This window comes from Patagioenas fasciata, chromosome 9 (assembly GCF_037038585.1).
Source record: "Patagioenas fasciata isolate bPatFas1 chromosome 9, bPatFas1.hap1, whole genome shotgun sequence".
Taxonomy (NCBI): domain Eukaryota; kingdom Metazoa; phylum Chordata; class Aves; order Columbiformes; family Columbidae; genus Patagioenas; species Patagioenas fasciata.
In genome coordinates this window covers 13797542-14074734 of record NC_092528.1, presented here as the reverse complement: position 1 = coordinate 14074734, position 277193 = coordinate 13797542, and the positions used below count along the sequence as shown (strand labels likewise).

Genomic DNA, 277193 nt, shown 5'->3' with positions numbered 1-277193 from the left:
CCTTGGGGTAAATTTAGGTCCCAAGATTTTTACATTTATGTGGGGGAGGAAGGGACTTCGAAATCTTGGAGCATCTGAAGTCAGTGTGAGTACTTACCAGCTTTTAACAGAACAGGATTTATGCCATTCATATTTTCTGAGGTGAGGAAAAAAAATAACAAAAAATATGTAGGATCAAATCTTCTTGCTCATTCAAACAACATGCCTTCAGCTGTACATAAGCATAACATGCACTAATTTTACAAACAATTTGAAACTAATTAAAGTCCTGAATGAGAAATATTCTGAGTACCTCAACAGCAAGTAGCGATCATTATTCTCCTTGCAGCATACTGAGATAGGACTGATCCCATCTGCTCAGGCAATGAAGCCAGAAATCAAAGTTGAGATAATGCAAAATCTGGACTGTTTTTCTGCTCTGTGTCAAAGAGATCTGATATTTGGAACAAAACCCTGGGTGATTCTTCATCTTGAAGTCTAGTTCAATAAAATTACAGCTAAGATTTGAAAACCTGCACAAACAATTCAGCAAGACATCGAGATAATCAGCTTCAGATATTCCACATGCTACATGATTCATACAAAATAAGCCTAGAAAAGCTATGTCATCCATTGCCCTGCTCCAAGTCAAAGAAAGGGATACACCACACAGGTGCTTTTAACTGATCATTGAAAGCTTTCAACAATGGAGAACAGACCATCTCCTTGTGAAACCTTTTCCAGTCTGAAAACTCAGCTAACAACTCCTCACTCTGTTCTCAGTGGGAGACAGAGAATAACAGGTTATCTTTCTGTTTAAAAACTTTCACATTAACTATAAATTAATCACCGCAACTTCTCCTCATAGCTTGTGTTATCTAAAAGAGAATAAGGATAAAATAGAGAGCTAGAGTTTTTGTCTTTCTCAAAACATGGCTCCCAAAAGAGAATTTCCAGGACTGTAATAGCGTCTTGCATAGGACAATCCTGCTCATGCACACAAGAGCAATTTGTTTGCCTTTTTCAAGCAGCAGTATGGTATTGAAGCTTTACATTCAGTTTGTGGTCTGCTAATGAGTATTTTTATCATACTTCTTCCTACCCAATTCTTCCTTATTCTATCTTTGATCACTTATCTGCCTTTTTCTTCTTATTTATAGCATCACCTGAGTGAATCTGGCAGATATCTCATCATTGTTCACTGGTTCCCTTTTTAATGTTGTGTGGCAAATTACCATTCTTGTAAACAGGTCTTTTCTACAAACAGCCCACTTCATATCAGAAGCCAATGGTCCAGACAATCAAGTAAACAGTAGTAATAACTCTAACCACAATAGCTTCACTACTAATTCACAATAGCCTTAGTAACAACTTTTCCTTCATTATTACTGTTCAATTGATATTAAGCACTAATTAGCCTTAGTTCTTCACCAACAGAATCCTGAGCAGACAGTGAGGGTACATGAAGTGATAAGGCCATGGCTGGCAGTTCTGAAAGTTATAAACCATATCTGGCTTAATCACAGAAAGGAAATGCTGTGTTTAATTTCTATGATTTCTATATCTACAGTTACTCCTCTCTGTCCTAATTGTAACTGTTCTAGTTGAGACAAGAGTCCACTGGAGTCTATTAACTATATTTGTGTATGTAACCATGCTAGTCGAGTCAAACTGGCATCCATGCAGAAACCTCAAACAAAGACAGTTTTGCTTTTTCCATTGGGCAAGAATCAGAAGCATTTTACAAGACTTACAAGAGGACAAATTTGGTTCATTCACACTGCTTAATCACTTAATACTGCTGTGGTGGAGGCCTGAAGACCATGAACTGCAAGGGGGGATAAAAGTATCATAGCAGGGAGATGCAATTTCAGGCCTTGCACTGTAAACCTCCCCCTTTCAACCTGGTTACAGGAATTGTTTCAAGACAGATAATCAGAATTGACTGGAAATCATGTTCTGCCAATTACAGACCTTGGCCAGCTTAAACCAAGATAAGGCACAGGACCCCACCTGCCTAGGGCACATCATCAGCCTTTTTTGACCAAAGCCATAAAGCAGAGCAGTTTCCGCCTCCTGCTTTCCCCCCCAAAAAAAACATAAAATAAATCACTGTCCTGGAGTTGCATTTAGATCATACGTACATCAATGCTAACTGCTAACACAGATGTTGAAATCTAGAAGCTTCATGGGGTCCTTTAAAAAAAGACACCAGGAGGGATATCAAACATATTAAAATGAAAGAATGCAATTAAGACCTATACAAACAGAATAGGAAAGGATGCATTTTACACTTCAGTGTAGCTACTGAGTTAACACGTCCCCACAGCATCATCATAGATTTTGAGAAGATTCAGTTTACTACATTTCTGATTATTTTATTAGCTTACATGGAGTCAAATAAGACCATAAAACATGATGATCTGGCTTCTCATTGCAGAGATGACACAGGAGAGGTCCAAATATTTGCTTTGCTGCCTGTAATATGGCACTTCAATGAACAACTGAAGGTACATAGCACAGTTGGCAGTGAACATTTGTGTGCAGTAGCCCATGCTGGTTACGTATCCCTGCGTCTGTAGCAAAGGCTGCTTCTGAACTTCAGCAGGGGAACGGGAAGTGGGGAGGGGGATTGATTGTTTCACAAGAACAAGTTTACCCACAACATCTCTGTTCATTTTCTCACAAGCACCACAAGAATAGCAGCCTGGTTATCTGGTTATCTTTCTGCCCTCTGAACTTTTATACCTAGATCTACATTAATGTTTTAGAGTCAAACACCCTCCACAATTACCCCAGGACCTTTGCCAGTTTGTGGGATAAAGGGGGTATTCTCAGATAGTCTAGCAATTAAAAAAAAAAAAAAAAATCAGGGCAGAACAGTACTTTTGAGTATTTATCTTTCAAAGTAAAAAGAAGTTGTAAGCAGAAACTACTTGTATACTTTGCAGTACCATTTCTTAGTGACTCCTTTTAACAGACAAAGAAGTCACCTGAAACAGTTAAGCCTTAAATCTTGATCCCAGCTGGAATCATTGCTTTCACTTACTAAATGTATGTAATGTATTCCATTAGACAATTGCATGCTTGTCAGTATACAGTCTGGGCCCTTGAAAACATTATATTTGATAAAAATCATAAGGATTTATTAAATTGCCTGCGATAGCAGTATCTGTTTCCATCAGGTTAGCTAGTTATGCTAACACCATGTGGCAGCAGTTACAAAGCAGATGAATTTGTGAAAATTCTTACAGAAATGTTGAAGATATAATGGCAGTCTTATTTTGACTCTTGAGATTAACATCATTTTTCCCCACCCAACTGCTGAAAAGCATAAATGTATAAATACATTAAAGCCAACAATTTCTAGCTCCCCCTTTTATTTAAAACTTGCTTAATTAAGGCATTTATATTTCTGCAAATTACTGCAAAGTGATTGACCTAGAGGTTACTCTGAACCTTACAGATGAAAGAATTTAAATGAACAACAACTCAGCAGCTTTTTTCCAAGTTCATTTGGTTTAAAAATCTTTTCAAAATTGCTTCTTTTGATCATTATTGCCAAATGAAACAACTTTAGTTGGCCAGAACAGGAAAATTTTTTACTATCGCACCATGAATCTGTTCCTTAAAGCTGATTAGCCCCTATTTCATAACAGCTTTAAGCATTCCCTTATCAGCAGTGACTCCCACGTTCGACACTTACAACGAAGCAAAATTTACTTTAAAGCAAACAATTGCAAATGCAGCATACTATAGATTTCCCAATGTAATTTTAAGTATTATTGTCTATTAGGAACAACAACAGCACAGCTGAAGCTGTTAACGTAATAGAAATGAACACAAGTCACACCTTTAATTGCAACCTTCGAGCCATATTTATTAGAGATGAATATATCCCATTCACCTTGCAAGTAGCATGCCTGTACACATGATTTCAAAAGTGATACTCACCTGCACAGAATGACTCCTGCCTAACGTCCCTGATGAGGACAAGAATTCTTCTTCCCTAAACTTACCAGCTGCGTGATGTAAACAGTGCACACCTTACAAACCAAACAAACACACACCAACAAAACAAAACTAGCCACACAGGGGAAAAAAAAAAAAAAACAAACACACTTTGATATTCTTTTTTTTAAACAGGGCTTTAAAACAATATGTAATTTAAAGACATATACACAGATACCTGGAAATGTACTAACTTGCTGCTCTTGCTATATCTGTCCCATGTAAGAAACTCTTTATTTCCAGTGCCAGACTGAAGAAAACTACACCTGCCAAGCAAAAACCTCCTCAAACTCTCAATACTATCCCTTGGAAACACAAAAATACATTACATGATGTTATTTCCCATGCATGTAGAAGTCAGCTACTGCACAGGGGTTGTTTACATCTCTGGAGGGAAAACAGTGCTTCTAGAGCTCTTAACACTATGTCATTTATGTCAATTCATGCAGCCTTCAAGGATACAACACCTTGTATGTTTCCTCAGAAGTCCCACAGCAGAGCTGTAACAACAGCTGGTAACAGAGAGCCTTAACTGGGCAGCAACAAGCCAGGGAAGACTGTATATGCTTGAAAAGAATCCAGTAAAGGATCAGAGTGAATGAAGTGGGAAACAAAAGTATATGGCTGTTCTGAAACTAAATATGTCAGTCCACAACATCTGTCTAAAAAGGAGAGTTCGAAATGCCAATCTGGAATGCAGCACTTCTTACTGTAAGCTGCCAGGTGTCTGCAACCAATTTCTAACCTTCCAGTAACTGGACTTCAGGGAGGATAACTCCAAGTGGATGCAGGAAAAAGAACAGACTGGCAAGCTCTTCAAATGAGAAGATGTTAAACTCCAAGTATGCCAACTCACAAGCAGAGTGAAAGACTGCAGCACAGGCCAGAGATTCATTCCACTGCTCCAGGCTTTAAAAAGCCAGGAAGAAACTCTAGTGACCAACAGATTCCTGAATTTCACTTCACCATTTATCTGCTAGTTGAATAAGCATAAGCATGTTACTCTACAAAGGACAAATATTTCACATACTCATCTAAAACAGTCCAACAGAAAACATTTACATTGCATGTGTTAGTAATTTTATGTTCCTGAAACTTGTTTAAGAGGAAGTATATAAACAATGAAAAAGCAATTAATCAACACAAGGCTTTTTAATAAATATATATCTAGCTACAGTATAGTTTGCACTTGAACTCTGAAAAAGGATTCCTCTTGCATGACTTATTTTTAATTTTGTACTGACAGACATGGTTAGATAGCTTGTAAGGGTCAGTGCAGCCTGGTGAATCCATATATTACCAATTACAGTACGCTGCATTAGCATATCATTCACATAAAGTTTACTTTAAGGTTAATACAGTTTGGTTAGTAATTTATTAATTACAAGATATGGTGAATAATTTTATTCCTTCAGAATGAACATTAGTTTTCTCATTTGAAACTCAGTACAAACATGAAAGAAAAATAGAAACTGCAGAAGAAATACGCAACATATGCTGAAAATAAATTTGGCTGCACTACCAAAACATTTCAATGACTTGCAATTTACTAGAGAGAACAACTGTCAATTCCACCTAGAGAAATGAATTATCTTACTGTTACTACTTCAGTTATCAGCTGCATTGGCTTAATAGGTCCTGCCTTTGGCTCTAACCTCATCAGCATTTAAAGGGTGGTCCCTGAGGAAATAAGACTTTTCAGTTCTTAGCTCCAGCTCTTCATATTTTTTTATCCATACCACATCTCCAGCTGAACAAAGAAATTATGTCAAAAGTAACAACACCACACACAAAATTGCAGGAATATACTTCAGCCCAAGAACAAAATCTTTTTTTCCTAAGTCTTTCACCTTTCTACTGTTGTGTTGCAGCTCCTCAAAAAAAAACAAAACAAAACAAAACAAAACAAAAACACACACCTCTGACTTTTATTTTAGGCTCTCTTCCTATCCCATTCAAAGTCACTATCCTCATCTTTGAATCTCCAGTTTCAGTCCACACATTTCTTCTATTTATGTATAACTGGGGCAACCCCAAGCACAAATACAGGCTAAGCAGAGAATGGATTGAGAGTAGCCCTGAGGAGAAGGGACTTGGGGCTGTTGGTTGATGAACAGCTCAACATGACCTGGCATGAAATTTCATATTGAGAAAACCAACAGAACAATGCTGCCAACAAGGCTCTTTTTTTTTTCTAATATTTTTCCAATAATCAAAAATGTTCAGCTTACCCCTATTTTATATTTTTGAGGTACAATTACAATTAATTCAAGAGCAAAAACAATTGAGAACATTCCTGGTGCTCAGCTCCAGCAAGTATATCATAGACATCAAGCTTCCATAGTAAAAGTTTGGAAATAGCCTCCTCTGGGGAATAACACTTCCTCTTTTTCACGGCAAAATTTCAGTCTCACTCCCACATCAGACCTGTCTACCTCCTGCTACAGTTTTAAATAAATGGTATGGGTGTCTTCATAAACATTTAATGACACAGCTGAACCACAGAAAGAATCTCAGATGTTCTCACCCTCCCCAGCCTTTCACCTTCTTTTCACACGTGTTTTTGATGATAGCCTTCCAAGACTCAGAATTTGGCCTTGACATGAAGCATCAGACACTAAGTCTATAACACAGCATGAAAAGCTATAACAGAAATTTCCAAACAGTGAAGTCAGAGAAAAGGTAGGAAGAAAGAATTCACACAGTTTGTATCTGCTCTCCAGGATGCTCCCTCGTCAGCTTCCAAAGGGAGCTCTGCATCCAGACAGGTGGCAGGACTGGCCGCTCTGCTTCTTCCTGGATAGTTCGTTTCAGCATTTCCCTCCTGCTCCCATTTAAATGTAATGCATAAATGCAGGCTCACCAGCATATCACCCTCCAGATGGTACACTTCTGCTCTATCTTTTTGTATTAGTGGGACAATTTCCTCATTAAACCTGCAGGACCTATAGCAAACCAATTTGGTGTCTTACTCCAGTCTGGATTTCTGGTCCCTTTTCATGAAGGTTTACCAGGTATTTCAACCAGCAACCAGTACTGCTGCTTTTTATTAAATGTAATAACACACAGCGGCACAGTATTTGAGAAAAACTGGACAGACAAGAGCAGGGCACCAAAGGGAGAAAAAACAGACAGAAAAATGTCATTTATAATGAGTAATTCACAGACCTGAGGCAAGAGACGCAGCATGACGGTCAGAACTACTGAAATAGCAGCACAGTGTAGAAAACTGGCAATCTCCATGAAGACCCCAGGTCAGTATGATGAATACATGATTAGAAACAGTTTGTTTAAGCACTCAGCTGAATTGGAGCATAGGAATAGCTATCTTGGATCCTTCCCAGGCAAGTCATTGCCTTAGATACAGACTCAACCCAAAAGTTTGGACTTGTAAGAGGCTTGAGAGATGTGTTCCCTCACAGAGACTTTTCCAACAGAAAATAACTTCCAACCCAGGAAACATAGGTGCTGTAGTCTTCCTTTATGTTTTCTTGAAGGTCAAATCCCTAATTCTAGTCCAAACTCACCTTAAAGCAGTTCAATGTACCTGCTGCTCTGTTGTGTATGAGGGTGGGAGGAGGAGACCTGGCAGCAGAGGGGTTTACCAGCACAAAGCATAGAAAGCAGTCAGTAAAAAACACCTGGGAGCAGGAGTTTTCATGTAGTGATGTGTAGTTAGCTGAAGTCACAGGCAGCCCAGCCTTTTTCACTCTGAAACAAACACCATGGGACAGCTGAGATCTGTTTGCTAGGAGTCTGTGCAGCTGTGTGTGCCTGTTAGCTGTGGCTTCACATGCACACTTGGTAATGGCTACACAAATGAGACATTGGTGCCAGTTCAGTATGGGCTGGTAATTTCTGATTTTGTAGGGGCAGTTGGGGGTGTTCACGGGTCCCCAGACCCAAGGCCTGGCTGCTGTACAGCTCTTCTGCAGTGTCTGAGTTGATTGCGTGGTGAGCATTGCCTGCTGTGGGTGGGGGGCTTCCCTCGCCATGGCCTGCCCATGCAGTGACCCAGCTTCACTCCACGCTCTTCATGGGATCACAGCTTGAGCTTGTATGGCTGCAGGCTGTAATACCAGCAGGCTGCTGTTTTCATAGTGACTCCAAGCCTTCCTCTGCTTTTAAAAAATGAAGAAATGAACAGGCGGTGAGTGTCCCAAGAGTGCACACGAAGAACAATTGACTTGTAACGGCCCCTCACTTGATACTGAAAATGGAGTTGCTTAATGAGTGTTATATTCCTCTAAGAGTTTTTTTCTGCTTCATTTCTTGGAACTGAGGATATTCATTGACAAAAGAATAGAGGCTAGGGCTCTGCAATTCTTTTCATGTTTCCCTCCCCCTGGTCTTACAGTAACTGTTCTTTTATGTATTTTTATTCTGTTTTTTGGTGGCATAATGGGTGAATCTGACCTTTTTTTGTAAACTCTGCTTTCCTCTAGCTTCTCCATAGAGGTTAAGGTGAGGAAGATAAGCCTTGTTTTCTACTTCAGATGTAATGCTGCTCTCCTGTACTGCAGAGCCAGTGTTTCAATGTGTTTAAAAATGCACAAGCTGCAATAAATGCAATTGAAAGGTTTGGTAGTCATGAATGAAGTGGAACAAGCTTGTTACTTTGTCCTGCTTCCTCAGGGAAATTGAAAATGTGGAGCACTAGTTTAAGTAAAAATGTAGGGGTTTTTTAGCTCTGTAACACATATTATTTTAAGCAGCTGTAGCAGAAGTAACTGGGTATAAATGACAAATATAGCATAACGGGAACACCAAGAATAGTACGTTTTCCATGTGCTAACAAAAAAGCTAAAGCTATTATTGTGGACAACAGAATTTATCTGATCCAAAAGGGGTTGGACAGCCTGAGATGCAATGGTCAGGACTTGCCCAGTTTAACCCTGAAGTAAATTTAGTGGCTATGAAAGGTGACAGATTTATAGTTGTAAACAGAGTGGGATTTTCAGGTTACCTGAGTGGAAATCAAGTACTCAAAAATTCACAAAGGAGGTCTGGAGGTCTTAGTCTAATAGAGGACTGCAGATAACAATCCTTTTTCTTTAGAGTACTTTTGATTTTTTTCAATATCCATTTATTTTTCTTCGAAACAAACACAGAAACTGCCAAACTTTGTTTTGAATTGAATGGTTTGAAAAGAATCTGTTTAGCCAAGACCTTTTTTGACCTGTAGGTGCATTCATAACGAGTCAAGCCGAAAAGGGTCTTAAGACCTACATCTAGCCTTCAAAAGGCTGTCATATGTGAAAATTTTTCTCTTTCACAACAGCCTTCTGAACAGCCTGGCTTGAAAAGAGCAGTATGCTCTGACCTGCTCTAATCTGCAGCAACTTAACTGTGCTTTCCCTTTTTGTGCTTTCTTTACAATTGACAATGGTAATTTTCATTCCTCCCCAGTCTTTGGCTTGTTTGTTGTAACTAGCAGTAGGAACGCTGCTGGTGCATAGTGCATCTTTGTTTTGCTACAGGCCTGGTCAAGTACTTCCAGGAAGTCATTTTATGCTTCTAGCTCTGTTTCCTGCTCTGCAAAAGGGAGGAAGTGCTATTGCATTGTAAAAAGTTGTGTAGCCTACTTATAAGAAGCCAGTATTATTAAATGCCTTTTGATTTCTGAAAAACTGTAGATGTGATCCCACTAACTTGCTTTTTGTGTTGCATGCTACCTGTTTCTTGTATTGGTTGTTTACCAGAGTTCTTGAAGATTTTCCCCATATATATATATATTCATAATATAATAACACTATATGTTTATATATAGTTCATACTATACAAGCATGTATAGATATTTATTTTCTTAAAATAAATTGAGCCACTCTGTTCCTCATTATCATACAAGGTATATTAGTAGCTGCAGATGTTTGCTGTTGTGACCTGATACTGTATTGAGAAAGAGCATTACCAAATGCTCTTTCAGTGGCTGGCCTAAGAAGTTAATATGTTTTTTTTCAGCTTCACTCATACCTACTTTTATTGACTTCAGACATGATGCAAATCATCAGCAAATAGTTGTGCAGTCTTGGAAGTACCTTATTTATGCTACATACTTATGAAATGATACTGCTAAAAGAAACATAAAATTAAATTTATTTTTAAACTACACGAACTTATGTGCGAAGAATTGAAGTCCATTTTTAAAGTGATTCCTTTTTCTTCTCTATGTTCTAGGTTTTGAGGTTGGTGTTTTTTAATTCTTTTTCATTAATGTGAAGAGCCACAGACTGAGGGGTGTTAAAGGTAGGAAAGATCTCCAGCAATATCCAGTAAGAGAATTATTTTATCGGTATGTGATTCTAAGAGTTTTTCTCAATCTAGTTTAGTAAAACTGAAGTGACTGGTTCAGTCTCTTCCCTAGAAACTATATTTTTATTGCTTTCAAAATTTTCCATTATATTTCAAACATATATTTGTTCTCATTCCATTAGTGTGATTTATATTCAAATATATTTTTTCTCCATGGTGGTGTTTATTTTAAATAGTTTATTTATTCTATTTTGTTGCTTTTTAGCCTTCATTTGGTCAAGCTGTATATATTTAGAGCATTTAATCTTTCTTCTTTGCAATTGAGGTGTAATACTCATACCTCAGGAAATATACCTGTCTTTCAGTTGCCTGCCAGTGTTCCCCTAGCACAGCATAAATCTGCAGAGGTCTTTGAGAGACTGAGCCTTTAAGTTTAGCAGAGCTGAGCTGCGTTCTGCCTATAGGGACCGTTGTGTGACTGTTTCATACATTTATTTTATTTGGTAGGTGTTTGTTCCTGATGTGTGCCATGTTCCACTCAAAGAGAAATTAACCCTTTACTCATTTTTGTTGTTAATTTTAGGAAACCTTTCTCTGTCTCACTGTTGTGCTGGGGAAGCGATGGTTATCATGATATGATGTTGTCAGTCTTGTCAGATCTGGGTCATGTGGAGGAGCATTTGTGTCCCTGTCTGGTGGTTGTGGCTTTTGCCTCTGCACCCCAGAATCAGGACTGTCTGTGCTTGTGTGAATGTTGCTGCGTACTCTTCATCAGCCTGTAGTGTGTGTTTGCCCTCAGCTTTTGTTCAGCTTTTTAATTGATAGATACCCTAGATCGTTGTCCCGCTTACATACTGACAGGCAGCTTTTCAAGTGGAACAGTAGGCTTTTTTGGTCCCAGTAAGTCCAAATGTAGTATTTTTCTGCCTACTTAACCTTTGTGCTGTGTGTAAACTTTGCCTTCCCTTTCTCCACAGAGGAGTGGTTTTCAGCTCTTCTGTATTCTTTAAGTATAACTTCTAGTTATTTTTTCAAAGTGTCTCGGTGACTGAAAAAAGAACAATGAGTTATTATTTACTGATCTGTATTATGCCCGGCAGATACTCTCTGAACAGTGGATGAAAGATAAAGCAATAACCGTTGCAAGGTGTAGACTGGACTGGTCAGTTTAGATAAGCATCATCAGGTAAGGCAGAAATAACTGCGGGAGGAGGAAGTGCCCCCCTAACTACTTTTTGCCATAACACTCTTTTTGCTATAACACACCTTTTGCGTGACCAGTGTTCAGCAAGGATTGCATCTCTTCCATTGTGGATACCAACTATTTTTTTAAAAGTCTTCTGTATTTTTTTTGCTTTTGTATTTGGTGTTTCTTTTGTTTCTGTGCAATAAGCTATATTCTTAAGGGTGGACATTAAGAATTTACCTGTCAAACAAACAGTTAAGCTTGCAGAAAGACTTGGGCATAATATCTCCACTGCAGCTTATTAAAACACAGTCCTCTCAGAGTATCATCTTCTATTCTTAGGATTTTAGAAGCTTTTGAAGCTAGTGATTTCGGAAAAGCTGCCCAGGTTACGGAGCTAAAGGAACTTATATTTCATAGAATTTTTAAGTTCAGTTATTTCCACTGCTCTGGTCTTTTCAGTAACTGGAGCGTAAAGAATCATACTCTACCTTAATGCATCAGAGGGAATACTTTTAATTTACCTTTAGTTCGTCAAAAGGCAGCAATGAAAAATTGAACACCATGACTTTGTCTGGGGAGTAAATCCTCAAAAATACTATGAACGAGTCATCTGGTTTTAGCTAGTCAAAATATTCTTGAATGCAGGCACAACACCCTTCACCCAGAAACTTATTTCTTGTTAAGAAATGTGTACTCTCTTTTCTTCATGTATTTTTTAAGATTCTTAACCAGCTTGTACTCAGAAGTCCTCATGATCACAAAGTCTGTTTCTATACAACTGTGAATGAAATGTCGCAGCTACTCATGTTGTAAGAACAGCAAAATGTGATCAATATAATTTTTCCCTCCAGCTAGTGATGAGTAACACATACTTGTGAGTAATTTTTTAAAGTTGCACTTTCTTCCCTTCAGACAGAAAAAAAAAAAAAAAACAAGAGCCATGTTCTATTGAATCATGACATGATTTTTAGAGATATTTAAATTTCAGCGCAGAGATATACTGTAATTAAAAGGTACTGGGACTTTCAAATCATTTTGGTCTTTGTCCTGTGGTTGTGGTGTATGTGCCTGAGTTATAATTACTACTGTCAGAGGCATGCATTTTCCTAGAAGACATGGCAAAAAGAGACAATAAATCCTTCCCCAGTTTCAGTATCATCAGAGCAATCCCCAGCATGGCAAATATTCGTGTCATGAGGATTTGGGATGTATTCTTCCTTGGATTTTGCTGTACCCTGCTGAATTTAGGCTTTAAAGCATCTTTCAGATATGCTCCTGGAGAATGGAGGCTCCTGTCCAGCTGAAATTAGGCCACTTGAAGGCTTCAGATTTTGCAGAACCAGCTAGAATGCAAAGCTGTCTTTGGAACTCAGTCTTGCATAGTTTTGTACATTCAGATGTCCCTGGAATTACAGAATTCACCACCAAACCTACAGGTTGGGAAATGTTCTTGGCTTGATGGTTTCCTGATCACCAGGAAGCAGGAGTCTATAACCCTTTGCAGACTGGTAGGGCAGCAGTAAAGTACCTGTATCCCAAGTAATTGTCCACCTGGGGCATTAAGATGAATTACATGTTTCCAGGAAGTTTTGATTTTGAAATGGCAGTATGGCCATTAAGGTTAGGTTTTAGTTGATAAACAAGAGCATTGCTGTTATGGTGTTTCTAATGCGTGGCTGTGTGTGCTTGTCAAACATTCGTGATCCATCCTGATGAAGAAGGGATTTGAGGACAATTATTAAAGATCTGCTGGGGTGAAAGTGAAAGGAAAGATTAAATGTTTATAAAATTACTAAGTAGTGACAAAGCAACAGCTCTGGCTGTTGTCTAAGGGTATTTAAAAGCTGAGCAGAGCATGAAGGAAAATTGTTTAAAATACCAAGGCATTTTATTGTGTGTTGTGAAGAGGACTGTGGAAAGGGAATCAGACTTCTATGAACCATTATACAGAGACAAAATATATTTTTCTCTTAATGTGTATTATGGTCAGCAGAAATGCTGTAGTCCTTTTTATGGAAGATTTTTTTCCTTCCTCATTTTTCATCCTAAATAAGCCATTTTGCAGTTTGATCCTTATGCATGTAGAATGTAAAAATTCCACCTTTGCCCTGCTGCCTCCTGCAGCTGAAGCAGAGACAGACTGGAATTAGCAGCAGTGTACTATGATGATAATCTTTATCACACTACCCTTTTTTTTTTCCTTTCATAGGTGAGAGGAAGGGTGATACATCATGGGCATTGGCATATTGTGAAAAACAGAATCCATGCAGAAAACCCAGTGCACAGAGGGAGCGATTCAGTTGTGATTTCTGTGAATTTCTGTGATGTCTTTTTGACTCAGTCATACAATGATTGAGCAACTGATATTTCAACAAAATTTTGAAATGTTATGAGAGTAGCAGACCAAAATTGGCTAGTCAAGAATAATAACTTCTAAAGACTTTTTTAAAAAAATTTTCATCTTGTTCAAGGTAAAACATTTATGATAGATAAAAATTGAAATCTTCCCTACTTATCTGTACTATTGCTCTCTTCTGGGCCTCTCTGTAAGTTGATGTTTGAGCAGTTAAAATTCATAAATCAATAACTGGAAAAATCTATGATTTGTCTCCTCCCATTTTTAGCTGTTTACAATTTTATAAAGCAGCTAGGGAGTTTCATGCAGCACTGCATGTAACTGTAGAGCTTCCTCCCTCATTGCTCATGACATCCTCCCAAGGATGACAGAAAGCAGCAGAGCAGGGGTAGGACTCAGCTTGCCCCAAGAAGTAGAACCAGTTTATTTGGTGAAAAGCGGGGAAATAAAAGGAATGAACTTTCCTTCCTTGTTAAACCTGAAACCAAATGAAACAAGGAGTGGTATCAACAGATAGAGAAAAGTAGTTTCTCTGGTTTCGTAGTGTGAAGGTGTCCAGATAAAACCATATGTTTCCTGACTTCCCCACCATCTGTTCTAACCTTCATGTGTACTTCTTGTGTCTGCAGGGAATAGAAGTGCTAACTTCCAATCTAGGTACCTAGCAGCTTTGCATATGGTGTCAAACTGACACCTTTTAACTTGAGACCTGCTTAGAGGAAATGAGGAGCCTTGATGACAAATGTTCCACTCTATTATAAGGGAAATGCTTTTGTTTTTGTGGCTGGGAAATTTTCTGGGCCTTCAGCATGAGCTTTTGGCACAGGTGACCATAAGTAATTACTTACCAATTTTTCTCCAATACACTGCTGAGCTTAGAAGAAAATAAAACGGTTTTGAGGATTTGAAGAAGGTACATTGTACTGCATTGTAACAGTTGGGATATCAGGTTGTGTTTTGTAACTGTGATACTGAAAGATCTGAGACCAGGGACTAAATTTCCTGGATTAGCAACGCTGGCACAAAAGTGAAAGTTCTCTCAGGCCAGAAAGAAAGAGCATTTTGCACTGTCTTCAAGTTGTGTTTAGATTCAGCCACTGTTGATAAGCTTCAAAAAGCTGATGTTTTTGAAACTGAAGGGTAGGAGGGGAAAATGAGTGAATCGTAAGTTAGTAGAACTAACTTGGGTGAAGTGTTTAGGTAATTTAAATGATACTAAGTCTGATCTAGTTCTGATATCTAAAAAGGTAGAACAAAACATTTTCCCAGCTGGCTTGGTGCATTGACACGTACAGGAGGAGTTGAAGATTTGTTTGATTTTGGTAGAAAAGAGGAAATTACTTTTTTTTTTAATGATGGATTGATTGCTTTGCATGAGATACCAGACATGATGGACAGCAAGTCCAACCTGATATAGTGTTCTTTGCCTCCACCCCCTTCAGTGATTTGTTTATTTGATCCTTTTAAAAATATGAGAAAGTCTAGATACAGTTTATCAATGGTTTTTATAAAACTAGATTCTCTTTTTCATTACTCGCAGAAATTATGATCCTTTCCTTTATTTCCATAACTGTACCACTGGAACACTAAACCTTTATGGTCAAAATAATTTTTATTTGCTTTATGGAAATAAATCACTTGTAAGTGAAATCATTACTATATCTGTCTCCTATGACAACTGAGTCGTTTGCAGCTGTGCAAAATGAAAATGGCAGGCGTGATTTAAGGGAAATGACAAACACTCTTACAATAGTGAAGTACCATGTATTTTAAGATAAGAGGGAACCTAGGCAGGTGTATAGCTGCACATTTCTAATTTATCATGAGGAACTTAAAGGCATCTGTATAAAGTCATATGTACCTGATAGAATGGTACCTGAGTGTAGATTTTTTTTGTATTTTGAATATGAACAACACTCATTTTTGTATTCCATATAAATATTTGTTTTGTGTGAATATTAAATAACCATAATTCATATAGAAATTTGTGAACACACAAGAGCAGAGCAATTGAGTCTGAGCTTGAGCTCAAGAGCGCTGGGCCCATGCCTGCAGCAATAGCCCACAACAGTGGGAAGGAAGGAGGCAACTTCTGAGAATTCACACTGGTTGGTTTCAGAGTTCTTGGTTGGTAGATTCTTCTCAGTATGTCTGGCTTCCAGAAAACACTTTGGTAGGTCTGGCACATGAGGAATAGGACTTGCAACTTTGTTCCATAAACAAGCAGCAAATTGGGATTGCTTACCTCTGTATTTTTGTGGATGTTTATTTTTGGAGCTTGTCCTGTTTATCAGGTGAATTCAGGTATCCCTTTGGGTTCCTCACCCTTTGATCTTCTGTCATCTTACCAGATTGGCTACATAATTTTCTCTGAAGTGGGCTCTCAAGCTTCAAGTGGGAGTCCAGCCGCTCTGCTAGCTTTTTTTTTTTTCTCCTTTTCTTCCCCACCTTTGCAATCTTTGTGTATTAAAAGCAGCACAGTCGGTGTTCCTCATCAGGTTGCTTGGATACCATACACGGAAAATGCTGTTACTTCTGAGCACCTCATCTATCTTTGCTCGTTGGAACCTGGCAGTGCTAAACATCCAATTCTTTTTTGCACAAGTGTAAGTTGAGGGTAACTCCTCTGAGGACAGGGGTGTTCACCTGCTAAGAAAATCAAGACGAAGGTGCCCTGCTGCATTCGCAGCTCCCCCCTCTCCTCTTGACAGACCCTCCATCCACTGTCTAGCCAGCTTCTCTGTGACCTATTACTATCTGTAATCTCAGGGCTTGACTCTGTCTCAGAGCGAGGTACTTTGTTGTTGTGAAATTAATCCTGATTTTTTTTTCTTCCTCAAGTTTTCACTCATTTGTGCACTGCTTACAGAGTAAGATCTGACCTTAGAATTGAGAGAGAGGAGGAAAAGCAATAGCGAATCGAAGAGCTGTAGAAGATAGGGACCAGAGGAAGTTGTTCAAGCTAATGACTACAGTAAGAGGCTTAGGTTTGGGGTACCAAGGAATGCTGAGGAAAGGTTGGGTTTCTCAGAAGGCTGCTTTGTAGCTCGCAAGAAATTGAAGTTATAGGTGGAATAAAGTCTTTGAGCCTGAAAACCCAAAAGCCAGGGGGAGATGCACCTTGAATTTCCCTGTTGTTTAGAGTGAGAATTCCTAACCTGTGGGCCTGTGGGCCAAAGATGGCCATCAGCCCAATTAATCTGGCTGAATTTTTGCCACCCTCTTTCCCACAATTCTTGCAGATTTTTCCAGACTTGGGCCCTGGAAAAAGTGGTTTTCTGATATATAACTTCTTTTTCTTTATTTTTGATGTAGGTGATAGTATTTTGACAAATTACCTGTACTATTGAGATTGCTGTTTGTTATGTAAAGATTATACCCATATGTGACATCTGCTTGAATTCTCATTTTATTTCTGGTTATAATGTTCAGCTAGCCTAATTAAATGCTGTTTTCCTGCTGGAATGATACCTCACCTCAGCCAAATAATTAGATTGGCTGATGATCTGTGACATACAATTTCGTTGCCGTTGCATTTGTAGCTTGCTTTTGGGGAGCACAACTTTGTTCCAGGTCCATCAGCACATGAAAACTTGAGTGCAGTCAGTGACAAATACTGCATATCTGTGGGAGGTAGTGGGCATGAGTTGTGAGTGTCTGGAGCTCCTGGTGGGGTGAGGTTTCGACAAATGTTGAGCTGCTATTGTGTGTTTGACTTTACCTTTATGAAAATAGCTGCTTTTTCCTTCTGTCTGTGTTTCTTTTCTTTCCTCTTTAAAATCAAGCCCCAAATGTTTTATTAAATGAAATCTAATTACTCTGGCTGAATGCGTATCATTTATTTTATTGAAAAGAAGAAAAACTGTGAAAGAAAAGTAATTATGTGAGGAAAATATGCTGTGCTTCATGATGGTAGTGCTGCTTTCAAAGCCTGGGTGCTATTTCTATTGTATTTCTTCATCCTAATTCTTCTTTCTGTCTGAGCTGGACTTGAGACAGGACTGGAGGTAATGGGAAAAGTTTATGGAGGTGCTGGGGCTTGATTCTTAAGATACATGATAGCCAGCACAACTCAGAGCTTCTTGTAAACCAGGGGAGGAAACCTAAATAGCTCTAGTGTGCTGAACTTCAGCCATACTGTATGGATGCTGCAAAGCAGATGCTCTGGTGCATCTGCTGTGCTTTTCTGGTAGCATAACACATTTGGCACGGGCTACCTTGCACCGTGTGAAATGTCCTCTCCTGTCCAGCCTAAGAGTGAAGCAGCTGCAGCGGAGGGAGGCACTCATCCATCACTCTGCCACACAGTGCTGGAGGGTGTGTACTGTGTTGGGCAGTGCCAAGAGGAAGTGAAAGTGGGTGAGACCCCTGCCCTCACAAAAGATTTGCTGTGGGCCAAACAGTGAAATTTCTTTCCACCTTCTGCTTTCTTTGTGGGACTCTACTATTTCCTTTCTTGTTCAATTTGGGAAAGTATAGACTGAAGAAAAGCAGGATTCTCCTAGCTGAATATGTGCCTATATGCATTCATGCATTGTTTGCAAACAATTCAGCAATTTTCATTTTCTTTCTTATTCTATCTTAATGTACGATATTATCAAGTCATGTTTTTTACTGCTCAAATTCCTTTTCAAACTGGGGAAAAGTCTGCACCGTTGGTTTCAGTGAGGCATTGTGCAGCAGAAAGGCATGTCATTAGTGGGATGTTCAGTTTGGTAGGAGCTTCAGTCTCAGCAATTTGGACATCAGTTTCAGTATGAAAGTTTATTTTATTGTATACTTTTATTTTTAAATGAGACTGTCTTGCATAAAAATGAATGTTTCTCCCCCCCCCTGCTTCTTTTCAGTAGCATTAAAATGATGCAAGTTGGTAACTAGCTTGTGTAGAAATACTGTTTAGCGATGGAATTATTATTCATGTTTGGTGATGGCACCAAGGTTTCAGTACATGTACCAGTGTCAGGATTTTTACCTGTCTCATAAAGTATTCCCATCCTAACAGAAATACCTGATACTGCACTGTAAGGCTCCAGTCTTAAAATCATTAAAATCGATGAATCTCTTCACTGTTTTTTAACATTGGCTGCAGGTGCAATAACTTAACACAGGGGAAGGAGAAATCACTTTCCAATTTATCAGTTTATGCCTTAGAATTAAGAATGGATCAAAGAAAATGGCCAGGCTTATAGTGCATGATGAACAGTCCTATAGAGCTACTTAATTTGCTAAGTCTTTTAAAGAATGTAGTGTAACTAGGGAAGTCAAGAACATACAAGAGAAAAAAATATTTTTCAAAATAGCTCACTCAGATTATTTTTTTCCTTCATCACCAAGAAACAATATGCACCTGTATTGCTTTTATTAGTAAGGACATTCCTGTTAGAAAACTTGACAAAGCTGCTTTGAATTTTGTTCTACTTGTTGTTATTTGTAGACACTAAATAAGCTTTATCCAGACTTTTCCTTGGGTAGGTAAGTGATCGCTTCAGATATGAAATAGGTTAGAAAATGGAAAAGAATTGGATTGCTTTGGGATTTTTTTTCTTAAAGTACCATTTAAGAAAATTACATACTCAAAAGCTTTCTAAGAATCATTAAATATTTAAAGATAGTTCATTATGAGTTGTTTTTTTTTAAAAAAAAAAAAGTAACCCTGGAAATCCTTTATTCTGCTCTGATGTAAACTCAAGTGTTTAATCATAGAAACCCCTGGGTGCTTGCTGATGATGCACCTGCCAGATTTCTCTAGCAGTGTAGAAAGCATGGTAAGGAAGGCTGATTTTTCAAACTAGCAATCACTTCTGAAATTGGTTCTAGTGTATTGGAATGAATCTACCAAATGTCAAGAATATTATTTTAGAAGAATATGAAAAAAAATAAGCTAGTTGGTATTTAAAGAACGATTTGATTAAGAAAATTTCTTCAGTGTATCATCTGTGACATTCTTGCTATGTTCTAGAGAAAATAAATAAAATAGAAGAGTGGAGTAGAAGAAAGGAGGGGAGTACCAGCTCCAAAAGGAACTTATGTCATGTCAAGTAGAGGGCTTGAAACTGGCAGGAGGAGGAGTGATGACTTACTGGTATTTGTTGTGCACAGGCTGGGCAAACAGGAGTCAAACACAATGATGTTTGGGTATGACACTCCTAAAGGGTGCAAGGCTTTGTTGTAGTAAAGATAAAATTCTTTTAAAGGCCTGCTGATCTGTAATCCTTACACATCCACGGCTCCCAGTGACTTCAACAAGTCAGACACCTGGCACTCCCAAGCTGTGCAGCTGCAGTGGCCTAGAAACCCTTTTGCAATGTCTAGATGTGCCTGCCGCTTTGTGTTTCAGACTTGCAGCTCACCTTCTCAGGGAGATCTGCTTTATGCTATACTGCACTGGTGTGGTGATTAACTTGCTTACTTCAGAGTTTCACAGTATATAGTTTTCTGGTTAAGAACTGACTGTGAAACAATTATTTAAATTGCTGCTCTGACCTTGCTGTGAAAAGCCACAGAGTAGCCCTGACACAGCCTTGTGTCTCTTCATAGCGAAAGCTTAGGTATCAAAATAAGATAGTCTGTCAAAAGTGTGGAAACCAGGACCAACTATACAGAATCCCTTTAACCTTTTTTACCATTTTTCCTGAAAGAATCCTAGTTTCTCCCCACTGTGCTAGGGAAGGTGAATAGCAAACTTAGCAGACAGGTGAAACACTTATTACCTTGTTATCTGTTTTCTCCTTATCTCCACCATAGCAGAGACAACTGTATGGACTGTGTATCCACTTCTGAGCCTTGCCAGAAGTACATATATGGATTTTCTTCAGCCTTCTCTATTATGGGGTCAGTAGTCTTCAACAGGGGTGACAAGCTGTTTGGACCAAGTATCTTAGTATTATCTATCTCAGCTAAAGAATACCCGCTTGTGAATGTGAAACAGGACTTCTGTCAGACTCAGGACTATTTTACAGCTCATCTGTTTTCCCAGGGACAACAGAGAATGGCTTGGGGAGAAAGTTACTTCAACAGTAGCATTTCTCATCCTTTTACAGAGGATATTTAGCCAAATATGACTGTAAAGCAGCACTATGCAAAGATCACCTCTGGCTATGAAAGGAAAAATGTGTATGAAGTATATTACAGAGTCAAAATGCACTGAAAGCATACATCTTTCAAACATCTTTAGTTTTTTATTGTTAGATATCATGCATAAACCAGAATACAAGTAGAACACTGCACAGGCAATGGATCTACAACTCCCATCAACATAGAGCAAACTTACAGAAATATCTTCCTTCTCTCCTTCACGATAATAACCTTTTCTTGAAAGCAGAGATTGCCAAGATCAGCATTATAAACTCAAATACTTTTGGCTCTACTTTTTTGGAAGATTTTTTTTTTAAGTTTTCCAAAATTTGTCTTTTTTGTACAAGTGGTTTCCATCTTGACAGCTTTTTTTGTGGTAGAGATAAAAAGTTTAACAGGCAAGTTTTGGCTCATCGCTAATGAAAAGACTGGGAAGGGAATTTGGATATCCAATCCCCCACTTGTGGTCAGAATTCTTTGTCTTAATAATGAATAAATACAAAATACTTCTTCAAGTGTGTTCCATGTTTAAAATCTGTCTGACTAAGCACATCTTCTCAAGTGTGTCTTTTACTCTAGTGTCTCCTTGCATTAAAGTGCTGTTCCTGTGCTTATTAACTGTAACTGAAGATTTCATGTCAGGCTTCTACTGCCCCTGTTTGGATTAGGCTCTTGAACATACTTCATCCAGACACCTCCATAGTCCTGCAAATCTCTGAATTTGTCCCTTGGAAGCAGTGATGGGCTGTAAATTTCACTGGTACTGTTTAACTTTTACTACATCATGAAAAACTGGGAGATAGCCTAGATTTTTTTGCTTTTAATACATAGAGTATTTTCAGTGACTGTGGACAGATCAAATGGAAATAATTGTCATGCTTCTGTGCTGTCTTTGTATTTTTATGTAAGCCATGATTCTGTTATTGGTAATGAGAACCTTTAAAGACCAACTTCAAATATATTTCCCCACAAATCATTCCTGACAGAAACTTAAATATAGCACACAGGATACAGTTCTGGAGCCATATGGCTCAGATGTTAACCTACTTAAACAAAGATTTATTTTATTTTTTTGAACTATAGAATCTTTTAATATTGTTCTAAAATACTGGTTAGATAACCTCTTACGGCATGTGTGAAGGATCACAGTCTGCTTTGGAAAATGAATTAAATTCAGCAAATGAATGTTTCATCAGAAGTATTTCTCTTCTATTTTTGGATGAAGTTCTATAGATATAAAGCTATATGATACGTAAAATATGGTCAAATTATAATGACAGTTAAGAAAAATGGGATCCTAGAGGGTTTTGCTAGGTACTGAGCCACAGATAAGATAAAATCATAGGGAGTGAGCCTTCAAGTAAATGCTGACGTAGGAGAGAGGCAGGCACAGGAACTGCAGTGAGAAAACTGAGTATTTCGAATCAGAAAATTTTCATGTGCAAATTTCTCAAATTTTCAAATGTTTCAAATAGAGAAGACTGCTATCTGTGGAAGTTCCTGCAGCAAAGCCACAGGTCAGAAAAACAGGTATTATCTATAGAGAAATTTAATAATTCTGCCAACCAGACAACCTGACTTCTGTAGAGACTTCCAGGAGTCCTGAGGACAATTACCTTTCATTTTCAGCAGATAAAGAGTCTTTCACACTGGTTTGGATCTGTCATTTCAGGCTGAGTCCTGCCAAACTTAACATATACAGTTGGCTTTCCTGAAACAGAAGTGTACAGTCATGTGTGTTTAATTTCGCTGATCAGAACACCTTGGTGTATGTTGTACAGGATTGGAGAAGGGCAATAAATAACAGCAGACAATGGAGAAAACGGGCCTAAAAGAGCCTTTGACTACAGAAACTGCAGAGAAAGGCTGGCATGTAAAAATATTTCCCCATTACTGCTTGCTGAAGTAAACGAGAGCACTGGTGACAGATACGGTATAGATTTGTGTTCTTTGCTCATTATCTGCTCCTATTTCTGATGGGAACATCCCCAAACTGCATAGTAGGCAAAACCCCTGTTGTGTGCCAGGCACTTGGAGCTGCTAATGAATGCTGATACAGGAGAAGTGCTCCAGTAATTTTTTCATGTAAATGGGATCGACAGCAGGTCAGAGACAAACATGAAAAGGAAGGGAGACATTTAAAGAGAATGATTTAGTGAGATAATTTGTATGATATTTTATTCCTTTCATACACTAAAACAAAAGCCTCTGAAAAAATATAAATGAGAGAAGTCTGCAACAGTCTGTCTGGGAAACTACAAGACTCTGTGTGGGAAGGTGACATTTGAATCAATTAGATAACCATCACATGAGATAACAAGCCTTTCAGCTGAGTTTCAGTGGGCAAGAGAACTGCTTTTCTCCCCGCCTTCCTTCCCCTGCCCTCCAATCTTATATATGAAAGAGGAGAAAATAAGGTTTGGGGCATGTCACTCTCATTCAAGCCTGGCACAGTAAAGAGATACAAATTGCATGCTGTGAGCCCTGTCTCAAGTCAATAACTAGTCAGATCCTCATCTGGTTCAGATTACTTAGCCCCATGGAGGTCATCGTAGCAGGACATCTACATGAGGGGGCAGCTTTGTCTTATATTATGACCCCTGATAGGTAGAACAGTTTTTTAACCTCTGATCTGTCATTCTGTAGATAGATGATTTCTGAGATCACCTTCTGCACTGTAGCCAGGTTCCCCAGTGGGCAACAACTGCAGGTACTTAGTCTAAAGCAACCCAGAGGTGAACCACAGTACCAAAGGAAGGATGTAGTTGGGTAAATCAGTTTCACAATTAAATATACTTATAAAAGACCACCTGAAAAGGGGTATGTTTAAAGCAAATATTCTAATTTGCCTTCCTCTCTAATTAATACTTTTTATGCTGAAAATGGGTGGCTGTTTTTATGAGAAATTACTTTCCTAGCCTTATACAGAAGGAAATGTCATTGGTATACTGCTTCAAGATTTTGGAAGATTTCCTGTTTGTATGGGTAATCAAACCACTTTTTCCTAAGCAAAACCTGTGTGCTTTAAGGATTGCAAGAAGCAACTGAAGGTTAGTATTTAGTACTTCAAAATACACAAGTCTCCTTGAAAATGGGAAGGTGACTAGTTCTGTGATTATGTGTCCCTCTCATTTCTGTAGCATAATACAAAATTCAAAGTTATTCTGATTAGAATTTTTAATGATCAGAATAATTGCCTTTAGCTGCCTTATGCTTAATGTCTATGTTCTGCATCAATATGCAGGTGAACTAAGTACATAACTCCCTCATGCTTTGAAATGATTGCAGCCCTTAATGTATAAGAGCCTGTTCCTGAGAGATACTGAGTGCCTTTGCTTTTGTTGACTGCAGTGTGTGTTCAAAGAGCTTAGAGCCTCTCAAGGAACTACCTCTGAAGAATCTCACTGGATCAGAACCTGAAAACATTCCGAATAAACCACAGAAGAAAGCAGTCTTAGGATGACCTGTGTGAGCCCTGCAGGGATCAGTTCATTGTGGATTCTATTAAAAGAAGTGCTGGCTTCAATGGACAGAAAGTTGAAAACAAATCAGTCTGTGAACATTTGATTTTAAATTCCGGTGCCCCCAAGGAATGCCGCATTTCCCCTAGGAGAAGGCTCTTTCCTCCCTTCTTCACAAACTTCCTATCTTACTAAATGTTTCCTGATTTCATATCCTTGTCTACTCTCATCCTGCCTCAGTGTCTCAGGAGACAGCCCTGAGAGACAGGTCAGTCCCTTGGTATCACAGAGACTGCGTTCCAAACCCTTGTTCTGCCTGGTTTGCGCTGACAGTGTGACTCTGGGTAGCCAGAGTCCAAGGTGAGGGCTGTGTTCCTGAGGCTGTGTCAGCTCTCCTGTGGATGTCTTGTTGAGCTTCCTGGGGGATACAAATGAGCATTCATTGAGTACAGAGCTGAGCTTCAGTGTCCCATCGTCAACTGCATCTGGAGCTCTGCCATCTCCTTCTCTGGATTAGTATTTATAAAGTAGAAGAGTTCTGACAGAAGGGGAAAAATACATGCAAGAGTACTTAATAGGATGAGTGGATAATTACTTGGATATGCAAAACAGGTCTAGTCTTCCAGCCAGACTCAGCCAGAGCAGGGTGAGTTAATTAGAAACTACATGAAGCTCTAGTGGTCAGAGATATTGGCAGTCCCGAACTTAATATCCCGCCAGGGCTAAGGACCTATTTCCCCTAAACATTTTATTAAAAATCAATACTTCCATGACATGTATTCATTTCAACTCATCAGCTTTTTCTCATGGGGAAAAAAAAGCTTTGCCAGAATATTCACCGTTAGTTCTGCTCATCAAGCTGAATTTGTAAGCCTTCTTTAGGGTTTGGAGCTTGATTATGGTGATGGCTGGGTTGCTTAGGTTTTCATAAGAACAGCAGATCTTTTTATCATACTGATGGCTCTGATGCTAAAACCTTCAGGGCCCTGTAAAAACCAATGATTTTTTCATTTTGTGCAACTCATGCTTCCTTTCCCCTTATCCAAATAAAAAACTTGGGTCTTTTTATAGGTTCTATTGTGTGACCGGTTAAAGTGACGTTCACAATGGAGTGTCAATCCCATTCTCTTATCTGTGTCAGTAAGAAAACCTTCATTATGCTGGTATAAATGTGTGCAGACTGAATAGCTGTGCTGACCACAAAGCTCAAGGCTATGTCTGAAGTCAGAGTCTGCTCACTCTCAAAATGATTGAAAGTTGAGCCAACATGTCTCATAAATGTTTCATATATGTTTGCTGTTTGTATCATGGTCACTTCTGGCCACTGCTAAAGACAGGATGTTGACCTAGATGACCTGATATGGACAGTCTTACATCTGTACCATCTGTGGATGACCACAACAGTCAGATCTTAGGAACAAAGTCAGGGAACTCAGCTGTGGGATGGGCATTTAGTGAGATGTTGAAAACAGAAACTCATCATGTTTATGGAGACCTAGCTGTTGCAGAATACTCTTTGTAGCATGAGCTGAATTATCTAACCACATGTTTCTTAGTTCCTTGGGGAACATTCTGGAGAGGACCTAAAATCAGGTGTCTTTGTTACAGTATGTCACCTATCGTTTGAGCATCTTTCAAGATCCTGTAGAGCCAAAAATGTCCCAGGTTAAAAAAGGGCATGGCTTGGGTGATATCAGGAGATCTCTGGTGACTTTCATGAACTGCAGATCTGGTACGACCTTACAAAAGCAACCCAGCCAAACAAACAAACAAAAAAAAACAACTTTCCTCTATGGCAGGTGTGGCAGATTCTTCTGTCCTCTAATGAATTACACAGTGTGCAAGACTGAAATGAATTACCAACACTTAGATATTGATGAAATGACAATTGTTATAACTGATCAGGGTATGGGTACTAACAGAAGTATAATCTTATCTAATCTTCTAATCTTGGAGTATAGATGATGATCTAAAGCAGAAGAAAAACAAAACTGAGACCACAAACATCTATATATTTGCAGTTATCAAAAGTTTTACAAAGAGCATTAAAGTTCTTGAATGCAAATCTAAAACTATTCTTGAAATGGTTTTACTAAGTTTTAGTGGTTTGGCTTTTTTGTGGTTTTTGTTAATCTGAGGAGCCATGTGCAGAATTGAATAAGAAAATTCTCATAAATAGCTGACTTCTGTCTGTTAATGAAAGAAAGCTTAAACTAGGCTGTATCTGTGTTATGCAGATGGAGTGGTTTAGCCATTTTTATTAAAAGTCAAAATCTGTGAATTACAAATATATGCAGAGACAATCTCACAAAGGATATTAAAAATCTTTGTGAATGTTTTTGGCATGAGAAAACTTTAGAAAATGCTTTCACAGTGAGCAATAATGACAATTTAACTTTAAAGTAACATATCTCAGTGAATGATCTGCTATTGCACTTGGAGAAAGTGAACAGGAGAAAAAAGGTGAATAAGAGAGGGTTATTATTTACTGTTTCTCAAAATATTGAGGACAAAGAGATGAACAGTGATATGATCTTGTATCAAATTTAACTACTGCACATCAGGTATTTAAGTCTTGGAGCTCATCACCATAGTAGAGACAAGACATAATGAGTAAAAAAAAAAATACATATTGGCTATAAAATTTCTATATTCTGGGCTACATTTCAGTCTTGGAAATTCTGCTATGTATGCTTATATATAAAGTCCTACCTGGTGTCTTATCATCTGGTGTCTTATTTGTGTACTCTTCCTGACAAACTACTCCTATAGCATTAATATTAAGCACTTTGTAGGTAAATTGGTCATTTGCAGATGGTAGATAACCATTCTGGAAAGGTTCATGATGATCAAGGCAGTTTGTGCTCTGAAAGAAGGGAGCTGCATGATGAGATGACTTCCTGAAGATTCTGAATTTAGATAAATCTTCAGGTCTAAGCCTAAGCTTTTTATAAACCTTGCTGTTACTGAGATCCATTTCTGTTCTCACACAGGAATTCAGATTTCAAGTACCATTTCCATAAAAATCTAGATCATATTCTTGAAAAACACCTATGCATTTGAGAACTTAATTTGCACAGAAGCAGTTTTGAAATTGTGTCTATTGTTCCCTTTAAAGCACCAAAACAATGTCCTTATCGATGCTATACAAGCCAAGACCTTGTGGCTTGCATAGTGTGGTATTTTTGCTAACAGAAACAGATATGAAAACGAGCACTAACTTTCTCCAGAACAGAAATGGTTTTGATGCTGCTTCTACATATAGTTTTGTCATGATGGGACATTAAAGATTGGAAAAAATGAGAACACATTTGTTGCTGTTAACTTGTCATTAAAGTGTTGCTTACTTCAACTTTTTTTGATCTCCATATCTTCAAATACAGTAACTTTTTCTTGTCTAAAAGCTGAATCTATAATTATCTTTACTAATGAAATGTGACAAACCAGAAAAGTTTATATTTTCAAAATGTGCATCTAATATAGAATCTCCTTTGAAGAGCTGACACACATATCACTGGAGTATACATAGCTATGAATCTCTAAAACTGTCATCCTTTTACAAGCTCACTAAGACTAGGAAATACTTCTTGTGATGTGTTGTATTATACACCCTAATATTATGTCATGTTATCTGTGACTATGCATAGCTACTGTCCTCTGTCACAGCCCAGGCTGGGATCCGCAGTGAGCGATTTTGTATGTATGAGTGGTTGTGTATACACACATACTCAGTTTGCATGTGCCCCTGTGCATATATATGCACAGATAGAAACTGTGGTGTTTGTCAACGTGAAGTATTTTTTAACATATGGAGGCAAAGTGAAATTATTGCTATAGATCTGCAGTATCAATCTGTACTATTACTGTTTATTGCTATAAATCTACATTAACTACATTTTTATTATAAATATTTTTCAAGTGTTTACATTATATATTTTAAAAGATTATATTATTATCTTTACACCATACTAAATTTTCCGCACATACTTCTTCAGAATAAGCTGTTATCAGAAGAATTTTAAGTATTTAATCCCTTTTCTTCTTCAAAAAAATCTGACACTTCAAAATAACAATCAAGAACTTAAAACTACAACTCATGGATCATGTTCAATTCCTATTAGTTTCCATAATATGTTTGATTTACTGATTGAAAATCACACTGTTTCTTTCATTCTTCATTTAATTGAGAATGGTATGAAATGCAAAAATTTTTATTGTGAAGAAGCCAATAACTTCAAGTTACCATGCTGCAGAATCCCACAAATCTAAATTCTGAATTCATCACAACTATGGCAAATGAAATGTGGGGAGTCTGTGTAGATAACTTTCAATATTAACAATTAGTAAATTTTGTAGAAATTCTTCTGAGGTGGTAACAATTTGGTTGAAACCACTTTGGTAAAAGTGAACAGAGAAAATGTGGGTATTACAGAACATCTCTTCTGGACACCTTAATACGTCTATTTTGTGTGGAAAAGCCATAGTGTCTTTCTACTCTTGTATCACCATACTAAAACTTCCCTATTCTGAGGTATCCTCTAGAATGATAGTGCTCTAAAACTATAACATAAATCCTTGCCCCGTGCCCCAGTTTAATGCTGTTTAACCTGTCCTGTTATGGGTCAGAACTTGAAGGTGGCTCACAGAATCAAAGCAAAACAAAACAAGGAACACCTTCAAAAATGTTTGCTTAGCTTGTTTGTTGCAGATTTGTGAGTGGGAACAAGCAGGTGGAAGGAGGGAACTTGCCAAGGTGGCTTTTCAGCTGCATAAAGACCATTTGGGACCAAACCCACGTGGTGTTCTGATGGTGCCCAAAGGAGCTGGGGCTGGTGCTGTACATCCAGGGCTAACCTTCATGGCAACCTTCAAAGCAATGGGAAATAGCTTTGTGTTTTGTTTGAGAGTCTGATTTGACAAACTGAACTTGTGTCCCTGGATCCATTTTTGTGCTTCTGAGCAAAATGCATTTTGCGCTAAAATCATTACTGATGTCAGTGGACTTGATCTCGGCTGTTTTAGTTACTGCATGGTAATAAAAATTTCTCCAATTTCAGATGACTGCAACATTATGTAAACTAGATATGTACCATGTCATAATTTATCATGACAACTTAAAGACATGAAACCCAAGGAGCAGTGTCTACACTATGTAAATGCAACATGTGGAAAATGAAAATGCTAGTATTTTGAGAGTCATATTTGGTTTAGATCATAACGAAACCACCTCCATCCTTTGGGCTTCAATATATTTGAACATAGAGTGGCACATATTTAATGTTGCTGGATTTTGCACAGTCTTCCATTAGTATTTTTGCAGCACTCCATCACTTTGAAATATGAACATGTGTGCATGTAACTTCATTCTATACTTTGTTCATTCGTAGAAATAGTCAGAGTGATTTATGGTGCTTTTTTACAAAAAGGAATATTATTTCTATTATGACTGTTTTAAACTGCTGCATAACATTTTGCTTCATTATCTAGCTTGTTATTGTTTTTGTAGGTGCGGCATGACTTTTAGAAATGTTTAAAGTTCTCAAGTGATGGGAAATAACAGTGCATCCCTAGATAAGATATCCACAAGGTTAGCCTGTCTCACTGTCATGCTTTGAAATGGCTTCTCATGGTTTTTTTGGCCTTAACTTTGTTCAGTCAGATGACAAATGTGGCAGAGTGTGGTGATGGTGGATTTTGTTGTTTATTTGTTTGTTTTCAGTATTAAAACATTTTCACTGAAACTAATTCTGATTTCAAAAATTTCCAAATGTAAAGCAAGACAAATATAAACCCTGGGTATTGTTTCAAATTACAGCAAAATAGAGAATTACTCACAATGCCCAGGTTTTTTTTTTTCATCTCCTGATTCACTTATATGCCAATATTCATGGTTACTGTTAGATACCTAGTAACTCAATGAAAATGAGATCCATTTTTCTCTGTTGACAGCTGATTTCTTCTTGGGACCATAAAAATATTCCTTATGAAGTCATAGACAGATCAGACACATGGCATTGATAAAGAGTCACAGCCAGGTTTTCAATAGATTGGGTTTCCCACCTCATGTTCCATGGAAAAAGCTACTTTCTTCAATGAATGAGGAGCCATATAAAAAAAAAGTAACTGGGCAAATCTCTATATTTTGTGTTTTCTTGCTTTGCAGTAGAGCTTCTGCCTTGAGTCTTTCCTAAGCAATCTTAGCTCACTTCCTACTGCTGATTTACTTGAAGGTATGTGCATTGTGTCTAAAATCCTGTCCCCACTGAAGATTTTTCCATTGACATTTCCATGGGTAGACCTAAAGAAGCTGTTATAATTAGTATTACAAAGTATATGTCTGGCCAGACTCTGGGAATCGAAGCCATGGTAGTTTACCAGAAGCAAGCAATTGTTTACTTCTGGTCAGTGCAATTCATGCGTGCATCTACGTTTTGTTCAAGTTCTGAATTGGTGCACTTGTGAGTCTGATGGCTGAACATAACTGTCACTAAGTTCTTCCATGGTGGAAATGATCACCTCTAAAAGCTAGGGTTGTTTTTGCCAAACTGTGTCACCAAACAAGCATTTGAGGAATGAAACGGAAAAAAAAACAACCAAACAAACAAAAAACCCCCAGCTATGGCTGCTTTGAAAAGTCTCAAAACAGAAAATGTCAGAACAGCATGGTTGAAGTGCACTTTAATGAATGTGAATAATACAAAACCTATTTCTGTAGACAGGTTTTTCAGCTGAATAGTCTCTTCAGTCTACTGCATTTCATTTTGTTAGCTTATCACTGACATTTTAACCAATCCTTCCCAGAGTCCATCTGGTGGTCCATCTGTCTTCAGCATCTACAGTTCACTATGTGGCAAATGACGTATAGACTATTAAAGAATAACAATTAGTTAAAACATTAGACATAAAGGTTACATAAATTGCATACTTCTGTTAACAAACAGTGTTGCACTAAGACGAGAAATTTGGCAAGTCAGACAGTAAAAGTGTATATCATGGAGCAAAACATATTTAGGTCAAATGATTTACTGTGTTGTTCTTTTTCTACCCCTCAGGTCTTTTGAATAACAGATGTTGTCTGTATAGTGTTTTGCTTATGCAGAACCTGTTTAGTACAGCAGAGTTTGTTATAAAGGTCAGATTTACATGCAAAGGAAAATACTCAAATTATTCTTCAACTAAGTACTTGTCATTCACCATACGTTACTTGAGTATAAAAACCTTGAAGTAGGGAAGTTATAGGACACTTCTCATTTAAAAAAGCCTAGCAAATTTCCCATACAGCTGCAATGTGAGCTTAACACTTGTTCCACCTCTTCTGGTTCAAAGTAATCCCTCCCCTGATATAGGGAAGTTGTGTGTGATTTGTATCAAGTTGCTTGAGACCAAAAGGGGAAAGAGTTAAAAACTGAATTTTATTCATTTGACTTCTGAATATCTCTGCAAAGCTTGAGTCTATATCTGAGCACAGGGAGAAGAAAACAGGGAGGAAGGCTGCAGTATTCCATGTGTCATACAAGTAGTGGAGAAACGGCCCAGGGTAGGCCATCAGCAAAAGGTAGTACAAGAAGAATGGTGACATAAGGTTGAAAAAGATGAGAAAGAAAACCAGGGAAAGTAGCAGAAGGATGACCTTTTCACATGACACTGTCTTTGCATCAGCATGGTTTAGTAGCTCAGCAAGTCTCTTTCACTTATTTCATGCCAAAAAGTGGCATCCGTCCAAATTCCTTGCATGCTATTGATACATTCTGGTAGGTGCAGCTTTCACACCTGTTGGCTTCCTTTAAAAGAATATTGAATACTTAATGAGTACTTATGACCTGGTAAAATGTGACTGGACTTTGAAAGTACAGCCCCACTGTAATAGATATGGGGAAGCAGATGGAGAGGACAAATCACAGCCTTAGACTTTCAGAGTGTTGTGGGGGTTTTTTGTGTTGGTTTGGTTGGTGTGTGGGTTTGGTTTGGTTTTTTGTTTGTTTGGTTTTTTGTTTGTTTTTTGTTTGTTTGTGTTTTGTTTTTGTTTTGTGTGTGTGTGGTTTGTTTTTATTTTGTTTAGGGATTTTTTTCCTGTATTTTTAAGACCTCCTCTGGCATGGATTTTTTTTTTTTTTAATCATTCAAGACCTCACAATGAATTGGTAAAGAGACGTCATCTTAATAGATGAGCTTCTTCTGACTGTCATTCTGGCCCCTTTCTATTTTTGGAAAGACACAGGCTCAGCTACTGTCTCCTTCTTTTCTGTCTTCCCCTCTTTCGTAGCTCACCTCATCACCATCTGCTTTGTTAAGCTTCATCTTCTTGTTGCGTGACCTGATGGCACATAGAATGCATGGAGCCACTTACATTCAAGTACTGTGTTCTTAAAATGAATATTTCCTGATGGGAAAGAAGGGTGGTTACTGCCCTGAGACCTAGGCAGAAAAGAGTTTTAACCTGAGCTTTCAGAGATTGCATTGTTGTTATTGTTGTTGTAAAGAAGAAACATGTTTAAAAACCGTACTCTTATCTGATTTATCCTATGGGCAATAACAGGGTTTCTTTCTGCTCTGCTAAATGCATGAAGATAAATTAGTTGCACAAACTAACTCATGTTTGTTAGTGGTCTGTGGGACCATATATTACCAGTGTATCATACAGTTTTTTGACCCTTTGAGGGCTTGGCAAACCACCCTGGAATATATGGCTGTGGCTTAACCTGGGTTGTTGTAGTGAATGAACATGCCTCAGGGGAAGCCCAGTAAGGAGATACAGAGCTCATACCAGGTTGCAGTGATGTGTTAAGAAGCACAAAGGAGTAGTGACCTGAGAAGAGCAGGTCATAAATATACGGGGAAAGGCTACAAAGGACTGAACTAAGGAAGAATGTGGAGGAAGATTACAAGCTAATCACGAAGTTGTCATTTTCATTTCTCCTTTGATGTGAGGCAGAAATGAAAAGTTGGCAAGAAGCCAAGGGAACAAGGGAGTGAGGTGACCTGGAAGGCAGCAGGAGAAGTAGGTATGAGCAGCTTCTGGGAACAGAGGTAAAGCCCCCGAGAGCAGGAGGCAGTGTAGCAGCCACACTGGATGGAAGTCAGAGCTTTCTGGGGGATGGAGGAGGAGAGTTTCTGTCCCACTGTTATCACTGCTCTATTTTGTTTGACTTCTCAGGGTTAACACTTTTTCAGCCCCTAACAATGAGAACATCAAATTTATAAGTAAAGTACTCGTTCTCAGCACATGGAAGCAGCCCTCTAAAGGCCTCTGATTGCCCTGAAATATATTCCCCTCAAAATTTTTCGTTGTGATATACCGTGCTAACCCACTTGATTCACGTGCTGCTAGGATGTTTCAGTTATCTGTTGGCTCTGTTTAAGATATTCAGTGTTGGGGATTATATGCCTCATCCTGTGTTGTCAAGGCTTGAAAGTAGAAAGCAACACACTCCTTGCATGCTGATTTCTGGGGTCAGTTTTAGTGTAGAAGGACTTGACATCATGTCTGTGTGCCTTGAATAAAACAAGCATGTACTGGGTACACTGCAATAATCACACTTCTAGTTCAATCCCAAACCATTGTGTGAAACCTTTGAGTTGTGGAAGATGACAAAAGAGAAAAAGATTAATTTTAAAAGTGAAAACATGTTTAAAAATTGCTTCCATAGCCACCCAAATATTTAGACCGTGTCTGAGTGGTACCAGCCCCAGCTGTGTTGGAAGAAGTCAGCTTGGCTGCTGCTCATTTGTGGACCCTGGATAGGAGTCTAATAATGGAGAAAGTGAGAGAAGGAGATCCTTGTCTCTGACAGGAATAGCTGGTCAGTTCTCAGGAGCAGGGATTAGCTGCGGGGGTGAGCTATAATTGTGTGTGTGGAAGGACACTATGTTTTTATTGGTAATCAGGTAAAGAGGATGAGAGGAGAGGTGGCAGAATTTTCTAATGATACAAAATGAAGTTAATCCAGGGTAGGAACTGAGGGAATCTTAAAGAATGCTGATGGCCCTGGCAGAGTGATTGAAAGTCAGTAGTGATGGACACGGAACTATGTGAATTATTGGCAAATTGCACACTCTTTTTCATGGCAGAAGTTTACCAGAACACCTTTCTATGCTGCAAAATGTCCAACAACAGCAATACCTGTTGTTCATGGGGTACAAGTGACAGGGAATATGTGCTTATGTTGATAAGATTTGTGCCAAGTGACAGATATCCCAGCAGTGAACTTCATTATGTTAGAATTTTCCCATTCCCTTTCCTGTCCTACAGTATTGGAGGAAAGAAAATTGACACTCTCCACTGTGGAGATGGTCTCATTGTACTGGCATGTGAAATGATCATAGTCCGCTTTGCGCGTTTGTAGAATGTGTAAGCACTCTTGAATCCTTTAGAATGAAAGACATTCTTGAAAAGCAAGAAAAGCTGTGATATAATCTACCAGATGGCAGCAAAAGTCATGATCATGTCTAATAATTTTCAATAGTAATAATATTGTTATCACTATTAAATACCAAACTGAAATATTAAAAGGATGGGTGTAGTTTTTAGGATTTGCCAAGGCCACATATTTCTATCCAAAACATGTAAGGTTGATTGGTTGATTTAGTTCCAACAAAATCTACTAAAAGCCTTCATACTTTTAAGTACAGATTGAATTACATGGCTGTATAAGTACTGGTAAAATACTTATCTATTCAGTTTCTACACTTGACATAACATTGTTTTCTTTTTGTTGTTTTGTTGTGGTTTTTTGTTTGTTTAACAACCTAATGCAGAGTGCCTAAATGTTGCACTTAATTTATTTTTCTGCTTGAATGATGAATTCCAATTTGTCTTGAGGCAACAATTTCAGTGTACTATCAGCTAGTATTCACCTCTCAGTAGCAAATGTAGAATATTTTTTAAAAAATATTACGAAAAATTACCACTCTTACAAGAAAAGTTTTAGAATAGAACCCGAGTGTCAAAATTGCTGTAATAGCTTCTATATCTATTTGAAAATATGATGATCAGACTTTACATTTTATGAATGAAATATTTTTAGGTTCTGTTCTTTGAGAACAGAGAACTCCTCCGCTAGCATTTTTCTCAATCTTCAATACTAAAACAAATTAATACTTTATATTTATACCCTTCAATGACTCCTGTGCAGTCATGCACAATCTAGTTCAATTCATTGGGGTCAGTTAGGTGCTAGTGGTACTAAAGATCTAATTCCAGGAGGGGTTCATGCAGTACACTGAGCTGAGCAGAGTTCTCTTCTGCTGTTCATAGATCTGTGCATTGTACCCAGGATACCAGATAATCTGGTGTGCCCTGTATGAAACACCCGTTGCTGCAGCTGTGTTGCTGTTGGTAATGAAGGTAACTACTGCTTGATTGTCTACACCCCCTGCAGTCATCCTGCCCAACTGCAGCATAGACATGGGTTAGCCTGGTTTGTTAGAATCTAATGAACTGCTGTGTAGTTCAGCAAGTGCAAGAAACAAGTGTCATTGTGAGTGGATGTCAACCCTATCAACTGTCAAACAAAATCCACATCAACTCTGATTGCCTGTGTCTGTGCAAGGAATTCAGATGCACTGTGGTTATGAAAACTGCCCTGCATGGTCCAGGGACAGCTCCAGCTGCCCCTCCCTGGCCCCACTGCTGTCAGACACTGCTGGGCTGTGGAAGGGGATGGGCATCATTTGCATCAGGATCCCCATAAGTCAAGGTTTAAGTTACATATGTCTTGTCCAAAACTAACCATTGCAGAACTGCCAGAATTTTGTTCTGCTTCATCAGTGCCCTTGACAAGAAAGATAGACTGGGTTTTGTTTTTCTTTTTCTTTTTCTGAATTTTATTTCTTGCATGTAAAGGTATCCAACTGGTAGTCTTAGAGAATAAAATCCTCTTTTCAATCACAAAGCAGGTAACTACCTGTGAAATGGCAGTGCAGGTCTCAGTCTTGACCTGCAAAGAGATGAAGGAATACCAAAGACTGTAATGTTTTTAGTTCATGTGTACTCAGACAAGACTGCCATCCAAGATACTAAGTGCATCTGTCAATGATGTCGTATTACAGACAAACTGACCTCCCTGAGATAGACTGAAATTTCTGCATGTATTTTTCCAGCTGACAGAATATCTCTGTGATATTCTGCAAGTTTTAAATTTCCATTTCTTGGTTTGAAATAAAAGGTGCCTTTTTATTTTTCTTTTTTTCTTTTTTTTTTTCCCCAATGGAAAGAATAAGAATATTTATTTCACAGAAATACTATTTTGGAGCAATGAAATACTAGATTTTCCAATAACTTGAAATGTATCCCAGTTTTCTGAGGAGAAAAATGGAAGCATTTCTTTTGGTTTGTGTCTTTGTGTGTGTTTACTTAGAAAATCCCTCAGCAGTTACTGGTGTTCAGCAGGACTGGTATTTTGGTTCTGAGTAGAGAGGGAAGTCCAGATGACGTTAAAGCAGCAACTATTCCTGACCATTGCTGATGTGAGGTAGATTCAAACTGACAAAATAAAGATGAAATGCCATGGGCTGTCACATCCCCCGGTATTGTCCGCTGAATGGTAAGGGAGTATCATTTTTCCTCGTGATTCCTAGTCATTCCCATTCCCATTCCAAGTTCCCCTAACTTAGGAAGATGCTGATTTCCTTTAATGTTTTAAAACAGATTGTGTACCAGCTGGATTAAACCAACTGTCAACACAGTGTGCCCATTATTTCCCTATATTGTACAGGGCCTTAATGTTTACTCTAGATTCAATATTCCATTTTCACAGAGCTTGTTGCCACAGAACCTCTTATTTCAGGCAACTTTCGTATGCTGTAATCAGATAAAAATATTAACTATCTCTGTGGATGCAGCACAGGCCTTGGGTAATTCGCAACGATGGAACATCAAATATAATTGATAGTCCTGTTTAAATAAAACCAGATCTTCCAGTGAAGGTCTCTGTCTATAGCAGAAGTATTTGTACCAGTCTAGATGCAAGTATTATGTATAAAACAATCCTGAAGAGAGTTCATTTATTTCATTCATAAATACTTTAAGTCATTGGAAAGCTTTTTGCTGTCAGTTGATCTTGCCACTTAGCCAATTTCAGGAGTGCTCAAGACAGTTGTTTTTTTTTTTCCTGGATCATCTTTAGCACCATGTTCAAGCAAATTTTTAAAGTAAAAAAAATCAAATAAATGGCATGGGATTTGGTCATTCTTTCAGGCTCAGCTCTACCTACACCTCCTTTCTAATCACATCAAAAGGCCTTCTATGTGTCTTGCTTTTTAATATTGCAAATAGTAAGTGTCAGATTCAAGAAGTGAATAGGAACCTCACACAAGGGATGTCCATGGCATTGCATTTGGTAGAGTTGGCTGACTGCAGTGCACAGTGATTCATTAACAAAGCTGCCAGGTCACATCATCTGTTTCCTGCAAATATCCAGCACTATCCTGATACTTGTGGAACTGCTCAGAAATCCACTACAATTCATAAGCAGTAAAGCCATCATCTTTTTCTTGCTTTCTTTCTCTCTTTGACCTTACTACACAGTTGGTTTTCTACTTTTCTGAGTGAAAATGGCTACAGGATCTGACCTTGAATTTCCAGGATTCTGTGTCACTATATGAGGGGAAGACCTGTGTTTCTCTGTCAGTTTGCTTTAAGCTCAGTAGTAAGGCTCCATTGCTACAAGCTTTGCCCTTTTTGTCACATGTTTGTATGTTGGATAACAGTGGAGCTGAAGCTCTTAGATGTCATTGTAACAGAAATAATGTGAGGAAATAAGAGCTGTGCTGGTAGGGAACCGAACAGGCACTCAGCAGGGAGTCTTTCCTCAGCCCAGGTCCCGTTTTAAAGGAATGGGTAAGGTAGCTGTGCAAGTTAGCTTGTCCAGCTTCTGGTACAGAGGGGACAAAATGGATTTTTTTAAGGTTCTACCTGCTGGTGTTAGGTACTGTGCAATAGAATGTTTCCTGTGGCTTCCACAAACACTTAAGGCTGCTATGTGTATGGTACAGTTGCATTTGGAAGTGAATTCAGAATCAAGTTATGTTGCAAGGGCTTTACAAATCTGTCCTGGTGATGTCAAGAGTTACTGTATTGAGAATGCCCTCCTAGGTGAATAATTTGTTATTTTAAACAGAAAAGGTTGTGTAATTTAAGGGAGGGGTGAGGAGGGAGAGGGGAGGGATCTGCACATTTCAGGAAAAAAAAAAAAAGTATTAGTGGAAAAATATTCTATTAAAAGACTAATGCAGACCTCATAGATGCTTTGAATTCTGTCCTGGAAGAAAAAAAGGGTGCTTGAAGAGCACAGAGAGTACTTATAGACTCCTCAAATGGTCTGCTATTGCCTGCTTTCTTGTTGAGCAGATAGCTAGAAGATTGCATTTTCATGCCTTTACATGCTTATTTCTATGGTGAAAGATCTTAAAGTGTTGAGGTTTCCATGTACAAAGAGATAAACAAAACAAAATCTTGCTGCACTGGAGTGAAACTTACTATTACTCAATTTCTTGGAAACAAAAGTTCTCATCTAAGGGCAATGGAAGTGTCTGAAAACAATTGACCAGCTTCCCTTTGCAGCTCAGAGCTTTGGCTTTTTGCCTGGTGGGCTAATAAGCTGAGAGTTCAAAAGATTTTGGTAAGACTAATTCAGCCACAGCTTCCAAGGCTCTGGCACCTCTCAGCCTGTGAGAAGCTGAACTGGCAAGAAATCAAGGTTTGAAGAGTCAGCAAGATTGACTCTGCTGCTCAAAATTTTTATTTTGACAAACCTTCATTTTTCAAAAGAAGAATGTTCCATCAGAAAATTTGCAAGTATGCTTTGGGGAGGGAAGGGGGAAAAGAGATTTACTTTTTTCCTTCTGCCTCAAAAGCAACAGGCCAGAAAGATGCTCTTATGGTGTGAGCAGGGACTGAGTCATGCTGAGTTGGATTAAGAAAATGATTAAAAGGGGAGAAGGGAAGGTTGTTAGTGTGGTCTGCTCTGCAGATGAGTTTTGTCTGTTGTATGTTGGCTGCTTATTTCTGGGTTCAGACGGAACACACTCTGAAATAGAGCCCGCTTTTCTCCTGTGTGTGTCCAGCCCCTGGTACAAAAGAGCCCTGTGCTGGGGGAGGCTCTGGACAGGCTCTGTGGCAGCACACAGTACTGCCAGCCAGGCTTGGCCAGTGCCTGCTGAGCCCCCAGCCACAGCCTGAGGGAGGCGGTCCGATTCCTAGTCCTAGTGGCAGTGGGTTTATGATGCAAAATCTGCCAAACACAGTCCTGGTAGCTGTCATAGATTTATTTCCCGAATGCAAATTTATGCATTACATTTGGGGCTAAGGATTTTTTAAAACTATTTAATTGCATGGAAACAGATTTCTTTGATGAATTGACTGTTTAAGAGGCCCGTGATTGAACAGTTAGGTCTGTAACCCATACGATGTAATAAACTGGGCTCTAACTGAATTCAGCAAGTTACTGTTGCTGTTGACAAGTTGATACAAACGGAAGTGTCCTGTGACCAGCATCTGGTCTAACTCCTTAATCAGAGCAGGCCAGTTCCACTCAAGTAAAGAACCATCAGTTTCATGAGACAACTTTCTAAATAAAGTAAATATTCATATTCTTCAACACATGGTGAGGCTCAAATTGAATGTGAAATTTACCAAACTTTCATTTATGTCCATAGAGTGAACATCTGCAGTGTGTGCATTCAATTTTTGATAATACTAACCACAGAATTCATACACTTGTAAATACAAAATTATGAAGGAAATTGCAGTCAGCAATGAATAGTATGACACTCAGGAGAATACTGCTACTACCAAATACACGCTTGAACTATTGGAAGTGTTTTGTGATATGTGACATGCTCTATCTCTTGAATGATTTTGCAAATCTCACACTTAGCTTTCTTTTTTACTTCAGCTTAATTTTTCAGGAACTTTAGGTTATTACAGCTGTGTTGTAACAAGGCAGATTATAAACTACATATAGAATTAAATTTAATCTGTAAAAGCATATGGTTAATATGGGGTTCAGGCGTAGTGGGTGTGAAAGAGAAGTGAATTTCAGCCAGTGTGTGTTTATCAAGCATTTTCATTGCCAGCTATTTGAAATTCATTTTTTGCCATTTGGAAATGTTAACATTGTAATTTTTATGTCTCTTCCAGACACCAAGAGCAAACAGATACTTTCTATGTGAATTAGGTTTATTTGATTAAGAAAACAACTAAACGAACAAAGTCCCCTTGAAAAAATGCCTTAGTGTGGCTTTCTTCTGATAATCTGCCCTGTGGTTTGCTCCACAAATAAAGATTGTCTAGAAACGGGAAGGTGCAGTGCACAGGAAAATGAGTTTTCCCACTGCCTGCCCCATTGTGCCCTGAAGAACAACAGGCACGACACAGAGCAGACAAATGCTGGTGGTGGTTTTCCCACTAGTTCAGAGGATCAAGCCCAGAATTTGCCACCTGCAGGCTGCCTGCCTTGTGCAGGCTTGTGCAGGGCAGCCCGAGAAGGGATTGTCATGGAGGGAGAGACACGGAAGGGCCAGGGCTGTGGCACAGGCGAGTGCCATGGCCCATCGGAGGGACTTGCCAATCTCACAGTGCTTGGAACACAGCTGAGCTGCAGGGTGTGCAGGGGTGGCATGTGCCTTGCATAGGCGACTGTGTGCTAGCTGGGAAAATGTCAAATGGGGTTTGTAGCATGTTGGGTTTATAACACAGACCCAGGTTTCTACTACAAGAAAAATAGCTTTTAATATTCTCTTCATAACTCATTTTAAATTACTTGCTAAAAAAAAAAAAAAAAAGTAAGTGTAGAAGTGGAATTCTGCATACTCAGGATGGGCACTGCTGTTGCTGTGGGGATGGGAGCCCCTGACAGGGTGCTGGGGAGTGAACAAGTTGCTCTTCTAATGAGGAAGGCAGGTTTGAAGGAACTGCTCTGCAGACTGAGCCAGCTACACTGGTATCATATGTCTCTGGACCACTTACCTGCTTTTCCAATAAAAAAGATGAAATTGTTCACTGTTTGGTCAGCAATTTAGTCAATTTAGTCAAAAGCAGGAATGCAAGGTGAATTGGGAGTGTCTGACTTCTGTGTGTCCTTTAGCGCAACTTGGAGTGTCCCTTCTCCCATTTATCTAATTTTCACTCACATGTGAGTTGTGGTGGTGGTGGTGGTGTTTTTTGGTGTCTTTTTTCTTTTTTTTAAGACTACTCAAAATAAAAATGGCACAGAAAGCAGAGGTCTGTGGAAGAAGCTCACTGACTTATATCTGCTTGGGTTTATTTTTAGATCTGTAAAGTATTTCTTGTCTTTCTGCCTTGTGTCAATGTCAGCAAGCCTCCATGAGATGCCCCAGCTCTAGTTCCTGTTAGTTATTGACATTGAGATAAGAACATTGGGAAGAATTCAGGTTGTGATGCTGTTATTTGAGAAGTCTGAGGGAATCAGAGATCCTGCAAATATATCTCCTAATAGTCTTACCAAACTTTTTTTCATGGGCCAGGCAGATTAACGCTAACACTTGTGCAATGAGAAAATTAAATCTCTGAGACCACACGTTTGGCTTCTAAGGTGTCTGCAGGTTCTTATTACATCTTAGCTTACTATGTCAACTGAGTTGACACCTGGAATGTGCCCCCAGCATTGTCTTTGCACTAGACAGCGCTGTGTTGCCTTTTGCATACGTGTTCTGCATTTATCTACATTTCCTAAGGTGGATTAGTAGTTACTGTGAGCAGGCAGAAAAATATGGTAACTTCTCAGTTCTGACAAATATGTGCTGTGGGCTGACAGCATCTGCAGCTCCTGCACTGTGGTGATAGGTTTTTTAGAAATCCAGAGAGACGGGGTGAGATCAAAGAACATGCTTTGGCTTAGCTCTAGTTTGAAAACCAAAATGGCACACCAAACCTGCATCCTACAGTGGCAAAGTCTGTGATCTCATTGTCAGCCTCTACTTGACAATTGCATAGACTGAGAAACAAATCAAAGTCATGCTGTAGGCACAGGGGAAGACCGAAGGCAGAACCTCTTCCCCATGCTAGCAGAAGTGTGGGATATTACCAGCATAGCACACAGGATGTCTTGAGTTTAAATAATGCATTAGTTGGAGTACAAGGGCTTCACCAGGTCTGCACTGAAGCAATAAGAGAAATGGAAAGGATCCTGGGGGTGATGAAGTTCTGCTCCCAGTCATTGCAGGCTCCAGTCACAGCTTTCTAGGAACTCAGCAAGCTCTTAATACTGGGAAGTTTGGGTCCGCTGTGCCTATAGGGTGACTGTTCCTTGTAGAATGTTATTCCTCTGGTTAAAAACCTTCTGTTGACATCCAGTTTTCAGTCTATTCAGGGAAAGCTCAGACTCTCTATTCTTGTGCCAGCATCTTCTGTTTTCACACAGAGATCTTTCCCCTTCCTGGCATTTATCCCTGAGAGGTATTTATAGCCACTAATGGGCTTCTCTCCATTCTCGGCTTTCATTTGTTAGCAGAAGCAAGTCAAGCTTCACCAGTCCCCTTCATTTGAGCAAAATTATAGTCAGTATTGTAGTCAAAGCTGTTCAATGTCCTGTATTCTTCCCTCAAGCATTACCTGCATCATTTTAATGAAGTAGACAATGATGTCTCCTTGTTACTCTCACAGGTGTCACTGTGACAGCTTGTCGTCATCTTATATTCAGATTTTATGCCCATATTCTTCTCAGTCAGTTCTACCATGATGAGATCCTGTTTTATATCCCAAGGGGTTTCTTCATTTGTTTTGTTTTGTTTTGTTTTGTTTTGTTTTATTAGGCCACTATGAGCTGATGTTTTATGTACTGAATTTCATTCTGTTTCTATTACTCTAATTCTTTCTGTCTAACCTTCCAATCTTCTTTTGTACTGATACAGCCTAAATTTGTGTCACTGGCAAATTTCATTAGTATGTTTTTTCTTGTAAGGTCATTGAAATTATTAAATAAAATTGGTCATCATAGCCTGTTGTCATATATTTATCCATTTCCCTTGCTTTCTTAAAATTAGTTTTTCAGCCCTCACCTTCATCTCAGCTAATGAACTCCCATGTGGTGCTCTCCTGAACTCCAAATAATCTGGATCTTTCTTTGCGTTACAAAATCAGTTATCTTAGCAAAGAAACCTAGATGAACCCAAACTAATCTGATATGGCCTGTCATTTTTTTGCCCAATCCACTCAGAATTGGGGGATGGAAATAATACAGTTCTGCCTGTTTCATTTTCTCAATGCAATATGTTCATTTTAGTTTTATTTCCATACAACTCCTTGTCCTATACCCTAGTTCCTTAGCCAATCAGCCTTGGCTCCTATCTTCTTTTCCATTTGGGCCATGCTCTGCTTTATTTTCTATCTGTACTGTAGGATATGTATTTTTTTGAATCAGTGGAATACCAAACTCTTCTTGTGGCAAATAGCTAGTGTGATAAAGTATAGTTGGCACATTCATTTATACAGTCCTCTTTGTAGTCCTCATGATGTGTGGTTGTGGATAACAGCCAGGGCAGTATAAACTCCATGTCCCAGCCATATGAGAGCAGATGATGATGATAACAGGTCACCACAAAAACAGTTGTGTACCATCAAAGAATACAGAGTTTTTAATCTTCAGATGAAGATAAAAGGTTGAGCCACAGTCAAATACCTTGTTAGAGGGATGAATTCAAGATCCGCCTTTGGCTGTGGTTTATGGCACACGAGATGGCAGGCAGGGTATCATTCAACCATCTCTCCCCTTCCAGCCTTGCTTACCATGATCCTTTTACCTATTATGGCTTTGGGTCCATAGTAGGAGGCTTCACTTGCCATATTCCTCAGCATAAATAGTGGACAGTCAGAGCAAGATTTAGAAGAAAAATCAAACAAGAAAAATAATTTCTTCTTCCTCTTTCCCCTCAAAAATAACAGTTGCAATAATACAAAAGAGGGGGAGGGGGCCGTAAATTTATCTATAACAGTGAGACTTCAGGGAGTTAATGAGAGCCAGGCACTCTGTGTTTTAAAGGAAATAAACTGGTGGGTACCTACTCTCTTTTGAAAGTGTCTGCTAGACGAAGTGAACATCATTTCTAGTAGACCTGACCAACAAGCTCCGGAATGAGGCAGCACTGCAGCAGAGAATAACCAGTCCTTTTTTAGAAAGTAGAAAGAGTGAAGGCACTTGGTGCTGCAGCTGTGATGTACCTCAAGACCCTTCATAGAAAGCAGTTGAAAATTAAAATAAAGGGATTGCTATGGACTATGTTACAGCCTTCGATTCATCAGCAAGTTTTACAGAATTACTACAGTAAGGAAAGATCTCAGTGCATCCCTCACAGACATAAATCCGTATTGGAAAATCTTCATCACTAAAGATATTGGAGAAGTCTTTTTCACCTGGAATGATTTTGACCCAATGGCTTTGGATGTCTAAAATATTAAATGCAAATGTATTTTCTGTCTATTAGATCTTATCTGAAATTTTTATTATAGAATGTCTTCACATTACTATTGGCTCAAAAAATACTTCAATAGTTGTTACAAAACAACCATTTGTAGTCTTACCCTAACAGCAATCACAGTTTTGGTTTAAAATTCCTGTTTTCATGAATTTATCATTTGGCTGTAAAATGTTCCAGACTGAAGCTTGGCATAAGGACTCAGGTAGAGATTGAATTTATTCATGTAATCTGTTGTTTTGTTTTTAAATTTCAGATCTGCCATGTAAGTAAAAACAACAACAAACCACTGATGCTTTAATTTTTATTTGTCCGTAATATGAATTATTGCTACCAGGTTTTTTAAACGGCAGATGCATTTTCATTACTAGCAGGTTTACTGCGTGGTATGTTAGTATCTTTTCAGAACATATTACATGCATTTCTGTCACAAAGCATGGAGCCAAAATATTCTGGGCCCACTTCTGTGTGGCATTAAGGTAACTTGCTTGTTTTTTGTGATGAAAATCTGCTGTGAAGTTCACAGTCATGAGAAGATGATACTAGCTGCTCGAGAGTCTTCGAATGGCAGAGACATCTAGGAAGCTTGCACACTAACTTCATAGCTTTAATGCTGTGGCTGGGATCAGGATTTGTGCTGCTAATCTCACATTTCTGTAGATATTTGCAGCCACAAGCCAGTATCAACCACTCAGTATAGTCACTCCACTGCTGAGAAGTGTCTTAAAACTTGTCAGTGTGCTGAAGCAGATTGAAATTATTCTTTGTTTATCTTTTTTCTTCTTTCTTTCTTTCTTTCCATCTTCTCATGGTTTCACGTCATGCTTTGCCACAGGAACAGAAGACTGAAAACAATATCTGGAGTGCAGAAAATTGTTTGCAAATCCAAAGCACTGAAACATGGACTTGTAAGTTTAAAAAGACAAAAAAAACAACACATCAAAACCTTATTCTTGATAAAATAATCATTTCTTAGCACATGTTTTATTCTAAGCATAATGTCAACAATGTATGCTTATCATGGAAGGCCAAAGGCAGGACCCCCAGCTCAGGGACTGACAGGATCCGTCACAACAGTGCATGCACAGGCGCTTGTGAAGTGTGTGATGAGCAGCACTTGAGTTGCTTATGAACCAAACCCATCAGAGGGACAGCAGCCTGTCTCCTTTTTTGTCCTTGGGTTAGTGCAGTATTAGAGCAAAGGAGATGTTGTTTTTGTCTGTAGAGATAATTACAAATCTAAAGTATATATGTTAATGCTTCACATACTTAAGTAGTTGTTTATGAATATGGATTAGCTCAGCCAGTGAATATTAACAATGGCAAATATCTTGTGTTCTTCAGCATTGTTTATCAACAGGTATTCCAAAATTCATTGTGGTTTTAACCTTAAGATTAATACAAGCTCTGCAATATGCATGGAAGTCACTCTGTAACAAATTGCAGGCAAAACAAAGCAGCAAATTACGTGTAGCAATTAATGTATTCAAGCATAGTAACAAGGTCATCTGAAAGTAAAAACTTCAGGGCGAAAAGTTGTCCATATTAGAATTCAGCATCTCTGGACTACCTTCTTTCTGTAGCAAGTTAACAGTAATAGTAATGCTCAGAGGTTTTAATGACTACAAACAGTCCAACAATGTTTGTTTGCAAGCCCATGGAAGCATTGCTTTCCAACTATTGTAACATGGTACTGAGGTAGGAACTTGGCCTTGCCATTCTGCCAGACTTTGGTCAGCTTTCCATGGCTGCAGTCTTTTGAGGGCATATGCTCTCTGCTGACTTGCATGACTAAATTATACCTGCTCAATGCAATTGATCTGCAAGAGGCGTGCAACTGGGCATAATACGTACCTCTAAAAAGAGTCATCCATTGCTTTACCAATGTAACTTCCACTTGTACTTCTCTTGGAGGCCTGCCACTCAAGTACAAACCCACTTCTTTTATCAGTTCTGACAAGATCACAGCTGGAGATAGTATGACTGCAGGCCGTATGCATTTTCATGCACTCTGAGTGCTGTTTCAAGATGAGAGAGAGTGATTACAAATTTTGACAAACTGAGGAAAAAATTAGGAAGTCACATGGACTGCTATTTAAAAATACAAAATAATAAAAGATGAGGAAGTCACGTAGACTGCAATTTAAAAGTAGAAAAGAATAAAATAATAATAGCAGTGAGTGCAAAATATTTTTTGGCTACCAACACTTTGAATCTTTGAAACTGTTTTATTAAATATTGTAATTGTGCTTCTGTAAGAAGTGTCATAATTGTTCTGCATTTTTGCCAAGCTTCATGATCTGAAAACTATCAGAGGTGTCTTCTCAGATTGATTCGTACATTCCAGAACAGGAGATACATAAAGGTCAGGAGAAAGACAGTGTTTATTATAATAATGATGAACTCTATCGTTAATATTTTTCATTAATACCTCTCAAATACAAATGCATGCTTAAATGGAAATAAAGGCGATGTCAGGATAAGGAGACAAGTAAAGAGGTATAAAACTCAGCAACAACAGACCAATGAAATGGAGGTGAAGGATGCATTACATTGTTCCAAGGTTATGGTTGATTTGTGTGATTATCAGGTTGGGTAAAAGAAACTGCACTGGCTGTGCCTGTATTGATCTCAGAAACAGAAGGAAACATGGGGCAAAGATATGTAAAGGAGCTGTATACAAGTCAGGTTGGGTTTGCAGATCTTTTGTCATAATTGCATGGACTTAATAAACATGAATGGAAGACATAAATTGATTTGGTATTGGACTGCATAGACGCATTGGCTCTGGTCTCAGAACTTAGCTCTGGAATTTCTAAAGTGAATGATATTTCTTTAGTGTAGGTATGCCTTGAAATGATTTTTGACTAGCTCTTCCATCAGCTGAGAGCTGCAAGGAGTTGGGAAGAAGGCGAATTAGCCATGTTGTGTCACATGGAGCATATAGTGATTACTGTGGTATTATATGAAACATCCAAGTTCGGGAGGGTGAGGCTTACTACTAGGGAAGACAAAGTAGGTCATTTTGCTTTACATTCAAAAGAAAAAAATTCTTAAGGCATGTTGATATGTTAAGATTTAGATGGGAAGTGTGGTTACTGCACATTAAGTATAATGTAATCTGTAGAGCTGGGACTAGGAGACTAGAAAGTGGTATACTACAAGTTTCTGTGTAAGAACAAACGAGGTCATAAATTAGAGGTAACTGGCAGAATTCAGCTAATTAGAATTTATGATGGTATAGGAGATGCTTCATGCTACTAAGCAGCATCAGACTACCTTGTCTTATTACAGACTCCGTGTTTAATTGCGGTCTGGGATTTTAACTCAGTAGTTTATTCTTGGTGCAGGGTTACAAGTGCTATTACAGATTTCTCTATATTCCTGTAACTTCAGCTGATGTTCTTTTACTCACATTCTGCTCAGTATGTTTATGGCTCAGTAATACTGTCACATGGAGAGAAGGGCTTGCATGTATTTGCCTTAAAGTTCCGAGCACAACCTGTGATGAGAATGGTCAGTCTATGCTTCTGTTTCTGGTGTTTGTGTGGAGCTGTGTAAAGGGTGAGGTTCGTTTCCTAAGAGATATGCAAAGCCCTCTCAGTTTCTTGTTAGGAAATACTGAAGGTAAAACTCCTTCCTCCAGAGCAATGCTTTAAAAGATCCTACTACATAGGAAATGGAACCTTGTGCCAAATTCTGAATGTTTCCAGATGCCTTTGTACTCCTGCCTCAGTCTGTCCCTGGTGCCAGTGCTGTGATTCAGTGCTGTTCTGAGCAATTCTTTCTCATTTTTTACATTCCTTCCATTCAGATCATTTATGTTTGGGGTCCCTGGTTTTACAGGGAGATGCAGCCTTCTTTTCTGCACTGTGGGAATTGCTGACCAGTATGCAAGGAATATAGCAGAGGGGCTAGTGACTTTTTTCAGAAGTCTTTTTAATACTGTCATTATTGTCTCTACTTTGCTGTTGCTCTGAAGTTGACATAAAGAACCAGCAAGGAAAACCCAGATATTGGAAAAATGCTTGAAATGCTTTAGAGGAAAATCAAGGCCTTTTACCTGACACGAGAAATTTAGAAACTATCATCCAATTATGGACATTAGAGAGCTGATTATAATTTTTTAAGTAGAGCAAAGTTGATACATCTGGAAAAGTAATCAACTGCAATAGTGAACGTGTCCTTTCCAGAAAAATAAAATGCATGCTAGCTGCAGCCAAGGACTGTAAGGTACCTTTGTGGAAAATAATTTTCTAAAAGCTTGGGGGTTTTATGCCTTGTTACATCCCTGTAGCTCTCTGTTGAAATTCTAGACAGAGGATTTGTTCTTGCAAGTGATTCTTCATTCTGTGTGTCCAGAGGCAAAAGAAAAACAATATTTGAATTATAACTGGAAGGTTACTTTTACCTGCAAGTCAGTAATTCTACTAAGATCTTGTGCTCTGTATCTTGAGTAGAAGCTAAGCCAGATATTCAGTGACATGTTTGCAGGTCCAACTCATTGCTAGTGCTGCTTCTTCCACTCAAGTTTGCTCCTGATCCATTTGTGTGAGGTATATTGGTATGAATACTGGCTGATCTTTTGTGAGTGCTGTTCCTATACAGTCAGACTATGTATCCACTACCAGTCTAGAAAAGCAGTTTGGCTTTAATTTTGTCAAATTTTGTTGAGTCTCCTCCAGATCCACTTTTAAGAGTGCCTCTAAGGATTTCAGCAAGTGAGTGAACTTTGGTGAAATTATTTCCCTCAGACTAATTGTCTTGTGAATGAATCTTGGCATTTGAATGAATCTTGGCATTTTTGGTAAGGCAAGTGTTTTTTTCTGAGACTGCTCCCATTAGCATAAACAAAGTATTGTCTGTCTGTCAAAGGTCACCAAAAACCTCATTCTGCACAGGCTGAAGCCTTAGACTCTTTCTGAAAACTTTCTAGTGTCAAGCTTACCGGATTTTTGCAAGGAACTTTTAGAGGCTTCAGATCTGCCTCTTACCTAGCAAGGTTGGAGCATAAGAATTGTCTTTCAGCATTGTCTTTAAAAACCCACACATAATATTTTGGAAAGGTTTTGGTACCAAAACTATGCAGAGTGGGAGTTGACTTGAATCAGTTCCTGCTAAATGACTGAAGAAAAAAGAGTGGATTTTTAAATTATTTTAAATATTTATCTTTGGAAGGAAAGATCTTATTTTACCATTGCTGATATACACTGATACCTGAAGAGAAGGGAAAGATGAGAAAAGGAAAACTGAGATGCAAGTGAATTGATGTCTGATGAGATAAAAACCCATTATAAATCTCAAAACTTAGATGATATTTATCTTACCACAGCCAAAGTTATTTTTCATTATTAAATTATTCAGTATCACCTTTACTGTCATCCTAGAAATAAAAGTGCTGCAGTCTTTTGCTTTGGTGCTGAAAGCTAAATCTCCTGCAGTCAGAGAGTTTAAAGAAACGGAAATTGGGAAATGTGTTTTTCAAGTGAACTGGACACTTTCCAGGTTTCTTTAATACAGCTGAAGTGAAGACTGCGTAAGATACCACTGATGTTCTCGGCAAGAGAATTCTAATGGAGCCTGAGATTGGGAGCTTTCTGTTTAGGCAGAACAGAGCAACTTTTCAAAGGTTGTCAAGGATGAAACTCAATTGAGTGCTTCAAGAGACCAGGAAATAATCATTGAAACTGCCTGACATTTAGCTCCTATAAATATAAAGACATTAAAGGCCAGATGTCATGTGCATAATCATAGAGCACTGAGAAGACTGGTATGAAGTCTAGACCAAGAAGAAAATCTAGAAGTCGTAATATTTTTCTGCCCGTATGGTTCTGGAGATCTTGGATGAGAATGATGCTGCAGTAAGAGCCAGAAATGTGAAACTGGAAAACTCAAATCCCCAAATGTTGCAAGACAGCCAAAGACTATGCTGGACATATGAAAATGAATGAGAACCTACTATGAGCTCCCAGAAAGCTAACGTTTACACCATGGCAATCAGTATCAGATGAACAAGTGAGTAACATTGGTACTGCAATAGGATTTAATGTACAGAAATGTAGAACACTGCTGCAATTTTTGCAGAAGCAGACAAGGCTTACCTCTTGTCATTATAAACACATGTAAGATTTTTGTACAAAGGAAAAAGAACTGAGTGAAGAAAAAGCAAGAATACAGACCACTTTCCCAACATCGAATGGGATTTTTCATCTGTGAAAAATGCAACCACCAAGTTATTTTTCCTCACTCACTGTTCCAGCTGGATTCCTCTCACACATCATCAAATCCTTTTATAGATTTCATTAGCCCAGCGTCTCCTTCTTTAACAGCATCAGACTACTTTTCTGTGCTAAATAAATCCAAATGAATATTAATACATTCTTCTTCTGTTTGACTCTTCTAACTTATAGCCACAGCAGATGCAAATTCTGTTCAGTGTGCTTGTATTCTATTGGTAGGCAAAGGACAACAGTATTTTTCCATAGACTTTTATAACAGTAATCAGGAAACACAGTTTAGGTAAGGTAGGTTTCTTGGTGTACATGTGGAATAGCTCTATGTCTGCAAACAGAAGATGAACCTAAATAAAAACTTTTGAAAATATGTACAAAATTGTGATTATTTCATACACCAGAAGTTAAGCCTGCAAGGATTCCTGTTGATAGATAACTGGATGGCATCCTAGTTTTTTTTCCTGTATAGATAATGAAAAGAAAATCCTTTGATAACACAATCCAATTCTGTCCCTTCAGGTTTTCTTTTATTATAGGAATATGTAAAATATTTCAATGCATCATAGACATAATTTTGCCTTAGGTAAGGCAGAAAAACAATCCATCAAATAAGAATCAATCATTCACCAAGAAAAGCATCTTATTCATTTTATTTTCCATACTGCTGGATTCTGTGTTGTTCAGTACATTTTTATTTATTTATGAATGAAATGACCTTGTTCATCTGTGTAGCACTTTTGGTATCATATGGTTTCAAATATGAAGACAGCTTATAGTATTTGTTCTTTTGTAACAACAAAAGAGCAATAAAATCGCCATGCTGTGAGATGCTATTTTATCCATTCTTTCCATTGGTTCTGAAGAACCTGAGGTAGTTGATCAGTTAAAGTGCTGGTGGGAAGTCAGGGACACAGGAAAAAGGAGCATGTACATCAAGTAATGGAGAACAAGAGTTGTTAAACTCTGTGGTTCATTCTTTTCGTATTTTGATCAAAGGAGGAAAACTTTGCCAGGCTGAATTGTACTCCATTATTTCCCCCAGCCCTCTCCTAGATGACATGCTTTCATGTTTTATTTCCATCTGGTTTGTTCCATGCCAGTTTGGGGTCCTCTGCTTCTACCCTGTTCTTTTCGATTCTTCTAGAGAATCCTCTTTTCTCGCTAGCATAACCAGATATTTCATCCCTGTGCTTCAAACTTAATGTGGCTGTTTGCAATGTGACTTATAAGAATAAGCACCAATTCATCCTTTAATGCTTGTCTCACCCAAAGTAATGTGTCTGTAGGAAATTAACTTGATGATGGGAAGATTCTACCCACAGATGTAGAAAGCTTATGTTAGGGTCAGTTCTCAATTATTAACAATGATGCAAATTTGGAAAGTTTATTCTGAAGACTTTACCATTTGAGGTTTTTTTAGTATCAGATGACATTTGTCGCAAAGTTATGCCACAAATTGGTAGTACACTTCACTTGGTTTAAGTGTCTTTCATTTTGGTTTGTCTTTAATGGGAGACAGCAGTAAGCCTGTAGATCCACATTAACTTAGTAAACAGCTCCAGCATTCAAAGATGCTATTTCTTCTTATGTAGTGCTGAGAGTTCACTCCACAGCTGTACCAACAGATCGGAACATGTGAGCACTTACTCACTTCAGCATGAAGTGCAGAGGCGTAGCTCAGGATCTGCACAGATCTACTACAGAGGATTTTTTTTTGTCTCATGTTACATATTTAATGAAGTTACTGAATGACCATTTATTCTGTCTTCACTGAGAATATGAACATAGCTGAAAGAAGAATTTTATTTGATTATTTGCTCTTGAATCCAGCCTAGAAGTTCACACTACTGGCTCAAAATAAGAGCTTTTATTCTAAACACATTTATGGGCTCCACAGATTGCATACTGAATGGCATATTAGGCAGGTTTGAAATCAGTCTTGGTCAGGAAAGCTGTATTATTTTGCACTATTAGATTATTTTAAAAGCATCCTGCCAAGAGAGTATATAGCAAGACCATTCAGTTATCCTGATTAAAAACATTTGTAGATGTAATTTGCAACTTGTATACAAAAGCCATTTATTTTGTTACTATTCCTGTAGTTCACGTATTCTTCCTCTTCTCCCTATATGTGCATGTTTGCAGAAAACTGAAGATAACACAACCAGACCATGTCTTCCCAAATGGGCTGGAGTCAGAGCAGAAAACTTACTTTGGGTCAGCACCCTGTTGTGGGGTGCGAGGGTCACATCAACAGCCCGAGGGATGTCTGGTGCTCCAGCAAGCTCAGGTACCCTTGGTCTGGACCTGAACCTGAATGCTTGAGGCTGTTGCTGCCTGATCTCTCCTGCCTGGCTTCATCTCCAGGTGGTGCATATGGGTGCACTCCCATGATGGCTGTGACTAGCTTTTAGATGTCAAGTCCTCTAACTTCTAATGAAGTCAGAACTGATTTCAGGAATATCTAGGTGTAAATAATAGTAGCAGACCATCTGCTATAGCTGCTTCATCACGAAAACCACAATCAAACAAGCTGTAAATATTTATTTTAAAATATGAAAATAATTCCACCACATAAGAAACTGGTGCAATTCTTCATCCTTTCTGATTATACCCATTAGGAATGGGATCACAGTGAAAACGAGGACCTAGACCTAACTACAGAACATGCTGTATTTTTTTTTTAAATTGCCTTGAATCCAGGATACAACAAACTTCTCTCAAATATATAAGCTGTTTCTCTCCATTTAGAGGGAGGTAGGCCTGGACTTAGATATGGACAACATACACATTTAATTTTTCATTGATTTAGGGTAACTGATGATTCTAGCACTCTCTATAATATTCTTTAATGTTTTCTGTTTCTGCCTGTTCATTCAAAAGTGACAAGTTCCACCATGAGAGGGTTAACAGAGATACATCACTGTATTCCAGGGATGGATGAACTTTTGTCTCATGTCATTTAAGACACAGGAAATAATTCATTTTGCTGAGAGAATTGATACTTGTTTCTTTTACATTTGGTTAAGCACCCAGAAATGTTCAGAAGTTTTAAGAACCCTACTGTAAATAATAATTAAGAATCTTGGTTATTCAGATATTAGGGTCTTGACAGGCTCTGGTTTGCAGCAGACAGTGTGTTAGATTTAAGAGTGGTCGAGGCTTTTCTAGCATAGGTAACTTTTGGAAGTGTACAGCACTTTTAAATTCATGACTCTAAAATTAGCAACAGTAGATTTTAGTGAGATACATAAATTACTGATACTGGAAGTTTATCACTTTTTCAAATTATCCAAGTGTTCAAATACAGAATGAATAATCAACTTAGTCACCAGTTTTTAAAAAGATAATTTGTGCTGTACATAATTTGTTGTAATAATATTTTTTTAATGCTTTGTACTTTTACTCCTAGGGTTTGTTAAAAAAAGAAAAAATCAGCTTAGCATAAAATAGTCATCTTTCTCCCTGAAATATCTGAGTGCACTGCTGTGCTGCATTTTAGCTCTAAAATGAATTTGTTAAAAAGGGAAGAATGCACTGGGTAGACACATTTCATTAAATGTCCAATTATATTCATAGCTGGAGCTGTAGTGTTTCCTCCCTGACCTTTAATAGAGAAGTTGCTCTCCCAGTAATTATAATTGCTTGTTAAACTAACCTAATACTGTAGTACTAGCCTATAAAGAGCTGTTTAAACTTGAGATGCAGGTAGCTCTTTCTAATTCCAGGCACTTCTTTTGTTAAGGCTAATTGAGTCACAGAGGTTATTCCACTGTCCTCTAAGAGGAAGCATTTCTTGCTTTACCATTCACACCGAATCTTGCTAAAGAGTTATGCAGAAACATCTCTAATTGTACTGCCATTTTACTGATTTGTAATAAATGTCCCTAAATCTAAGGGCTAAAATTGTGATAAATAAGAGCAAACCCTTACAATATGAAGCTTAGAATTGTTTAGGAATACTCCCTATTCTATCTGTGAAAGTTTTTCAGCCTGTACTAAGTCATCCAGTTGTTTGAATGTGGAATACCCCATCTTCAGTGGGAGCGGGTTCAGATCATAAGTAAAAAGGACGCAGTTCGATGGCACGATTGCTACACTGGATTAAAAGGAGGAGAATGTAATGCTGGGGAGGAATGCAAACTAATATTAAGCTTGTAAATTTCAGACCAAAGTACTTCCTACTTAGTTAAAAAACTTTCAGTTGAATGAATTTGTTTGGGACAGTGGATTTTTTTGTTTATTTATGTACCAGTTTGTTTCCTTTTTGAAGTGAAAACTATCCCTATTTTATTAGCTAAATGTTCTTGGTCTTCCTTCCCCATACTTTTTTCAAAACAGCTCAAATTTGAATTTCCGATCACTTTGGCTGACCTGAATCTGTATCTTTCAGAAAGGTCATAATTTTCTTAAAGAACTTTCTCAACTCAAAGCGCAAGATGAAGCACTGGCTCTCCTGTTGTAAACTGAAAGAAAACTTAAAACCATACTTCTACCAAACTGATAGTTAAGGACTTGTTCAAAAGAGACTGAGAGGCTGTGCTGAATTAAATGAGGGGTAAACTTGGGTAAGCTACTCAACAGTTCAAGGTTGTTCAGCTGGGAAGATCTACAAAGATCTAAAAGCCCTTCTGTGTATGACCAACTTGCGTACTTTTAAAATAAAGGGAAATCGGGAGTATGTTCAGAAGCTGGTGTTCCTGGGGGAATGGTGAAATGAGCATCCTGTTTGAGGGAGGATGTGGTTTGCAGGTGGCAAAGAGGAAATGGAGATCTGCCAATGTGAATACCAGCATGGCATTCAAGATAACTCCATCAACCTCCCAGCCAAATCCAACACATGCTGCATGCTAATAAACGTCATATGGCTTCTCAGTCTATGGTGGGAAGGGCCAAAGCTGCAATTTTTCAGACAGATAAAAAGCTGCTCTGGTATTAGAAGGAAGATTGAATTAACAAGATTCATTGTAAAGGCAGATGCTGGACAAAGGAAAAGATTTCAGAATCACAGTAATGTCAGAAGTTAAAGTTTGGGTGGCATGGGAGGAAGTGGCTAATAAGCTCTTGTCAAAGGGAGATTCAAGTTAATGGAAGGCTCAACAGGAAGACTTTGGATTGTCTAGACATATTTTTTGCAATGTCTTCAGACAGTTGGCAACAGCACAGTAGTGAAATGTAGGAAAAAGTTAAAATATCTTGTCAGTAAGGCACTGTCTGTATGAAGGTTTCCTGGTTGGTGTTATTTTCTGTCATTTCTTATTTCACTACCCAGCAGCCACCAGGCCACATTAAATTCCTAAAACAAGATTATGAACTTTGTAATTTTACTGTGCTATCATGTCTGTCATCTTCACTTGGTAATGTCAGTAGAGGAATCATAGGAAGAAATACACGTCTAGAAGAGTTTGGTTCTGTTTGTCTTGATTTTAATGGTCCGATTAGGTTGTGTTGTCTAGTGTAAATACGAGTTAAATACTTGGGAAGGTCTTCAATATTTGCCAGGAGTGTTAACAGTGGGATCCAGTTACAATAGAACAGGCACAAAACAAGTATTCAAGATGTAATTGTCACAAAACTCCATTACCAATCTCTCCCATTATCAAATTTTAGCTTCCATAACTGTAATTGCATATAATCCAGGTCAGTTACGCAATGTATAGGAAATTCAAATAGAATCTTATTGTTGGAGGGAATATGTCAATGTAGATTGTAAATTACAGATACAGAAAACAAGAGGACAACAGTAGGAACATATCAGTCCTTCTGCAGGACATCATCTGATAGCTGTTAATCAGAGAAATAAACTTTGGGCTGGATTCTTAGGCAGCCTAAATTGAATTGTCTGGACTAGTGTGAACAGAAGAGATTTACACCAGCTGAGATCTGGTCCCACAAATTTGAAATTTCATATTTCATTTTATAGCATGTCAGAGAGCCTTCATTCTTTTTTGTGAAAGAAATTTCTGCTGGTTGTATCTACGGAAAATTAAGCTTGTCTGAGGTCATCAGCTGCTTTTACTACTTTTTATAAAGAAAAGAGCTTATAGTTGACAGTACCTTTAGAGATATAAATTTAAGATGCAGTGTGCTAATCCAGCATTCAGCTGTGGTCTGTATTGGTGGAAATAATTGTGGAAAACTTTTGCAGAAATCAAGAAAAATGAGCATATATGCTTTAGTTATGTGAGGGAAATGAGAATCTTCCAGATCTGAAACAATAACACGTGCAGCATAAGAAGAGCACTCAAAATTCAGGGAAGTAGGACATGAGAGGCTAACAGAAACTGTAGGATGGTGTGATCATAAAGCAAGCTGTGCTCAATACACAGCCAGGTCATGGCTACAACAGTCCAGATTAAAAAAAAATATTTGGGCAAGTAGCTCAGGAATTACCTGCTATATATACTTGAATAAAACTTACTTTCATGTAATAATCATTCTTGTATCCAAATTTCTAGGCCTTTGTCTTCAATAATTATCCTGGAGGAAGGAGATTGTTCAGAAGCTAAAGCTTTATACTGTTCCAGTTTGGAAGATTTCAGTATTATAATCTTACAAATCTTATTTTCCACTGACTCTCCTAATGGCAGAAGGAGGAATCTAGCAGTCCCTGCAGAGCGGGATTGTTCCAGCGCATATGCCTTATGTTGCTCTAGTAACTTTAATGCACTGAGGCATGTCAGTCCAGATAGAAAACTCAGCTTTCTGAAATAAACCTATCTAGGTCAATGTGTCAAAGAAATTAAATTATTTTAGTTTGCAGTTATTGTGGGTGAAGACCTGTTAATAGTGAAAAAACTGCATATTGTTAGAATTGAGTAGTGTGTACATTTGAATCTAAGGTTCTACTATCGTGGATTTTTTTTTTTCATTTATTAAAAAAAAAAAAAAGAAGCCTGAAAACTGCTTAAATTCTACTTTGTCGTTGAGGGTATAAACGCAGCTGTATGGAAATTCAGTGTGGTAGTTCCCACAGCAACTGTAGCTCCACCATAGAAAATACAGTATTCTTATATTTTCTTCTGAAAATGAAAATCTGCCATTGTCTGTAAAAAAATCTGAACGATTACACATGCATAGGGAGAGTTATCTAGTTTTGAAGGAACAGCATTATTGAATTTTGAGCTTCAAGAGTCTTTCATTTCTCATTTATAATTTCCCATTAAGACAGGGTTTTGTACTACTGTATTGCTATAGAACATGACAACAATTCCTTTTACAGGCACTTATTTTTGTAGTATTTCAAATGAGAAGATCAAAGTGATTAATGGATTCCATTTCACTGCAGAAGTACTAAAGAGAATGCTTCCTTAGATGACTTCTGGAATCAGGTTTAATTAAAACAATTTTTTGTACTTTGCAAAATGAGATTCAGATATTTATTTGAATGTAACTATAGTCATTTAATTAAATCACAGAGATTACATTATTAGTTCAAGCTCACTTAGCATGTATTTTAGCTTGAGGCAAAGCCATGAGCAAAGTTCAAGACAGGCACATAATTTTTTTCGACTGCATTAACATAAAATCTTGTGAATGCAGTGTATTGTCATGGTAGTCTGAGTTACAGCAAGCTCTAGCAAATTTTATCCAAGAGTGGAATCCAATGTGCTGGGCCTAAGAGATGCTCGGAAGAGAAAGGAGCTGATATGCATGGTTTGTATTTGAAGTAGACAATACAAATAAAGAATATGAAGGAGAACAGTCAGATGCTGTTCCCAGACCTGCTACTGGTCACGGCGTATCTTCAGATGACAGTGTAGATGCAGTAGCCAATGTAGCGTCCACCAACTCTGCAGTAGTTGTGAACCTGCTCTCTTAATTATAAATTAACAGCTGTATAGCCATTCATTGTTTCTCTGCTTATATTTTGTTTAACTCAGAAGATTTTAATTGCTACTAATGTGAAAATCTTGAGAGTGATCATCTGTTTCTGTAAATGTGTTGCTTTGTCATCTTCTTTTTATTCTGTGTCCTTATGCCACTGAAATGTTCATCTGATTCCCTTGTTATTTTTTATAAAATGGAACATAAAAATCTGGAGGTGAATTGGACACCATTAGTGCCTCTAATGGAGAGTAGAAACCTTATTTCCATTAGATGAGCATGAGAGAAAAGGAGAGAGAAATCTCTTGGTGAGAGACACTCTAGACATACAGCTTAAGAAAATGGTCTCCAGCAGCACTTTCCAGGGCTGTGTCCTACCAGGAGTGTTGCCTTATGGTGCCTCTGCGCAGAACCCCAACCTCAAGAAAGGCCACACGTTCCTGCTGTGGAGTCAAAATCAATGTATTTAAAACTGAACCAAACAAATTATTTTTAAAGTATAGAAGAGTTCCAAGAGGAGATGTGGGTTTTGTGTTGCCACAGTCCAACCCTAATTAGTGTTACAAAATGTACTGCGTTTGAGGTGGGCGAGCAGGCGAAGGCATTTGAGAGATGGGGATGGGAACCAGAAGCCAAACTGCAAAGCATTAGTGTACTAGTGTGGGGATGATAATGAGAGGGTTCTCCTAAAAGCTGGAAGGACCCATAGGGAGAAGTGGGATACTTGGCTGTGGAGCTCTTAGGCGTGTGTGTAACATGCTGGCTGTTTATTCCAGTTCTCTCATTTGCAATTTATGAATAGATGAAAAGAGCAACTAAAAACAAAATAAAAGTGCAATTGCCTTTTTCAGTCTTCATTAACATTCTTGTCTTGAACAGATGGGGCTTCACTGGATATTCTTATGTTAAATTCTGTTCTGGGCAACGTTATATTATCTTAATTATTTAATAGACTTTCTAGGCCGCATATCTGAATTATCATGAATGAAAAGCTTAGAGCTAGGAGAAAAACTTAGTTTTTGTGTCAACCAAAAATTCACCTGAAACTTCCCTTGTTTATGATGTTTCTTAATGTCCTGAAACCAAGGCTACGTCGAGAAAAATACTCACCATGGTTTACAGACCACATCTGTCTGCTCTGAGACCATTGCCCTGTTCAGTTTCGTTACCAGTTTAAAATTCAGCTCATGTTTTCTAAAATAGTTGTTGAGATTTACAGACATGTCTATGAACTCTGCACCAGCTTTACTGTCTTGGTGCATATGCTGCCACTCTTTAGATTTTGCTGTTTTATTGATCTGCAGGTAGGAGGAAAAGTGCAGGATTGGAACCTACAACAATCAGTAAGAGGAAATATGACACCTCTCTTATGCAGTACCAAAAGGGTTAGTAATTTTCCTGCTGCCTCTGGAGAAATATATTTCTCCATAAAACTATCTGTTTGATGGAGTTTTTTGTGTTTGGTTTTTTTTTTTTTACTATGTATAGAACAGCATCTGACCTGTTAATTATGTGTTGTTTATTTTGTATCTCTCTGAAAGTAGTCAATGCAGTGAGGACCTCATTGGGAGAAGCTTTGTACCAGTATGTGGGTAAAATCTATCTGTCTAAAAGACTGTAGCATCTTCTTTTGGTTTGCTTTGCTTAGAGCCATTTGTGATTTATTTCAGTGTTCCACAGTCCAAAGAGCATAATGTAATATTTAAATCCTTGTTCTGCTTCTCTTCAAACTTGGTATAAAGTATGTATTTGCATGGAGGCCTTAGGCTCACAAGTGGAAAAAAAGAAACAGTAGGGCATCCAAGATATCCTTTGGCCATCCAAGGACTGGTCTGTGGGATCTTGGAACTGCCTGGGTCTTGAGGGAGAGCACCTTACCCCAGGGCTGCTCAGCACATGTGGTTTAGATCACACTGATCCTGCACAGGGCAGGGAGGGGATTAGGTGCTGAACCTGGAGATAGCCTCTTGTGGTGCCTTCTAGTTCTGTGTGCTGTGATTGCACAGAAAGGTGAATGTAGATGCAGAGAGAGAAGCTTAACTCATTGCCAAAATTTTTCTTCTTTCTGTACACACAAAGCAATTCTGCTTACCGAGCATGTAGGCAAAGTGTGGAGAGCCCTAGGTTTGACTGGGGAAACGTGAACTCCAGCTGTAGTAATTTGCCTGATACAGAAGGCAAAGCATTTCTGTGTCCCAGGCTGTGCTTTTTCCCAGTTTTGAATGTAACTGTGGTGATATTCATATGCACTGTAAAGCACTTGGCATATTTCAACAGTAGGTATCCTAATCTAGGTGTTGCTATTACAGGGAGCAAGCTGCCAGGGTAAATGAACTGGACTGTTATCCCTCAAAATGATCACTGAAGCTAGGAGTAAAACGTGCTTCACTGCTTTTCACTCAGTTTTTCCTATCTGGTATTTTTAGTGGCAACTGGCTGGTTTAGATTACTGGAGCCTCCTTTCTGACCTGCGCTGTCCTATATCTGACTCTCCTGTTTCCTTTTCGCCTCTGCCAGCATGCAGACTGGCTTCTTGTCCTACAGCTCTGTGTCCCTCCAGCAGCATGTGCCCAGCATAGAGCCCAAAACTTTAGCGGTCATCCTCCTTGTAACATCAGTTTAATGTACTTATTAAACATCAATGAGCTCAAGTTTCTCAAGAGTTTGTGTGAGTACCAAAGAGTCCTTGAAGAATTACCATTGCCTCTGTTGGCCACAAATTTGTTCTCAGTATGAAGCTATGGGAGAGTTGTTTTAATTCTGGATGGAAGGTCTTTTCTGCTGGAAATCTGATATTGGCTGCCAACAAATAAGAGAGAAATTAGGAATTCCCAGGCTGTTCCTACCATATTACAAATCTGGCCTCTTCAGCTATATTCTTGGCATTCTTCCTTACCATAAAAAGTGTGTGAACATCTTGTCATACTAAAGCAGAACTTTGAGAAACATACTGGAATATTCATCAAGCGAAAACGTGTAACTTAAAAATATGCACATCTTGAATAAATCATTTGTTTTTGAAAGAGAAGAAATAAAGCTCTCTTTCATCTCTTGTAGTAATTTTATTAATATTGTTATTTTTTGCCCTTCATAATGGAAAGAAGTGAGGTTTTTAGCTCTACTTTGTATTCAGTTTACGTTATAGACTAGGGACAATTTTATTCTTAGTTTGAAATGTGGGTTAGGGAACAATCACAATGAAATCATATTAATAAGTATAGCATTAGTAAAGATCTTTACAAAATAAAAGGAGCATAGCTGATCCTTCTCTGTCTGCTTTAAATCCAGAAAAATAACACAGCTACTTCTATGGTAACCAGAATCGAGTACTCTACTAAAACTAATTTTATAGTGCTCCTCTTGTTTCTTTACCTTATTTGTGGCTGTTCAATTTCAAGAATGTAAAGATTTCAGATCAGGCTCTCACAGCAAGGTTAACCCACTGGTTTAAAAAAATAAATGTTGTCATAATTTTGCATGGGAGCGAAACTGACTCCTTTAACATGTTTTTTTTTAAGAGTTTTTCTGCTTTGATTTTCCTCTTCACCACTCTCTCTTTCTTTGTAGCTCTCTTTAGCTTGGTGAATATTTAGTTATATACCCCAAATGAAACAGTTCCAGCAGAAGAGACAGGCTCTAAAAAGTCTACTGTCAATATTCTAGCTTCCTTTTATAAAAATACATTGAACTTATAATTCTGGTATCAAAATGTGCTTGACCATGACTCACAAGGATCTCATATTTCCCTCTCAAATGCCTGTTATCTGTTTTCTGTTCCATATTAGCTTTCACCAGCTAAAATCCTTTTGCAGAGGTGAGTAGTTTTTACTCCTGTTCTTATACAGAAATGCACCATTTAATCTGCCCTTGAACTTAATCACGTTATGCTGCCAAGTGCCAGGTCACAGACACAAGTAAGAGCCTCTGCACAGTAAGGGAAATTGTGTGAATTCATGTTCATGACACTGACCCAACAGAAGGGGACCTGAACCTTCCTTTCCCATGTTCCTCTCCACCACGCTGTTATTTAAGGGGAAAATTCTAGGTTTGGAGAGCTGGCATATTCCAGAGGAACAAAGTTCTATCAGAAACAGAAATTCCATAGTAGTTATCTTAGTAGTTAGCATAGAAGGCCTCATGAAAGTATTTTTTGGATTTAAAAGAGAGTGGTTAGGCATTTCCCTCAATATGTATTTGCTTGGTAGGTTGCCTACATGGTGGAGGCTTTTCCTTACTGGTGCTTTCCACTCAGTCACTGATCGAAGCCTCTTTGGACATGAGTATTCATCTTTTTGCTATAGAAGCTGATAAAACCTCCAGAAAAGTATGTGATTTTTCTGGATTTCATGTTCTCTGCTTTCTCTGTCCAGGTTCTTTTCCAACTCTAGTTATGCACAATTGGAATAACTCCAGGTGGAGGACAATAATACGACTCCCACCATCTAAATGTAGCTGCTTTATTTAAGAGGTTTGTTCTTCATGTTCCCCATGTTGCCTCAGCATTTAATAGGCCCAGAGTGTCTTGGTAGGCTCCTGGCCAGCATTGTCCTCTGCAAAATTCATTACTAACTAGCAAACAGAAATGTATTAACTTAGGACTTTTAACTTCCTCACTCAAGAATCCATCTTGAGCAACTGAGGTTAGCCTGTGCAAATATCCCACAATTATGGCCCTCCTGTTGCTCCACAAGAAAGTCCACATTCAGCCCCAGGAAGGAGGGAAGAAAATGCACCAGCCCCCTGCCCATTTTGGTGGCCCACCACAGAACTCAATTTCATCAGTGTACTTAATTTGCTGTGGTGACACTATAAACACCCAGCCAGCTGCAGATAACCCATCTAGCTAACTGTGGTATGTCTGCCCTCCGTGCTGCAATGTAAATGTGCCCTGATATTGTCACAGAGTCATTAGTAACAGATGTCTGTGTCTGGCAGCTGCTTCCTTGAGCGGCTGGAAGAACAGCAGCCCTCAGCTCTGCCTGCATTCCTGTAGTGTGCTCTGCCCCGGGCTCTGTCAGGAACAGGCAGTGTTGGTAGGGGACAGGTAAAATTCACCAGCTCCTTAGAGCAGCTCATCTTTCTGAGTTTGTCTTGATTTCAGGCAGGTGTCAGTGCTGTAACTCTGCTGTGTAAACTCTTGAATAGCACCGTGCATGGCTGCTTTGGATACCATTTGTTTACTGGGACAGCATATGTGCCAAGGTTCCTCCTATAAGATGATGTTGGCCAAAGGTTCCATATTTTTATAGCAGAGAAGCATAAGCTGCCAAGTCTTTGCCTTTTACCTTGTTACCGGAATTTCTTCTGCCCACTGGCCCTATTGCCAGCACAGCAGCACAGAAGTGGTGACTTTAGAGGAGGGTCTGATGCAGGCAGAGAAGAAATTGTGAAAAAGGATGATGCTGTTATCAGTACCAGCATAGTTATGTTTATTTTTTTTAGGTAGCCTGCTGGTTGGCTTAAACTAGAAACACCAGTAAAAGTTTTATCACCTGCAATTTCTTTGTATAGAGAAGTATCTGACTTTGACCATTTGCACAGAATAATTTCTTGCAATGGCATTGCATTCAGTGTGCAAAACTGTGCAGCCCATTGAAGCATGATACTTTGGAAAGAGAGTAACTCAATACCTTTAGAGGAAGAGTAACATTTTTCTCCACACTGAGTATTCCTGTTGTGGAATACAAATGAAGGTTTACAGCTGGTTATTCAGTAAAGCTTTTTAGGGTGAGCTTCATTAGTTCTTTTGTGTATGATTTTGCTAAAGGCTAAGCAGCATTATTTATGTCTTTGTTACTTTTTGCGCATGCTTGTATGCAATCTAAATATAGGAACCTATAGAGATGCAATTGGTTACAGAAGACACAGCTGTGGAGTTATTATTTACAATCAAATTAGAGAAAAAGAACAATTGAAGGGAACAGAGACCCCACTAATAATTGCTGGGAGCTTTGACTGAAATACTGTTTTTTTCTTGTATCCGAATGTATCATCAAGAGAAACAATTGTGTATACTGACTACTAGATTATGTTAGTTTCTCACTGCCAAATTTTAGTTTTTCTCTATGTTGTTCACCATTTTATATAACTACTGTCTCATATTAATCGATTGCTTTTGTTTTTCTTATTTTAGTTCTGTTATAAATTGCTGGATTCTCCTGTGGCACCCTAAGAAGAAAATAAGCCAACCCCAGCATCCCACTTCCTTAGTCAAAACCAATCTGAAGAGCTGGTACCACAGAAATGAAAGGAAATATCACTTTTTCAAATCAGTGATGTCCTTCCATCGTGTTACTGGCTGATGAAGAGTCTCAAAAACTAACATTGGCATCCTAAGAAAAAACAAGCTCTGGGTTTATGGTTATTTTAAGCCCACCTTCTTATTGTTCAAGTCTGTTCAGCAAAATTCTTCCTGATATGTCTATATCGCCATGTTGACCTCACGTACATTTTGTCACAACATGATCCTGTGGTGCTCCTGTCCTTTAACACCCACATTTCAGATTGTATTTAACGCTCTGCTGCAACCTACTGATGCTCTGAGGAACTACATATTAGGTGATCATTCATACTAAGCTTCTTCCCTCCTCAGCCCCACCCAAGCAGTAGCTTTAAAATAATTTAAACACTCCATTTTCAGCACTTGTGCCATCATTATTTGGAGGGGAATGCTCTTCAATTTCGGAATTTCTATATTTGAAGGTTTCTTATAATGCAAACTTAAAATGAGTTACAGGTTCTGAAAATGGTTGTCAAGTTTGATGAGCATAGCAGGGTGTGAAGGTGTTTCCTGCACTCTTACATTCTTTTCAGAGCTTCAATTAGTTGTCTGAATTTATGCAGAATGATTAATAAAATCAGCTTTGATAATGGTTTGTAAGCACTCACTGTTCAAGAGCAACTTGCTCTGTTAAGCTACTGAGAGTGATAATATGCATAGAAGGTAGCAGAGGTTTTCTCTAATAAGGTGCCTTAATACAAAAGTGCTGGGATTTTTACTTGTTCTAACATGGCAATTGCTCTGTGCCCCCATTAGCAGTTTGTCTTCAAAAAGCTGTGCAAGATAAACTGGAATTCTCAGAGGCACATAGCTGCTAAGAGTCGCTAATTTTAGTAGAAATGAGAAACCCAACACTCAGCTGGCCTGAGAGACAAGATAACTGTTTCAGCTCTACAGCTGAAATGATGGGTGCTTTAGAATGTGACTGGTAAATGTTAGGATAAGACTAACAAGCAGGTTGTCTAGCAAAGGTCTGCTGCAGACACCTGTACAAAGGTGATAGTTAGATGGGGAAACATCCAATTTCAGTTTTTGAAATTATACTATCTGTGCTGATAGGTTCAGGTGATGATGGGAGCTTGAGTGTATGAATATAAGGAAAACGTGTAGAAGAATGACTAAGTAAGTGGAAAGGGGAACTATGGGTTTGGCCCTTTGGATCTGCACCTCCATGTAGTTGGACTTTATGATGTGCTTTTGAATGACTAGACCAGCAGTCCTGTGCATCTTTTGTTCCATAGTGCCTGCACATGGCAGCTGGCTGGAGTCCATCCCTGGATCTAGGCTCTCCCTGGTAGGGAGAGAAGCAATTGGTGAGAAGGCAGACTCTGGAGGTGGTTGCCAATTGGTCATGGACTGTGGGTTATGGCCACACTTGGAAAGTCCTTGGGATCATATTCACATGGCCACATGGGAGAGGCAGGGCCTGCCAGGGAGCAGTGACTCAAGACCAGTGTTCCTGCAAGTCTTGTTAGGTGCCAGTCTGCAAGTCACCAAGTTGGTCTTGATCCTCATTGTTAGTGGAGGGTGATCACATGTTCCCAGGATAAGCCTAGAACACCAGTTATTTTTCAAAATGAGATTAGTGTTAGTCAGAAGATCTGGGGAGACATACAGTCTCCCAGAAGCTGACCTAGTGTACTTCTTTGGGATTTTTAGCATTTAAGACAGTTCCCAAATGCCAGACTAAGAAATTAATTCCAGAGGGTGCCACGCTTTCTAGTTCAGTGTACTCGAGCAGGATCTGAGGAAAAAGCTAGCCTAAAAAGCCTGGAAAGGTAAGTGTTGCTCTCATGTTGGTGTTCTGACTTCACCAGCCTACTGAGCCATCTTCAAGTTCACACCTCAGACCTCAAGAGGGAGCTCATAAATACTCTGCTGGCTTATTTATTATGTCCTTTACATCTGAACTAGAAAAATTACTCATTTTAGGGGCACATCAGTCACTGATCTGAACAGTAGGTCTTCGCCCTGTGTCTATTTTTCACATGTTCCATTCACCACACTCTTATTGATAATGCCAGCCTTTGTGTGAAGACCTTTGGAATAGCGGAGCCATATCTGGAGCTTATGTTTCCACACACTCAGCATTAGAACATATTTCTGTATTTCTTATAAGAGACATCAGAAAAGGAACAGGGAAGAAGCATTTTGAGGTTCAAGAGGAGAATTCAGTATTCTGCCTCCACACCAGATAGGATACACGGGCAATTCCCTCCACTGATCCTTATCTGTACTAATTTTCCTTGATCATTGTGTCCATCAGAGATGAGGGTGTTTGGCATTTCATACAGACCCAAGTCACCATCACAAGACCTAGTGGTCACACCCTGTGACCTACCAGTCACTTCACACCGATCAGACCTCGCTGCCAGTCTAGCAGTGACTTCCCAGTGAGAGGTTTACTGTTAATTGGTGTTCAGCTCAGCTCACACACTGATCGCACTCAAGATGCATCATATAACCTTATTCCTTTTCTGAAGACTGCCTTCAAACAACTGAAGCCAGCAGACTGTGTTTGTCTGAGAGGTTATTGAGAAGATGTCAGTCTGGCATTGTATTAAGTGTGGAAAGCACTAAGTTGCAAGGTAAAGGAAGTGGTTCATGGACCAAGCGCTCCTGACATGACTGTAGTTACAGAATTGCTGTGGGTCTGGGAGGCAGCCAGGGCTGGAAGGATGTGCTTGAAATCTCCTGTTCTCATGGTACTTCCACGCCCTGCCACCTGCTTTTGTGTCTGAGCCTGAAATGTTCTCTGTTAGTTTTGGTACCCATAATCAAACCAGAGTAAACCAGTTATTTCCCTATTAGGACCACAAAATGTCTGTTCTGTACAGAATGGTCTAGAGGATGAAAAGCTCCTAAAGGGGAATGATCTGGGAGCAGACATTCATTAGGCTGTGAATGGCTTGGGGAAAGACAGCTAGGAGACCGAGGTATGAAATGTTATGTTAGTTCTGGGGAGTGAGAACCCCACCATGATATTCTCTAAAGGGAAGATGATACTTTTATTTAACACTGGCAGTGGAAGATGGATTATCTGAATACTTGGAGGAAATTGTGTGAGGAGATGAGTTAAGAGCTATTAATCAACAAAGACTGCTAAATTGAAACAAATGCAATCCAATACACTTCAGACTGTCCTGGGCACTAGAACACTTACACAGATTGGGATCACGAGAAAATAATTTATGCTGGAGAAGTTTCAACCCAGGAGGAAATTATAAGCATATGTTTTGGGGCAGCTGTAACCTAGAGCATTGTGGAATATGATTCTTACTAATTAATATTGCAAAAGCAAGGCCACCAGCATCTGCAGTGCTACCTTTGGTATATTAGCAAATTACTCTTAGTAATAGGAGTACTCCTAGATAACAGAGAACTTTGAGCCTGGAGCTGGCAAATTAATTATTGGATCAGAGTGTCCTGTTGATTAGACAAAAGGACTGAATAGAAATGGGATAGACAATGTATCATATAGACGGAAAATATATTAGAAGAATGTAAAACATATGGAAAGCATTTTTAGGGCTATGAAGGGGGAAAAGTCACTGGATCAAACTTGTGGAATCTGAAATAAGAAATATACTCTCTAAGCGTGGAAGTTTTAAAGTTAAAGAGAGACCTTAAATCCATGTTTTAGGCTTTTGTTCTTTTCTTCCTTTCTTCACTTCCCTATAAAATAACTGTTCTGATGGGAACCCGCAGGTCACGGCCAGGCAGAGAGTGGTGCCAGCCCACAGCTGCAGTCGTGCCAACTGTCGCTCCCTTCCCACTTCTCTTTCCCCACTGTGGCAGCCTTGCATCCTGCCCAGCTTTCCCACCAATGTGATCTGTGTATTTGACTGGTAAAATTATATATTACTTTGACTTCTACTGCTGAGAGAGGAATAGAATTTAAGTTTGGGAATGGGTGGAAAATTCTTTTTAAAGTCTGTGGAAGAAAATAATATCTGTAAATGGGGACAAATATGTCATGTAAATGCAAAGTTGTGGGTAGACTGTTAGGTAATGGCTTACGCTTTCCTTAAGAATATGCAGCACATCTGGCACAGAAGATGTGTGCACTTTTCTAGGCCACTGACTCTAGATAAATGTTCTAATGTTTGCCATTCTCAAAAAACAGTTGTGATACTTACAGACCTTTTTTTTTTCTACTCTCTTTCTCTTGAGAACAGTGTGCCAAATAGTTAAAAATCTCTGGCTGTTTGGGGGCTACTAAGAGTTAACAGGAGATGGCACTACTCTGCAGATGATATCCCAGCTGGTGGGCTCTTTCCTGGAGGGGCCGCCAACCATGGGCTGTGTTTGAACATGGTGGAGATTTGAAGCTAACTCCCAAAAAGGGATTTGCCACCCAGCATGCAGCCAAGTGGAGATCCGGTGATTTAGGTGCAAAGTTGTGATCCTGCAAATCCTGCCAAACTGCTGCCTAAGTGCGTAAGCAGTACAGCCAGCCCTGCTCCATTCCAGGGTGCCTGGTGGGTCTAACAGCGTGTTTCTCAGAGCACATGGTGAGAGGAGCAGGCTCAGTTGTGGCTAAGTGGTTGTTTCAAGACACCTTTCTTAAGCAAAAGCTGTGCAGGAATTTCTTGTCCTAAACTCTCCTCTTAAAACCACTTTGGCTTTTGGGATTTTGCATTTGGACTGCTTGCGTAGAAAATAGTAGATGGGAATAGTTTTTCCACTTCTTGAGAGATTTCAAGCCCATGTTTCCCATTCCTTTGGCTATACTGTAAGCAGCAGGAACTCCTCTGTCTCAGTGAAGCCCTAACACTGTACAAAGATAATTCAGGTCTCTGTGGAAATACAGAAGGAGAACACACACATACGAAAAAGAGTGAACATAACCTTGTACTTTGGCATTCTACAAGAATGGCGAAGTATTCTGTGTTTAGTACAGCTATGTTTTCAACTGCCTTTTGATCTGCTCCAAAGCCAAGGCTGGAACCCCAAACCAAATTTCCTGCCTTCAAGTCTTCCCTTAATCCTGAAAGTACTGTATTCTGATATTGACCATTTGGGAAAGTGATTTCCTGCCTTTTTTTTCTATATAAACCCATGTTATGAGAGGATCCACTGAAGAACAAGATGTACATGTTTCTCTTATTTTCTGACTTAAATACTGATGGTCCTGTTGCATGTGTTTGCATGTGGCATCTGTGTTTATATGTATGTAGTTTCAGAAAAAGTTCAAAAACATCAGATGAAAAGCTGAGAAAGCAATTTGTTGTATTCATAAGGTGGACAAACAGTTTAAATACTGTACTAAACAATATGTAGGGTTAAATATAGACTAAAAGTAGTCAATGATAATGACAAGTTAGCAAAGACTGGAAGGAAGTGGGGTACCATGACTAATATGTGGTATCTAGTATAAAACTAGACATGAAACATGTCACATTCTCACCAGCAAGATGATATGAACAGGGCTAATTTGCCCAGTGCTATGCTGAGTTTAATGCAAAATTATCGCAGAACATTCCAAATTCTAAGCACTCCAACCTTTTCCCTCTGGTATTGAAAGAAAGTGAAGCAAAACATTAACGTATATGGTATTTCCATTTGAAAAGCTTTTGCTGAAGAAGAGCTCTTAAAATTTTATTTCCTGTATACTGTATATTTACTCTACACTTAAATGTTACTGTCCTATATATACATAAAGACAAGGTGTGTGGGAAGGGGGTACATTTTTTAGAGACTGACTTAAAATCCAGTACTGGAACATACTAGCTAAATGTTATAGTACTGTAACACACATACAAACACTGATCTCTACCCTACCTCTACAAACTAGATATAGTTCTCTGGCAGGGTAACTGTGCAGGTATATAAATCATATGCTGAAAAATCTAAGAGAAGCAGACCATGTTCTTGTAGGGGTACAGTACATCCCTGCATTTAAACATGCAAGTCTGTATTTTATATATTTTCGTCATAATTTTGAATTCTCCTTTGTTAATAGAAGTTGGCTTACTCCAGGCCTTTTGTCCTATTGCCCTAATCTCTCAACAGAACTTGTTTTCATTACAGAAATCCTCAACCAGCATATTAAAGTCCACTGTTTTCCAAACACAGAAATACAGTGTTTGTAGGAACCTGAATGTCTGTTAACTTGTAGCATTGTTATATTCAATGCTTTAGCTCTTGAACATCTGGGCTGCACTAGACACCTTTCAGTCTTTCTGTGCTGTTCCCACTCTTGGGCAAATCCAGTGGTAGCTACAAACAGTCTGGGAAAAAAGAGTACGTAGTGGTCTTGATAGAAGACATGCTCAATTTTCATTGTACTATAGACTTTGACCTTAACAGGAACATGGCAAACTTGTATCGTTTGTTCTGTGATGCTATTCCTTAAAACAGTTCTACAGGAATTGTTTTGTCTATTGCAGTATCTCCTTAATTAGCTACTTTGGATAGGCACATCACTGATTAGATGTTTCTGCCAGTTTTACTACTTTGATCCTGTGCCTGACTCACTTTCTCTGCTTCCACTCTGAACCTTTACACTGCATAGTCTTGGGAAGGATATGGATCTGGTTGGCTTTTATTGTTATTTGAAATTCCTCACTGTTTCAAAATGCTGATTTATTGAAGAGTCTACCAAAAGCTGCTGTGTGCCCACACAAAGCGAGACAAAGAAGGCACAGCATAAAAATCTCACTGACCAACTATGGGTTTTAACATCACATAAAGTAAAAGTACGTGGCTGCTACTTTCCTACAAAATTAAAATTCAGAATAGTTTGACTCTGCTTGTCTTCTGCTGCTGTCCAGATTTATACCAGTACCCTTAGTCATCACATTTTGGCTTCTTGAGATGTCCCGAGTATCTCATTCAAGGCAGCATTAAGTACCAGTGCATGAAAGTAACACTTAAACCCTTTGAGGATTCACAGTCTGCATCCTTCTGACTTACCTGCAGACCACAATCTGATACTTTCCAAGTCTGCCTAACAGACTGGGGCAGGGTTGTTATGGAGAACATCCCTCAATAGTGAAACAAAATAGCATGCATGTCTTATCCAGCAGCTTGGTGGCCGGGGCACTCATCTGGAATGCTGGAATTCTCAGGTCATCTTACTGTTCAGCCGAGTTCTTCCGAATCCCTTTCTTTCAAGATGATGCTCTTGTTTCTTCTCTATGCACTGCATAGCCCAGATTACCTAAGCAATAGATTTGTCAAAATATTTGCATTCAGATAGTGAAATTTTCTTCTTTGACAGCTCACCTTCCAGAGCAGGGTTGTGCTGTATCTGATATGGGTTACACTCATAACACATTCCCACATGACATTCTTATAAACAGACTAAGGCAGCATGGTCTAGATGAAAGTATCATTAGCTGAGTACGCAACTGGTTGTGAACTGTCCAAATGTTAGGTATCAATTGGTTTGGTAAAACAGGAGAGCACTGGCCTGACTGTAATTAGTATTTTCACTAGTGACATTAGAGTAGAACAAATATTATCTATTAACATTCGTAGATGATGCTGTGCAGCAAAGGGTTGTAAGTGCTTTGATGCAGAAGATAACAATATTCAGAAATGTAATAAGTGGTCTGAAATTCACCAATTGGCATTCAGTCTAGAACAAAAGCATTGCATTTCAGTGAACTCGTGCACAAGTGTGAAATGGGAGAGTTAACAAACCAAGCAGCAGAAAGATGCAGGAGCATCTGGCACTTAGGAACACCAAGATGGTGATGTCACTGTAAAAGCAAATAAATCTCTTGGAGATGAGAAAAGCTAGAGAGTTTAGTCCAGGAAGCAAAGAAGGCAGAGGGTGTGTGGAGGGAAGGCACATAATACCAAGTGTTGGAGATAGCCTTGACTTTGCCTCCAAAAAGGAAGATAACTCTTACAACCCCTATGACCATACATGTCTGTTCTACATAAAGGCTTCCTTACATAACCTGAGGCAAGCTGAGTTAAGGAGAGAGAGTGTAAAATGGAATGAATAATTACAAGTGAAATGAAGTTTTAGTATTAATGGATTATTACTACTTTTTCTGTTTTAATCATCTAATTGTAACTTAGCAGTATTGGCGGGAAAGCATTTACAGGGGCAGTGCTTATCTCCCACCTGTGACTAATCAGCTGGCAAAAACTCAAGTGTTGCCACCTCAAGCAAAATCTGGGTAGGGATATGGCTTTAAGGAGAGACTTTACAGTGCGAGCCTAAGAAGGGAGAAATGGGTAATCTCCATGCTTTTGTTGATAGCACGTATTATGCCTGATGAATGCATTGTTCCACTTCTATGTGAGTGTAACATGGTGAGAAATTGAGCCTAAGAGTTTTAAGCTGTCGGGGTCTGCATAAAAACAACATTGAATGACACAATCAGGGACTCCCTGGGAATTCAGAGAACTATAATTATTAGTGTGCTATTAGTGATAAGTAATTATATTCTAGTCATAAAAGTAATCTTGATGTTAGCTGCTGATGCTTTTGCTATTATCTTTCAAGGGAACTATTAAGTGTCACAGATCCATGTAATCTTATGGCAGAGTAAGGAGAAAATGTCTTACTCCGAGAAGAAGTTGAAGAATTGGCCTTAAGGAAGACCAAGCAGCTCGGAAAACCGAGCAGCAGTCTCATTGCAATGGGCCCAGGGGCACAGCGAAAGGCAGGTGGGCATGGAGGCAGATGCTGATGCTAGAGGCTTTTTTTTTTTTAAAGTTTGCTATCTAGTTGCTCAGCCCACTGATCTAGGAGAAAAACATCCACAGTAAATGTCTGTGTTCATGTGCAGTATCAAATCTCAGGTAGTGCACTAGTGCATCCTGTAATATTTGTGCTTTCTTTGTTACACGTTTAAAGTTTTATATTTTTTTCGGCTTTCTGAATGTACTGTTTTAAGAACACTTTGTTTAAATGGCACCTTCTCAGCATCTAGTTTGGCTTTTTACACTTCTGTGAACTCCACCTGCTTCTTGCAGTGCCGAAGCAGTTTCAGTTTCCTGGTCCCATCAGCTCTCTGGATGTGGGTAGGAGGAAGCACCTGATTTCTCTCCCCTTGTTTCTGACACACCTATGATTCATTCCCAGTTGATTGTTGCTTTACAAACTGCTGAGAAAGAGTGGGGCTGTATTGGAACCTCATTTGGACCTGGATGCAACGGTGATTTGGCCTGCTGGGAATACCTGTCGCAGCTGATAATAAATGTTGCAGTAAGTAAATGTGAAAAAAAAAAAAGATGGCTTATTATCATAGGTGCTGAGGGAAAAAGCTGAACCAAAAACGTTCTGGATGACTGTTTTCACTGTAGAAGGTAACAGTGAAGGCCACCTTTTAAACTTACTTTGTTTTCTGCACTTGGAGAAATGAGGGACTCTACTTGCCACTGTACAGACGGCAAAATAAAAGGTAGCGTAGATGAAAGGAGTTGTTAATTATTGCAAAAATATTCTCTTAAATGGTATGATCACGTCTTTCTTTGCCCCACACACGCATTAGTTTAACTTCTGTGGCAACTGAATAAGAATACATGTGTACATTTCAGGAGAGTTTGTCCTTCATATTAAAAAATGTACTTCAGTGGTAAGTTGGAAACTTTTTGCTTATGCAGGAGGAGAATGCCAAAGCCCAGGGAACTTAGTGGGTTTAGTCCTATTAACTTTAATGAGATCTGATCTGTCTCAATAATGTGATGTATCATTACGATCGACTAAAATCAAGAATCTGATAACAGCTTCAGAGTACAGTTGCAAGACAGTTTTTTAACACTCTCCTCTAGTTACATTAAGTATATAGTGTTACCCTAAGCAGAGTACTTCTTATTCCATCGTGCTGAATGTTTTTATTTATGAGTACAGAAAAAGGAGAGAGATGCTGGCACCTGCCATTGTTACAGTCAGTGGGACAGAGCTATTGTATGCTGAGTGATTTTGGCAAAAGTTCAACTTCAGATTTTCAGTTGGTCTCCTTGGGTAGCTGTCTCCATTAGAAGCTATGCAGCTATCATGTCTGCCTGTGCTTTCTTTTTATAACAAATCACTTCCTAATATTATTAGTATTTTTATATTCTGTCACAGTATTAGTACTTTTACTTGTAGATGTTATCATGTTACCCCAAAGTTTCAAGAAATCCAACTGAACAATGACATTTGATTCTCCAGTGTGTAATATGCTCACACTGCCTGCTGCTTCCATTTACATCATATGAGTTACAGCTTGAGCTTGACCTCAAATTGACCCTGTTGCTGGATAGGTGGAAAGGATTTTTGTTTAAAATACAATCAGTCATTTTAATTTATTATGTATCTAGATATAAATTAAAACTAAGCCTATTGCCATTCTAGTGTTGCGGTTTGTAAATAGCAAGTGATTACTCAAAGGCAGACAAACTTAAAATATTTGTATGATGCAAGCAAATCAGACACAGAGGTGGCTTCTAAACTCACAGAAATTAAACTCCAGAGTTGCGCTTGCAAACTTCAGTTATAATCAGCTGCTAGACAAAGAGATCATACTTCAGTGAGGACCTTTTCCCTCTCCTTCTCCTGCTGTAGCATCCATGAGGGTTGTTGAGATTTTTTTTTTAATTATTATTATTTTTATGGGGTTTTTTTACTTGTTTGTGACTGAAAATAAGGAAGACAGGGAAGGTAATCTGGTTATTTCCCTTTTTATTCTACAAACTCCCCTGTAAGGCAAGAACAAAGCAGCAAGCTCTGGCAAAATAAGCCTCTACAAAGTAAATTTCAAGAATGCCTGTTTACATTTTCTTTCTGACACGTGTTTAGGGTGTAGCACTTTGTTCAGTTCCTCTGACTCAGAAGTAAGGGTGAGAAGAAGAGCCTTCTAGCATGGAAAATGCAGGTCTCTGAATGTTTTAAAGAATATCGGGTTATATTAATTTGCCCTTGAAAGCTATTCTGAGTGTTTTCCACAAATAAGTCATCTCTGGCAATGATGTTTTGCAGTGTCCAGATGAGATTCCAGAGGGGCTGTAGCAGGCACCTTAAATCTTTCTGCATTTTGGTGGCAAAGCAAGTGGGGGGACTTAGTCTCTCAGACAGTGCTTGTGCATGTAGCAAAACCGAAAGTGATTTCAAACATTTTGTGTGAGAGGCAGAAGGAGAAACAGAGAACAAAACCACATGGCGTGGCCATGTTTCCACTTTGAGGAGCGATCGTCGAGAGCTGGTGTGGGGGTGTGTGTTGTGGTAGGGACCAGTCCGTGTGCTGCAGGCAGGGATGTGGTACAGCTGTGGAACAGCCCGGCACTCAGGAGGGCTTGCACTGCTGCAGCAGGTCCTACTCACTTTTCTAGTGTGGCCGATGGAGTGGTCTTGGAGGGAGCAGAGGAAAGGCCCGTGCTTTCCCTGTGACATTTGAGGACAATTTTTCCACCTGTGCAGGCAGAATTTACCAATGGGAGATAGTGGGAGGAGGCAAAGATAGGGGAGCAGCCACTTGCTGCAGCTCCTGGCTGTGGTTAGGAATGCACAAACTGGTGGGATGTATTCCCTGTTCAGCCTCCTCCACACATGGAGTGCTCTGACTGCAAACTCCAGCAGGCAGATTTGCATCCACTCTTCCAGCTTTTTGCTCAAATTGAGCAAAAGAAGAAGAAGAAAAAAAAATTCCTCTCCAAAATAAGGTACTGAACAATGTCCCATAGTTGTATCATTTTCATTCATGTTCTGCCATGTAGAATTTGCAGGCTCCAGGGCAGCTGTTTCCTGGATCTGGGAGCAAGATATTGCTGTAGGCATCTTTCTGCACCCCAACCAGCCACCACACAAGGTGGGCAATGATAGGCTCAGCCTTTACTTCCTATTGCTTTGCACTAGACCTTACTCTTTTGAGACCCCTTTCCAGCTTTTTTAAAACGATGGAACTATACACTGGCCTTCCTGCCTTACTTGTGTTGTCTGGGATGTTATTTGATTATGGTTATTGTCTCCCTTTTCAAAGGAGTTGACTGCATTTGTGTATATGCAATGCCCAAGAGGTTTGGCAGAGGTAAAGAGAGATTGGCAGGTTTTGCTGTTTATACCACAGACCTTATAGTCAATGTGCTCTGCATTTTCGAAGGAATAGAGATTTGTGCCATATCTGCTTGTAAAAAGGAAAATATGGCAAAGCATCCAGCTGTCACTCAGGAGGGTTAACCATTCAATTATGGTTGCATTCAGCACTTGCCCCAGTTCGTTTCCATCGGGAATTTGTACCTGCGAGGTAACAGGCTAAAGGCATTTCTAGATAAAATTTAGAGGTCATGAGACCCATGCTACTGCTCATTTCAGGCAGTAGAAAAATCAAGCAGACTATGTGTTTAGAAAAGAAAAGAAGTCTTCTGGAATGCAATCCTCAATGCCAAGTACACTTTGTATAGAGTACCATGGAAAAACAGCATTTAAAAATGGAAAGGTCAGGATCTTGACCTGGTTGACTTCCACAAATGGTAAAATATGCTTACTGTGGAAGAAGAATACGTTCTGTGGAAGTACAGGACATGAAAGTGAGAATTAATAGCATGAAGACAATTAATCTTGCCTTGAAAAATGTGCAGGTGGTATTCTTACTAGAAGTTTCAAGGTGCTCTGAATATTCCTAAATGAAGACTGTGATCACATGTAATTACCTTAAGCTTCTGTTATTTTATATTTAAGTTTTCTGCTTGTTTTTCAAAAGAGAGAGATGGCTATAATGTCAAGTGCTGTGTGGAACAGGTAGAATTTCTACCTTAAAAGGTGAAGTTTGCGTGACCTATAGTTCTGTTTGTGTGATTATATAAAATTTATCTGATGCAAAATATGACATGGATATGTGCCTGTCATGACAACCGACCTCAGTCTATTTACAAGTGGCTCGGTGTCACAACTAAATCATGAATGAAATTTTATCAGTCGTACCAAATGGAATCACTCAGCAACGTAAACTTAATGTCATTGAAAATGGAGAAATATTTTGAAATTGAGAACACATCAGTCAGTGATTAAGATGAACTTACAACTGATTTGACAGGATGTTCCTTGCAGCCTCCATGTTAGAAATTTGTGAGAATTTCTAAAATGAACCTAATGACATAGCAGAGAGAGGACGTAAAGAATGAGTCCTAGAAAGGCCGTGGTGCTCAGTGCTGCTGTGCCTGAGAATTCATAACAGCTTTGCAGAGTGAAATGAATAAACCCCAAACTTGTTATTTTCTGCATCCTTAAGACAGATACTCTGTATTTAAAGATGCTTTTAGTCCTGTGGGTGCCAGAGCACTTACGGGATGAGTGTCTTGTGAATCACTGAGTAATGCTTCTGCTCCATAAAGCTTCATAAATACATATGTGAATCTTCTCCTAAGAAGGTAATACAGCTGTTGCAAATTTAAGGGTTCATTTCTGCACAGATGAAGTGGAAAGCACTTTTTTAAAAGATGTTCTAGCTAGGTGTTTATAATGCTGTTTTTAATGTAGTGTCTGAATGTCTCATAGCAATATTGATCTTGCACTTGTACCATATTGAAGGGGAAAGTATTGAAACCTTTTTACTGAGGAGAGTGATTAACTGGAATTATAGAGCTGGCCAGAAAATGTTATACAGTATTTAGATTAAAATTTTCAGTAGAACTCCAGATCTGAATGAGACTGATAAACAATTTAAAATAATTAGCATTAAATTATCATTCCTTTTGTTCTTAAAAATATTTACTTCCAGTCATACTAGCCTTGTTACTCATTTGGACCTTGTGAACACCTTTAGACTACATCCACAGTGAGACAGCGAAGTGCTGTTTTCCCATTTTTCAGAGAAATGTCAAACAGATTAAGATAAATTCTGCAGAACAGGAGTCAACCCAGGTGTCCAGGCTAGTGCCTTAACCATTAGGTAATGTCCCCTTTACATTTAATATTATACAAATTTAAGACCATGCAAATGCTGCCATATAAAAACTGTCAGTAAATATTAAATCTTCAATAGCTGCAGCTCTAACATTACAGCTTCTGTAGAGGGAAGTGGGAGCTGAAAGTGCCCTCTGTCATTAACTGCAAGGCAACCTTGCATTTGACATTTCTTATACCAAGTATAGTTGTGAATAAAAATAATTTTCCTTTTTTTTTTTCTTTTGCATTCCATGTTTGTCTCCTATAATAAGTTTTATCTTTTAAAATAGCTGCTCTACCTGTCCCATGAGGCACTTGTAGAAAGACGTAGGTAACTTGTCGTGTTGCGTCTGTATGTTCAAATAGCAGGTGACTTTGCTTGCTGTGTTATTGCATGAATATATGATCCTAAATGGAATAACTCCCTTTCTTCCCCAGGGGGGTGTCTGCTCTTAGTTCAACACAGAGAAAAGGATTTTTTATCTTGACTTCAATGCACGATTTATGCCTCATTCTGTTCACAAGACAAAGCCAAATTACCCAAAAGTAGCTGTTTAGGGTGGATAAATCTTTCTTGTAGTATAAATTTTTGGGCATGGGGTGGGGGAGGAGTGTATCTCTAGAGTTCAAAAGTATGGATGAGGTCAGGTCCACATGACATACTCATTTTTCTGGCCACTTATCTGATTGCATGCCCTGATCAGAGATGCCATTAAATATGTATATGCCTTTGTTCTCATTGAAATTGTGTACTTGAATACTATTTTGTCTTTTCAGTATAGCAGATTTTTTCCTCCAGTGTTCTTTTCTCTTCAACTTTTTATATCTAGCACTCTAAAAGGACAAGAATTTTAACCCTGCAGTGTAACTAAATATGAAGTCAGATCTGGTATTCCATAATTAAGGAAAAATATTCTGACTTTGAGCCTGTAAAACCAAGTACAAAGCCTGTCTTCTACAACAGTGTGATTACTGTAACAATAAGTCTGTAAAAAGGATACATGTTTGCCTGGTGTTTGAGGTTTACATTTAATTACCTGCTTCATCTTGAGCCATTAAAGACATACAGCCGGTTGTGTGCTATGTTCTGCAGGTAGCAGAAGCGTTAAAGATTGTGCAATGTTGTCAGTTATGATAAATCAGATGAAGTGGGAACAAGTTGGGAAGTGAATACTGAGGTCTTACAAGTTTCTGAATTGCTGGACCAATTTAAAAGGCACTTGCACTTAAAATCATGTTAAAACAATTAACTCTCTTGTGCTACCAATAGTGATAGAGATTGCTAAATTCCAGCAAACAGCCATGTTAGTGACAATTTAAAATTGTACTGGAAGCTATGGGAGGCCACACGGACAGGAGAATTAATCTCATTGCACACAGGACGAAATTCAAAGCCCAAGACAAAATTATACAAAGCCCAAGCTGCATTATACAGTGTGTTTAAAATTTTTTGCAGCTCAGATAATAAAAAAACCACAGCTGTTAGTTTCACTTTGCAGTTAGCATGTGCTGGTAACAGTACAGAACTAAGGCTGCGAACAGTGATTGAAGAGGTAGGGGCTGAGAGACAGCATTATGTCAAGGAAAAAAATGTTTGTTTTGAAATTTGCGTGCATCAGCTTTGAGAGAGAAGAAAACTAGCAACTTTTTCACAAATCAAATAAGTGACTGTTTCAGGGACAAAGAAAACTTAGGTAAAATGTTTAAACACTCACATTCCTTTGTAACCTTTTTGGCATGATCAGGAGTCCTCTGCTAATGAAGTTGCTGTGTTATAAAATCATGACAATATATACTGGGTAAGCTTGCAAGCAGAGGTGTATATAATGACAGACTCCTGTAATCTGCTTCAAAAGGAGTACTGGAAATGTTAGGTTACCAAACCTGTTCAAGAAGCACACTAAACTGAGTTTTGCTATGTCTTTTCTTTTGCTATATGCCTGTGGGAAGTCACTACTAGGGAGTTGATTCTTTGTTGTGTTTGTGAGAAAGTGCAACTATTGTTTATCCTAGCTAACACACAGCTGTGAATGAAAACAGTTTTCATACTCTTGGTTAAAAAGAGACAAAAATCACATGGTCTTACTACTTAAAGCAAATGCAAATTGAAGATTTTGCTTCTGATTACCAGTAGTATTGAAACAAAATTGGTCCAAACATTCCTGAATTTTGAGAAAAAGTGTTCTAGATCCAAAACTGGTTTTGAATTGGAAACCAAATCCAAACACTTTCTGGCAGCCATTATCTGCTGTGCTAAAATTGCTCTCCCTCAGTGATGCTATTATAATCACCCAGCTCTTAGGGTCAGTTTTAAGTAGTTGTAGGAATAGTCTTCAAACTACTGTTTTAATTATTACTTGTTTCTGTAACTTCTGATCTCTAGCTTAAGACTTGCTGAATATCCAAAGCTACAACGCTGCTGTTATTGTTATTTCACTAATGGTAATTACAGTTTTATCAGGCTAACAGGTTTTTTTGAAGGTGGAGGAGGGTATACTATATACTTTTTTTTTCTTTTTAGCAGTCATGCTAGAGCTACACTATGGGATACTCAAAATTGAATGGAAAGACTCTTAAAAAAGTACAGTGGCCCTGTGTAACAACTGACTGAAATCTGAAAACTAAAAAACTTCCAAAATACAGAGGAACCCTGAGACAAAGCAAAATAATTAATTTTGCATAATAATTACTTAGTAAACAAATAAATTCATACAGACTCCTGGATACTTGTGCTTTGCACTGTGTGTGACAATTTCAGAGGCAGACTCAGCTCATCTTTGACAAAAATCATTGTCCAGACTATCGCTAAATGTTTACTTAAGATGATGATAACCAACAATATCTGTTGTATTTAATCCAACTGCCTTTTTTTTCTCATTATTTTAGTATTTGTGGATATTTCTTGCTTTCCTTCAGGCTTGAAAATGTTTTGTAGTGCAGAAACAGCTGGCTCATTTATTTCTTGATGCCTGCTAAGAGATTTAAGCAACCACCTGCTCTCTGACAACTATCTGCATATTCACTCAACCCTTAGCTTGCCTGTGTATAGTCGTTGAAGACAGAAGTAATGTGGATCACAGGCTGTTATTGCCTGACCACAGAGCTGACCACATCTGAGCAGCAGTGACAGCACTGTGCCCAAAGCCAGGGATGGCTGCAGGTTCCTGAACTGGATTATGGCGATTATTTTCTTAAAATCATTTTCCAGAATTTAATGCACATATTGAATGGAAGAAACCATTGATTTTCATTATCCTTTTCCACAGATGTAATGTGTTTTCTTTGCTGTCTGCAACAAACTGTAGTCAACTTTATCATAAATTACATCTTTGTGTTGAGGAAGAAGGCTTCTTTAGAGTAACTGAGGCTACTAACTTTTTTCTTGGTAACATCAGGCTGTAGTTTCCTATAATGAGCCTTATCTGGATTGTTTGCAAAGTGAATGGAGTCTCCTTTTTCCATCTCTCAATGGCTTTTTTGTGTCAAATTTCTCAAGAGCAAGAAAACTTTTCAAATCCAGTAGTACTTTCTTACTGAGATTTAGCTTCAAACAAGTATAATCTCCAAGATATTATAACACCTGTTCAATCTCAGAAATATCTACACTAGTATCTTTGTTTTAAACCATGCTTAACCGACTTGAGATAATTCAGCTTACTCAGAAATGTTTCCCTTGCAAAGGAATACTTAAGCTCTGGCCTGTGATGCACTCTTATTGCTGCCTTTGGTATCTTTAGTAAGTTTGGAGGAAAGAACTGGGAGCTATGCACAGGTTGCAGTGAATTTATAGCACGCTGATACCTACACTGACTTACAGCCAACTACCTCGAAACAGACAGTGTGCTCCTTGTGAGGATGTAAGCCAGGAGTTCTTGTAACATTTCATTTCATAATACAACAGTCTAGATAAATGTTAAGTGACTGCTGGGTTTTGTGCCTCAGTGCTTCTGCAGCTTCAGATGGTGCCCTCACGCTTCTGCAGCATCATTGCCTTGTCAGGGATTACACCTGAAGTTCTCAGGTTTTATTTCACTTCTGTCTTACAGGGATTGCATGGTTACCTCCTTTCCACACCTACCAGTGTAACTGAATTACATTCTCCTCTGCAATCCAGAATTTTTATAAGTACTCTGGTGTGAAGAAATTCAGACATGGCTCTCAGCAATCCTATGTTCGCTACATTACAGCTTAGTGTTAAGGCATAATGCTGTAACCCCGCTAAAAGAAGATACGATAATTCTGCTCGAGGGAGGGAGCTGTGACTGTTGTCTAACTTCTGTGGGCTTAAATGGCTAAACTTAATTGTGTATTGGCAGAGTTTTCCATAGTGAAGAAATAGGGATGCCATGCCAACTGGCAGAAGGGCTGGAAGCCATCCAGCCTCACTCGGTGCAGGGGCCACAGCAGCAGTCCTTGCTGCTTGGCGAATGCTTCCCACAGCAATAAGGACGGTGGGGCTGACCAGAGACTAGATTTCTCATGAAACCTGGTGGCCAGGCTCCGGGCTCGGACGGTGAGCTGACGTTCTCACCCTGGCGAGTGGTTAACACCAAGAGTAGCTCTTCCGTCGAGCCCAGCCCGCCAGCCATCCTAGAAAAGCATCCTCCGGTGACCACATGCACGCACAGAGGGGTACCTGCGCTGGCCCGGCTCCGGCTCCCTCTCAGCCCCCGCGGGGGCCTCCGTCGCCCCCTCGGCGCGCAGCCGCCTCGGAGCTGCCAGGGCGGGAGCAGAGTTGTCCCCGCCGCGCCGTCCCGGGGCCGGCGCTCGGCCGCGATGCACATGGCCAACGACAGCGGCGGGGGTGCGACGCTTCCCCGGGGAGGGGCTGCGACCTTCCCGGCGTCGAGCGGCCCCCGCCCCGCACACCTCCCCCGAGCGGGGGGAGCGGGAGGGAAACCCCCAGTTCCGCTTCCTGACGGCGCCTCGGCCCGGGCGGGGAGCGGCGGCCGGAGCGCGGGGCTGCCGGCGCCCATGGCCGGCGAGCGGACGCGGCGCTTCACTCGGAGCCTGCTGCGGCCGGGGCAGGCGGCGGAGCTGCGGCACAGCGCGGCCACGGCCGCCGCCAGCGGGCGGCTCCAGCAGCGGGTGAGTGCGGCGGGGCAGCGCCGAGCGGACCGGGGCGGCCGCGCCGGGGAGCGGGCACCGGCCCAGGTGCGAAGCGCGCTCGGGAGCTGGGGAGGGGCGCGGTGCTGCGGGTAGCCCCGGCGGGCACCGGAGCGGGGGGCGCCGCGCTGGCTCCCCCGGCCCGCACGGCCCCGCCGCCCCGCGCCGAGGAGCCTGCGGGCGAGCGCTGGCCGGCCCGCTAGTCACCGCCGGTGCCGCCGCGCCTCCCCGTTTCAGGGTTACAGGCAGCAGCTGGTGTCCCTCTCTCTTCTCGGGCTGTCGTCCTTTCTTGAGTTTTTATTTTCTTGTGAATGAGCATCTCGCGGACAGATGAACCGCGAGGACTCGGCTATCGGTGCCGCAATAAGCCCGATGTGTTCCAGGGGACGGCACCCCGCACTCCGGCTCTCCGAGCAGTTGTCAGTCACGTGATTTTTAGGTACTTCACAGCCCGTACGGTCGGATATAACCATAACTACCGAGATGCGTGTGCACTCTTGGTGATTTCCACTGGAAACCCCATGGAAGGGGGCCTAAAGTGCTACAAAAACAGATCCTGGTCTTCCTAGTAGCGTTAGCTTCTACAGTGTGTTGCGAGAGGCTTCAGTCCCCATGTTTCTTTATCGTTACAATAGCATAAAAGGGCTGTAAACTGTTGTCACATTACTTTGATGGTATTTTCTCTTCCCTTTACATGGTTGTATGTAAGAACTTAACTGATAGGTGTGGATGGCAAATTGTAAGGGTTCACAGAGAAGCGTCCACCAACCTTTTGAATCACTAGCCATTTATGAGTCATTTATTAGCCATTTTTAGATTAAGATCCCCTTTGATTTAGTCATGTGTTATGAGAGATAAATGAGTCCTTAGATGATTTAACATATCATTTCTATGAATCATGTAACTTGGATAAATATTTTCCTTTTCTAGTTTTTCAGGCAAGGCAGTTCATGAAATAGACTAAATAGCTGAAAGAGAGAAAGTTGTAAGCGAAATGCCATCACTCATCAAGGTTCACCCCATGCCAGTGCCTAAATGCAGTGTGTTCCCTTTCTGCTTAAAAGGGGAAATAATTCTGTAACTACGTTCCCATGAAGTTAGGAGGCTGTTTCTGCTTTCTGAGGGGCCTTGCACACTAGAAACGGGAGCAGTGCTAAACTAGCTGGTTCATGCTTCCTAGCTATCCGTGTACCCAATGTGAGTTGCTTCTTTTACCTCACTGCATTTGCAAAGCTTTTGCAGTAAACTTTGAAGGTCTTCCTATAGCATTTCTAGGCTTCTGACACGTGAAAACTTGGTAGAAACTTACTTGCTCTCCCGATGTCCTGCAAAGGTTGTACATGCTGTCAGCCCTTGTCAAATCCTGAAGTGTCTCTACAACTGTACTGCTGGCAGATTTGCACGCTCCTGCTCTCTGGGCACGTGGAGATCAGAGTTTGGTCTGTTGTCAAACAGGATACACTATGCTGATAAAGTTTTGGTGGAAACTTTCTGGGAACTATCACACTTGGTTCGATCTCTGCCCAGACACTGCTGAATTGTCCCTTGAGAGTGTATTTAGGTCCATATACCAGCTAAACTATTGTATTGTCTAATTGCATTTTAATGTATTATAAGTTAAGTTCTGTTAGAGGTCTGTTTTATTCTGCTGTGTCTCTGCTGCAAGAATGGGAACAAAAACAGTGAATGAGATTGAAGCAAATCTGAATTCAGTGGTTTGGTTCCCTTGAGGAGAGTGGGTTTTTAAGGTGTTGCTAACAGATCTTATACTGCTAACTTAAGAATGTAGTATTTATTTACTGCTTTTGCATTTGAGTTATATTTTATTCAATCACTCTTTAAAATGTCAAGACTTCAGTTGTGGGGTGGCAGAAATCATCTACCGCTTTTGTGAGTCTGACTTCCTGTTGGCTAATGAAACAAACTGGTGCTGGATTTCATCAGGGCTTTTGATTCGGAATCTGAAGCAAATGCAGGCAGTTCTGCAAAGATGGTCTTGTAGAGATACTGAAGTTAAGATTTGAAGACACCAGGCCAAATTCTGGTTTCAGTTATGCTGCTCAGTGGGAGCACTTAGGGACTTCCAGATGTTACATTTTATTCACCAGCAGGCATGATGGTTCTGAAGTCTGGGTTGCTTGCTGTGTTGAATATGTATGGCTCTGGGAAACTTAATGAAGTTACCATCTTTTTACCGTACTGGTTTGGGTTAACAGTAGTGTTGCCCCTGAAAGGCAAATTTTTATAAAATACCTTATGCTGAGGACTCATGCTGGGGTACAAAGCTGTTATGTTCAGGGTTAAATCTTTTCTAGCTATATCGACTAAGAATGAGCAGAATCAACTGTTGCGGTAGAAGATCCCTTGGCAGCCATAACCGGGGTTGCTGGTTGTCCGTAACCAGGTTTGGGGCTGCCACGTGGAGCTGTGATGTTCTGTGCTGGGCAGCGATTGTTGCCTCTGCACCCTCAGCAGAGCGCCAAGGCTGGCAGGTCTGTTGAGCTGTGTATTCCAGGGAGGCTCCACTGGCTTGTGTGCCTTGCACAGGGGGACACTGGGGTGGCGCAGCTGTTGCGGTAAGGCTGTTGTGTTGCTATTGTAGCAAAGCTCCACAGGACCTGAAATTCCTGGCTGAACTTGTACCAACCTTTTGTACCAGAAGTAAATATTCTTGCAGAAGAGAAAAATCTGGTGTATTCAGTGAGGTGCACTGGTTTTTACCACATCTTGCTCTGGATGCGTCAGCACCTTAAATTCCAGTTACGGCTGACTTGTGCTGGAGTGTCCCAAAAGTTGGCACAGCTTCTATCAAGAGTTTGCAAATAGCTGGTTGCTACAAAGTAGGGAAACTGTAAAGGTGTAAAATCTAAAGAATTAAGTGTAAAAAATTAAGCTTTCAGTACTGCTTTTTAACATGTACTATACTGAATTGCAGCTGGGCCTCTGTCAGCGGGATTTGTCACAGCCCCTGCAATCAGGGTCATTTGTGTCCTAGCCATTTGGTTAGAGCCTGGGGATCAAATACCTGTTTGACTCTGTTTTGGAGAAAAGTGGTGTGTTGTGTCTTTTAGCTTTTTACTGTATTCCAATATAGTGCTTTTTATTTTGTGTACTTTCCCTTTTGCTCATATTTATTCATTTAATATGGGAAAAACAGTTGCTGTCATTCACCACAAAAAACTGTTTGTAGAAAGAAAAAAGAGTCAGGGGAAAGGGGATTGCAGAAGTAAGGATATTTATCATTTGGAATTGTATCTTATACAAGAAGAACTTCTGTAGTGCCCTGAAAGACAGAAAGTGGAAAAAGAGGTTGAGGGTGAAATATCTGTGTATATTTTGTAGGTAGGGGGTAGTGACTACAGTGGTTTGGCACAAATAACACATTCTGCGTTAATTACCAAATTCTTCAGCAGGTGGAGGGAGTGGTGCTATCGGGTGTTTATGGTGTGTGGCACTACTTCAAGTTGTTTCCATAAGTGCCTAGTTAGGCTTTCATGTAGAAAAGGCAATTCAGCGAACTAGTCAGTGAAACAGATCAGCATCATCTAGAAGGTAAATAATTTATTGTATTTTGAAACTTTGTTGTTAATTTCTTTGTGTCTTCTAAAAGAAAAGGCTTGTTGGAAATTTGTTTTATAAACATTCACTGCTATTTCCCAGGAAAGCTGAATAGCTGTGCACCAGAAAGGGGTATTAATAGGTCTGTTGCTTTGTTTGCGTCTATAGGTGCAGTGGTGTTTCACTGGAAGTTTTTAAAATAGGGATGGGCCAGTCAGTACTCCTAGAAATCAGCTTGGTAGCTGCTTAGCTAATATTAAATTTGATGTTATGCTATTATTTCCAGATCTCAATTAATTTGGCAAAGTACATCAAGTATTGTGGCACTGTTTTTATAAGAGCTGTGGAGGGTCCTGCTGCTCATCTCTCTTCCACACTTAAACAAGTTAATAGCAGTCTGGCATTGGGCTGTTGCTCCATGTGGCTGTGTTCCGTGGCTTTTTTTTTTTTTCCCTTCTTTTGGCAGAGGTTTCTTTCCATCACACTTCAGCCAAGCACAGAGTTGTGGTGTCCAAGAGCCTCACACAGGCTCTCTCGAGTAGAAGGCTGGATTACATGGCTTTTCTTACCCGTTTTTCTTCTCTCCTTGTTATTTTACCTGGGATCACTGTAATTCCTCCGTGAAAGAATGGATTCAATTTGTTTTCAATGTGTATTTCATATGGTATGTTCTTCACAAATAATAAAGTCTCTATTTATATTGCCATTGTATTTTTCTAGCTTTGGGTAGATAATAAGATGTTGGTGGGGATTTTTGTGACTCCAGTGGCATATTGTAGTCTCTCAAGAAGGGTGATGTGTATTGTTTACAGCCTCACAGAGAGTACCCGCTGCCTTGGCACCGTGGATAATAATAAGAGAGCTTTGGCTGTGCTTATATTGTAGGATCATGGTGTATGGCCTCTTCACGTAATGTGGCCATGCCTCAGCTGGCATTCCATGTTGAGAATCAGGCCTGTGAATGAAGTGCCGCTGAAAACTTTATCTGTTGAGAAGGTACAGTGTTAACTGAGCTATTTCAAAGACAGAAACTGGCTCCTTTCTTCTGAGGATATTCTAATGTCTGCTGTTTGTCCAAGCTGAGCCAAATTAAGGAATCTTTAGAGACAGTGAATATGCCATGATTTTGTATACAGAATAGGCTCTGTGTCTTTGTACATAAATGTACATACACAGTCTTCACATGCCACCTACTACATATCTTGTGAATTTCTGTGCCGATTTCTTAATGTCTTGGCTCTTTCTTATTATTGTGTTTTCTTTGGTTAAGGCCGAGGTGGTAGCCTGCCTGGTGAAGTAATCTTAAAAGCACGTGCATAGAGTAAAAACACCATTCTATTTTGGTGGTTGAGGAGAGACAGAATTTCTTCGTGGCACAGGCAAAAAGGAATATTATCTGCAGCCTAAGGTTGGTGAACGTTCTGCTTTTGTGAGCCTTTGCATTTGAGATGAGTTACAGTTTGCTCAGTGCAGACAACTTGTCAGGCATATTTAGGATTTTAGATGCCTGTTGTGAATGCAGTGTAAAGTATTAAACAAATTGTTCATATTTGTATTTTACCTGTGAACCTTGCTCGTGTATCTGTATTACAAAATTTATCTTTAGTTAATATCCTGTACAACATGCCTTACCTGTTCAAAGACAAGACCCATGTTATTTGCAAGTAGTTTCCTTTCTCAGCAATGTTTTTGTTTTAAAGTGTCTGACAAGTAATTTTGTAGCTGTTCTTCAGCTAGGGTGTCCCAAGCGCACTTGCAGTGGTGTGGCCCTGGCAAGGATCTGATGCTTTTCAGCTGGCTGCAGAGCCCAGATGTGAGGGCACAGCAAGCAAAGGGCAGAGGCGAGACTGCACCGCTTGCACATTCTCCAGCTGCTCGGCTCCCTCCTCTGCAGATGGACAAAAGGGCCAAAGTCTTCTCCTGAGCAGTTCTAGGAACTTCATCTGAGAGTGGCACTGGGGATTAAATTGATGCAGAATGAGGAAAAGGAGATAAGAGAAGGGAAACCTCAGATAGGGTGGAGACAGAGAAGGGAAGAAAACGTTTTAGAAAGAAGCTTAAAGCATTGGAGAAAATGGGGGAAAAGATAAAAGACTTTGTGGGGAAAGAGAGACTGAAGAAGACAGTAAAACGAAGGAAAGAAATGAAGAGAGCTGCAAGAAAGATTCGTCAGGTTGGTGAATAACTCATGCAAATAAGCCCTTAATATGCAACCCCAGGCAGTCAGTTGGTAGGTAGGGAGACTCAGGCACTTGGATTTAAATGCAGAGTTTTTACTGTTGTCTTGAATCTGTCACTTGACTAACACTTTGTTTTAAATTAATGGGAAGTGAGTCAGCTTGAGTAACTCAAAATGCTCTCAGTTTACAGAAGCTGCATTAACTTTTTTCCCCTTGCTTACAAGATTAAATAAGGGGTCTGGGGAGGGAAAGAATGAACAGCAGTAGAAAAGAGAATCTGGAAAATTAAGCCTTGTGTTGGCTTTGGAGGAGGGCAGTTGCGCAGAGAGAAGGTTTAATGCTGTTGTGGTTTGTAACAGGCAGTTCTGCAGTGCGTATGTCACTTCCAGAAGTCAAAACATGTTTGTAACTCTTCTAACACAAGGTCAAAAGTCTATGAAATAGTGACACAGAAGTGATTATTACACAGATAACAAAGACTTACTTGCAGTATGTGTGATGTTTCCAGTTTAAGATTGCCTGCATTTCACAGAACTCAAAAATAATTTTCTGAAGCTAGATTATATTTGCTGTCTCTTTTATACCAACTGTGTATTCTTGTATTAGCAAATGCCAACTTTACCCCCATCTTTATTTATAAGAAAAGCATAACACCAGGAGTTAACTGCCCAAGAGCATGCAATGAATCTATTGTAAGTGTCTTAGAACGATTGTCACAGAGTTCATCCCCATCATGGACTGTCCTGCCCCATATGGCTGAACAATTTGCCTGTTAAGACTGTTTCATAGTCTGCCCTCCATTATCATTTCTGACACAGGCAAATTTTTGCCTTTCATGTTAAATGTAAGAAAACTGAGAGCTGCTGCCTTTTGTGTGCTTGCTTAGTGTAAATGACTTCTGCTCCTGTTGTCCCTGTCTGGGCAGAACACAAACAGGCTCCAAATAGGAGGGCAGCAAGCAGCAATAGTGCTAAATGATGCTGAGTGCCAGTGAAGCCTTCTGGAGCCGTTCTCTTATAGGAGAAGCTTGGAAGTTTTTTTCTTCTTTTTCCACTCTTCTTTGTTTTTCAGTTTGGGCTTACAATGCAGTAATCTATTATTTTTCCCCTCCATGTCCATGATACGTAATTGCAACCTAAACACATTCCTTAAATATATTTTTAGTAGATTATTCCTCATCTCTGGTACTTTTTTTTTTTTTCCATGATACATACAGGCAAGAGGTCAATATTGCTTTTTTTGTTCTTAAATTTTACACAGGGCTTTACAAATACAGGGAGAGAGTTCCCTTGGAGCACTGGGGATGGTGCTCCTCAGCCTCTCCTCCCCAGCTTGTCCCCTGGAAGTTGATGTCCAGCCTCCTTGCTTGGGTGCTGTAATGTTACTTTTCAGCTGGAACCCAAATACTTCATGTTTTGGAACAGAATGTAATGTTTTGAGATGACACAATGTAGATGTGCTTTAAGCTTGTATAAAAATAAATCAGATGAAGAAATCTGGATATATTTGTGACTTGCATGGGTTCACACTGTGCAGACCGCGGTGCGAACTGGAGCTGCTGTTGGGGGATCCCAGGCAAGTATAGGGAAATGGATGGATGCCCCTCTCCAACAAGTGCCTTCTGCTGCCTCTGTGAAACAAGGTTTTATTTCTGCAGACTCAAAACAAAGCTCATAAAATGAAAAATATACACCATATTACATTTGAAATTACTAATTCATTTGTTATTAATTAACAATTAGCTTACTGCTAGATTTTTTCCCCACTACTGTTGCACAGTTGCTATTATACAGTTTGTACAGAAATTCAGTGAGCCATCAACACTGTAGTGATTTCCTTAATTCTGAGTGTATTATAGCTCTCCCCCTCTGACTTCATGGTGTGTGGAGCAAGTACAAGGCAATTCCATCATTCAGTCTGAAGTGGGCTTTCAGCTTTGAGAGTAATGTTGGCTGACTTAAAGCAAACATGATTCTAGGTTACTTTGACATGTTGACCCAAATTAAATGATGTAGATATAATGAAATTTAATGAATGCAATGAAGTTGGATACTATGAGGGGGGTGGGTGGAAAGAAAAGCTTCCTTTTTTAAGTGTTACTACTTATCAACGGGAGTAGTACAGAAATGTTCTTTCTGAAACTGGAATTACTAGATATGTTTAGAGTAGCAAAAGGGAGAAAAAAAAATCTTTGTTTATTATCTTTGGGTTTGGTTAACCATGGTGGATTTTAAACTGTCATCATTTAAATGCATTGTTTGCCTCTGTATGTTTTCTGCTAGATGTTCCTATTTTTGCAACTGTAATGTATGTCAGCTGATTTTGAGGATTGTACTTCTAATTTATAGGCAAGAATGAAATTCTGCACTCTTAAGTGTCTCACAACACGTGCCTCTGCTTTCCCTAGGACTAAGTTAAAGCTTCACTGTGTGGGGAGCACAGTGGATCTGCAGAGACCAGACCTAGAAGCATCTCTTTTCCAAAAGGTGTCTGGAGCACTTTAACTATGGGTTAAATATGTCTGTGTTTTGATGCAAGTTCCTCAGTGATCTTTGTTCTAGATTGGGTTTTTTCTTGTTTTGGGGGGAGAGGTTGACATGTTTTGAAGGAAAATATACTTCTAAAGTGTGAGAAGCTTCTCCTGTGATTTGGGTTTTTTGCCAAGCTCTGGGACAATTTGGAGGGGTTTGTAAACTTTATGGATTTCAAATCCTGCACTCTCCACGTAAATTCTTCTGACTTTCAAAAAATTATTCATAAAAATTTAGACCAGAGTTTTGTATTTTGCATGAGTTAGAGGAATCTTTTATGAGCTGTGGGTGGTTACCAGCAGTTTTCTTGTGATACTTTATCAATTTATTGGTATTTCTTCTTGATTTAAGGTTTAGTTTCCCTTGCCTTTCTCTCTCCTGGTTCATCTTCTACATTCATGCTGTGACTAGAATTTTTGCAGTGTAGGACCAGTACAAAGCTTGTCACTTGGAAGCTCTGAAGTACAGCCTAGTTGGGATTAATGTGGACCACTGTGCCTGTGATGCTGGGCACAAGCCCTGCTTTTCTTGCCCCTCCCTGTTTCTTGCCCTGTTTCCCTACCTCCTGTCCATCAGCTGTTGCACTGCTCTTCCCTTTCTGCCCCAGACCCTTTCTCTGTTCTCTCTTATGTCTAGTTTATGTTGGATTTTTAGATAGAGCCTCTCCACTGTCTGGATGTTTTGAAACTCTAGAAGAATGCTTCATGTCTCTATTTTAAATGCATCCTCCATTTGTTTCAGAATTGACAGGGCCATGATGCATGTCTCTTCCTTGGGCATTGAAGTTGGTATCCATCGGGGATACTGGGCTTATTTAATCACTGGCATTTATGATGGCATTGTTTGGTATTAAATGTGTTTGTAGGGTGTTTATACTCCTTTGATACCTGTGCAAGTGCTTGCTGGGGAGTTGGATGGGGGAGGAAATTTGGGACCTACTCCCTTGTGAGGTGTGTGAGCAGGAGCATGAGTCTTTATCCTGACCCTTGCAGGCTCCTGACCCCTCACTGAGGAGTGCTTGGTGCTGCTGCAGCTGGAGGTGGGGAAAATGAGCGCACTGGGGTGCTCCGGTTTGCAGATGATGTGTCTGCTAAGGTGTATAACAGAACAAGTATTCTTGGAGAAGGGATGCGAGGAGAGGCAGGGGGAGGACTGCTGTGGTATCTTCTGGCCACAGTGGCATGTGACAGAGCCTCAGTGGTGTCTAACCCTGAAACTACTTTCTCCATCCCTTCCTTCTGCTGTGAGACACTTGTTGCTGCTTCTTCCTGATCCTCTCTCCACCCTTTGGCTTCTTGCCCTTTTAGCCCTGTGCAAGCTCTGGCAGCCCCAGTGGAGAGTCCAAGACAAAAAGTCAGCAAAACAGAGAAAGGAAAGGCAGCTTATGCCCAGATATTGCGTAAAGTGTATGTGCAGTTTGAGAGAGGGAAGGATGCCAATCCTCTGCATCCATCTTCTCTCCCATTTGGAAACAAATGGAGCACATTTTCCATGGTAAGAGTAGGTGCAGGAAGAAGTGTTCAGAGTTTGTAGAATCTTTTAGATTGGAAGTGATGGGCTGAAGTCAGCCTGGGGACTATCGGTTGGACTCTGCAGGTTTAGATAATAAATCATCTTTGGAGTGCGTCCTGTGAAAGAGTTTTCTCCATTGCTGTGCAAGTACCATGGCACATGCCAGGCTTGATGTCTTTTGTTAGGAATGCCTCTGTTGCTTTTCACAGGCCATAAATTAACTTGTGATATTTGTAGCAAGATCAGTCTCTCTTTGAAGATAGAAGTGTACAGTCTTTTTCCTGGCTGCCTTATTTTTTTTTTTCTTTTCTTTTTTTTTTTTTTCTTTCTTCTCTCCACTTGTAAGAGCCTCAGAAGTGGTTCAGGGGTCAAAACTTGGCCATCCTTGGGATAGAACTGTTTCATGACTTTGAACTTTTGAGCTATGCTGAACAAAATACAGGAAAGTGCGCAGTACAAACCCACTGTGTGTTGACAGGGAGAGACCTTGGGAAAACAAGTCCTGGGTCACATCTCTGATTCTGTGTGCAGAGAGAAAGGGAGTGATGAGTAAGTATTAAAAACAGTAATGAGCAGACTTTGATATTTATTCCAGAAAATCATGTGGTCTGTATCTTTTGTATTCACATATTTGCAATGCATACTAAAATATGTGCTGAGCTATCATGTCTCCATTGTCAGTATATAGGCACACTTTTTTCCTTCCATTCATGTGTAGCAGGTGGACTTCCAGCAGCAGATAAAGAACAATTTACAGTAACAACACGTAAGTGAAATACCATCTGAAAGCAAGTTACTAAAAAGCATATGCCTGTTCCAAAGCTCACATCTCACTTTAAGGAGCAGTTGCCTTTTGCATGAGTAACAGTTGTTTTTCTCCTAGAACTGTGTGATTGTATGGTGCTTCTGCTGACACCATTTCATTAAACAGCTATAATTGCAAACACTGATGGAAACTAAGTCACAGAACATTAAGTAGAATTGAATGATGCTGGTCTCTTCAGTGCTGCTTGATTTTTATCCTCATAACTTTCTCAGAATAAATGAGAACTGTTCTAGAAGTTAGTTAGGAGAACTTACCAAATGGAAATTCAGGGGATACACGAGCAGAAATTTAGCTTATCGTCTTTCCTGGTCAAATAGTAGCCTATGGTTTAACAGCTCATTTCGGAAATGAAAGAGAATGGGATGAGTTTTTTATGTAGGAATGATAGCTCCAGCCTGCAGTGGATGTTGGCAATAAAATACTTATTGCTTTCTAGGTATCCTTTCTACAGCAAGGGTAAAGGGATAACTGTTTGCAGACTGGTTTCAGGTGGAAGTTACAAGTTACTTGCTTCACAATAAGCACGATGAGCAGTAGCACAGCAGGACACAACGAATGATGTGCCTCGATACGAGGTTTATCTCCTTTATTTTCTTTTTAAAGTTGTTCTTGCAATGAGAACGCTTCAAATTGACTAGACATGGCCTGTATGTTGCACTTCAACATTGTTTTTCTCTCATTTCTTCATTCTCGTATCTACCCACTCTCAGCTTTGCTGCCCTTGCCCTTTACAGTCCTTAGTTCTTGCTGCTCTTTGTGTCTGTCTCCCACTTGTCTCTGAGCCTCTGTTAATGCCCCTCTGTATACAGGGAACACTACGGCAGCTGTCACCCTATCTTTGCTTGCCATCCACACCATCTGAAAACCCACTTCTTCCTGGAATTCTCCTTGCCAGTTCTTCAAGCTGATAATCTCTCTGCTCCTCCTCTTCACTGAACAGCTATCCTGTGGTGTTCTGTCTAGTGACTCTTCTTGAAAGGAGAGCTTCTCTGTTCTGTCTGTTACATTAAAGAATTTCTGTATCAGTGGTTCCTTGTTCTGTACAGTGTGGAAGACAATGCAATGCTTTGATCTGTGAACGTATCAGTAGATTTATACTTATTTTTAAATAGACTTAAGTAAATAGGTATCTGCCACGGCTAACATTCATTTCCTTGGAATAGTGTACCATATGTTTTTGAGGGTTTCAAGCAGAGATACTTGGCATTTAAGTTCCATGCTGACAGATACTGTGGTGTGCTGGAACAAGCTGTAGGGCCGCCATACTTGATCTTTGTGCCCTGACACTTCTTGCTTTCTGTTTCCTACCACTGTTTCCCAACGTGTTTTTCAGAAGAGCCTGACTCCTAATCCTAAAGTTTCTGGCAGGGCTTCAGATTTGAAAATGTAAGGTTTTTTATTTTTGGGTTGTGTTTGTGTGATTAAGAATGGCAGTCAGCAAATGACTTATAATTGGAGCTTGAGAAGCTGAGATAATGAAGCCATATGCTGCAGCAATGAGGTGTCACTTCTTAATGTGGTGGTTCATCCATGCTTCAACCGATGTACCTGGGTCTAACATTGTCCCAGCAGCACCTCTTGAATCCACCTTGCACAGTTTGCGTTGCATCTGGTCAGCCTCGGTTGTGTTACTGGTGCGAGGTGAAGGTGGATGTACTTTAAGAGTGGCGATAAGAGTAAGATTGCTCTCAAGGAACAGCAGTAAAGTGGGTCTTGCCATTTTGCCCCAAAAAACAGCTGCGGTTTTACAAAAGGACATGTATCAACCGACTGCTGACAGTTAAAAGGATGAAACAATTTAGAAATGAGAAGTCCTTATATGTGTGGTTATTAATAGTTCAAAATACAAGAATTACAGGAATTAAAACTAAAGAAATAAAAAGAAATCTCACGTGTTTCCTTCCCCTTTTTAAATTTTTTTTTTTTTTCCTTCTCTCCCCCTCCTACTTCCCTCTTCATTTGCTTGGAGGCTTGAGTCAGTGGAAGTAGATGTATTTTCATGTAAAGCTACAGAACTTAGATAGATGATACTAAATGCAAATATTTAGGACAAAAAGATAATCTTTTTCCTTGTCTTTCAATTGTGGCTGTTCAGGGTGAGCCTTTGGATCACTCATGTCTGGAGCTGCCTGGAAGTCTGCCTGTTTGGGCTTCTTCTGCTGTTCTTTGCGGGGCTGTGTGAGGGCATGTGCGTTATGTTTTGGAGTAGGCGTGTTTGTGTGTTTTGGGGTTTTTTTGTTGTTGTTTGTCTTTAAGTCCAGTTAAATGTTAGGTTTTGATTTAACGACTTTGTGTACTGACACAACTGTGCCTCAGGGGGAACCACATTGAGACAGGTGCCTTCAGTACCAAAAGCCTAGCACATTAGCACACCATTCTCCTCTGATTCTTGTTTATCAAGAATTTTTTTCCTTTCTTGCAGAAAAATACATGAAAGTAATAGGCAGCCTAAGATTTCATTCAGTTAATTGTTGTTAATATACATAGGGCAAAAAGAATAAGGCAGAATGACAGGTGTTTCCCGTAACCAGTATGCCACACAGATCCTGCTGTCATCAGCTAACAAGGACAATTTAAAATTATTTCTCTCTGTCTTAAAGGTACAAAAATAAATGAAAATCGAACCATGACGAAGGAATAATACTTTCTCATTACTATTATCATGGGCTCCACTTGTTTTTTTCATGTCTGTCTGTAAGATAACGGTAGTAAAAACTAGCGAAGAGCAAGTGCTAACGTTAGGACTGCTTTTAGACAGTTTGGCAGGAAACACCATTTCCTGTTCTGTTTGATGTTCTGTTGACTTTCTCATAGATATTAACCCATCTGGGGCTTCAACATTTGTTGCTACAGTGTGATAGACAATGTCAATAACAGCCAAATTTAAATATCTTTGTCACTTTAAATAAATTGAGCAGATTCTGGTTAAAAAAATAGAGTTCCCCATTAATTCTTTTGATCACAGTGTAATGTCTTCAGATCTGCACAGTTGAGTTGGAAAGTGGGATTAGATATACCTTCAAAGCATGGGCCCATACTGGTGTGGTTTGCTCCTCTGGGTCAGGTTAGAGCTTCCAGCAGTTGTGCGTCACAGGCAGATGTTGGGTTCCTCAGCACTTGTAAGTCAAATAATAGTTGTGGAGTCATTTGATGATGTGCTTCCCAGATCACCAGATAAATCTGCATGTGGAGCAGGATGATGGATCCATCTTCTCCATTCCTTCCTTGAGATTAATCGTGCCTTTGTCTCCTGAAACCCCAAGCAAGTGCTATCTGCAGTCCAAGGGTAGTAGCAATTCCAAGATAGAGGTGAACCTCCCTTGACCTTTCACTGCGGCTTTTTCTCTTGGCTGACAGCCGTGTGAACACTGGCTCAGCAGGATGTCTTCACTTACTTAGGGCAGTACCTCCTGCTAGGGTGCAGCCGTCTTTTATGGCTGGCATTCAGGCTTGTGGTTTTTTCAAATCAGATGCTGATACATGAGATTTGAAAGCGAGAGGGTGTGCTGCTTCACAGAGTGGTGAGGTCGGCTGATAAGCTTGTGCTGGGTGGCGCACATGTTCTCAAGACTTGAAATGCTGTGGCTTCCGTTTCCCTGTACTTATATATGCCACTGACAATCTGCCCCAGTGCTCTCCTTTGTAAATTGGCAACTTGATCTTTTGTGAATCATTGAATCATTTTGGTTGGAAGAGACCTTCAAGATAATTGAGTCCAACCATAACCTAAATCTAGAACTAAACCATGTCCCTAAGAACCTCATCTATAAATCTTTTAAACACCTTCAGGAATGGCAGGTCAACCACTTCCCTGTGCAGCCTGTTCCAGTGCTTCACAACCCTTTCTGTGAATAAATCTTTTGTGAAGAGTAGTCGTATCAAATTTAGCATTACTCCATCAAGAATAAGACACTGATACTGAGAGTGGGTAATGTAACCAAGTCCGCCCTTATGCCTTACAGCGTGTGTTTAGTTGTGTGTATATGTCTCTATTTAGATATAATTGTTCCTAATTTGCTGAGGTGCTTGACAAAAGCATAAATGACAGCAAGGTGAGAGCTCTTCTGTTGGCCGCAACTCTGTGTTACCATGAAATTATTGTAACTTTACACAGAAAGTGATAAATGATTGCTAACTTCTGACTTGAATCTAACTAGAACAATAATTACGTTGGAGTAAAGTTCACCAGAAATGGAGAATTGCTATCTCTGTAGCTTAATTTCTACCAGAATTTTAAGAGAAAGTTGAGAATATTTTTTCTTAGTGTGAAAAAGGGGATGTTTAAAGGGAATCTGCATGTATCGTGTTGTGTTCACTTGGATAGCGCATACTCTAATGAAGGCTTTGGCAGCGTAGACAACCAGAGTGTTTACTTCCTTAAGAAACAACAATAAAACAGTTTTTAGGGTTGACGTTCCAGCGTGTAGTCTGTAACATTTAAATTATTTACTTATGCATTTGCACTTTTTCAGCTGGAGTTACTTGAGATCATAAGCCTGTTGAATGCTCAGCTGCCAGCAGAAGAAAGAGAGGGTGGTCCAGGAAGCTGCTCATCTATTTAAAAATCTAATTGCATGTTCAGCACAATTAGAGAATTGATTACTTCCCTGAAATAAATCAATACATTTGCAAGTGTAAACACCACTTCTTGAAAAGCATTATCTAGCTGTTTTGTTCTTTATCTCAGAAATCCTGGAAGACTGAATAGAAGTCAGTTTTTGGGTACTACCAAAAATTATTAGGATCCCTTGGAAGTTCATTTGAGATGTGTCGTAATAAAAGAGAGAACAACATTCCCTCCATTAGGTACTAGATTAATTTATTTTTTTTAGTAATGCATTGAAATGGTTCTACAGGAAGAGGGTATTTTTTATAAATATCAGTTAATACAAATAACGTCGAGCAGATACTAGTAGGATTTTGACTGCAAGTCATTTGGTTTTATTATTATATATTTCAGACAGTGAGAACAAAAACTCTTTGCACATATGTGTATTTAGTTCATAGTTTCTACTCATATTTTATCTCCTTTGGAGTCCAGTATTCATCTTTCAAAACACACATGTTAATAATCAAAATATTATTCTTCTAAAGATTTTTGCCTGAAATGCCAACCAGAAGAGACATATGTTTTTAGAGACTGTGTTACAGCTTAACAAATACAGACCAAACAACTTAGAGTTGGACTGGTCTTGCTAATTTTGTATTTCGTTAAATGAAGAGCCTTGTGGAAGTGAATGTTAATTGGTACCAGCAATGCAGGTTGGTTAGTTTTGGGTTTTGTATGCTTTTATTCTCTTCTGGAGTTCAAGTAAAAGAAAGGGAGTGAAACCCTGGCAAGAGACATGAAATGGAAATCACATGTTGCACAGAAAAGCTGTCCAGGGGACAGAAAACCACAGTGTCACTCATTAGATGCTAAAATAGCTGTTACTCGGTACAGTGAGCACATTACTGTGCTGTGAAAAGAGCAAAGCAAGATAATTTCTAAAAAGTGCGGAATGCTTGTAGTTGTTTTGCCTTTTGGAGTGCTTTTTCCTTTCCATGGTGATAAGGGCAAAACTGCGGTTTTCAGGCACTTTCTGAGGTGGGGCATGAGAGGCAGCAGCAGAGCTGGGGCTGAGTTGCTCCAGGTGTGTCTTTTCTGCAAGGAATATGACATCCCACTGAGGACTGTTGGGCTGAGAGACCTTGTGGGTTTTTGCGTGCTGTTACTTTGGTGGTCTCACTGCTCCATTATGCAACTGGACTTTCTGGCTGGTGTGGAAGGGGGGAGATATGAGCCTCCCCGAGGTTCTATATCTGCTAAGAAAGGAAAGGTTTTGGGGCTAATCCACCCCTCGTTGTAATCAAGAGGATGCCTTCTGCTGATAGCAGCTGGCAATACATACCCACAGAACCTGTTTCTTTGAAATGACTTGTCTTATGATGACAGTAGGATTCTGTGTAGAAATTCATGGTTTGCCAAGTGTGTTTTAGCTCCAGAAATGTCATGGTTAGGACATACATGACATGATCAAACAGGGAAAGGCTTCTTGGTTTGCTCCCCCTTGACCTGTCAGGTTTGGGCTTTTTTGTTTTTTCTTTTGTTGAGCAATATTTAAAAGCAAACAAAAAGCCCAAGATCATTCCTTAATATTTATAGCCTGAAACACTTCCAGAGTCTCGATTCTTACCTTCTTTATTTTGGGAAATACTGCTGTTGGATTCTTGGCACTAAGAAAAGAAGGATCTGAAGCCACATTATTATACTACTAGTGGAAGTAATCCATATTCTTCTTGTGGGATCTTTCCTGTCAGATAAAAGGATACATCTGCAGCCGCTTTGCTTGGCGGAGCGGGGTGATGGGACATCAGCACCTGAGACAACACAGTTTTTGCTGGCCTCTGCATGTACAAATTTTACTTTGCATTTCCTTTCTTACTTTATCCACATGTTGTGCCTCATTTTCCATTTTGCAGCTGTAGAAGCTTGTGCTCTGAAATTGAATGAGATTGTTCCTCTTGGTTCCTTGCTCCAGGCTGAACTCTTTGCATATAGAGCTTGTCTCAAAGTGAAATTGCCTTGAAATAATAAGCAGGGATTTTACAGCTGACTTAAAGTTGAAAGAAGCTTGATTGGGAGCCTCTTTTGCTCGTTTCTATGTTAGGTTAGAAACAGAGCTTTCTGCAAAGTGAAATTGTATGGCCTAAATGACCAGTTTATATCCTCTTGTTCTTGTCTTTGTGTTAGCCTTTGGCTTCAGTAGCTCTTCTGCTTCAGTTGTGTTTAGGGTTCTTCCAGGGAGGCACAAATTCAGGCTCTGGTTTGCTAGGCTGAATGAGCCGTGCTCTTACAGAGTTGCAGAATAACTTAGTTTAGAAGGAACTTCTAGAGGTTGTCAAGTCCAGCTCCTTGCTCAAAGCAAGTGTAACTAAATAGGGTTGTTTAGGCCCTTGTCCAGTCAAGTGTTTAGACTCTCCAAGGATGGAGATCACACAGGTCCCTGTAGTTCCCTGCTCCAGTGTCTGACCACCCTTCATGGTGGAAAACTTTATTGCATTTAATTGGAATCCCCTGCCAGTGCATCTCCAAGAAGAGTCTGTCTTCTCTATACCCTATTGCTACGAAGGGTATCGACTGGCAAGATTTCCCATTAACCTTAATTTCTTAAGGTTGGACAAATTTATTTTTCTCAGCAGTTCCTCATGTATTGTGGGGAACTCTGTCTTGGTGGCCTTCCACAGGACTCAGTCTAGTGTGTCAGTGGATTTGTACTGGGTATCTGAGGACTGGGTCCTCTCTTCAACACATTCATTCCCTGGTCATTTTAGCAGGTGTTTTCTGCAACTGGTTCATTCTTCAAGACAGCCAGACTTGTTCATGTATTCTCAGTGATGTCTCACCAGGGTATTCATGTCATTATTATTAATTACAATAGTATAATACTTTCTTTCCTAGAGATACCTTGCATTATGTCCAAGACTACACTGAAGTCTGCTCATGCCAATATCATATCAGTAGTTGATAATAATTTTGGTGCTGGCCACTGCTTCCAGCTCTTTCCCCTTTATTTTCAGCTGTTTAACTCCCACCTTGAAGAGGAAATTCTTATCTTCAAGGCATTTGATGTTTTGAATTAAAAATTTATTAAATTAACCTGGAATGCTTTAGGCAGCTAAGCTCCTGGCTCCCCTAGGACAGTCCATCGTTCTTGTGGGGGAGTCTGGAAAAGGATTTCTTGGCTTGAAAACCAAACCCTCCTGTGAAAAGTATGTGCAGAGCCAGGTGGGAATTGAGGCTGATCTCTATCACGTGCATAGTCTGATTCAGAGGCAGAAGGTTTGGATACTACTCTGGTCCTGTCAGTCTGGCTCTGAGAGAGAGAAAGCACAGCGAGGGAGGAAGGATACCACAACTGGGAGACAGGAGATGAGCCAACTCAATCTCTCTGGCCTGACTTCATACGCAGGAATAAGTGTTTTTTCTTTTTAATTTTTAATGCAGACAAAAAACGGTTTTGCCTCCCAGGTGGTTATTCTGAATGCTGATACACTAAAGAATGGGAGGCTGTGCTGGAAAGCTGTGATCTAGGTAGAGATGCCGTCCAAGTCAACTGTCTCTGCACAAGACGCAGTGATGTGCTGGGGAAGAAGTAATTGCAATCTCTGGTAGACGCCGCAGGTCCATGGAGCTGGTGAAGTTCTGTATGTGCAGACATTAGAGTCCCACTGAAGGATACAGAGCAAAGACTCGTGTCCTGTGTCTTGGCTATTCTTTGACGTGTGCCATGAGTAGTGCTTCTCTAGCTTATCTGGTAAGGCCTGTGCCTGTACCCACCTTGTGTAAGCAGTTAGGGTTTGTGGATGAAGCCTGACCCACTCATTTAGTACCCAATTTCACTCTTTCTTAATGCTATACAATGTGAGAAACATTTAAAAAGTTATTTTGAAAAACATACAAACATTTACTTTATGCAGTTATTTTCCTGGTATAAAGTTAAATATTTATTTTTCCTGTTACATGCTTACGGAAACCACAACAATGCTCTTAGCTGATCTTCAGAATATTTAGTGCTATTCTAGACATAGAAGCCACTGAAGTGCATTGAAATAAGAAGGTTTTTGTCACTGCCTATAGACTACAGTTCTCCCATTTTATTTAATCTAGGATCCCACTGATCTCATGGAGGCTTTAACTGTAGAAAACTACCTGTCAAAGTGATAAATTACTTGAAAGTCAGCAGGATGCTTCACCTGAGTTGAAAATAAGAATGTGGCAACTATTTGCATGAAAGTCATAACTTTATTTCGTATTTTGTTTAAAGATAATATTCTGAGAAACCCCTGTAGGTGTTGAAGCTCCAGAAATGCGGGTTCTAGCCCAGCTTCTGTCATTAGCCTGTTGAAAATCCTTAATTCACTCTTTTTTTGTCACTTTGTTTCCTAAACTGCTGTGGGATTTTGGACATGTAGTGTGAGAGTAATTAAGAGTACTTCACACAAGTTCTGTGTAATACCAGTCGCAGGGAGTCCGTTTCTGTGGTTATCAGGCTTTTCTCCCACCCCATCTGTACATGATGGTTTCCATTTTCAGCAGGCAAAGTCAAGAAACAGCAGAGCTGTAAGAGTACGTTTTGCAGCACAAGCTCCTGTGATCTTGCCAGTTATCCAGCCACCCCATGGCTGCTGTTGCGGGGCCCTTGCTGGACTCCCCATGCCCGGTCCGTGTCCTCCTGTGAGCAGCCTGCGCTCCAGGTAGCGCTCTGCCACACGGGTAGCATAGGGTGCTCTGAGAGCAGACACAAGTTCTCGTAGCCTGCTCCATTTTTCAGTGCCACGTGTAGCACTGTGCTGTACCGGCAGCCTTCAGGTGGTCAATTCTTTGTTTATAAAGGTAAGTCTGTGTGTAACTTGTCATCCAGTGTGAAGCATGCATTATTTTGAGAGGTTAGGTAGAAAACAGCTATTCTAATCCTGCAGCCTTTCCTTTGTGCTGTCTCCCTAGCTATGGTGGAGAATGCCTGACTCGATTTTAAAGGTTGTGGATAGTGCAGTTACTTCTTGTTGTTACGATAAAGAGAAGGTTTTATAAACACAGTCATTTAATTTATGAACATTTAACCTACTGAGCTCAGTCTGGTGGTGAATTTGTCTTTCATGTACTACTCCCTAGAGGGTGCCATACACTTACTTTCACAGTCCTTCTCTTTGCTTTGCAACCAGGTGACATTGCAAGGATTTTGTGGCTCCTGAATGTTGCTCTAGTGTAAGCATCTAAGGTACGATGAAGGGAAATGAGGTGATCAAATAGGAAACACTGCTTTCCTGGGTCACTATGGAGCACCTGTTGGCAACTGAAGACGTACAAAGCCTGTGAACTTCTGAATCTCTCAATCACCTTTGGCGAGGACCCTTGGGCCCGCTCTGCTGTTTGAGACCTCAGTGTTTCTGATATTTAACTGCCTTGAAGCAACACTTTGAAATATGGTGCATGAATGTTTTTAAATTACTGTAAGAGGGTATGTTATGAGTGGAAGACACAGATGCTGTTTATGGCTTTTATTATAGCAACTGTGAGTGCATAAGCTTTCTTTGAAATAAGTGTGTGATCACCATATATGTTTTTGTTTGTTTGTTTTCCTCAAAATGTATGATGGCAGTGGTTCAGCCTAGCACTGAACAGCCTCTTCTGTCACCAAGCTAGCTGCCCTGAAGGCTACCTCTTGGAGTACTTCACCCATCTGATCGAGGTCTTGATGCTGGTTCCTCAGAGGCTCGTTAGGATTCCACTGTTTGTTTTGAAGTTGCAGAGCGTGAACAGAGACTTTCAAACTTGGCTACATTTTTTTCCCCTCTGTTTTCCGTGCAAATGTCTTCAAGCCTTTATGAAAACAAATACTGGAGACAAAGACCTTTGATGTATCCAAGGAAAAATCCCTTTGCTAAGAAGATAATGTCTATCAGCTTATTTTGTTTTGGAAGGGTGATGTGGGTGATAAATCATATGGTGCCAAGAGATGACACAGTAGCTCACCAAAATGTGAGTGATCTTCATCTGCATGAGGGCAGAGACTGTAATTCTTTTGTTGCATCTTGCTTCAGATACCTCCCTGCTACTTGTATAGGCTAGACCTCAACAGAAGTTTTACAGTAACTGTGAGGCTGTATGTAGAGCTGTGAGTTGCTTATGTGTTATTGGGAGCTGCTCATCATTTGTACCTGGATGATGTATGTGGAATAGTAACTCATGTAGGTTAGCCTTGAAAAACCGAAAGACTCGCTCTACTCCTTCCAAGAGAACAACCTGTGCTTTTAAACAGTTGGGACTCGCAGTGGGGTCTGACTCCAGAAGTGCTCAGCCAAATGCTGTGTCTGTGTGTACCAGAACATCACCTGGACTGGTACCATCCCCAGCGATTTCTGATTGAGCTATGTGAGGTAAATAGCTCACCTGATGCATTTTTGCATTATCTCTGAAGGATTTTCAGTGAATGGACACTGTTTTGCCCGTTTATTAACCACTTAGAGTTTAGGTAAATGGTCCCATGAGTTGGCTTCAGAGTGCCAATATGTTGCTGTCTGTGACAGCATCTTTGTATGAACCTGCTTTATACCAGCAAGTACCTTGCTCGACTGGGTACTTGGGCATGCTTTGGTAAGTCAGAATGGTGGCATGAGCATTATCATCTGTAACAATGCTGTTCTTGTTATTTGTACTGTTATGCTCTCTTTAGTTCCTGTTAATGGCTTGGGGCTTTTGTGGACCAGGCTGAGCAGACTGTCAGTAATTTCCAGGGGCGTTCCTATTTCTGTGGATGACTCCTGCAGTCACCTGTTGTTGCTGGTTTAGGATCATCACATTTCAAGAGCTTCTGCGTAACTTCTAGGTGTGAGTCATGCACACATATCCTGGAGAGGGAGGCTTGTTTTCTGGAGAATTTAAAAGAAAAAAAAAAAATGTATGCCATCTTGACAGCTGAGCAGGTGTGGGCAGTGTGTTCTTCTAACCTGCAGCCATCCTTCTTGCCTAAGGATAATGCAGCCTCCTCTGGGGCTGGAAGGAAGGATCAGTGTTTCGTTTGGAAAGTCATCCTCTCATTAAAGGATCTCCTTTAAGGGCTGCCTTTCTGTCTTCGTGTTTAAAGCCTTCAGCAAAGACCAGTGTAACAATAGGTTATATACTGTTTATTCAGATGACATGAATTCAAATGACAAAAGAGAAAGGAAAATTAATAAAGCAAGCTGTGGGAATGAAACAAACTTTTAATGTCGCATGCTGAAGAGGTATGAAATAGGAATGTTACAAAATGTATGGCAGCATCTTTAGAAAGTCTCAGGGCCTGCCGAAACAGCAATGCAGGAATATTGTGGAAGAGAAATAACCCAGTGCTTGGAATATAAGGGGTTTACTCTCTGCTGCAGAGCTCTTGCCAGGGACAGTTTACCTCTTCAGAACCTGGCTGCCCATTTGCAGAGCTGGCATCCCTTTCATGTGGAAGCTGAGGCTGGATGATGGATAGCTGCTAGCTTGAGGATCCAGTGCCTTTGAACTCTGCTTTCTTATCCTGTACTTTATAATACGTGGCAAGTGTGACCTGACCCACTTCTGCTCTTGCAGAGCTTTGCTGCTGCACAGACCCAGCCCTTGGAACTGCCAAGGACTGGGTCACTGAAGTCATCTGGGTTAAAACTGTCATGCCTCTCCGGTTCTTTTTTATTGAGATACCTGTAGTGGTCTGCTTCCCAGCCTGTTCCTGTAAACCATCATGCAGGTATTAAACAGCTAATTAGCGTAGCTAAATGAGTGTTGGTTAAGAGTGGAGTGACAGTGGGCAGCGGATGGCTTCCAGTGTGGATATTCCTTAGCTCAGCGTTGTTGCCAAAGTCTTTGTAATGGGGAATTAAGGACTTGCTTGCACAAAGTAGTATTTTGCATCCCAGGGGATTTCACTTAATTCACTTTCTGGATTAAAGTGGTAATTAACACAAAATAATGCTTGATGCTCCACTGTAAGAGTAACTAACAATGTTGATAGTTGGCGTATAAGTGTAATGTATGCTGATGAGATCACTCCATTTGAAAAACAAAGCTGTTGATACTGTGTGTGTGTGTCCAGGCATTTTTAATGGCTTGGGAGGTTTCCTTTCCAATGATAGCTCATACTTCTGTGAGATTTCCTTAAAACAGAAGGGTTTTTTAGCTCTTCAGTGGTTTCTTTTCCCCTGTGCATTAGCTGGTTTTTTTCAGTTCTTGAATTTTTTATCAAGGCCTGGAGGCTACTTTTAGCTGGCTTTGGCTTGTTATTTGACTTGGGTTTGGACTGAGTGTCATTTTTCTCTCCTAAGAGATAAACTGCCAAGATTGTGTCATTTCTCTTTGTATCTTTTAATAGCTTAATCCACAAATAATTGTAATGAAGTCACTTGGGCTGCTGGCAGAGAATCGTTTGATCCAAAGACCACTGAAATGAATGGGATTCTTCACAGAGCGAAGCAAAGCTTTGGTTCAAGCCCTAGGGTGCTATTCCATGTATGTGTGTGTGTGTGACAGTGTTGGGCTGTGCTATGGAAACCAAACTTCATAAAAATCCCTGCCAGCTCTCCCAGCTGAACGCTGGTGAGTAAAAGAAGATGCTGTACAGACAGGAGATGCGTTAGCAGCCCCCAAGGTAGCAGAGCAGTTGCCATAACAGCCAGCAACAGACGTTATCCAGGCCTGTATTGCTGCTGCTGGAATTGAAGCAGGAATGTAAGTGTCCCAGCTGCCAAGTGCATCTTCTGTGTGGCCAAGGTATCAGTAGCAGTTCTGCAGCAGGCAGGGGACTGAAAATGTAAACAATGGCAGCAAGAGGTGGCAGGATTGCTGGTTTGGTGCGGAAATTACCCAGCTGTGCCACCATGCTCTTGTAGTTCCATTAGGCAAGTCAAACGTGCAGGCAGGACGTGAGGCCCCTCTGTGGGGTGTGCTGCTGGGTGGGCAGCATGTCATGGCTGGTGAGATCTGGGGGGAAGAGCTGGGGCTGAGCTGGTGCAGCCCCTGCCAGGGCTGCTGACTGCTTGCTGCATGCACTTGAAGCAGCTCACTCTAAAGAAACAAAGGCAAGAAATAATGACAATGAGTTTGTTGTTTTTAAAGGACAAAATTAAAGGGTTTAGCTTTTCTGGCAAAGGCTTTAATTAAAATTATGATGTCTTGCCAGATCGCTGAGCAATTAAACCCTAATCAAGCCCAGAAGAAAGTATTTCCATGAAATGTTTTCAGTGCAATTCCTGATTTAGATTGTGAGGAGGAGTATTATATACAAAGATCTCATTAACAGACATTATAAGGTTGCTTGTGGCCTCATGAGAATTGATGACAAAACTCTCATGGCCTTCATTAGAAATCAAAGCCTTTTGATGCAAGGTAAATATGGTTTTGGCTGCACATATAACAAAGTTATACATATTAGCTTAAAAGCGAGTTATCTGGAAACCCTATTGGAAATTCTTAGTTTTCCTAATGTATAAGAGAAGTCTATTTTCTGTTGATATTTTTAGTGCTAACTTCCTCTCAAGTGCTATTATGTTACGCTCTCTGCCATCAGTGCTCGCTGTGTTTCCAGGTCAGCCATGTGATTGCTGAGCATCCCTGCCTGCCTTCTGAATGACTTCTCAGGCAGGAGCCAGAAAGGCAAGTTGTTACTGCTGGCTGCCGGCAGCTGCTTCCCCCTGCTTGGGACCCAAATGATAAAACACTGAAACGCGTTCCTCTTACCCTTCTTGAAAGGTCATCGGTGTTTGGTTTGGTGTGAGACCCTGTCAGCAGAGACCCTTCTCAATACAGGCCTCCTGTGCAGATGTAAAAATGTATTACTCTGCAGAAGGCATGCATGTGTGGGAACACACAACAACTACACTATTGAAAGGCATTCCAGGGCTGCACACTGCTGTTTCTCATTGAGCCACGGCAATTTTAGCATGAGCTGGATGAAGCGGTCCAGATTCCTGCATTTCTCTTTTTTACCACTTGTTACATTTACAACTGAAATGAGCTTGCTGTGCTTCAGAAAATTGCAAGAAGTGAAAAGATTAAAGCCCAAATCCCTCAGCGGGCTTAAATACGTCTTTTCTGGTTTTCTTTTTTTTTTTTTTTCTTGCAGCAGAACACCCTAGGGCAAAGTATTTTAAAAACAGCAGTGCTGATAATGAGAGCTAATAGCTTTCCAGATGTTTGCTATTTTGCTACATATGACTTTTTTAAAAAAGGTATTTAAAGTGATCCTGCCAGTTGTTGTGGATGCCTCTGTGTGTGTGTGTTTAATGAACAGCTGGCTCTTTTGAACTAGGAATTTTAATACCTTCAGTTCCATGACACTGGAATCGGAGGAGGCGGCTGATTGTACAAGAGAGAGAGCACATTTTCTCATGAGAATTCAGAAGCAGAGAGGGAGGGAGAGAGAAAAAAGCATCGTAATAGTGCGCGTGTTTCGGTTTCAGTGGATCAAATCTTTCCTCTATCTGCATCCAAGCTATTTGGTTGTGATCAGATGATCAGAGCTCAAGGAAGCGATTGGAGAGCGGGCTGGCTGCAGCTGCACTGTAGGCTGTTTTCAGGGACAAGGAGCCACTGTTTTTCAAACATAGCATAAACATAGAAGTTATTTTGTAGGCTTCAGGATGCAGACATGGGTTGTGCTGCCAGCATTGTTCTGCTCCAAGCCTTTCGTTCTGTGGTACAGAGGAACTGTCCACATATCTGCAGGCGACGACGACGAGAGGAGTTGTCACATGAAATTCTGCCGCTGGATAGCGATGATGAAATGAGCAGACCCAGGACTCTCATCATAATGGTACGGTATACTTTAATCGGCAGAGAGAAGTGACAGAATTATTATTACAGATGTTAGATGTTACGTGATTTTTTCTTTTTTGTTTTAATTATATATTTGTAGAGAAAGAGCATTGACAGGCTATTTGTCACTGTAGATTAGTTTGCTCATAGATTTTCTGTCTCTGTCAAAGAGAGCTGAAATATTACTTTATAGGTGAAGCTGTGAGCTACACATAAGCTCTTTATAAAGTAAATGTTCCGTTATTTAATTGCTGGTGAGTTTTGTTACTGTTTGTGAGATAGGCAGCACTGGAGCCAGTAGTGTGGTTATGTTTTATTTCAGACTTGGAATTCCAAACAGCAGACAGCTTAGGAAATGTTTACTAAGTCTGTTCATCATAAAAACAAAAACAAACCCAAAAGCCAAACAAAACAAACCCGCTTTACTTTCACTGAGGATGCAGTTGGAATTTATATCAAGTTATATGCAAATAAACTCCAATATATCTTTGCCGCAAACTGTTTGCAGCAGTAAAATGTTTGCTGGATCACCGCTTTCCGGCTTAGTGAGTTGCCTGCGTTATTTAATGAAGGGGGGCTTGAAAGGCTCTTTGTCTTTGAAAGTAATTTTCTTCCCGAATTAAATTGGATTGTTTTTATTTTGTGGTGAGGATATAATAAGCATTCCAGGATGTTTAGGTTTATCAGGGCACTTGTGTATATCATTTCAGTGGTAGAGAGTTACATGTATAAAAAGTATGTCATGATGAAGTCCAAAGTGCATCCCCCAACACCCCACTATATCACACGGGGCAGTAACTTAGTTGTAAGGGGGTGATGGTAACATCAGAGAATTGAATAGCTGTCATGAGATATAGCAGTAGTGGTTTGAACAGAGCATTGCTGCCCATAGAGAGGTGTATGGTGCAGTCATGGCAACTATGGTAGGTAGGACCTGATCCAAGCAGTGCTTTATGCATCAGTTGAGGCTATTATCCAGTGCATGGGAGAGGCTAATGGTCATAAGGAGGAAGGGGATGGAAAGGGGGTGGATTTCACCATCATCAAGCTGATGTTTAAGCTGCTCTTGCTTTAAAATCCAGTATCTATAAAGCAAACCTTTTTTTTTTTTCTTTTTTTTTTTTTTTCCTCCACTTAAATAAATGACCTCAACAGCATTTAAACAAATAACTGTCTCCTTCCTGGTAGTAATTTCAAGCATAATGAAGTGAGAAGGATCTGGAAGAAACTGCAGGATGTCTGAGCATGGATCACCTGTGCAACTTCCTTCAGTCCGTGTAAGAAAGGGAGAGTCTTGAGTGTCATGGCAGCAAGCACTGTACCAGCCTCCCATACCCAGACACAGTTATCAGCAGCACGAATTGCGGTTCTTTGTGCAGTATATCCTGGGAGAGTGGGGCGCTGAGAGCTACAGCGGAGGTCCCTGGGCTCTCAGAGGTGTGAGGCTTTGCTGTGGTGTGGACAGAACTGTGTCAGCTGTCCATCACCCCACAGAGCTGGGCAGACCCAGAGGAGACACACTGGTCAGATGCTCTGTTACCTGCTGCTAAATGCGAGCTTTCTGGGGTCCCTTCTCTGTCTCAAACACATTCACCCATCACAGGAACGGGGGCTTTATGTTTTCTGCAGCAAGAGTTAATGCACTGGTGTTTGTCCTGTCAAAAGACTGCCCTTCCCCAGGACATCACGGGGTCATTTTCTCACCTTGATTCTGTTGAGAAGAGGAGGATGAGTGGTTCAGCTCTGTCAGGAGGCTGGTGTAGGTGCAGGCAGGTGCTTTGAAGGAAAGGTGCTGGGCAGGGGACGACTCTGGGAAATGATCTTCCCTCACACACCTTTCTCTTCTGGTTGTATATTATTACTGTGCGTCTTTGTTTAGAAGCAGTAAACTACATAAACTATCTAAAATAATTTGTCATTGAACTTTGCAGCTAGGCTTAGTAATGGTGTGGAGACCTGACACAGAGAAGAAAGCACTGCTTCAGAGAACTTCTGTGGCAGAAATGGATGGTTCTGTTTCCACCAGAACACGTTACTTGAAAGAGCAGCATGATAAAGAGAACTGGAGGCTACTGAACCTTAATAAAGTGTGTTATGGTCCTAACAGATTATGTTTTTTTTCCCCTGTATCTGTTGTAGATCATTGGAGTTTATGTCTGGATAATACAGTGGAGACAACTATGTAGACAAGCAAAAGAGTGTTTAGTTCACAGTGTCATTATGCACATGGTGCAGATGCCAGGAGCTAAACTGATCCAAGGAGATTACTGAGTTTTCATGTCTGACGGCAGTGACTGATTGAGATGCACAAAGAAGAGGGGTGAAGCAATCCCCAAATGCAGAGTATCTGAAATACACTGACATGCCTGGGTGCAATCACCAGAGGCTGTTAGCTTTTGTCAGCTGAAGATCTGGCATTTTATCCTTCCATGCATTCAGATGAAATGGTCCTTCTACTTGTAGCCTGTGTGCCACTGACTATATGCTTCCTGCTGAGAGTGTTAGTGTTTGGTATTGATTTCAGGAGATAAACTGTGCCTCCTTTTTGAATGGCTTTTTTAGTGCCCAGGCTCTGCTGCATATTCTTGCAAGTTTGCCATTCCCGTGTGAAACAAAAGTAAAATCTCATTGTTGCCTTTATGTAGAAAGTAATCCTGAGGCAGAGAGAACAGCAGTCTACCTAAAATACTTCCAGTAAGTATACAGCTCTGTAGGATATGCCCTGTTTTCCTTTTTTAATCCCTGAAGGGGAATATTCTTGTAGGATATTCTTCTAGGAATGGTGCCTTTGCCAGTGGCACTCCAGGCAGTAGATGCAGTGGGTACACTTCATGAGAAAGGGAGAGGCCCAAGTACAGCCTCAGCTATTGCTTAACACCTGCCTCCTAACCACTGAATTAAACCTTTAGACTTTACATTTCTAGCATTCACGCCTTGCAGAAAGCGATGTCTTTATTCACAGAAATTATTTTTTCCTCTTCAGTTTAATTAGAAATCTGGTTTTATTCTTGGGCAAGGCAGATTGGTGGTCAGTTTTGGATCTTGGCTGGGTCCACAGCGCAGGGAGAGATGTTAGAAAGACAAAACTGGAAATTCTTCATCAGTTACTGTTGTGTGTCATCTTCTCTTGGACACAGTCCTGGGAGTTGCCAGAGACACACAAAATAAGTATCCAAACAACCTTTAACTAGATGTACAATTTGAATCATGGGTTCAGTGACTCTGCATTTAATAGATCGTCTTGTTTTCTGTATCTTAAGAGTGTGTCTGTAAAAGCTGTTTTTTCAAAATAAGTCAATTAGATGGTGAGGTTTGAGATATTAAAAACCTATGTAGAGTTAATGCAAATGACTGTACATGTTGTTTCTGCAAGGAAAGGGAGATGAGGAAGATGCCTAAGGGAAGAAAATTTAGTACATGAGGTTATGTGGAACTGTTTGGTGTGTGGAGTGGCGGGACTAACATTTAGGATGATGCTTTGCATTTGGAACTTGTACATTGAAAAGAAAGTTGAGCTTTATCTAGTAGGTCATTCTTTGTTTCTTCATGCGATTTATTATGAACCCTGGCAGCTGAGATTTCTGTGGAAGATAAAAGCAAAGTGTGATATTTGAGGATATAATCTTCCTTTCTGCCTTCCCCCTGCCGACCTTCCCTGGCTCTTGGTAACCAACTACACAAAAGCATAGTAAAATTTTTTGCATTTTAAGTAAAATACCATAACTTGAACTGACGTGCTAGCTTGAACACAGCAACAGAGCAAGGTGACAGTGCTATTCTCTTTATTCAGTTTTTCATCTTGGAAAAGAGACAGCTTGCAGAGATTTTTCTTTACTCTTTCCAGTTACAGAAGAAGTAAGAGAACCTCCCTTGTAGCACAGATGCTGGGTGACTGCTCTGCTCCGATGTGCAGATGGGGCTGGGGCACTGCCTGAGCTGCTTCTCAGGTCACTTAGTTTGTGAACAGAATTTTAGTCTTCTAAAAGTAGAAACAATAAAAACATGGCTTTCAGATTTTTTTCCTCATCTAATACTAAAGTTTAACCTAGAATTTTGTTCCTTAAGTTTTGTTGCATGATCTGTGTTAATTTTATTTTTCTAGTTAAAATAATTCAGTGCATTCATTTCCTCATTTGTATGCATTTACCTTCTGAAAATTTGTGCCACATGCAAACGAAGTCCTGTCAATAGATGGCAACTCTAAGAATGGCAAGGTCTCCGACTCATGACTTACTGTTTCCATAGGTGGGAATGTGTCTGTGTGCACTGGAATGAGGAGGACTTGCAGTGGCTCTTGGAGGTTGGCATGAGGCTCAGCTCTGGAAGAGAAGGGTTTTCTCTTCTTCCAGTGTCTTGGAGGAGGGATTGTCTTTGAAAAGCAAGACTATCCAGGGCTGTAATGTTCAAAAGAAATATTCGAAATAGTCAGCTTGTAGCTCAAGTCCGAAGCTTCAATGCGTGATACGTTTTTAACCAACAATAAACAGCTTTGTTTGACCTTAATCAACTTCCTCTTTGGTGCTTAGTCTCAGCAGAAGCAGAAACAGGCCTATGTTTGAATACATGAATAATGTTAGAGGGAAAGTAGTAAGCGATGCACAAAATGCAGTTCTACTTCAGAGCCGTTTTTGCAACTGTTCCTTTTACCTTTAGGACTTCTTTTCCCTCTGTGCCAAATGCCCAGGAGGGCTGCAGGTAAAGGCTGGGGATCACCAGCCCCTTCCTTTCCCTGCTGGTTGCTCCCAGGGGTCTGTGGGGCTGAGCACCCCCAGCAACAGAGCAGCGTGAGAGGGACCATGTCCTTCTATCCTCTTCAGAGCAGGGTTTGCTCTTCTGTGCTGAAAGAAAGTTTGTGTTTTTACCAGTTTATGCAGCAGCTATGGCTCTGGGTGCAGTTTCTTAAATACCGAAGAGAATGAGCCCAAGATGTGGATCTGTTTTCATACTTCAGTGTTGCAGTAATATGTAAAGTATGCATATGGTTGAAAAAGAGATGGCATTTAAAAAAAAAGCCTTTTTCCACTGAGCAAATCTTCTCCATCTGACTTTAGTACTCTGAGCAACAACATTTTCTGTTGCTTTCGCTTCTTATTAGTGTTGTGGCAACATGTGTAGTATGACAATACATTGAATGAAATTATTATGAATCTATTAACCAAATGCCTATGACAGCTTATGAAGAATGTGGACTCAAAACAATACAGTAATGACGGATTAAAAAAAAAAAAATGTACCTGAAAGAGTAGAGTATAAATTAAAGGGGCACGGAAAAGTCTCTCTAAGTAGCAGTCCCTGAGAGTGCTTTGTGAAGGCTTTGTGGTTTTGTGCTTATGACAAAAAAAGTTAGGGTGTATCTTCAAAATGCTTCTTGAGAGATAAGAAAATTGACCTAGAGAAAGGCAAAGTACCCTGATCAAAGCCAAGAAGGCAACGAGAGAAACAAATACAAGAAAGAAAGAACGAAAGAAGGAAAAAAGGCAAAAAGAGCAAACCACTTCAGGTTTTTCAAACTTTGGCCATCTACAGCCACACTGCTTTGCATAATAAGAACATTTATAAACAAATCTATGCACACACATGCTTGATTTGTCACAGTTTTGTCTGCGATGCTCTGTCTGCAGTTCTGCTTGGCTCTAGCTCTGATGGGCTGTAGCAAATGCCAGTTTTCCATGTTTCACTTGGTTGTTTTGCTCTTTAGATTTTCCTACAGAGGAAGGCTGGAGAGTTGAGAAAAAAATCCCAGTGATCTGGCTGGTGTGGGATTTTGGAATTGAGCGAGCTCTGGTTGTAGGAACCGAAAGCTAGTTATATGCTATGGTGCCCTCATATGCCAAATCAGCCATGGGTGCAGATCTTGAATCTATGTTTGTCTGCTTTCCTGTGTTTATCACAGTATTAAATGCTGGAATAAGTTAAAAAGAAAATATAAACCTTGGGTAATAATAAAGAGATGAATATAAATCTAAATGCCAAGTGCTAGGCACAAGATGAACCATCTAGAATAACTAAAATAATATCTTTGGAGTTCTGGAGACATCAAGAAAAAGCTTCGCAATGTATTTCACGCAAAATTTATTAGAGGTATTTTGTTTCATGCTTTTAGTGGACAATGTATCATTGGGCAGAAATATATAAGCATTTTATATATAAGTATATACATATATTTATGTGTATATATATGTGTATTGGTGACCAGCAGTCTCTAGGTCTATTTTCAGAGATGTTCTCTGCTTTTTATGTGCATCTTGTAGTTTTATGAACATCAAATAGTTCCAGACTCATAACTCAGTTCAAATCATTTGATGTTTTGCCTCCCACAGTGAGGCTGTGCAATGGGATATGTGACTGACCCTGGCATTGCCCTGACCAGACTGCGTGGGGAGGTTAGGCTGACAGTTCATATCCACAGAAAGGGGCAGGGATCAGCAGTCTGCCTGCTGCTGTGTCTTGGCTGAGCAGGAAGGATGCACCACGCTGCCCAAGCTCCGATACAAGAGCACATCTCCGTTAGTGGTGTTGCTGTCCATAGTGCACAGGAGAGGGGTTGGGGCAGTGCAGGCAGTTTGTGTGAGCCAGAAGGCTGCAGGAATCTACCTGTGATGCTTCACACTTGCACCCAGCATGTCTCGGGTGTTTGCATTACTAGCAGGTGTGCCTGCAGCTGGAGCCCTGACCTGCACTGTGCACAGCAGCTGGAGCAGAGAGCCTGGGGCTGGGAGGGGAGCAGCAGCCTGGAGGCAGCAGCTCTTGTCATCTTAATGTCTATGTGCTATCCTTGGCACAGGCTCTGGTAGAATGGTTCTCTTCTGCTGAGTATGGTGAGCTGCAATGGAGTCCAAAACCGTACAAAGGAATAGTAAATTAAACTAGTGCTTTCAGGAAATGATACTACTGCCAGTCCTCAGACGTTGCCTCTCACTGACGTTAACTCACTCCTGGCTGCAGCACTGAGAGCCAGGCTAGGCTTTATTTTTCATGCTGTTGTAGGTATAGAATCCTCTGAGTAGAGCTGATGAGGATTTAAATGCATATAGCTGAATCCAGAGTCTATTTCAGGCCCTTGGCTACAAACAGAGGGATATTGATTTAGCCGGGAAACAACTATGCCCTGTAAGAGGTATGCTGAGTTAGGAAGGGAGCCATAAAGAAACTGAGGCCCCTGGAGAACACTGGCCAGCCAAAGTACTGCCAAAGTAAAAGCTGCTGGGACAGGCAAAGCTGGGAGGGAGAGCTGTCGAGGCAAAGGCACTGTGTAAGAGAAGAGTTCAGTGGTAAGAAAGAGAGAAACCAAGTGGAAAATGCCATTTATTCTCATTTTAAATTAATTAGGCACACTGCTGTAAGATTTGATTTTTTCGAGGGCAAGTCACCACTGCTCTACATTGACACATCAAGATATTCTGATACTGCTTTTTCATTCCTCTTTGTTCTTATCAAAAGCTGAGGTTTTGCTTCACAGTGACCATACCTCTCTCTACTATTCTTAATTCCTCCTCCCTTGCCCTCCATCCACCCCTTTCTTCCTAAAGTGGAAAACCATCTTGTGCTTTGACTTCAGAATAAGCGTACTCCAGACCTTTCCTGAGTGGACTGGAAATCTGAATGGAGTGTGACAGAATTGCTCCTGATATTTCTCACTTCCATGAAGCTGCTTCTTTACATCTGTAATCTTAATACACTTGGTCTAAACCCAGTTCAGATAAACCAGAATTACAGTTCAGCACATTTCAGACAAAAGCCTTATGCAAAGTTTCATTGATCATGAGAGACGACGAGTTGTACCTCTGGGCCTTAATCTCCATGCTTCGTATTCATCCATCTATCAGAATAATTTGGTTTTAATGCATGTGGAAAGGCTTTGTTGCTCCATGGCCTCTGTAGCAGTCTCTGGCCAGCGATGGAGGACACAGTGCAACAGGCGTCACGTCACGTAATAGCAGCTGCTGAACCATTCCACCATTAGCTGCCACAGCAAGATAAATCGAGGAATAGATGCTGTCAGTACATCTGTAGTGTAAACTGAAGTGTGATTAATGTGTGCGGTAAAACTTTCTGTGGCTGGCATTGATGATCTTCTCTTTTTCTGTGCATCCCAGGGGGTTTGCCACCTGTAAAAACTCTCAAGGGATATTCTGACTTCTAGATTACATTTCCTGAATCATACAAGGTTTTGACAAGAGCCATCACCACTTTGTGACTATTAGATGGCTACTGCTGCTGTGTGGGTGAATACAGCCTAGTTCCAGGTTGTGATACCTCCTGTAGCTTAAGAGGGACTGGACAAATGCAGGCAAATGGCTTTGATGTTCCCTTAACCAAAAGGCAAAATGCAGGATTTCATTTCTAAGGCTAAGTGGCATTTTGGCATTTTTGAGCCTGTCATCTAGTACTAACTGGCAGCTCTGCTTTTGCGAGTGAAACAAGAAATGAATTATCTGCCAAAGTACTCAAGTAGCTGGGCTCTGGTTCACTGCAGTATTTGTTTCAGGAACACAGCAACAAGCACGGTGTTCTCAGAGCATTTGGAGCTAAGGAAGATGGAGGAGGACAGAGTGTCTAGGAAATACAGGAACAGTTCCTGGTCTTATAGTTTTGAATCACTTCCTTAAATAATTAAGGCTTCCAGCTTAAATTAATGATTGGAGTGAGGAGTAGCACGGTGGGGAAAGAGTGAGGATTCAGCACCAAGAAGCATGTCACATGAATACTGCAGGATATTTTGGGTGACAAGGGTCTGACATCATCCTGGGGTGTTGTTCCTAGTCTAGTCCAGCTGAAGCTGGATCATGTGGTCCCTGATCTTCTACCCTGAGGTGTGGTAGCTGTGTGTACATGCACACATTTCCAGTCAGAACAAAACTGATTCCTTTGTTGTTCTGGGGCTCAATCATTTCGCTTCTGCTAGGACTCTTATTTTAAACTTGGGGAATTTTGTAAATAAATACATTTTATAAAAAAAAAAATACATTTTTCATCCTGTTAATTTAGTGCCTCTTCAGAACAAAATGTTATGTTCTGTCTAAACAGAAAGAATTTGTGTGCAATATCTTCTACAATTGCAGTCTGTTAATAATTATTGCCAATTTGTGGTTAGCTTAACACATAATAGTTTCTCTGTGTGTGGTTTTCAATGAAAAATAGCCATTGTAATGTTTGTCAGGCTTCTTTCTGCCTCAGGGATCACTCTGAATACAGTGTATGGAACCAATTGAATAGAACACTTCATGCCTTTGGTGTTTGTTTTTCCTCACTTCTCATCTGTCAACTGCTGTGCTCATTTTCTTTTCATTAGTTTTGATACTTGCTTGAAGATGAGACAGCCAGATTCAGTTCTTAGTTATATGTGTGCAAATCTAGCAGAATAAGGTTTTGACTCAATGCAGTGAAACGGATCAAAAAGTGTAATTCTGTGCTGCTTGCGTGTTTAGCTCAAAAAAAAAAATTCTGAAGTTAGGGTGAAAAATCTGTGTGGCCTTGATAGATCAACCAGTAGTTAACTATGTAACTAGGATTTTGGGAGTTGAACATCGTGTCATCAATCACCAATTACTTTCTTTGGTGTTTCAATAACGGTTCGGTGTTGCCTTGATGTTTTTCACAGGTTGTGACTTATGTGCTAAAATTGGCTCTTTTACGGGGTAAGCCTTAACAGTGAAGAGATTAATTACTGAAATGTAGATTCCTGGAACCAGATGCTCCACTGTCCTTTTTGAGATGTTTCTTCCATTAGTAAATTCTGTACAAGCATGCATTGCAGCTGTCTCTGTAGGAGATCTGATATTAGTTGGGTTACAGAGGAGGACAAGTTCGTGGGAGAAACGGAGCTTGGAATTTGGCCTGGTTTTTGTCACTGTTAGATGCTTGTGGCTTTAAGGTAAAGAACAAAAGGTGTTCACCTAGCTGATCTGCACTTTGTTCTTTTCATTGTCTTAGCTCTTTTCCTGTCTTTAACCCATTCTCACAAGTGCTTGGGGAGCCTTTTCTCATCTCCCTAGACCTCCCAGAATAAACAACCAGGCATGGAGCATCCACCTGCCAGCTGGTGCTTGTGTCTCCATTTGCTTATTCAGGCGGTGACTCTGTTTTGGCTTCTGCAGTGCTTGCATTCCTCTGGCTATTGACCACTGTTAGCTCTTTGGCTTTAAGCAAGGGCATAGCCCTTGAGGAGGTGCAGTGATTTAACCAGTTATCTAAAAGCTTGTTTGTTGCCAGGAACCTCCGGTTTCTTTGGCCTTATGACCTTGCAGTTGGGTCTCCTTTTATCTTGTAACTGGCCTGTTACGAAAGAAGCCAAGTCCCTCGTTGGCTATCTGCTCCCATGTGTTAGACATGTGCTCCATAGCACAACCTCCAGATGAATGTGAGCAGCAGATATGTGAAAGATACAGCGACAGTAATCCTAACCTTGAATCTGGTACACTCAGTAGGAAACATTTGCTGTTTCTATGCAGACTTTTAATGAATATGTTTTCTAGTATTTAAGATACTATATTTTTTGTTGTTCGTGATTCATCTGATTCTTTGTGATGACTGTTTGCCCCTTCTAGCATCTGATTTTGTTTCTACTGATGATGTATCAAAGACAACCACTGGGGAAGGACTTGTGATCAGCATGTTTGTGCATCGTCACCTGCTTTTGTTCAGAAACCCTCTGACCAAGCAGCTCGGATAGATAGTGTGCTCATTCCTCAAACACTTGTGTAAATACAAAATATTTTAGCAGAATGTATAGAAAATCAGAAAAAACTTATGAACACAGTTTGAACTTGAACAACTATTTGGAAATAATAGAAATGTTTACTAACATATGCTTAATTCTGTTTTTTAGATAGAAAATAAAAGTGAATCCGAGCCTGGAATTGTACCAATATATTTTTGCCTTACTTCTCCAAATCTAATTGAAACTGTAAATATCAGTTAATAAAATGTAGCTCTAAATTGTTTTCACTATGTAAAAAAGCAAGTTCTTGAAGAATGCACGAGAAAAGACCTGCCCAAGTTAAATGTTTGAGAGATGAGCTGACATAAAATTTGTACCAGCTCCCACTGAGAAGTTTCTTTACACAGTATTTTGGAGCTGCCAGAAGCTTTTGCACATACTAAGTGCTTGCCAATTTTCCTTTTTAAAATGAAATCAAAGGCAATTTTAAGTTACATGAGCCTGCAAAAAGAATCTGAATTGGTGGCTAAACATTGATTTTTGTAAAATGCATGCAAAAGACAACTGTATTTCTTGGAAATATTTTCACAAAAGGATTTGCTCTTTGAGTCAGACCATGTCTGCGGTGTTTCAGGCAGAACAAGGAGGTGAGTGAGGAGGAACTGCAGCAAACTGCTTTATTTCCCATCCACATCCTTTTCTGGCACTTGTTTATGCCTGGCTGTAGTGTGTATTTGTGAGAAATCAGAAGTTAACCTCTTAGCTTCTGCTTTCCTGACCAATTCTTTTGTATCCAGCTCAAGTGGTGCTTAGTAGGAGTCAGTATGTTCTAGCTACAGTAAGAGGGAATTTTCTGGACTTTCCAGAATTTCCAAATTAAAAAACCCCAAACAGAATTTCCAAATTAAAAAAAAAACTCTTGGCACAGTGTAAGTTTGTCGATGACCAGTTTAGGATTGATGATAAGGCAGGAGGAATTACTGTGATTCAGCTCTCTGTCTTGCAGAGGCTGGGACCTGGAAACTTAGACCAGCTCTACTGTGTTAAGAATGACGTAGTTTTGGTCTTGCTTTCCTGCTTACTGAGAAATCATAAATAAATATTGCATTTTTATTTGTCCTTGGATAGCAGTTCCATAGCAGCTTCTTGGGAGGGCTTTAATACCTTGTACAATTCAAAACAGAGTTACTGGAACTGGAAAATTGGAGAGAAAAGTGAGGAGGATCAGCAAAGTTAGTCTTGGACTGGCCTGAAAAATAACTCTGAAGGGGTACAGTGGGTGTCAAAAATTGACTAGGGTCAGAGACAGATAAACTTTGCTTGCAGTGTCTTCTCTCCACAAGAGAATTAGGGAATCATCAAATGAAACAAATAGGGGCAAATTTGGTGGAAAAAAAAAATCACAGAATGAATGTTAAACATTGTGGCACAGAAATCCAGTTTTAGCATCTATAGTGTCTGTGTAGATTGAAAGAATGACTAGAAAAATTCATGAGAGAAAGGTCTTTTGAGAACTAGTAAATATGCAGGTGCTGGGAACCTGCATGAATAGGAATTGGAAGAGTATTCAGGAGAAATATTATTATACTATTTTCTCTACTTTTACCTAAAATTTGTAGATTCTCACAGGTGCAGAAATCTCAGTTAGATGAACTTCCATCCTACCCAGTATGACTATGCTTACATAAACAGGAATTTAGTGTGATATCCAGCTGAACATCCAGTACTTTGCTGCTGAAATAGTATTGTACTTGGCATTGTCTTGCCTCTTACGCATGCGGGTATGTCAGCTTGATTGACTCTAATCCCAGGAATTATTTTGCATTGTTGCAGGTTATGGTCCCTGTGCACGGGCCCACATTGCGAGTGATCTGGTGCGCGGAGCCGGGTCTGCATATCAGGATCCGCAGCAGGCGGCTGGGTTGTCCTTGCTGGGAGGTTGGGGTAGCTGAGGGAGGAGAACTTGCTGGATTACATTTCTTTTTTTTGCCAAGGTTGGCGTTATATTTCGTTTTAATAACTTTACACAGGCTTTTACAAACTGTAGGGCTCACTCTGGGTTCCTAATCACTGCCAGTTTGGTGTCTGTTTAGAGGTTTTTTGCCTTATTTTGATAATCTGAAGGCTGCATGTTTGTTATAAGTCTCAATTAGGATTAGCAGTTTTTAATTAAGAAATTAAAAACAAAACCTGGAAAAGTGAAACGATTCTCCAGGTGTACAGGAAGGTATGTCAGAGTAAGAAATACCATATCAGGTGTTGGCACTATCTGTTAGACTACATTGTTTTCCTGTGTTCTGAGAGATCAGTAAGAGAAGGGGAATGTTAAAAGCGTGCAAGTTGTCTCTTTCTGTTTTCCACATACCAAACTTAACGAATGTAAATCTGACTTCCAGAGTTTTATCTTTCAGTCTCTTTTTTTGCTAAAATAAGAAAATAATCTTGCATATCAGCTTTTGAAATTTGTGTGCCTTTTCTCTCTTCCAAAATGCCATTATTTAGCTTTCAGTTGTAGGATCCAAATGATGAATTATTATATGCAGTTGTTTTCTTAATTGCTTAAGATACCCACAGGTGCTAGAAGAGGGTTACAGGAATTTGTAACATTGAATATATGTTACAAGTATGTGATGTCAAACACAATAATGGTCATACAATCAGCTTGCACACATATGGAGGGGAGTGTATTTTAGTCCTTAGAAAAAATAATGAAGAGAATTCTAGGGTACTTTATATCAATATTATGGCATTGTAGATGTTAATTGTGACCTTGAGTAAATAAGTGAGTTGCCTGACCTCCTTTTGCTTCAGTTATTCCAGCTGGAAATTTGGGTGAAAATGTGGCTTCTCTTTATAAACCAGATGTTGTCTGCTCTGAGTTTTTCTTGGTAAGAAAAAGAAAAATAATTTCAGCAATGTAGCGTAGGCATGAATAGCCAGTATTAGAATTACAATCAGAAAAGCGTGCAGCGGAAGCCAAAATCACAGCAGCATTGACATGTCTGGAGATAGTAAATTTAGACGATTTAATTATTTAATTGCCTTTTATGGTCTTTCATCAGTATGTGTTTTGTTATCAGGGGCTAATTCCAGTCCAAGTAGATGAGAACAGAAGGGTAATGTTTGTTTGAAATTTCCCAATAGATCAAACTAAAGAAGAAATTAAAGTAATTGCATATTTCACTTTTATATGTATCAGCAGGACTACATGGCTAATGGAAAGTTTATTCTCCTAACCTGATTGCTGTTGCAAGAAGCAGCATTTTGTTTGCTAAAGAGAATAAGTACAGCCCTATTTCTATCTGATCTGTGCAAAGATACCCGACCAGGAGTCAGTGCCAGCTGTGCTGTACCGAGTCTGCAGCTCCGCAGTGCCACAGGGACCCTCGCACTTGCCAAGAGGAGCAGTGGGCAGCACCACGCATGGTACCAGCACCCCCTCTCTTCTTGCTACCCCGTGGCCGTGTTCTCCAGGTGGTGGGTGAGGTAGACAAGGAACAGCTGCATGAGTGAGATCCACAATACTAGTTTTCTGTAACTGATGCTGTTTGAACACAGCTCGAGGCCATTGGGGTTGCATCAACAGGTTCTTCCCTGTCTACTGGCAAGGGAATGTATTTTATTGTTGCCAGGTGCCCATGAGTTTCCAGCTTGGAAAGCTGCTGAGATGATACTGCTGTTGCATCTATGTTCCTGTGGGGTTAGCTGGTAGAAACATGACTGTGAGAAGGTGTGTGCAGGTGGAGCAATGTTCCCAGGTGGTGAGAGAGGGAGAGACTGCTGCCGGCTCAGCTCAGCCTGCTTCCCAGATGGGAGACCAGCAAGACATTTTGTAGGAGCTGTAATATCAGGAAAGGGCTAGTAAGTGGCTTTTGGAGCGTCGTCTTTATCAGCAAACTCTTGTGGGTGCTTACAAGGCCATTTTGAGGTGATGAAATATAAATGTGCTGTAAGGGCCCTTGGGGTGCTGTGCATGAGATCAGGTTGGGAGATGCCAAACTGCCCTCCCCTAGGTCTTATCAACCCTCCAGGGATACTTTCAGCCACAGATGAATCTTATCAGCTCTGGCAATGCACAAGAAGTCTGGCAAATGCAGCCCATGGAGGGCTCCTGACACCACCAGCTCAACTAAGAGGGTGTGTTTTAGGACAAGTACAGTGGCTGCTTGCGGATTTATTCTGCCTGAGTGCACCAATATCTGGGGCATGAAGTTCAGGTGAAGGCACAGAGGAAGGAATAGCTGAGATCAGCGTGCCGTCAGGCTGGAGGGGAAAGAAATGGGTTGACACAGGTGGAGTCACCGACATCGGGGGCTGTTGTCCGGAAAGGTCTGTTAGCAGAGCTCTGACAAATATAAGGGGCTTATTTTCAGGGGTATTTATGCAGGGACATTGTTGCTTTGTCTTGGAGAGCTCACGTTGTGTGCTGATGTCGTCTTTACCATGATGGATTCCCAGCCCTTTGCCTGGTGAGAACTAGCTGTGTGGATTTGTAGGTGAAATGCAAGCAGCAGCTATTCTAATGACTTCACACATGGTTTGTATGCAAACCTTGATGTTTCAGCTTGAGTTGTTAGACCGTAAGTGGAGTCACATTTCTCAAAATAAAAACATAATTTGCTTCCAGTTGATTCAATACCAGAGTGACTTTGCAAAAGGTTGCTTCATATGTAGTTTTTCCTACCTAAATTGTTTTGCCTTTTGTCTATTTTGATTTCATATTTTTACCCTCTTTAATAAAAACAAACAAAAAACCCCAAACAAAACAAAAAAGTGTCAAAGCATAGACCAATACTGAACATTTAATTCCAAAAGACCATCCCTTCTTCATCTCCCCGCACCAGTCACTGATGACAAAGGTACTAGGATGGAGGTGACTGGGGCTATCTGTGTTATCTGGTGGCTGTGCTCTGTTTCTGCTCCCAGTGTAGTGATCTCCCTCATAAAGCTCTCAGAAAGTGCAGTTTTTACATGCACTCACAAAGCACTGCAGAACACACTGTTCCTGATGCCTGAAAGATCCAGATAGGACCAACATGTGTTGTACAGTCATTGACACCTCAGTTCTAGTGTCTCAGTCCCTTTAGTAGATTTTAGGCAATCATATCTGAAAATATACGCAGTGTTTTGCCACTCACAACGACCAGTTTCCTGACAAGCACTCTGGCCATAGAAAGGGTGGCAAATTGTATTTTATACAGTTTGCTTTGTCCAAGCGCATAACTGACTTGTAGCAGTGTTGCTGTGCCTCATGGTTTGGGTTGTGACAGACAGGGATGGTGGGTTTGCTGGAGAACTGGCATTGAAGACCAGGTGAGGAATATCACAGAATGTCAGGGATTGAAAGGGACCTCGAAAGATCATCCAGTCCAATCCCCCTGCCGGAGCAGGAACACCTAGATGAGGTTACACATGAAGGTGTCCAGGTGGCTTTTGAATGTCTCCGAAAAAGGAGACTCCTCAACCTCCCTGGGCAGCCTGTTCCAGTATCTGTCACCCTCACTGAGAAGAAGTTTCTTCTCAAATTTAAGTGGAACCTCTTGTGTTCCAGTTTTGTACCCATTACCCCTTGTCCTACCACTGGCTGTCACCGAGAAGAGCCTGGCTCCATCCTCATGACACTCACCTTTTATATATTTGTAAACATTAATGAGATCACCCCTCAGTCTCCTCTTCTCCAAACTAAAGAGACCCAACTCCCTCAGCCTTTCCTCATAAGGGAGATGCTCCACTCCCTTAATGATCTATAAAAAGCAGCACTAGTATGTATTAATGTAGCTTAGCTACTGGCACTGCCTGCGTGGTATGGGATATTAACTCTGTTGAGTATACCAGCGAGTTCTCCAGATTTTTTGACTTCTGCATCCTGTGTCCATAATGTGGGATAGAAAAGGCTGGAAGGCTATGTAAAGTAATTTTTTAGAATAAATAGAAACATGAAAATATTAAAACTTAAAAAAAAAAAAAAAAAAAAAGAAAAAGTTGGCCCTTGGTGACTCTCTCCAGAGTGCTATATTTTTTGTTCTTCTCCGCAGTACCTGAGCTGCCTGCTGGCCATGTGCTGAAGCCATGGTTGTAAAGTGCAGACGTGTTTCTGTTTCTGCTTCAAGGGCAGGTTGTTTGGCATGGCTGCCACCCTTCTGTTTTTTCTTCAACATCTTCATCGCTGTGTTTCTACCAGGAACTCTGACATACTGGAAATGCCACAAGCCATTCAAGGGAGGTAGGCAGATGTCTCATCTGCACTCTGCTAAGTGGTGAAACATTAAGTTTCTCAGCCAAATTTCACAGTGCTGGTCTGCATTGCAGAGGCTTCCTGAATGGTGGTGTCACTGCTATCATGGTGGTCTTAGTTTAAAAATTAAGCAAGTTTTGTTATGAGAGGTTTGTTTTTCATTTCAGAATAGGCGCAGTACAAGGTTGAGGCAGCTTGTTCCAGCAAAAGGAGTTTTCTTAATTGAACTATCTTTCTCAAATCTCAATCTGTTAAACAAAAGGCCTGAGCCAGGATTAAGTGCATAATGACTATAGATGTGCAGTTATTTATATATATATGCTCATAAGTCAAGACTGTTTTTGGCTTGCACTTTGTTCTTACGTGTCAACATTGCTCCCAGACAGAAGTCCTGAGCTGAAGGGAAGCATTAATTCCCTGAAACTTGCTATGAATTGGATTTTTGCATGTGATTTCCCTCCCTCCCCCCTTGAATAGGATAAATAAATAAATTATTTTTTAAAAAAGCCAGTGTGGCTAACTGAAGTTTCACTTTTGAATCCTTCTGGATGGGAGGTGGTAGATTACATTATATTAGAAGGAGAGTATAGTGAATTCAGTATTTGCTACACAGCAACTCAAATATTTAGCCTGTTTGGGAGTGGTTTTTATGTTAGCTGGAGATACAAAAATTCAGTCCCTAAAGCATGTATCTTTATAGTACTACTAGCAAAGCACTAGTGAAATTCATTTTCCAATGATTGCACAACATACTGTAGCAGTGGATTAGTTTTGTCCAGCAGTACATTTTTATATATTGCTGTATATCATAATTTCAAACTGAAGGCAATGAAGCATGGCAGTGACTAGATTTAAGAGGAAAATAAATTAAGTTGGACAGAAGCTGTAGAAGAAATGTAGGAAAATAGAATTAAAAAGTTATTAAAAAAAACTCGTGTCCCCTATCAGACAACTGAATGCTAGTGGCTCTGAAGCAAAGGGAATGCGTTAGCTATTCCTTAACAGTAGAGATATCAAATGTTAATATTTTTCCTTTCTAGATATTAGATATTCTAAATGTTAGGAACAGATGGAAATGTTCAGCAAAGATAGCAGAGCAGGGGGCAAACACTGAATTCACCACCGTACGTATTTTGTCATTTTTTGAAGTGCTTCAACATCATTATTTTGACTAGATGAATCTGATACAGCAGTTCACATACCTGTCACCACATACCTGTTTTCTTGGGATAACCTGGGGTATGGATAATACTTCTCACCTTATATGTGCTAGTTCTGAATTCAAAATCAGTGCAGAAGCTTTATTCCTAACCAATTTTATGATCGTCTTAAAGTACCTGATATCTTTGATCAAAGAGATGGAGAAGTCTGAGGAAAAATTAGGAAATCTTTTGCAGTCACACTGATGGTAATGAAGTTTGCTTCATACTTCTGCCACAGAACAAAGCATGATTAGACATTTGACTGGTGATGTCAACTTGTGTTCAGAACAGATCTAAGCATGTGGAATCTTTATTTGCAGGTTTTTTTACTATTAGTTCTGTTTATATCTCTGTGTGAATGTTCTAGCTTATTAGTTATTTCATTGCTTCAACCTGTTAATGCCTTGGTGTTGAGAAAATATAATGCTTGGTACTTTTTGGATTGAGTCTGAAAAACTGGCTGTCAGAGATATGGAAATAAATGAAGTTTAATAATATTAGGAATGAAAATCCTTTGGACAGAAGATACTCAGTGGAGTAAATTGGATAAAGACCAGCTGGAAACTTGAACCCAGTTCATTTTTTGTGTTGTTTGGGAGTAACATGAGTTCATCAGAGTTTCAGGAAGCAGTGATGACCTTATCTGGGTGGAAGGGACGCCCTGGAAGGGCTCCGTGGTGCTGCTGGAGGCAGGGAGCTGGGAGAGGGCCTTGGCCAGGGAAGATGGAGCTCAGCTCGTTCTGTGTGACCAATACAGAAAGGAGTCGATAAGCAAAGGAGCCTCTAAGAGGAACTGATATCTGCTTAGAGTTAAGCCAGCTGAGCTGATGGATCCAGCATTAAGTTGAAATTCTGGCAAGGACCTCTTGTCTTGGCAGCTGCCTTCACCGTGTTATGTGAGAGGCACTTGGGACTCGGTGTAGATAACGTGGTGTTTTGAGAGAAAACAAGGGTGATTCCAACTTGCTTAATGTTGCAGTGCTATATTGGTAGCCACTTGAAATATCTGCATACCTTGGCAAGGGGTTTCTGTTGTCTTTTCTGGTTTTGAGTGCCAGACACAGATGCTTTTCACTGTTAAGTAGGAGTACAGTGAAATCTGTCTTGAGCATTCTTACGGCAGGCTGGTAACACTCAGTTTAAAGGAGGTGATCTTCTCAAAGACAAGGCTAAATGGCGAAGATAATGATGAGATATTTTTTTAACTCATGAAGTTGCACTATGTTTCAACTCTGGAAGGCGAAGGCAAACTAATCAGACCAGTGTGTTGGTTTGTAGTGTTCAGGTCAGACACGCTGGGCTTGGTGTGACTACTCTCCCGGCATGGAAATGCTGCATGTGGAACAACCATGTGGAAATGCTGCAGAGGTTTGTTACTTTGGATCATATGTTACCAATGCTGCAAAATGTGTGAAAGAGTTCACATTTGGTGGAAAGGAAAAAAAATGGCACTCAGGGTAAAGTTGCAGATCTCAGATTGTTTAACTGAAATAAGTTGTGAAAAAGATGCTTATTGTCCAATTTGCAAAATATGCAGGATGAAAAAAGCAGGAAAACTATCAATTTTCCTTTGTTATACACATTAAGTAAAAATAAAAAAAAAAAAAAAAATAATGCCTGCTACATAAAGATGATGTGCATAGGGGAATGCAGCTTTGCTGCTGCGGCAGGATGAACCCTTAGCTGGAACAGAGGAGAAGAGAAGGATCTGTGTGTGTGTATGCACATGTGTGGGCACTGAGGGCATTTGTTCAGTTTTAAAAGACCTTTGTGCCCTGCCAGCCTTCAGACAGCTGAGCATTGAGCAAGTCTTCTACCTTAATTAGAACCAGTTTGACTGTCTGTATTACTGCTCTGATTGCCTCTGAGGCACTGAGTGAGGGGCTCCTGACCTGCCAGGGAGCTGCTGTGGTTGCACCCATGTGGGGCAGTGGACCTGCTGTGGCATCTGGGGAACAGGCTTGGACTGGCAACTTTACTCTCACCTGAAGTAGGAGCAGGGTTGATTTTTCTTAGCTGGCAGGTGACAAGCACTTCTAAACCCAGGATTTACAAGCCAAAATGTATTTTGGGTACTAGCATATAAGTGTATCTCTTTTTTCCTTTTTATAACTGTCTGCAGATTTAGGAATTTGCAGAGTGCTTCCTCTTACTGATGTTTTACACCACTTTGAAAGGGGAACTGTTACCTTGGTCCAAAAGTGGAGATGATTCTGGGCCCCAGCAGCACGAACCTGTTGCTGTGTGCTCTGTGGTTGAAGTCTGCAACCAGGGGCTCGGAGGAGGTGGTTGTTGTGTGAATGCCTTTTTTTTAGCTTGCAGACATATGTGCACATGAAGTAAGAGTGCAGCCGTTTTGGCTTTTGAATCGAGGAGAGTGGTGAGGAGAAAGGATGTAATGGGGTTTGAGTCAAAGATAGATGTTCAGCTGCAAGCATTTTTTTCTACAACTTCCTATTTTGATTTGCATTAGGGGTGGGGGCTGGGTGTATTTATGGTTTAATGAGACACTCTCGCCTGAATAGCAGAATATTATTCACAGGAAGAAATGAGTTATTGCTGGTTTTCTTCTTCTTTCTGTTCAGTTACTGTGGATACAGCATGTAAGTTTTAGACCTACTTCCCCCTTGAACAGTATACGCAGTTTACAGTTGTTATGCTGAAGCTGCTGAAGGAAGGAGATTAATGGAGCATGGTTTTTAAGAGAGGTTTGTTTGCTGCTTGAATTCCTACGGATATAATGAGCTTTCGCGCCAGATTCAGGAGGGAGCCCAGTGAACTGTGGAGGAAGAGAAGGACCGTAAGGCGAGTGAATCAAGGAGAAATTCACAGATTAAGCTGTGTGAGTATGCACTCCTTCTTCCATCTTTTCTACAAGATTGCTAAGAAATTACAGGTCAAACACTCTTCAGACTACAGCTTAGAGAGAGTATGATTTTTTTCCTTGGTGTGTACGTAGGATGTAGGATTGATTGTGTCTTGTCAATCTGTATGATGAGGTGCTGAACGCTGGAGAATGATTACTGAAGTCTGAGACTGAAGCACAGGGAGTTCAGGAGTTTATAGAACCCAAGTGCATTAGGGAAACTCTTGTATAGTATCATGTCGGCCAGACGTGTACTGATAGCAGCATCAGCTGAAAGCCTCTCTGGCGCCCGGTAACGTGTGCTTGGTAGTTCCATGAAAATCCATAATGCTGCTTCTGGAGTAGAAAGTTGCTCTCTGCTATTTCAAATCTCACAGTCTGCTCTGGGCAATTTATGCCTCTCAAAGCCAGGAGGAGAAAGTCTCTGTCCTCCTGCAGTGCAGGGAGCAAATGGAGAAAGCTCCAGAGCCCTTGGTGGGAAGCTGGAGTGAGGTTCTGCTGAACGAGGTCGATGGCAGCTTTGCCAGTGATGGCTTTGGGCCAGGACTTCACCTCCCGAAACTCCACAGTGTGACATTGGGCAGCTCACATTAACTGTGTTGTGCCTCTGTTTCCTAACCGAAGTTGAAACTGCAGGCAACTTTATGTGAAATTCTTGGAGCCTTCTGTTGAGAAGCCTTAGGTCACTACTGGTTTTCAGTGTATTCTCTTAACTTGATACATTAGATGTCCAACATTAGGTGGCTTCCCCGGGAATGATTTCCAGACAGTGGATCTTTTTCTTTATGGCAAGAGGCATTTGGATTTCTTCTGGAGTTTTGTGTATCGAATTACAAGCTGTGTTTGTGTGTACATGATGGAGGAGGCTCTTTGGAGGCTACTCTGCATGTCCAGTGTAACAAAGACTCAATGATAACAGACCAAAGAAGATTATTCACATTAACTTTTTTAAAGAAGAAGGAAAAGAACTTTGCAGTTTTAACACTTGGTCACAGATTAAGATGCTTTGTGATTCATCTAGTAGTGTGTTTGGATGTTGCTTGTGACTAACTGCAATTTTGGATAGATATTTTATATGGAAATGGATCTTTTTGAGAAGGCTACTTTACAGCATAGTTCCTGGTGTCCTGACCTGTTCGCTCGCAGTCAAAGATACCAAGCTTAAGCTTTGTGGTCTTGGGTCCCAAGAATGAATGCTGGTGGTGCTGGTGAAAGCATCTAACCCTGGCAGTTCACAAGACTTTGGTAGGAGGTAGGCACTGCTGCTTGACTTACCCTCTTAAATCCTGGTTAGGAGGGATTTTTGTCATTATCATACAAATCCTGACTATATGTGAAAAGTGCTCACCAGAAGTGGTTGAAACCTTACAGGGAACTATGGCTGGAAAGAAAACTGAGCCCAAATAGTAACAATAAATCAGTAGTCTGCCTGCAGATAAAGAGGAATATACTCCTCCTTTTTTGCCTATATCATCAGATAACAGGAGCTGAGAGTCTCTTCAATTTATTGGTGCCAAAGAACCCTCAAATTGTTGGGGTATCCAAGCATCATTAAGATGTACCATACTCTGACCGAAGAGTTAGAGTGCTTGTAACCATGTACCTGTTGCCTCTGATTAGAAATAGGCAATGTGCTGGTTTTGTCAGAGGCTTGTGGTTCACGCTGCACTTCCTGTGAAGCAGCTGGCTGCAAGGGCATAACTCAGGTTTTTAGGGGTATCTATTCTGATTTCTGTTCTTTTCAGACATGGAATAGATTAAGATGGGGTCACTGTGTCACGTTATTCTGTAAGGGTATTTCTCAAGAATTTGTTTAGCCCTTAGGAAACACAGGCACACTTGGCTTTACTTTTGTGGCTTGTGACCTGTGTCTTTCTACCCGATATTTCATAATTGGAGCATGTTAAATCTTTGGCCTATGGGCACTTTTTGCCATCAACTGGGAGCCAATCTCTCCTTTGTGCATCAGTCCTCTCCACCTCTGTTACTGTAGATTTCAAAGTGGAGTTGGCTCCCACAGAAGCTGTAAAGGCTTTTGGATACAGGGACCTTATTCAAAGAGTGTATTTCTTGATATACTACATTTAGACCTGTGTTTTCTGTAGGTGGACTTGTATTATTTGCTGGAAACTCCCTTTTTTTTTTTTTTTTAATTTGATAAGACTAATTATGATCTGATTAGTTTTAATTGATTGTAGGTTTTTAATTGAGCTCAGTGTGGTTGACCAGAATTTGCTCTCATTTATGTTGCATGTGTGTAAATGACTGGACAGCTGGATGATTGATTGGGAGGGTAGTTGATGTCAGGGAAATTATTATAATCTTAACATCATTGTCAGAGCTGAGTTTATAATGGTCATGTATAGATGATTTTACAGATAAAGTCTCTGTGGAAATATTTAAAATTATTTACTCAGATATGTAGCATGAATAATATCTATAACTCATTGAGAGGTAACCATAGTGTAGGTAGAAAGAGGAAGATATTCACTGAATGAAATGAAGCAGAACAGTATATATGAGATTTGCCCTATGGGACAGTGACTTATTACTAAATACTCTCTAGAAGTCAAATGGTATTTTTGAAAAGTTTATTTAGAGCTAATGTGAACATTTTTGTGAGTTGTTTTTGCTTCAGGGGCTTCTGAAGTGGCTGAGCCCCTTTCAAAAAAATTGTTTACTCTGTCTATGGATCTAGAACTTCATACATCTAAATTTTAGTATTTACATGAGAATGTTTCCTTATGTGCTGTGTTGCAACTTCATCAGACTTTAAATAGTGATTAAAGTCTCTAACATCAGAGCATGACCTAATGAACTGCCTTTAGAGTTTTCCCTTCAGTCCTTAAGAAGAAATCTCCTATGTTCTCTAAAAATAAAGTCTACTAAAAAGAAGCCTTTGTTTTCCAAGTAAATGAAAATGTTTTTAAAGGCAATTCTGTGCCGTGCATGGTATTATGTAAAATATGCCCCTGTTTTAGCAGCAGGTTTGTGTGAGATGAGCTGGGCAGGGTGGCCGTGGGCAGGTTGCTCCATCTCCTGTATTCATCCAGCCTGCACAAACGGAGGGGGCTAGTTTGGTCTGATCTTGTCGCTATAACCAGTTCTATTATAGCTGGATAGATGCTGTAGGTGTCAGAGCTGGGTTTCTACCTTTGCCACGTAAGGGCAAAAATTTGGCGTAACTTTTATTAATGTAGGTTTTCCTTAGACTACAATGACTCTATGTACGTGAAGTTGTGTATATATCTGTGTATACACAGAGTCAGAAGTGCTGTTTACATTAGCAGCAAGTGCTGTATACATAACTTTGTTCTGGAAGCTTAAAAGCTCTGATCAAATCCACTACGTGCAGGTTGCAAGATGGTTTTGTTAATGTTCCTGTTGGTGATCGTGAATCTGCCCCCCCTGAGACCGTGCTAGAAAGAGTGAACATGAAGCAAAGAGTATTCACAGAAAGGTTGAACCCAGTTCAGTCCAGCGACCCCTTTGTGGTCTCCAGGGCAGGACAATCCACTTCTCCTTCCCTGGGGTAAAGTGATCGCCAAGGAGGCAAGTGGCCAGTGGACACCTCCAGCTCTGCGTCAGCAGGTCCTCTGCGCTCCCCCACAGCTCCCATCCCGTCTCCCCAACCCCCTTCCAGTGCATCCCACCTCTCTATTCATGTCTGTACAAGGATGAGTGAATTGCATCTTTGGCTTTTGCTTGCTTTCTTTATGAATAAATTCAGAGCAGTAGCTTTAAAGAAAAGCTTTTGTTGCCATAACTGCACTTTTTTCTTTTCTGGCTAAGGTCAGGTAAGGCAAGTGAAGTGGCTGAGTTTCGCTAGGTTAGAGGTCTGTGTAAATTGAACTTAAAAAGATCCCCTTAAGATACTTTACAAGACTTTCTTGTTTTTCCCCTGAAGTGACCTATGGGCAAATATTTAGTCTAGGCTTCAGAAGCACTCACTATTTAGAAGCTTGTTATTTTTGACATTTTGAAAAGCCAATATGAGAAATTTATTTTAAAAACGTAAAAGTTTCTTTAGAGGTCTTGTTGTCAGTGGCAGGATAATGCTGATTTTAGCAATTTTCTGATTAAAACAAATTTGTTTCTCTCTTTCCTAAAAAGGTTTTCCAGCTGCTGCATAAACACAGTGAAGTTGTTTTCTTGTTACCTTGAATATTTTGCAGACTATATTGGTAGTTTTCTCTACTGTCTAAAATGGCAATGCTAGTCATTGAAGATGCAGATGCATACATGCCCATGCATATACGTTCCAGATTCAGAAAGCACCTCAGCGAGGCTATGATGCTGGGTCTATAATCATGGTTGAGAAACAGAATTCAGGAAACACTTATGACTAAGTTGAGCGTAGTATGAAGCATCCCTTCCCTGCCCCCAGCTTGGATGTTTTGCTGAACCAACCGTCCCATATGGCTTGCAAGTTTTAACATGAATGAGATAGTTTTATGAGATCTACTGTTTTCGAAATTCATAATGAAAGAAACGATAAATTCTAACTTGAGAAATAAAAGGTGATAGAAAGAGTAAGTCACTCCCAGTTGCCTGAGAACAGATCTCTGTGGTTTGAGTAATTTTAACCCATCGTTGGTCAGCTTGCTGGAGAAGTTACGTGTCTGTGTGCCGCTGAAGTCTCTGATGGCTGCACCTGACCCATCAGTTAAAATGAAAGTCATCTGAGTTAGCTTATCCAGATGAGAGGTGTTTCCATTTTTCAAATATTTAACACGCTGAATTCTCTTCGAGTAACTTTTAAAGCTGGAAAATATGCAAAGTAGATGTTTATAGGTTTTGATCCACAAAACAATGGTAATTTCCAATGTGAGCAATTAGGATTCATCCCATCCCAGCTGTATTTGTACAGAGTAAGTCTCATTTAGTCAAGCCATTCCCTTGTTGGTGTCAATCGGAATTTTCTTTGTGTAAATAGGTTTTAATGAAATAAAATGAAATTTTACTTTCTGTATTCCCAGCAGGATCTTCCAAATGTGTCCTTGCTTTTGTACTCTTCAAGCGGATAGGTACTGTAGCATTTTGGACTCTAAATTCTGAATCACTAGGAATTTGGGAGTTTGAATCCTTTTTGTAATTCTTTGCAATTTTCTCTGTAACAGAATCTTGTGGGAACTGGCAATCCCCTTAATGAAATTTATTGGCATGTCGGCTTCACTGCTGACACTAAAGAGTGCATCACTTGTGCTGTGTGGCCCTGAAAGACTGGCTGGATTCTTTCCAAGTGCAATTCTCCAAGGTTTACTGAAAGACATGACAAATTAAACATTTTGGACCTGACAAGTGAATGTGTTTTAGGGTAAAAGGGAGGGGATTTCACAGGAAATTTTGTTTGTACCACTAATTTTAATACATTTGTTGACTATGGATCACATACTGAGCCAAATGTAGCCTTTGTAATGTGGTGAGAGGGTTTGTTGTCTGTAAATAGACAAATACCAGATGAGGCAATTGTAAAAATGGTGAGATCTGAAATAAAAGGAGGGACCATCTTCCTGCTGGTCCTTACTGTGCTTCCCTTTTCTTTCCGGAATACCTTTTGCAGATCCCGAATTCCCTCATTTGTGCTTGAAAAGCAAAACTTATTTTCCTCAAAGAAAACACATAGCACGATGTGGAGTGCACTGAGAGCGGAGAGAGGGGCAGGCCTGCAGCAGGGGGAGCATTCTGGGTTGATGAGACCTGTTCCTTCCAGCACAGTTGTGTGTGGGTGCTGGGGACACCATGACCCGCGGCGCTGCGCTGCCTCTGCTCACCAGGTACAGGTGCTGCCCGGGGGTCACCTGGCTGCTCACCTGTCACCACAGCTTGGGGGGAAGAGATGTGCCCAGTGCAGATACCCTTCCCATGGAAACAACCCTGGGCATCAAAGTGCTGTACTGCCTAATGGTGAGCAGAGATGTACACTGGTCCTACAAAAAAAAAGCACAAGTCTTCGTGACTCCATAAAAAGCAAATGGTTTTCAGGCTTGAATGTTCAGGCATCCGTAGCCAGCACGCCTTGGAGCTGCTGGGCACTCTGTGTTGCCAGCATGTCTGAAGAGAGGGTTAAATTCAGCCTTTATGCTACACGTCCTCCAAGAGTCATGGAGTCCCAACTGTTCTTTAGCTTCAGTTTGGATGGACTCAGCAAAGAAATATTTCATTTAAATTGGCCCACCCTGATTAAATAAGATTAACTACATATATAAACCACATTAAAAAGTCACGTATTAGGCCAACAACAGTATTTAACTGAGGAAAGGAAAGGAAGAACAGGAAGTGTGAGAAGCACTTCACATTGATGTCATCCTAGAAAGTAATTTAATTTGCTATTGTGAGTTTTAGTAAGATTGGGCTTGGTTAACAGTGTTATTGAGAAGCCTGTAAAAAATTAAGGAAGGTGGTGGTGATGCTATTATTTCAGTAAGTGGCCCTTTCTTTTCTAAGTCAGTCCATTTCAGTGTTTCAAATATATGCTAGAATGAATTGTAATTTTAGACCAGCCGTAGCTTGGATGAAACACAAAATCAGAGTTCTGCTTGATCTTGACCAATCTGGCCATCACAATTCTTTTGACGCTTTTTATGAACGTGCAGTGTATCCTTCTGTCATGAAGGTATTTTACTCCAGGTCACTGCAGTCCATCAATTTAAATTCTTTCTGTGTATCTGTCTCTTTAATTTTCTTCTTCCTGGCATGGGGAAGAGAAGAAATTCATTTAAACATCTGTATTAAATTCAGTGCATTTTAGATATTCAGTATTCGATGTCTGAAAATATTGCATCGTTAAAGCATTAGAAAATCATAGCATTTGGTCTAGTTTATTTTTAGAATAGGGAAGTGCTTGGGATGACTATCCAGAAACTATTGGTCTCAATTACATAATTTCCCCCTTTAGTGAGTGTTCACAGAGATACAACTTCAGGGGCAGGGCATGTAAGTAATTTTATCCTGTAATTATGACAAGATGATGGGTAGTAGCATCAATGCACAATGTCCATGCAGCTGGAGGCAAGCCAGGTACCGTATCTGTTTCTGTAAAATCATTTATATGGATATTTTTGGTCGCTGTTACTGGGAGAAATAATGTTTCTGTACCTAGACCAGAAGATGATGGTGACCAAGCTGTACGTCCCTGCTGGAATCTGGGCTGTTTCACCTCTGTGAAATTAAGTAGTGATTATCCCTCTGTGTTGTTGGCTCCTGTGCTCATGAAAGGTCTCTTCAGTTTTCAAAAAGAATTTGGAAAAGTTTTCTCAACAACGTACAGAAGTAGGCGCCAGAACACTGCCAGGGTGTGAAGTGAATGGTACAGTTGTGAGTTCACTGCAGGTTAGACATTTGGACAGGATATTTCAGAAACCTTTAACTATGCTAATGACCCTACATTGGTCTCAAGAGCTCATCAGTTGGTGCGACTGGTGCCATGATCGGAATGTAGTAACAATTTTCATTGCTCCAAATTATTGTTACTGTTGTGGCAACCAGGCTGCAATTATGGAACTTGATAGTACTCTGAAATACTCCTTTTTGCGGTTTGATCCAGCACCGCATAGAGGTGAACTGCATGTTACTTATTGCACCCCAGACTGCTTTCTGTAAAGAGATTTTAGACCTGTACGGTGTTGCTGTGAACCATATCTTGACCTAAAGAAAATGGGAAGAGCAACAGTAACTCTGAAGTGTCAGAAAACATTTAACATTCAAGCTTGTTTTCACATGGACCAAAAGACACGCCGTATTCAAATACAAAGCCTCCTGTCGTCCACAACTGTGACCACTTTAGAATGAACCGGTTCATTGCATGCTGAGCAACATGGTTGTTCAAGAAACCAGTTTATGGCATAGCGCTATTTGTAGTTACTTTTCCTCTCTCTGAGAGAATAGTGAGACGTAGACATTAACACCTTGTGAATACATTTGACTTTCCATTTAGCTATAGCTTTATTCAGCATGACTGCAGATAAGAGTAGCAGCAAACAATCATTGAAGCTTAAAGAACATTTTTAAAATAAGTACAAGGCCTCATATTTGTTCTGAAAATGTTGTTTTTATTTTCAGGGAATACTGTTGAATTTAATTGTCTTGATTTGATGCTGTGAGTGCTGTAGCAGGTGAGGAGTCAGAGTGTGCCATTTTGCTAGATATATTCACAACTGTTTCAGTACAACTAAATGTAATTCATTACTCACTTGAGATAGAGTATATAAAAAGCATTGTAAAAAATCCAAGCCAGGCTAATTCGATCTTGGCACAGATCACTCGGTTGGTCTGTTTCCAAAAAGAACAGACAAGTTAAATTGAGAAGAGGCAGCACTATGGTTATTAAATTAGCTTTAAGTCAGCCCTACTCATTTACAATCTCTGCTAGTGCTTGCAGGGAGAAATTTGCTAATCTCAACATTGCTGCTTCTGTCTGCCTGTGATGAGAAAGCTGAGCAGTCATTCCACACCGTCCGGAGATAAACTGCTAACGAAACCAGCTGCCACTTCCCATTGCAAATGCTGTGCTAAGCATTACAGCACTCAGATTTGCCAGATCCAAAATAGTGGCTCCACGAAGGATGGAGTGTCGGTATCCACATTGTGTAGTCTTAAGGTTTGTAAGAACATGCAGAATTGATGAAGAGAGGCATCATGTTTGTTATATTGTCATGATTGGTGTTGGCTGGGAAAGGCGTAGATTATCTCTGCAGTCAGTGTATTGATGAGGATGGACTTCTCTGAGTTACGGGAGCTCGCGTAACGCAGTATTGCTTTTACACAGGGTTTTGCTGTAATGCTGTAGAAGGAAGAATGGCATTTGTCATTGCACCAATAGAAATACATCACCATAAATACCGAAGTGCTTCACTGGAAAGTTTTGCAGTAATTTTGAGTGTCACATCTACTTACATTTAGTTACATTTTGAATGTGTGAACTTGCTTCTGAGACTGTTGACATCTGTTAAAATGTTTCTATCAGATCATGCACTTCGCAGCAGGGAGAGCAAGAGAATTAGTGCTGTGGGAACAGTGATGTTTATACGCTTGCTGTGTTTCTCTGCTTCAGGGTTTTCTCGAGTTGCATTGTTGTATCACATAAATGACCTTGCAGCTGGCTAGGAGAAATTTTCCCCGGGAGCGTTGCAGACAGCTGTCAGGAGTGGCTTTCTGAGTGCTGCTAGTTTCAGAAGGAAAAAAAAAAGGCCAGTGTGACACGGCTTCCTCCGCCTCCACCTGCATCGGAACATCTGTGTGATGTTACTTGCACAGGAGATGTAGCTGTGCTCACCCCAACCTCGCAGGGATTTCCAGGAGGAAGAAGGAAAACCTCTTCATTCTGACAGCCCCAGCAAAAAGGGTAGTTTCCATTGGCATAGAGAACCTGCAAATGCCACACATTTTTTAATGGGATTCCCCCATATTTCAAGAGAAGTCCCAAGCATTTGGGGATTCCCCAGCTCTTGATTAGTCTAGGACTTCAATAGGAAGGTGACTACTTATATAATTTGCTTACTTTATGGTTTTTTTAAGACATTTTGAAAGCTAACATTTGTGACATTTCCAAGGAGCATCTGACCTAAATTAATATTGCGTTGACACATCTCTGGTTTTGAAGTGTGGACGTTTATGGCTTCAATGTCATGTCTGACTTACTAAAAGTTGGGATTGTTGCAGAACCATTAGCCTAACAGTATCTGCTCTAGGAAGGGAGTGTTCTTGGTATAGTCAATGTCACAAACTTTCTGCAAAGAACATACATGTTTTAGTGAAACCACTACACAGGAAAAATGCTTGCATGAAACACTTGTGCCTCATAAATGTCAGTGCATGTATTTTTTCACTGTTGAGTTTTTTTGTAAGTGGTTACTCTACTGTTTCCTACTGCAGGTAACAGTTGTACTACTACAAGTTTGCCTTCTGCTAGGCTTGGACTGAGTGAACTTGTTTCAGACTTGGGCATGATTCTCAAAACAAGTAGTACAGCAGAGATGGTACACACTCCCTCTACAATGGTGTTTTCATGTTTAACTCCTTGAAACTTATGTTTATATAGGAATATTTAATAAATAGATACAATGGTAAATTTAATGACAGAGAGTCTAAAACTTGTGACTAAAGGATACTGTGGTGACTCAACATAACTTGAAACGAGAGCAAGCTGTGCATGGTGAGATGGTGGATAAGCTCATTGCGTTCTTGTGGGGAAGCACTGTCTGGAAAGGACAGAGTGATACCTCGCTAAAGAATATGGCTGCTACTCAATCCGAGTGCATGTTGAGCAGGACTGGATATTAATGTGTCAACTGGTACTGGCCATGGCCAAGTACCAGTTTAGGAGAGTCTAAGATAACCTGTCTGGTTCAGTATGAAGTCTCACGTGTCCTGGTAGGGAGTGTTGTCTTACCTGAACATCCTGCACTGCTATACAGTCCTGTCACAGAAACTAAATTAAGTTTTAAAACTGTTACTTCTTTTTGTGTTTTACAGTGGCCTTCCACTAGAGAAGTTCTTTTTTCTGTTAAACAATCCCAAGTTTTATTTTTAATTCGACCTCCCTTTCATCACTCTAAGACAAGACATGCAACTGTCTGTACATCTCCAGATTCATCTAGGAGAGAATCTAGCATGTGTATGTCAGAATCCTTTTTTATTTTATTCATATAACTTTTAGTGTTTTTCTGGGAGTTAGTAGTTAAAGATACACCATATTTGGGTAGGTCAAGTATTGCTTCTCTTTACTCTCTTTCCCTTGCATCCCACAGCAACATACATGAACCAGTTTCCTTGGGAAAGAGCTTTCAAAGAAGTTGTATTTAGTATGGTAATATGTTGATCTTGTGTATCTTTTACAAGTCTTTAATGTCTCAGCATGAGTAAATAGTGCTTTTGACATGTGAATGCTAAACACTAATGATTTTTAGAAGTTTATTAACTCTTAATCTGGCAGACATGGCTAAGAGAGTTAATAGACTAAGAAGAGAGTTAATTGAACTGTTGAAGGAACAGCTCCAACTTTTCAAATTGCATCTCCATCCTTGAAGGTTTTCAAGACTCATCTGGACAAGTTCCCAAGCAGCCTGATCCAACTTGCCTTGCTTTGAGCAGGGGGTTGGAGCAGATAACCTGCAGAGGTCCTGAGCTGTTCTGTGATTCTATCATAAGCTGTTCAGCAATTGAATAACTTTCTATGAGCATGCATATCTCAGTGTTTTAATCTATTTTGTGTAGTTGTGTTACTGATACTTAATTAAATTTTTCATAGATGCATTTGATGCCAAAGGGAATCTTGAACTTAATATAGGAGAGAAACAGTGTTCACAAGGGCTGGGGAGAAATCTTGAATTGACTGTAATTATTGTGAGAAAACAAAAAGGCAAAAACCACAGGAACTTTCTAGAAGTTGTGATTTAGGAAGGAGGGAGAGAGGGAAATTTTATGTTGTTCTGGGTAGTACAGTGCAAAAACTGTGTGTAAAATACAACTCAATGTCTACAGTTTTCAGTCCATCAGACTGAAAAAGTGTTCTGCAGATGTATTTCTGCGTTCACTTTCTACTAGTATCCTTTTTCTTTCTCACCACCTGCTTTTCCTTCCCTTTTAGCAGTTCTCTTGCCCTTTCTCATTTACACTTTCTGATGCTCAAGTCTTTGAATTAAGCAAATGTTGTCACTCTAATACATGGCTTTTCATTTGTGGAATGTGTTCTAGTATGTCAGATGGGCATGTCTTTTTCTATTTTGGGGCTGTATTTTGAGACAGTGTGACTTTACTTTTGTTTGGCTATTCCTATGGTGTTTTCTTCCTTTACCGCTGTTTCGGTCAATAATAGTACTATTATGATGATACTAATCCCATTTCTGACAAGATATGGATACCACATAGTTTATTCCAGGAGAATAACCTTGGGTTATTACCAAGTAAGATGATGTGGTGGCACTCAGAAGCTACCAGCAGTTCAAGAGGTAGGACTGTGTAAGACAGTGAAGGAATTAGTAGGTTACTTATTCTAAAACATATTAGCTCAAAGTTATATCTATGTTCAGTTCAAATTGTGTCTGTCCCTCTGTTTGCCTACATCTCTTTATGGAGAAAGAGAGTGAGTGTTCCTGAGAATGACAGGTGAGTTAATATGGTGGTTTGGGTTACTGTAATGAGCTGACAGGTTGCTCTGGAGTTTATCAGATGGAGAGTGACTGTTACAACTGGCCCAACTTTCTCCATTCTTCTGCTCTCCCACGAGCTCAGCTGCAGCAAGCTGGGAAGAATGGAGGAGGGAGGGAAAAAGTTATTCATTCTTTGGCGTACAAAAATAAAAATGCAGTAGATCTCAGTTTATGAAGGGGAGGGGACGCAAATTTGAGTATAGAGAGGTTACCTGATCTTTTATTTTTTTATTCCACAGCAGGAAAAACCCAAACTCTTAGAGCCTTTGGATTATGAAGCTGTCATCACAGAGATTGAAAAAAATATTGGGGATAACCAATTTAAGGATCTGATATTATTCCCCGATGATGACTTTTCAGTAAGTACAAGGCAAATGTATGTTTGTCTGTTCATTTATTTATTTTATCTTTGTTGCTAGAGAGAGAGCCAGAAGTTGCTCAAGGACTCTCTTAATTCATGCATAATGCCTTCTCTCTCACCAAATTCACTCTTCTTTTATTTTTTTTTTTTTTTCTGTGATGTTTGTATGTGAGTGAATTTACAGTTCAGGATGAAATGAAGCTCTGGTTGTTCTCAAATATATTTCAGGAACTCAGAAAACATGTATTCCATAACATATACTTGTGTGTTTGAGTAGTACAGAGGTGGTTTGGCCAGTGCTGGAATCTCTTCCTATGACTATAACCTAATTTAATCACACCTTTGTAACTTACATCCAGTCTTTCTGATCCTATTCTGTTTAAGGTATTTGGCCGCTAGCATCAGACAGCCGATCCTTCTGCTTAAAGTTGGACTTTTGAGATAGTGGATGTGACATATTTCCAAGCTGTGCCACTGCTGACATTAGATTGCATGAGAGAGAGAAATTCGAATGGACTTGACTTCTGTTCAGTTTTGGGATTATCTTAAATTCTTCTCCAGTGGGGCCTGAGATCTGGCACCTGAGTGCTGGGGTGTGAGTCCCCAGTGCTGAGGCAGGCTCCCATGGCGGGAGCTGTGGAGCTGCCTCACCTCGTCCTGGCTTCCACATCGCTTGTCTTGAGCAGCTGCAAATAAACTGGGAACTTGGATGTCCAGGGCAGCCCTCACCACAGCAGAGATGGGGCAGCTGGGGGGGCAGGGCTGCCTGCTGCGGGGCTGGGGAGGTGTGTGAGTACATGGGCAGATTGCCTGCATCTTATAGCAGCTTCTTCAAAATCAGCCCATCTCTGTAAAAGATATATATTTTGATGAAGAGGCATTCTTTAATGGAAATACATTTCAATTTGTGAGCAATTGTAACTGCTGTGTGAGGGCCCTTGCCATCAGCTCATGGCACTGCTGCTGTCCTGTGGGGCTGGCTTAATCTAATCGACTGCTTTGTTTTACTAAATGGCTTTATTTCCTTGGTGGCATTAACTGAGTTAATGTGCTCATGGGATTGAGAGGAAACTAAACAGAATAGATTTCCTCATCATCGTTAATTCCTTTATCCATTTTGCACATTTGTGAATTTATGAAATTGAAATTTAGCATTATAAAGCTGGCTAGACATACTGAGTGCTGTCACAAGGCCCGTGAGCCCTTTGATATAGGGTAACTGAGCTCAAGTCAGTGGAGCAAACCCTCTCAGTGAAAGAAGAATCATGTCCTACTCCTCAATACCTCTGCCTGTCAAACCATATTTTCATATCCTTATTTTCATTTCAGCTTGAGTAGTTGCTGCCTGGCTTTTAGCAGCTACTGCTATTTTGTTTCCTCTGCGTTATGCTTTGCAACTATTCTGCATAATCTATTTAAATAAAAAAAAAAGAAGAAAAAAGATTAAGACACATGAGAGAGGTACTTGTATAGTAGAGGTAGCCTGTACTTACAGAAGAGCAAAGGTAGTCCATATCTTTGCAATAAATCTGTTTCTGTTGTATTCTGTTGAAGTAATCTGCAGGAACAAGAGCCTGTGTCACCAGACAGGACTGCAGAGCTTTCATAGCAGACAGGTTTTTTAGCTGCAGAGAGTCTATTTATAGCCCTTCTCCTTCCTGCTGAAATATCACCTGTGCACAAAAGTCTGGGTCAGCCATTTGAGTAGGAAGAGATCCACATCTGACTGAATTAGGAGGGGCTCAGGCTGGCTCTGAGTGTTATTTAATGTGATAATGCCCCAGGAAATGGTAGATGCTACTGTTTAACTCCTAATGATTACAATTGCTTCAGACTTTGTGGCTCAGTGTTGATGTAGCCCCAGTTTGGGCCTGTGTGCTAGCACACGCTATGTGCAAAAGTCTCTTCAGAGTGAAACTTCACCAAAAGAATTAGCTGAGATGGTGAGCATAAGAGAAAATTCTTCTTTTAAGATTTATTTCCCATTTCTGGCTACATAATATTCAGCACATGCATCAGATATGGGTCAATTATCAGCATAGCTGCTGTACTGTCAGGTCTTTTGTCTCAGAATTGCTTTCTCTCTTCGAATGCAATTCAGAGAGAATGTAGTTATTCTCACAAGACTTCTGTTGGTCATTTCCAATGTCTTATGCGAAGTCTGTGGAATAGCAAAGAATTATTGGTATCCATCTGAAGCTGTGTTCCTCCATTTCCCTGCATTTCAACAGAAGAATACAAGACTTATACCTTACAAAGATACGTTCTCTGTTTTTACTCCAGCTGGGGAGAAGATGCTTCCTTTTTTTGTAACGATGCTTAAGAATCCTTTTGTTCAAAAAATATCATTGATTCACACCAGTCTCAGTTCTTGTTTTCCTAACAATGCCTTCCTTGCATGCTAACTCTCCTCCTGCCTGCCCAGAGTTCAGTTCCCTTTGAGAAAAAGCTTCTCAGCTTGGCTTAATTTTTCACCTGCTCCTGGAACCCCTGAACAAATGACCCTTCTGTTGCTGTGCTATGGAATAGTGGCCAGTGGAAATTTCTGCTGCAATACAGCAACTATGTGGAGGAAGGATCTGTAGAGTTTCACAGGAGCTCCCTGTCACTCGATTCTGAGCTTGAGCTGTGCTTTTTGGTGGTAGTAAGTGGAGTTAATGGGCTTCCTTCACTGAACTCCCAGCAGTCTCTTCTCAAATTTCTTCATCATCTCAAGTCTTGAGTAGAGTGATTGGGGCCCTCCCTTAGTGGCAGCAGGCTCAGCAACCCTTTGCTACTGCTTGTGCTTGTGTGGAGGTTGAGTAATTAAATCTGTGTTACCAGTATGTTGATAAAGATAAGTTAATTGTCATAAAAAGGTAGCTGAAAGTTTTCAATAGGTATTTCAACTTGATATTGTAAAAAAGCATGTTAAACTCTCTGGGTCATAAAAAATTGTTCCTCCTTCTCTCCCCACATACTATTTTTTAAGTCTGTGTTTGAAAAGTGAAACTTAGACTTTCTTAAACTATTTGTGTAAATATGGCTGAATGTCTGATTTGAACCTGCAATAGAAATAATAATTCACTGAATGAATTTACAAGAGGTTTTAAATGGCAAAGCTGATCTGTGTGATGCAAATCTATTGAAGTTCAGTCTGGCACGTACTCTTGGCTCTTCTGGGCTTTTGAAAGCCTACCCAGGCAGCCTCCAAGTATCATAGAGGCCTTAGAAGAAGGGCTGGATCACGCAGTGCTCGTACTCCCCATCACTGCAGGCGTGACTATTCCAGGCTTTTTTTGGTTTTTTTTAAGCTCTGAACAAGAAAGAGCTAAAATCTCCTTGTTTTTCAGCTTGTGAAACCTCTGCTCTCTAGATATTGTGCAAGGACAAAAGTTGTTTGAATACGGAAGTTCATAACAGTACCAAATGCATCTTTAAGGGGAAAGGACAAGAGCAGGCAACAAGAGTTCCTCTTCACTTGAAATGAAGCATGTGCGCCATAGGGGCAGCTCTAAGCATGGGACTTTAAGCCTCCTTGGAAATAACCCAGTAAAACTCAATTATTTCTAAAATCAAAAGAGTTACGGTGGTGAGATCATGGTTTATTTTCAATAGCACATGACTTTCCCATGTGATAGGTAGTATCTGCTCATCCTTAGAGGAACAGAAATTGTGTCTGTTATTTTCAATGGAATATGGGTATCCTTGGCATGCAAGTTCACAGCAACTGGGAGGAAAAGGAAAGTGAGAGGTATCTAGACATAAAGGGAGGCATTCTATTTAAATAGAGCTAATGCAGTCAGCAAAGCTAACACTGTGTGGGCAGAGTATAGCCTCTCACACTGAACATGATTCAGCAAGTGATGGGGCAAAATCTGCCCTTTAAATGTTCTCTGTGCTTGCTTTCCTTTCATTTTGCCCCACACACGTCCCTCCTCCTTGAGGTCTGTGCTGGGACAGCAACCTGTTGAGAGCGCCATATAGCAACAGTGTTTGCATGGTGGTATTTGTACAACAAAGTTGCATCTTTTTCTACTTTTTTATTTGATAGACCAACTCAATACAGTTTCGGGTAATGTTGGGTAAATCTGTTTACTTGGATGAAAACGGTGCTGAGCAGCTCTTCTTTAGAGAGGTTGAACTAAGAATTAACATACAGGAGTTTTTCTGCTTATGTGCGGTTAGGTCTCTTAGAAGGGCTGCCTTTTCAGGAAGTAAATATAATCATTTTTGATGCATCTGTCTGGAGATTTAACCACTGGTAACATGCTTTCAGACTAAAAGCTATTAGAATAGATGCAGAGTGAAAATGTTTGAAATGGATAATAGAGTTTGAACTCCATTTTTCAAATACTAAACTCACCGTGTCAGTGGGAAGTAGACAGTGTCTGAAAACATTATTCCTAATCAATCGTTGCTAAGGAGCGATATTAACTTAATACTTTCACTGTAGAAAGCGGATGTAGGAAGAGATGGTGCTTAATTAAATAGCACCTTATAACTAATCAAACACCTGGGGCCAACAGTTTATGCAAATCAGACAGCCTGGCTGAATGCCAGAAGTCATTGTTGGATATAGGATATTTATATAAAGTAGATTAAAAAAATAATTCAGAAGAATTATGGAATTTAATGTTCTAGGCTGATACCTGCATTATTTGATTATCACAGTCTGTATGTACAAACAGGAAGATAGTTGGCCTCCGATCTGAACAGACAATTCCTACGATTTCCTAAACATTAGAAAATTAGGTTGCATTCAAAGCACCGTTATAAATGCTGAGTTCTGTCAATAAAAACCCATATTTTTTTGATGACCCTTTCAGAAGCACTTAGTCTGTTGTTGAAATCTAGTTGTTTTCTGATGTAAAAAGGTTTTGGTAAATACATGCTATGCTTGATCAGCCTTTAAGAGCATTTAACTTTGGAAGTAATCAGCTCTGAACAGGAAGTGTTTTTGTGGCAAGGCTTTTGCAGCTAAGTGGTTGAAGATACCTAATTCTCAGAAGGGAAGTGCTTTGTAGTTTTAAAAACTAGTTTAAATATAAAAATACAGAAGATTTTCCATGTCCCAATTCTATGAAAATAAACCTGTAATATTCTTTGGAGAAGCCTGTGAACGCGACAAGCCCAGTGTTACCTGCATTCTCTGTTTTGCACGGCTATGTTTCTTTCAAATGCAGTCTTGTTGAGAAGGACAGTGGGGAGCATACCACCAGTGACACAGTGAGCTTGAGATACGTCTTGTTCAGCTACAGGCTTTTGAACAAGCTGTGTAAGGGCAGGGAGGCACAATGACCCCTTTACGGAAAATGTTAGCTGTCCTGGTCACTGTGTTGATATCAGTTTACAAGAAGTGTTGTATTAGGTAAAAAAAAAAAAATAAAATTAACTCTATGTCTTAACTGAAAAAAAAAAACACTGTAAACTCTTCTACATAATACCTGGGGCAGAAACTTTCTTATGGGCAAGCACAAGAGGTTGTTGGTCTTCTCCATAGCTTAGTCACCATCCCAACAGAGTCAGTGCAAGGTACAGAGAGCATCACACATCTCTTCTCTTGTGGCCTCCTACTCTGCATTAGTCTGGAACCGGCAGCTGATCTTCAGTTGTGGTGACACCATGAAAGGATGGTGTGTGACCTTTGTGGCTGCTGGTGCCCACGTTTAGGAAACTGCACTTAGTTTGTTGGGACAACAAGCTTTTTCACTTTGTGCCATCTATGAGGTCCCATCATTATTTGTGGGAGCTCAAGTGTTTTAATCATGTTGTTCACTGAGATATACCAATGGAACAGAAAAAGTTTGCAGAATCCCATGACGTTTGCATACGTGTCTTTCTTTCAAAAATTACTCATTTGGAAAATGATGGGGGGAGGGGAACAGTGTGGTCTGTGCAAGCTGTAAAGAAAAATGCAGCCAACAACATCCAGGCAATTGCCATGTAGAGTCTGGGTGCTTCAATTTGTAGAGCAAAACCATCACTTTTAATTCTGAGACTGGGGACTGGGAGGAGAGCCTCCAGGAACACAGTAGATACTGCAAACTGCTTCATGGTATTAGTAACCAGTTGTATGCCATAGGCTTCACTCTGAAAATCGTGTGCCTTTCTGTTCTAAAAGAGAGAATGAGCTTGGTAGATCAGATTTGTCTTTATTTCAGTCCTTCGTTGTCTTGAGTGGTGGAGTTACTCCGTTGTGACTGAGAGCATAGGCTGGTCTGCTGGGGTTTGGTTTTTCTTCTCTTCTGGCAGAGAAAGTGAGCAGGCCAGATCTGTGAAGTAATTCAGAACACCTCAAGCTTCCTCCTGTGTGACTTTTGCAAAGTGGATGCCGTGCCTGAGCTCAGCATGGAGGCCCTGAGTCACGCAGAGGAGCACTGCTGGTGGCCCTGGCCTCTCGTTGGCCTGGTGGGAACTAACGGAGGCTTGGCTCCTTCTGGAGACCTTCTGGAGATCCACTTCTCTGTGTGGTTTCCTGCTATGGGGCCTGAGAAGCCAGCTCAGACTGGAGCTGCTTTCAAAAAATGGCTTAATTTTTGCAGCATCTGGAAGGAGGTTGCAGGAACCATCAGCAGTCCCTTATCAGTCCTGCTCTGCTGCTTGCACCCCATGGGTGTATTAATACATGCCCCACTGAGAAGCTGGTGCCTGGTTCCACTTCCTTTCCAACCACTGAGCTGTCCTGTGGGAGCCCTTTGGCAACTCATTGGGAGGACTTTGCTCCTCTCCTTCCAAAAGATTCAAAGCTTTTAGTTCTCTTTCCACATTCCTTGCTGAATAGGCATGAGGTGCAGAAGGGAAGTGGAGGAAGCAAGTAACACTGTTGGATTTGGCAATATGTTTCTGGGAGAGGATGTAAGGAAGACTTGACTTTTTTTTTATCAGAAACCTCAGAGACTGGAGCAAGCTTGCTTGGAACCACTTTTTTTTCCCAGAAATCTATTTGAACACTGCTCTTGTTTGTAATTAATGCTTTAGCTGATAGTATTGAATAGCGTGTGTGGGCAGGAGTTGGGTTGTGCGTGTGTATTGGCTGCATGACAAATTGAAAAATGCGAGCCATAATAATAAGGTTCTTAACCCCTTCATGAGGTGAAACTGCTGTTCTGTCACTCTCAATAATTTGCTCTTTTTTTTTTTTTGTTTATTGTCAGACAGACACAATTTCACTGGAAATCAGGACGCTGTATCCTTCTGTACCTGAAGATGCAGAACAAAAAGCAGAAAATTTATTTGTGAAAGAGGTAAATATCTAGTGTGTATCCTTTAATTTTAAATAAAACCAAGGGTTTGGGGGAGACTTGCTATGATTATTAATGAACATCTTTTTTCTTTTAGTATTGTGTAGGTGATTTGGATCAGGTTTGAATTTTGAAGGTCAGAAGGAGGGGGAGGGTTAACAGCATCGCTGAAGGTGCCTATTCTGAGATGTTTGTATCTAGAAAAATTGCAAATGCACTGAATCAGCCTCTCATTCTCCTGTTTTCCAGCTGCATTCCCTGTCACTACTAGTCCACTGCTATCGATATTGGTGTTTTTACATGAGTGCTTATCATTTATGATCTGAATGCACTTTGCACTTTGAAACTCTAGATGTATTTCCCAAAAAGATAACTATTTGACACTGGATTAGACTGTTAGAGTTATTACGAGATATGTATTATTTGGAGGTGTCCATTATAGCTATCTGAGGAGTAGTTGCACTGTGAAGGATGTGTAGGGGTTTATATTTATTGTCAGTACTTAGAATCTGTTCTGCCTTCACAGTAGAAAGTCAAGCAAAGTTCTTCCATGGAAGTTAGAGCCTCACCAGGAGTGATTAATTGCCCCATGTTTAAAAAAAAAACAAACCCTATAGTTGTATTGTTTCCATACCTGATCTCAGTTTGTGGGAGAAGATTGCTCTTTCTGTTACCTCAGGGATATTTCAGCTTGTCACTGGTTTTATCACTTCTCAAGGGCATTGGAGGTGCTGTGGCTGCAGTGTTCAAAAGAATTTACTTTAGATGGCTCCCTGAACCTTCCTCATCTTTCACTGGAGATGTATAGCTCATCATTTGCATTGAGAAAACAGATTTATGAAACCAAATTTTTTTTTTTTTCTTTTTCCCCCACAGATTGGGATTTTTCATAGCTGGCTTTCTGGTTTGAAAGAGCATAGGCTATTTCATATCCGTTGTAACTGCAAGATAATTTGTGGAGGAAAAGTCAGTTGCAGACAAAACAGGGATTAGAAAAAAAAAATCCAAGATTAGGCAGAAATGTAGCTGTTGAATTGTATGCAACATGACATTTTACAGACTGGCCCTGTTTCTCTCCAGCAGGTCTAGAAAGAGCAATAACAATTTACTACTAGCTCAAGTTGCCTGAACTTTGCATCTTTCTTAACCTGACGGAAGGGTTAAAAGATAATATAGCTTGCAGAATTATCTACCTTCCCAGAAGCCTCACTGCCCTTTCAGCACTTTGGGGTCTGCTCTTTATTTTAAAGTTCCACAAGTTGCAAGGCCAGCACTGTGCTCATGGCTTTACAGAAAAAGTGGTGGGTCTAAAAATGGAACATAGTACACAGTGTCTGGGAATCATTACAGCTGAGTACTCCAAGGGAGGATGCTAATGACAACCTGGTAAAATACATATTGAGCACATCTATTAGCTTTCTCTGCAGTGCAAGTGAGCCAAGGGGGGGAGAGAAGCAAAGCAATGGAAAAAAACAGTACTACAGAACTAAGCCTGTGCATGGAATAGTAGCAGGGTAAGACTCTCTTTTAAAGTAGTAATGCATATGTTCTACTTTGCCACAAAGCCAAAAGCTATATATAAAATGAATTGAGCTCTAGGAAGAGGATGGTCTCTAGTCCAAAATTAAGTAAAACTGTGCTGCACAGATCTGTGATATAGTCCACTGCAGCGATTGCACACATCTGTACTGACCCAGCAGCAGTCTGTTGTGTTCCAAGTTTGTGTTCAGCACTTCTGGACAGATGTGCATGAGTGGAGTTTGTGACCTTCACTTCATTTTTGGAGCTGTGAAAAAGCCAACACTTTACTTAGTGAAGGAGTCTTCTCTTTCTTCAAATCTACCGTATCATGAGCAGTGAAAGCATCCATCTCGTATGTACTTGATTATCTGTTGGCCAACTGGGCTTGCTACAACCCAGGATCAAATGTCTGATTCCTGATAGGACTGCTGGGGAAACTGTGCCAGGGCAATGTACAGCTTCGTCTCACTGAAGCCATTTTGGTGTTCCCCGTAAGTGGTACAGCTATCTCTGGCCATTAGTGTATATTACACTATCTCAGTAGGTTTAACAAGTTGCCACACAAAGATATGGAGCAAGTCAGTTAACTGCAAATGAAAGGCCTGCTGTTGAAGGTGAAAATAATTTTCTTCATGTTGTTCAGTGTGAGGACATCAGATCCATGATCTCTTATCCTTCTGGATATTTCATGGTGTTCCCATGGTCTTGTCTATAAGGTATGGCTAGATAATTTAAAAGGGTTGTCAGAAGTCTGTAATAATGCCTTAAAAGGCTGGCTGTTTCTTCCTGGGCATTTGTTTCCTACTAGTCGCAGTAGGAAGGCTATAGTTCCACCTCTAGCTCTGCCGTTGCTAGAGTCCTTCAAGGACCAGTTGTTTGGTTTTGTTTTTTCCAAGCCCTTACCAAAATCCATCCATATGACAGCTTGGGGATTTGATCGGATTCCCTTTGCTCAAGCGATTGTAAAGAATACTCACAGGCACGCTAGAATGACTTGATTGCCTGTGCAATATCGGTTTATGGATGCAAAAGAGCTGACAAGTCAGATGAAGAAAGATGAGGCTGCTGTTGCTGAGGAAAGCTTTCAGTGTGGACAGCATCTGATGCCTGATGCTGTCCACCAGTAGTTTGAAGGTTTGTGCCTCTAGTTGTCTAATTCAGTTGTCTTAATACTGGTTTTAGATTTCCCAGTAACCAAAAACTTTGACTGTTGGTGATGTTCAGATGTTATAGTAATGAGTGAGACAGAAGAGTTCACTTTAAATAAGATGTCTAATCTTCTCCTTTCTGCTGAAACTGTACAATGAAAAATGAATTAAGCTGATGAATAAATAACTAGTCCTTTGATAACTAAACATTTTTGGTAGGATGCAAAGAGAATAAATATTTTTACATTTTATGATTGATTAGTATCTGAGTACCTTTGTTAATGTATACCTAATTATTAGGTATATTCTAAAGACAATACTTTGTGAATAGGTAATTCCTATACCCGTAGCAGTCTTAGGGTATTTTCCTTGTGGATTTTTCCACCTTAACTTCTTAGGCAGGAGGAGCTTGAGTAACTAAATTAGGTTCCAAGAAAAGAGAACTTTCCAGAAACTTTTGAAGCCAGAATAAAATTGTCTTCAGTGTTTATTTTTTTCTAAGTAGTGCTGAATTCATTGAATTCTGTACTGTACAATGCTGTTTCCTCCCAAATTCCAGATTTTCTTACTTCTCACAGAGTCTGCTGCACGTATTTATGCCATCAGCATTGTCTTCGTGGTCCATAATCTTCGCAAATAGAAACATAGAAATAAAGTTCTTCCTTTTAAACAGTGAAAACATTCCTAATATCACCATTCCCAACACTGTGTTCCTGAATATGCAGATCCAATGGCAGTCCTTGGGATTTTTCCCACATTTCATTTGGAAATATAGGGGATAGTGCATTTTGCAATTCAAAGTTATATTTAGTTTGGGGAATGTAACCCATCTAATTGCAACATATTTAATCCATTATTGGTTTGCATCTAGTTAGTATTTTCAGAAAGCATGCATGCGTATACACACATATGCGTATTATTTGCGTGTATCTATATGAACGAAATTTTAGGTATATATGAAAAAAAATCTAGGAAATAAATAAATATTGGCTTTCAACTGTCCTTTTCTAAATGAGTTTAAGCCAGATGATCCCTCCAAAAATGATAGGTGCTACTTGGCTATGTTTTTTGAAATTATGTTTGCAGACGGCCTGAATTTCACAGCAGGCTGATGACAGTGCCTTCCACCTTCCCAAATCCCCATGTGCTGCCTTTGGCTGTAGCAGCAGAGGTCACGGGATGGCGTTAGCAGTGCCACATGTGTTCCTGGTCACGGGGCAGCGCACAGAGCAGCGCACCGAGCAATCTCTGCAGCTTCCCCTCGAGCACTGTGGCCGCATCCAGCTCAGTAAGGTCTTTGCTTTCTGTCTCCAAGGTCTTGCATGGGTTTGCCCTTCCCTGTTCAATACCTCCTGCTTTCCACCTCGGAAATAAGCACTCTTCAACAGTGAGTGAGGCGGCAGGATTGCTCTGTGCGTGCAGTTTCTCTGCAAGAAGCCCAGTTGGTCCACTAATTACTTTTACCGTATGTGCATCTGTATATCTGATGACCACATACCTAATGCTATCTTAGAGAGAGTATAAGCAGGGTAGTTGCTTTCAAATGTTTCCAGGTGTTTGCTTCACTTGTGTTTCTCTCACTTCTCTTTTTTTTTTTCTCTCCAAAAGGTTCATTTGCATTGCAAGGTAAATCTTTAAGTGTCTCTTTCACTGTCATAGCCATCGCGCTGTCATCACCAGAACCAGAGCTAAGAAGTTACAGGTGGAAAAAGCTTGCAGGACTGTCTGTCTCTCTAAGGAAAAATTAGGCCAGCTGGGCAACAACAAATAGAAGAATAGAAATGACCTGAATTTGATAAGGCCTTTGGGAATGGGCTGTGCAGCCTGCCTGGTCAACAATGCAGTAGGAAAGTTCATGCAAACGTGTGCCAACCCTCCCACGTCCCAAAGCTTCCATTTCTTTGTCTATATTTTTCCTCCCCCACAGTCTACTTGAGCTCAACAGCCCCTGCACTGGTGCCTCCACTCTTGTCCAGGAACAGCAGGATCCAACTCTGGCCTCTGCTGCTAGAAGGGTCTTTCTTGCTCCTTAAATCAGGTTCACAGATATTTTTTCTCATCAGTAAAATTCAATTTTCAATAATAATTTCCAAATTAAAAAAAAAAAAAAAAAAAAAGAAAAAAAAAGAAAATAAGTAAAATCGTTAAAAGTCAATACAGTCAGCAGAAATATTAGATTTTTAGTTGGGATATTCTGAAGAGAAAATGCTGTAACCTTTTTTTTTTTTTTTTGAAAACTAGGTCTCTTTTACAGTGGATAAACCACAACAAACCAGCTCAAGAACAGCAGTAGCTGTTGCACTGAGTTGGCTTGCCTTTTGTGAATTTACAGAATGGTACTTGAATGTGCTACTTGTCCCCTTTGATTTTTATTTTGATTAGCTTTTTCTTGGAGGAGCACAATAAACCTTTATTTATAAACTAAAATACTGTGGCCTTCTCTATGTTATTCACAACAGTTTTTCTGAACACATCAGCCTATAATGTTTGCAATAAAAGCCTGTGTTGAGAATTCTCTGTGGGTTTTAATTGCATCTGTTACGTAGAATACTTAGTAATGAAAGCACCACTGGGAAAAAGTGTTCCTTTCTGTAGAAGGTTCAGCTGGTTTACGTTTGCCAAGCAGAAAGTGAGTGAAGCATGAACTGAAGGGTCTGTGCTCCTCAGAAGATTCAGTGAAGGAGCTGTTCATTGGCTCCTGTAGAAAAGAGTATACGTTGCTCTTATGAGAGTATTCTCATAGCATGGGTGACTGTCAAATAGTTTTAACTAAGGCTTAGATCACAAAAACTGAAGAGTGACCAAGTTGTTTTATGGAGATTCACAAAACAGAAAGGTTGAAATTCAGTTGTGTGTGTTTGGTTTTGGTTTGTGGGTTTGTTCTTTTGTTGTTGCTGTTGTTTTGGATTGGTTGTTTTGGGTTTTTTTTGGGTGCGTGTTTGTTTTGGCTTTGTTTTGTTTGTGGTTGGTTTTTGGTTGGTTGGGTTTTGTTTGCTTGGGGTTTTTTGTTTGTTTTCTATATTTAAAGGCAAAGCGCAGACAAGTTGGAGTGGTGCAGGAGCATGGTTATCGGGGTAGGCTTTGGACCTGACCCTGCAAGGTGCAGAGTTAGTCAGTTATAATGCTATAGTATTATGCTCCTTATCAGAGAATATGTGATTATTTTATATTGCCTTTATTCGGCATCCTGTAAGATAATGTGGGTTTATGTCAGACCAGGAAGTAGATGGTAGATCCACTTGGAATGTGTTAGCTGCACACTGCCTTTGGTCATACTGAACTGCTGTTCCATGTCCGGGCAGGAGAGAGCTGCCTGTAGATACGCATCCACTTCCTTGCCACCTTTTCCATACATACAAATGAAATTGTCACAAAAGACACTGACTGCACCCAGGGTGATTTCCTAAATTGATTTGTGGCTACATACTCTGCATGTCTAACACAAGATTTAAAAGGAGATTTGCCAAGCCAGTGCTGAGTAATTTAGAAAGCACCACCTTTAAGTTCTCATCCCATCTCTGGTTTTGCTCCAGCGGCCTGATAATCCTGTCCCTGTCCTTCTACAGCAGAGCCCGCTGTGCAGGCTGCCAGGGAAGAGAGGGAACACTCCTGATCGGAGAAGCAATAACTTGTCCCCATCCCTTTGTTGCCTTTTCTTCCACTTTCTCTGTGTAGCTTTTGGTATTTAAATATTTTTGATCTATCCTTTATTCTGTTTTCTTTGTCTCCTGGAGTCTTATCCTTCCTGTGCCTTTCTGTGGGACTGTCATTTCTGTTCCCAACTCAGTTTTTTTTTTGGTGCTACTGCTCCTTTCTCTATTGTAGATCTCAACCATCTTCCTCCCTGGCATGCCTCCTTTTCCCTGTGGTCTTGGGCAGCAGCTTCTACTGTTAGGTTTTAGGCTTGATACCTCTTCCCTCCTGTCCATCTCACATGGGCTGGTGCAAAACTTCAGGTGGAGTGTGTGGAGGAAATAATACAATTCTGAGTAAATTCTGTACAAGTATCAGTTTGCATTTTACACTCCATAGCAGGAAGCACTAGAAATTCTGACATTGCATCATTTTTCTTGTTGTAGATGGGTACCTTATCAATAACTGTATGTATTTCATGCATCCTGTTGCCTTTAAAAATGTCACGTTGCGTTTAATTAAATCAATAAAAGTTCTGCATTGAGTAAATCATACAGTTATTCTGATCTATTTGACAGCATAACAAAGTCCTTCAGTAGAGTCTTTGTTCAGGTCTGATTCCCTTATTTAAGGGAAACTGATATATTAAGGCAAATTTCAAAAGATTAATGCAAAAACAGCAAGAAGTTTTTTAGAAAATAAAAGCTACAAGAAGATGATGACTGAGCAAATTCCTTGTGGAAGGGAAAATCAGACTGGTGAGAAGTTATTGTCCTGTTAAATATTCCTTAATGTTGTTTAGAGGTTAAAGATACTTAAAGGCAGAAGAAGTAGTCCTGTGCTGCAAAAAGGGGGGATAAAAGGAGTAGGAAAAATGTATTTACGATGGAGAGCTTAGGTAATGAAACAGGATGCAGACAAAAAAATGTATAATTAATGTCCATGGAGAAAGTCAGGCCTAGACTGAGTAGTGTCTTTTGAGGCAGTAGCGATATAATTTAATGATGCTTCCTACCAAGAAGAGGAGAATCAGTAAAGCATGTGAAATTGCTGTGAGCCCCCTCCTCCATCTTGTGTGATTCGGTGCATTTGATTTAAAAGGGAAATTGTGCTTCGAAATGTGGAAATATGACTCTGACTTTCCTTGGAGAATTGTGCACCCAGATATAAAAGAGAAGAATATGTTCTCTAGCACAAAGAACTCCATCAGAGCTTTCTTAGTTCTCTAGCCTTCTTGAGTCTAAGTAGTTGTAGTAATTCTCTTGTTGTTGTTTGTGTGGTTTTTTTTTCTCTTTAGGCTTGTAAATACTACAGTTCCCAGTGGCATGTTGTGAACTACAAGTATGAACAATATTCAGAAGACTTTCGACACTTACCACAGTAAGATCTAGCATAAGTTCTTCTCTTTTTTTTTTGCTATTGGGTTTGTGTCATTTTGCTGACCTTTGTCCATATTTGCACTTTCCTTTGTCTTACATGCTCTACTTGTTTTACTGTATTTATAGTGCCTTGCATTTTTAAAAAGGGGAAGAAAAGGTCCTTTAGCAAAAGTTCAAGACTCTGCAGAATTCACTAGTATCAACAAACTCTATTAGTGCTGATTCAAACCCTTAGAAGCATGTTTGCATATCCAAAGCACACTTGATACAGGAAAGCTGGCTTTCCCTTTTTCTTAATAATGCATAAATGTCACTCACCTTTAACTGGGATTAATTATCCTTTTAGTTATCCTGTGTAACAGAGGGAGGAGTAAGATTTCGTGTAGCACTATATAGCTGCACCGTACAGAAGAACTGGCTGGATGTGTCCAGCAGGCACTGGTGCAGCGCTGGTGAACAGGGCTGCAGATGTGTCGGTGTCTGGAGAAGCACGCAGCCCTTCTGTGCGCTGAGACAGGGCATTAAAATCGCTGTAAAGGTGCTAGGAGGTGAAGGAACAAGTTCCTTGACATGAGTGGAAATAAATTAAGAATTTGGTGGTCATTCCTTCAGTTTCCACCCATAATCCCGTCTCTGGCAGGTTTGTATTTTGTGCCCTGAGGACTGTTTTAGGGAGTAGTGAGTTAAATCACTGAATGCCCAAATGAGCTGTGTTGCCACATCCTTTCCTGGAATTCGAGGCATTAAAATCATTGTACTGGGTGAAAAAGCTTGTTATGTGCACATAACACAGGAATGGGTGCTCCAGGCTTGGGTTGGAACGAAGCTGGTACTAACTAAGTGTATTGGTGTGGGAGTCAATAAACTGATTCTCATGGTCCCTTTAGATCCTGTGTTCCTGTGGGTTTTGTGCTGCAAGCCTTCCCTCAGATCTGCTTTCTCTCTCGTATGTTGGTATTTTATGAACAGTGAATATGGTAGTACAAAAAGCCATTAAGAGCAGTTTTGCTAATCAGAGATTGTAAATGTACCTTTTCTTAAGTGCCCAGTGTACTGATTGTTTTAGAAAATTAATGCATTTAGTGCTCAAGAAAAATGTCTTCCATTTAACCCTAAGTATCTTCACTCTTATGAAATATGCATTTGATAGACGTGTTTGCATTGCTCTGCATGAAAGTACATTTTACCTGATTACATACATCCTCTTCTGTGAAGGTTATTTTAATATGGTGCTTTAATATGATTTACTTTAATGAGTTCATGCTTCAGGGATGTTACGGTGTCTCACGTTTTTTTCCTTCCTTTTTTTCCACCTTGCACAGAGGATTATAACAGTATTTTACGTGCAATACCAGACCTGACTGTGACTAAGGTACTTCCATTCACTGAGGGCGTGCTGCACCTTCCCATGAGCTTTCCCATTTAGAAACACACAAATTGGGGCTCAGCAGCCTTCTGCAATGCTGAAGGACTTCGTACGTGTGTGTTGGTGCCAGGCTGTGTTGTTTCATGCAGTCATACAACATGTCAAGTAATGGCTATACAGTGTAGCAGATTTTTATCAGTTATCCAAGTTATTCTTTCTGAATACTGACCCTTTCTGATTGGGGAGCAGCTGCAATGTGATGCCGACCACCTAGGGCATGTCCATGGTGCAATTCCATTGGAGCAGTGCTGCGGCACAAGGGAAGAGCCCAATGACACGTGCACAACACCACGACCAAAATGTTTAGCAATTGCTTTAGTTTTTCTCTGAGTGTGTTCCTCCTAGGAGATTTTTCTCAGGTCTCTCTACCCATTAAATTCCTCTCTGGGAGTTCTCACTACCTCTTTTTATGCTGTTTTTTATACTTTTTACTGGTGTGTTCTTGCTGCTTGAGCGCGTGGAAGGGTGAAGGAAGAACAGGGGTTGCATAGTGTGTGCTGTGGTGACAATGTGTCTGGAAACAGAAATAGTCATTAGCAAAATTTTTGCTGTCGTTTATAGAAAACCTGGAACATGTGGTAGATATTTCAGGTCTGGTCTCTTGGAATTCTGCATCTTCATATGGGTAGGAAGAAGCAGTAGGCAGGGAAAAAGAGCGTATACCAAACAGGACCATATCCTTACCAGGCTTTATCTGTCTGCCCTGGAATGATGAGGAGCATGCCCAAAAGGATTCCCTTCTGAGGAAGGAAAAACTTCTCTGAAGAATGACACAGGTCTGAGTGGATGGCTGTTCCATGGGTGGTCAGCGAGATCTGACACCTTAAGTAGTGGTCTGTCCTTTTTTGTCTCTTTTGAAGCTCTGCTGTGAGGACAGAAGGATTTCCATTTTCATAAGAAACTCACCATGTACTGGGGCTTGTGGAAGGGCTGTGGATTGGTGGGACAGGGTCACCTCTGAAACAGCAGAGCGGGGCAAAGCTGTAGTGTCGTATGGTGGGGGCTCACACCTCGCTAACCAAGCAGATTTGACTCCTCCTTCCCCTCCCCAGCAGTATCAAGGGCATTACCTTTGGGGTTTTACTTAGAGGTTTTTCAGTAGCTGACTAACTTGTCCTGTTACTGGTCCTCCAGCACATGTGTGCAGTGGCGTTACCTGTCCTTGTGTGGCCAGAGAGCATTGGTCAAGCTGGCTGCCCATCACCCAGGAATGCTGCCGTGCACTTTTAGCTCTTAATCATGAACACGCCAATAGGTTTTTTGTCTAAATATGTGAAGGCTTGAATGGCGTTTTCTGTAAAAGGTAGGATTTACCTTGAGATTTTTGGTTTGGGGTTTTTGGGTGAAAGGGAGTGTTTGTGTAAGATTTTTGAACAGCTGCCCTTCATTGCACTGGAAAAACCTTCAATGGATTTCCATCACAAATATTCTGAATATGAATGCTTTTACAGATACCAAAGATGTCAATAAATTGCAATTGTTCCTTTTATTCAAAATATTAATCAGTTGCTTACATTAAATAAACACCAAAACCAGAACAAACTAGAACAGAATAAAACACACTCATGTTCTGTGTGCACTTGGTTCTCCTGGCTCTCTGAAATGCCAACTTTGGTGGCGGTGGGGTGGTCACATCATGAGAACACAGACTTTGAAATGGGCAAAGCGAAGAGGAGATAGGCATTGCTTATTACTCTGATCCTCCTCATCTGTGACTTGTGCATGAATGAATATAAAATGAAAAGGGTCAAAATTACCACTTTTTATTTTTTTTTTTTTTAAATTAGTGATGCTTAACATTGTGGGCTAAAGTTCACCGAGTGGAGAGAGGAAGCTAGCTTAGGAGTGTGTGGTTTCTCAACTTCTGTTTGGATTTGCTTTCTTGCATGATACCGAGTAGTGTTCCTCTGTTCCCATTCTCAGGCTGGGCAGACAAAAGCAAGTTCTGGAAAAGTCCTGCTTCCTGATAAATGATGCCTTTAGCATGACAGCTTTTGTAGGTTTTCGTATGATAGCTGGAGGTTTCCAAGATGAGATTTGTAATCTTCAGGACTTCAAGAATAATGTTGGTATATCTCAGGCTGCAGAAAAATCAATTTTTTTTTCCATTTAAAAATATCTTTGCATTTTTAGCTTGTGTATTTGGCTGTTACTTAAGGTTTAATTCTGCAACATGTGAAGTACTCTGGGCCTAAGTACAATTATTTATGTGCTTAAAAATAACAAAGTGCTAGAGTGCTTTTCTTTTTCATATTCAGTTTTGCTTTTAAGTCCACAAGATGAAGATCTTAAATGACACTACATCAAAAAGACATCTGGGTATTTTTTAAAAATTACTCTAGGTCTGTGCTCATCATATTGAATAGTAAAAATATCTTGAAATATTGAAGAAATGTAGAAGCTGTAAGCTGAATATTCCAATGGTCTTCTTGGTTAGAAAAATCTATTGAAGAGTTCATTCTCATTTATTTAACAACCTTTAAATGGGATATGTCTTTGGAAATTGTTTGAGTTTTGTTGCCTGTTGTGGTGGAAGAGCAGTGAAGAGAACAAGAAGTGGTATTTCATCATTTATATAGAACTGTTGCATCTTCATAGTGTTGAAAAAAATATATATGTAGCTTAAGAAAACAGGTGTATTCTGAAACTACAGTGATTTATTTAAGTAAGAGCATCCCAGCAATAGGTGCACTGGAGATGCCATGGGAGCTCAGGATGGTTGCCTCCCTGAAATTGCAGGTACAAAATTATTTTTAAAAAGAAAAAAAAATTAAAGACTTTTTCTTCCTCTCCCAGAAATGAATGCAGGCCAGAGAAACTGCCATCACATTCCTTTGAAATCGATCATGAAGATGTGGATAAGGATGAAGTATGTGTTCTGTTTTTTTGGTGGGTTTTTTTTGCCTGGGAAGAAGTTATTTATTGTTTTAAAATCAAATAAAGAATGATAATGGATATATCACCTATAAAAAAAAAATCATATTTTAAATAACTCCGAATTTTGTGGAACAGCTTTGTCTCTTGTGTCATCATGTGCACAGCAGGCATATTACTAATATCTTATTTTAAAAGGTATGAAAGGATGATTATTTGTTGTCAAGCAGATATTCACAAGTTACAGTATTCATTTGTCTTAGGATTCAAAAAACAAGTCTATGCAATATTAATCATGTCTTTCATACAGGATACAACATCCCACTCATCTTCAAAAGGTGGTGGTGGTGGTGGAGGAGGACTAGCAGCAGGAGTTTACAAGTCTGGATGGCTTTATAAAGGGAATTTCAACAGCACTGTAAACAACAGCATTACTGTTCGGGTAAGGGGATAGCATTATCCTTTCTTTCTTTCATTTGGATTTGTATCCCCCGTAGAGGCACACTTGTTTGCCATTGTTATTTAGCTGTTTATATCTCAGGTTTGATTACATTGCTTTAAATGATAGTAAAGTAATATTGCAGCTGTCTGCAAAATGCTGTGATTGAAGTGCAGTGAGGAGTTGCCTATTATTTAAACCCTGCAAATAAAATACCAGTTAAAGTAATTTGCAGTGCAACAATTGTCATTCTCTTTTTTTGCCCCCCACTTCAGTCATTCAAGAAGCGTTACTTCCAGCTGACACAGCTGTCGGATAACTCATATATTATGAATTTTTATAAAGATGAAAAAATATCAAAGGAGCCAAAGGGATGTATTTTCTTGGATTCTTGTACAGGAGTTGTACAGGTAAGTTTCAGTTCATTTCATTGTATTATATGAGTGTCAGATACATTTAAAAAGACAAGTTGAAGAACACATACATTAATGGAATAGCAGTTTTATGAAATGAAAACACCGTTAGTTTTGTGCTTTGAATTGGTGCAAGTGGTCAGAATGACAGGTTACAAAAACCACAGCTGGATTATGGTAGCAGATCACACAAATGCTCTTTGCCCATGGCACATATGAGAAAAAATATCGTGAAATGTTTCTTTTCACTGAAATTATTTTCTTAGCTGCCAGATTTTACCTCATGCTTACTAAGAGCATGTTTGCTTGTTGTGGATTAAAGGGACTCAGGTTACAAAGCATTGGCTCTTGGGCAGGTGGTAAATTTATCCTGTATCTTGACCCTCCTTGAAGATCATCACTTTTGGAGGTCATAGAGAGTCTTAATGGCAACAGGTAGGGCAGAACCTTATTGTTGTTTGTTGCTTGGAAAAATAAATAGCCAGAAATGTCTGATTCTACCTTTTTTTCTGTTGTTCCCCTTAAGATTGAGTTCTTAGCTTCCCCCCTGCCCCTATTCCTTTCCTCTAATTCTAATAACACATTTATTTTTTCTTTTTGCTTTTTTCTTGCTTTTTCTTTTGTCTTTTTTGTATTTTTTCTATTCCAAACAAGATGTTACTTGGCATAATATGTTGCTGTGGTTGATGTAACCCACATGTGTCACTAAATAAGGAAATTCTTTTTTTTTTTTTTAATTATTTTTTTTTAGCTATACTTCATTCTTCAGGACTTAACCAGTAGAGATTGGCAACAATGCTAGTGCAGACTGATTTGAGGGTTGCTTTGAAAGAAATCTTTCAGGTAACGCAAGGGAAGACCCCTGATAAACATAAGCTTTTGTTGATTGGGAAGTCTATTCTTCATCCCTAAACAGACCCTTTGGAGCAAGAACAGTAATTCACTCTGGGAACAAATATTTGCTGTCAGCCCTCTGCAGAACCTCATTCCTGCATGCAGGAAAGCACCCAGCTCTGTAGGGAATGGCTGTTTCCCCTGTGCAGCTCAAAAGGGTGTTTCTTTTTTCAAACAGGTGTAGGACAGGATGGAGAAAAATATGTAGAAGGATGATGATGTTTGCCTGTGTTAGTCCATTGGCTCAAAAGACCCTCACAGATAGCTTGAACAGTAGCAGGTGCCATACAGGGGATTCTTTTCTAGAAATCCTGTTTAGAAATTACTGCTTGCTCCTGCTTGCTGGCAGTGTGTGCTTTCTTTTAAGATGGGTCTCAGCCAGAGCTCTAGTTAAGCCTGAATATCCCTGAGTGTCCCTGCCCTGTTTCAGGTACAGGCTGAATGCACTCCCAAAGGGTGCCTGTTCTGCTGTGTTGTTTCTGATGACACACTATAATAGCAGAAATATCTTGACTGCAAGATTTCTGGCCTTTTTGACTAACCTCTGACAAAAAAAAGAAAAAAAAAAAAAGAAAGAAAAAAAAAAAAGGCTCAAGAAACCTTTGAAATCTCTCTCCTGCACTTTGACAGCTGCCTTCTAAACCTAGAGTGTACCTGCAAATCAGCCTAAATTCCTTGAACTGTATGTTCTCCTGTCACCTACCCTAGACACTAGTTTTCGTGATTGCTCTTAGATCGACATTCAGAACGGGATGCACAAATTTATGAGCTGTCTTCACTAGCAAGTGAGGGTCTTAGCCAAGGGGCAATAGGGCAAGTATCATCAGCTATCCAAGTCTGTGAGGAACTTAGCATCATATGGCTGAGAAACAAATGCTGGCTTAGAGTTTCCATAAACAGGCAGACTATAGAATGTGGAGAGAGTTGGGTAAAACTGAAGATTTAGAGGAAAACTGTGATGTGAAGGTTCTGATCTAATGAGTTTTAATACGACTATAAATTATTTAACTGTCTATGAATGACTTTGAGCTCCTGTTTGATAGAGGTTGAGTATCTAAATTGTATTAAACATCCTAGGGAAATCATCTCCAGATAAAATACAAAATACTTCCAAAACAACTGTGTTATTTTGAAACAATGACCCTGCAGGCATTATACAGCCAGATGTTTCATTTATAGCTCATCCATAGTTTTGTTTTGAGTCTTGTGTTATTTCTTTCTGGAAGAAATTTTAAACTTGAAATTAAGTGTTGAAATCAACCTCAAGGTCCACGTACCATATGGAAGGACTTACAGAGAAGCAAACTGAGAAATGGTACTTTTTCTTTTTTCTTTTTTTTTTTCTTTTTTCCCTGTTAACTGATCAGGAAGAAAATAGTTGGCTTTAGATTTGAAACAAGGACTTTGCTGTAGATCTCATCTGCTTGCCAGAAGTCTGAAGTGCAGATGGGAAAGTGGATATTGAAGTTTTCCTGCCCTGATGTTCTTAGGATTCAGTATGTGAGATGTATTAGATAATGTCTAATAGTGTTACAGTACCTGATGTAAAGATCTTGGCTATGTCTGTAAGGCAAAAGTACATATTATAATGTAGACAAGAAATGCATTCATTTTTTAATACTCTTTGTACTTACCAAAGATAAATTGAAACGTAACATCTTTCTTTATAGATTGTGCATGCATTGATATATAATCTGCTTGTTTTGAATGGCCACCACCTAAGATTCGTTTGGCACATTTTTGTTCAGCTTCTAGCTCATGGTCAAGCCATCATGTTATATCAGTAAAACCAGGTTTCAGTTAAATTTTAGTCCTTGTTTTACATTAATTTGAGTGTATACAGTGATTGAAGGATCAAGAAAAATATTGGACACATGAGAACCAAATGCTACAAAACCCAACACTATTCTTACCATATGTTGGGTGAATTAGAATTTATATCCCTGGAAGAATATCCACGTCAATGAAGTACTTGAGAGGAAAACTATTTCCTACCAAGAGAATTTCCAGTAGCAGAACTGAAAAATAACACCCAAGCACGCACGTGCACGGATACAATCCCAAGTCAGTTTGAAAAGCCAAGATTTGACTGACTCTGTTGATCCGAGTAGCTCCAGAAGTTGTTCAGTCTTAACTGATTTCTGAGCTGGGTCATGACATGTAATATATAGACTGGAGCAAGTGATTAACAACAGATTGGGTAGTAATCTTCTAAATCATCTCTGCTGCTGGAAAAAAGATGTTCATGGAACTTTATCCTTGGCTTCTTGGACTCTGCCTCTGCTAATCAGTATCAGATTTTGCCTCTGTTCCTCTTAAATAAAAATATCATTATCATCTCTCAGTTCTGGGGTTGAATTGTTCTTCATTTGTCAGCATCACTTTAAGGTTAGATGCATCAACAAAGTGAAGGCAATTTTCTGGAATAATGAAAACACAATAGTGGCACTGGTGTCCATAGTCAGTGGTTGTAGAAGTCTGAAGTATTAGCAGGGAGGATGCATCAGTGCTCCTTTGGACTTAAGCAAACAGGAGAGTGTTGGTGGAGTGTTTATTTTTCTTTTCCTTTTGTTCCAACAGAATAACAGGCTTAGGAAACATGCCTTTGAGTTGAAAATGAATGACCTCACATACTTTGTGCTGGCAGCTGAAAATGAGCAGGATATGGATGACTGGATTTTCACTCTCAACAAAATCCTGCAAATAAATCCAGAGGGAACCATTCAGGAGAGGAAAAGTGCAGATCTCACTGATCTGAAACTTGGTAAGAGTGAGTAGTCTGTTACATTGTTTTTTGAAATTTTCTTGAATGAAATGCAAAAAATTGCACCTTCAGATATCATCGTGGAATCACTTTAACTACCTGAGTCTGTAATGGATTCTGCACCTATTGATTTCTAAGGAAGCAACACCAGTCTTTTGGCAATCCCTGAACAATGTCAGCACACTCCACACAGATCATTTCCAAAAGGCTGTGCGGGGAGGTGAAGCTGCTCCCCACAAAGTCAGCAGGAGCAGCGTGCCTCTGCTTTGCATATTCAGCTCATTTTCAAATGTAGTCCTCTCTATCAATGATCTTGCTAGTACTTTGTGGTTTACTGTCTTGTGAGCCTGAAAGTTTTAAAGAGTTTTATGCTGGAGAGAAGTTAGATCATTTTTTTCCAGTGTTTCATTTTCTTTAAAAATCTGGAGCTAATAACTAAAAAAAAAAAAAAAAAAATCCCAGCTGTGCTATATTGCTCTTTCCCTGGAAGCTTATTGACTTTTCATTTCTTGCTTTTGTGAGTTTGCGTATTAGTATGCTCTCACTGCGGAAGAAAGAATTAGATGCCCTGTTATACTGCAGTCTTCATGTGGCAGTAATTCATTCCTCCACATAATAAATCCATGTTCAGTTTGGATGAACACCAGCTGAAATTCTAAGACTGAAAACACTTGCAACCTTAATACAGATTTGAACTGTTTGTGCTCTGAGCTGAATCAAAACTTTGAATCCACATCTATCTGAGTCTTGGGGAAGTTCAGAGCTAATTGAAGTTTTTAACCTGGTATTTATATTAAATTCTAATTTTGGATGGACAGGATGCTCTTCATGTAGCCAAAGATGTTTTTATAATTTGGAGGCACAAGAGACTTGCACTTCAGAATCAGAGAAGTACTTCTGAAAATCCCACCTATAAGGGATATTAATGAAACAGGAAGAAATATGTGCTTAAAAGGTCAAAGACATAAGGCTAACAGAAAACAGAAGTCTCTACTGGTAAAAACCCTGATAACAAGCAACAGGAATGTGCTATGGAGTTAAGTTGTCAAAAGGCATGTTGGTTTTTTGGGGGAAGAGCCCTTAATGGCTGCATTGACCTATTTCACGTTGTGCTGAATTACCTAGTGAAAGCAGAAGGGTCCCTGATGAGGTAAGTAAAGAAAAAGGGTTGCTGCACAGTGCTGTTTTCTGGATCCATGAATTTGCAGCTCATGGAGTCCCCACTGCTGCCCTCCCCTTCCCAGGAAGTGGGTACGGTCCTACCTGCCTCACTGAAGACTCCCTTTACTGGTAGTCCAAAACCTTGTGGCTGATACAAACACTCCGTGTTGCCTCAGAAGGGACTAAGGGAGCAAAAACAGTGTTTTTGTGGGTGTGAATATTTGTCATGGGTGAACACGTCAGATGTTTCACTGGGTGGAGTCAGGCCTCCCATTCTAAAGCTTAAATACAGACCAAGTTACAGTAAGCACCAGTGGGAGATGACGTTGAAGAGGACAGAGGTTTACGTTAGTATCTCTTCCATTTGCTAGCCTGATGATGGTAAAGGAAATAGAAATAAGTAGCATGGGAAAGATTTTTTTTTTAACACAATGGTAATAGCAAGTATAATAAAAACATTTGCATTTTTTTTCTTCTTTTCAAGACCCTGCAGAAGTTTCAATGAATTATGATTGCTCTCAAGATGAGACTGATTCTTCAGAGAACGCCTGGCACCCAGACTTTGCAAAAGTAATGAATATTATATTTATCTTCACAAGCGTAGAAAGTGCTACATAAGTGAAAAATGCCAGCCAATAGATGATCATTAATAGTGTGAAAAGTTTGAAAATATAGCACAGCCTGTTGTGATTGTTAGAGCCACGACAAATGGCAGGAATAATTTTCTTTCTGAACAGCTGATGGCTTTGTTTAAATCAGAAAAGCTGCATTGGATGTAAAGAAATTATGTGCTCCCTAGAGCAGTTTGATTTAGACCTGTGAAGTCAGTAAGGATCTGGTCCCTGCAGTTTTCTGTGAAATAGTTACTCTTTTTAATTGTATTTCAGAAAAGTTTGATCTTTGGAGAGCCAAGTTTTCCTGTATGACCTGTAATATCATTGAAAGATGCATGTAGTGTCAGGGGAGGGCGTTTTGTCCCCTGGGTCTCATAAACTGCTTCATGTGCATGAGATAGTTGTAGATGGTGCTAAGAAGCTTTTTGATGAAAAGCTGGGTTGGAAAATATTTCACTGCTTAAATGAATGTATGATCTGTTTGTAATCCTTTCTCAGTGAGCTATTATAGATACTATCTACACAGCCAAATGCTATTTGAGGATGTTACTCCCACAGATTTGAACTGAAAGCTGTATATGCAAATGAGGATAGAATTTTTTCTATGTTTTACTGTAGTTTGTATTTACACATATGTAATGGTCACCTAGAATTTAAAATAAAATAAATAAAAGCAAAACAACCAACCAACCAGATAAATTGTAACTGAGCTTATGCATTAGGGACAACAGTAGTATCCGATCATCTTGTCTGTGGGTAAATGCTTTCTAATGATTTAGTTAATGCAGATATCTCAAAGACCACTGGTGGCCTGCAAGGCTGAAATAGCTATTCTCCGTGTTATGCAATGCTTATATTGACCTTTACACGGTTAATTCCCGTTCCGCCTGCCGTTGCTCTGTAGGCCTGGCTGCAGCAGTGGTCTGTGGCCGGTCCCTATTCCATGGCGGGTAAATCTCCTTATCCCATCTCTGCCTAACCTAATCCACCAGAGACACATCAGGATCTGCTTTTGCAAGTCAGTCCGTGGATGAGGCATGTTAGGAAGTGAACATGGAGCTCTTGATGTGCTGCTTCTGCTTATTACTCAGTGTGTGTCAGCAATATCATGCTATTGTGAAAAACACAAACCGTTGAAAGGGACCTGAACAAGGGCATAGCCTGTACCATGTCCGCTAAGGTTTGTACTCAGTCTTGGGCAACCAGGAAGGAGGGGGACTCCGTTAATAGTTTAGACATTGAAAAATGAAGAAAATTATGAAAAACAAAGTACGAAGAAAGAGTGAAAGATTTGTGCATGTTTAGACTGAGAAAAAAAGGTTTCAAAGGTATCATGAGGGATTTGTAAGGGGAAGGGAATGTGTAGAGTGTACTTCACACCTTGGATGAATGGATTTGAAGAATGGGGAAAATATTATCAAAGTTAGACATAAGGATAAATTTTATAAGGCAGGATAGGAAAGCACTAGGTGGCTTCAGGAAGTTGTTGGGTTGGTTTTATCAGAGAGCTTATTCTTAATTTAGACATGTGTCCATCAGAAATAAAATGGGTGTGACTGATCCTGCCATGTGGCAGAAGGATGGGTGGGAAGAGGACCCACAGCCTCACCTCTGGTGACACGCTGCAGTTGGTGTGTCTGCCCCTGGAGCTGCTCTTCCCTGCTCCCCTTTCTGCACAAGTGGTTTTCTGTGGGGCTGGTTCTCTTTTTTTCCTTGACGTCGAAATTCCTAAAGTGATTTTGGGACAGCAGTCCACTGTTTTCAATATCTTACACAATGGATTCTTTAGTAACATATATGAACTTGAATTACTGAATTGATCTAATATGAGGGTTACTTAGAAGTATATCATGGCCTGAAAATCCCTGCTTCACAAGCATATAACCTTCAAAGAGTACTTGAAGGTGCTTTGGGATAACTGCTGCAGAAATTAGAAGAGTTGTTACAAGTGAAACATCGATTATTAATTTAGAAGTCTAACAACTCCGTGGATTTCTGTTCTTGTGCAGAAAACTAATCTATTATCTGTTGCTACAGTACATCACAGAAACAGAAGAAACAGTGAAAACCTCTCGAAATACAGAGCGACTAAATCTTTTCTCTTTGGATCCTGATATAGCAGTAAGTGAATGATCTTTTCTTTCCAGTTCTTAGAAGTTTTAAAATGCAGGTGCTCTGAGCTAACTGGGTTAGCTCAGGCATCAGAGTGGTTTGGAGTTTAGCAAGCAACAGGGTACACCCGAGAGGTGAGGGCAGCTGTCTCTAGTCCTTAGACCACTCTATATAGACTCTACCCATATCTGATCACAGAATGCCCCAGGATGAAAGTGACCTCTGAAAGTAATCTAGTCCAGTGTAGCTGGGCTTTGAGTCATTAAAGCAAACTGACAACATCACAGGAGCAGAACCTTCTCTTGGAATGGGACTGTTACAAGAACAGTGTTTTTATTGTTATTCATTACACTGAATTTGACTACAAAAAAGTGAATGGATGTAAAAAGTAGTGGGGAGGTACAGCTGGAGGTACCAGAGGCCATCTATGTGAAAAGAAAGGTTAGCAGGAAATATAGCAAATTGCTTTTCTTTTTATCTTCAGCTTGCTTATCATTTCATGTCAGAGTTCATGATTCAAACAATCTTATTCCTTGCACTGAAAGTACATCTGTTGATGGTTTAACTGGAAACTTTAATTAAAAAGAACACTTCATTAAACTTGGGATCATTATATATTCAAACTTGAACCTGTTGTCAATCAACTGTAGTACTAGTATTAAGAATACTAAGTGAATTGAAATAGTAGTGTGGAGTATAAGGGAAAAGAAGAAGAAAAGTCTGAAATCTAATCCTAAAATGGGGTGTTATAGCCTGAAAAATATGAGGCTGTTTGATCTATAGGGGGAAATTAAAAGCTAAAGTTTCAGAAGCAATAAATAAACAAGAAAAAAACTATATTCTGAAATCATAGGAAACCTAACTTGGGTCTCTAATTCTGCCTCTGACAATTGTGTATGTCCTCAGGCAATCTTTTTGCTTTGCTTCCTCATCTATAAATTAGGAATAACACTTGTTTACTATGGTAATGTGAAGATATCAGCAGTGACTTTTTGAGGTTTTCAGTTGCTTCAGTGATTGTCAAGACCTTAAAAAGCATACTTAGTTTTGGAATGTCGTGCTTTTCCCACGTATAACAAATTGCCCAACTTATTTCAGTCATTGAATCCTCAGAAAAAGGAGTTTCCAGGGACAAACTCGATGGTCAAACCATTTGAAGAAAAGCCTGCAAAGAGGATTCTGATAACTTGCAAATCCCTCAGTTTGAATCTCCAGGCCTGTGTTACTGAAAATGAAAATGATCCTTCAACCAATGTAAGGTTTACTTATTTCCCTGTGATTTTTCTCTTTTTTCTTTTTTCCTTTCTTTTTTATTTTTTTTCTCTCTTTTTTTTTGTTTTTTTCTTTCTTTCTGTGCACTTGTTGCTTTGGAAAGAAAAGATAAAAGCAAGTTGTGTATGTATAAATACGCACACATGCTGCATTCGCTCCTCCTCTGACCATCCCTTTGGAAGGAATAATGAAACTGATGAACTTCTCAGTAAAGAATAATTTTGAAGCTGATTTAGATTGCAGACTTTTAGCTACAGTTCAATGGGGAATTAAAAATGTTAAAATCCTTGACAAACAGTTGCTGTAAGGACAAGTTTAACATGCGAAGACCCGTGTAAGGTGGCAACTGAATATCTGTTGGTGAACCTTTTTTTTTGTTTGTTTTTCAGAGAGAGACCAGGAACCAAGCAGATTAAATTACAGAAGAGAAGGCAAAATAGAAAGTACTAGATGCTTCATCTATTGGAAAAGCCCAGCTAAAAATAGGACAAAACATAAAATTGTGCTTATTCTTACTTGAAGACAAAGGGGCAGGGAAAAGCGAGATGTAGCTGTCAGTCCATAGCTTTTAGTTCTCCTCTGAAGCAGGAAAGTTTTAAGAAATTAGTGTCCTGGCAATTCAGCTTTCATACATTACATATAAGGCATTGATTATATTTTTTCTTTTTTTTTTCTCCTTCCTCATTTGAAGATGACCTCTATAGTGAGTGCATATTCAGCATGATGTAATCAATACTTTTTTTTGGCAGACTGGAATAACTGTCTAAATAAAGTCATGATAACCGTACCAAGGGTATGCAATAATTCACTACAGGGACTGAAAAAAGCACAGAATGTTTTGCCCGCTATGCATTGTTCCTGATCTCCAAAGTTAAGATTCTGATTTCTGGACAGCTCAGAAGGTGTTTTTCTGAGACTTTTTTACTTCATCAGAACTATGGAGACTCTTTGGAGGTTACTTGCAGTCGTAGGACTTAGTTCCCTGGTACTACATGGTAGAATGAGTGGGTGCTGTCAGAGCCATTTGAATGCTCTTGGTCTCCTAGCAAAATGGAACATGTGTTCCTCACAGCATAATACACCCACGTATTTGTGCTTGTACCAGTAAACATTTTTCATGTACTTATATTTGCCATCTTTGTGCCACATTTCTGACGATCCTTGGAAAGTCTACCCTCACTCTTTCTTTTATAATGACTCTGGATCTATGTTTTTAAAATTCTGTAATGTGTTTCTCTGGGGCTCTATTTAATTACTCTAATAATTATCTATGAAAAATAAATTTGTGGTTTTATATTCTACAATTTTCTAACTTAGCTTTCAATTACTGTTCTAGCATAGTGTTAACAAACTACCTTTAAAAGTGCCTAAAATCCCATGGTGGGAAATTAACTTCAGCAGGGGTGTGGGTGAGCATGTGTTTTTAATGAATCTCATAATTTGTAAATAATATTTATTTCCTTTCTTTCTTCCTAGTTGCAGGAATCTATTAGAAGATAGAGTTTTACCCCCTTGCTCTCAGTTACTGCTATATTATGTTTTTACTATGTTTTCTCCAGGTAGAGCCTTTCTTTGTGAGTGTGGCCCTGTATGACATCAGGGATGGCAGGAAGATCTCTGCTGATTTTCATGTGGATTTGAACCACATGCTGGTTAGACAGATGATTTCAGGTTCTTCATTTTCATTAGAAAATGGCAGTGTTGAAAATACAGACTCAAATGAAATGGAAGAACCGCAGGTCAAGGGTTTCCCAGAAGAATGGCTGAAATACCCAAAACAGGTATTCCACATCTGATTTGCATGACTTAATGACTTCTGTGACTTGTTTTAGTTCAGTAGTAGTATTCATCTTCATCAGAAAATTTATCTCTACTACCAGTGGGTTTTGTTTTCAAGAATACTCTCTTTTTGTGTATCATTGGTACTTGTATAAAAGTGCTTGGTTTCTGAGCTCCCTGTATAGGCTTTAAAACCATTTACAATCAAAATTTGGAAGAAGTTGGTGTCTGTTATTTAGAGAAACCACCCATGTTTCCTGTGCTCTTTGAGTTCATTGGTTCACCTCTCTCAAACCATCCAAACAAAATCGCAACTTAAAGCTACACTTAGGCACTGCATTAATCTCATTGTTGCTGTTGCTGTAAGCCTTACCCCAAACCCCACACATTATCTTTTCTTCCCTACGTCATTCCCCGGAGATGTGACTGATTTAGGCCAGCATTTAAGTAGCATCCTGGAGGATCAGTTAGGTTAGGTGATGCCAACATCTTGACTCGAGTCACTCTGTTTGCAAGGTGCTGCATGTGCACACGCTTGCTTCAGCACTAGCACAAACATTTTGTTTTCTGTCTGGCTGTATTGAATATGTTGAGATAATAATACTCAATAATCCTCTCTGAATTTGGTTTGTTAGCGTTTCCATCAACAGAGAACACTGGCAGTATTTCATTTCTCCAGTGTTGCTATATACTTTTAAACTGTTCTCTCTCTACAGGCTCTCTTCTCTATAAGTAATCCTCATTCTGAGATTGTATTGGTGGCAAAAATAGAAAAGGTGCTTACAGGAAACATTGCCAGCAGTGCTGAACCTTACATTAAGAATCCTGATTCTTTTAAGGTAACGTAACAGGATGATCAGTTCCTTCTTTGTGCGCTTCAGCCTTTTGGAAGCTGAAGATGTTGCAAATTGTGCTCACAGACCTCACCAGGGTGTGGCTGCTGAACAGGACAAGCTCACAGGAGGCCTGCACCTAAGAAAGCAAATGTCCAAGCTCCATTGACTGAATGAATGCATTTTGTACCATTTTTGTCTGCAACATACAAATCCATTTGTGGTGCATTCCTATGCTAGTTATGCCTTAACAGAGTGAAATTCTTTTTCAGCAATCTTTTAGAAATTACAAGGTAGTGCACTTCATCTATGAGCAAAGTTGTTTCTCTCTGAGAAACATCTGCATTGAGTACATCACAGAAAACTGGAATCATAACTGTAACTAACACAATTCTGATGGAAGGGATGGTGAAGGGGTTCAGTTCGTCAGCAGCATTGTGTTCATCTGTGATGTCTTTGCTGTCTGCCCAGAATGTTTTCTTATGGGCAGTATCAGTTTAAATTATTTTGGGGACACTATAACCTCTCCATCAGAGGAGTACTTGTATGTACTTTGTGCTGCATTTCACATATTATAATGGTATTGATGAAATACTTCATATTTTTTTTTTATAGTGTGCACAGAAAGTATTAAAATCCAATAAACAGTTCTGCAGCAAGCTGGGGAAATACCGTATGCCATTTGCTTGGTCAGTGAGGTATGTATTAGTTCTTTTTTATAATTTTATAAGCATCTTATAGCTTATTCTGCTCTTGGACTTGTATGCTTTTATTCTTCTCACTTTTTCTGCCTGAAGCTAAGCAAAACTTTCTGTGTGGTCTAGGACCCCAGAAGATCCTGCAGCTATATTATTTCATTGTCCTGTTTTTCACTCAGCTGACTGTTGGTTACTTTTCCATTAAATGTTACTGCAGTGAAATATTTTCTTCAGGTATGTAGTGAAGTTACCAGGGAGTAGCAAAGGTGACTGACTGAATATCGATTTATCATGAGCTCCGCCAGTGATTTCGCACTAAAAATTACCAGAGAGATTTCAAAGTCAGAGGTCTCACAAGAATTTTCTACAAAGATAATTATGGTCTGAAATAGAGTTGCACTGACTGCAATATAAGGGCACAAGTCTGAGGCTCTGTTCTTGTTATGGTGCCTGTCAGGTTTAAGGAAAAATCTAACATTTTTGATGTTATGGTCCCCCTAAAACTGTGACTTGAGGGTGATCCTGAGAGTACTCAGGGTGATGCTTCAGGTACTCTTGCATTTTTAGTGGTGAGTAGGTGACAGCGGTTATTTTCTTGTTTGGTAAAACAGTTGGATTTTATTGAGGCACCCCTGTGCTGCTTGATCCCCTTCTGCCAAATTAAGTCACAAAACTAGATATGACTTTCTTCTTTTTGTTCTTCCTTTAGGTTTCTGTGCAATTCCCTTCTCTGTCCTCTGTGTTTTTTCCTTCTCAGTCTTCTGTAATTTCCTCAGCTTACTACTGCCTTGGGATGAGAGCACTCCCTGAGTGATGCTCTCCAGTGTGTGCTCTCACTTCTCTCTGCCATGCACAGAGCAGGGAATATAAAATTTTATATTTCCTATAAAAAGGAAAGCAGTCAATTGCTGAATGGAAAGCATTCCTTCTTCTCATGACCATGAGGCATGGCTGTGTGGCTCTGTGCTTCTGGTGTGGAGGTGCAGAGCACTACAAGTGCACATTTTCCACTGCCATGTGTAGGGGAAAGCTTATGATTTTAGAATATGGTGTTTAGATAGCAAAAAAGAAAACACACAGTAAGAGTTCACTTATTTTTTATTGACATACATTTTTGCCAATATCCAGTAGGAACAGAAGTAGGTGCATGCTCAAGAGAAAGGCAAATAAGTGCTCTGATCTGTCATCGCAAGCTCAAGGATACTCATTAATATTTACTACTTCTGTGTAGCCAAAAGACCATTCATCAAAATTTAATTGATGGGTGTCTCTTGGGTTGACAGAGCTGCTTTTAGCATGTAATGGACTGTACAATGGGAAAAGGTGCAGGCTTGGCATCAGACTGACTTAAGGCTTTTTATTAACTCTGTCCTGCCCATCTGTGGCCATATCATCAGTGATGTGTCCTGGGCCTCAGTCGTTGCTGTAGCTGCCTTTAGGTGGCCTGAGGATTTTAATTAGTTCAGGGTCCGGCTAGCCAGTCATGCATGTGGAGGAGGCTAAGGCATTCTTTTGCATCTTCAGCAAATCTTATCTTGGAGCATTTCTTGAAGAAAAAAAGAAAAAATAAAAGGAATATTTCTTTCTTATTTTGAAGTTAGGGCATTTCCCTTTCATAGCGTTCTCCAGGTGGCAACCCCTGGTTGTCCTTTGGTGGGAGGGAGCAGGCAGGACAGGAGCCAGGTGCGGACTGTGTGCTGTGCTGGTGGGCAGGTGCTGGGCTGTGTTTGTGCAGCAGCCGCACTGCTCACTCGTGGTGCGTAGTGCTGTGCACGGCCCAGGACTGGAGCTGCAGGTCCACGCTTGCTCTGCCCAAGGCAAGTCCAACAGACGTGAGTGGAGTCTTACTTCTGTCCCTGTTTGTAAGGTGGATAGAGCCTTAGATGCCTGTCAAGCTAGAATGCACTGAGCAAATGGTGCTTTTCAGAAAATTCTCCTCTTCTTTCAGTTCTGTGTCATTTTAGATATTTTATCATTAAAATACCAGTGGGCAACTCCTTGGTTATCTCTTACATAGTATTGTAACCGCATAAATGTGTTTTGTACTAATGGGCCACATGGATTTGGAATAAGGAGTAAAATCTTGATTAGATCAAGCTTGTCTAATAAATAGTGTTCCACCAGATTTAAATCTGTATCTGAGCTTTTTGAGTTCTGATAATGGTATATGACGGCAGCAGCTTCCAGTCACCACAGCCCTGTGAGCAGAAGCAGTTGCTGCTGCTTCACCCAACAGTGTGTACTGGGTAAATGAACAGAGATTTTTCTTTTTGGAATTCCGTGCAGAATGGTTAATTGGCACAGACTGAAATGTGGCAAAGGGCATAAGGTAGGAGGAGAGCTAAAGAGCTCCATTGAGAGGAGCTTGCTTGTGTGATAGTCAGTACAGGGGATATGGGAACACCTGGCAGCCTGGGCCTTCCTTGGGCTGTTTCCTTGAGACTTTTTTTCAATGGAAGACCTTGGCTTGAGTCCCATACTTTTTCAGTTTCAGAGATGGCAATGACTTGTTTTACTTGGTATTCTCTCCAAAATTGCAGGCTCTTTTTTCAATGTGCAGTCCACAGTCTTATAAAAGCAGATCAAAAAGACCTCTGCATCATACTATACTTTTGCTTTCCCTAGGGGAGGATCAAATCATTCCTAAATGTGTTTTTCTAGCCAATATTTTTGGCTGTGATTTCCCAAATATAAATTGAAATATATGCTTGTGGTGTTAGCAAATGCACAGCAAGTTTAACATTTTGCAGACTTTTTAAGTGTGAGTTATGCAGATGGCCTGCACCAAGGGCAGAGGGCAGAGCTGGAGTTTGTGGCCATCACACAGTTCCAGCAGGCAGTATTTTTGGATGGCATCCTAATTCAGTGCTTCACTGCCCGTACCATTAAAAAGCTTTCCTCCCATCTGTAGAATTAATTATAGAAAATATACTTGGGTGTGCTTACCAGCTCTTAAACTTTGTCTTTGTAAATCACGTTATGAGCTAATATAGTTTAAAAATCATTGACCAAATACATCACGTCTATGAACTTGTTGGTATCAGTGATATTGCACAAGGCATTTATTAGGTCACTGAGTCAAATTCTGCACTCATTTACATATGTTAATGTATTAACATTACTCAGAACTCTCTTTGGTAAAAGCAAAGTGTAATTTGGCCTTATAAAATCTATTTCTATTTTCACAGCTTGAAAATAGAAGTTTCCACAGGAGGCTATTGCACTACAGGGGAAAAATGGTTTGGCTATGATAAATAGCAAAACCCCGGGTTTGGAAACGTGGTTTCCAGTTATTTCATTCTGGCATTAAGCACACTCCTGGTTTTCTGTGGAAATTTCCCCCCTCCCCTCTTAAAGCAGCTACAGATGACCACAGTGCGATTTTCACGCGTACGTTCAGTGACCCAAAATCCTGACAGTTGAGTATTGTGCATTTAACTGAAACTCTGTGATTAGCTCATATGGCATTCAGTTTGTTAGCATCGTTCAAAAGCATGACTCAGGGTTCCTCCCTGACTCCTTGCTGGCGTTGGTGCGATCTGTTTTCTGTACGCTTTCACAGGTATAATTACCATGTGTTAGAATTACAGTGTGTCAAATCCATCTTCCGTTCTCATATTCCTGCTAGAACTGCCAAAGTTTGCAAATATATGACTGAGCTACATATTGTAGATGTGGGGAAACTTCACTCACAGCGATCAGTTTTTACACTGCTATTCCTTGAAACCTTCTCCACCCTCGTAAACTTCACGTTATAGAGCCTAATATTTAAATCTTTCAGCAGCTTGTGCAGCTGCTGGTTCGGTTCTCAGCTGACGTAGGCTGATGGTGCTCAAGATAGTGATGCTGCCCTGATTTACTCTAGTTGCAGATCTCACACTGAATCTCTAACCCTGGAGATAAGCAATTTTTCCACAAATTGTAAACCGCTACTTAAGAAGTAGCTTTTTTCAGTGTTAAATTATGAACATCGTGTAGATTTTCAATGCTTAAAGAATTTTTATGATTGTGAACTATTAGCTGACAATGTCAGAACAGTAGAATCATAGAAACACTTTAAATACTGAGGTGATTATTCAGTTTCTTCAGTGAAATCTGTTAATTTGTTTTCCCCTAATTTAACACTTTTAGAATCTCTTCAGAATTTTAGTTTTCTTATTAAAATATGTCTGGTAAATAAGTAACTGGCAGTAAGGAATCATTAATATGTTAGACAAATATTGAACTCCTGGATTGTAAAAGTGATTTATTAAGCTTCCTTTTCTTTGATGTGACAGTTGCCATTCTGAAGTGCCTTCAGTATGTTCCCTGTGACAAGGAGCACTCTTGTGCCAAGCAGCCTGAAAGGATCTAGCATAACATGGGGTTGTGGTTACTTAACTGCAGATGTAATACACATAATACTTGCTGCTCTGGCAGTTCTTCAGCTTTAATGAGCCAGGAGAATGGAGACACCAGTATGGTTTGACCAGCAGAAAGCCACCTAGCTCTTCCCTGACTGTGTAAAACATACCTGTTTTTAAAAAGGTTTATCTTGTTTTCAGTGGACATCTAAATTGCTCTTGTAGTGGCAAGAGCTTTACATAACTGGAGCGTGGTGTGTAAGTTGGAGGGATAAAATAAGCTGGTTTGAATTGTGGAGACCTGGTTTCATGCCTTTAATTTTGTCCTAGATGTATTATTTAGGCTGGGATATGCTGCTGAAGTGACAAGGAGCACTTCTAGAGGTAGGGCCATGGTACCCAGGGAGCACTGATGCTGGGGGGTAGTGGATGTGGGTAGGAGGACCCTATAAAGTCCTTCTGACTCCAAACCAGAGTGGCCAGAGGGGAAGAGGTGATGCTGCTGTGTCCCTGAGCCTCCCAGGCAGCAACGCTCGGCACCACAGACCTGGTGTGAGCTGCTTCCAGTGCAGACCTGGGGCTTTTTCATTTTACACCATGAGCATCCCCAGCCCTGCCTTGATAAGTTCACCCACACCCTGGTCTGCTGAGCCGTGGTTTGCTCAGTGTCAGAGGCTGCTCTGAGGCTGGTTAATGAGCTCCAGCAGAGCCTGGGTTTGCTCAGCATCACCTTGCAGAGCCCGGTGGCATGGCGGGAATCATTCACTGAGTGTTTCAGTCCTTGCTGCTCATCTGGAGCAGGAAGGTGTGCTGAGTCCAAGAAACATCATAGTGTCACTAATACTGTAAAAATTATTAAATCTTTTTTCTTTTTTTTTTTTTTTTTTTCCTGACAGCAGTTTAATAGGATTTGTAAACTAAGTGGTGGCTGCCAGTAATTAGGTCTGATTTCTCCCCAGTAATTTAAGATTTTTCACATGGTGTGTTGGTGTGGACCTTATTGCCTCTTAACTGCTGGAGGCAAAAATCTGATAGAAAAGAGTTTATTATTCTCTACATTTACAAAGTAATGAAATAGTGGTGCTTCTCTCAGTTAAAAAGTTAAGACACAGTGCATTTATACATATCCTTGGGATCCTCTTCCAAAGGTTTACTCCATTATTTTGCATCTGGCAACAATTTGTTCTGGCATCAATTCTTCTTCTCACTGGCAGTGGAAAAGAGAAGTAAATTAAGGAAGCAAGATTGGCCAAGTGATTCACAGAACAGCACTTAGTGTCAAGAACATTTTACTTTTGTTAAGCAATGTTTTTACGTACTGCAGTTGAATCCAAGGTTCATTAATTTGGATGGCTGCTACATTATCCAGTCCAGCCAGCGTGTGTGACCTTTGGGGTCACACACAAAGGGCACTGAAACGTGTTAATTAAATCCTGGAAGTGTCAATGAGCAGGAATGGAAATATCTGGGAACGTTTTCCTGTGCACACAACAGCTGATACTCACTGTTCCCAGTTATGGATGGATATCCTTTTTTTCCATTTCATTTGGCAGTTTGCAGCTGGTTCACCAAACATTTAGTCAGTGCTCCACAAGCATGTTTTGTGAAGGAAACCCAAACCCCAGTGAGTTGTTGTCATGCTCCTAGAGGGGACAGAACAAATTTAATGCACAGGAAGATTCAGTAGAGATCTCTAACCTGATTGTGTGAAAGTGTAAATTTCTTTACATGGTGAGATGTAGCGATTGGGATTTGACATCTTACTGTGATTTCTGTTATTTAATATTATCGTTATTTTCATTGGGTAGTAACTTCTTGGTTGAAACTACCTATCGATGTGATTAATTCTTCAAAATGCTTCCTTGAAATCAGGAGTCAGTCTCTTGTTGGAGTGAGGAGTCATGTCCTTGATGTGTGAGCAAGATGGTCAAGTCCCAGTAGGCTCAGGGGTGGCGGCTCTGGCCAGGGTTGGGCTCTCCAGGGCTGCCCCAGGACCTCGCGGAGCGGCTGGAGAAGGCAGCCTTGCAGCCAGGGTGATGGAGGGGTGGGCAGGGGTGTGGAGCTGCCTCCGATGAGGTCCTGGACACTTCCAGCTCTCTCAAGGGAGACTTTGCTATAGAGGAAAAAAAATGCTGTTCTATAACAGCATTAAACCCTGGCAACTCTGAACTGCGAGCAGTCCTGCTGCACCCGAGGCCAGTGGGGACTCTCTGCACCGTGTAGTGTGGTCTGAATTCTTTGCAGAACTGAGACTGCACATGCAAATAAACTGAAGTTGCCTGTGCTTCCACAAAAGTACAGCTTGGAAGAGCTTTCTTGTGTGAAGCTTTGTAGGGAGCCCTTCAATTTGTGTAAGAAGTCATATCATAACACTGTTAAAATATTACATGACAATTTCAAATGTTCAAATATGTATATGAGGTAGTGTTTATAAACATGTCATTTTCTTTTCTTTATAGACCAGTGTTTAAAGATAATCAGGGAAATGTTGACAGAGACTCCCGATTCTCACCTTTATTCAGGCAAGAAAGTAATAAGATTTCCATGGAAGATTTGATTAAACTAATAACAGAATACAGAAGGTAAGGAACAGTTTTTAATATTGTTTGAGAAGGAATCAAAGCTTTATACAGCTGTGCAGAATAATTTTCACAGGTTTTTTTCTTCATTTAACACAGTGTGCTATAGTGGCCATGCTGAATTGGTGTTTTTCACATTAGCCTATTACCTGCCAAAGGCTGCTTTAAGTTGGATGATCCAGGAAAACTGAACTGTCATTTGGCACATTAATAAATGTTATTATAACCTAAAAAAGAGTGATTCCTTAAATTAGCTTCCATCAGTGGAGATGCAGGTGAAGTAACCAACAAGAGAACATTACCTCAGGAGAAAAAAAGGGAAAAAAAAAGATAGAAATGAAAAGTCATTCTTTAATGGTTTCCCCACTCCTTTGTTTTGTTTGTTCGAGTCTCCGTGACAAATTGCAGAGTGAACATTGGAAGGAAAAATCTTCTCCAAGTGTTTGACAGTGTGTAAATTACTGAATAGCAGTTTGGCTGGGTAGTCTTCCACACAGGTGTAAATCAGGTTAATTTTAGAGCAGAGTCTTTGTTTATACTGGATAAGTAAGGTGAGAATTGTACCTTTAATTTCTTCCTGTCCCTTGTACTCTAAATCAGTTAATCTAATTAATTTCTCCCGTTCCATTTATATAAAATCAGATCATAGAAAAAGTTAATGTCAATTGGTTTGGGTCCTTAATCTCTTGTGCCATCTTATTGTTACTGGTCAGGAAACTTTACTGAAATTCTCACAACTCTTATTAGTCATCACTACTGGGTTTGTCTGTCTAAAGCATCTCCTAGATAAAAGGAATTTAGCATCACAGTTGTGGCACTTCTCAGATTGTGTAGACGTGAGGAATATACTTTGGTCCCTTTTCAGCATGGCACTTCCAGAAGCCATGATGCCATGAGCTCCTCTCATCTTAGTGATCACTGAGTTCCATTTAGAGAACATTTGATTCAGATTTTAGAAAGAGAAAGTGGGTACGTTAATTCTCATAAGGGTTGGTTCATCAGTTTCTTCCTCTTTTGCAAGATGTACTGTAATATTGCTTGCAAAGAGAAGGCAAGAATGAGGCCAAGAAAGAGGAGAGAAAGAGAGAGAGAAAAATTCATGCTGTTGCTTTTGATTTAATAGCCAATAGGTGTATGTTAAATGTGTTTAATGCATATTTATGCCTTAAATCAGGGTCTGTTTTTCATTTTAGGTTAATTCCTATGATGAATGTCATCTCTCTTGTTCTAATTTTCTAAAATGTTTTCATTTCTGTCATTGCAGAGCAGAGAAGATTAGCAAAATACAAACTATACCTGGCTGTTTGGACATTGCGGTTGATTGTGTTCCTTTGGAACATCCAAGTATGATTCTACTTTATAATTAATTATTACAATTAAATAGGACATTGTCATCAACTTTCCAGCCATAACTACCTCGAGACAGTTCTGGTAGAAGTGTCGTTCCATAGAAAAACATATGCAGGGAGTTGTTCTTTATTTGTTTTTATTTAATTACACTGTTATTTGTTTCATCCTGTACCTGCCCAGATATACTCCAGCAGTACAGAACACAACATGCTGAATCCAAGGACCACTTTTTGGTCTCTAAGGGATTAGGCCAAGAAGATGAGGACTTCTGAAGCTTGATGTTTGCAGCCTTGCGCTGTTGGTGGGCTGCAATGCTCATGTTCTCTGAATTAGCATGTGTGGGACACGCAGCAGGTTAAGAATGCAGACTAGATAAAGGACTTAATGCAGAGGCCACTCTGGCATCAGTGCAGCAACTGCAAAAAGAGATGCTTCTAACTGGATCCTTTTATCTCTTTTTAAATTTTCTGTTGCAAGGACCACAGTTCTGTGACCCACTGTTGCAAAAAGCTCAGGACCATGGAATTCCTCTGAAGTCTATCATCACACATCTTTATACCATTTTCATATGCTATTATATAAAAAAATAGTTGAACTAACATTTCAAAAGCAGTTTTATTTTTGAAATTAGAAGAAACTGCTGGCTTGGAGCTGGCAAAATGGTCCAAAGCTTCTTGGGCCTTTTACTGTTACCTGACTCGGTGTGCACTGTGGCCAAGTGAAAGTCTGGCTGTAAATGGTATGTGCTAGTAAAGTGCCCAGTTCCTGTGGAAAGACAATTAAATTTCCCTCATTCTAAAGAGTAATGGCTTAAACATTTATTTGGTTTTGGGAAAATTAATCTTACTCTGAATAAGGCTGTAAAACAATTTAAAAACTGTACCAGAAAACTTCCATACTGTAGGATTCGTTAAAATCTCCATGAAAACTCTTGTTGACTTCAACCAGCTCTGAAGGGAGCATTGTAATAGCAGTAACCAGTTCTGTTGTAACACCTCCTTCCCGCTCAAAATAAGTTGTACTAGGCTATCGCTAAAATCCTTTACTGCCAAGAAAAGCCACTGAAAAGGAAGTTGGCCAAAGATCTTGGTACCAAGATCTTGGCCTGGTACAACTGTTTCTCTAGTGACCAACACTACCTTGCTTCACATTAGCATCAGTTTGCATTAGACAACAGAAGCAGATCTTTATTTTTATAAGCTACCACAATTAATAGCAAGGGATGTTGTCTGACGGTGTTTAACCTGAAACAAAACTTCTGCCTTTGCTGCTACATGGGCAGAAACCAAAATCCTATAGCTGTAGCAGAGGGGAAGCTGGAGCTCCCACCTGCACTGCATGGTCCCTGCTTCTCTGGCTGGAAGGTCAGGACCCTGAAGCTGGCAATAGGGCAGCAGGTACTGTTGCTGCTACATCCCCTGCTTTCCCCTTAAAATACCATTAAAACGCAGAACTGTGAGGCTCCATTCTTGTGGAGGGCAGTCACGGGGAGTAGTTTGTAGCAGAAAGCCATGCAACTGACAGCAAAGTGGGCTGGCGCCTGCGTGTGCGTATCTGTGCGATGGACGGGAGCACCGAGAAACCAGAGCCTCACAGCTGGCTGCAGGAGCCTTTGCTTGCCAGCTGGCTTCTTCCTGGAATTACTGCCTCTTCTCACTCTCTACAGGCTATCGCTGCTCTCCTATCTGAGCCAGTGAGATTTAAATACTTCGTTTTTATACTTCCCTTTTTGTGTTCAGTTCAGCACTATTTCTTTTTCCCTGTGGATTTTCTACGAGCTCCTGGAAGTGCAGTATTCAGAGAGCACAGAAAGACCTTGGGTTGAGGCTAATCATGATCAAAAATGGACACAATAAAATGCTTGTAAATCAAGTTTGAGGGCCATCTGGCCAAATTATAAGACATAGCACATCCTCATTTTTAAAATGGGTTGCCTGAGATTTGCCCAAACAAAAAGCTGCCTGTCAGAGCTTTGTAGACCAAGAGTAATGAGCAGAGTCTCCCAAGTACTGGGAATATTAGTACCAGAGCAGCAGACCTTCAGAAGTTTGTATGTGACCCTGAGTATCTTCACTGGCCAGCAGAGGAATTTGCATGGTCATCCACAATGAACTGTTGCTGATGCTGTGGAGAATAAATCTCCTCAAGGTTTTTCTACAGCAGGTGGTGACTGCTTCTGGCTGACAAATCCAAGTAATGGAAATAAGCTGTCGCCTTTTAATGCTGCCCATTTTGATTAGGAAAGACAAAGGTTTTTTTATATATATGGATCTTCCCATGTAAATTCAGGAGCTGTGTTGGTTGGGTGTACGAATCAACCAGATATATTCATATTTTGTTGGGCAGCAGGCTGGAATGTTTTCAGTGTCTATTTGAAAGAAAGCAAAGAGAAACCACCCTGCTTAAGCTGGCATAGAGCTGCCTCTGTCCCACCTGCTTGTGCTGCAGAGGACCTGCACCGTGCTGAAGCTGCCCGTTTCTTCTTGTGTTAGTTTAGAAGGAAGTAAAATTCGGTATCGTGCATACGAGGTATCACCAGCTTCTTCTGGCTTCCTCACCACAAATTGGTAGGCTTTTCCTGTGGGTTATTCTAGGGTTTGAGAAATGAATTTGTAGGTAGAACCTTCAAACTGCTTTTCCCAGAAATAACTTGGGACATCCCAACATTGGTGACCCTTCTCAGGTGTTTTTATGCAAACAGCCTTTGAGTTCTCCATGCTGCAGTTACATGTCTCACTGAGCTAGCGGCACAGGCAGGCGGGGAATGCTCTATCTGGCTTTCATCGCTCCTTGTCTGGGTGAGAGAGTGCTTGTTTTCATCTTCTGTTTCTTTATCTGATTTCAGTTATCCCAATTACATCATATATTTAATCTATTTCTGCACTACTTGTTTCTTCATTTCATTTACTATGTTATTAAATAATAGAAAAACTTAAATGAGATATTGAGCTGTAAAATTAATTAGAAAGAGCATCACTTCAATATATTGAAACTGCCCATATGCCAGTGGTGCTGTTATGCCATCAAATATCGTATGTGTCAAAAGAGTTTTTCAGTGCTGTACTGTTTAACTGAAATGAGATAAGCCATTTAAGGACAACATGTTTTAATTGTTCTGAGGTAACATGGATGCAGTCTAAGGCAGAACTTGACCTGTTGCATCTCAGCATTGCTTATTATTTGCAATTTAAGGCAGGATTTTAGTTGTTCCATCTCAATATTACTTAGTATAAGACTGTAAAAACAAACATAATATGTGATGGCTTTCTTTTTTGTTCTTTTGAAGACTGTGTAACTTCGTCTTTTATTCCAATCAAGCCATTTAATGACATAAAGGAGCATCAACCTACAGTGGAAGTTGAGGAGTTTGTACAGGAATCAACAAAATATTCTCGACCTTACAGAGTATACAAGAACCAAATATACATATATCCAAAACACCTCAAGTATGATAGCCAAAAATACTTTAACAAGGTACAGTATGTAACCAATTCCGGCCAAAATTGGGTAGTAGTGTGCTGCATGAGCCCTCATCGAAAAGGAGTACTCATCATAAAGGAGGGGGAAATGGTGATGTGCATCACTGACTTGGCTTTTGATCTTTTTTAATTTTTGCAATCATAAAACATTGGTACAATTTTAAGGAAATGAATCTACGGATCAATTTTAAGTTGTATCAGCGATTCAAAGAGAGATAATGAGGTAATAGCTCTTTTGCAATTTTCAGAAGGGCTGTATTTTAATGAAATGATCTGTGCAGATAAAATTAATCTGGATAATATCTGTAGTTCTTAAATGAAACTCGAGTACTGCTTGCGTTTTCATGGTGCTTGAGACTTAATTAAGGGCAAGACACAAGTAAGTGCTGGTCATTTTAATCTGCTTCTACATAGTCAATTCGAGGCCTGGCTTGCATTTTGGCTGTTCTTGGAAATATTTTTTTCTAGTGATATTATTGTGATTTAAAGGCATTTTAAATGTTGATATACCATCCGCATGTTTCTTCTAGATTTTGAAAAGAGCTTATTTCATCCATTATTATTTTCCTCTTTTTTTATGAGTACCCCCTTTCTGATCTAAGCTTTAATACATTCCTGTCTTTTCAGGCACGGAATATAACAGTGTGCATTGAATTCAAAAGCTCTGATGAAGAAGGAGCGAAGCCGCTGAAGGTGAGCCACAACAGGAGTATATTTGGAGAACCATGTTTCTGAGGACACTACTTATAAAATGCAGAAATGAGGGCAGTACTAACCTGGAATAATTAAAGAGTGAATGTTGTCATGTATCCTTCTATTCATGCACTATGGTTCTGTCTGATCCCAGCTGGTCATAATGATTCAAGCTCACAGTGGCATTGTGCAGTGCTGGCTTTCTGACTGGTAGAGGGGAAAGAAAGAAATAATAGAAAACATAACCGTGTTTTTACAGTGCAACTTGCTTTTTCTAAAATTTACCATTTACCCTACATTTCTCACTGAGCTCTTGATTGAAAAGAGTGAGGCACAAAATTAGAAGAACCTGAGACTTAGTTCTTAACCTTGTTATTGACCAAGGGCTACTGTTGTACTGTGGTTTCCCCACCAATAAAGTGACCGTTACTCAGTAATCAGAGCCTCTAGACAGGACTCTGCTTAGGAAGGACATTGGTAACTGATGTAGCTTTTATAACATTGAAAAGTCAGTGAAGACGTTGTATTGGCTATTGTACTGCATAAAAGTGAAGTAGCTTTTGTAAAGCTTTTTGTGGAAAACTCTGAAATTAATAACAGCAAGGAAGAAGTATAAGGACCCTGTGTTGCTTAGTAGAGTGTACGGTAATTTTCACAGAATCAATGGACTTTTACTGGAAGCGTGTATAAAAAATAGCAGGTTTGAGCACTTAAAATGTTTCTTTTAATATTTGATCAAAGCAAGTATCAATCTTTCATGATATTGTTTTCAATGTACATACATATTAGATATACCAAGACTAGTATTATCAGCAGAATTTCACAATGTAATTAAAGCATGTTACTTTTATCAGTGTATTTATGGAAAGCCAGGTGGACCATTATTTACAACAGCAGCCTACACCGCTGTGCTACATCATTCACAGAATCCTGATTTCTATGATGAGGTCAGTCTGCTTTTTCTTTCTTTATATGTCTGCCAATTGTACATGTTTTCCAGTGAGAGAGGAAAATATGTCCAAAGAATATTTCTGTTACAATTGCTTGTGTATCTAGATGCGCCTGTGTTACATAGATTAACATAGTGTCTCACATTTGAGTGTTTTTTCTTAAATCAACTCAGTGAATCCTTCCTTTTGTAAGGTGTTCTGAGTACAGTTAAGATGCTGTATAATTAATTAGGGACAGTCTAGCTCTCTAAAATATGCGTCTGGATTGCATTAAGGGTCCAGCTGCATCTCTGAGTTTAATGGAAACAGTAAACATTATGATGAAGGATGGAGCCAAATGTCAGAACAAATCCCTGTCTGAGATGTAAGATCTGCATTGGGGCATTTTTGTTGATCCAGTGGTCTGAACAGAATGAGCAGTGATGTGTAGTGGCTGCAGCAAGTCATTTCGCTGGTGCTTTTGAGGAAGCAGCTGTAGAATAGAGTTCATATGTTGGTCTTTGCCAAATGTTAGTTGCACATGCCCCTTTTACGTTTTGCCAACACCAAGTATTGATCCCCCAGTCTTTCTGCAGGTGAATTTAATTAGTTTCACCCTTTCAGTGACTAGTGTGTTTGATGGGCTGTGAATGTCCTGTGTCTGTTCTGGGTTTTCCACTACTTTGATAAAATGACAAAGGCAAGACCAGCAGATAATGTACAACTATGTGTGAAGTATCAATTTTAAGATTCATACTTAGGAACTGAGATGGAGCTTAAGGCATTACAGCTTCAGAGACCTTGAACCCACTGCTACATCTTTGTAAGCAGTGGTTTGGGTTGTAACACATCTGAAAATGTCCTTCATGTGATGCTAGTGAGCCATCTGGTTTTGAGCAGATTACTTTCAACTTGAATGAAGAGCTGAATTCAGATCTTAATAGCTGATTTGGCTGGAAGAGGTGTGCACCTGTCCTAAATGTTCCTAGCACAGCAAGTGCAGTCTTTAAAAGAATGTAGTAAAAGTTGCTGTAATCTCCATTTCTGAATGGCCATTTCATATCTATGTTTATGGTATTAGATTCTTACCCATAAGCTGATTTAACATTGGAAGCATTTGTCAACCATTTCTAGACCTTACTTTAAGCATAGGATTAGCTTGGATAAACTACATCATAGCTCACAAGGGCAAGGGATATTTTTTATTAGTTCCTATGGCGATATGGTTTGATTGCTTTGTATTTTTATACCCATAGGTTAGTAATACCTCAAACCCAATCTGTAGTGTTTCTTGGATGACATGATATGAGATTTAAGACTGAACAAAAATCATAAATAAAAGTTTATTTTTGTGTCAGCATTTATTACTTGGTCGTTGCCATGAAATGATGATGAAGCAGTAGCAGAAATGTCATTTTAGGTTTTGGTTTGATTATCCTGAAAATGTGAGAATAGTGATGGCTATTTATAGCTGCTAGTGTGCAGGTGATCGCTTCTAAGCAGGGTCCATTGCTCTTTAGTTCTGTCCTCTTTCATCTTACACTCTTTCATCATAAATGCAAATATTCATCCACAAGACAGAGAGGAAAACTGTTTTAAGTAAAAGTGATGGATGATCATCCTAAACAATTTCTTTAAGAGAGCATCTATTACCCATGCAGACAAATACTGGCCAGTAAAGGCAGGCTGTGTTTAGACCTCTGTGTAGAGAGAGATGTTACTCATTTAGACCATCTCTGATGACTGGTGTAATCGATTTTTAAACTAAAGTGAGGTGTAACATTTTACATTTCAGGTGAAAATTGAACTTCCCACTCAACTCCATAAGAAACACCACATTCTGTTTTCATTTTATCATGTCACCTGTGACATAAATGCAAAAGCTAATGCCAAAAAGAAAGAGGCTCTGGAAACACCAGGTACCTGTAGTAGAATTACTTTCAATTGTAAATATAAATGATGTACGTTCAAATAAGGATTGCAGAATTTCTGGCTGGATATTATTGTCTTCCTTTGAGCTTGAGAAGCTTGATTTTTCCAAAGAATCAAATTGATTTGTTCTTGTGCACAGTGGGATACGCGTGGCTTCCTTTGTTGAAAGATGCCCAGTTGGCTTCCCAAGAGCACAACGTGGCAGTGGCAAGCAGCCTGCCTCCAAGTTACCTCAGCCTTCCAGAACCGACTAGTGGAAAGGTATTATTTCAGACCTCAGTATTGTTCAAATGGTACAGAGCATTTGTTTGCAGATGTTTTACATGAGATCAGATTTGCTTTTACACTTACCTGAAAGTGCAAATGATAAACAGGATATCACTTTTAGATAATTCACATGCGTATCGAGTGTATGAACTATTATATGTACCACTGGACTGAGAGTCGTATATTGCTGATTCACAGCTATATATGGAAAAAGTGTATTTTATAAGTATGTATTCTACAATATTATCCTTAATTTCTCCAAAACATGAATGTGAGTGCTCTTAAAGAACTCTTTTCACAAACTCAGGCCATATGACTTTAATTCTCCAGCTGACGTGAGCCACGATCATGATTCATACTCCAGCTTTGTGGTGTGACATCATATTTTCCCACTGATCCTGTCCAGTTTGGATTATTTCTGCATCCTTGTATTTGTTTCGCTATTGTCATGAGGACAGGGTGGGGCAGTGATCTGGTCCCTTGAATTATGACATTCGTGGGCTTGTGCTGAAAAGGAAGTTTATACTGTAATAATCCTGCAGTTGTGAAAGCACAGTAGCCAGCACAGTTCATGCACACACATGTGCAAAGCTATGCAGTGAAAATTTAATGCACACTTGAATAAGTAGGAAATAAGTGGGAAATTTTGTTTGTTTGTTTGTTTTAATAGCAGATCGGCTGTGATGTAAAATGGGTAGATAGTGGGAAACCACTTTTCAAAGTCTCTACTTTTGTTGTATCGACAGTAAATACTCAGGTAAGCCAAATTCCCTCTTAGCTCTGTTTACCTGCTTACAAACAAAAATGGTCCAGGAATGTCTGAAAGATGCTATACAATCTTGTATGAATTTGCTTCTTTAACATTTAAAGGCAAGATGACAAGGATGGAATGCACACTTAAAGGAAAAATAGAAATTATTTAAGATTATACCAACAGAAAAATTATGGAATATCAGTTTAAACAGCAAGAGGGTAAATTGTGAGCCCCAGGAAGAAAACAACAACAAAAAAATCTGGCCATTCAAATCCCTTAGATTGTGAATTAAAAACTAGTTGCTCAAAACACTGAGAAAAGGAGTGGTCAAACCACGTGGAAATAAGTTGTGTGTAGCAAACTGTGTTGACCAGTTGGTCGGACTAAATAAGTTGATCTGTCTTTCTGTGTCTTATGTCTAAGGCAGTAGGGACCAAGTATGTTCTTCAGTATCATAGGTGATCACTGTAACCAATTAATGGAGCTGAATTCTAGTCCTTTCTATAATATACATTAATCTGAATGTTTATTATTTTAGGATCCATACCTGAATAACTTTTTCCATCAGTGCCAAGAAAGGGAAAAGGATCTATCCCAGCCTCCTACCTCAAACTTCATCAATTCTTGTAAGGTAAAGTAACCTGCAGCACAAACTGTGCTATAAAATTGCACTTAGGCCTTTCTCTCAACCGATCTGGCATTTCACAATTCTAAACACGGCATATTAGGAAATACAAGTCTTGAAAATAGTACTTATTTTCTTGCTTGTAGATACATATGCTTAGTGAAATATGAAAATTGGTTTTAGTTTCTCTTTGTCTCTTTTTTTTTCCCTCCTTTAGTCAGGGTAAAGCAAAATATTGAAATTCTGAAATTTGGACAAGACCTACAGTTGTTGTCTGGTTGTATTTAACACTAATTCCGTGGGGAACCAGTCCTCTACTTAGTTGTCCTGTTTTTCTACTGCTGTCACACCAGTGGCTGAAATGCATTTTACCTGCTGAAGCAGAAAACCAAGTAATCAACTTTCATTGCTCATACTGGAAAACTCTCATTTTCTTTCTTACATCTGTTACAGAATTTGCTGAGGATCGAGAAGATCCATGTAATTATGAATTTTCTTCCTGTAGTCCTGAATCAACTCTTCTGGGTTTTGGTGCAAAACAGTGATGATGAAGTTACAACAGCTGTGACCAGGTATCTGAATATTTTCTGTATGAGGAAAATGATTCCCTCCGGAGTGCAAATATAGAGTTAGTCCAGTTATAGCTACTCTTACAATGGCTGACTGTGGCTTTTAGACTTCAGTAGATGAGAATGCCTGTTTCCTTCTAAACACAGTGCTCTGCAGATTATGTGTGGAAGAGTGTGGTATCATGTGGCTGACTGATAGCAACCAGGAAATCACTGACCCTGGCAAACATGTCTCTGTACCCTGAGGCAATCCTAGGTGAAGGTCTCATTCTCAAGGAGCTAAGTGCTTCCTAACAGAGCTGAATACCAGTTTTGGTCTACGTTTGTGTCTGAGGCTATGAAGTTCAGCACAGGAAGAGCTTAGCATCTTGCAGCATCCAATGCAGAGTCAAACAACCAGGTCACACTGTTCTGGGCATTTTTTAATTAGAGTAAATCAGCAATAACTGAAGAGCAATGGAAGCATTTTCCAGTGAGCAGGCAAACAACTGAAATGATTTGCTGAGTCTCTCACCCCTCAAATAATGAAATTGTTTTTATTGATGCTGTTAATCAGGGCAGCAGGAAAAAATATTGGAAAGCTTATTATTGGTCTCTGCAGGAGGGCAGAAAGTTGCATTGCATTTTCTTTTGGCCATAGTGGTGTTTTTGCTGTACTTCTGCCAGTAGCTAAACACGGGGACTATAATACAACTGATAGGAAAAAAAAATGACAACTGTATTTAGCAAGCCTGTTAGACTAATCTGCTGTCAGTGTATTTTTTTTCTTTCCACAAATTGTTTTTCAGAATTAGTTCAGGTTCCATGGCACCTTGCAGGGCAAAGTCCAGCTTTACTGCATCTAAGCACTAGGATTAGAAGAACCTTTCCTTGTAAACTTGTGTGATTTCATTACTACAGACTATTTTCCAAGGGAGAGAGGCAGTCAGACGTTTGTTCAGGACTCCTTTATGGCCAACAAATCAACTGATGTTAAGGTTAGATACAGAGAATGAAAGATTTCATCCAGGCTGGAATTTCAGGATCAGTTAACTGACTGGAAAATAAATGCTACAGAAAATGCAGCTGTTAAATAAACAGTTTTAGTAGTTGAATGGAAAACAGAAAGGATAATAATATTTTCCTGCTTAGGATTTTGGCTATACAGCCACCTGGCCAAAAAAAAAAAAAAAAAAAAGAAAAGAAGTATTCTCAGTGTTTTTCTTGTATGTGTAGTGGCTTTTGTGCAGATAGAGTTGATGTCAACGGGACTATGCACGTCTGCACTGTGTGCCATTCATTGATGTGTCCTATATATACACACATTGTATTTTGTTTAGAATAGCTTGAAGCAGCTTGTGTTGAACATATTAAAAGCAACAACAACAGAATGAGAGCATAGATTGGCTTATGTGTTAGGAAGAAAACATTATTCTTTTTATACTCTCTTGTGGTTATTTACTTGTCTAGGGGCCCAGTCATGTCATCATTTCTCTGTCTCATGTTTGCCAGAACTCATTTCAATTTCAAATCAGAATAAAGGCTGAAGGAGCAGAATGGGCACAACTAATTTTGTCATAGCTTTTTTTGTTTTGCTACAAGGTTTACTTTTCTTACTAACAGCGAGTAATGAGATATATGAAAAATACTGACTTAAAATAATTACAAAGCTTTTGAATTCAATAATAAGAATTGGCATAAAACACTCAAATAACCAAGCTAGTCAAAATTACTACTTGTATGTGGACCACAGTCAGCAATATTAATACTCCATTTTAGTCATACTGTTACTATGCATATCACTGAATTTGAGATGCAGTTCACTAATTATTGACATTTGAGTACCATGAACTGTTTCCTCCCCATTCTTTTAACATAAAAATAAGATAATGAAATTGCAGAGTCTTTTCTGTGTCAAGTATCCTGAAAAAATTAAATCACAGTAATCAATAAGAAATCTTATGGTTCAGTTGAAGAAGACTTCTTGCTCAGAATTGTGTTTTCTGAAACAGGATGATCTCAACAATAGCTCAAGTACAAACAGAAGAGAAAACTTTGCTGACACACTTGTCTGTTAGTAGCAGCTCAGGTTGTGAGAGTGAGTGCCGACATGACCCAGCCAATTTTCCTCCATGCTGCTGATCACCAAGCTGGTCTGCAGAAGCTCAGGGCATCTGTGGTTGCACCAAGTGTCCGGCCTCTCCCTGCTGCTCTGTGCCAGGGGTGCTGGCTGTGGGCAAACAGTGCAGGAGAGGGACCTGCTCAGGCTTGACCTTAGGCTTGTGTTTGTCTTTGATTAACGGTGCTGTCATAAGCAAAGTATCACAGCTTTACAGAATTACTGCAATCTGACAGAACCTGACAAGCATTCCCAAAGAGGATTTTGCCCCTCTGTTTCATTAACATACTCTAATTTTTCTTATTCCTACTCATCCAAAGTCAGTATAAGTTTTAGTTAGTTAATAGTTTTATTTTTTTGCTACATCAGTAGAGTTATAATCATTAAAACTGGGTGCATTTTGTTAGACGAATGCACATATAGCAGCACAATCCATGCAAGTGGAAGGCCCAAGGGGTGACCGTGTTTTTCCCAGTGGAACAGTTTCTGCACACACTATTTATCATCTGAATTACAACCCTTATGGACTGTTCTAAATAAGGTTAAAATAACAGAAAAATGTGATGCATCAGATAAACTTTCTCTGCCTTACGACACAAAACAGTTTGTTATTTTTTCTTTTATCTTGCAGAGTTCTTACTAACATTGTTGCTAAGTGCCATGAAGAACAACTAGACAACTGCATCAATTCTTATGTGACGGTAAGATTGCTGTTATACTGTTAACTAGTTTATGTGGGGGGTTTTGGTTTTGGCTCTTGTGGGGTTTTTTCCTGTCTACTCTTAGTTGTACTTGCTTGTGGCTTTCTCTGCATTTGCATCATAGCTTTCTACCACTAGTAGGATGGTTGTCTATGGTTAGGAAACTAAGGTAAGATTTGGAAGAGGCTGAGTCAATTCTCCTCTGCCATAAGTTTCTTCTGTCGCTTTGAACATATTACACCACCTCTCTGTGTTTTGGGGGCATCCTGTAGAACAGGACTGTCCTTATCCACCAAACTCAGCTGCATCCTGGCTTGCAACTTTGCTCCAGTGAGGAGGACAAAGGGCTGCTCATGCTTCCTCTGCGTGGTGCAGCTTTCTTTCTGTAGGACACCAAGTTGAGCAAGCACAGGGGGAGGAAACTGCAGGGCACTCTTAAAAGGTACTGGGATCTGGGAGGGGTGACTCTCCATAGTCAACTGATGACTAGAGCTTACGTTTTAAAAGCAAGACCTGGTGCAGTTGCACTTCCACAGAGCCTCTGGGAGCATAGGCTTATTGTCAGTCTTTGTGAAATGGTGTTAAACTGAGAATTTCCTACCTTACAGGGTGTGAGAGAAGGGAAGCTGGAGATAAAGAGATGAAAGATCATAAAATTTTAGCTGGATAGATACCAGGGACATTTAATTTAGTTTGCTCACTGTTTGCAGCATTTGTCTTGACGGTGAGATTTCTCACTTTAAAATATCTGACCAGCTGTATTATACATGTGCAGGGTTGCCCTAGCTGTAGTTGAAAAGGATCCACAAGTGGTAATTTTTATGTAAGAGGTACTTCTGAGTGTCTTCATGGTTGCAAGACGGCTGCATCTTTCTTAGGAAGCTGTAGCTTTTTAACTAAGCTTTACATTATTTTCTGAAGTTGTCATTTTAGTTTCAAGATCCTGTGTCTTTATGTGTGCTGTTGTACATAAATTCTTCTCTAATTTGTGGAGTTCGTATTCTTGTAACTGTACCCTGTTTACTCAGCTTTTTTCATCCGTTATTGTTTTGAAGAGGAGGGTATATATAGAATATATATGGATACGTTCTCTGGAGTTTGGTTCTGGGCAAGCTGTATTATTGCTTAAAAGGCCAAAGGAGTAGCCTCTTTAAAGATCATCTCCTTGATATCCGTATCAATTGAATATCTATTTAATGAGTATGAGTAGTGCTGTTGGCCAGCAAGTATCTCAAAAATTGTGTATTTGGGTAACAACTTTATAAGCTGAGATTTTTATGAAGAAGGATGTTTTTAAGTAGAAGAATACATTAACTGCTGTTACTGGCATGGACAAATGAACCTCATTTAAGGGTGTTACACTTTTTGTCCTTCCACTTGCCTGTATTTTTTTTCTTGCCCTTTTAGTTGCGGGAGAGAGCGCTGGAAAATTTTTTCTAGTCTTACTGGATGAATCAGTAATGATTAAGTTGTAATATAGTTGAGTATTCGTTTATTAACTTAGTTGCATATTTTGAATAGCAGCATAGAGCAACTTGCAGATTGTTAGCAGAACTGAAGTAGGTATTGCCATTGCATTGTCGCTTGGCCTGCACTGGCTCAGTGGTGACAGAACTGATGGAGGTCATGGTAGCAATGAGAGGTCCCCCACAGTCATGGAAAGAAGCCATGAGCGACAAATATCTGTATGGGATTCTGGCTGTAATGATATTCTTATTTTTTATTATTATTATTATTATTATTATTATTATTATTATTATTATTATTATTATTATTATTATCATATATTTTTATATATTCTTCTCATAATGATTCACTGTGCAACAAGTAGTTTTCATAACGTACATTTCATTCGTGAATTATGTGTAATATATGTGACATAAATTTGGGGGGTTCTAAAACCCTAAAGGTTTTTTAAATTAATTTTAGGAATAAAGTGAAAGCAAATACTTTCCTCATGAACTCTGAAACTTTAGCTTTTTCAAGTGTAGAATAATGAAAATATGGTATGAGTTAGGTTACCAAATGGGAAAACTGGTTTAATTTCAGTGTTGACAACTGCTGTTTGATATTTCCATGGTATGAATTTACTTCTAAATTTCATGAAAGTATGTGTTTATAGGTGAAACATCTCAGTAGTCAAATTTTAGTCTCCAGTACTCTGATCTAAGCAGAGAAGAATTCTGCTGAGGTCTAGTAGAACTGTTTAGACTCTAAAATAAATACCCTATGTAACATTTAAATGTAGTTAATTAGACGGGTATTAACACCTCTTCTATATAATAACTTTTCAAAATTGCCACAGACACCTATTGCAGCTAAATATCTTTGAAATAACAGGTGATTATTAAGCCACACCAAAAGTCCATTTAACCTGTTTTTCCATTTCCAGCAGCAGTCAAAAGCCAATAAATGTTAATCTCCTTTATTCATCTGTAAGGAAATGAATGCCTACTTTAGAAATGCTGATCTGGGAATAAGTAAGTTGAGAATTGTGAGTGACTGAGATGCAGTAATAATGCGAAACTACACTGACTTAAACTGGACCCAGAAATGTCAAACTATGTAGGGAGAAGCTTATGGCATCTGCTCTGGAAACAAGACTGAATGTTAATAAGATGTTTTCAAGTTGTATTCCTTTCTCTTACCTGCCTTGCTGAATGGAAAAGGTATTTCATCCCAACTGGTGCACTGGCAGAGCTCTTGCTTTAGGGAAGGTATAATGATTCCCAATACCAAATTATTAGCTTAAATTGTTAAATAAAACTCATACTAGATTTATGAGTTCTGAGCAACTTGGGAAGATAAATTCCACTCTTGAGGGCTGAATTTCTGGAAGGGTTAGAGTTTTCCCCTTCAGTCAGCTCCAGTGGGTGCTCTGTGCCGTTCAGGACAAAGAGTTGTTACCAGCTCTGACAGGCTGTTGCCACTGGAAGAAAGGAGCAAGTGAAAGGTGGCCCTGACTAGGTGGGTAAAAAACCCTCTGTACCTCCTCTGCTTGCTTATTCCTTTTTTTCCCCGGTGAAATGTCTTGAAAGGCAATTTAGAGGTGTCAGGATCCTATGCCCTACAGAAAAAAAATTAATTGTAGCACTGATTTTAAGCAGAAATTCCTCTTGGTTCACAGTAAGCTGAAATCAACAGGAAGTTGTGTTTAAAACTTGGATTTTGTAGGAGAGCAGTGTTGAGCTGTTACTGCTAAGGGGAGTTAAACTTCATGTGAATGTGTTGTTCAGTCAAGGTATTTTGGCAGCAAAGATTGTCAGGAGTGTATAAATAATTTGTCTTCTCCAGAGTTTTTTTATATTTGTTTTAATATATATTTTGATAATTTTTATTTTTCCTTTCTTCTTCAGTACGTGTTCAGGACCAAATCATTTGAAGAAAGGACTGTTCATGAGGAGCTGGTCAAGAATATGACTGGTCTTCTGAGGTTAAATGACCAAGTAACAATGAAACAGGTTTTGAAGGTGAGTGATAGCATATTTGTAGTTTTACTACTGGTTTTCTGCCTGAAACTCACTAGTTGCATCTCTTTCTCCTCTCCTTTTTCCCTGTACAAGCCTTGCACGGATGACATCCTGCAGTGATTCAACAGGACAGGCTTACCAGACTTGCTGCAGTTTCTCAGCATAACACATTTCTCAGAATGCCATGGTTTACATAATAAAATTCATCCTTTCTGTTACAGCTCTGAGTGAGAAGCTTAATTCTTACACAATGTGATGTGACCAATTGCTTTTAGGATACTTTGTTTTAATTTTTATTTTAGAAGATGCAGGGAGAATATTCATCTGTAAGTAGAACATTAATACCTGATTTCAGCTGCTGCCTTTGATTGACAGTGACCAAAATGAGAATGACTGAGGTTTCCTGAGGTTTCTCATGTCAAACCAGCTCTAAGCAATTAATACATGTGCAAGCCCCATCACTGAACATGTCGGTTATGGTATGAGAGCTAACCAGTCCAGCTCAGGAGTTCCCAATGGCAAAAATACATTTAATTGTGCCTATTTCCTGTGCTGAGCCACTGGAATAGCAAAAATAGGCTGAAAAAAGCAGAGAGGCTGTCCTGCAGGAAACCTGGCTCACGCAAAAGTATTTGTGGTTGTCTTTGTTGTATTGTGGGGTCTTTTTGGCAATTTGTAAGCTTTTTGAGTGTATTCCTTTCACATATCTCCTGAGATTTGAGGTTACAGATATTAATCTGTATTCTACCTGTTTGCTATTGCAAATGGTATTTGAAGAAGCACTGTTTATCTTTTCAACAAGTACCATCTTTTTTGGGCCGAATTACCAATCTGCTGGAACTAACATAGCAGTTTATTCTCAGCTTTTGTTCTCTGGGGTTCTCTGCCTTGTGCATTTCTGCCAGTTACCTGCAAACAAATAGTGAAGATGGTGCTCCACAGGAATGGAGAGATGGTAGGAGTGGTGTGTGGGGAGCTCCTTATTGCACAGAGCCACAATGACAAAGTGCCTGAGATGTCTTCAGCTTTCTTAAGGACGTGATCCCATGTTTCTCAAATACATGGCACTTAGGGTCTTTGATTTGTTTATCATGTAGAATTTATCATTTTGCATTACTGAGAAATGCAATCCATCTATAAGGAATGGTAATGCATCATAAAGTATTTATCAATCACTTTTCCTAATCTCTTTTTTCCTTCTTTTGAACAGCATTCCTGGTTCTTCTTTGCTGTTATCTTAAAATCAATGGCACAGCACTTGGTTGATACAAACAAAACAAAGGTAAGTGCATATATATGATCTCAATTAAGTAAGCAGTCTGCCTCTTAGGGAAAATAGAAAATGCAGTATCCTGGGAAATGCATATGCTTGGACTTTTCTTCTTGACTGATAAGAAAAAAAAAAAAAGGAAATGCTGTTATGCTTTGTAAAATATTGGTTTTTCTCGAGAAACACATAATATTACCTGGTAGGCTCAAATCTTTTATTCTTTCTTGTACAGAACTGATGGGCCAAAAATACCATTGCATCAGCTTTGTAATGGGCAGGTTAGAATGGAATGAGAATTCTTTAATTTCTGCTGGTTACCCAACAGGTGGTTATGCCAGACAGCAAATAAACGATCTAGGAACTCTCCTTTTGGTTTGAGCAAACCTTACGTAGCTGGAGATCAGTGTTTTGACCTCTTTTCTGCCTGATTATCAAAGATGCTTCTATTATACTTGTGCTGGAATCTGAGGATAAGGTTTCCCACTTTCCTATGAACCAGATTCTTCTCTTTGGCATTTATACTCAGAATAGAGCCATGGAACTCTAGGAATATTTTTCTTCTGTGTTGAATGACCTCTGTTTTATTCTTTATTCTTGGCCTGAATGTATTTTCAGGTTTAATGTGCAACATCGTACATTCTCAAGTGATGACCTATTCCCTGTTTAGGTTTCTCGAACTCAGAGATTTCCAGAATCATTTCATACTGAGCTGGATACACTTGTGATGGTCTTAGCAGACCATGTTGTTTGGAAGTATAAAGATTCTCTTGAAGAAACCAGGAATGCAAACTACAGCACTGCCAAATTTCTGAAGGTGAGATGTCTGTGCATATGCACTTATTTCCCCATACTTAATGCAAACTTGAGACTATTCTAGTCTAGTCAAAGGAAATAAAAACAATTCTGAGAGAATGATAGCTCAATATCCAAGTATAGCGTTGGCCTGTAGCTCAATTTTTTTATGCCCTTGGGTCTTTGAGAATGCAAAAGCTTTATCAAAGTCTGCTTTAGAGCAATTTTGATTCATTTATATCTTTTCTCTAAAATAGCCCACATTTTCAAATTTTGTGGATTCTTACATTGCATTCAAATGGGTAAAAAGTTTGGTAAGGAATGAAACGGTAGTTACATCTGAACTGGTATTTTTTCATTAAATAGTATAGCTCTGCATGACTGCAGGTGGATTAATATTTCCTAATCAAAACCAGGGTGGGTAGCTTTTGCAAACCAGAATAAGCAAATTGCAAATATTATGTGAGATACTGTAATTTACCTTTTTAACACTGCAATGCCATTTCATTTACCAAATATAAGAAAATACATGCGTGCTTTGGAAAAGTCACTACAAGGGGTTGTGTTTTGTGGTTTAGTCCTAATATTTCTCAATCATTTTTATTTTCCCATCACTGCATTAGCTGTGGAGCATGGGAAAATTGCCATTCAATAAGTTACTTAATCTAGATTTGAACTAGATGCACACACAGCCCACTTCCCATTAATGGAATGATGTGCATTAGTGATGTACAGGGCAGTGTATATGGTACACACTAAAACCCGGCCTCAAATCTTTTATGACAAATTGAAGCACAGCATTAGGAGAGAGCAATATTCCAACAATCAAATGTTCCTGTGAGGTTATAAGGAAAACAACCAGAAACTGAAAATGGATTTTTCTCCTTCCACACACAGGTGAAATAAATGATAAGCTTGCTCTCCGCTGTGTTGCCCTCTGTTGCTGATACCATGTGGAAGCCCTGGTTGCTGTTGGCATACTGACGTTAAACTGTGTCTGTTCGTAGTGGTAGATCATTTGGAAGATGATGCTGGTTTGAGGCAGGAGGGGCTCAGTCAGTAGTTGCGGGCTGTTGCACCTGTGAAGGTGTTGCAGATTTACATGCTATTTTTGTGTTTTAGCTAAACAGGGAAGACAGTAATATTATGCTACATGATGTGGCATATGGCTGTGTTTTAATTTCTTTTCAAATCTAGTCTGCCAGAAAGAATTACATAGGTTAGAGATGATACGGCTTTCTCAGGCTGAGATTGCAGCAGCCTTGTTTGAATGTTGTGTGGTGGAAGGCTCGGGGCTTCACTAGTTTTGCAGAGTACCAGAGAAGGCGGGGAATTCAAGATTGCATTCCCTATCTGTTAGGCAGGCTCTGCAAGGGAAAATATCAGTAACTGTAGCACCAAGGCCCTCAAACACTTTTACACCTTCTGGCTCTTTAGCCCTATCAGTCAGCAAGAGCAGTGTTCTCATCATACAGTAATGTAGTGGCATATGTGTTCCCAGAGAGATAACGGAGCTCACAGACAGCAAGTGTCATGGCTGGACTAATTCCTCAGGAGGAATCACTGAAGGAGATGTTCAGGTCAGCTCCCATCACGTGCCACCTCCAGTGATTAAGTGTTGCAGTATATGAATGGCTTTGATTAGCTAAACTTTCGCCTAGTGCACTGGATGCTGTGATGGTTATTTTTAGGCTATAGACACAGTGAAAATGAAAAGTTTGATCAATCTGTTATTACTGAAAAGAAATTTAAAAATCAAGCCAGATTCGCTAGTTGCCTGGTTTTTCTTGCCCTTCTATATGACTAACTTCATCTGCACAAATGATTCAGGTTGGTAGGTGATGCAAAGCAAACAGCTGGGTGAGGCTGTGTACTGGGTTTTTTTGGCTAAAAAATCATACTTCTTTTTTCCTCCTTTCTTAGCGCTGTTTTACATTTATGGATCGTGGATTTGTGTTCAAGATGGTCAACAATTATATAAGTATGTTTGGAACGGGAGATAGCAAGGTATAGTTCTGATTTTTGTTTGTTTATTTGTTTTCCAAAGTGAGAAGAATATATTTGTATTGAAACTAAGATCTATTCCATGGCTTCACCATGCTCAGAACTCAAGTCAGTGAAAACATTTACTGTAAATTTGTGTTAAATTCTCTTGGGTTTTGTCCATTGGTCCCCTTTTCTGGGACTGAATAGCCATGTCCAAACAACTGCTCATTGAGCCCTGCAACAGAAGACTCTGCAAAGACTGCTCAGAGTCTACAAATATCAGTGGCAATGGGCAGTAAATTTCTTTGAGGAGATTAAAGTAAGAGCATATGAGCAAATTACCATAGTGTAAACTCAAGTGAGAATGTAACATCTTAGTGACTTTGAATGAATGGTATGTTCTTACCTCGTTGATGATGCAGGAAAGCCAATTTCCTCCAAATTAGTTTGTGCTTATTATGAGGAAAATTCCCTGCAACCTGAAGTTCTTCTATAATACCTATAATAGTCAGTGATATATATTTTGAACAATACATTTCAAACTGCAAGAGGTCCTCAAATTATTCAGCTTGACTTCTTTACTCTTCATCCGTCAGGATGAGTCACAGGCTTCCATGACTGGGTTTCTGAGCTGCCATACTGGAGCATGTAAGATGATAGATAACACAGTGTATTCAAGATATACACTTTGAATGACTCATCTTTCCCCAGAAAAAAGCTTGCAAAACTTGTCTGTTAACTGTTCACAATTATTTAGTGGTGATCTGGGCATTTGTAGGTAATGAGAGAGATTACCCCATGTGTGGTTTGATTTTTACTAAAACCAACTTCACACTGCTTTAACCTCATCTCTGGAACAGATGTAGGATGCAGTCTCTCGGTATTAATGAAATCTATAATTCTGTAAATAATATTATGCAATCTGAAAACTGTTTCCAGATTTCAAACTTTCCTAAATACTTTCAACCACAGAAACAGATGTTTAATTAAAAAAGCTAATTAATGGCCAGTGGAAAAGCCTGAGATTAGTCAGCATGCAGAGCAGAATGCAGCAGCTCCGCAGCAGTGAGTGTGTGAGCATTGCCGGCTGCCCGCATCCCTCTAGTGCCATCGGTCGGTGTCACTCGGAGCTGAGACAGAGGTACCGCTAGAACAGGCTTTGCAACTCGAACACCCACAAAATAAAATCAGAGATTTCTGACCTCAAGGAGAGAGAACCCTTGCATTGTTTTCTTTTTCAGTCAGACTCCTAAGCAAGATTCGGTCATTTAAGCATGCTGCAAGATTTCTTTCAGTTTGTCTTTTGCTTCTTTAGCAGGACTGTTTACGTATCAAAGATGATTCTTCAATCTGACCTCTCTCTTCAGAAAATGTAACAGTGTATTTTGCTGCTTGAATAAGTTGTGGATATATCAGTCTATAACATCGCTGTTTGAATTTACTGTAATTGTGAATGAAGCACCATAATTTCTGTTCCACAAGTACATCCCTCACAGTCTTCCTTATTTTGACATTTAAACATTGTTTTGGGAAACATTTATTCAGAAGTTGAAATACTTCATTAGAATTCCCTTCATTGTTGTGTTCCCTCAAAATGTCACAGTTCCTCTTGGGAAATACCTTTCGGGTGCTTCATTTCTTTATTTGCCATTAGACCCTGAATTGTATGTCCAACCGTATTCCTCATGAGGTATGACAGTGCAAGAAAGTGTTTCAGGGAAAATTCCTCACCGTCCAGGACTCTGTAAAGTGCGTGTTCCAGGTATCCTAGCCTGACGGTGGTACAATTTAATTTTAGGGATAGACAGACTTAAACACAGGGTAGATAAAAGACCTTTAAAAGTACTTTCTAATGCTGTGGCAAATGTTTGACCTAGGTCGATGCAATGTCATATTGGTAGTCCTGAATTACAGCTTTCTGCCACTGAGAATGGTGAGCTGAGAAGATGGAAATAAAAAATTATTATCTTTATATCTCAGTGACACATCGTTTTAGTGGGAATGATAAATTCTTGAGGTAATTGCAAGGTTCCACAAAGATCATGCATTGCTTCGTGAGGGGGACATATAAAGGAAATAATACCAAAATTATGTAATGCCAAATCCCTTGGAGTTGGAATTGACTGGAATCCATAGAGGAAGTTTTCACCACTATCAATAAATTTTGAATCTGGCCTGTGTTGGTAAAACTTTGTATTTAGTAGACCAAACAAAAGGGGGAAAACAGGAAGGAAAAGGGAAAAGAAAAAAAAAAAGTATTATAATTACGATAGTACCAAGTTTGTGTGAACTGGAGTAGATACTTCACTATCATTATGTGCTATAGTATATACCATCAAAAGACCCAGTGTAGCTTTAAATATACCTTAAATATTTAGCTTGGGTCAACCTTATATTTATCAGTATATCTTCAATGACAAATCATCGTCGAGGAATCCAAAAAAGCTTATTTGACTGCGACAAGTTCATTGGATAACAGTGATGAAACCCAAATGTTTATTCATGCAATTTGGCATAACAAGCTGTAAGTTCTCATTGTTGAGTGTGAGTATGAAATTTGAGGTAAATAATAGCGCAGCTCTGACTTACCATTTCCCCTGTTTAAATGTGAACTGGAACATTACCTGTTGTGATTTTCAGACTTTACATCAGTTCAAATTTGACTTTCTCCAAGAAGTCTGTCACCATGAGCACTTTATCCCTCTGTGCCTGCCCATACGATCTTCAAACATTCCTGGTAAGGTGCCACCCCCAAATGGTTTCTGTACAACAGCGAATTGTCGGGAGGTTCAAAGAGCAGATAACAATTAACTCTCTCTGAAGTATCGTGTCTGCACATCAGACACAGAAGCCCTAAATGGCTTTTCAGGTGTGGTACTTAATCAGTGTGATAAAAATAACATCATTTCAGTATGCCTGTAAATAAATGCAAGCCCTGACAGCCCAGTTGGGCGGTGGAAGGTAACTCCTTCACTGGAAGTTTTGAGGTGAATGAACTGGACAATCTGTGAGGACTAATTACTGAAGCTGCAGTAGCTGTGGGAGGTGATGAGTTGAGGAAGGGGTTGAACACGTACAGCGGGGAGAGGAGGAGGCTGGAGCAGTGATAAGGACATTGCAAAACTACTGTTTGGGAAGAGGCTTTCCTGCTGCTGTTGGGAGTGCAACTTGTCCACATGACAGCCCCCTCCTGTGTGGGGCATCTGAACTGGACATGCAGCAGGAGTTTGAAAACAGCCATCTCTCAGTTAACAGGCATTGGTATTTTAGCCTGCAGAGTATCTCTAGGACTGGCAGGCAGGTCCTGTGCAAAAGCCCTTTTCTCCCTAGCGCATTTACTGTCTTGGCCTTTGGCAAGCCTGAACTTCACATGGTCACCACATACTGTAGTGTTTAACCTGGAGAAGTGAGGCAAGAGAGGCTCATTTCAGAATCTGTTAGTAATACCTCTTAGCTGCTTCTCAAGGCAGGAGATGCTGTGTTGTAACCCATGCTTTGCAGAGAAGTACAAACAGGTTTTGCCTGTGCTCTGCCACAGGAGTGGATCCACCCTGCCTATGCCCCAAAGCCAGCAAGCACCATGCATTCCATCCTGCACGCTGAAATCTGTTATTTCAAACCCAGCTTCATGGCCAGTGCCCAGTACTGGGTGCTTTTCCTCTTGGTTTCAAAGGCACTGGGATTTCAGCCGTGGGCACAGTTCCCGGTTCTGATAGTTTGCTGTGGACTGTGGGGACATCACTTGAGATTTGGTCCTTTAAGTTACTGGGAGTGGAAGGTATCTTTCAGTGGAGTCAGCCCTCTGTGTAGCATCTCTCAAACCCTTGTCTCCTTCAGTTTTCAACACCAAAAAGTGAGCTTGGTTCTGACATTCATAGCTCACTTTAACAGAAGAAGCTGTTTCATTCAAATTTTAAAAAAAGAGAGTGGTACAAAGCAAATATGTATTTTTGCACTTAATAAGTAAAAAATTATGCATCACTAATGCCTATTTTTGTTTTATATTTATGAAAAATTAAGACCCTGTGACGCCTTCAGAATCAACACAGGAATATCGAACATCAGGTATGAAAAAAATGGCTGCATAAGAAATAAGCAGAATTATGCATCAAGAGTTTTAAAATTTACTTTGACCACTGAAATGTGGCAAATTTTGGTAAAGATTATGTAATGTTTTCAAAAGTGGAATTAGTCTGGCTTGCTGTTTTTTAAAACTTTGTAGCTAGAATATGGAAACAACAATTTGAACCCTGAGCCTTGAAGTGAACAATCTTACTCTGTGCAAAACATTTGAGAGTTACATATGGGAATGTGTATGTAAAATGTTTCTTACTAGTAAATTGTAAAAACTGCGTTACTTTGAGAAATAGCAATATTAGATTAATTCGTTCTAGCAAGTGAGAGAGTAGAATGGAACAGTCAGATCAAGAAATCAAGGTTTAACAGAGAATTAAATCAATAAACGCTATTGAAAATTTGGGAAATGGAGGGTGTTATGTAAGATTAATTTAGGGATTCTTGTCTGTTCTGTTCCAAGATATTCCAGAGTACACATTGACCAATGAGTTTTGCCGTAAACATTTTCTAATTGGAGTTCTACTGCGGGAGGTTGGTTTTGCCTTGCAAGAAGACCAGGATATTAGGCACTTAGCTTTGGCTGTGCTTAAAAACTTAATGGCAAAACATTCATTTGATGATCGATACGCAGAACCGGTAAATAAACTTTTTCATTTGCTTGTTCATGCAGTAGCTAATCATATATGAAACTTTCTTAGCTGTTAGCATAACATCAGTTAGTTTCTTCAGAATTACATTGTATCTTTTATTTTTTAGGCAAAACAGGCACAAATAGCAAACCTGTACATGCCACTCTATGGAATGCTTTTGGACAATATGCCAAGGATTTACATGAAGGATATGTTCCTTTTTAACATCAATACTTCCAATCAGGTAATTCGTGTGCTCTTTCAGAACACCGAAACCGAGGTCTGACCCAGTCAATCTGGTGGGAAGAGGTCCAAGTTTATGCCAGCCACAAATCAGTTAACAAAATGTAGTTCTGGAAATGCTGATTTGTTTGTACCCGCAATGTTTAATTTGGAAGGTCTCGATTTGCAGAGCACCTGCAGGGCCCCAGGAGTCTGTCCTGGCGGGGCAGAGACAGTGGGTCAGGAACAGACCCAGGACACCAGCTGTCCCAGAACTGGAAACTCCCAGTTAGGGGTTTGCAGCCCCAGCCAGTCTGGCCAGTACCTCTGCCCTGGTGCCCCAAGCTGAGGGCTGAGGACCCTGTGCCCGGGCAAGTCCCTTGGCAAGTAGCTGGGAGACGTAAAGAAAAGCACTGATCGCCCACAGGTTCTTTGCAGGGTTACATCATGAACCCACAAGCAGTTTCACTGATACAACAGAGGGATCACGAACACCACTGGAGGCAGAGGGAATACATAGAAGTAGCTGAAGTAGGGAGGGGGTACAGAAACATCATAAAACAGCTTTACCACTACAGAAAATGTCTGTATGAGCTGTGCGTGTGGAGAAGCATGTTTGTTTATTTCTTAAAAGATTAGATGCATTATAATCATCGCCCTGCTTTAAAAACTAGAAACAGATTTCTGCAGGGATGTTGTGTCTTTCAGTCCTTCCAGCAAACAAGCCTGTTTCATCTGATCATTGCTGACAACAGGTAATGCTCCTTTCCCAATGCTGTGGTAGTGTTGAAGAAGCAAATACAGTCAGACTTGATCTGTCCTTTACAACTTCAGTTATGGGAAAGTTTCATATTACAGGTAGCTATTTGGCATATTATCGCAAGCCTTGATCTTTTGAGGCTGTCATGTCTAAACAACTGAAAGTAGGTTTTCAAACTCAGCGTCTAAGAAAAGCCCATCAGGCATGCTGTCTTTCTCAAAGTTGATTGATTTACTGCAGTTTGTATTGTTTCTTTCCAATTACAGGGATCTAGGGATGACTTGAGCACAACTGGAGGATTTCAGAGCCAGACAGCAATGAAACATGCCAACTCTGTGGACACATCCTTTTCCAAAGATGTTCTGAACTCTATAGCAGGTATAAATGACAGAGTGTATGTCCATACAGGTAGATTTCTATGTATCTCAAATCCATTGTGCTTTCTGCTTTGTATTCATGGAGGATATCATTAACCCATTTTATATGATACTCAGGGAAACATGGGATGCAATGTTTCTCCTCCTTTTCGGTGTTTTTGGATGGATTTTTATTTCTTTTGTGAAGCCACTCTTGTTCCACTGCTTCACTTACTCTCCTGCTTTGGAGCGATACCAATATTCAGACTCTCACAAATCCCTGTGCCTGAGTTCATTCTTGTAATCTCTGCCTGACTTAAGAATTGTGCCAGGGTTTCTCCTGAAAAGTCCTAAAGTCTCTTGGAGGCAAGTACTCTTAGTTCTTCCAGGCCTAATGGAAGGGTAGAGACACAATTTACTTTGTTCTCTTCCTCCAAACCCAGTTTCAAGATTCAGGAAAGCATGTGGGCATCTTTCCACTGATTTTTGTGGCTCTAGGTCAGGCCTCACGGAATGCCACAGGCCAATTTAATGCCATGAATAACGGCAAACTGAATCATTTTACTTCAACTTGTTGCGTGTTTTCAGTACTAAACATACCCATCAATAGCTTTGCTATTGAAAGTTCAAAGCACTGTTGTCAATCCAGCATGTGACACATTTTAAGTTTTCCATTTTTCTTGTTAATTTTTGTCTCCATAAATGTTTTAGTTTAGCATGTTTGCTATGACTTTCATTTACAGCCTTTTCATCAATAGCTATCTCTGCAGCAAACCATGCTGACTCCAGAGCTTCCTTAGCAAGTCTTGAATCTAACCCAAGTACCAATGAAAAAAACAGTGAGAGAACTGACACGTGTGAAAAGGTACATGTGCAAATGTTGAAAACGGTTGCTAGAGGTAGAAACCTATCACTATGCTTGATGAGACCCTTTGCTGTCAATTCAACAGATCATGAGACCTTTGTCTTTGATTGGATCAACGCTTCGATTTGACAAGTTAGATCAAGCTGAAACCAGAAGCCTTCTTATGTGTTTCCTTCATATTATGAAAACCATTTCAGAAGGTAAGAAAATGTGCACTCACTACCTAATTTACGTTGCTGTAAAATATTGTGAATGCTGAATCTGAACAAACATTACATTTGTATAATTATCAGTGTATTTTACAGGTTTTGGGTCAAGTTTAATTCCCTGTAACAGATAAGCAATGTATTTTAATATCTCCCTTTAGATGCACTGATTTCCTACTGGTTGCGAGCACCATTCTCAGAAATAACGGACTTTTTCAGCATTTTAGAGTAAGTTCACTTAGTGGTTGGTTGATTTTATGTTAAATGATTATGTTTTAAAGTGATTGCAGTAAATAATTTCTCTTTGAGTTTGTCCACTGACTGGAATAGGCTGAGTTAGCTTATTTTGCCATTGTAGCGAGGCATTACTAATAAAACCCATATCCTCCAATATGTTGATCATTTCCATGAACAGGGGCATAATGCTTTGGGTGTTCCTCCTAAAAGAGATTTTAGTAGTGGTTTCCCCATTTGGAGTTGAGATTCTGTTCCTCCCTTGAGAAAAGTATTTAGGTCCCCAAAATGTGCAAACCATAAGAAAAGCCATGTTAACACAGGATTACCTGCTTTTCACATCTCCAAGGTGGTTTGCTCAATCCCATCTATACATGGCTGCAGAATCCATGCAGGTAGCTGTTTTCAGAATTTCCTCACTGACTCATAAGTGAAATGTGAGTTATCCAACTTCAGCTGGTGAAGAAGCAGTGCTTTTGCTGCCAAGTCTTTGCCTTTGATTTTACCTCCTCACCAAGCAGGAATCTTCAACCGTGGAGAAAGGGAGCAAGCGTGTGGAAACTGGTGTCACATCTTGTGCATCCCAAGGCTGGGAACTGCTGCATTCTGTTCTGTTTGCTTGCTAGGAGGTGCATATTACCCAGGTCTCTTTGAGGCACTAAGATTCAGCATTTTTTCATAATTAGGAAGCCATTAATAGACATAAAATATGTTGTTTTATCTTTCAGGGTTTGTCTGCAAAATTTCAGATATCTAGGAAAACGCAATATTGTAAGGTAATTCTCTAGCTTTATACAGTATGTTACAGTATTTAAATATTACTGCATTACATTAGGCTTAAATGAGGCTAACAGTGTATCTATCAGTTTTCTCCTGAAAGCATCAGTCAGACATGCTGAAGCCAGATGCTTAATTTTCTCTTGTATGCAAACGGTTTTATCCTGATGTTCTGGACATCTGAGCACACACCTGGTATAAAAGATGAATTGCATGTGATGATATGATAACCGCTATTGCATTTATAACCCGAAGTATGGAACCATTCTCAACAACATTTCTGTGCATATGCCAAACAAAGGAACTTGAACGCTGTATTTTCCATCCTTATAGTAGAAAGAATAGTTTTAATGGGCATAGATAAATGCTCCACAGAAATGAAAAAAAGCATCTTTCATCTCTACCCATTTGCCGAAATAGCATGAGATCATGTTCCAGCTGTGAAATGTGAAATGCATGCTTTGTCGCAGTTGATGTTTTATTTTTAATTATATGTTAGTACTGTGAACTTGTCAATATGTGGAAAAATGAAAGGTCACCAGGTGAATCAGGACACGCTCCATGGCAGATTTTGTCAGGCGTGTGTTTATTCTTGAGAGGCATAGCAAATTCAGTGTCACATTCCATAAAAGGTTAACAGTTATTTTCTCTTAACAGGAAAATTGCTGCTGCTTTTAAGTTTGTTCAGGCCACCCAGAATAATGGAACCCTCAAAGGTTCAAACTCCTCTGGCCAGGCATCGGGTCTGCTCTCGCAATGGTAATGACATGTCGTTTTATTAACTCCCATAAAACCACCATCTTTGTTATTGTCCTCCAGCTTTGTACCCTGTCGCAGCGTTGACTGACTGAAAAGAGGTTGACACAACATATAACATGTTTCAGAGACCCCAAAGCTGTAAACTGTAAAGAATTGAGTCCCTTTAACTTCAACTTGACTTACAAGCTGTTGTTTAGAATGTTATGTTCAGAAGAATCCTTAGTTACTGTCAGTGTTAAGTACTGCAGAAACAGTAGCTGTTGTTTTTAGATCAGATCCCTACCTGGAAGGTAATTCACAGTTCTCCCCAGCCTGAAGGAATTCATAGGTCTGCAACCTTATACTTTTGTGGAATCTTACTGCTTTAGAAGCTAAATATCTATGGAACCGTTTACAGTATCGGGGGATTCATTTTTCTCCAATAACCCAGGGTTGTGGAGGGAAAAGTATCTAACAGCACTAAGTCAAATTTAGCAGTAGGTTTGCTTGACACCCATCTTTTTACTTTCATGCTGCGAAGTACAGCATAGTCCTACACCGTTGTGTCCACTTTGCCAGTTAGAGAATCTTTCTTTTCTAGTCTTTTTTCCTCCATCTCCGTACTCTAAACATTGCAATATTTAATCATTTTTGTGGGCTACATGGTAATTCACTGCAGGTACAGCACATCTTTAATAATCTTTTTGATCATTTTAGGGGAAAGTGGGATCCTTTACATGTTAATAATGTAAAACTCTAGAGAGAAAACAAACTTTTGACTCGGTGAGGCTCGTGGTTATATTGAAGAGCATGAGGAGAAAGTTGCCATTCCTTCTGAGCTTGGATCATTGACTTTTCTCATTTATGGATAGCTGGAATGTGCTTACCATTTTAAGCATGTAACTGGGAATGGAACAAAGAGGGGAAGGAAAAAAGATGCTTTCTCTGTCATACTTCTTTCTTTGTTTCTTTACTGTACAATTTTGAAGGAGCAGCACTGATTTCATTACCCCAGCTGGAAATGGCAAGCAGCCTTTGGGAGTGTGTTGGTTATTTGCATGTTTGCAGATGAACCAACACGGTGGCAATCTAGGAAGTAAAGTTGCATTTCTGCTGCCTCCAGGGCCTTCACACTTTACCCTTTTACAGATCAGCATTTGTTGTCCAAATGGCTGTTTGTTTGGCCTGTTGTAATGCAGAGCATATTTTGATGATGAGTTGAGAGTTGAAGTATTGCTGATAATCAGCTCTGACTTGCGTTTAAATATAAATGTATTTCAGTTTACTGAATTTTGAGAGAAGTTAAATCTTGCTGGATTCTGTCATGGTTACAAATTCATAATCCTTTCAAAAATTATGATAAGCATTTGTATTTTAGTTGTCAGCTTCTCATTATAAATTAATGATGTGTTTGTCAGCATCAGGGAGGATTAAAAGAATGCACTCATACTCACACACGTATTTTTACTGCTACTGTCAGTTTCTCATCATTTTTTTCCCCTCATAGAGGCTGTATTAGTCCTTTCACGAGCAGGATACATTTTTCTTGTGTTCTGGTTAACAGAACTCATTTCAGTTTCCCTTTACTCAAAGGCAGTGTTCTAAACAGCCTGCTATTTAAGTTGATGCTTTTTTTCAGTGCTCAATGAGTGGTTGTCTCCTGTGGTCTCAAGAAATCACAGCACATCTGTTTGTTTTGTCCACCTCACTGACTTTCTTTTGCATCTTTGTTTCCCTGAAAAATTTTCCTCATTTTGTTAAACTTAGCATTTGAGAAGTACTGCAGAAAATTCTGACTGACATGGAAAAATTCTGTATAGGCATGATAGTTTAGTCTCTGTTTCTGTTTTTTTTTTAATGATATCTTTCAATTTCAGGATGCATTCTACTTCTAGTCACGATGGCCACAAGCATCACAGATCTCAAACATTACCAATAATCCGTGGCAAAAATGCACTTTCTAACCCCAAACTCTTGCAGATGATAGACAGCAGCACTACAAGTAAGTACAACAAAACAAGACAAAAAAAAACAAGTCACTTCCCTCTGGAGTTCTATGGGTTTTGGATCAGGCTCTGTGCAATTAAATCCATTTTCATGAGTGCCAGTGAAAGATAGCCTGAAGAGAAGAGCTTTAATGTAAATAGAGCTGCTGACTCTGACTTTTTTTTCAGGAGACTAGGAAATCTAAGCTTAAATTTGGTCAGAATTCATTTAGAAACAAAATCAGTTACTATAACCTGACATATTTACATAGCCTTAATGACAAGTTTTCCCCCTTCCCAGCATCTCTTTCAATTATAGTTACGTACCTTGCTGCCCAAGCAGGTGGACACTGGGTGAAATATTAAATTTTTTAGAGCTAGAACTTTTCATGACAGAAGTTTCTTTAAACAATGAGATTGAAGTCATCTATCGCACTTTCCAGTTAGATTTATCTCCTTCTTTGAGCATGAACAGAAGCAATGAAAGAATATATGCTCGTATCACTGGTGCAGCTGGTAACAGCTGACTCAAATTCCCTCCCCTTTCATGTCCTGTGAGCAGTTTTCTTCCAAACACCCCTTCAGTTAAATGTACTGTTAGGACCCAATTTCTACTGTGCTGAGACTTAATGACCAGATTGCAGAATTAGATCATTTTTAACTACACACAGAATATTGTTTGTCATCTTGCTTTTTATCCGTTGCAGGCAGCTCCAATGAAACAGACATTGTACAGTATGTCGACACGGAGGCAAACATTGCTACAGAAGTTTCCCTCACAATCCTTGACCTGTTGTGTCTTTACACTCTGAATCACCAGGTACATTTTGCTGTTTCATTTTCTGCTGGAACTGGTGCAATGTGGGATGTGGGCACACAGAAAATTTGAAATGTGTGAGACAACAGGACAGGGAAATAAGATATGCCAGTCCTCAATTAAGTTATTTTATGAAGGAATTGGTTCATAGTACCCAAACTGAACAGAAGGATATGAAAGAAGAGCATTCTGTGTATCCAGGGCTGTGTCCAGCCTTACCCTGCATGAAAACATCATGAATCTAGTAATACATCACCTTACCTGAATCATACTAATCCCATTAGATTTCAGAGATTTTAGACAAAAGATTTCCAAGCTGCTTATCATCTATATCTCTGTGAGTGAGCCGCTGGATCCCCTGCCATTTTAAAAATTGCTCTATGAATATTGGCCTAGATGACTTGCTGAAGGTCTCACAGCTACAATATAGCAGGCAGCTCCTTTTAGATTTAGTGTCTCCTTTCTGCCACCCTAGTGTATACCATCCACAAGTAGTACAGGCATAGGAAAGTGCTGTCCTTGAAAAACTGCAAGTAAAAAGAGTCTGCAGCAAGCTACATCTCACTAGGAACACTACAATGTGAAGTCCAGCAGATCTTTCTTCTTTTTATTCACTTTAATAACCTGAATGTCCTGTCTTGTCTGTGAACTTTTCAGAGGCAGCTTCAGCAATCTGATTGCCAGAATGCATTGATGAAGAAAGTCTTTGACACACACATGCTCTTTTTGCAAATCAACCAGTCAGCAGCAGCTCTCAAGCACGTCTTTGCTGCCCTACGGCTGTTTGTGGGCAAGGTAACTATGGGTTGAGTCTGTTAGTCAGACCTATTAATGTGTTACAGCAAGTCCAGCTTGAGGACGGTTGGGTACTTTGAAAGAGTTCTGAACTTTACCGTATTAATGCTCATTCCTGACAAAGATCTTCTGATTTATTGTTGATTAAAAGTGAGAAGTTTACAATAGCTGAAAAGTTAGTTCTCTTTTGGATTTACTAAGGAAGTGAAAGTTGGAAATAGAAAACTGATGTCCGTGTCTGTGTGGCACCTGGCTATGTCATCAGCTGTCACGCTTTTACCACCTGTGGAAGAAAGCTTGAAACTCTAGAAGTCCATGGTCTCTTCATGGCAGATACCTGGGTTGCAGAATCTCCTGCTATCCAAACCTTGACCACTGGTAGTTCAATGATTTTGCTACTCAGAGTATTTTCTTTCTCCTGAACAGCTTTTATCTCAGTGCAGAACCGCACACACGCTGTTCCTCGTTAGCTCTTCAGCATCCCTTGCAGATAGGCCACTCTGTTCTGTGCTTGTTGTGTGCCAGCTGCTGGCTGGGCATCCTGGAGGCCAGCTGGATTGTTGCACTGCGTATGGTGTTTGTTTGAGAACCTCTGTGCAATTTTTCCTTAATTTTCATTTGTACATGAGATTATGTTTAGCTGGTGGCTTATTTTTTCACTAAACCCCTGTGTGAATGAATATGGGAGAGCTGGTTTTGCTGAAAGCTTGACAGAAAAATATTGACTCAGAATAACTGTACCGAGGCCTGAGAGTAGTGCTCAACATATTCACATGTGTTTTTCAATAGTTCCCCTCAGCATTCTTCCAAGGACAAGCAGATCTCTGCGGCTCACTCTGCTATGAAATCCTGAAGTGCTGTAATCATAGGTCACGTTCAACTCAGACAGAGGCATCTGCTCTTCTTTATTTTTTCATGAGAAAGAACTTTGAATTTAACAAGCAGAAATCAATAGTTAGATCCCATCTACAGGTAAGTCAAGTATGAGATCATCAGTATTTAGCTGGCATGCATTGTTTTTTGTCATTCTTTTTTTTATGCATTGTAGCAAAACAATGCTTTTGGAATCTTCAGACAGGCAATTCTCTGTGGCAGCTTGATTTTCCTGCCAAGTCCAAAGACACTGGGCTGGATTTGCTGCTGCTCTTGGGCAGCTGGGCTCTATTCCAGGGACAGACAACAGCTGTGAATGTAGCCACATAGCCAGTAAATAGCCAGATAAATGGCTATTCTTGATTCACGTGCATTGCTTACAGCAGTGAGAACATAGCTGTTGAAGGCACTACACAGAATCTGATAGTGTAGCAACACAAACGTAAAGTCCAGTAACAATGTGCTTACACTGCAAAATGTGGGTAGTTACAAACATTGGAAAGATTACTCACAGTCCTTGCATTTTAAGACAGGTATAAAAGTGCATCTCTGCTAGCCTGGTACATCGAGTCATACTAAAAAACATGGATTAAAAACTATTTGGAAACTTTTATTTTCTTTGCTAATTGCACCCTGTGTTTGCTCCCCCGTACAGCTCATAAAAGCAGTGAGCCAGCTGATAGCGGATGCAGGGATTGGCGGATCTCGTTTTCAACATTCACTTGCAATTATAAATAATTTTGCTAATGGAGACAAGCAGATGAAAGTAAGAAACATTTTTTGTCAATCACTAGCTCTTGCAAAAGGTCAGCAATTTCAGAGGAGCAAGTGTTTTAGAGAATAAAGTTGTGGGCTTTTAATAGACAATAATTTTTGCATTCATAGTGTGCCTTTTTCAGGTAGCCTGAAATTCCTGAAGATATTTGTGACTCAGAGGCGTAATAATTGAAAATAATTTTTAAGACAAAAAAGAGATACTTCTATTTGAAAATTGCATTATTTGTTATTCACTGCTGCTTTTGTTCATTTGCCTGATGTCAGAGAAGATATCATGCATTGAAACTAATGAAACACAATTGCAGTTGAAAATTTTTAGTCTACAAACTGCCCATGTAGTCTGTTCAGTAAATCTATAGCAAAAACATGCACAACAGTTGGGTTTTGTAACAGCTCGCTAACCCCCTGAAAAAGGCACTTAGCTCTTAGATTAGTTACCGTTGCTGTTATATGCATTATCTGTACTAAAAGTATTGGAAAAGGATTCCAACTTTTAATTTTTACAATTTCTGTCCGAACATTTGTTGACATGCATTTTGAATTTTATATTTTGGAGGTGTTTTTCCTTCTTCTGAAGGTGACTTTAGGGTATCTCCACTGAGATTAATAATAAAGTTAGGGTAAGCAATTGGTAGGTAATTAGAATAAGTAATTTGATGTCTTATTTAGTAAGATGCAGTTACAATTGTATTTGTTGCCAAAGTTCAGATTAGATTTCTCTGCACTACGGTCAGTCACGCTGCTTTTGTAACACACTCCTCTCTGTGTGATGCAGAGGAGCGAACATTGAATTTCATTTAATTTTTCTGAATGCTTTTGCTTTTAAACAAAATGAATGAGGGAAAGTAAGTCTGAAAATAGAAATGTATGTCATTGGCCATCTGAAAAATAGAAATTGCAGAACTGAGTTAATTATGTTGAAAACAGCTGACAGGAGCAATGCCAAGACTCTGTTTTAATCTTGTGCAGGGTGAGAAGGCCCAGGAGCCACCATTGTGCTTAATTCACTGCAGTGGGACATGCTGTGAGTGTAGTTAAGCAGGACTACCTATAGCACCCGGGGCTGTCCATCAGCTAAAATGTACAGGAATCCAATTCTGGGCCCAGTAAGCAACCGAGGAACAAACGTCTCATTTTTCTGACTTCAGCAGAGTGGCTGCACGCAGACTGCAGTGCAGCTGGCTGATGGGGATAGCTAGTAGGTGCTATAACACAACAAGATAAAAGTCAAGGATTTGTGTACAACGTGTACGTACTGTGGGACTATAACTCTGCTTCAAACCCTTCTGAATTAGGGAAGGGGAGGGAGGTCTTCTGCATGTGGCCCTTTGGATGGTTTTAGTGATGTATTGCTTATCTTTCCCAAAGAACGTTAATTTCCCAGCAGAAGTGAAGGATCTGACCAAACGCATCAGAACGGTTTTAATGGCCACAGCTCAGATGAAGGAGCATGAGAAGGACCCTGAGATGCTTGTGGATCTGCAGTACAGCCTAGCAAATTCATATGCCAGCACACCTGAATTACGTAGGACATGGCTTGAAAGCATGGCCAAGATTCACGCAAGAAATGGAGATTTATCAGAGGTAATGTAAATAAACGCAGAGGAAATACGTTTGTCTTTAGGCTGAGATGTTCTGATGAAAAGGACTCTGAAAGACAACAGTAGTGATTTAAGAGAGTCTTACAGTGTCTCTCATAAACCTAAAATTGGAGGTGGGCAGTTTTGCAAAACACCCAGAGATGTGACATGCTCATTATCCCAGTCTGTCTAATTGTGACCACCTGATACATGCTTGAGCAAGACATGGAAATGTCTGCTGGGGCTGCTGTGGTCAGTGTTGCGTTAGCGTCTCTGCTGCTTAACCCTCACAGCTCAGGAGGTGCAGGGTAGATGAGGTATGAGCAGTGCAGAACTCTTCTCCCCCACTACAGTACAGGAGAGGAGCTTTGTTCGTAATGCATTGTCCTTCTCATCAAGAACGAAATGGGTATTGCAAAATTCCAGTGCATAACCCAGGAATATCTTATTAAATAAGTGATCTTAATAGTTTTCTTGAGCAAATCTATGCTTTTACATAAGACACCTAGTGAAATTAACACTCAAGAAAGATTTGATCATTTAATCCTTCATTTTCTTAAATGGTTATATTAATTTTATCTTCCCTTTTCTGCAGCATGACTTGACCGTGATGAAAATATGTGTTCCTTATCACATGTATGCTGTACGTCATACGGTGTTCTTTAATGTATACATGTATCTTGGTCTCTCATTACAGGCTGCTATGTGCTATATTCATATTGCTGCTCTCATTGCAGAGTACCTGAAAAGGAAGGGTAAGATCAACATGTTCAAAATCAACTGTGTATCTATAAACATTATTGTTGAAAATAATTTTTGCCTATCCTGCTCTTCTTCTTTATATGTATCAAGTATTCTTAAAACTGCTTGAATTATTCCCATATATTTTATTTTTAAAATATATCGGAAATGCTAGTCTTAGCACCGGAACAGTGAAAGTGTGTGTTTTGTGTAAAGAGGGTTAATTAAATGTTTAGTAAGCTACTGCTAAAAGAGAATGCTTCACTTGTTAGTCTGTTGTAATTAAATATGCATGTATTAACACGTACCAGTAGCAGAGTACTAATACCATCTTACACTATCATAGGTTACTGGAAAATGGAAAAGATTTGTACCTCACGTATGCTCCTGGAAGATGGTCAAGTCTCTGATAGTAATGTGTTACTAACAACTCACAATGGAGGAAGTGAGTGTTCTAACCATGCCTGTTTATGGGTCAAATAACATAATTAGGAAATCAAATTTTACTGTTCTCCAGTTGATCTGGAAAACTATCTAGCAGAGCAAAAACATTTCTAGTGCATGTTGATGGCTGTAATAGCAAGTAATGCTGGAAATGTTATATGTGACTTTCCTGATGCTTTTTGGCTGGGTTGATGAATTGCTCAGAATGTCACTGGTAAGGGCTTTTTCAGTGAGCTGCTCATCATCAGCAACAGAAAAATCCCTCTCAGGTCAATTGGTGTTTAACATGCAAATCCACATCCAAGTCCTTGACTAGCCAAAGCTGGGAGGGCACGGGGTGAAATTAATGTGCGGTTATCCATATGTAACTTAGTATAGATAAAGATCTTTTTTAATCTGTGATGCTTATTAGAGAAATAAAGTGCAGGCTTATATTATTAAATGCTTCTATGCCAGTGGTTATTTAGTTTATGAAATGTGTATTTCAAAGTAATTCTCAGCATGAGATATTTTAGCAGTTTTCACAAAGAGCAATTTCTGGGGACAAGGACAAATATCTGGGGAAAATAAAAGTGTTAGTTTCAGAAAGACCATGGTTCTCTGATACATCTAGAAGTGTCTATGCGTGAGCTGAAAAATGCATCCCTTTAGAAGGAAGCTTTCTGTGAAGAGCAATATTTCAGAGATAGTTCATTAGTGGTAAAATACTTTGTTTGAATAACAGATCACAGTAGGTGGAGTGAAAAACTTGTAGGTCTTTTTAGACCTATGTTTAAATGAATTTCAAAACTTGACAGAGGGGAAGGAGCTCCTCTGTCTCAATTCGCTTTGTGATTATGCCTTACTAGCATTTTCGTGCTTTTAAATTGAACATGAACTGTGTCAAGAGTTGGCTGGTTTACCTTCGCTGTTCAAGAGTGGCAGTAAAATCTTTGCAGGTCAGATTGTGCCTGATGTGTAATGTGCAATGCCTGTATAAGTTGTTGTTCCTTCTGCAACCATTGAACTAAGGCCACAGCTTAATAAACAGTAAATGTAAGCTCAGTTTGAATCCTTGCGAGCCTTTTCATCAGCTGCTTCTGCCACTGGCTGGAGCTTTCTACAAGAGAGTTCCTCGGTTAGAAGGTTAGAGAAAATATGTAATAGTCTCATAAATTCAGTCAGTTCCATTTGTGCCTCTCATCACTTGGGCTGTGAAAAATTAGCTAATCCAGTCAAGTAAAATCAGCTCTGTTATAACGGCATCCAATGACGTTTTGAATTATCTGGTTATTCAGTCGTTAACTGACATGGTTATGACTTGCACTTCAAGGCTTATTTTCCATGGGATGGCCTGCCTTTCTGAGCATCACCCCCAACATTAAAGAAGAAGGTGCTATGAAGGAAGACTCTGGGATGCAAGATACTCCCTATAATGAGGTCAGCAGCATTAATGTTTATATACTTGTTCTATATTAACAGAGAGTGTTATTTCTAGTGGATGCTTGTGCATATTGCAACAAATTATAGTAAGAGTGTACTTCACACAGTATTAAAAGACACACAGCTTTTGAATGAAATGTCGTAGCTGTTGTACTGAACAGCAGGGATAGGTGCTTGGCTAACCAGGACATTACATACCGGAGCTGGGCGTCAGGGCAGAGGGGAGCCCATGAAGCAAACCCATTCTTCTGAATGAGGTTTCAAGTATTCAAGTATTTTCATGTTACTGTTATTTCAGTTTGTTAAGAGCTGGGTCACCAATACCAGGTTAAATATTATATAATTGAAAAAAACCTTAAATAGAAGATGCAGAACAAAAATGAAATAGTGGGTGTGTCCTTTTGCTGCATTGCTGTTAAGTAAATGCCACCAGCTGTTGAGTCACTGAATTATTTGTATTTGTGGAATTGCAGAATGTTCTTGTGGAGCAGCTGGAGTTGTGTGTTGAATACCTGTGGAAGTCTGAGAGATATGAGCTTATTGCTGAGGTTAACAAGCCTATCATTGCTGTTTTTGAAAAGCAGAGGGACTTCAAAGTAAGTTGGTTTCTATTTTTTTTTTAATTATTGTAAGACAACAGTAAAGATCAAAATTTTTAGGAAAAAAAAAAGTGCTATCTTTAAAAGGATTTTTTTTTCTTCCTGTCTGAAATGTTTCCTTGAAATGCTTTGTACTGTGTGAGTAAATGAAAAACTCCAGTACCTTACCTTCCTCTTTCCACCATCAACACAACAGTGAACTTTCAAACCAACCTGTTGTGTTAGCCACTGGATGTGAATTTTTACGTGTGTTTTTAAACCAAGAGCACATTTGCATTGTGTTGAAGTTTAAAAACTGCTGATAAATTATGTGATCTCTTCACAATTCCAGGGTTTCTTCAAGTCTTATTTGCTTGGCCATTTTAATATATAATGGATAATGAGATGATAATCTCATTTACTATTTTTCCTGGTTTTAAATTTAAAAAAAAAAAAAGGCAAAGAGGTAGTTATCTATAAGCTGTACACTGAGGAAGCGGGTCCTCACATACATATACACATAGTTAAAATTTTGGTTCACTGTCCCAAGAAAGTGCTTTTTAGTGGTAATTGTGGATAGCATATCTTTGCATGGGGTTTGGAGCTGGCTGGAGTTACTGGCACTCTGCTCTCACCTGCACACAGGACACTTGGGTTCTCTGACCTCTTGGTAGGTCCCTACCAAAGTACTTGTGCTCTCTCACTTCCCCTCACTCTCCTTGTTTCTTACTGTAGAGACTGTCTGATTTGTACTACGACATCCACCGCTCATACCTCAAGGTTGCAGAAGTAGTGAACTCTGAGAAACGCCTCTTTGGACGATATTACCGTGTTGCGTTTTATGGGCAGGTGAGTCAACTTGGTTTCTTTTGTCTGCACAGATTCGAGCCACATTTTTCTAATCCTGATGTGTTACAGGGAAGCTAAAACAGGGAAACACTTGACAGTGAATGGTTGAGTAGAAAGTGCCTTGTGGGTCATACTCCAAGGAGACTTTTACTCAGAAGAGAAAGTACTCAGTTGCACCTGTGTAAACTGCTTCTATGGATTTTGTGGTGTAATGGAGAACAGACCTGTACATCAGCTTTAGTTCTTGACTTCATCAAGAAAAATTGAGAATGAGGCACGGCAGGTTTTCTTCAGAGTAAAACATAAGTAAAACCAGATAAGACACCTTTGATAGATGACCCTCTCTTCAAATAGAGCTTAAAGCAGAGCAGTAGGAAGTAGATGTTTTGTTGTGTTTCTTTCTGACTCTGACTTCTGCTTTCAGGCCACCTCTGATTCTGTGCAGTATACTGTAGAGTAGTTGTATTCCTTCTGCTGTGCTTCAGCATCCTCAAAGCATTATTTTGTGCTTGCTTCCACTACAAACTAGTGTAGCAATCCAGCATGTTCTTTTAAGAGCTGGGTTTGGCAAGCACATGATCACCTTTACTCTAAAATAATAAGATGTGTAAACAACAGATTGATGTGGATCATTCTGTTTGCTAATTAGATTTTAATGCAGAAATTTGCTCTTTTCTCCTTTTGATCTTGTTCAAGGCTGTGGTAAGTCTAGTTCTTTTGCATGTTTTGTTTAATTTTCCTCACATGTCCTCTGTCTTCCCCTATACTGTTTCTTAACATTAACTTCCCTGTGCTCTCAATTCTTTGGTTCATGGCAGATGAAATAACATTGTTTCATTTATTGTTGCATCCTGCAAACTAATTTTTGTTTGTTTAGTTATCTGAATTACCAAGCCGTATCTGTCACTGTGTTGTGTGTGCACTGTGGGGCCCAATGCTACATCATCTCATATCAGTGAAAATTTTTCTCTCGCCTTCACTGAGAGTGGGATTGGACCCCTTCTTCCTCTGTTGAAAAACTCAGTGTAGCATTAATGCTGTTTGAATGCAAGCCTGCTTTCCTGGCCAGTGCAGTCTGCGGTGTACGGCAGTGGTGAACAGAGCGCTCTGGGCAAGGTGCAGCCACCTGCCTCATAGCCCTGAGTAGGAGCAGGCAAATTGGGAGTCAGAGGGCAATGGCGAGTCCTTCCTCAGAACAGGGGCAGCAGGGGGGAAATGGGACTCTCCTACTTGCACCTTGTTGCCAGGGCTCTCCCAGAGGCAGCCGCTTTTAAGTGGATAATTTAACTGTAGTGATTCTGAACTGGGTCAAAATCTCTGTTACAGTGCAATGACTTTTCAGCTGCCAGTGCCAAAAGGACAGCTTCATTTAAACAGCTTTAGTGCTCGAAAGCACATGACTTTTTCATAGCTGCATATTGCTCGGTCTGTTCCCTGGTGACCCCAGACACTGAGCTCTAAATGCAAACAGGCACAGCTTCCTCCTTCTTGCAGAAGAGACGATATGTGGTAGAAAGTGGGACTTCTCTCCTCGCAGAGGCATAGTGACAAAAAGAGAGTCTGGGTAGGAACAACCCCAGGTTCCAGTATAAGTTGGGGAATAACCTTTTAGAGAGCAGTATAGGGGAAAGGGACCTGGGAGTTCTGGTGGACAGCAGGATGACCATGAGCCAGCACTGTGCCCTTGTGGCCAGGAAGGCCAATGGCATCCTGGGGTGTATTAGAAGGAGGATGGTCAGTAGGTCAAGAGAGGTTCTCCTCCCCCTCTACTCTGCCCTGGTGAGACCACACCTGGAATATTGTATCCAGTTCTGGGCCCCTCAGTTCCAGAAGGACAGGGAACTGCTGGAGAGAGTCCAGCGCAGGGCAACAAAGATGATTAAGGGAGTGGAGCGTCTCCCTTATGAGGAAAGGCTGAGGGAGTTGGGTCTCTTTATCTTGGAGAAGAGGAGACTGAGGAGTGACCTCATTAATGTTTATAAATGTGTAAAGGGTGAGTGTCATGAGGATGGAGCCAGGCTCTTCTCAGTGACAGCCAGTGGTAGGACAAGGGGTAATGGGTACAAGCTGGAACACAGGAGGTTCCACATAAACATGAGAAGTAACTTCTTCACAGTGAAGGTAACAGACACTGGAACAGGCTGCCCAGGGAGGTTGTGGAGTCTCCTTCTCTGGAGACATTCAAACCCGCCTGGACACCTTCCTGTGTAACCTCATCTAGGTGTTCCTGCTCCAGCAGGAATAGATGATCTTTCAAGGTCCCTCCCAATCCCCAACATTCTGTGATTCTTTGAAAAATGTCCAACACAGTGCAAATAATTAAAGGTAGATCACTCCCATCAGCATTACTTGTACCTCATTCACCAAGGCAATAGGAGCGGGTGTGCAGAGCTGATGAAGGAGGGCTTGCTGGTTCACAGAGCATCATGACAGGTGTGGGAGCTACAGATGAAGCTCAACCTGGAGGGAGGGACAGAGAGAACGGTACCAGTTGTGCCTGCATATTTTTCTCTTTGGAAGGTTTTCTTTCTGTATTTCTGTCAGTCCCTTTTTCCTCTGTGCCACTTGCTTCCATTTGGCTATGCAAGTGGAAAGTTTTGAGACCTTTTGGTCCTTCTGTTGCCAATAGTATTGCAGGCATCTGTCCTGAAGGCAGTCTCAGTGCCCAATTCATTTAAAACATTAAAAGCAATTTTTGTTTTTTGGGCCTCTGGCAGATTTTGCACACTGTCTCCCAAAAGCTAATGATTGCGGGTTTTACTAGTACTACACAGTTGAACCAGTGTAAAGCAATATGAAAGACTCTGCTTAGGCCACTACAAAGGAAATGCCACAGAAAGAAACTCGGTAGCAGGTATTGGATTCCTTTTCGGTCTTACACATGCACTGTTCTAAAAAATACCTGTGGGTAGATACAAATGTAAGCACACACATAAAAAAGTTATTATTACACATATCTATGTTTTGTAAAATTGGAACATTGCTCTTCCTTAACTGAAACAAAAACTGCAGATAAAGCAGATTGAAGGACAAAAGAATACTGCAGATCCTGTTTGCAGGAAGGATTTTGGGGGTTCTTAGCAGAAAAAGAAAATCTGCAGCTGCATCTGCAAACCGTTGTTCCTTGTGCAAAAAGCAGGGACAGTATTTAGGTACTGCATTGCTGCGGGGACCCTCTTGAAGGGTGGTTTGAAAGAATGTAGTCCTTAGGGAGGATGTAGTTGGTTGTTTTTGCCAGAGAGCTTTATTTGCCGGTTCAGAGAGCTGGATCTCATGGCAGCTGCTGGTTTTGACTGCAAATTCTGTTGAGGTCCTTTGGTGACAACATCTCATTGCACCACCAAGTGGCCACACTAGCCAGTGCTTATGATTTTATCTGCAGGTGAGTGTTTTGAGAAGTCAAGATCTTTCTTTAACTGAAAAAAAAAAAAAAATCTGTTGAATAGCTGAAAGCTCATATTGTGCTGATAAGCAAAGACATTCAAGCTTTGTTTTCAGAGCAGGGTTAGGTTAAGGCAGAGCTGAGGTTTTGTTCTCCTATCCATGCAAGAAGCTGTAGAAGCCAGAGGGCAGATTCTCATAGCAGTAAGCTGACTGCAGTTTTACATCTGAAGATCAGAAGACATGTCCCCTTTTCCAAATGTGACAAAATAGCTGTAGCTTTCCTACCAAAGAGTGCAACATGCTCACTTACAATAGGAGGTGATGCTGACTCAATTAAGACAGAGAAGGATCCATTAAATGCTAATCCTGGGTAGGTAAAGCAGAAGGCGTTACCTCGGCACATCAGCTGTCAGGACAGCAGTGTATATTCCTCAAGCAAAGGGCAGCAGAGAAGAGTCAGATTTACTGTGAGCTCCAGGCTGTGCCGGAGGGTGTATGGGGAGGAAGAATGGCCTTTTCAGTGCTCCCACAGTGACAATCTCAGGTCACAACCTGACTCTCAGCACATCAGAGCTCAGTGGAAACCAATAACCTACTGTCCAGAAGGTCATCTCCATTCCATCGTGTTTGGCTGCTCTGTGCAATAATTTCCATCTCTAAGGCTGCATTGTTCTTGCAGGGCAAAACCAACCAGTGTTAAGATAATCCAGGGATATGCATTGATAGTGTGACCTTGGCTGCTTAATATTTTAAAATCCTGAAATTGGAGGATATTTGGCTGCTAAAAAGTATTTAATCTTACTTCCAATGATCTTTACCAGACGCATAGCATATGGCAGACACAATTATTTATAGCTCACAATTAGCTTCGACTTGTCTCTTGTCAGCTGAAATATTGTAGGAAATATGTACTTAAATGATGTCTCTTGCATTAGAGACAAGGCTAAATCTGTTGGTGATTTGTTTTCAGGTTTGTTGGGTTTTGGTTTTGGATTTTTTTTGAGCAAAACCGTTAATACAGATATCATCTTAGTGTGACATGCAGTATCAGCACAGAGATTTGGCACTTAGAAACACTATGTCCCAGCATGCAAACATATACAGAATCAGTTTTTAAGAAGATAAACTATATTCTAGTTTGCTATATGATTAATTTGGAAAACATTACGTTTTTTTGTTGAAAACATTAAATAGTAACAGAAAACAGATGTTTTTTTTGACAGAAGCAATCCTGAATAACGTGATTGAGTATGGTTTCATGAGACTAATGAAGTTTTCCCACATAAAACAGTTTTGCTTCAGTGCAAACAAGATCAGAAATCAGGTTGTGAACCTGCAGATCTTTTCACTAAATGTTTTTAGAGGGGTCAGCTTTCAAGCTCAAAATTTGTTCTCCGATTACCTGCGAAGTTCTTTGTATGCCTATAGAGTTCAATTGGTAATATTGTTAAAAATTGTGCAATGTTATAAGGTCACTGTGAGACTGATTAAGACATTATCATACAAGTGGCTCTTGCTGTTATTAGTTGTTGGTTTCTGGTAATGCCCCCATTGCTGCTGGCACTTGCCAAATTAAAAGGCAATTTTATTACCCCTTATCTTTACGGGAGGAGAAGCCAGAGATCATGTAGTTGTTAATCCTTGTTGAGATAGAGCTTAGGGTTGTTTTTTTTTTTCCTAAACAAACATTGAAATGTACAGCTAATTTATTTTAATTCTGTGTACTTTTTGTGAAGATTTGCCTAGTCTATAATTTTAGTGACCAAAGTTGAAATACACTTCAATATGTTAAGTCTGAATTTTGCGTGGATACCTTCCAAAGAGAGGTAGCTCTTGACTTCATTCATTTGCGCTTCTCTCTTTTTCAACAGATGGCAGTTTGCCTGGGTGTATTGTAGAATTAGCTGTCCAAGCCACGTTGTGTTAAGTTTAAAGGGCTTGAGTCCCTTTAGTCATTAGTGCTGTCTGCCTTTCCCCGTGATCCCTCCAGCTTCAGGTATTTTCCTCTGGGTCACTTGGCGTTAAGGTGGAAGAACGAGGTTTGGGTCCATCTGCAGGGGCTAACACTGCTAGGTTTCATCGGCAGCAGATGAGATCCTAGGAGGAGGGCTGGTGCTGCTCGTGGCCTTGGGATAAATCCAGTCCTGGTTAATGGGGCACCTGCCGCTTCCTGCTCGGCTGGGAGAGCTTCTCCTGGAATGTTGCTGTACGTGTTCATCATGTAGCAGTGGAGTGTCTCACCTGCACATGATGCAATGCTCTGTTAATTTTCTGAGGTTAGCATTTCTTCTGAAGCCTGACAGGTTTTTGATCAGCTCTTCAGTGGAGCCTTTTATTAAAGCTCTACCAAGTCCATCCAGTGTAATAAGTAAATGACCTGAAGAAGATTGAGCTTTTCCACAAAGGAGCACAGTCTGTGTGTATTTTTTTTTTCCCTTTTCAAATAATTTATTAATCATCTCCGAAAATGCTGCCATTCCACATGGCCTTCTAGGATGCCACCAGAGTTCCTCATCAGATGCCCTGAGCAGATGCAGACAGGTTCCCAGGTGCTGGCCATGCCGTGTCCCTGCACATTGCTGGGAACAGTGGTGTCCTAGCGGTGCCCAGCCTTTGCTGCACATGTAGCTCCCAGATCAGATGTGCTGGAGGTGACAGGCTGCATAAATCCCAGCCGAGCGTCCTGCAAACCACTGTTGCCCTAATGTTCTGTTAGTATAGTGCTTCCAAAATAGTTCATTTACCCAAATGACTAAAATTCAAAGAACTTTTAATGTCCAATTTTAAATTCATTAGGGCTTTTTCATCCTATACACATCAGCTTTCTCAAGAAAGCACTTTAATTCTTTAAACAGCTAGGTCTCTTACATGTGTGTGTTATTTCCTGGGTGACTTGAGAGATACAAGACCAGTACAAACACAGACCTGTGGGTATGTGGCTGCTAGGAGTGCTGAGAGGTAAACTTTTAATTTAGGTGCTGCAGGTGGCATACTGGAGGCTCTGGTGGGTACACAGGCCGCCTTGATTCCTGACGTAAGCACCTTCTTTAGGCTTTGCCCTGCCTGTTGTGTTCACTGTATCCTTCCATTTATTTGCAAACAGGGTTTTTTTGAAGAAGAGGAGGGTAAAGAATATATCTATAAAGAACCCAAATTAACCGGCTTGTCTGAGATCTCTCAAAGGCTGATGAAACTTTATGCAGACAAGTTTGGAATAGAGAACGTGAAGATCATCCAGGATTCCAACAAGGTATGAAAGACGTGTGGTTCTTGCACAAGGCGGAGAACTAGGTGCACAGTTCATGTTTTGAGAGCTGTGTTTTGGATGAATGTGAACTGAGTGCACATGTAAACCAGTATGACCTAGTTTTACAACCAAAAAAAGCCCCTCACCTTATAGCATGACAGGTGCTGTATGGAAACAACAGTGTTACAGCAGGGCGTCACAGTGAGTGGGAAAAGACCGTATTCCAACATTTGCCTGCAGAGAGCATGCAGAGGTTTGCTGCAACATAGAAGCAAGCTGTTTTCTCTCTCATTTAGCTTTCGTCCACTTTTGCCAATGTCTGTATTCAAAAGTCCCACTGTTCTTAAGGGCCTTTGGTTAAATATCTTTGTACTAATCTGTGGCCTGAATATTACATTTGGAAGTCTCAGTTTTAATTGGTATTGCTATGATAGGTAAAAACATCAGAAATACAATGGATACCATAGAAGCTCATCACACTTAACAGAATTTTGTTTGCCACTGTTTCACAGGTCAACCCCAAAGACCTGGATCCAAAATATGCGTATATCCAGGTGACATACGTCACACCTTTCTTTGAAGAGAAAGAAGCCGATGATCGAAAGACCGACTTTGAAATGCATCACAACATCAACCGTTTTGTGTTTGAAACACCTTTCACGCTGTCAGGAAAGAAGCATGGAGGTGTCGAAGAGCAGTGCAAGAGGCGCACAATCCTGACAAGTACGTTTGCTTGGGCTGCGTCCCCCCTCCCGCCCCTTGGCCAGCAGAGCCCAGCAGTGTGTTCCATGGGCCAGGTGTTCTGCAGTCAGCGGGCACAGCGTGTTGTGCAGAATGATAAGTGAGCTTTTCAGTGTGTCCATTGGCAAAGTACGTGCTTTGTTACAATCCTGCTGACTGTCCTAGGGAAAGTTATTTTCATTTGTGGAGTCATCAACTTTCTTATTTTTCCTTATTATTGACATCTTAACTGTTCTTTCAGTGATGTAATTTGGGAGTGGTTCTGCTGGAGGCTTCTTAGTGCACAAAACCATTGTTCTTTCAATAATAAACAAGTCAAGTACAAAGTAAAGTAGGATGCCTGTTCTTCTAAGAGTAAAACTTAGCACATACAGATGTTTCTCCAAAATAGGCATAAGATACATTATTTAATTTTTTAAAGTGAGAGGTAAGATTTCATCTCATTGGGCACAATCAGTGTTTTAATATAGGAATGTCAGGAGCACTAAATATGTCTGTTCTCACTGAGTCATATTAAACAGAAAATACTTAGTTCCTTATCACTATTGAAATATCTTTTTAAAGAGGCATCCTTCATGAAACTGCTGCTGAAACCTGACCTGCCTGAATTTTGGCTGGAAGTATGAGAAGCTGTCTGAGATGGAGACGTTGTTCTCATGGGCAGCTGTAAGCAGAGAAGCTGATGTTCACAGCAAAGGCTCCTGAGTGACAGGAAATCCAGTTCCCCACTGACTTCAGTGCATCTGCCTCCCCCAAAGGGGGCTGGATTAGATGACCTTTGAAGGTCCCTTCCAACCCAAACTATTCTATGAAAGTGAAGAAAGCTGCTTTACAGTACAGGTGTAGTCGCCTAAAAGTTTTGTTCTGACAAGTCAGGAAACAGGCCCTGATGTCTGCGGGCATCTTGTTACATGATACAGCTTCGCTTGTAAGACGAAGGAAGGGGGAGTAGCTTGTCTGTGGGTTTTTTAAGTGCTTGAACAGCAGTAGGTGTTTTGAGATCTGTATTGAAGCAGGCAGTTTCACTGACTTGAAAGTACAGCTGTTATGGTATGTCTGGCAAAAACAGAGAGGGTTATTCTTCCAGCAGAACATTTTCTGTAGCTGATTACATGCTGTCGTCAGCTCCCAATGCTCTTAGCCTGGCTCTGTCTTCAGCGTTAGGAGGGAATTTGATGACCTTCTCTTCGCCCCTGCTTTTTCCTCAGGCACCTGCTTCACCTCAGTGCTTTTCTCTGAAGGAAACATCTTTCTTTTTTTGTTGTTGTTTTTGCTGGGGGGTGGAGGGAGTTGTTGTGGTTTTTTGTTTGTTTTGTCCCCTCCCCCTTCAATAAAGTCATATATCTTCATTTGCTTCCTACATTAAAAAAGGGGCTTTTAGACTGAGAAGAAAGCAGGGCTTACTGGTATGACTGGAGGAGCAATGGAAGTTCCTTCTGCCTGGGCAGAGGTACTGGATGACTGGAAGGTACCAGCTCAGCATCTCTGCCCCAGAGCCTGCTGCGTGCATTGTGCAGAGGACGAGTGCATTCTGGCTGTGGTCTGTGATCACTGGCTCTTTGCTGGGCCTGGTTGCAATTCATTTTTCCAGTTCTGGACATCCTGGGTGTCCTGTTTTGCATGGAGACAGACACCTTGTAAGCTGGAGCTCCTTAGCTCTTAGGGCAGCAGATGCTCCCCAGAGGTGGCATACACAGAGTTTGGGAGGCCTTCCAAAGTGTGTAGGGCACTTGGGGAATGATTGTTAGCTCAGATCAGGCTTAATGCACCATAACGGTACCTTTGCCAGACTCTCTGAGGTCTGCAAAAAGACCTGGGCTGGAAGGAAGGGGTTGTAACAATGAATAATTCCTCTGTCAGTTCCCACAGCAGTGTTTATGTTGAATACTAAAAGTGACTCCTAACTTCTTTAAGGATGATGTTTTAGTAGCAGTTTACCTGTGAGTGAGTGATACCCAGTTCAGCTGAACTAGAGACTCCTGCTAGTAACTTGAAACGTGTTTGATGGGATGTTTTGAGCTGTTTGAAGTTTGGTATATTCTTATCATTTGGTGCTTTAACTCAAAAGAAGAAATTTGTGGGTTCTGCAGTCTGAGTGGTGAGAGTTTTTTGCTGCCTGGATATGACTGAGCTCAGTAGCCAGCAGTGGTGAATTCAAAAGGAAATGTTCTTCCGTTGCCAGGTACATAAAAATTCAATTTGGACCTGGTGTGTCTCTTTTGGTCATTTAGTGGTTAAAGCTTAATTTGCGTGCATTGATAAAGAGATTGACAAAGTCGTAAGTTCATGCTTTTGCTTTCTTAAATGTTTTCTTGTTGGGTGAGTTTCTCTGATACATTTCTTGCTTTCGAGCAGCCAGTCACTTGTTTCCCTATGTGAAGAAGCGCATTCAAGTCATAAGCCAAACCAGCACAGAGCTGAACCCTATTGAAGTAGCAATTGATGAGATGTCCAAAAAAGTCTCCGAACTCAATCAGCTTTGCACAATGGAAGAAGTGGACATGATCCGACTGCAGCTCAAACTCCAAGGAAGTGTCAGTGTCAAGGTAATGACAGTTTGCCTTTTTTTTTTCTTTTTAATGCATCTACCCAAAGTTTTATTCTGATTTTCATCATTCCAGGCATGTTTCATCATTTTATATTTTTGGTCATATCTTGTACTATTTCAGTGCAGTTGAACCCTGCTCTAAAAAAGTAAGGGAATGGAAACTTTTCCGCTGATCTTTATGACTACTGGATTTATGTGCAAAGATAACTATTTTAGTCAAATCTTCTCTAAGTAAATGTTAAGAAGTTTCTAACAAGACCATCGTGTGCCACTGGAGAAAATAGCCCATCTCACAGCCAAGTATGCAGATACCTTAGAGGGAATTTTGTTAGGATCATTTCCTATTTAGAAAAGTTGGGATTGGTGAGAGATGCATGCATTTCTGGTGCCCTGGTTAAAATGTCTTCAAACATACAGCTTTCTAGATGGTTAATTAGCTGAGAACTTTCAAAGGCCAGCAGAGATCCACAGATTGTGCAAGGCTGAGCAGCACCCTTTTCTGAGTATAACTCTTCAGGTTTCATCCAGGTGACAAGAGGAACAAGGTGTTGTTCTTCACACAGGCTTGACTGGTTGAGTCCAGTCCCTAAGCCGTGGTACCCAAGAGAAAATGACAATAAACTATTTGTTCTCTGCACATAAACTGTGTATTTTTCCCCCAGGTAAATGCTGGACCAATGGCCTATGCTCGAGCTTTTCTTGAAGAGACAAATGCTAAGAAATATCCTGATAATCAAGTTAAGCTCCTGAAGGAAATCTTCAGGTAAACCTTAAGTTTAGACTCTCCACCTTCCACATTGTATGAGTAGTATGGGTGGGTGTGACATGGAACCAGGCTGAATCAAACCAAGCTAATTTACATCTGCATTCACCGTATCCTAGAAGTTATTCCTAAGAAAAAGTTTACAGGGCTATCTTAGTAGCCTACATTCTTCTTGATCTGAGGATTACTTCTGAAAGTCACTTCTAACTGGGTGTAGTTTGCAAGGGGAGAAGAGGGTACAGTAGACTGTGTGTGCATATTTATAGATTGTTTTTTTTTTCATTACTATAAAATTTGTGTGGTTGTTCTTTGTGGTTTTTTGCTTCTAGGCAATTTGCAGAAGCATGTGGACATGCTCTTGATGTCAATGAACGCCTTATTAAGGAGGATCAATTTGAATATCAGGGAGAGATGAAGTCTCATTATAAGGATATGCTCAGCGAGCTTTCTGCAGTTATGAATGAACAGGTTAGATCCTCTATTTTTGTCCCGATTGGGCTGAATGAGAGTGGCTAATTGGGTCTTGTAGTGGCAAATGAAGCTGTAGAACAAATTACTAGAAGTAAAACCTGGCAGTGCAATAGTCACTGAGAAAACATAGCTTATTCCTTTTTTTTTTTCCCCACCTTTTCTCATTTTTAAAATCCAGCTGTATTATAAATAATGAATCTAACTGGTCAACAAAAATTTGTCTCCTACCTGTCTTGCTACATATTGACAAGTTGAATGTTCGTGAGGCTAAATGCAGACTGAGGTCTAGGGATAGAAGGATGATCAGTTAAACTAGTGTTTTATGCTTTGCTTGTTTTATCCTACAGCTGTGATGTATTTAATTAAAACAGTAAATTGCTTTTAAGATCTGGCTTATAACTGGAGGAGGTATCTTTATAGTTTCTATTTGTATTCAGCTTTCAGAGAAGGAGTTCATTCTTTTCTGTGTTTTTATGTTTATGTTCACTGTCAAAATCCAGGCCATTTATTTCAGCTGTTAGCACCTTCGGAAGGATGAGCATGTATCGTGACTACGTTATATGAAATGCATCCCAAAATACTGAACTGGACTTCAGTGCACGCTTGCAGTTATCCTATTGCTGTGTCTATGCAGATATTTTTAATTATGTTTTCTGTTTTAATTTAAATATTCATTCTTCATACTAAAGTACAAATTAAATTGTGTTTAATTATTTCTCTGCATGCTTGTGTGTAGGCCACCTTAGACTGCATTGGGGAAATACTCTCTAGCAGTTGCCCTGTTCCAGGTGCCTATGGCACACATAAGCACCATGTGTGTACAGAGTTAACTTTGTTTCACCATTGGTATCAGTGATGGCATCTCACAGAAGTGTCTGGCACCCCTTTATACCATGCTGTATTGTTCATTTTCACATGAGAGGAGAATAAGCATTTACCAGAACTTTTGGGCCATTGTTACTCGTACGGTGGAACTGGGCTGTTTTTCCTCAGGGTATAAATGTGTGTAACTGCTTTGAAGGCTCAGTGTACACCAGGGGGTCAAACTCGGGTAGTTGCTGTTCTGTGAGTTGTGCTTCCTTCCTGTTTAGGTGTGTAAAGATTTGTGAACCTCAAGCATTCCAGCCATTTTACCATAACTAATATTAATCACTCTTTGTTTTATTAAGTATGTAAGTGTTAAGGGTATGTGTTACTCAATGTTCATACGTCCCCTTGGAAAGTTATTTTGGCTGCCCAGTCAATGTGCACAGACAGTACCGTGTCTTGTGTGAACTACTTTTCCCCACAAGAATAGAAAATATATAGTCGAATAAGGCATGAGCAGCCCGTGAGTTTCAGCATTCATAAAATATTTGCTGAGTTCTATTAAATATTCCCACCTGTATTTATATCAGTGAGCTCTGAGTTTTCTTCATGTAAATGAAAAAACTAAATAATACAAAATTACTTGTACATAAAAAATGGTAATATGTAAAGTTAGGAGTTCATTAGTAAAAGTCTGAATTTTCATCTCTTTCACCAAAATTATCTGAATTTGAAAGCCCACACTGAAAACCACTTTCCCACTTGCAGCCCTGTGGGGCAGTCCTATAAGTGACAGCCCAGTATTCCAGCCAGTGTGGCTTTTTGGGAAAACTCTACTCCTCTTGCAATGAATGCATGAATTCCCTACTTCTGAGCAGAGCGTTGCCTCAGAGAAGTGACGTGCTGTAAACTGTGGCTGAAATATATCTCTTGCAGTTGGAAAGCTTGAGGGTCTCTTGTAACTGTGCTGTGTGCTTTACACCAGTAAGATTTCCCATCTTTCCCGTTGTCATATTCAAGAGGTTTGTGTTTGCTCACCCACTGACAGTGACTCTTTCATCACCATATGTTTTTCTCTTTTCTGTTTTGTGCTCTTTTTCTTTTCTGACAGCTCTGTCATGGTCCTTGCTTATACAGCTTCTCTTCTTCCCTGTCTAACATTTCCCTCAATACTATAGCCAAAAGTGGTATGTTCATTTTTCTTACATCTATTTTTTTCTTTTAATGTCATGTACTTTCCTCACTTGCTGGTTTTTCTACTTGGTATGTTTGTTTAGTTTCATGTCTAATGACTCCCTTGCTCAGGGAGTTTAAAACAAACAAACAAAGATAAGGTATATGTGTGATGTGTGATGAGCAGTGTTGAGATGCTCCTTTCCAGAGCTGCCCAGGTTGCTGGCTCAGGCACTAAAGCCGTATGTGGAAGCACGTGGTCACGTCTGTGCGAGTAGTAAATGTGGTGGGTTGACATGCAACCCTGAGCAGGGATAAATGGGGTTGATGGCATAAGATTGTGCCTGGAGCTTTGTGAAGGGGAGAGGTTTCTCTTCCACCACTGATGGCTGTGTGGTCAGTGGGGATGGCCCATGTCTCTGCTGTGGGTGCTTCAACATAGTGCCCCATGGAAGAAGGCTGGTTTTCAGTCTGTATTTGTAGGAAAAAGAGCTGTTACCAAGGCTAAAAGTACTTCTTCAGAATAAAAAAAAAATCTTCCTTCTTGCTAAGGCCTGTCTGTAGGACAGGGCAAAGCCAAGCTTTTGCCACTGCTCCTGCCTGAGAGCACAGCTCTGCCCAGGGCCTCAGCCTGGCGATTGCTCCAAACCGTGCTAAGGGACACATTTCCAGGTGCTTTGTGTATGGAGCTTGGTGGGAATGCTGCACATCCCGAGGGACTGCGTGGGCAGAACTGGGGCTGGTCTGTGCCACCGTCAGTAGGTGCTAGTGCAGGTGTCTGCTGAGTTTGTAAAATGTAGGTGACTTCTCAGTGCTGTTTGTATGAGAGTTGTCAGAGAAACATAGTTCAGGGAAGGCCATGAAGCACCACTTTGCAGAAGCTGGTGACCCCAGCCCCGTGTATCCCCCCAGCCCAGAGCATGTTCCTCCCTCTTGCTGCAGCCTCCGGTCACTTCTGGGTCCCTGGACAAAGGTCCTTTTCCTCTGTCAGATCCATAGCATCCTTGTGTAATAAATAAAAACTGCAAGATCCTTGATTAGACAATGAACGCTTCAGACACTGAATTATTGAGATCTCTCTCACTGTTTTTTTCTTTTTTTTTTGCTTTTTTGTGAAAAGATTGCGTACAAGGAGGACTCAGCAAAACAGCAAGGAATGGAGCGCACTTATTCACGAGTCATCAACAGAGCCAGCTCGTCTGTGCCAGCAGCAACCACTCCGGCAAATCCTGATGCTTGACAGCGGTGTAGGGAACACATGGCCTCAGGAAGATCTTGAGATCTTGGGTGGCTGTTTGTTTGTTTCATTCTTTGTTTGGTTTTTTTTCCTTTTAGATTAATAATACTGAAAATTAATTTGATCACGGACAATGCCGGGAAAAGGAATTGTGGGTTATGATTTTAATTTATTGGAAGTCTTCATGGTATTATTTTTTAAAATGACAAGCTTGATTTTTATTTTTTTTTTTAATTTTTTTTTACCTGCCCCAATGCTTGCACATTCCCTATCTTTTTTTTTGTTGTTGTCAGTTTTTGGTTTTGAGCAGCCTTTATTAAGCCAGGCTGATTATGAAATACCCATTGAACAGATAGGTACACAGCAAACTCTAAGTTTGCTATAAATTATAATATATCTAATACTAAGTCCTAGTATACATATATTTTAAAGGTCAGAGTGGATGTTTTATAACATTTAAGTATATTGCAATTGTAAATAGAAGATGTGTAAAATATGTCATTTTTACAAAATTTAAAAAATATCTTTTTAGTTAATTATGACAGTACTAAGAATATGGATAACATTTCAGTTACCATTATATTAAAATATTTGTGTATGTGTATAAAAGCGTCCATAAAATTTTCTCTTTGAAGGTCTGTGCATTGGTTCATTCCCATGTCAGCACTTGCCAGAGCAGTGGAGATCAGGGTGTCCCCTGCATCCTGGCGATCTGTTGTGTTGCAGTTGCTGATAGGGACACATGTGACCCTCTGTGGAAGGTGCCTTCAGATTCTCCATGGCCCTAGACTGGGGCCACCCTGAGAAACAGGAGCTCGATGTAGTCCTGCTGCTTGAGGCCAAGGAAGCTCTGCTCTTCCTTTGAAGTTTGTAGTCCCAGATTTTGCCTGAAGCCTTCTGGGAAACCGTGTGCTACTAGTGAGATGCTTGTTGCTGTTTCTGCATCATGTTGGGATGAGGTGGAGCAGTTCTGCCAGCTCTTAGGAGTTCCCTTAAACCTCGGCACTCCCACACTTCTTCATGTTCATTCCTTTGCCTGTAGAAAATCCTTGCTTTCAGGGGTCCCCACTCATTAGGTGTGTGGCAGGATCCCTCTCTTCTATGCAGTCCCCACAATTTCCTTAACCTTTAGCTCATTTTTCCTGGAGAAACCCTGGTGATTCCCATGAGGCTTCCACAGGTTGATGAGGATTTGTTCAGCTTGGATGCCAGCGGGATGTGATGTCTTTATACATGCGATGCCAGGAGGGATTTCCAGTGTGTTGCCTTATGCTGCCCTACTGTCTCTTTTTCTCTATATCTCTTCCCGTGACACCCCCAGTTCACAACTCCAGCTATAGCCTGGCTGTGCAGGCAAGAGCCAAGCATGGCCTCTAAATTCACCCCACCCGCATGTGCAAGGTAGAAGTGCCATGACCCAGTCTCTGCCTGCTTGCTGGTGCCACATGTGCTGCTTGCACTTGCTGCTGTGTCTCGCTATCAGCAGATAGGCAATTTTTCAGAAGAAATCTTTGCTAAGGGTTGAAACCCACACAGTGCCCTTTCCTGGTGGGAGAAGGAGGGAAGCGGTTGGGATAGACACCCTGTGTGCTGGGACGGGCCCCGCTCCAGCATTAGTGTAAGCCCCCACATCTGGGACTCAGTCAAAGCCCCAGGTCTTGCGTGGGCACTGCTCACCAGCATCAACCGCGTGTCTGGACACGGGGAGTCAGGTGCCTTCCTCATCCTTGACTTGGAAAGCCCAGCTCTGCTCTTCCAACAGTGCACTGTTTGAAACCAATAGTGTGCTGAAAGGAATCATTTCTGGCCCAAATTTTAATTTGCTTTATGTGAAGTTACCTGCTCATTTGTATATATGGGAGGAACCAGTCACCAGAGGCGACAGCAGGAATCTGCAGTACAGAGGAGGTAAGTGTGAGCATCAATCCCTCTTGTCCCTTGGTTTGTTGTTCTCCCTGGACTCGTTTTGCGTTTACTGTGATTTGGATTTATGGATGGGTATTCAGAAGCCATCAAGGTGATTTTGAGACAGACTGTTTCTAATTAATGTTCACAAGAATGGAGAAAATAAATCTGTTGGACATCTTTGGGAATAAATAGATTGCAAATGTGTGATTTGCACTGAGGGAGAGTTGCAAGCTGACACCAGGCTGGTCTGAAGCCAAGCTGTGGTCTGTAAAGCAAAGGCAAGGAGGTCCCTGGATTGTTTTCTCAATACCTTGCACACAAAATGAGTTTCATGTGTAAGTCTAAGGGTTGTGGAGTTTGGTTTTTCTCTAAGCCACCAGCTCTGCATCATCCTCAGCAGTTGAAAATCCAGCCCATGTTCTGGCTGTTACCTTATCGCAGGTGTTGGAGATGCTCATACTTGAGCATAGCTGGGTCCTTACTCCAGGTGGCTCTTCCTCTCTGCTGCGTTCAAGCACTTTCAGCATAGTGGCATGACAGCAATTAGCAAGTGTTAGCTTTGGACCAGGGAAAACAAAGCACACAAGGCTGTAGAATTATTACAAAGATGGCCCTTCACCACCATAAATTTCAGCGACCAAAGCTGCAGAATTTGGATGTGTCAGTGCTGAATCCTGCACCTACCCCCATCTGTGGGCTATGAAACCTCACAGATCTGAACAGTGTTACAAATGCTCTTGCCTGATGGGCACTGCACACCACAGGGCTATAAGAAAGGGCTTTTTTCATACAATTGCTGCTTTTCAAACTCTTAGGATTATGTGAGGTCTATGCCTTTTTTTTTTCCTCTGCCAAAAGCTCCACTCAGACTCCTTCTGTCAAAGACAATGATAGGAACATGGTCAGCTGTTCTTGGAGCTGAGGTTTTCTCCAGTAAATTATTTCATGGTGTATTCTTACAGCTGGGTTTATTTTTCAATCAGTTTTGAAAGTGATTCTCTGGACTTGCTTTATTTCAGTTAGAATAATTATGGAATAACCACTCAACTCTTGTTGCTTGTTTATGCACAAATAATCAGCTCAAGGTAGGTAAAACACACAACGAAGGGTAGTCAGGGAGGGAGACAAGTACAAGAGTAGGTGCACTTTCCCATTGCTGACATTCATGGGTTTTGTTTTTCCTGCAGGATGGGCAGGGCCTTGGTGACCTGAGCACGGGTGTCCCATGGTACTGGACAAAGGTGGCAGTGAGAAATACTACAGTCAACTTTTTGTTATTTGTGCTGTTTGAAAAAAGCAAGCTGGACAGGGAAAACAGCTTGCCAGTACTTTTTCAAGTCTGTGTCTAAGTTCTGGATAATATGTGGAATTAAATAGGTATTTACGGATGAAACTTTGACAAGGACTTATTTGTAGACTATGAGCAATATTATTAATAACATGCAAAAAAACAATGCATATGTGCAAATGTTTGATTTAGGACTATTGTTGGTACCCGTGCATAGGCTCAGCATGCGCAGCTCTGTCACATTCAATTTACTTGCGTAAGAGGAAATTCTGCATTTTTCTTCATTATACTTTCATGGCAAACAGTTCTGCGTAAGAAAACTTTTAAGTGCATGCTGTGAGAAGCTACAACAAAGAAATATTGCCAGGCAACCGGAGCCTGGTGGCCACAGGTGGCGAGGGAGGTTTGGGGCAGCACGGGGCCTGCAGGGAGTGGGCCAGAGAGTCAGGAAGGTACAGGGGGGAGCAGAGCCAAGGGAGGGTCTCACCCCCTGCTGCTGTGGGAGAAGCTGGTGAAAGGTTTCCGTCCATCTGAGGAAGGAGATCTTCCTGCACCAGCCTCAAATCCAGCAGCCTTAAAAACGTCTAGAGTCCAAAAGAAATCATTTATGTTTGTTACATAGCAGAAGCTATCCCAACACCCCAAAAGGAGTTAAGCGCTATACATTTTTTATGCTTAATCACCTCTTTAGTGACACCCAATGACAACCAAAGGCTTAAATTTCAATTAGAGGGAGATGTATTAAATGTTTAATAAGAATCATTCCTTACAGGGTAATTATATCTTAACATTCACTGGAGGAATGTTATGTTGGCAATGTAATGGTGATCTGAACAAGGTTGATTTTTTTTTTTATTATTTATTTTTTTAAAATAATATCCAAATGATAAATGGGAGGATGATCTGTACCATTCTTACTCCGGACATGCTGCCCCTGTGCTGCCCAGCCACAGGTCTGGATCTGGGAACAAGTGAAGTTGCATTCATGCATAGCTTTGAATAGCAATTTTTGGATCTTAGTGTGAAAAATGTTGTCCCACATATGCTGAGAAGCATCAGGCTGCATGTACCTTTTCAGTTTTGAACTCTTTTGAAACTGGTAACTGACTACTCAGTATTTCAGCAGTAACTATGGGAGGATGAATCTTCGAGACATTATTTATCAAGGATATTTTAAAAGTCTCTGCTGTGGTTTTGAATGCATTTACCAATTTTTAACAAGTTTGGTATACAGAAATTTTTCTTGCATTATTTAGATTATCGCAAGAATAATCAGTGTTGCACTGCCTGCACTTGGAGAGATTAGCTGTCTGGTTGTATTGTCTGTTTCTGCATGTTATTTCCTCAAACTCACTCTGACAGAGGAGCTGGAAACGCTGCTGACAGTAGCAATTAAAGCACTCGACATTGCAGTAGAAAGTAATGGGCAAACAGAAAGTGTGGAGCTCAGGACTCTTTGTGCTGCCCACAGATCTGAGTGGGCAGCGGCTGGAGCCACCATCTCCGGGGCAGCCCCGCAAGAAAATCCTGGAGCTTTGCAGGTGAAACACTGCTGCCTAAGAGCCACCTTAGACAAAACAGTCATCAGAAAGCTCATGTTCTTGGCTATTATTCTCTTTTTGTTATTTTCTTTGGGTTTTTTTTGCTTTTGTGGTGGCCCCAAGTACATACATCCTCGCTCGCAAGAGATATCAAAGCTTGAATGCAGATGTAAAGATGCCCGAAGTTAAGGATGGTGGGTTGGTGCTTCCCCGAGGTCAGACATGCTGCAGCAGTTTTTGAGCTCAGCACCTGCCAAGGCTGGGGCATTGAGATTGCGAGGCCACAGGATCGTTAGCCCCCGCCTCGTTACGTACCCTGTGTAGTGGCAATTCACACAGCTCTGCTCCCGCTGCCTCCTTTAGGGCTGGATCAAATCTCTTCTGCCATTCAACCATATAATCCTTCATACTGGAAAACATAACTGAAATTATTTGCTCATTCAAACTGAACAGAATAAATAATTTTAGTTGGGAAAAGCAGGGAAAACTTTGGGAAAGACCCAATCTATGCTTTCCTTCCAAAATGGTTAAAATCAGGGATGTGCTGGAGTTTGCTCCAAATGAGGCTGGTCTCTCTGGCCCTGCTGTCCCTGCCAGGACAGGATGGGCTTGCAGCGAGTGGCAGAGCATGCAGACCGCAGCACGGGTGCCCCGTGGCTTTCCCTGCACAGGGACCTTCCAGCACTTTTTTGTTTGTAGACTGCAGAGATCGGCTCTCAGCAGCCTTCAGCTCGCAGGGCAGCCTGGGGAGGAAATGAGAACATTATTATTCTTTTCAGGACAAGTCTAGCACAATTCCATGGTGAAAAATTAGCTGCGGAAAATATCAAGTAACTTTCCTGCTTCCCAGGCATGTGTTGGAGCATTTGGAGATGGAAAGGTGGTTGTGATATCTAGATTATCAGGCCAAGACAGCATGGGTGGTTTTAAGGCAGAATGGTAAAAAGCTCATTAGGAAGAGCCTCCTTGTGAGCAGGTCGTGTGTCTCTTTCACCCGTGTAGCCTCAAGATTCAAACCCTTTGGCTCTCAAGCAGGTCTGGCTGGCAGCACTGCAGGAGGAGGTGCTGCTGCCCCTGTGGGACAGCGGTGCCTGGTAGAGGTTTGGGATCAGTCCTGGGTGGTCACCCATGTTCCATGCCCTCGGGACCACCCCTGAGGCCCAGGACAGTGACAGCATTGAGCATCCTTCATCCAAGAGCCACAGTCCACGTGCAAAACCCATGTGGTTGCTTGTAACACATTATTAAGTTGACATCGTACAGGTGCTTTTTGAAAATCCTCAGTAAAGCAAACCGTAATGACTATCTGTCCAAGTTGTTGAGGTTCTTCATGTGGTTCTGCATTACTCATGAAAGCAAGTATCTTTAAACTCTCAGTATGAACATCACCCCCTGAAGAGTAGCAAAGAAATGCACGTTTCCCTTTCATGCCATTAATTACACCCCAGCTTTACAGATGATACATTTTCTGTGTGCCATTTAAGCTGTGCTCCCCATATGCTGTTTCAGTTCACTGTTATAATTCATTTTTGTCAGAGAACAGCTGTGAGGATATTACTTGCCCACTAAGGGGTGTTACTTGCCCTGCAATATGTTTTGGTGACCCGCAAATGCCACATTATGTTTTCTATAGTTTTCTGAGTCACATTTTAGATGTATTTGCACAGATTGCATGTGGTGTGATACCTAATAGCTGCATAGATTTAAATTGTTTACACATACATTTTATCTGATATGTTTCATTTGAGAAAACTTATTTTAATGTAATTATTATTATTAATTTTAGGATGGATTGTCTGCTTGAAGCTGCTCAGCAATCATGAGGCTATCTCCCATGAGTGATGGCTTATTTTAATTTGAAAGCTATCACAAGCTCTATGCAGGTAACTAGAGGCCCAGTTGTGTGCTCCTAGTTATGAAAATCTCCTACTGAGTGTACAGATTTTCTTGCATGAGAAATAGTTTTGTACTCTGTAGCATATGTTGTGCTCGCAGGGAGCTGGCATAAAACAGATTAATTCTGATTATTCCAGACTAACTTGAGGATATATTTAAAGGGAAAGACACTCAGAGACTCAGCAATGCAGTGTGTAGGCATGAAGTACTCTGAAAAGTCAGAAATATTTCTATAGCCTTGTTCCACTGCCAGCCCAGTCCAAAACTGTAACCAAGGTTTTCAGATGTGACTCACATATCTCAGAGTTTCTATTTCCTGTGTTGAGGTTAAGCCTGTTTTTTTAGGAAGTATTGAGCATCCCCTGCTGGAAATCGGACCCCTTTCAGACACCTTGAATAGTCAAAACTGAAGCAGCACTAGTAAGGTTATTGGGCTGCGCACACCACACTAGAGGTTCAGTGTGTTGCATGGGCACTTGGGTGCCTGCAGCCGTGGAAGCGAGCAGGGTGCTCACAGGAAGATTTTTAACAAGGCTTGAGGAGGATTTTTGGTGTATGTGTGGGGGTTAAGGCACAGTCAGGCACATGGTCCTTGCAAAAGAAAAAGGCTGCTTAATGGACATTTACAAGTTAAATAATTACGTGTTAAACAGATTAATCAAATAACTTCCTTTGTGCCACAGTTAACTAATTAAATAATGAAACCTGAGAGTGCTTAAAACAAAATGGCAAAAATCAATTGATGTTTACTTTCTGGGAGACTGTGGTCCTGCAGCTTGCTCCCTACAACTGCCTCACTGCTCAGAAGTGGTTAAAAGGGAGCATTTAATTAGCGTAAAGCAAGCTTCCATTCAAGCATAGAAAACAGCCAGCTTTCTATTCTCTCACGCCTAGCTACACGTGAGGCTGGTGGACGTTTCCATGGGGTCTGTCCTCGCTGCTCTCCCCATGCTGCTGGCTGTGTCCATGCCCTGAGAGCAGCCCGTGTCGCCCTCCTGCCAGGTTTTCTGCCACATTCCTCACACTTAGAGGTCAAGGGCAGAGCGCTGATGCAGACTTGCAATCACCTTCTCAGGCTCATCCTGCCAATCCTCTGTGTAATTTTCATTCTGCCAGGAAATTGCTGCTGAAGTGCACTCAGAAAAACAGCTTTTTACAGAAGCGACACATGTCAGTTGCTGTTCACAGTCTGGCGGGATGTGGGATGGTGGCGCCATGCAAGGTGGTGGGGTTGGAGGCAGCTCCTTGGGTAGAGGTGCTGGTGGCAGATGGGAAACATTTGCCCCCGGCTAGTGCAGCTTTAGGGGTGCTGCTGCTGTGCCCCTGGACATCCTGAAGCAGGGAGCAGCCACATGTCTGCCAGCATGGTAGGAAAAATAAACCTTTGCCTGCTGTACCGTGGTGGAGGTGAGCAGTGCTGGCGATGGCACCCCGCTAGTGCAGGTGCCCCAGCACAGAGGTGCCTCATCCTTATCTTTGGAAGCAGCTTGGAAATAGCAGATTTCAACTGTGCAATAGCTTGGAGCCAAAATTCAAACTTTTCAGAATAAGCATGGGAATTTTCCAGCTTTTGTAGTTGTGAGAACGTACCAAAATGAGCCTCTGGGTTCCTCTGCTCAGCTGCAGAGCAATGCTGGCTTGGAGGAGAGGGAGGTATTCTCATGGCTAAAACTGGGGACACTCCAGGCTGCTGTGCTTCTCCTCCAGCCCATCCCAGCAAGGCTGGAGATGCGATGCAGCATTGCTGGTCCCCAGCCAAGATGCCAGAGCACCGGTGTGATGTGGTGCCACGTAGCACGCAGGTGTGAAGGTGTGGCAAAGCAGGTGCATCAGAGGGGGAGCGGGGTGTCATGATGGTGTAAATCTGTGGGTTAGAAGGAGTTATGATGCCAGGCAAAAAGAGAAGGGTGTTTATTGCAAAGTGCTAATAGGAAAATACTTTCTACCTCCACATTCAGCCTTGGTTCTCAGCCTCCATCTTCTCCTAGAAACCAGACCCTGTGGCCAGGCTCTGACCAGCACGTATGATGGGAAGGGGCAGCCTCGGCTCGGGACAGCAGTCCCCACCACACTGGTGCAGGGTGTAGGTGTTACAGTGCTGCTTTTGTGCATGTTTACGGCAAGCTGAAGCCCAGTACTTCTGTTCTGCAGTTTGGGTTTAGCCCTAGAGAAACTTCATCATCTTGCAGAGGAGCTCCCATGCCACTGGGAGGCATGACAGATGTCCAGCTGCAGCATGTTGTAGAAAATATCCACACACCCTCTGCTGATGGGTTTTTCAAGAACAAAATATTGTGATTTGAAAAAAAAAAATATATATATATATATAGTTTTACTGGAGTAGCAATGAGTCCTCTGAGGTTTTTCTCTAACTTTCAGGGAAGCAAGAAAGCAGATCTGACAAGTAAGACAGCTAGATAAGCTGTTTAGCAACTGCAATGGCTGTGCAGGTGTCATTTCCTGCTGATGGCAGGTTTCACAACATGCCTTCTCCGCTTGCAGCACAGCCCCTTCCCGAGGAACCCCTGCAGCAGCCGTGTACACACACAAGTGTCTCATGTCACCAGGCAGGGAGCTGCAGAATATCCATTAGCAGCAGGATAAAGAGCCGGGCTCCTCTTGGTTTTGGATGAAGCTGCTCCGCAAGGCTTCTGCATTTTGTTCCCATGTTTTCTGTTGCAGCACTACTTAGTATGCAGCTTGTGCGCTTTGCACAGTCCGCTGAAACATAGCACATGCTCCAGCACTCGCATACAGGTATTGCTGCAGGGTGCCTGAGCCTGGCAGCTGCCAGGACCCCACCTCCGTGGTCAAGTATTTCTCTTGGTGAAAATGTTTGGAAAGGGCTGAAAGTGAATACAATTTCACCCAGTTCAATGTCCTATGAAGTAAAACTTGCCAAAGCAGCTCAGGTGTCAGGACCTCTGTTCTTTCTATTAAATGGCTTCATGTAGAAGGAGTTCAGAGTAAACACCACACAGATATAGCTGTTTGTCATAGGTGCAGGAAGGTACGCTGAGCATCTGGCCAGCCAAAATCTGCAGCATACGAGCATGCCAGGGCTGAGAGGCATTGAGCTGTTTCCTACCCATGGCACTCAGAGCAGCAGCACTGGTACCTGCCCAGCCCTGCCCTGGGCTGGTCCTGCAACACAGGCGTTTGTCTTGGACCCACCGAATTTACAAATACAAGGTTGCATGTGCGGAGCTCTGTCTGTTTACAGCAAAGGCAGTGGCCAGCCTAGGCAGCAGATTTAGCTTTGCCAGGTTTACATCACCCAAAACTCTGACTTGTCTCCTCCCCCTGCCCATCGATCCTGGGAGGCAATCACAGCAGGAGCAGCAGGACAAGGGTACAAGGCAAAGGCCGTTTCCTCAGAAGTCTCTGGTACAATACAAGGTCTGTGCCCACTCTGGTCTGGTTACAGTGGAGTGGCAGGCATGGGATCAGAGGAGCAGATGTTGTCGGTCACAGCCGGGGTAAGCTAACTGATGAGCTGGCAAGTGTCCCCTGCCCATCCAAACCTGCCAGCTGCGGCACCAGCAGTGATATTATTACACACGGGTGTTGTTGCTGCTTCAGTACCTGACCCACTTACTGGAGAAACAGAAACATAAATTTGAAACCAACATTGGAGGATTGCAGCTCTGTTTTAAGTCTTTGGAGGACCGTAAAAGTGAGGGTATTTGTATTTTGTTTTCACTGTTTTTGCTCACGACACATTGTCCCCAGCACAGGGGCACCTGCACTGTTGTTTAAGCCTGCGTCTAAGCCCATTTCTGAGCCCAGTTTTGCCCACTCCTTCCCATGGTACATTGTTATGCTCTCAGCAACATGCACCTCTCTTGAGGGGAGGGAAAAACTCAGCATAAGCTGATGTTTCTTGTTGATGCAATCCGTATGGGCTGGAGAGCGGAAAGCCGCGACCCACCAGGAGCCGTGCCAGGGTTAATGCCCAGGCTGCTGCCAGCCCCACAGTGGGCAAGGGAACAGAGGGGCCTGAGGTGCTCTGCCACTTGCATTGTGATTTCATGAGAGATCGCGGTTGCTGCAGGCTTTGTTTGCAGTGTGAAATCTCAAATTAATTTCACTTCTGCGTACGCAGCCCAAATTGCACAGAGGCCTCTGGAGAGGTTCCTGGGAGGTGACAGCAGGGTTGCCTGTGACTCCTATGGCTCCGGTCCCCAGCCTTGTGCCTGTGGCACTGGAAAAATCAGCATAGCTGCACATTTATGCAGGTCTTGCAGCAAGTCCTATCTGCCCTTGCTAGGCATGGTGTGTTGCTGTAGGTCAGAGGGGGGAGCAGGCACAGCACTAACTATGGGAACCACTTGGTCCTTATGCAGCATTTTCTGAGGATGCTGCTCCCAAACGGGCAGCACCACCCACATGGGAACATACCCGAGGTCAAAGCTCCTCACCTGCATCCCTGTTCTCCTCTCAATTCCAGAAGTGTCTGTCCAACATCCTGGTAGCTGCTGGGTGGAAGCACATCCCCAAGACCTGATGTCTTCCTCATAGTAGCCCTTCTCTGACATCCTCTGGAAAAAGTAAAACCATGTCATCTCTTATTTTGAGCATCTCACCCTAGCTTTCTTTTATTCTACCTGCCTCTGGCAGCAAAGCTGTGAAGTGCATGTGGCCAACAGGTTTCTGTTTTCTCAGACTCTCCAGAGTCACTGCTGAGCTAGTGGAAACTGTTTGAGTGGTCTCAAAGCAAAAGGTGTGTTGTCCTACTGGCTTTGTGGCATCCTCACTTTCATATTTTGAAGTAAGGTGAGGGGTGGGAGAAAAGGGTATTCCACAGGCTTATGCATTTTATTGCCAGCAGAAAGATTGCTTTAGGGACTAGGTGATGAGAGCAGCAGAGAGGATTGTGTTTCCCTTTCTAATGCAAGATTCATGCCTGGCCTGTCTCTCTTTACGCTTCAGGGATGCTGGTGCAGGTGATGCACCCCAGCAAGTCTCCACAGCACCTGGAAAAGGGCAGCAGGTTCTATGGCCTTTTGGAAGAGCTTTATCTAACTGCTTGTCCATTGCAGGTGTTAGTGTATCATGTTATTAGTGGGGGTCTTGCACCATTATCAGCTTTCATTTGGAAATTTAATTTTCCTCTGAGCAATTGTTAATACTTTTTGGATGCAAAGAGCAAAGGTGAATAATTTACTCAGCATTAAGGGAGAGATGAACCATTACCCAGCAAAGGGCGACTGCTCCCTGTGTGCCACGGAGGTGATTGCTGTCCTGTACTGGATAAACCAAAGGAAATGAGCTTTGTGTTTCTTGGTCCTTTTGGAGAAAACCAAAACTCAAGGTAAGTGAGGGGGCAGGATGGTTTTCCAATGATGCAGCGATACTGTGTTGACAGTGATTTGTGCAATGTGTAAAAGGCCAGCTCTGCTCTGAAAAACGAGACCCTGCATGAATAAATCATGAGCCCTCTCTTAGTAACCTGACAACTCAGTCTAGCCCTCCCGGTGTTTGGCGCTAGTCCGAGCTCTGTGGGCTGGGAGGGACTCCCATTGCTTGGAGGCATTTAGGGGTAGGGTCCGTCTGCTGCCCTTCTCCACAGGGCAGGCGCTGTGGTGGAGCAGCGGGGAGCCTTGCTGTGCAGCGTGGGACCATGGAGGGAAACACACACCTCCTCCAGGTCATCCGCAAGATGCGTTCCCAAATCAACAAGCTGGAGAGGGAAAACAGGGCCCTGAAAGCAGAACTGCAAGTCTGTGAGCAGAGAGCAGCCCCACCGGAGAGAGGAGCAGCAGGAGGAGGTGGGAATGGTGGCACAAGGAGCCTCGCCAATGATGGGGGAGGACCGTCTGGCTCTCTAGCATCCCTGCATGGAAGCATCATGGTCATTCCTGCTCCAGCACCAAAGGAGCAAACAGGTACCAAGAGACAGGGCTGTCCATGGCACCCATGTGTGCTACAGTGCAGGATCCCCCAACCCAGCTGTTACATATCTGCAGGGAATGGGAGATGAGCCACCAGCTCTCTGTCTGGCTGGCTTGATGGAAGCGCTCTTGCCTCCTTCCACACCCAAAACTGCCTTAATGGGTGTCTCACTCTGGGATCTTTTTAGGGGGTATCTGCATCCTCCAAGCTGAGCTTAGTAGTATATTTTGCTGCTGCTCAAGCAGAGAGTTCAACTCAAAAAGTTCAGTTTGTTTAAGCAGAATTGAACTTACTGCTTTGTGTTTTCATGGGCATGGACTGTCTTGAATGGAGTATCATCCATGCCCATTCGCTATTTGCTCCAGACAGACATGGACCCACAGTTGTAATTTCTGTTACATGCTGTAACCCCTCTTACCTTAGTAAAAGCTGAGAAAAACTCTACAAATAGTAACAAATAGCGATGGCTTGCATATATCATGCCATATGTACAGTTTCTTTCTGTAGATAATGCAGTTAGTTTTGGCTGAGGGAGAGTGTATATACATATATATATATACTCTCTCTTGCCAATATATAGGAATACTCTCTCTTCCCAATTTTTAACATAGGAAAAATAATGGAAATATTCCTCAATTGTAGAATTGGTTAGGACTACTGGAGGATTTAATGAAGCAAGAATTGAGGCTGCCGCCTCCTCGTCTGGTGTCCTCTGGAAAACTACTTCCCTAACACAACTTCTTGGCTTTAGGATGGTGTGAGTTATGAGTTGCAGCTGCCAGTACAGTCCACATGTTCCACAGGTCTCGTGGCCAACATAACTGTGAACCAGCCTCTTGGAGAGGTCCAGGCCACGAACGAGTGCCCCCACAAGTTTTGGCAGAGGCAAGTCTCTGTACACAAACAAGATGAGGGGCTGAACAGCATTAGTGGGTTTACGTGACACTATCGAGTAACCCTGAGTGCCGCAGCCTGCTGAGCCAGTGCCAGGTTACAGACCTGGACAGCTTTTAAACCAGGGTTCGCAATGGCCGTCCATGTTGTCAGCTGGAACAGCCGATGGGTCTTCTGGCAAGCGTGAAGGGTCTGCACAGTGTTTTCCAGCCTTGGGGCTTCTACTCTCCAGCTGCCTTCTAGGGGGAAATGGTAGGATCCAAAGGGTCTGTTTGGCCTCCTTTGCCTTTCAACCTCCCACATACAAAACTTTTTTGAGTCAAAATAAATTGATTAAAAATATGTTGAGGATATGATATCATATATTATGTAACGTCAATATTTATATATATCATACCATATCAAAATATATAATTCTGATTATTATTATTATTGTTCCTACCTGTGCTTTTGTCTCTGCTATTCAGACACCACCATGACCGTGCGGCGCTACTCTACTGCTTCACCAGTGCCCGCTCCTGCCAGCGTGAGGTCCCACCGGGCTGGCAAGAGGCCTCCAAGCAATGGGCTCCCAGCCATGCCGGGCAGTGCCCAGCCACCAGCCTGTCCTGATGCAGCACAGCTCACCAGCATGGAGGAGAAAAGACTGGAAAAAACGCTGGCCAACTGTCTCTCCAACAGTCATTCCAGCAAAACAAAGCTGTTCCAGGAGTATGTCAACAAGTGCAGGTTGGTTCCATTTGCCTTCACAGCATCAGCTGCCTGGGCTAGTTACCCATTTTACCTAATAATACATATAGATATTGCTTTGGGTTTTAGTTTGTTAGTAGCCAAACCTTTGATTTTTTGAATGTATACGGGCATTGAGCAGATGGGAAAGATGTCCTGCTCTTCTTTGCAATGTGTAAAGATCGTCAGTATTAGAAGTTTAAATTTACTATAGAAAGGAGAGGTTAGGGGAGAGGGAAGTGGCCTTGAAATCTTCTCTTCTTAAAGCCAGGCAGGGTTTTGCAGGTTGTCAAGCTAAGCTTGAAAGGGATTTTTACATTTTGAACAAAAACCATGAAGATATTGAGGAAGCCTGAACTATGCTTTTGAAAGTGTGATTATTATGCCTCATGGATTTAGATGCACTGTATCATCTTTCCCCTGCAATTGAAGCATTACAAGTTAATGCTTTCAGCCTTCAGAAAAATATTCTCAGGACAGCTTCTAAATTAAGTGAAATGGCTGCTGGACAAGCCCTGAGTGTCTCTGGTCTCTGATGAGAAGCTTTCCAACACAGGGCAATAATCAAAGGTAGAAGCACCAATAATGAGACTGTGATATACGATAACCCTGGTCACCTGCTGGTGCTGATGTACACCCTGAGAATGCATTTAAGCTGCTGGCTTTAGCACTGATCATGCCATGCTCATAAGAAATGAGTCCAAATGTCCTCAAGGCGGGTCTGTTTGAACCGGCAGAAGCCCGTGGGTCTGCCCACCCACGCATGTCCCAGGGCACTTCTCCCACAGCCTCTGCTGCGGGGCTGCATGGCTGTGATGGGTTGTGTCACCTGCACTGATGTACCCATCCACATGGCACATTGCGTCAGCTTTTATTCTCTACCCCCTCACACAGCAACGCATCCTCAGAGCAGAGCACTGCACAGCCCCTCACGGCCCCTGCAAACCCGACCAGGAGCCCAGCTCCTCGCTGAGCTGCTGGAGGGGACCTATGTTTTCTTGTAAGGACATTTGAGGGTTAGATGTTTTACAGCGTTTAAACACCTAAATTTAGTCCCTGGCAGGGAACTCGTACCATTTTCAAAAGCACCCTGAGCCTGTGACTCTGGATTTCAGTACATGCTCCACTGGGTTCAGGGGAACTGGAGACTCTCAGCACACATAAACGCTCCTGCCCTGAGGGCAGCTCGCACGGAAAGCGTTTGTGACAGCAAGGACAGGGTCAGTGTGCAAGAGCAGGAACAGCAATGGCAAATGCCGATGCTTTCTCATAAGGGGAAAGAGCTTTCAAAGCAATCGAAACAGCAACATAGATCTATTACAACTGGTGTCCTGGGGCCCTACAGGTTTAAAAGCCCCAGTTACCCAGTGGCCAAAGGAACTGTGCTGATTGTTTTATCGTTATCTTTAGAGCTGCTGTGAGCGTGGCACCACGGCCTCTCAATGCCGGCTGCTTCAGGAGAAGGAATGGCCATGGAAGGGCTTTTTACCTGCCCCCCTCTACAAACTGGGTGATATCCCGGAGCATGAAGCTTTGTGTTTCTCATATTAAAAAAAAAAAAAGTATTTTCTGGTCATAATGGTGGATGTTCCCTTTATATACATAAAAGTGTAACACATATGGAAATCTTAGTGAGCTTTTAATGAGTAGGATAATTTGTGGCAATGAGTTCAGCAAGCTAATTAAGCTTACTTCTTTACAGTGATGACATTTTTGCTTCCCAGCATGCTGGGCCGTGACAGGTTTTTCTGTTCTTTGTTTATGGCAGTTTTCTCACATTTTGCTCTGAAGCTATAATCCCACATGTGATGCTGAACATCTCTGCTTTAAAATTAACGCTATAGAGCAAGGGTGTCAAACTTATTAACACTGGGGGCCACATCAGCCTCACAGTTGCCTTCAAAGGGCCGAATGTAATTTTAGGACTATTTATACAGTCCTAAAATTACATTTATATAGTCTGGCTCTTTGAAGGCAACCACAAGGCTGATGTGGCCCTCAGTGAAAATGAGTTTGACATCCTCGATTTTAGAGGTAGCACCTTGGATTTATCTAGAGTGCAGTTGCATCCAAGTAATAAAATTATAGTACTGCTAACAAATACTTGCTAATTTGCATGTGTATGTTTTCATTTGTGTATGCTAAAGCACTATTTATACCACAATTCCCACTTCTTTGAGAAAAAAAAAAAACCACACAAAAACTCTTTGAATACACTAGACAGGATAGGGGAACCTGAGAATTGTTTGGGGTGCTATTATAGCAAAATTACAAAATGTACAAGGCCTGTTTGGTACAAGTGCTGCCATTGAGGTGTTCAGGCTTGATGGTTTCACCTTCCAGGTATACAGGTGCAATTGGCAGGTGAGACAGGGCAAGGAAATCACAGAGGTCCTCCACCCTGCAGGACACCCCCAGTAACCAGCAAGAAGTACTTTCATAGTTTCATGATTTTTGGAGCAGACAGGCAAACTGTGCTCAGTCCCTTGGGAAGATGTGTGAACTCCATCTCAGCAGGGCATGAAATCCTGCCTTCATGCAGCACGCAAGTGCTGAAAGCATTTACCTTTCATTTGCTGGGGTGGTTGTTTTTAGTTTCATTGCATGTTTTATACATTTGTAATCCTCATGATGCTTTCTCATTTTTCTCCAGGGGTAAAGTCAAGGCCGTCAGTTTCTTCTTACCAATGGATATGTCATCATATGCTGAAAATCAAGGTTCTCTCAAAAGCCCACAAAATCAGAGCACAAAGCAGTTAACCACCATCACTGGAAAGGACAAGTGAGCTGGTGAATTTTTAAAGGCCCATTGAATCTTGAGATAAATTGGCCTGAAATGATAGCTGCGTGTCAGGTTCCTTTCCTGCAAAACGCTTTGGCAGAGTGCCTGCAGAGTCACCCAGCCCGTGTTTCGGGTCACTGGCCCAATGTTTAGCAAGGAAATGGAAGCCATGACAAAGCCAGCTGAAGCCTGTACACCGTGATAACAAAGCCACGTGATAGCAAAGGTAACTCCACAAAGTAGCTTCTGCAGGACATGTCTTGAGGATCCCTTACATTGAGACTGCTGTAAACGGGGCATTGAAGCTGGGTTTGGTGTGTTTGTTACAAAAAGAGGAAACCACGTCACCGCTTGTGTTTGCTATTTCCCTTGCCAGAAAGGTATTTGATGCAAATGACAAAGTAAGAGCTGATAAAGAGCCTGTGAGGTTTTCTCCGTATGCAAAACATCAAAACTTTACAATAGTAATATAGCAAAGTTAACTGATTCTATAGTACCCTCTTAGCACTACTCTGAATTTCTGCAAAGCTTGGCAATGACTCTTTATGTCCATTTTGGATTTACTTCTAAAGCAATACAGGGGAAAATAAGTACTAATCAGTATGCAAATGTGACTGCAAATCTCCTTCTGACTTGGAGCGTTCCTCTGGTCAGAGACTAGAAACCATGCACCAAGTCAAAACAGGAAGAATTTTTGATATCAGAATTCCTCAGGAATATCTTCTGAGTATGGCTTGGATCAAGAATCATTAGCAGAAATTCAGCAAACAGGTGCAAAATAAGTGTGAGAGAACTATAACCCACTTCTAAAAAATAAGAATACTTGCCAGCTCTAGTCATATGAGTAAAGATATTGTCCCATATGTTTATTTTGATTACAAGTATTTATTGACCAAAAATACTGCACATTGCTATTTCTTCAAGTACAAGCAGCACTGATGATTGGATATTGCACAGAAAATGCATGAACAGTAGATGTTTAAACTGGTAACTTTAAAAAAGATGTTAATCTCATCATCTATTCTTAAGCTCTTGAGCCTCCAAAAGTGAAAGCAGAGACCCGGTGGAAGAAAATCCCTTCTGGATTTTTTGTGATGTTGTATATTCATAAAAATCTGTGCTACTTTTTTCTTTTTGAAATTCATCGCTTTTTTATATTCAAGTACATTTCTAATATATCCTCACTAATGAAATAATCATTTCAATTTCACTGCTATTTTATTTGTGGATTTTATTTTCAGCTTGGGTCCATACAGAAGTTACACTGTACTGTCAGATATAATGAATGAGTGATATCCAGCAAATCAGGTTACAGCTTGGAAAGTTTACTGAACAGCTTATTTTAGAAGACATTTACAGGGAAGTGGTTTTTAAATGTTTTAATGAAAGCTTCATTTTCAGAAACAGGAGTCTGCTTATGTGTTCAGTTAAATACCTAACTCTGGCTGATTTCACTTAGCAAAGTGACAATGCCTTTGAAAATCTGGCCCCTAGACCTTTAAGATACACAAGTGCTTTTGAAACTTCATGGTTGGACACCAGATTTGATGGGATTTGGGACTCCATATGCTCTAGATAGCTTTCAAAAAAATCTCAACTTTTAAGCTTTCTAAGCCTCAGCTTCCATGAAGCAGCAATGGGAATTCTCCCACATTTTCTGTGTCAGTTCAATATAGACAGATCACTGACACTATGACTGTGTATTAGTAAGCATTTGACAATGTTAATTGCAGCAGGCTGCTGATTCTGATGTCACAAAAATGCATATAACTTTGTATATGGTTAAGAAATTAAACTCACTGGACATTTATTATAGGTATAATGTATGACCAAGCTTTGCATCTCCAGGAGAACCAGATTGTAGCAGAGGCCACAGAGAAACCACTGAGCACATCAGTTTTACCACAGTACAGCATGAAGTCACCATGTAGGACTTACTGGCAATTAAAACATTCCAATAGTAAACATTCATAGATTGTCCGGTGCAAAAAAAGGCAGGTATAAGCAAAGTAAGTGTTAAAATGCAGGCAGAGAGATAGAGGCAGCAATTAAGCTGTGGTCCTTTTCTTCCTCCCAAGAGGATCCATACAAGTTCAGAGGAGCCCTGGGCTTTTACCTAAGCCTTCTCCAGAGTAGAGACTAAACTCTAGTCACTGCTGGCCAGGCTTGTTGGACTACAGAGCATTTCTAACTGGAAATACTTTGTTTTGGAGAGATAGTTAGTGATACTCAGCCATGCAGGTATGGGACTGCAAGAGCAGCTGAGACAGCAAGAGGTTCCCTCCTGCATTAGCACTGGCCACTCTGGTGTCACACTTATACTTGGGGCTAAGTGGCTTTAAATCTCCATAGCGAATGCTGATAAAGACAGAGTCCACCACTGCCATTTGTTAAATGACATGTTCTCTGTTCCATCAGCACGACAAGTCAAGAGTAGTGAAATGCATCTCTAGGTTGGAGACAAAGAAGTGTTGTCAGAGTTGATTCTCAGCTTAGATCAGTGGGATAGCACTGATTTAACTGTTACTTCACATTTACATCATTCTAAGTGAGAGAGAAATTGAGCATTCTTTCTTCAGGCAAGTCTTTTTAAAGCTGTGGTCATAACAGAGAAGTGCAAAGCCATGAGCACAGGATCAGTGAGGAGGAGATACTAAGGATGAAGGTGAAATTTAGATGTTGTGCACCTGAGGATACCACACAGTCTAATGTTTAAAATCTTTACACCCAACTTAATAACAACAACAATAATAATAATAATCCTTAGATGCATCTTCAACCTACAGTAGATCTCACCCTCACCAAAATAATGAACAGTGCCCAGACAGCAAAATCCTTACAAATAAATAAATTCTGCCATTCATAAAACTGTGCTCTCCCAGAATGGTACTGCTCAGTTGTACCATGGAAAGTGCTCATGTTAAAGGGTGCATCTATGTCAGGATTTCAGAGTCAGGAATGCCCTCCTGAGTGAATTTCCTGGTCAAACCCACTTACTGTACTTGGTCTCACACTGCAGAGCAGTCTCAAAGCACACAAATGGATATCTTCTGGGTGCAACTAAGTCAGAGGATGTGCTTATAAGGTGCTCTAGAAGCTAACAGGTATTCAGTGCATGGGACCACACCAGCAAACCCTCTGATATACCTAGAGTGTGGGCAACAGCACTGACTTTTCCCTCTACGCATCCTCCTCTGTTGGCCTGCACTACCTACTAACACAGACAGAGATGCAGAGCACTCAGACAAAGCAGCTACTTTCTCAAATATTTAAAAAGAAAATCTAACTAGCTGAATCTCATTATACTACAGAGAGAAGGAGGTGGCCTCAGTTTTACCTCTCTGTCTGGTGTTTAAAGAGCTTCACTCTTGCCACAGAGGTGGAAAACTGATGCTCCAGACTGTAACAGAGGAGTAGCATTATCATCTTCTGTGAGTTCTTGCTCCAAAGTTCAAATGGGTCTCATGCTTGCATCCTTAGATAACAAATCCATGCCCAAAGGTAATAAATCAGCCTGTGGGCACATCTCCTGTCAAAGCCACCCAGTACAAGTACATTCCAGCTACCCCAAGCTCCGCTTACAGGAGTGAGCGGACAACAGATGATGTGCCAAATTGTCCCACAACCTTAATATCTATTGTATTTTTGCTCCTTCATTTTAAATCCCTGATTGTTGAACTTTAGTTTTTCTCTGTCATGATAAGGTGTAATCTAAGAATATATCAGCATGGAAGTAATTCAGCTCAGGACACCAGATCTTTGAGACTGTTATTTTCAACGATAAGAGCATTAATTCCAGCACTGACAGGCTCCCTCTGTACACCTGAAACCTTATTTTTGTTTAGCTGGGATGAGAACAATGATAAATAAACTTGAAACTTGTTTGAAGGTCTCAAACAGTTCACAGGCCTTCAACAGTCCCTCAGTGTTGTGATGAATTTGATGGTACATAATCCCATTATACGCATGTCTTTCTGTGATCTCCTAAGCACTGCACAGACAGCTGGTTGGAGGTTGCAGATGGGTTTTTCACAGCTGTGTGCTATAAAGTACAGAATATTGTCTCTTCAGGATGGAAAAATACAGGTTGTATTAAATCTATTCTGCACTTCTACTGCATAACACCTTTGCACAACAAAAGACCTGTGAACATATCGAAGTTAAAATGTAGATCAAACTCTGCTAACCTTGTTGGCTGTGCTGAAGTCAGGATGGACGGTCACTTCAGGAAATGTTTCTTTTATGGCAAGTGGTCATTTGAGTAGGAATATTTCTAGCTGGATGAGTCACTTCTTTCTCAATTGCTGCATGAGATACCAAAAAGTGATTTTTTTTTTACATAGGGATATTCAAAGACATGGCAGAGGCTGAAAAATATGTCTTCAAAGTATCTTGTGTTGGTTTCATTCTCCACTGGAAGTATTATATGACACATGTAGATTGACTAAAAAAAAGTATCCTCCATTGTTTACTTTTCACTGAAAACTGGTGAAATGTCATTTTTAAAATTTTTTTACAAAGTGATGTGGTACAGGATATACAAAATCAGTCCCACAACAGTAAAATGCACTAAATCATAATAAAACTGCTCTGTTTAATGTAAAAAGTAAGAAACTTAGAGTAAAGTGCAAAAATTAGAGCGAACGTTTCTGATCTGTGGCTCTTCAGTAGCAGGTTTGACTCTTCTCTGGTTTAGAGGACAAGGACCATCATCCACATGCTGGTTGCCATGGAGACTCCCATCGCTTTCGAAATCGTAACTTTTGCCTACAAGGAAACACTCCTTCAGCGTGAGTTTTTAATGACCATAGAGGTTTATGTTTATCAGCATATTGTATACTAGATTAAATACCACATCTAAGCAGGTGGGAGGGGAGTAAAATATTCTCTTGTAATCAGTGACAACATATTTAGTCTGTATAAAATCCACAAAACACGCAAATAGGATTACAAGACTTGCTGCATTAGATTAGGCTGTTCTGGCATCAAATCCATTATCTCTCAGTATCACAGAATCATAGAATAGTTTGGGTTGGAAGGGACCTTAAAAGGTCAGTGTCAGCTGCTTCAAAGGAGAATGAACTTTGGTTGCAGAACATGGGCATGGTCATAATCCTTCTAAGTCCTGCAGAAGCCTGGCTTGAGGACAGACAGGCTGCAGAGCCAGTGAGGCCTCTCCTTCTCAGGCTTTAGTTGGCAAGGGCTTCACCATAAATACAAATAATAACAGCAGTTTTTCTAGCATGGGTTTGCATGGCAAGGTTTTGGTACAGATGTACACATGAACAGTTGGGTCTGCCCATGTGAAGAGCTGTCTATCATTTATCCCTTAGCAATACCAGAAGGTCTCTGGAGTTTGGCAGCTGTGTCCACCTCTTTCCCCCTAGTGCACAATTAACACCTGGGATTGCTCTGAAGGTAAATTTGTTTGACCCTAAGCAGCATGCAGAAGGTTTAGTTTCACCAGCACAGATACAAGGAACAAATTTCTGGCTTGAGTAAAAGGATGGTTATTCAGAAGAGGAATATAACAAAGATGCAAAATTAAGCCTCAGGTACTTCCTAGTTCTGTTGTCTTTGCTAGATGGTAACTAAATAACTACCTGTTAAATCTGCGATTTTTGCTTGATTTCTTCTTTTGAGGCTGTTTTGTGCCTCTGTGGGGGCATCAATATACTTCATTGCAATGGCTGGGGTCTGGTCCTTCTCTGGCTGAGTCTGAGTAACTGAAAGAAGAACAAAAAATCATATATAATTGAGTTGTATTAATGTTCGTTTGTTCAAGGAGGGAAAGATACATCGAGTTGACTCTACCTGGTTGATGACAACTTGGTACTGTTTCAGGCCTGCCTTCTTGAAAAGACTGAACAGATTCATGGCCAGAATCTAAGTCTTTCATTGGCCTTCCCATAATCTCATTCTCAGTTGCAGTTTTATTTCTGATGAGGAAGTATGTATACATTTTTCCTTTGCCTTTCACTTCTATTTCTCCTCTTTCAGTCATCTCAAAATTCTTGTATTTTAGGCATCTAAAATATCAGAAGCAAAATGACACATGAAAATTCAAAATTAGCAAAAAATGTCACTAACGTTTTAGAAGAGGTATTGTAATCTAAGCAGTCAAGTCACAACAGTCTGGGGAAAAGAGTGTTGATCCATGAACAACTGAGGGTTTGTTTCAACTGTCTATTCAAGCCTGCTGTGCTTTTATAGCTTTACACATACAGCCTCATAAAAAATCAATGGCTTGCATAGTCAGATATTTCTGTATGGGGGAGGGTTCTTATTGACCAGTAAGCAGAAATCAAGAACTGAGACAGGCAATATCAGACAGAACTATCTCCAGACATTTCATCAGAGAAGGCAACCAAGTTCATCAAGCATGATTTACTCCTGATTAATCCAGACTGGCTAGTCTCAACTGCCTTCTCCATGTATCCAAAAATGGCTTCCAACAGGACTTGATTTTCACGGGGACTGATGTGAGGCTGACTGGCCTATAGCTCCCCAGCCTGTCCTCCTTGCAGTTTATCAAGATAGGTGTAACACCTGGCTTTCTTCAGATGCTTCAGTGCTGATCTTCATGACCTCCCAAAGATGACAGTCAGCAGCGCTGTAATGCCATCACCCAGCTCTCTCATTACCCTTGGAAGCATCCCATCTGCTCCCACACACTTCTAAGGATTGAGATTTCTCAAAAGAGCCTTGATCTGATCCTCTTCCAATACTGGTACTTCACCTGCTTCTTGAACCCCAATTCTAGGTGCAGTAACCTTGAAGACTGAGGCAAGAGAGGCCATGGGTAACTCAGCCTTTACTCAGGGCATGGCCACTAAATCACCTGTCACAGAAGGCTCATATTTCAATTTATACTTTTCTGCTAAAATAGCAGAAGATCCTTTTATTGCCCTTGAACCTTTTTTACCCATTTCAGTGATAGTTGAGCTCTGGCTTTCCTAATATCATTCCTATGTGCCCAGACAATGCTTTTGTATTCCTTCTTTGTTGCTTGTCTTCACCTCCACCTCTTGCATACATATTTTATGCATAGATAATATTATTGAAAATATAATATTTAATTCTTGTTGACATGAGTTTTATGAAAGTAAATTCCTCACTGCAAGAATAGGATAGCGGTTTATGCAGTTAATTCTTAGTAAGTGCAAATAAAAATTTTGCCACAAATTATTGTCCTGAGTCAGAGTCAGGATGTCAAATTAAGTGTTCTGATCATTTTTCTAGCATCTACATCACTCTATCGGTATTTCCGAGTAAGTTGTCACAGTTATTTTTTCCTCATATTTTCATCTCTGGAATTGAGACTCTCAAACCTCTGTCTCCATATACAAGTGTATGTGAAATAATCTGAACATATAAAACTCCGCAAGCAGTGATTTTTTTCTTTATAAGTAAGCTGCATAGATCAGTGAATTAAGACAGCATCATCTACATCTGAAAGCTGCAGCTGTCAAGGCAGTGTTTCTTAGCACAGCTCTTCACAGGAAACGTTACCATCATAGTTACTCACTGATAGGCACTGGAGCTTAGATGAATTTTACTCGGGACACCATGACTCTCCATCCGGGAAGCTATATTCACCGTGTCTCCAAACAAGCAATAACGAGGCATCTTTTCTCCAACAACTCCAGCCAAGACAGGACCTGTATGGATCCCAACTCTAATCTTTACAAAGACATAAAACACCCCCCAAAAATGTCACTTGTTATTTAACATCTTTCTTAATGCTGTCCAATCCCCTAAAAGTTCATTCTAAAACAACACTGGACACCAGTGAAACATCAAATATCTAGAGGGAGAGGCTTTTCAAGAGAAATGCACCCATGTGGGCCAAAGTCACAGAGTTGTTCAAGGCAGCTCTTTGATGTCCTACTGCAAAACCTTGAACAGAAGCCCAACCCAAGAAGTAGACAGACACACACATCTTTGTGTTAACAACTCACCTGAATAGGATTTCCAGAAACTGGGTTCTGTACTCCTTTAGCTGCTATTATAATCCCCAAGGCAAAGTTAGCAACTCGCTCAGCATGGGTGGGGACAGGGACAGGGACGCCACCTACTACCATATAGGCATCTCCAATTGTCTCCACCTTTAAGTGAGAGGAACAAACATATGAGCATGCTATATATATATATATATCTTGCTAAGGCTAGTGCTTTGCTGTTTAGGACTCTTCTTAACTGCACTGACCGCCTGTTCTTTCCAAAAAGCTCTAGCATATGTGAGTTTCCCTTACATGGAGATCCTTTCTTTGACTCCATATTAAAAACTGCAATGCGTTCTGTCCCTGCTTACTTGACCCATTTCAGATATCAGTATGAGACCCTAAGGAGTAAGGGGTGCTGTGAAAGTGTCAGATTTCTTGTCTTCCACTTACCCAGAGCAGACCTATATGCACAAAGAACTATTCCCAGGCACAGACTCCTGAGACAGAAGGTTATCCAATAGCTGGATGCTATTAATTAGCTCTAATTCACAACGGGTGTTAAAAATGTTTCTTTTTAAAAAGAGATTTATTTTTTGAAGAGTCACAATAAAGCAAGGGAGTCTCTTCACTGATGACTGTTATTAAGGGGTTCACATGAGTTCAAGAAACCTCCAGTCTCCAAGATGGCAGAGAATGCGAAGTGTGAACTAAGCAGATCGGGAGCATCCTTCCTTACAACCAGCTGTTTTCCCACAACATGCTGCACCTTGTGAGACACATGCTGCAGGGTTTGTCCTTCTTCAGGCATCCAGTCTCCTTGAAGTGCATGTTAAGGTGCCTGAGAAATACTTCGGGGTTTGGCCCCTTGACAGAGATTTTGCTGGGAATAGAATAGGCCTATTTGAAACCAAGAATTCTCAAATGTTTAAAATTAACCATAAAAGACTGTTACACAGTAAGGAAATTTTCTAAACTGCTCTCATGAGACTTCTTTGTTATTTTTCCCATGAGTAAATAAGAGAGTGATTTAAATCAGATTAATCTGATTTCTTAAAAATGAACATCAATAGGAGAGCGGGAACATAATTTCATCTTTGGGTTTTTTCATTAACATATGACTTTAAACTGTTCAGCACAATAGTCTAGAAAAATGTGTTCCTGTACATGCCTTCTATCAAGATAGTCAACTCTGTAGTAATGCCAGTAATCTTCCGTAATGAATTAAAAACAACTGTAAAAAGCTATTTATGCAAATAGATACCATAATTATTTTTCAGCTGTGGTATGAGATTTAATTTAACAAGGTCTTTTTGTAACTTCAGATGTTTAAATCCTGGGCCAAGTTTCTTTGATCAATCTCAATATTTTACTTCCTTCTCAATTCCCCAAAATAGTAATCTCGTCCTCTCTCTCTGTACCCTAGTAACCTCCTTCAATATTAATAGGAGTTATATACAGGCATCAAAAGGAGATTATTATAGTGACAGATGATTTACTCATGATGTATGATTTAGATAGAATATAATGCTAATTTATCCTAAAATCTGTGGGCCATATCTTGAATGCTTCAATTATTGAATACAGTTTCCTTGCCAAGGCAGAAATTCTTCTGATTTCCCAGTAAAATTTACTGCTTGCCTTGCTGGAGCAAGGAATGAAGGAGATTCGGATTTCAACCTTTACTGTTTCTGCATTCCTAAATATTTAATGTACAAGGGACAGACAGAAACTGAGGACTTGTTCTTCAGTTCATCAAATCTGGGTAGCTCTGGAAATGTCGATAATGCTATTATATGTTCATCAGGGTTCTGATCTTTCGAGCAGGTTTTGGAGACAACACATACACTACAGTCTAGATCTAATTAATGCTTTTGGGGGTCAGTGGGAGATCTATACCATTACCTAAGATCTCCGTGAAGCAAAACAAAGTCTAGGTATTATCTGGGTATTGTTTATAATGTTCTTTCCCAACAAAGGAGATATTGACATAGTGACCAATTTCCAACAGGTTAAATTAAAAGAACTAGGAGAAGTTTTCAAACTGGTCCGCAAACTAGGATATCCTGTCATGTTGGGTAGGCATTTGAGAGTGGAAAGAGAGATGCGTGAAAGAACAGCCATTCTGGTGTTAGTGTCATGGAAAGAGACTCTAGCCCATGCTAGAAGTTACATTCCAGTAAAAAAAAATTTAAATATATTTAATCACACCTCCGCCTGTTTTTTAGTTTCTCTGTGTAGCCACTAAAATTACACAACATTTTATGGTTTATCAAAAATAATGCTGGGTAAGAAGATTTAAGTGTATTTAAAAACAAGCAAACAAACAAAAAACCCCCCAGCAAAATATTTTTCTAGAGTATTTCTACAGCCTATATCGATCAGTACATACCTTGTACACATCATGTACTGTGGTCAGTCTGTCAAATCGTAGATACATTGAATTTAACATGAGAACTATCTGAATAGGCTCACATTGGGCACAAATGTTGGTAAAGGTCACAACATCGCTGAACAATATGGTGCACTCCTTGAATTCTCCTGCGGGCAGAAAGACTAATGGTGAGTACTTGTAATGGCTGGACAATCACAACATCTGTTTGAGACCTGTTTGCAAAGATTACTCTCTCATCATTGTTTTAGGACATGTAACCTACCAGTTGTAATATTCATATAATACAGGTGCTCTTTATTCCTTTCATTTTTGAGCCCTCATTTCCCTATATGCCCCCGTTAAAAACCATCTCAGTTTACTGCTTAAACACTGATTTTTTTCTTCCCTGAATGGGCAGTTGCTGCCACCTTTCACCTCCTAGGGAACAATTTTGGCAAATAACTTCCAAAGCATTGTTTGAAAGAATAGTCTAATCCTTATTATCAGTGATGTGAAGGGTCTGTGGTTCTCCTTCTACCTATGAGTGTCACCAAGCAGAGATTGTACTCCACAACAGGGGAACTGGGGCTGTGCCAGCACCCAGGCCTCTCTATCCACATCGCCTGGTGCACAAATCATGCATCACAAACAGTTCCTGTTCATTCACCTGCCTCAACTTGCTTCCCCTCTTTCAGCTGGTTGGCCACATGCTGAGGAAGCATGGCATAGAGCAGAGCTTCAGTCTTCTTCTTCTCATCCTCCAGGTGCTTCGACAGTATCCGCAATTCTTCCTTCTTCCTCTCCAGCTGGTTAGAGAGCTCCATCTCTGCCAGTCGCTGCTGATTGAGAAGAATCAGATCCCTGGTCACATCGTGAGGTGCAATATCTGCAATATGCATCTGTCGCTCCTCCAGTTCATGCAAAGTGCGAAGCAAAGGTGAACAGAGATAGAGCATGCACTGCAGGGACTCCATCCAGATCATCTGGCCTGTTTGAAACAAGTGTCGGTAAGAGTTTTCAGCAGCTTGGATTTTCACGCGATGCTCAGTATTACTGATGTTAATTTTAGGGGATAATTTCTAAGCAGAGTGGCTTTTTGTAGTGTCTGGATCCTCACAGTCATCACCCTGTATCCTGGAATTAGAAGTGGACTTGTCGGAGGAGATACACTAGGCAAATAAAAAAATCTCAGGACCCAGAAAGCAGTCACTCACTCATTGCAACTGCTAAGCAGAGCCCAACCACGCTTCAGGTCTCTCCTCTTCAAAAGGAACCCCAGTGCTCACAACATCTCTCTCTCCACTTTTTTCAAGGTCTCCCTAAACTCCTATTTTTTTTCTGAATCTCAGGAATTCCATATTTGATGCTCATCAAGTAAAGGTAAAAGGAGAGAATGGAAAATTAGTTCATATTACATAGTTCAGAGAAGCAAAATTGAGATCACAGAATACTTAAAACAAATGTCATTATAGTTAATTACACAAAGCAGAGAATCATTCCATACTCATTACTCTCAGTAAAAAATAAATAAAATATCTTTTTTTTTTCAAAAGAATTTTAATTTGTAAACTCTTGTGTAACGTGGGGGGGTTAAGACAGAACTCAGAATGTAAAAATGTGACTAGAAAAAAAAAAAGCACAGCTAACTAATCTATTTTTATCTGCATTTGAAACACAGCCAGTAGCAAATAACTCCCCTCAAAGGCATAAATTAAGAATGAAACATGCATTCACATCTTAGGAATCAAAATGTACAAAGGCACAGGGGAAGCCATTGCTTTCCTCCAGCTGCAGCAATGTTATGAGGATTTTGTCTTTAGGCGCTTCCTTCTGCCCCTTTGCCGGCAGTCGGGACTCGCACACTGGCAGGAATTGTTCTCACCTTCTCTTATGTGCCCAAGATGCAATCCCTGAGCTGTGAACTGGCATTGCCTGTGCTGGGCAACTGCATTTAAAATGTCATTGCACATACAAAGCAGTAATTTTCTTTGGTAAAGAAGACTCTTAGCAGTGCAAAGCGATTCAGTGTCGGGTGCACAGGCTGATATGCAGGGCTATGGGGAGCGAGGACACAGACATTGCTTGTACACAGCTCAGTGCATCCCTGCATTGAGCCCAGTGGCTATGCAAGCAGAAGCTGGGTCTGAGGGCTGGCACTGTGTCCCTGACACCACAGGTCCCCAGGTCATAGTTGAGGTCTGGAGAGATTCACAGGGCAACTGGCATTGCATGCTAACCAAGACCAAGAGTGATGACACAATCACGTCGCAGGAATTGCCCCAGGATGATGCCCTACATTATATAACTGGTTCTAACCTCTGCAAAGAAAAACACACAGGGTATCACTATGGGGGAAGTTCTCGCACCTCTTCTGGGAAATGGGCATGACTGGGCACCTCTCTGAGGTGCCTGTACACAAACGTGCACAGCATGGGGAGAACCAGGAGGAACTAGAGGTCTGTGTGCAGTTTGAGGGCTACCATGTCAGTGGGGTCATAGAGGCTTGGTGGGGTAGTTCACATACATGGAGTACTGCAAAAGGTGAATGAAAGCTCTTCAGAAAGGACAGACAGGCAAGGAGGGGAAGCTGCCTTTCATGCAAAAGGCTGCAGGATTTTTTTTTTTTTTTTTTTTGCCAAGAATGGCTGGACCAGATTATCCTTGTGGTCCCCTACAACCTGGTATTCTATGATTCTATGTGAGAGAGCAAGGGAAACGCATAGAGCTCTGCCTAGGGCTGGATGATGAGCCAGCTGAGCGCTTCTAGATAAGGATTAGAGGGCTGACCAATGTGGGTGGTGTGCCCTGCTCAGGAAGAAAAGGTAGATGACACTTTCTAAGACAAGTGGAAGAAGCCTCATGGTGGACTTGAGCTACTTTGATATCTGCTGGACAGACAACACAGCAGGGCACCAGCAATTTGGGAGATTTCTGGAGTGCACTGAGGTACTGACACAGGTGAGCTTCCTGATACAAGTGACTGATGAGGGGAGCTGTCCTGCTACACCTGACACTTACAAACAGTGAAGAACTGTGGATGTGAAAGCTGGGCACAGCCTTTGCTGCAATGACTGTGCGATGGTGTAGCACAGGAACCTGGGAGGACTGAAAAAGGGAGAAAAGCAAGATTGCCACCCCAGACTTGGGGAAACTGGGCTTTGTCCCATTCAGGGATCTGCTTGGAAGAATCCCATGGGCTACAGTCTTGTAAAGAACAAGAGTCCAGAAGAGCTGATTGATTTCCAAGGATCTCCTCTTTCAAGTTCAGGAATGGTCTATCCCAATATGCAAAAAGTCAAGTAAACATGGCAGGAACATTAGGAAGACACTGTCTTTCCAAGCCTTTCAAGTGGGAGCACAGTTGTTATTTCTGACTGAAAAAGCCTTCAAAATCTCGTGAGGTACTAGCAGAATTCGTCTACAAGAATCTTAACGTACTGTTTCTCTAAACAGAACCACCTAATCCTCTCCTCACTCCACAAAGACAAGGCCATTTATAGGACTTATGTGAAGCCAGGAGTCCACAGAAAGGCATCAGTTCAACTCCAGCATAATTTCTGATTAAATATGAACACTTATGCTATTGAAAACGGTGAAGTACCTCTCAGCTCTAGCATTGGCCGTTGTTTCCATGATTCTGGCATCATCTCTCTTCTAGTCTGGAAGACAAATTGGCTGTTGATGAATTTCTGAATGCTAGAGATGGTGAAGGGTACCTCTGGATGAACGATACTGAAATAGTGATCCAAGCAGATGCCCATGGTCTGAAGGCCAGGTACAATCTTTTGAATGCTCACCCCAGCTTGCTTCACTCTGAGCTTAAAAAGAACATATGGACAATGTGTTAAAATTCATATCCTGTTTGGTTTCAGGCCAACCTACAGCTGATCACTGTTTATACATTTACGCACACTTAGCTTTGCTATACTACATTACTTATTTCTGAGCGAAGTTTCTATCTTACTAGTGTATTACTGCAAAACTCTGAGTGTCCTTCATAGCAAGACAAAGCCCCCAGAAAGGAACGTTACTATCCAAATGCACTTCCATATCAGTTGTTGCCATCAAATCAGAACAAAACTATCTGCTATTACCATTGCTTGCATTTGTGCAGGCATGACAAATAGCCTTACAGGTAGCTGCAGGAGAAAATTAGAGATACCAGAGTGTGTCCTGCATTCCAAAAAGAAAACAGCTGTAGCACAAAATGTCTTGGCAAATATTAATTTTCTAATGGATGCCATGGGTTACCTTCTCTTATCCATTGCTGTGTAAAGGTTTAGTTATTCTTTTAGCCTTACAACTACATATAAGCTCTTAAGTCCTCCAGAAACGTCCCCTATGCCTTAACTGCTTGCCATCAGAGCTACTGAAGCTCTGACCTAGCTACCAGTAATGGGTGCAGGGCTTGCCCTTTTTCCACACTAGTAATTTTATCACATTATGCTGGCTGTATGTCTTGAAAGGTTTAAAACTCTGAACTTCAGTTAATTTGGACAGTGGCACAAAGCAGACTGTGGTCTAGAATCTCTATCAGTGTGATGCCAAAACACGTTCCCTGAGTGGCTGTATAAAGCTTTCTTCTGCTGTCCCTTTCCCAGCTTCTCTTTTCTTTGCTCCTGTCTTAAGCCAATATTCTCTGCCTGGAATTAGGAGCAAGAGGAACTGTAGCTTGGTGGGAGCCCAGGCTAGCTGGAGAGCAGCCACAGAGCAGTCCCTGGGAAGGGAAAGGCAATTCCATTGCTGCAGAGTATGTGAGCACAGGAGAGGAGGCTCAGTCCTACCCTGGAAGATAAAGAGATTTTGGGGTCCCGTTCCTACTAGATGGGGACACATGCTGCCTGATTGAGTAGGTAGCTATGTTTTCTCAGCACAAGTTTGTAGGAGCAGACTCCAGATGCACGGAGAGCCTCAACTGCCAGCAGAGGCTTACAAAGGCCTTTGGCTGGGTTGGGGACTATGAGGAGAGGGTGACAAGCTCTCAGTACAAGAGCAGCTTAAAGGATGGGTTGTGTCTCTGGCACATCCAAGGACAGGAAGGTGGCCAGAAACCTAAGAAAATTATGTTCTGTGTTTGGTAATGGATAGACTGCTACAATAAACCTTGTTGGCATATCTGTAGCTGTTTCAGACACAGTAATCTCAATGAATTCAAAGGAGTTTCCCATCTGAAATAATCCAGATCCAGTTGTTACAAGTGACTTTTATTGCATGTCTTTGTACAGAGCACTTCTGTAAATGAGACTGCTCTGTATACAGAGCACATGCAGCAATGAACTGTAGGACAGTCAAAACAGAAGAAAATTATTATATGGCCTATGTAAACAAAATACCCTTACCATATGCTTGTCCTACCTCTTTGTCAAAAACCATATGAAAAGGAAGTCCATTGCAAAATGTTTTTGTGTCAATCCAGAGGCTCTTAGGATAAACAGGCTCAAATCCTCTCAGGAGCTTACCTATGGGAAGACAAATGTCTAGTTTTCAATCACGTTGCACCTCATAAAAGCAGTCAACACTACTTTTTAGCACTCAGGGAGACAAGACCGTATATCATAATGAGCAAAGACAAATTAAACAGTGTGTGGGTCCAGAAATGTGCATACATCTGTGCTAAATGTTCTGTAGTTTAACACACAACTGATTAGCAACTAATATGATTTGGGTGAGCCTTTAAAACTTAACCAAACAGAAAGCACAGAGCATTGGATGCATGAAATTATGTGGAAAGAATAGATGAACAACTGTAGATGCTTCTGCTCTATGCATTTGCAGATGTCATAGCAAAATAACACAGCTATATCCCACAAAAAAGGTACCCAGAAGTGGTTTTGATATACTTTGCCAGCTACTAAGTAACACAGAAAAACACAGCATATCTGGGCTTCACCCTCCTATACAAAGAAGTCTAGTCTGTAGCATAGAGACCAAACTACTGTTTCGTTCCTATTTTACTTACCCCAAATGTTTTTTCAGAATGGTCACAAATCTACAGAGAAGGGTTTGCTTGCTAGCAAACATGTATTTTTGTAAAATGAATAGAATGGGCAAAATAGTCAAAAGCGCCCATCTGACTGAAGCACCTAAAGCCTTTGATCTTCACACTACAAACTTGGATTCTCTAGTAACCCACAATAATCAAAAGGATGATTATGTCAAGTGACCTGTCTCCACTGGACAGTGGCTATGAGAGGCTAGTAAATCAGTAAATCCTACTTGATAACAAATGCTTGAGTCACTTTGGAGACTGGTGAAAAAGAATACAAATTTAGGACCCAACTTTTAGACCTCTTACTGCTTCAGGGGAAGTCAATGTAAGTTTTTCATCTTTCAAAGTCTGGCTCTTGATAACTCCTGCATTTATTGTTAAAGGATTTTTTAAAGTAATAATGCTACTCTATGATTTTATTTTGAATAGATATTAATTTCTTACTCAATATATCTGCTCTTGTAATGCATGTGGCATTGCACCAGATGATATCAGTTTTTCACTCTTCCCAGAATCCAGGCATCTTGGCAGAGGAATGAAAAGATCCTAACTGTAAAAATCCTTCTATTTTATAAACATATATAAACAGAGATTATAAACGTATAATATATAAAGACATAAAAGCAGACTGCTAGATTAGTATGGGATTTTTGGTAGTGGAGGGTGTGATCTGGCTTTCAGAAAGGAAAGGAGTAGCAGCTATCAAGTTAAAAAACATTATTTCAAAATCGTAATCTTAGAACAAGTGACATGAAAAGGAATTATCAAATGTACCACACAATGACATTTTATAGAATACTTTTCAGAAGAAAACCTTGTTTAAGAGACAAAAGTGACAGGTCATATTCCATTTAAGTATCTGTCATTATTAAGCATGCTTATTATCTGCAATTTTTCTTTTGATTACCAATGTCTAAACAAAAGAAACTTCACCAGAAACATTTTGAAAAGACACAGAGGAAACATGAACGGTAACTTCAAAATGGATGGGTAGGTGGAGATAGGGAAGCTTACTGACTTTCTTATTATGGAGATTCAGGAATGATGACAAGCTCCCCCTGAATGATCTCTCACCTTTTCCTAATGTGATTACTCCTCTTAACGTTTTCCAGTGACTTTTCTTGACAGGACAAACAGAGCTTCCTCTGTCTCTAATGGTATTCTTGGCTTTTTCAAGGTCCTGTTGAAATCAAAAATCCAAAGGGAAATTAAAGAGTGTTTTTATTTAAATCGTATTTTAATAATATAGTGATAATGAACATTAAGATACCTCTGTAGTCAGTGGGTTCTCAATTTGTTTTTCACAGTCAGCAAGATATTGAGGAGAGGAAGAAAATGTCTTTCTTTCCTTGTATGAAAATACAGGGTTTTGAGTGACAAGAAAAACAATATGTTCTTTTTTACCAGTTCTTTCTTCTTCCTCTGTTTGATTGACTATTTCCATTGAAATCTCAATGTTAAAAAAATCCAGGGCTGCTGCACCGATGATTCCTAAAGAGGAAACAAAAGATGGTCTTGCCAAGAACAAATCCTTTCAATTTTCCCTTTAGAGGGCCCACAGTGGAATTCCACTGTTTCAGAAATCACTTTTCTAAAGGACTCCAGAAGAAGACATCAACCTGCTGTTTGTTATCTGTGTTGTTACTGCCATTGGCATGGTAAGAATATGTACATAGGAGATAAGCTTTAAAGTTACTGTTTCTTTTGTTTTGTCTGATGACAAATGCTTATTTTCACTAGAAAAAGCTCAGCAGGATACCTGAAGAATGTGTCCAAATAGTCATACATAGCAATAATATGAATTTCCATTAACCCAAAAATGCAGGGGGTCTAAGGAGATCCTGCTATAACAATCTATTTCACAGAATCATAGAATCATTTTGATTGGAAGAGACACTCAGGATCATCAAGTCCAACCATAACCTAACTCTAGCACTAAACCATGTCTCTAATAACCTCGTCTAAATGCTTTTTAAACACCTCCAGGATGGTGACTCCACCACTTCCCCGGGCAGCCTGTTCCAATGCCTGACAACCCTTTATGTGAAGAATTTTTCCTAATATCCAATCTAAACGTCCCCTGGCACAACTTGAGGCAGTTTCCTCTTGTCCTGTCACTTGCTACTTGGGAGAAGAGACCAACACCCTTGATGCTACAACCTCCTTTCAGGCAGTTGTAGACAGCCATAAGGTCTCCCCTCAGCCTCCTTTTCTCCAGGCTAAACAGCCTTTTAGTCATTCTAGAATATTTTCTTTTGAAAGGAAGGAAATATCTTTCATGAAGATGCACAATCAGTCCTCTGAATTCTGCATAGTTATTAGGCAAAATACTGGACAACGACATGAAAAGCTCTGTCTGAAATCCCAAATAGTTCTGTGCTTCAATAGGAATATGAAATGAGTTTTGACAAAGGGGGAAGTTTTGATAGCTTCTAAATTCAGCAGCATCTATCAAAGAAAGGAATGTGATCAGCTTTTACAGACTTGCAACTATTTAACTCTTGCGTGAGTACAACTGTGGTGATTCCTTTAAATGTTGGAAAAAAGATTAAGTTTCGAGCAGGGTTCAATAGTAGTTTCACAGACTGCATGTACTGCAGGAGTATTTATTACTTGATGGGTATATGTCTTCAAATCAGCTATAAATGGTACTTCACTGTAACTTAAGGGGCACGAGTTACCAAGAACTAATCAACAGGTAGACACAATACACACCAATAACTTTCATTTTTCTTCCAGGAAACGAATTATATAGGAATTCTATAGGAGGAACAGACAGTATCGTAAATCTTGATGAAGCCACTGAAGGCTTGGAGTGATCAGGCAGTCATGGAAACACCAAGGTCAGATGTCTGGTAACTAAACTCTACTAGGCTTCAGTTCCACAGCCAGTCCTCATCTGAAAAAAGTACTCTAAAACAGGAGCAGAGTATATCTACAAATATATTATTATCCTGTATATATATATGTACACACACATATATAGAGAGAGTATTACCAGATGATCTGTACTCTGTATTCTATCTGATTACCTGGCACAATATGGCACAGACCTCTTCTATCTGAATAGTAATGTAAATGCATTGACCCGTCTTCATTCTTTTCTACTCTAAAAGATGGGGCATTCATCTCCTGAGGAAAAACAAACATAAACAAAACTTCAGTATCTTTTGGTGGTGAATCCCACTTGTACAAAAGCATCCCATGTCTTAATAAAATAAGCAGTAATCTGAATAAGCTGAAATAATTTTTAAAAAATGTTCAGTTGTGAAGGAAAAACTGCTATGCTTTAGAGAAAATGTACTAAATAATATCTAATGTTGAGGAATACTCGGAAAAAAAAAAAAAGAATATAAAATGGTGGTAACATTTTTAAGTAATCCATTTCAGGACATATGAGAGCCTGTTATAGCATCTCTTTCCATTATTTGTTCACACGTATGAGATGCTGTTCCTCCTGTTGCTGCTCACTAATTACTACTGAAACTTGCCTGGTAAGAAAGGGACAGGTAGCTGTGCAATGCATCCAGGTTCTCTATGAATTCGTAGAGATTTCCACCCAGTGTCCTCAGCATGTGGTCATAGCCTGAGCGTTTACAGAATTCAAAGAAATATGCTCCAAACTCTCTCAGAACCATGTCAGCAGGAACACCTAGCAAAATAAAGATACCTTAATGAATAAGAAAGGTTTGGAAGTTCTTGAAATTCTGTCAGGATGATTAAGAGTGAATGCAGAAAGTTTGCACCACAGGGAGGGCATTCCAAACACCACAGGTGACTAAGATCTGGGCTGCGGTCTCAGGCTTGACCCAGGATGGTTCACTTTGGAGGCACAGTGACACATACCTAATATTTTGCAGGCTTTGTCAACTAGCTGCATTGTGATCTCATCTTTGTAAACCTCAAAAGTCAAGAAAGAATCCTGGACTCCGGCCTGCAGTCTGCAACAGAGAAGACAATATTCTTGTCTCAGCAGTGCTGTAAATATAACATGCTTGGGTGATCCAACCAGCATTCATTAAGCACGGTTTGTTTTTAACCCACTCCTTCACCTTCTTCAAGCATTATATTAGAACATGCTACTTCCCCTAATGGTTTGTGTTGTTTTAAAACAGCTGAATGGTGGTGTCCACCTCTCAAATTCTGCTATTTCATGTTGTGGTATTACGGTAAACTCTTTCAAGGATGAGGGCATCACGCTGTAGGGGGCTAGAGCAACTGCACTCTTAGTTTGTCTTCTGGTCTACTGGCTTGTTGTTCATTGTGGCTACAGTATCAAGCTCTTGGGTCTCCAGACTTGACCAAAAACTTGCTGAATATTTATACTGGCTTCTATGGCTACTATATGTATGTATGTATGTAAGTACCATTTTTATATCTTTATCTCTTAGAAAATGGCACAAATCTCATAAAGTAAAAACAGAGGTGATATATTTAGCTACTTTTCTGAAAGTACTGTAATTAAACTGACTTCATATCAAGGATGACATCTTTTCAGTGTAATTACTTTTCAATATTGTCACAATGAGACAGTGAGTCTATTGCAGAGTTATCTATAAGACTAAGTGTCATCCTTAATTATCTGATATAACAAATTAATTTGGATGAATTAGTATCAGAGCATGAAGTGTTCCAAGGTAAGAAACTCTTGCTTTTGCCCTGTTAGTTACTTCTAGTAACTTGAGATACACATCAGCTGCCGCTTACCAGTGAGAAATTCTAATCCTCTGCTGCTAAATTCCTGAGCATTTTCTTTCAATACTCTACATTTATTGGGAACACAATTACCTTAATTTTTCCCATGTTTCTTCACCATACTTTTCAACCACCAAAGACTTCAGGCATGTATTTATAAATCCATACTGCAAAAGGAAATATATGAACACGGAAAAGACATATTGATTTTCAAAATGCAGCCCAAATGCCATCCCTTTGTATTTAAAATTCCACTGCTAATTTTATATTGGTAAAGATAATCATGTTTGACAGACATTGTATCTTTCAATAAACAGCATAGCCCTTTATCTCAGCATTTCACAGGCCTTCAGCGAAACAGAGCAGACAGACTCAATCCTGTTCTGCAGATAAGGACCCGAGACGCCGGGTCCGGAGCTGCTGTGCCGTGCGTGCCGCCTGGACCGCGTCCCTGCGGCGGTCGGAGCAGCGGCCATGACCGGCTGCAGCACCGGCCGGCGACTTTGGCTTTGCTGTGACTGTTATTGTTGGCGTTAGTGCTGGCAAACCGTCCACTGGAGATGGGGGGAAATAGGTAAAAAGGATAAGCGTGAGTAGCACCATCGCAGCAGCCTAAGAACGGTGCGGTCCAACCCCCCCCAAAGCAATGCCGGGCGGTGAGGCTGGCGGGGCAGGCAGGAGCTCTCTGCTGGCTGGTCTCTCGGGCCAGGAGTGAACGGCAGGAGCTGCCTGTACGTCTGTCCCCGGCAGAAGCTGTCTGCCCCCGACACTAGCTGTCTGTCTGTTCCCGACAGGAGCCGTCTGTCCCGACTCGCCCCCGCTCCCTTCCCGGGGCTAGAGGAGGGTCCCAGGTGCCTGCCTGACCCTGCAGGTCCCCGCAGCCCGGCCCGGGAGCCCCCGCGCCCGCCGCCCGCTCACCATCCTGCCGCCGCCTCGGGCCCCGCAGCCGCCCCGGCTCCCGCCGCCGGCTCCCGCCGCACCGCCCCGCTGCCTGCCCGGGGGCGGTGGCACGGCCAGGCCCTGCCCCGCTGCTCTCGCTCCCCGCTGCCACGGTGGTCGCACCGGACCACAGTGAGCTGCCCGGGCAGGCGCGGTTCAAGGCTCCTTCTCCCGCCTGCCTGGTCTTTCGCAGAGAACACGCGTTTTCTGTAGCTGCCTGTGCGGCAGGAATTGGGAGTGATGCCAAACAGCATCTCAGCGAAGTGGCATCATTGCCATGTTTGCAGGTCATGGCAGTTTCCTAATCCCAGGTCCCTGTTGCTGGAGCCCATGGCATAGCCAGGTGGGATGTGGTGTGGTCAGATCCAGCTGGACATGGTATGGTGCTGGCAGGCTCACCAGGTGCTGAGCATCTGAGGCCCCACTGGGGTGAGCAGCCAGGAGGGTGACAGGAGAGGATGGTGTCTCTTGCCAAGTTTTTCTTGAAACTGCTCTTAGCAGAGCAGGAACAGTAATGGTATAGTCAACAACGACACCTGCCCAAGGATAGGAAATTTGTATGGAGAAGCAGCATCTTCTGTTCAGCTGCTGAGCCCTGCATTGCTGCCGTAGGCCTGACAAGAAACAGGAGCTGAAGCTGGTTGCACGCAACTGCCCATAGTCCAGGCTGCATCTCCAGCTGCCTGGCCTGTTTGAGAGGAAAGGACAGCAGCAGGGATGTTGGCAGGAATACAGTGATTGGTTTTAGATGCAATGAATTAATGAGGTTTGGTGCCTGGCAG

General features: G+C 40.4%; 3 protein-coding genes across 23 annotated transcripts; 2 read left to right on the top strand and 1 right to left on the bottom strand.

Annotated features, from left to right (window-relative positions):
* The first annotated feature begins 83692 nt into the window (after positions 1-83692).
* Positions 83693-238166, top strand: DOCK10 (dedicator of cytokinesis 10). 18 transcript variants are annotated; one of them, XM_071812468.1, is made up of 57 exons: positions 83693-84008; positions 143304-143420; positions 150559-150648; positions 158245-158327; positions 162549-162621; positions 162937-163068; positions 163341-163475; positions 166953-167142; positions 168782-168867; positions 170949-171032; positions 172122-172277; positions 173855-174076; positions 174791-174913; positions 175523-175605; positions 182408-182530; positions 183792-183871; positions 187164-187351; positions 187984-188049; positions 188904-188996; positions 190774-190897; positions 191050-191171; positions 191848-191934; positions 192470-192562; positions 193010-193128; positions 195855-195924; positions 199281-199394; positions 200605-200676; positions 201332-201478; positions 203380-203463; positions 206083-206179; positions 207463-207507; positions 207980-208155; positions 208276-208392; positions 209397-209508; positions 210230-210351; positions 210437-210551; positions 210719-210785; positions 211520-211567; positions 212226-212327; positions 214184-214308; positions 214999-215111; positions 215766-215903; positions 216693-216875; positions 217432-217542; positions 218922-219137; positions 219831-219888; positions 220221-220319; positions 221631-221737; positions 222214-222336; positions 223054-223167; positions 229655-229801; positions 230311-230521; positions 232895-233085; positions 233750-233850; positions 234180-234318; positions 236240-236315; positions 237422-238166. In XM_071812468.1, exons 1-57 carry the CDS (start codon positions 83697-83699, stop codon positions 237532-237534), a joined length of 6834 nt encoding a protein of 2277 aa, XP_071668569.1. In that variant the 5' UTR covers positions 83693-83696; the 3' UTR covers positions 237535-238166. The 18 variants fall into 18 exon arrangements, with proteins under 18 accessions (XP_071668569.1, XP_071668564.1, XP_071668567.1 ...); XM_071812463.1 differs by having other exon boundaries at positions 143301-143420; positions 191851-191934; XM_071812466.1 differs by having other exon boundaries at positions 143301-143420; positions 210257-210351.
* Positions 238167-249794: 11628 nt separating this feature from the next.
* Positions 249795-254475, top strand: CCDC195 (coiled-coil domain containing 195). The gene is made up of 3 exons (XM_065844744.1): positions 249795-250059; positions 251428-251689; positions 254343-254475. The coding sequence occupies exons 1-3, from the start codon at positions 249795-249797 to the stop codon at positions 254473-254475; spliced, it is 660 nt and encodes a 219-aa protein (XP_065700816.1).
* An 880-nt stretch (positions 254476-255355) lies between these two features.
* Positions 255356-276567, bottom strand: LOC136105198 (guanylate cyclase soluble subunit beta-2-like). 4 transcript variants are annotated; one of them, XM_065844827.2, is made up of 16 exons: positions 276391-276567; positions 275566-275639; positions 274624-274718; positions 274269-274429; positions 273810-273909; positions 272048-272268; positions 271852-271957; positions 270144-270247; positions 268390-268606; positions 265456-265776; positions 264807-264955; positions 262433-262579; positions 262000-262154; positions 260286-260500; positions 260075-260197; positions 255356-259238 (listed from the first exon to the last, which is right to left on the bottom strand). In XM_065844827.2, exons 1-16 carry the CDS (start codon positions 276391-276393, stop codon positions 259087-259089), a joined length of 2343 nt encoding a protein of 780 aa, XP_065700899.1. In that variant the 5' UTR covers positions 276394-276567; the 3' UTR covers positions 255356-259086. The 4 variants fall into 4 exon arrangements, with proteins under 4 accessions (XP_065700899.1, XP_071668561.1, XP_065700898.1 ...); XM_071812460.1 differs by lacking the exon at positions 276391-276567 and having other exon boundaries at positions 268390-268447; positions 268586-268606; positions 275566-276349; XM_065844826.2 differs by lacking the exon at positions 276391-276567 and having other exon boundaries at positions 275566-276349.
* Positions 276568-277193: the final 626 nt, after the last annotated feature.

Coding starts and splice junctions, on each gene's coding strand:
- CCDC195 (XM_065844744.1), top strand. CDS start 249,795: ATGGAGGGAAACACACACCTCCTCCAGGTCATCCGCAAGATGCGTTCC. Junction 250,060..251,427: donor AGCACCAAAGGAGCAAACAG/GTACCAAGAGAC, acceptor TCTGCTATTCAG/ACACCACCATGACCGTGCGG. Junction 251,690..254,342: donor GAGTATGTCAACAAGTGCAG/GTTGGTTCCATT, acceptor ATTTTTCTCCAG/GGGTAAAGTCAAGGCCGTCA.
- DOCK10 (XM_071812462.1), top strand. CDS start 83,697: ATGCACATGGCCAACGACAGCGGCGGGGGTGCGACGCTTCCCCGGGGA. Junction 150,649..158,244: donor AAAATTTATTTGTGAAAGAG/GTAAATATCTAG, acceptor TTTTCTCTTTAG/GCTTGTAAATACTACAGTTC. Junction 208,156..208,275: donor ATGATCGATACGCAGAACCG/GTAAATAAACTT, acceptor TTTATTTTTTAG/GCAAAACAGGCACAAATAGC.
- LOC136105198 (XM_065844826.2), bottom strand. CDS start 275,705: ATGGCATTTGGGCTGCATTTTGAAAATCAATATGTCTTTTCCGTGTTC. Junction 274,719..275,565: donor GAAACATGGGAAAAATTAAG/GTAATTGTGTTC, acceptor TCTCTGTTGCAG/ACTGCAGGCCGGAGTCCAGG. Junction 268,607..270,143: donor ATATGGTTTTTGACAAAGAG/GTAGGACAAGCA, acceptor GTTCTTTTTAAG/CTCAGAGTGAAGCAAGCTGG.